We start from the raw sequence: 288358 nt of genomic DNA, 5'->3' as shown, positions 1-288358 counted from the left end.
TTCCCGCAACATTGTTCTTAAGTAAATGTATCTTGTTTTAAGGATGTTTCGATATTTTTATGGGAAACAAGAATACCACTGCAAGAGTATTAGATTCTGGAGTGCATTAATTCTCTTAGGTGTGTCTTTGACATTTTCCGTGGCTACATGGGCAGATGTCCAGAGCCTTCGTGAAACTGTGCCAAGATTCTGAACTCAAAACCTCTCTCACTTTCTTCCACACTCACTCACTGACTCTCTTTCAGGGCTGGTTAGGGTGGGAACCACTCGTCTTTATGCCAGCTGACTGTACAGAGGCCATTTATCTCTCATCATTGCTTATTTAGCTCGAGTGCATCACTTTTTGTGACTGGATGCAGAAGCTCATTCCAATATTCCCCAGAAACTGAAAAAAACAGACAGAGCAACAAAGTTTTCTCTAAAATATTTTCTTCACATGGAAATACAGAGGAAAGCTCCATTTCGATTTCGCAGCTCCGTCATTTCTCATTCTCTCTTTGTCGATTGTTTCCAAGAATTCTCCGTCTGAGTTTGGCCCGCGGACCAATCAGAACGCAAACATGCCTCTGTGATTTGGCAGCTGTTCCTCACTTTCAGACGCATTCACACACACACCCTCACTTAAATCTTTCTTTATTACCTCTCTCTAAATTTCCAGCTTTTTTTCACTGTCCAGGTTTCTTCTCTCTCCTTGCCATCAATTTTGTTTTTGATTTCCTTCCATTTTGTCCTCTTCTCTGTGGACTACAGGCAATGTAAGTGGTTCTGTCAGAGATCCATACTGCTGTCTTTATTTTGGAGGATCAGGAGCTCTTACAGCTGTTCGGCAGTGACCAGAGCAGTTTGGCTGTGGAGGTCATTTTCTGCCTTTGTTGAAGAACAACAGAAAAACCAAACATCTGCCACTGCTAAAACTAAGTCTTATCTCTCAAAAACCTGCAAAAACAAAAACATCTCTCTTCAAAATACATGAATGACAATAAGGGATTCTTGCAGATATACTGCATATGTCCAAAATGTGTTTGTGGGTTTGTTCCCACTGGAAACATCACAAATAAGATATCTTTAATGTCTTGTTTGTGCTAGACTGGTTTAGACTGGCAAACGGTTTCCTGCTTCTGAGGAAAAATACCACAGTACTGGGACATGTCTCACAAACTTTGCTCACATTTTCCAAGAAATCTAAATCTAACAATCAAAAAGCAGAAATTTCACAATATATATGCAATGTTATGCTAACCACAATCATTTTCAATCTCAACACTTACTGCATGTCAAGTCATCTTCATTTATATAGCGCTTTTAACAATGGATTGTTTCAAAGCAGCTTTACAGAGATAAACATATAATTTAAGGTAACAGCATGTCAGGCATTGTCGAGTTGATACTTAAACTGAAAAGCTTATATACTGGCAAAAAAGTGAATCTGAAATTCATAACAAGTAACTTTGTCTGTGTCAGGTTGTGTGCAGGTTGCCGAAGACACGAGAATAGCAGTATAGTTGATTTATTTACAAACTTAACTTTCTGCAACATACAGGAACAAAAGAACAAAACTACAGAAAACACAACCATACAAGGACGACGACCAACAAACACTGAGGGAAAACACAGGGCTTAAATGAACAGGGACTAATAGGATGATTAACTGAACACAGGTGAAGGGAATAACTAATTAGACAGAGCGGGAAAACTAACAGGACTGAACCAAAATCACAAAAGACGGGGGTGAACAAGATCACAAAACTGAACTAAAAATAGGACTTAACCAAAATCACAAATACAGGGGGAAACCAGATACCAAAACAGAACTTAAACACATTGAAACATGACAGTCTGACGTCTAAATAACGGTCTAAACATAGACATGAAAAATTGACTTAAAATGTAATATTACAACTCTCAAGTAAATTAAAGTAAAGCCTGACATATGAAATATAGTCAGAAAAAATCTTTAAATAAAATGGAACAGTTTATTGAACCTTTAGAGGGAGAAAAAATAGCCATAAAAGCTTGATATTAAATATATCACTCAATGTATATATATATATATTATATATTTTTTTCTCATATTTGATACCATAGGCTTTTAGCTAATATAATATAGGAGAATATGGAGCTCATACTTGAAGAGAAAAATTTTATTCAGAGGCCCAAAACTGGAATATGGTTCAGTTGATGACATTTATAAGGCAAAAAGTAAGATGATGAAATTCTGATAGCGTGTAATGTAAGTTAATGGGATCTTTATAACAGAACAGCAGACTGCTTACATAAAATGCATATAAATATAATGCAATGATGCAATACAATACACTGATGATTGAGATAAATAAACGTTCCTCAAAACCTTGGTCATATTTGATACAGAATCCAACTAAAAGGCCTTGCTAAAAAAAATGACAGACTGTCAATCAGACAGAAGGCATGTATTAGATTGTGTACAATAGGGTTTTTAGCAAAGTTTAGATCATGTTGATAATTTAGAGGCTTTAAAGGGAATTTAGAGGATATGGGGATACATTGCAGTGGCACAAACACATAACTACATAGAAGAAGTGTACAAAGCAGTAAATGCTTTGAAAAAGAACAAAAGGCTGATATGTCTGCAATGCAAGCATCAGTGACGTAATGGACCTCAGTGGGTAAACACTTAAATATTTGATTGATCATTTCATCAAAGAATTAAGTGAGAGATTATCTTAATAACTGTTAGTTACGGGCCTAGTGGAATGTGTGTGACCAGCACATACGATGATAGCTGGTTGGTCGATGTGTGACAGAAGCCAGTGTGTTCCCTGGCCGTGGGCCTGGCTGGATGAACTGGGTTGTGCCCTCACAAGTGGGGTCGCCAGTACCACGAGCAGAAAGCAGAATCCCTCTCATGTGAACACCCACTTTTCCTGGTCTTCTGCCAGGAAAGAATAGAGTTGTGTGTTTGGGATTTGGTGGGAAAAGTGTCCCTCGGAATGTGACTTTGTGAGGGGCGTGGGGAGGGACTGGCAAGAAGGCCCTGTATTTCTCGGCTCCTGAGGCTGAGGGGTAATCTGGGGGGTCAGGGGTCAGGCCACACTCTCTCCGACCCACACCCACTCTCTCAAACATACAAAACCCACTGCTGACACAACGCATTTACTGTACCTCCAGACTGAGCCCTCGGGGCAGCACGCACACACAGTGAGGCACTCAGCTCTCCTTTGGTTCCCTATACAACGCATATCACAGTATGGACAACAGATCCTTTCTAGCTCAGTATCACACCTCTGAATGACAAATCTGCCTGCCGAGAAGCCCTGAGACGCACCCATCCGTGACTGGAATAAGAATTGTCACCTGATGAGTAATCTTCATCAAGTCTACAAACAAATCTATCTATCTATCTATCTATCTATCTATCTATCTATCTATCTATCTATCTATCTATCTATCTATCTATCTATCTATCTATCTATCTATCTATCTATCTATCTATCTATCTATCTATCTATCTGTCTGTCATTTTATCTATCTATCTATCTATCTATCTATCATTTTATCTATCTATCTATCTATCTATCTATCTATCTATCTATCTATCTATCTATCTATCTATCTATCTATCTATCTATCATTTTATCTATCTATCTATCTATCTATCTATCTATCTATCTATCTATCTATCTATCTATCTATCTATCTATCTATTTATCTATCTGTCCGTGTCTGTCATTTTATCTATCTATCTATCTATCTATCTATCTATCTATCTATCTATCTATCTATCTATCTATCTATCTATCATTTTATCTATCTGTCCGTGTCTGTCATTTTATCTATCTATCTATCTATCTATCTATCTATCTATCTATCTATCTATCTATCTATCTATCTATCTATCTATCTATCTATCTATCTATCTATCTATCTATCTATCTATCTATCTATCTATCTATCTATCTATCTATCTGTCTGTCTATCTGTCTGTCTGTCTGTCTGTCTGTCATTTTATCTATCTATCTATCTATCTATCTATCTATCTATCTATCTATCTATCATTTTATCTATCTATCTATCTATCTATCTATCTATCTATCTATCTATCTATCTATCTATCTATCTATCTATCTATCTATTTATCTATCTGTCCGTGTCTGTCATTTTATCTATCTATCTATCTATCTATTTATCTATCTATCTATCTATCTATCTATCTATCTATCTATCTATCTATCTATCTATCTATCTATCTATCTATCTATCTATCTATCTATCTATCTATCTATCTATCTATCTATCTATCTATCTGTCTATCTATCTATCTATCTATCTATCTATCTATCTATTTATCTATCTGTCCGTGTCTGTCATTTTATCTATCTATCTATCTATTTATCTATCTATCTATCTATCTATCTATCTATCTATCTATCTATCTATCTATCTATCTATCTATCTATCTATCTATCTATCTATCTATCTATCTATCTATCTGTCTATCTATCTATCTGTCTGTCTGTCTGTGTCTGTCTGTCTGTCTGTCTATCTGCCTGTATATCTATTTTATTTATTTTTAAAAGCACAGCTCAACAAATTGAAAAGATAAAGCTATTACGTATAAGATAAAATATTTTCTGTAAATAATGAATTCAGATTTATTTATTTATTGTCTGTCTATCTGTCTGTCTGTCTCTGTCTATCTATCTATCCCATTTATTTATTTGTAAAAGCATACAGCTCAAAAAACTAAAAAGATAAAGGTACTCAAAATAATTCGCTTATACAAGCACAAAGACTCATATGAACTGGTCTGGTAGGAATGTTTTTTTCTTCTTCTTTATTTCAAAGCTTAATCTCCGGTTCCTATGAATTGTAACTGCAAGTACCAGAACATTCACCCAGAATGTCTCCTTTTGTGTTTCACTGAACAAAGGCCGTCATATACGGGTTTGGAACAACATGAGGGCGAGTAAATGATGGCAGAACATCCATTTATGGCTGAACTTTTCCCTGAAAATGTAAATCAAAACATGATGAACTGCCCTAAGGACAGTGACAAAACAAAATCGCAAGCGATGCATGTCCTGGCAAGGCAAAGCAAAAGCACAATGTCAGAGTTTGTTTCAGTGACATTAAACAAATACTTCATGTCAGTTCCCTTTACCACAGAAGAGACAAATATGCTTGTGTTAAAAAAGCAGCATACTTTTTCCTTTTCTCAGAATATTGTTTAGGAAATATAAGGGCACTTCATCTTTTTTACTACACCCCCCCCCTTCCTGCGCCCTTTTTTTCCCCCCTTTTCTTTCTCTGCAACACACAAGTCCACACAGGAAAATAACAAACATGAAATGGATGGGAAAGGCTCCCAAGTGTGAGTGGAGAGGCAGAGGCACAGCGGTGAGCTCGTTCCCAGGCTCTGGGAGGAGCGGAGAGGGCAAGCCATCGCTTGACTGCCTGAGTCCCAAACAGGGAACCAGAAAAACTGGCCGGGCCTCACCGTTATCCGTCATCCGTCCTCCATCACTTTGCAATCACGAAACGCAAGCACATGACATGTACAAGTCCGTGCACACACTGAGCTGCTTAACACACTCATCACTTTTCAGGATGTTTGGAGAGCATGGCGACAACAACGAAACCTAAAAGTTCACACACATAAGCGCACACACAAAGGCTCAGCCTCGGTTGTGAAACAGTCAAGTCTGCTTGCTCAATAATACTTCAGAGCTCTACGCTCATCCATGGGCTATTACTATAGCAGTTTATGCTTTGACATGCTCTGGCACAGTTGAGTAATCTTGGAGAGAGAGGTAGACTCTCCCAGGGTTGAGGGCTATGGATGAAGCCAAAGCAAACTGCAGGGCAGCACACACACCAACAAGTACAAGCATAGCGTCTAAAATCATATATCACACATCAACCGCGGTACAACCACACGCTCGCATGAAACTGTTAGATATGAGTTTGTAATCACAATCGACCGCACGGCTTCCTCCCCTTCTCAATGACTCACGGTCACAACTTTAAAACAACCTCCCGCACACACACAGTCAACGGTATACCCAACTATAAAACAGTCACAAAAGGCCGTCCTCCCTCTGCAGCGGTCTGTTCCTCTCAAACAAATTAACCACAGCTCTCCTATAGTCCTGCAGACTGACAGATCTCGCTACATGCCAGCACTTTTAAAACCTCCAAAGGTCCCGCAAGCCAAGAACACAGGATTAGCCCAACTGGCTAAGAACAGTCAAGCAAGCCTTTGGGACTGATGCTGTTCTCGGGTCTTTTTTCACACTGTAGGGATCCAACTTGGCAGTGGCACACAAGAGAAGCAATTAAACAGCCGGCTAACAGTGCTGGGGCCCATGATGTAAAGCCTTCTTCAGTGAGTCATTAGGAATGGCCCAGAATCCTGTCTGAAAGAGGAACTGGGCCTGCTAGGAAAGAGGGAGTCTTAAAGTTTTACTTTTAATCACGGTGAGTGTGATATAGGAGGCACTTTCCACAAGTATAGGGTCAGGAGGTCAAACTAAATTGGTAAATATGTGCTTTTTTATTTTACATTTATGCTACAGTTCAAAACGTTTGGGGTTGATAAGATTTCTTTCAGTAAATTAATTATTTTATTCAGCAAGGATGTATTCAATCAAAAGTAAAGACAGTGAAGACTTTCCTTAGAGTTTTTATATTTCAAATAAATGCTTTTCTTCATTCAAGAAAGAATCATCAAAGTAAAAGTGTCTCACGGTTTGCACAAAAATATTGAGCATCACAACTGTTTTCAATATATGACAGTGAAAACTGGACTGCTGAAAATTCAGCTTTGCCATCATAGGAATAAATAGTGTTTTAAAATATGTTCACATAGAAGAAAAAAAAGTTACTTTAAATTGTAAGAATATTTCAAAATATTACTGTTTTACTGTATTTTGATCAAATAAGTGCATCCTTGGTGAGCATAAAATACTTCTTTAAAAACATTTACAGACCCCAAACTTTTAATTTGATGTGGTTTGTGATTTTTGCAAACCTGTTACCAAACCTTGGAACATGTCAACATAAATTTTAAAAACCTAATATAAGTGCTTTCGTTTATAGCAATAAACATTCATATTTAAACTATTATAAGAACACACACACACCACCAAAAGGTAACAGGATTGTAAGTAAGAAGGTTACATATTTAGCCTAAATTAAGCTGTCACTCAGTAGGGGCCAGACAGTTTAGGATCGAATGATGTTTTTTACTGATAAACTTCATAATTCCCATTAATGACCAATCAAAAAAACAACTGTGGCGACAAATAAATTTTTAAGGTTGAATGGTTAAGCTTGATGCTGTGTAGAAATGGCCCCAATAAAGTTACGTTTCACCTGTCACAATTTTAAGAATGATACATTTGATCAAGTTAAAAACTGAAGTTAGGGAGGAGCTTGTTCATCTATCCCTGTTAAATACAACAAAAGCACACATAAGCCGCTGCTTACCTCACTCCAGTGACAATTCTTCCGACATGCCTCCACTACCCCCATCTCCACCTTGATTATTAATCTTTACTATATATTAAAGGGACAGTTCGCTCAAAAATGAATCTTCTGTCATCCTTAACTCAACATTGTATGACATTGTATGAAAGAAGATTTTGAAAAATGTTGGGTTCCATTATGGACAAAAACGAATGACATGAAAATATATATATAAAAAAAAAAAAATTAAAACAAATCTCCAAAATATTATCTTTAGCGTTTCACAGTATGTAGGAAGTACTGTAATATTAGGGTAAAATATAGTAAGTCATATAAAGTTTAAAACGACATGAGAGTGAGTGAGTGATGACAGAGCTGTAATTTTTTTGATGGAGTGTCCCTTTAAGTAGTCAGAGGGGGGAACTTCAAGCATGAATCCCTCTTTTATGTACAAGACGTTAATCTTTTTAACTTTAAAGGTAAGAAGATTACCTTTACCAATTTGTTTAACCTTCACCACTTAAGGATTACATGGACATGTAATTTCATGAATTTGTTTTAGAAGGAAGGTCATGCAGTAAGAGTGTTGTGGGACAGTAAACATTAATGTTTTTGGTAATTAAACTTACTTAATAAATAAAAATAGTTTTACTGAATTTAACTGAATATTAATGCCAAAGCTATTAATTTCATTGGTGGATACAGGCCAAAATCAACATTTAAGGCTATGTCAGATAAAAGTTTGTTCGATCTATTGAATAGTTCAATACTCACAAAAAGCCTCTACCGCTCTGAAAACTAAATGTAATGGGAGACCAAAGTGTACCATATTCATGGAAAGTGCCAGAAGCTGTGAAGAGAGTGTGAGAAGCAGATTTGTTTCCGAAGCATACAATCATTTTGTTTGCTTTGTGTCTGTGCAGACACGGTGGCCTATAAACAAGTATGTTTTTGTAATCAGTTCCACAATCTGGAGGTTTGACAAACACTAATCAGGTTAAGTGAGTTTTCCAATGTCTGGGAGTGTGCTTCACACACCAGTCAACAATACCAACGGGTTCTCAATCAAAACAGCACACGATTGAACGGTGCAAACCTTCAACATGGCGCGTGTCAGTCTGGGTGTTTGACAGACTATGTGCCACGATGATACCATATCTTATTTTGCAATGCAGAAGTAAGCTATTTTCTGTGACGACTTCTGATTCATTAGCCGCAACAGATAAAGAACTAGATGACTAACAAAGTACAGTAAACGATAAAACTATTTGCGCAAAAAAACAGTGTGTTACTTAACACAATACATTAAAATATTATGGTGAAAAATACCAGTTTGCAATGTCAAGCAGCAGAACGAGTGGTTTTATACTGTGAAAAATAATTGGAGCCGGAAGACACTTTCAATTTACAAATAGCCACACCCACTCTTACGTGAAAAATAAGGTGGATCGATACAGCACAGAATTGCTCCATATTAGGAGGTGTTACCTCATCGCATCACTTGTGAAATATCTACACCTGTTTCACTGTCATCCAATGTATCATCCGTCATCCAAAATGCACAATGTTTGCACTGCACAAGTGTCACACCCCACTAAATTTATGACCGCATCCGAAAGCTTAAAAATATTGCCTTTGGAGGATGCATTCCAAGGTCCCCTGACATGAGGTTATTTTATTATTTTATAATCTTTCCTGGGTTGCCCTTATAATGTTAGTATGTTTTTTAGATCCAAAATAGTCATAATTTAGAAATAAAAGGCATTTTCCTAGCCTGATTTTAGCCTCTGATTTGAACGCTCTGTTTGAAGGGGCGTGTCTGCTGTGGGATTCAGTGTAACCGCGGCCACTGCTGTGATTGGCTGACATGCTTGCATATGAAATAGCTACGTATTACATGTGAAACTCTCTCGAAATACTTTTACAACTGCTATTATACGTTTTTACTATTACAGCTATCGAGATTAACGAATCGTGAGAAGTTTCTAAAGTATTTAGATCTATTCCCATCACATAAAATGTTGCCGTGATGAGCATTGAGCAATCAGATGACAGTGTGTTGATCGTGAGAATGAAGATCTTATCATTGCAACGCAGTTTCTGCACTCTCTCTAATGCTTTCACCAATGCAAACACGATGATGTACATACAGTAAGAGCTTCGTTGTGCAGTGTAACGTGCGTCATTGATTTCATAACGAGTTGTCCAGATAAACTCGCGCTGTGTGGAAAGATTGTTCTTTGATCGCTTTCTGTATAATTTGTTCACAATTTAAATAAGATTATTTTCATCCTACTAAAAGAAATGATGTGAAGACCGTTTAATAAGAAGATAAAGATAAAGACAGTCCACTTCGTGTATACAGACAGGAGCCATCTTTGGAAAACAGTCTCGACTAGTCAAACCACGAACGACGTGCTAAGTGAGCTGAACTGTATGAATGGCGTTCGTGGTTTGATTAGTCGAGACTGTTTTCCAAAGATAGCTCCTGTCTGAATACACGAAGTGGACTGTCTTCATAAAATATCTTCTGTACACTTAACGGTCTGTATACTTACAAAGTTCTCAATGCTTCGTTTTGCATGTAGGGAGCCTCATTATGTTACTGTGTTCGTGTGGGGCTATTTTGAGCCTTGTTAGTGGTATAAACTAGCGATTTCTTTTTACTTATATGCCCCCATTACTAGCGTTTTACGCTAAACAGTTTTTAGAGATAAAACTCTTTACATTCGATTATCATGAAAACAAATCTCAGAGAACGGTTGACTAGGTACCAATGTTTTATTAGACCAAAGGTTCATTTTGCGCCGGAGTTCTCCTTTAATCGATTTTTGAAGGCAGCATAGATGTATCCTTAGGTGCCTTTGATATCCCACAATCCTGTGCAGCCAAAAAATAAAGATGGCATCTGAATGTTGCGGAACTTGCGGTTAGTGGTGATTTTGTGTGTAAATGTACATTTTCTGCCAACATTTTCCAACTTTGATAGTTCTAGCGAGAAATTTTGCTCTATTTTGCTGTAGATCACTAATCCATTGTTACCTCAGAGGTCCGAAATCAGTTTCCTGAGATACCTTCATTCTCAAACGCTGACTGCAAAGTCATTTCCTTATGAAGCAGGGAGGCAACAAGTCAGCTGCCTAGGTTTTCGGAAGCAATCCCATGTCATGGAGCACCCTGCTAATGAGCTGACAAGTTCAATCAGGTGTGCAAGACACATGAAAAACTGAAAATATAGTCCAGGAGAAGGGTAGAGAAACACTGGACTTGGAAGAGCAGGGAGAACATGCAGTGAAGTGGCTCTAACTGTGGGTTTAGTCACACTGGAGGAGGGGATCTGGTGGCAGGACCTTGTATGGTGAAACAGTCTAGATTTCCAATTCATTCCTCAAACCTTACACAAAGCTATTTTAAGAGATATGAAGTCTCCCACGCACACACTACAATTTAGGGATTAGTTCATTTATTTTTCTTCAGTTTGGTAACGTCTCATACAACCCCTGAGATGGACAAGCAGAGTTGTTCTTGGCTGGTAGGCCGAAGAGGGAGGACGCGAGACAAACTTGCATGACTGAGACATCTAATAGCTTAAAGCTTGGAGAGAAAGGCGCTCCAGACAGAGCCCACTGCCGCACCCTCGCACCCACTCCCTCAAGGTGTGTTTGAATCTGATAATTTGCCTAAACAAGAAGAATGACATGTTGCTGCTTGTTTGTCAAAATGTGATAAACAACGTCAATCACTTAAAGAGAAGAGATTGGAAGCAAAACTGTGTGGGAGAAAACTCAGCAAGAGTTGCTGAAAGAAAGACCAGTGTTTAAACCGAAGGGGGGCTGGGAGGGTCCCATAGCCCCCTTAAGTATTAAAGGTTTTGTTCAGCCAAAAATGAAAATTCTGTTATTAATTACTAACCATCATTTCGTTACAAACCAGTAAGACTTTTATTCATCTTCGGAACACCAAATGAAGATCTTTTTAATGAAATCTGAGAGCGTACCTCTGTTGACAGCCGCACACAACTACCACTTTCAAGCCCCAAGTAAAGACATCCATGTGACTCCAGTGGTTTAACCTCAATTTTTTGAAGCGATGTGAGTGCTTTGTTTGTGAAAAAAAAACATGATTTACCACTGTATTTATACAAAATGTTAATCTCCAACGCATGTTCACGAGAGCACCACGACACATGAGTGTTATGTTGACGCGAGAGCAGGTGTTGTTGCGTAAACGCATGTTGGAGTTTAATATTTTGCAAATGATTTCGTTTTTTTGAGCAAACAAAGCATCGTATCACATCATAAAATTGGGGTTAAACCACTGGCGTCACATGGATTACTTTAATTATGTCTTTACTACCTTTCTGGGGCTTGAAAATGGTAGTTGCGTAGACTGTCAATGGAGGGACAGAAAGCTCTCAGATTTCATCAAAAAGATCTTCGTTTGTGCTCCAAAGATAAACGAAAGTCTTACGGGTTTGTAAGGACATGAGGGTGAGTAATTAATGACTGAATTTTCATTTTTGGGGCGAACTATCCCTTTAAGAGACCCCAAGAACAAAGTTTTTTTTAGGTTATCATAAATGCGTGTCAGTGCACTTTATAGTTCAAAGACAATAGAAGTAATTCTGAAATTACATATAAATATGTATTTAAATCCTACTTAAGTGGGTCAAAAAAATAGGATTCTACTCTGCATTTTTCTCACACAAGTCACACAAAGCTCTGTGGAGTCTGTACAACTTTCTCAACAGATTACATTTTACAAGGATGTCAGTTTCCGTTTAAGATGAGGAATCTTCAGCAGAATGCGGTCTGAGCATTGACTTCTCTCTCTTTTGGTACATTGTTCTGTGTCAGTTACCATAACTATGTATTCTCATTTAATTTGACAAGTTGAAGATACAACAGCCTTTATTTGCTTGCTCAATAGAGATCATTACATAAATCATAAAGAGACAAAGCATCCAGGAAGCACCAGCACACATCTAAGCTGCCATTTCCAGTATTCTGAAACAAATGCGTATATTGAACATGACTCAGCCCATCAAACAAAAACCTCTCACGTCAAAGTATCGGCAACGTTTTTTCTAAAGCTCAGATTACAGTTGAGAAGAGAAAGAGGAAATATCCTTTCCTACACACTTGAACCAAGTAAATCAGACATAACGTTTAAATATACAATTCTTACAAAAATGTCTTAACACAGAATAAATGCAATCTGATAATTTTTAAATTCATTACATTTGTTAATTTTCATCTAATCATATATATTACAAGTAAACTCATGTTGTCTTAAGAACAACCAGGCAACACCATTAATTTAAGTGTCACAAGCCTTGAACAGTTCCAGTTTCACTCGAACATGATAAATGTGCTAACTTGCAGTTCAGTACGTGAGTCAAATTAGTTCAGTAATCGTTGTGATTCATAAGGGGTTTGGACCAAACTGGTAGTGCTGTATATTTTTCATTAAAAAGAACCAGCTCAAGAACCAGTTCTCTGTTCCCAACCCTAATTATAATCCTACAGCTCCATATATAACCCTAATTCTGATCTTTTCTCCCCTTACTCAAACTCTTCAACAAACACCAAAACATGTTAATCTTCAGCAAAGCCAAGTTGTTCACAAGTAATCTAGATTGTATAGGATTAGATCAAATCTTGAAAATGGGTTGTTGATTCTGAAATTAGAATTAGATTAGGGGTGTGCAATATCAGGATTTGTGATCATTGAACGATTAAAATGTCTCCACAGTCTGCTTTTGAATGTATTATTTGCATATGTAATACATTCAAAAATGTATTATTTGCATATGTTTTAAAGCTTTGCGTTTGAACATTTTATTCGCACACTGTTATGACATGCGCTTTTTTATGCGCGCGCACACACTAAAAGACTGTCAAACAGCGTGTGAGTACTAAACTAAGATATCTTTCGTATCTTATTGCGCTTAAACTGTCAAATACGCAAGGTTAACATAAACACAGTCGGTTATGCCTTAAGTGAACAAAAACAGTTGGGAGAAAACCGGATGTGCGTCTGTATATTAGATCCATGCATTCGGTCTTAAAGTGACAGCAGCCTAAAAACTTGCTACAGATTGTCATTAATGTTAATCAAACAACAAAAGGCAAAGAGAAATCACATACTGCTCTTCCGTGAATAACGTAGCTTTGATAAGAATCAGAGTATATATAATTTATACAGTGTCTATAGTGTTTTTTTTTTACATTTGTTTATTTAATTTCTTACTTGAATACTACTGTTAAATACACATACTCTGAAAAAATAAAGCACTGTTCGTTTCATTTGTAATGCGCATCTTTTTATATAACAAAGACAAAATAATTTAATAAAGATTGGATTTCATCCCACCCACCCCTAATTTGGCCTAAACGGTGTCATTTTATATTTTGTTACCTTGTAACTTAAGGCTACATTTTTAAAAAGGAGAAATTAGTTTTGATGTAGTGCTCAGTCACTTGCAAAATAGTAAAAACCAACATGGAAAAAAAAATTGTGTCTTGGTTTTGATCTGGATCAAATTATTAGTTTGTGTTGTTCAAAACTTTTTTAGTAAGATCGGGATACCTTTGGTCCAAAAAAATCAGGATTATCCTGATCCCACCAGAAGGGTGGATTTCAGGAACAAAAATTAGATAAAACTTTAAAACTGATGAAAATATACAACATTTATATAATGTACTATATACACACATCTATATTTTGTTCAATTAATAAAGTAGAAGTAGACATTAGGCTACCTTAGGACATTCAGTCACCATAAAATAAAATAAAAACAGCTGTCAATATCAAACAAAAATTATATATTTAATTTTAAGTGTGTTTTTAATCCCTGTATATAAAACTACATTGGCACAATCATTAGAGATGGAAAGTAGTTTCTTACAATTGCATTCCTTATTGCATGTATATTTGTTTGTTTTTGTTGTGGGTCACATAAGGGGCTACAGAAACTCTGAAGGCTGATTTATACTTCAGTGTCAGACCTACGGCGTATAGGCTACACGTCAGTTTTCACTTATATTTCTGCGTTGTTGTCTGCGTCGACGTGCAATTACACATACTAGTATACTACACATACTACACATGCTAGTAGGCAGTGTCCACGGGCATGTTGTTTGTGTAACCCACAGTTTCAAGGCGAAACCCGAAGAAGAAGCAGCTTGTTGTGGAGAAGATTTTAAACATCTGTAATTCGACGAAGATGTGTCGTACAGATGGACATATCTTCGGACTTCCTCGGCCAGTCGCTCCATAGGCTATGGCCGCTACACACAGCCTATGACGTAGCTACGGCAGAAGTATAAATCAGCCTTAAAGGCATGGTGACGGGAGGAAAAATATATGTTTTCTTTCTCTTCAAATAAAACCCTTAAAGTGACCCCACATTACTCTTCTACCTGTTGTTCTAGACATAGGGCTATCAGTCAACATCATGAAATGTAACCCCATTTGGTGCACTGATAATCCAGATTTGGTAATCTGAAAAAGAGCAGTGACCGAGATTTCAAAAACAGCATTGTTGTCATTCTGCTTCACCTGTCTGTTGGGTTAGGGTTGATAAAATTCAATAACAGATGATGCCCTCACATCTTAAAGTTGGCTAATGTGTGTTCTCAATACAGGTGAGCAGATAACAGTTTAAACGTTATGCTTTCAAACATCTTTCCCCTATTGCTCTGAAAGGGCCTCCATGACTTGTGTGAAAGTGTGATTATAACTGAGGCAAGTTGTTGCGCTTTCCAAGAGCTGGGCTGAGACTGTGAGTGACAATCTGTTATGAGTGTCTCACAGAGATCAGGTTCCAAGAGCCGCCTGGAGAGCTCAGATGAGAGGCAGACATGATGGGACACATTTACCATTTGTAGTCTATTAGCCATCAAATCAGAACAAGCCACAATGTTGAACACAAACCTTTGAACTGTAATCATCAGCTGTATCAGCAAACTTCTTCAACGCTTCTATTCTCACTTCAAAATGATTTGGTTGCGTAATACCGGCTTTTAACAAATCAGTGTTTTTCAAATCTATTAGGAATTGATTAGAGGATTCCTTTTTTTAAACTATATTTCAATTCCTGAATTTTAATTGTGATAGCAAGCAGGATGCAGAATTGTAATTCAAATTTGAATGTAAGGAAGAATTAAAATGTGTTAAAAATTATATAACTACTTTTTAACTAGAAAAGCAAAGTTTAAATGAAGGACGGATGGATAAATGGATGGATGGGATTAATGCAATTCCTTAAAGGGTTAGTTCAGCCAAAAATGAAAAAAATCATCAGCTACTCACCCTTATGTTGTTGCAAACATGTAAGACTTCGAAACACAAATTAAAATATTTTAAAAGATATCTGAAAGATTTCTGTCCCTCCATTGACAGCTACGCAACTACCACTTTGTCACTTCAAAAAGTTCATAAAGAGATCGTATAATTAATCCATATGAATTGAGTGGTTTAGTGCAAATTTTCTTTGGGTGGTTTAGAGTCAAAATCACTTTATGTGATGAATAGTTTTAATTTAGGCTTTTATTCACATATAAACATTGATCAGGGAACGTAAACAGAAGATCAACTGTGCTTGCTTGACGTGCAAGAACAACCCTCATTGGTTCTTGCTGAAGCTCAAACGTGCTGCGTAACACATGAGAATGAATCTCATTGGTTCTCGCACGTCAAGCGAACATACTTGAGCTTCCGCACAACTGATGTGTGCATTGAGGAATGTGAATAAAACTTAAATTAAATCTGTTCATTATATAAAGCATTTTGAGATTTTATTTTCCGAATAATTGGATTTAAACGCTTATTTCCTATAGAATCAATTTTAGGATTTCTTTATGAACTTTTTGAAGCAACAACGTGGTAGTTGCGTGAACTGTGAATGGAGGGATAGAAATCTCTTATATTCAAATATCTTCATTTGTGTTTCGAAGATTAATGAAAGATTGCAACAACATGAGTAAATGATGACAGAATTTGAATTTTTGGGTGAACAAATTCTTCAAATAAAATAACATTTTATCTTATAAATGTATTGCTTTATTTCAAAATGGTATTAGGTAATGAGTGTGGGAAGTTCACATCCCCTTGACAGCCTCCTGTGCTGCTCCATATTGCTGGTGGCGTTCTCACCACTGCTTAATGTTCCACAGGAAGTGATCTCATTAAACAGGCTCACTTAATCCTTCTGTGAGGTCCTGTGGGAGGCTGCCTCTGACCCCTGCATTGACATGGGCCACAATTCTCCTCCACTGGAAAACTCGCTCTTTAGCTGTCACAATTGTTTGTTTTTGCTTTGAGAATCTCAGACACTATTCCCCTTTCTGGCTTCCTGATTAATATTTTACTGTTATTAGAGGTGAAGTTACAATTACATGATTTCTCACACTCTAAGGAGGCTTAAATAGGCCTATGAGAGTACCAGTTCCCAGTGTTTAGAGCCCCATCAGCCTCGTAAACGAGAAAGGGGGGTTAAAAGTAACTTCTGGTTGCAATTTGAAGATGCTTTTTTTAGCCATCCTTAAATGTGGGAAGTCAAAGTCATCAAGCTGGGGGCGTCTGTGGGAAGCAGAGAAGATTTGAAAGGAGGAAACAAAATTCCATCTGAGGGTTTTTCCCGCTTAGAGGGAGAAAGTCAGGAAACATGGTTTGTAGAAAGATATGATTCCTTATAGGCTCTAGATTGATGCAACATGTCAGTGTAAAGAAACAAGCTCACACACTAAACTGCAGGAAACTGAACCAGCAGGCCACACCGCACACAGCAAATCTGTAATGAGGCAATTGAAAAACACATGACTACAGAGATAGTCCTGGAGCACAACCAAAGTCTACAGTTAAAGGAACGAGTAACATGTTCGCCTTTGCTGTACATAAAGTGGATGGGTACAGATTGTAGTTCCCATAGCTCTTGCATGCTGAATGGAAACTGGACAGACGTCATGCTGCAGAACAGCTGCCCAGAACTGATTAAATAATGCGTGCCAACATGCTGCCCATGAGGACTGTTTTGCATTTAGTTATTAAAGTTGGACAAGAATGCTCGATGAACCCATTGCTTTGTGCTCTCCAGCAAAGAAGTGATTTGTCTTGGGAATATCTGTTGCTCAACTAAATGTGCATTTGAGATGTCTAAATGAGAAGTTGAGCCACTAAGCAAGAGATTGCGGTGGGTAAAACATGAAAGCTACAGGTGTATGCAGAATGAGACATGCCCTTCAGGGCACTTTTGAAATGTGATCTACCATCTGAACGAGGCCTGATGCTGTTCATGCTTTGCACACAGTGTGGTAAATTGCTGTGGGTCAATGTTAAATGTGTATTTTAATCTACAATAAGTCCTCTTCAAAAACACAATTCCCACATGTCAGTCACAAAGAGGGAGAAGGAAAACTTAAAAGAACAATGTTAACGTGAAAGACAAATGGCGCACTGTAGCTGATATCAGATAGCCGTACAAAAAATGGCTAAAAGAGTGGGGGGAAACGTGCACCGACAGAAGATCTCGCTAAGAGGCACGGCCGAGAGTTTGAGAGATTTCAGGGAGGCTTTTAGTTGTAAGTGATCCCTGCGTTTCAGGCCAAGTTCATTTTCACGCATGTTCTGGTCAGTAACAGGTGGCGGGAGTGTAGCAGCAGCTTTGCACTTTATGCATGTTCTTTGTTCTTTTCCATCCTGGGAGTGGAATCCCTTAAAAAGATCTTCTGCCACTCGTATGGTCATTCTTAGTGAAGCTATGATTACTACACAAAACATTGTTGCTAAAATTAATATGTAAAGCATGCATGTACAACGATCCTTCTCGCTTTCAGATGGGAGCAGAAGTCCCCCTCCTCAAACACACACACTTACTCTCAGTCCGGGTAAATGGAGCAGGCAATGGCTCCATGCTCGAGTGCTTTCACAGTGTGTCCGCAGGGGGATTGCAGTGCACAAGCCTCAGGACCGGTCATGCTGGCTTTCTGTAAAACTGTGGGAAAGTGCTGCTCTCTTTTCCACTGCTTATTTAAACCAATCTTTTTATAAATGGACGTTCACAGTCCATGCAAGCCCACAACCCTCAAGTCAAATCAGGCCTTATTACATCCCTATCTCAAGAGGCTGGAGTGAAGAGGGAAGAGGTGCCAAAGGCCATGCATTTTTTCCATTCACTACCCATGGAAAAAAATCTAGCGTGCCTTAGAGTTGACTTTTAACCCCAGATGTTTACGAAAGCTATTAATGAGAGAGGCTGTTCGAAAAGAAAATTTGTTATAGCAGTCATATCTTTACGGCTGTGCGTGTTTTTTTCAAATGTTAAAGTAATCCAAGTTGTTGTCAGTCATAACAGAACCTTGAAATGCCTGACACTTTTTTAGAAGACTATGCTGGCAAAAATCCTCCACAGTGTCATAAACCTCTGAGATTAGTACTGTACGTCACAGGCCAGACATGATTTAACCACAAAAGATCTTGGGTTCAGTCGACGATTAAATAACTGCTGTGCTCTGAACTCTCCAATAACACAAAGTCCTATCAGAACTCAAAATGGTGGTTCATTGTTATTTCTAGTGTGAGATCACAGACGAGCTGCATTGTGCATATGCTGCTTGTGTTAGGATAGTTCCAAAACAGCATACGATGGATCCAAAGCTCCAACAGGTGGCTGGATAACACCCTGGATCTGTCTCTGTAAGGTTTTGCTTGGTTTTGGTTGAAAACCCCAGATTGTTGCCAAATCTTGCCTGATGAGCAGATAAAAGACAAAATCTTGAGCTCTCACAAGCGCATTGATATTTTCAAGTATTCTTGATATTAATCGCCAACAATAATATGCTTGAACCAATGCAGAAAATAGGGAGCATAACCGAATACTTCTTTCACCATATTTTCTCCATTTTATTTTGCAGGGATCTGTGAATAAGTTACGACTGTATCTGAAGTGAGTGTATTTGATTACATGGAGTGGTATTTGATTAAAAATACTTTTTTACGGTTAGAAATTTCTGTACAATTAAACATTTATAATTGAACATTCATAGAGATGCTATTCGATCTACGTCATCAATGTTCGCGGCGTTCATATTGTTGACATAGAAACCAAGGCAACTGTCAGTCTGTCAATTGACAAGCGAGGCAGCGTCGGTATTGAGCTGTATGCCAAAATCATCAGTATTAAAACAATAAAAGACCTGAAATATTTCAGTTGGTGTGCAATGAATCTAAAATATATGAAAGTTTAATTTTTATCATTACATTATGGAAAATAATGAACTTTATCACAATATGCTAATTTTTTGAGAAGGACCTGTAGACTAACGTTACAGTGCTTAGATAACTTAACGTTACCTCACAGCAAAGTCTGTCCCCATAATTTGATCACATATGGTTAGCTGTAAGCAGTGGCTGAAACTGCTCTTTCAAATAGAGTCAAGCTGCCATAATTATATGACTCAAGTGACTTGAAGGCCTTCAGCTCCTGCGAAGTGTATGCAGATACTGTATGAACGAGATAGTTATAAATATCCGGATAAGTTACGGCTGGCAATAAGGACGGATCTTTACTAAAGGCTATTGGGTCTATTTGATACGGGTCCACACCAATCAAGCTTATCTTCTCTTGATACCGACGAGAAGAAGCCCTTAGACTAACGTTACTGCTCCCCTCAACTCAAATCTCCGCGCGGCTATAGGGGCAGGACAGTTGTCATGTCAACAATATGGCCGCGGTTAGCTACTTCCGGTGTTTGCGAATAAGGTCTATTGAGAATTTACTTCGTTTCCTCGTAAAATCTTCCTAAAAATAAACCCCAGGGAGTAAGTCTCCCTTTACAAAAAGTTCCTCTCTAAACATTAAAACCTGATGTCAATCTAAATCCTAAATACAAAACACACAACAGTGTCTTAAATCAATCTCTGCTGGAAAAAATGATGATTCTAAAGGTCATGCCTTCATCATCTCATTCTTTCCCACTCTGCAGGAAAGAGCCACTCTTTCATTGCTCTTCCCCGGTCTGTCTCCATGAATTTGATCTGATAGTTTTATCATACTGGTAGGCTTCCCATATTTCTCTCGCCATCTTGAAACTATCACATGGAACGAAATGCAGGCTCTGAAAAAGAAAAGAGGCTTCACAATAGACTCTATTCTTTGTCTCAGTGTTTTTGTGTATTCTTGGAATCTCTCGCTTAGACATACCAGCAGCTGTCACAGGCTCGGTCTCATTGGTTTGGCCAGGAGCTGCATTACGCTATTAATGAATGATTAGTGTCAAATATCTGGCCTGTGCCGCCTTCTCCCAACTGTGGGAAATAGTCAAGCGGAGTGCATCTGATCCCAAGCTCAGTTTAGAGTTTCCTCAAGCTAGCTCCACAAATTAGGAGGAACAGAGAGAACCAGGGGAACTAGGCTTAACTTGAAATAACAACTCAACAAAATGGCATTTGATGGTGATAATCACAGTCCCCTTGACAACTGGAAGCACTCCAACCCCCTTTCTGCCAAGTGGGAGAGAACAAAAACTAAAGAAAATCTCTGCTTTTAAATCCTATTCTCAGAGAGCCATTCCAGCTTGGTGCAAAGAAGTTCATTGCGACCACATGGGGACAGGTGTAGTTACTAGAGATATTCAGTGTCTGCTCTGATATGACTATAGTATGACATGTTTTTAAACTGTTAATAATGGGAAGCATGTACTTTTTCTTTTAGTGAGTGCAAAAAGATATATTGTGCACTTGCACCTGAGCCAGTTGGTCTGATATACCGAGAGCCTGAGCCAAACCATAGCTCATATGAGATGGCAAACAAGTGGAACAGAACTTGTAAAATTCCTTTCAATATCCTTGGCCCTCAGAAATAGGCCCTGAGATAAAATACGAAGAGAACATTTATTACATGTAATTGTAGCTATAAATCAAATTTTGCAAGGAGGAGCTTTCAAGTAAAAATGTCTTCATGGAACACTGCTTTACTCAACAGAGATTTTCTTATCCTAATTTGATATTTTACAATCATTTCAACTGAAGAGGAATGCTTGGTGAACTTTGATTTGTTTTACAGACCTGTTAAAACCAGGTTTATTAAACATTGTGAAACAACTGGGCCAGAGATAGATAGGCATCATGTGCTTTGGTTGGACACAAAACTCATAACGGGTGGATGCTTGTGCGATGTTTCAGCACAAGACAAAGAAAACCTTTAAGTACACACACAAACACACACGTTTACTTGGCTGTCTACATGGGGATATTCCAAAGAGATTATAAATACTATATGCTGTTTTACAGATGAGGAGTCCCCAGATGTTGCCAAAAAGGCGGTTTTGTCAGTTTTAACAAAATTCTGGGTAAAAATGTGCCTTTAAAATATGGTTGAGTAGTTCAAAAACACACACACAAAGCAGACTGAAAGATATATGGATAAAGAAAGCTCTCTTCTCTGTCTCTGTTCTGCAGGTTGTGCGCAGCAGGGCTTGAAAAAGCTGCCATACAACAGCTAAGAGGAATGGATTCAGAAGAGACTGCGAGATGGCTGTGCTGTCTGTGCCGAGACAAAAGGAGGATTTGGCAGAGGGTTGTGCCTGCATCAAAAAGGCCTGTTTATTGGACCTCTCCCCTTTCCTCACACAAGCTCGCAGTAGAGCTGTACTGCTGAGAAGGAAGACGGAGACCACACAGGGTGCACCAAAGAACTCTGCCCACAGTTCTGTTTACAGTTACATGCCACATTGGAGCAGTTTCTTCTTTTTAGTCCACCCCGCTCCAATCTTTTCTGTCCCTTTCTCAGATGAGGCTTTTTGGGGTTTTATATGAGTGCTCAATGTTTACCTCGGAGTAACATGGGCACCGTGAGAAAACCACGTTTCTCATGCTGGGCGCTGTGCAATTTTTGCCGCCTGAAGACTTCATTCACCATAGGGCAAAAATGGCCCAAGATCACTTAGTGTGATTGATTTGTGAATACCTTTACAATGGATATTAGTGAATTTCTGGGTTGGAGTCCTTCATACTTGTTTAATCAATAGGAGCACTCATCTAATTCATATGCTCTTGATTCTAATCATATTTAGATTTGATCAGATCCAATTTAATTTGGGTTTATTTTAATTATAATGTCCATTTTTCCCTACATATGAAATAAATTCTCTCTTAGATAATGGTTCTTGGTACATTATGAAAATATGAATTTTAAAGTAACACTATGTAGTTTTTCAACCTTCATAATATATTTCCAAGACCCTTGTGATGGTACATCGACTTACAATAGGTTAAATGACACGTCTGCCATATAGCCTGACGTGGTCTGTATCGCTTTTACTTGCACTATGTAACTTCGGGTTTCGGGTAGTAACCCGAGCACAAAAAGAACTACAAAATTCGACTGCTTTACGGCATACGTCACTTCCCCCACCACTTCCTCAAATTGTCTGTGGCCTGGGAGTCTCCCGCATATTGATAGCGTCTCCCTGATCCCCGCAAATTAGTTCAAATCTGCCGGAATCTAGAGCACGCATGCGAGACAGAACATACTGCGCGCATAACATACATAGCGTGAGCACGGCAGAGACGGAGAGAGCGAGAGACCTTGCGAGTATGCCTCGCGAAAGCTAGTCAACCCACCACCCCCCCCCGTCAACAATCCAGTTACCAAGATATACCTCCCTGAAATGACTTCTTGCAGGTTGGGATGTCTGCCATTGTTGATTCCAAAGCCGGTGCTAGATAAACAGCGAGCGTGCGCGTGCGACAGTAGCCTGCGGTAGGCTAAATTATTTACGACAGCGGTAATGGAAAATTCTGCTTCCAACCTGTAGGACGACCGCTGAGGAAAAGTTACTTGGTGTTGCTTTAAAAAATTAACAACAGGGTTTTTTATAGATGTAATCAACAACTAAAAATAAATACCACTACCAGCTTGAAACCTTAAATAGCAGTTTTTTGTAAAACTGTTAATACAACAATTGCATATACAATACACAATTATAAACCCAACACTTCAGTTATAGCCATCAGCACTGTAAGCACCATGCATCAGGCTCTTGCAATAAACAAACAGCTAATTGCATTGTGTCACTCATTAACAGTATGATGGAGAATGAAAAACAAATGCCAGCATTACTACAGCAGCTGTGAGTAAATTAATGTGTAAATACAAGGACGAATCTTAAGAGGAACTCAAACAGTTTACATGTGTACATGCACAGAGTGAAGTTTTTAAGAATCAAGTTTGTTCAAATGAAGATCTATGTTACTGTGTATGCAACATAAAACTCTTATTATTTAGTCTTCACATGAAGTATAAGCAGTTCATGACTTCTTTTTGCTCAATATGCTCTTATACCTTTTCCAGACAAAACATTGCTGATATCAGCACACGGCCTTGCTTGGGTTTATGCAGTGCCATTTCTATTGTAAATGAGGATTTCAGATCACTGGTGGTTTAAAACATCCGTCAATCAAGAACAAAGTCTAAGTCAAATATCACACAGCCTGATTTAAATGACACACAATTTGCCTTGGGTTCTATCTTCAAGCTGTATAATGAATCAAGAAAAGAAATAGCTTCACGCTTGTGCTTGCTTGCCTCTGTACAGAAACAAGACTAATATTTTTAGAAGTGATATATGCTCGGTCCGGGCTGTCAGCTACCATATATGAGATGAACTGAGAGAGTTGAATTCCCAAAGGCTGGCACTTTACACTTTACGCGTTACGCTGTGGGCCACTAAGAAGAATTTGAGCAGCTTTGAAGACATTTCTCTTCCTTAAAGGGGTCATATAATGCCATTTTTGTACAAGCTAGTATGATTCTTTAGGGTCTAAATTAAAAGTTTGTAATATACTTTAATTAAAAATTCTCATTAGTATTGTAAGAAAACACTCATTTTACTTGGTCAAAAACAGCTCTGTTTTCAGCACGCCGTTTCAGTGCATATGACTTTAAATGATCATGAGCTTTGCTCACCCCGCCTCTCTGTTCTGTGCATACACCGTTTGTAACACAATAACACAATAACCATAACGCGTTGTTCAGTATAAACGTGGGATTATGAATTATATTGAGAACATCATACATAGAAAACATGCCGTAATGTAAGTGTAAACCTTAGACACATTCTTCGTGAAGCATGCAGCTAGCGATTTGCAAAGATTAATATAAATATTAATATAAAGGTTAATAAAACGTTACACTCACTTCAGTTGTTCTAGAGGTTCAGCAGGAACACGAATAGCTGGTACCGATCCTTTTTTCATGAGCAGCTTCTTAGCAAAACCAGCTTTATACTGACCCTCGTTTATAAAGCAGTCTGGTGAGAAATGATTCGCGCAAACATGAAAGCATTGACGTTGCTCGTGGGGAATATTCCCTTCGAAAACAAACTCAGCCACTGCGTCTTCAGCGGTTTGGATTTAGGAACATTAAAATGACTGCTGTGTTCGTTATTACACCCAAGAACAGAACACCACAATCGCTTAGACACCATTCTGCTCATAGACAGTGCTCCAGCATATCAACAATGACCGCGCCGGTCCGCGCGGACTATGATTGACAGCTCTCACGAGCGAGGGCGGGTCTGTGTTGAAACGCTGCTGTCAATCAACAATCGTGGGAGGGGCTTCCGACCGTGTGACGTCACACGGTCGAACGGCTCGATTTGAGGCAGGGGAAAACGTCTCTGGTTGCTGGTGTAACCTATGTTCTCTGAATAGGGAACGAGACGCTGCGTAGCTTAAGACGCAGTGGGAACGCCCTCTGGGTGTGCCGATTGTCTGAAGCCCTTATAGAATCACGGCAATTAATTGGCTGATGGCGCGGGCGCCGCCCCGACGCTCTTGCGTTGTCATATTATATCAGCGTGCGCGCGCCATCTGCTCCTCAGATTTCTCTGCCGAAAAAGGAAGCTTGTCGGCAGCGCAAGGAGCTTGGCAGCGAATGCAGCGTCTCGTTCCCTATTCAGAGAACATAGGTTACACCAGTAACCAGAGACGTTCTCTTTCATAGGTTCACTCAACGCTGCGTAGCTTAAGACGCAGTGGGAACGAAATACCAAACTCGCCAAGCTAAGCGCTGCCGTAACTAGTACATAGGACCAGATTACTCACACGACTGGTTCAAGCAGATAAAACTTGGGAACCTGGAGTCATGTCAAGATCCAAACTGTAGAATCTGACAAAAGTGTGCGGAGAGGACCAGCCTGCCGCTACACAAATGTCTTCCAGGAGGGCACCTCTAAAAAGTGCTTGAGAGGAAGCCACGCCTCTGGTGGAATGTGCCCTGATGCTAAGAGGTGAAGGCAGACCGCGCACCTCATATGCCAGTGACATAGCCTCTGTAACCCAGTGGGAAATTCTCTGCTTTGATGCGGCAAGCCCGCGGCGGCCAGGACCAAAACATACCAAGAGCTGGTTGGATTTTCTCCAACCGCCAGAGCGATCCACGTATAACTTCAATGCTCGGACAGGGCAGAGCAAATTAAGCTTCTTGTCCTCCTCAGAGACAAAAGGAGGAGGATGGAAAGAGTGAAGGTTAATAACCTGAGACCGGAATGCTGTGGACAATACTTTGGGCACATATCCCGGTTTCGGTCTCAAAGTCACCCTGACAAGACCAGGAGCGAAGTCTATACAAGTCTTGCTAACAGAAAGAGCTTGTAAATCCCCCACCCGCTTCAAAGAAGCCAAGGCTAACAAAAGAGTAACCTTGAGAGTCAGAATCCGCTCTGGAGCTGACTCTAAGGGCTCAAAGGGAGCTTCCGTTAAGCCCTCCAGGACGACCGACAGGTCCCAAGAGGGAATTCCAGTGGAGCGTACTGGTTTCAGGCGCCTAACCCCACGCATAAATGCTGAGACTAACCTCAATTTACCTAGGGGGATCTCATCCGACTCCCTATGAGCGGCAATAGCAGCAACATACACTCTCAGAGTAGTAGCGGCTGCTCCAGAAGCAAACTTCTCCTGTAGGAATTCCAGCACTGAACCGACTGGGCAGCTGACTGGGTCCGTAGCATGTGTCGAACACTACGACTCAAAAACCCTCCAGGGGAGGAATATAACTTTCTCGTGGAAGGGGCTCTTGCACTCGCAATGGTCTCCTGGACGTCAGCGGGAAGACCAAAGCTCAAAGCTAGCGGCCTCTGATGGGCCATACGCATAGCTTCCAAATTTCGGGGCGAGGATGCCATATCCTGCCCTGAAGCTGGGACAGCAGATCCTCCCTGACCGGAATCTCCCAAGGGGGGAGTTCCAGAAGAGGGACCAGCTCCGAGAACCACGGCTGAGAGGGCCAGAATGGGGCTTTAAGTAGGAGACGGGCTCCGCTCTCCCTCACTCTGGAAAGAACTGCCTGGATCAACTTGACAGGCGGGAATGCATAAAGTTTCTGCATCGGCCATGGGTGGGCGAATGCATCTATCCCCAATGGTGCTGGGGGGCTCAGGGAGAACCAAAGTGGGCATTGGGATGACTCCTGTGATGCAAAGAGGTCCACCTCTGCTTTTCCGAACACTTCCCAAATCAGGGCAACTGTTCGGCGGTTCAACATCCATTCCCCCGACCTGAGCTTCTGCCTCGACAGAAAATCTGCTGCGAGGTTCAGGATCCCAGGAACATGGACTGCCCTCAGTGAAAGGAACTTGCCCTGAGACCACAGGAGAAGGTGGCGCGCATGCCTGTCCAGGGTGCGCGACCGTGAACCCCCCTGTCGGTTTACATGAGACACTACCGCCATATTGTCTGTTCTGACAATGACATGGTGTCCTTCGAGAAAAGGGAGAAAGTGAAGAAGGGCCAGGGAAACAGCTCTCAGCTCCAAGCTGTTTATGTGCCAAGAGAGAGTCTCTCCAGTCCAGACCCCACATGCTGGCCTGCCCTCGAAAACCGCACCCCAGCCGGTCAGAGAGGCGTCCGTCGTAACCCTTTGGCGACGGAAAACTGCACCCATGTCGACCCCTTTCCGAAGGAACAGAGGGTCCCGCCAAATTGAAAGGGCGCGGAAGCAACTGCGCGACACCTTCAACAGGCGAAGAGCCGGTCCTGTGGACCGGGCACCTGAGAGTTTCATCCACCACAGAAATGGTCTCATGTGGAGCAACCCTAGGGGAAGCACAGGGGATGCTGCGGCCATGAGACCCAAAAGCCTGCGGCAAGTGCCCACAGAAACACGATGGCCGAGCGTGAAGCGAGCCAAACATGTCAAAAGACTGGAAATCCGGGCAGGAGCCAAACGGGCCTGCATCAGAACGGAATCCAGGCGCACCCCTAAGAAAACTGTGCTTTGAGTTGGGGTAAGAACACTCTTCTCTGTGTTCAACCTCAAGCCGAGAGACTGAATGTGACGAAGGACAATGTCCCTGTGGTGAGTCACTAATTCCCTGGAGTGGGCTAAAAGGAGCCAATCGTCCAGGTAGTTGAGTATACGGATGCCCTGGAGCCGCAACGGGGCCAGAGCAGCATCCATACACTTTGTGAACGTTCTCGGCGCTAGAGCGAGACCAAAGGGAAGGACCCTGTACTGGTACGCCCTCTCTCCAAAGGCAAACCTGAGGAACCTCCTGTGTCGCCGTACGACCTGAATATGAAAATATGCATCCTTCAGGTCTACTGTCACGAACCAGTCCCCTGCTCGAATTTGAGATATGATGGCTTTCAGCGTCAACATCTTGAACTTCCCTTTGTAAAGGGAGAAATTTAGCCGGCACAGGTCTAGTATTGGTCGCAGACCTCCGCCCTTTTTCGGGACCAAGAAGTAACGACTGAAGAAGCCTTGCTCGACTTCCTTCAGAGGAACCTCTTCTATTGCTCCCTTGAGGAGAAGGGACGAAATCTCCTGCTGTAGTACAAAAGCCTCTGAGGCGCTGTTGACTACAGTTGGAAAGACTCCGTTGAAGCAAGGGGGCAGGCGACAGAACTGAAGTGTGTAGCCGAGCCGAACCGTGCGGAGAATCCAAGGCGATACCCCTGGCAGACGCCTCCATTCTTGAAAGAAATGAGATAGAGGAAGAGGAGTGTTGCAATGTGGCGGACATACCTGTGTTAGGGTGACGCGCTGACTCCTGTGGGGTGGCGTGGTCCAACGTGAAGGAGGGCACTTGACGTCCTGACACATAGTGGGAGGTACCACTGCCTGTTTGATCAAGATCATAGGGTCTGCCTGTTCCTGAGGAAAACCGAAAGTGTCCTCGAGGATGCGAGCGGCAGGTATCAAACGCGTCGGGGGCAAGGGGAGAAAGCTGAACGCGTCTCCATCCTCCTGCGCCAGACGGTTTGAACGAGGTCGAGTAGTAACTGCACTTCGAAACACGCTGGGTGGCGAAAGTGACAGGTTTAGAGAAGGAGAGCAAGTGAGAGGTTGGCAGAAACGCTTTCGCGGTCTGTCCCAACCTCGTAAATCGGGGGAAGCTCTCCTTTTTCTGACCTGCGGGTCAGGAACGATTCGAGGAGGCTGGAGCGAAGGGTTTGTTAGACCGCTTCAGCTCCAGGCGCTTATGAGGTCGCTGGCGGGGAAACGGGCGACCGCGGGCTCCCCAAACCGCAGCAGGTGGGGGATGAACCGAGTCATCCTAGCAGCAAAATCTGGCCTATGAGACGAACGTTCTCTGGGTTGAGCCGGGGAGGGGTTAGAGGATTCCCTAGCCCTCCTGGGCATAAACTGCCTGAGGGCAGCTGACTGGGATTTTGCGGCCCGAAACTTGTCAACCACAGTGTTGACCGCCTCCCCAAACAGTCCAGATTGATAAACTGGGGCGTCCAAGAGGAAAACCTTCTCTTTGTCACGGATCTCCGTGAGATTGAGCCATAGGTGGCGCTCTGCAGCAATCGCCCCCGCCATAGAACGACCTATAGCGCGTGCGGTGTGCTTGGTGGCTCTTAAGGCCAGATCCGTGGCCTTACGAAGCTCTTTGACAGCTTCTGGCGTAATTCCTGTTCCCTCGTCCATCTCCTTCAAGACGTCCGCCTGGTAGGCTTGGAGGATGGCCATAGTATGTAGGGCCATGCCTGCCTGACCAGCTGCCATGTAGGACTTTCCGATAAGGGCGGAAGTAGTCATGCGAAAACTCGACTGGCCGAACACCGCGTGTGTGCTCGGGAGAGGGAGGGAGAGAAAGGGCCTGGCCCGTCTGCTCGTACTCTATATCCTCGAGCTCTACATCCGAACCCCAGGTCGCGGATTCCAACGAGGCCTCGGCAGCCTCGGGAGCGCGACGGGGGGGAACGAATGACTCCTTCTCAAAAACCGCGAGCCGAGAGCGGAGGGTTTTGAGAAGCAGGTTGTCACAAAACTTGCATTTAGACAAGCCTAAAACAGCCTCGCGCGCATGCGAAAAACCCATACATTTAACACACTTACTGTGAGGGTCGTCGTTCGCAATAAAGCGAACGCATGGCAGCGGGCAACGACGAAACTCCATGGCACTTCACCGCAAGGAGAACTGAGTTCCACTATTCGTAGTCACTGAAGTGCAGATGAAGAATGCTGATGATAAATCCGAATTATTTTGGGCCAGAAAAACCGAGACCGAAGGGCTTAAGATGGCCGCTTCGTGAAGGCAGAGAAATCTGAGGAGCAGATGGCGCGCGCACGCTGATATAATATGACAACGCAAGAGCGTCGGGGCGGCGCCCGCGCCATCAGCCAATGAATTGGCGTGATTCTATAAGGGCTTCAGACAATCGGCACACCCAGAGGGCGTTCCCACTGCGTCTTAAGCTACGCAGCGTTGAGTGAACCTATGAAAGAGAACATATAAGGAGATTAAAACAAAAACACTGGATGGATTTTTATCATTTTATGATGGTTGTGTACAGACACTGCCAACACACATTTCAGTACAATCAACTTGTAAAAGTGCATGTACCATTATATGACCCCTTTAAATGACAAATTTTACAACATACAGTTTGAAAACATTATAGCTTTTTTTTTTTTTAAAGAAGCCTCTTATGATCACCAAGGCTGCATTTATTGATTAAATACAGTAAAAACTAAAATAATTTTACAATTTAAAATAACTGTTTTCTATTTAAATATATTTAAAATGTGATTTATTCCTGTGATCAAAGCTGTATTGCTCATTACTCGAGTCTTCAGTGTCACATGATCCTTCAGAAATCATTCTAATATGATGATTTGATGCTCAGGTTACATTTATTATTATTTTATTATTTATCAATATTAAAAGTTGTGCCGCTTAACATTTTTGTGGAAATTGTTATATTTTCTTCAGGATTCTTTGAGTAATGGTGCTGAAAATTCAGCTTTGCACATGAATAAATTACATTTTTAAATGCATTAAAAGAGAAAACAATTATATTAAATTGTAATAATATTTCACAATTTTACTGTTTTACTGTATTTTTGACAGGTACTGTAATAGGAGTTTGTTAAAGGAAAATAGTGTGGAAATAGACATGATAGCAAAGTCAAAATGGGAAGATGCTGACAGGATCAGGTAGAGTCAGTTTGCCTTTCTCACAAAGCTCTTATCAGGCAATGTGCATCAAGGATTTAGAAAACACAGGGGTGTCGCAAGAGATTACAAATCCGACTGTTCTGTCATTTTGATTTAATATCTCACCTACTATGGATGCCTCTGAGGCATTTTCTAAATCGCAGCCTTGCTATATGCCTTGTGTTCATCAGTGACAGAGGAAACTATCCCACATCAAATCATCTCTGCTTTCAATTCCCACGCTAAACCCGCAGACCTAATGGGAACATTTAGAACAGGACCCTGTTAAGTTCCCAAAGGCTCGCGGTGTAGTATGTACAGAGAGAGCATCCCAGGCACACGGGGGAGAGGGGGGAAAAACAGAGTTCTCATATAGTGACCTTGCTGAGACTCATGTTGTGTTGAAATTACAACATGGGAGGAAGTTCACACACCAAAACAGTTTTCATCCATGCTTGACCAAGGCCACATCATGAGCTTATCTCTCCCACATTGATCCCAACCGTGGAGAGGAGCTTTCCCACACTAACACCCCCCTCTTGAAACGCAAATAAACACAGAGCCTGACATCTGCTCCTCTTTCAACCTCATCCTGCTACTAATTTTTCGAGACCACGGTACAGTGCTCAAACAGCATCCGAGCAAAGTCAAAGTTAAATACAGAAATCTGGTATTGGCTGTTAGCTCATGACAAGACTGGGAGGAGGATTATCTAAGTTTGGGATTTTGAGTCATGGAGCAGAAGATGTATTGTTGCAGCATGTTGTAGGTGCCAGGCTGTTATTCAAGCGTCGAAACTCATACGTGTCCACACAACCCATGTGTTTGTGTCATCAGAAGCTCTTGACATAAGTGCTGTGCCTCTTAAAAAAAGCTGTTGGCACTGTAAACAATCCTCTGTATGAAGAGGACAACACATCAGAGATGGAAGCAAGAGGCCCGATTAAGGAGGATTAAGTAAAAAACAAAGAGATCAATGTAAAGTTATGACTACTTGAAGCATAGTATAAATAGTGTGCTTCAAGAGTTTTGTAATATTCCATTTCCAAATATGACTGAACTGTCTCACGTCCTCAATTACTACAAGCACTTCAATGAAAAATTAAAAGTAAATGAAACTGTTTTTGTCCATGGAATGAAAGTCTGTGGTGTCCACTGTTGTTTTGGACCCTATATGGACTTTCAGTCTATGCACAGAAATAATATATCTTCTTTTGTGGAGTTCGGAAAAGAATGTTTTTTTTAGAAAATTCAAAATGGCGGGAACATTTTCGTGACGGAAAATTATGTAATAGAATTGAAGGAGGGGGATTTTGTTTCTAGCCCTTACTGTTCAAAAGTTATTAGCATAAACATGAGTGCAAATTTGGACAGTTGGTGGCGCTAGAGCAATTGAGTTAGAGACTCCAAAATCGCTATAGCCAATGTTGAGACTATCTGTGTGCCACATTTTATAACTTTCCCGCAAGCTGTTCTATGGGCTGCCATAGACTCAAAAGCAGAAGAAGAGGAAAGAAGAACACTAACGATTCTTCTTCAAGTCATTTACTACCGTGTACAACACATCAAAACAACCTTACCATCAACTTCTCAAAACACGTAATACTCCAGGGCAAATTCATGTCTTAACCTGTGATTGACCTTTAGTTCTCCAGCTGTCTTCTCTAGCCTCTAAACTAAAAACATCTAATAAATACATTTGCTTAATTAGCTTAGGGGGGGACAGCCTTAAGTCATTTAATAGCTGAATGCCTCTGACCACTAAAGAGTTCAGGAACAAATTCAAATCTTTTAAAACTTTTTTATTATTATTAGATGAAATCCCTACATTTATTTACTCTTGATTTAAAAGAATGCCAAAGTCACAATGCATACTTGTGGCAAAAGCAGTGTGAGGTTGGTGTTCAAAGTGAACAACCACAGATGCCGAGTGTTTCCACAATGATCTTCTCCTGCCCTCCAGCTGTGTTTAAACTGAAAGTACTATTAGGAGAAAACCCAGCCATGATCACCCATAGAGAAGGACCATCCACAGGAAGAAAAGGCTTTGAAGGCAACATGGAATGGTGCTTTAAACCCATTTTACTTCCGTATAAGTCATATTTCCAAATAAAACAGAATATTTAAGGATGATAAAATGAGGAATGGGAACTGATACTATTAATCATCGAAGTTTTATTAAGGACACACATGATCCAAAACACAAACAGTAACAAAACACAAACAGTAACAGACAAATTAAATTAAATAAAAAAAAACACACACTATATCACATGTTTACATATAGGCTAAAACGCCAATGGTTCCATACTGGAGGAGAAAATGACTGAACTTTGGGCCGGGTTCGTCAGTGCTGAGGTGAAATAAAAACCCAGGAATTGATTTTATTGTGAAAACAAGTGATCTCTCTATGTTATGTGGTTGAGGAGGGTTAAAAAACAGAATGGCTTATCTCCACTTTCCTGGAATAGGGCAAAAAATATTATTTAAAAAAAAACAACAACAAACTGTCAGTGAAAAAAAAGTGCTTAATCTGTGTTTGAGGTCAAACTAACAATTAAGCAGGTTTTATTTTCTATTTTAAATGAGGTTTGTAATTCACAGTCACAATCAGGATTCATGTAACTTTCTAGAAATAAAACTTAAAGGACAAAACTTCGGTATTTTACACTTAAAGCCCTTTTTTAAGATCGTTTCTGATGACATAGAACGGTTAAGAATCTTAAGATTGAAATTTGGACACATGCTGCTGGCCCGAGAATTTTCGGTTTCTGTGGTTGCACCGGGCTTTAAGTGTAAAATACCGAACTTGTCCTTTAAGTCAACTTCAAAATAAATATACATTTATTATTAATTATAGATATTAATTAAATAAATAAATAAATAAATAAGCAAGAATAGGTAACAAAGTTGCAAAATTGTCTAAATTAAACTCACTGATATATTTTAGTTAAATAGTTGAGCTTTGCGAATGTGATTAACACAATATAGTGCAGTGAAAATATTAATTTTGAGGACAGATTGCAAAGACAAACTTTTATAAGTGTGTATGTGTGTCAAGAAGGCACCTCACTAAAGTGGACCTATAATGGCCCAAAACTATTGAACCTGCAAACAGTGGGTGGGGGTTCCCAAATATGTAAAAGGATACAGATGACCCCTTATCTTTGATTAGCAGTCCCCCACCCACCTCCACCACATCCCCTTGGGCCCTGAGTCCCACTTGTACAGCTTGAGCCCCAGGGTTGATCTTATTGTTGGGATATGGAATTTACTACTTCTTCCTCTCTTTGTCCAATGGTAATAAGGAAGGAGCTGAATTGGGACCGTCTGTTGAAACAGCACCACAAGAAAACAGCACTGCTGGTCTTGATCCTATTTTTGGTCAATTTCACAATGCATGCAATCTGAAACTATAAAGCCCTGACAAAAGCACCACGCTGAAAAACCACTTTTGTGGTTTCCAGAAAAAAAGAGTGGAAAACAAGGTTTAACTGTCACTACAGTTACGCAAACATGACCTGTAGAGGGCATGTGAGAGGAGGAGTGAGAGAGCAGACAGGGAGAGATAAATCAATCACTAAGCACCTGACCTGGAACACAGTTTGATTCCCAATAATTACGGCCCGTAGAAGACTTAATGGAGTAATTAACTGTTTTCATGCAACAAAAACCAGACCACATCTGGAATTCTCAAGGGTATGTGTGTCTCAACAAGCCCACCAGAGTGTGAGAAACTGCACTCTCATGGGTACCTACAATCATGTAAAGGGATCACTATTACAGCGTTCAGTCTGAGGCTACTGAAATGTTTTAATTTCATGGTGACAATAGAAATGTACACATTTCTTTAATTGCATTTTAAAACAACACAATATTTGGCACTTCAGTTATTTGTTGTTTTGCCTATTGTGATTTCAAGCACTGAATTGGAAAGAATCCAATATTGGGAGTAAATGGAGTAATTCAGAAAAACTCTTAAATTCTGAGAGGACACCTTCACAAAAATAAACTCAGTCTGAAGGGACAGCAAGACTTTTATTCTCAATAGGAGAGTTTTTCTCCTAAGCGGCCATCTGTTTTTACTGCCACTGTATTATGGCCTGCAACAACTTTACAGTCACCCTGTAATCTCCACTATGCTTAACCTGGTGCAGGTGTTGTGTACTTGGCATGAGCTGCCAGAGACTGGAAAGAGTGCTGGAGAATTGGCTTTTCTGTGGGCCTGACCTCTGCGCCTTCTCCCCACCCCTTTTAGCTGGGCTTTGATGGCTGAGGTCTTGCAGAGACCGACAGCTGCTCCCAAATTAGAGACCAGGAGACGACATGACAGAGTCCTGGAATGTCAGGATCGCCCCATTGCTTTCCCACTTCAGAGCTCTGACAAATCAAAACAGTACTGTGGATGGTAGAGATTCCCTTCAGTGGGCAACATTCCTTCTCATGATGCACCCACACTGAACAAAACTAATTTTCTAATCTAAAAATTATAAGTATTAAAGAGATAATTCACCCAAAAATGACAATTACTCACCCATTTACTCACCCTTGTGTGATTCCAAAACCTGTATGACTTTCACTCTCCAATGGAATACAAAAGCTTTTATTGTACGGTCAAAAAACTGATATAATCTTCAAAACAACATATTTTTTGTGTTCCAAAAAAAGGCATACAGATTTTGAACAAAATGGAGGTGCGCAAAGTTTAAATACATGATGTTGCACATCACCTCTGTTTTCTAGAGCAAATGCACAGTGCCGAGGCCAACTGTCGCCTTATTAATACATGGTGTATGAAGACGGACTACAACCAAAATATCCATGTCTGTTAGCCTAATTTCACAAAAACCAGACTGATAATACACTGAACAAAATTATAAATGCAACACTTTTGTTTTTGCCCCCATTTTCATGAGCTGAACACAAAGATCTTTTTCTACACACAAAAGGCCTATTTCTCTCAAATATTGTTCACAAATCTGTCTAAATCTGTGTTAGTGAGCACTTCTCCTTTGCCAAGATAATCCATTCACCTCACAGGTGTGGCATATCAAGATGCTAATTGGACAGCATGATTATTGCACAGGTGTGCCTTAGGCTGGCCACAATAAAAGGCCACTCTAAAATGTGCAGTTTTACTGTATTAAAAAAAAAAAAGAAAAAAAAAGGCCGCTTGTGGCCTGTGGAATGTTGGTCCATTCCTTTTTTAAAGGCTGTGCGAAGTTGCTGGATATTGGAAGGACCTGGAACACGCTGTCGTATACGCCGATCCAGAGCATCCCAAACACATTAATTCATGCTGACTGCAGGAATGTCCACCAGAAATGTTGCCCATGAATTGATTGTTCATTTCTCTACCATAAGCCGTCTCCAAAGACGGGACTGAGTCAGATACAAATACAATTTTTTTGGTTTGACTGAAATCTAAAGTGAACTGCCCTGTCAGAAACGTTCATTTGCTTTGGTTTTGTCGAGTTGGTTGAACGGAGATCTGAGAGCTATGGTGAAAAGCTGCTTTCTCTTGCATTATCAGCTCTCTAATTAGTGTCTTCGGACGCACACAGACCAGGTCATGAAGGTCAGGGCGGCCAGAGGCAGGGTTATTTAATCACCCTGACAAAGAGGAGGACCAGGATATCAGTGATTAGGTATTGTAGATGGTCAGTGGAATGTGATTCCTTAGTTGTGAACTGTGAACCACACCCAGTGCAATAACCCTCACCTGAGGCAGTGGGCTATTGTATTCATGGAGAAAAGAACATAATGAGTAAGGAAATGAAGGGTTGAAAGAGTGAGGACTTAAAACAGTGCGCTTGACAGTGAAAGAGTAAATCAGATTGGAGATCCTGGGACTACAATTACTGGACTTTTAAAGTATTAACTAAATCAGTGAAGCTGCACAAATAGGGAGTTGAAGAGATCAACACTGAGAACGAAAGAGAGGGAGGATGTTAGGTTTATGACTATACACTTAAGCCTCTAGAGAGAAGTCTGTCATGCTGATTTTTCCTTCAATATATTTTAATAAAAGTGGTCTTAGAGCCTCCCCCACCCTGCCCTCGGGCCAACGTGGAATGTCTGCTCCTTCATCCCTCCTGTTGCTGGAGAAAAAAAAAACCTAGCAAACTTCGATCACGCACTTGACCCGCAGATCCCAAATATGGAGAAATGGATTCCAATAAGCCTGTGTTTCCAACTTCCCATTATACATTTTTGGCTACATAAAGACACATAGATCCAAAGGCGAGTCTAAACATTGCCAGTAATACTCAAGACCCCGAGATTCCCTATTATGAGGACAAAGAAGGCTAAGGCAACTATGCTTCTCTGTGTTCACTATATCTCGATGAGTAAATCCCGTATGGCTTGTTTTGGCAAGAGTGGTATATTGGTGGAGCTGAGTGAAAGATCCTCCACAATATTCTTCTGTTAAAGACGGTTATCCTTAAAGCATAAGGTATGCACGCTATTTCATTACTGCCAGCACTCCACTCCTGTTACACGCTATTCCATTCTTCAGCTCTCAAAACTGCTTAGGCAGTTTCCTTCCTCAACAATAGGCCTGGGTCAGTTGAATATGATTTAAAGCTAAAGGGCCAATGGAATCCGTGAATAAACTGCTTGCCAGTTCTTTCTGGAATTAATCCCGTCTTGGGCTCAGTAAAGCCGGCCAAGTGGCCAGTCAGTCAGGAACTTCCACTCTGTTGAAGTGAAACAGCAGCTGCACCACAGTGTGTGATAACATCCTGGAGTGAATATCTAATGTAGTCTATGCTCAGTGGTGATGAAGAGGAGGATGATTGTGGTAACTTTTAAAACTATAAGCTGATAACTACAATGCAGATTTAAACAACAAAGAAGGTGATTCATTTTATGCTCAGGGCTGGTATTAGCAACAAGGTGCACAGTGTGTTTTTGCAATTACTGTCAGGACCCACATAAGAAGAAAAATAGTGCAAAAAGTACACACATCAAAGAAATAAGTGCAAAAAAAAAACTGCATATGAAAATTACACCCCTCTGCCAGGTCTGTTTATATCAGACTTAACTGAAATATCTCTGCTGGGGAGGTCTTCCACTGAATGCCATGTTTGTAATAATTATACACCTTTTTTTGTAAGAGAGCTCTGCCATTGTGATCTTCTAGCTGATATTATTGCTGTATTCATGCCAATTTGTCGCCTTCTCAGTCTCCTTTACGTTTCTAGGAAGAAAAACAGATCATGGTTTGGCTGAAGTTAAAGGGTTGTGCTGAGGCAGGCACGTACAGGTGAGGTTGAGGGTGTAGTTTCACTCACCTCTGTGAGGAGGCGTGGGAACCAGAGATCTGCCAGTAGTGCATGAGTAACAAGAGCCTGAGGGAGTGTGGCGTAATCTCAACTACCACTTTTCTTTTCTCTTTTCCTTCATCACTTACACGCACAAAGATACACACGTAAACACACTGAACCACTCAATCATTTTAAGATTATCAATCTGTGCATGAACTCTTTGCCTTTCCTTCTTGTTTGCCTCACATTCCCACTTTTAACAGATAATCATAATGGAGTTACACTTGACACTCATGGTGAGATTTTGTTTTCAATTACCTTTCCATTGCCTTTTGTGGGCAATCACACAAAGGCTATGATTAAGCTAATGCAGGTGGATTAAAGTGAAAAGAGATGCATGTTGTAAACAGACAAAGCGAAAATGACGGACAGATAGGCGTGTCATCAACCTAAATCACTTTTATCTGCGATAACCTGCCGAAGGAGTATGCAGATTATTTATGAAGCACAGATGCTTATTAAGGTGGAAGTAAAAATTGTGAGATTAAGATTAAAATTAGAAATAGAATTGATATAAAGTCATAACTGCGTGAAATAAGGTGCAATTGCGAGATATGAAAATAGGCGAAAATGGGCTTCTGTTGAATTGTACTTTTTTATTTTGCTTAGAGAAAAAAAGATCTGGTCTGGTTTAGGTCTGAGATCTAGAATTAGCATTCGGTATTTTAACACAAATTACAATTATATATACAGCAATCATACTGCAATGATAACAGCTAACCTTTGCACTTAATAAGCTGGTTGACTACTACCAAATGTGAAAATGCAAACACAAAAACAGATTTTGCTATACTAAAGAGGCATATGTAAGTGACTTAAGTGAGTTAAGTACATAAGCCCTGGCCACCCTAAAGAAGCCAAAAAAGAATGACAATAGATTAGAGATATAATACATATCATAGTCTGGAGCGGGGGCGAGTGAGTGTGTGTGGGTGCCGAGGGACAGTGGGCTGGCAGCTGTCGTTGCTGTTCGGGGGCCCACAGGTCCCGGCCTACCTCTAATGACCAGACCAGCTGTCGGAGTTGCGACTGTGAGGATGTGGGGCTGTGCGAGGCGGGGAGGGCATGAGAACTACCACCCCCCTGTCCTGAGGGGCGTGTCCCTAGCCTGTCTCCCCTCCTCTGAAAGAGGGTGATTGATGGCGCAGGGTTGACACCAGGCTTGGGGAACAATTGACTCGGGAGGGACGGAGTCTAACAGAGGCCTAGGGTTGCCTCAAACTCTTTTTCTTCTCTTTTTTTCAGAGGCAAATGCAGGATCAATTGAAGTTGTAATTCGGTCATTTTTCTCAATATGTCTCTTTCTGACATTTTAGGTTGAACATATGCCACTCTTAACATCCTTCAAAGACCTTTTAACCAGTGCCAAGGGAACGAGACATTCCATCACTTATTTGTTTAGTGATTATTTGTCAGATTAGTCAAATGCGCCCTCCTTTGTGACGACTGACTAAATGACCAGACATTCCACCAGACTCCATGCACAGACGACCACGGCAGAGATCAGCCCAAGCACCGCAGAGCAACCCCAGTGGCCCTGAGCACTTGTAGGTGTGGTTTAGTAATACCACCTCTGGAGGGAAGAACAGAAAGACGAGCAACAGTGTAGCCTCAGGCATGCGATGGGTTATCAGTGTATCGGCATTTGAGCTTCAGCTCCAGGGCCTTTAACACAGCTCCTGACCCCGAGCACTAAACCCCAGGACCCTCTTAGGAGCCCTTTTCAACAAGTCGCCAGTACCTCCTGTCCTCGAGTCAGATTTACAGCCCTAGGGAGGAGGCAGACGTGGAGGGGGCACTGTCCTGCAGCTGTCCACAGCGGACTTAAGCACTTATTTCACACGAAAACACCGCAATGGCATTCAGAATTCCACCAGCTGGCTCTCGTCCAGCCCTCATCTGAAATATAGTTCCTGACACTGAGCAGCCAGCTTTTGCACACTCAACTAGTTCCTGCACACAAACACAGACGTCAGTAAAAGACACTGTGAACAGATTCTGATGGGCTGATGACTTGTTAAAAGGGACCGGGCAGTTTGCACTGGAGATTGGGACAGAGTTGTACTTTCTCATGGCTTAGACTTTCTGGGTTTGGACCCCTGAGACCAGCAATTAAACCCACCAACTGGACACAAATCACTTCTGCCTTGATGCAGCACAATCAAGCGGGAGAAAAAACAGAACATGAAATTGAGTGGGAAACGTGCCAAAAAATAAATGAACCCTTGATCCCTAAATACAAACATTCCTTCGCTCCCACACATCTACAGACACTGTAACAGAGCACAGTTTCACACAACTTAAAAATAATTTAGCGAGCTGGTGTGAAAATCAAACACCTTGTCTCCCAATGCCAACAAGTGATCTATCGTTCAGTTATTTGCACAGGATAACAGCCTCTTTGTGTAATGCATGTTTGTGTGTGTGAATATGAGAGAGAGAGAGAAATGAGACAGAGGAAAGTGGGGGAATGTGGTAGGAGTCACACTGGGGAGACTGCTCACCAAGCTGTGTTTTAGGTCATAATAAAAACTGATTTATTTCCCAAACTTTTGAGCCTGAAATAGAACAGCGAATCGCTCTACTCTTCATGCAATGCATGTGTAATGGATTTTTCACTTGATCTATATGTTTATTTTTGAGGGGAAAACACAAAAAAGGCTGTTCAAAACTACAATATTTTGGCATCAATATGAGAAAATATAATGCTATGGGGTCTGTGGTCTGAGGCTTTCTCAGAATCAGGGATAAAAAAATGTTTTGTATTTTTGACTTTTGAGATTTCATATATCTGCTTGGGAAATGCAGAGGTGTAACTGGGAGATGACCCTAATTTTCCAACCGCACCAGAACTACAGGATTTATTTCTTATCAAGCAAGGAACAAAGAGAGGGCAGAATGTAGGTGTGAGAAAATCTGACTATGGAGGAAAGACCAGGAGACGATTACGGGAAGAAAATGGTGACATCACTGGTGGGACTATAAATGGACAAGTCCAAACCTTTACTACGGCTTCTCATAAGCCAAGAAAATACAAACAGAGATGTCTAAAACGAAATGTCTATGAACAATACTCAAATCAGTTGCTGAACAATGCAATACTCAAAACAATCACCGAACTTTGATCATGGAGTGAGTGCAAGCCAAGATGATAAAGACAGTGATCACAAAAGTAACTCTCTGATTGGCCATGACGTTTCTTAGTAGGGGTCTCCATTGCTGATAGGCCATGACGAGTTTGTGGTGGGGGCTCTAAATCCTCTCCACACTCTCTGCAGGCGCTCAGTGGAGTTTTCCCACATAAATCACACTGCACTAGGGTGGTAAAGTCATTATTGTCTTTTCAGGACTAGCTTGCTAGCACTTAAAGGCCAAGTAGTATGCTAGCACAAATAGTTCTCCTCTCGCTAAAAGGGTAGGTAACATTTAAACAGTCACAGTTCACGCAGTCTTTTATCACTCAGGGCTAAGTATACTTTGTAGTAGTCACTAAAAACCTGATGCCACAAACAGCTTTGCAACGCAAATATTCTAGCACTTGTTTCATACATGTTATACAAACATACACTCACCGGCCACTTTATTAGGTACACCTGTCCAACTGCTCGTTAACACTTAATTTCTAAGCAGCCAATCACATGGCGGCAACTCAGTGCATTTAGGCATGTAGACATGGTCAAGACAATCTCCTGCAGTTCAAACTGAGCATCAGTATGGGGAAGAAAGTTGATTTGAGTGACTTTGAACGTGGCATGATTGTTGGTGCCAGAAGGGCTGGTCTGAGTATTTCAGAAACTGCTAATCTACTGGGATTTTCACGCACAACCATCTCTAGGGTTTACAGAGAATGGTCTGAAAAAGAAAAAACATCCAGTGAGCGGCAGTTCTGTGGGCGGAAATGCCTTGTTGATGCCAGAGGTCAGAGGAGAATGGCCAGACTGGTTCGAGCTGATAGAAGGGCAACAGTGACTGAAATAACCACTCGTTACAACCGAGGTATGCAGCAAAGCATTTGTGAAGCCACAACACGCACAACCTTGAGGCGGATGGGCTACAACAGCAGAAGACTCCACCGGGTACCACTCATCTCCACTACAAATAGGAAAAAGAGGCTACAATTTGCAAGAGCTCACCAAAATTGAACAGTTGAAGACTGGAAAAATGTTGCCTGGTCTGATGAGTCTCGATTTCTGTTGAGACATTCAGATGTTAGAGTCAGAATTTGGCGTAAACAGAATGAGAACATGGAACCATCATGCCTTGTTACCACTGTGCAGGCTGGTGGTGGTGGTGTAATGGTGTGGGGGATGTTTTCCTGGCACACTTTAGGCCCCTTAGTGCCAATTGGGCATCGTTTAAATGCCACGGCCTACCTGAGCATTGTTTCTGACCATGTCCATCCCTTTATGGCCACCATGTACCCATCCTCTGATGGCTACTTCCACCATGTCACAAAGCTCTAATCATTTCAAATTGGTTTCTTGAACATGACAATGAGTTCACTGTACTAAAATGGCCTCCACAGTCACCAGATCTCAACCCAAAAGAGCATCTTTGGGATGTGGTGGAACGGGAGATTCGCATCATGGATGTGCAGCCGACAAATCTGCGGCAACTGTGTGATGCCATCATGTCAATATGGACCAAACTCCCTGAGGAATGCTTCCAGCACCTTGTTGAATCTATGCCACGAAGAATTGAGTCAGTTCTGAAGGCAAAAGGGGGTCCAACCCGTTACTAGCATGGGGTACCTAATAAAGTGGCCGGTGAGTGTATAACTAACACTGAAGTCACATTGCATAGTAAAAATATATAAACATTTGCATTGAGATTTTCATATTACTGATCTCAAATACCCAAATCTACTTGCAAGGCTATACAATATAAAATGTTTTAAAGTTGACGTATAAATTCACTTTTACATGGTGTAAAAGTAATAAATGTGAAAATAAATGTGTGCCTGCAGTGCATGTGCACAACCACCCTTTAATAATAAAAATCCACCCACTACTTTTTTTATCCCCATAAATCATAAGCAGTGTCTCAGAACAAGCCATTCACAGATTCTGGGCAAAGTGACGTCACTTTGTACAGCCCCCCCCCCCCCCCCCCCCACGACTGCTGAAGGACTGATATTATGCAAAGACCCGCACGTAGAAAGCTGTACACTGTCCGCCATTTTCTCCAGGCTGGAGCAGCTGTAGTGACAAGAATGTCTCGTAAGCAACTCAGGTGTTTTGTTGTTGGACGTAAGAGTGAACATAAGAGTTTTCATTTACTCCCAACATCTGAGCCCTGAAGACACAGTGCATTAGTTTTATTTTTGAAGGGAGATTGTCCTGTTTTGTTGTAACAGCCGGAGCATGAGCTCTTGAAGCTCCACCCTCTTCTTGAAAGCTAAAAGTTCACATACACACTCTGAGGACATCAGAGACTTATTTTACATTGTGTCCAAAACAGATTTAAGAAAGCAATTTCCACCACCATGTGTAAAAACCAACGCATTCTCATCCTTTGGCGTCATATAGGTGACGCCATATGACATTTCGTCGAAATCTTACGCACATGGCATCCTTTAGCGTCAATGTAACACGCACTGTTATGGGTAGGTTTAGGTCTGGGGTAGGGTACGGTTATGACGCCTTGGGATCTGCGTCTCATATGGACGCTAAACGATGCCATGTGCGTTGGATTTAGACGAGCGTCACCTGTATGATGCCTTGGGTTCTGCGTCTCATATTGATGCTAAAGGATGCCATGTGCGTAAGATTTCAACAAAATGTCCAAAGCGTCACATGTATGACGCCAAAGGATGAGAACGGGCTGGTAAAAACTCACTTTCAAAACACTGATCTATTTGTTAAAGAAGTCTGACAAAGCAATGCAAGCTTCATCAATGGCATGAGTTTGGGGTGGGACTACCTGTTTGACCAAACAACGGAAGATGAGCAGAGCGTTTAAGAAAACTAAAACTGTGTGGTGCAGAAATTTCATTACTAGATTTTCAATAGCCAATTCTAACCTACCAAATCGTTAAACAGGATTGGTGAGTTTTGAAATTAATGATGAAAGCCATTCTGCTACACAGGTATCCTCCCCTCTTTGATAAATTCAAATGCAGTTTTACAGTTTTCAATCCCTTCCTCCACAGATTGTTACCCCAATTATTTTTTAGACTTATCTGTATCAGTGTGCAGTTATCATCAGCAATCTCCCCTGGGATGTCTGGGGGTGGGGGGGGGGGGGTTAAGTGGGTGAAGAGAGAGGAACAGGGACGTTTGACTTCCCACAGGGTGGTCCACCTTCAAAAAGCAGATTCACCATCCCACTTTCATTTAGAAAAAGGCAAACACACAGGACCATTCAACCCACACAAAGAACAGAAAACAGTATAAGAACAAAAAAAAGCAGACTGGCTTACAAAGCATTACGTCACAATAGTACTCAAATATGTGGTGATGTTTGATGCACATCAATATAGTTAGGCAAGAGTCTGTACAGCTGGGCAAATGATTGCCATTAACATTGAATTACTCGTTTGGAAATACCACATCAATGGGATGTTTAACTAATCAGAAACTAGGCAAACGACCTCTACATTTCTCTGTGCACCCAGGTGCTGAAAGCAAGCATGAGACCATGTTTTACCTTCCCCAGCAGTAAACGGGGCAGTAAATCCCAGTGTCCGTCACCTTGTTGTTTGTCTGATGTTGGAACCCCTCGGAGCTCTGCGAGAATCTCATCACCTTTCTTTCCCTTCATTTTCACTTAAGTTTCTATAAACATACAATACACACCTCAGCAGTTTCACACACTCCTGACATAAATCAACAAATAAAATGTAGTGTCATATAACATTAAATTCTTAAAACATTAAATACAAAATGCTCTTTTTTTTAAAATCCTCTTTAAAACTCATGTTTTAATGTAATCTTAACGTGGCCACATGTTAATTGCCTGAGGTGCGCATATGAAACATTTCATGCCAAGCTTAATGAGACTAAAGATTGTCATCTGATAAGATAGCAAACACAATGCTTCGAAATTTAACGGTATAATCCGCTTCAACAGGTTCCTTAAAAACTGCTCTAGAAAACCATTAACCATCATGTTTTTTCTCTCATATTTGAACTGAAACGAACTCAGATTCTCCTCTCTTTCTCTCTCTCTCTCTCTCTCTCTCTCTCTCTCTCTCTCTCTCTCTCTCTCTCTCTCTCTCTCTCTCTGTCATCAGAGCACTGTAACAACATATGGATCTTTGCCAAGTCATCTGCCAGCCGTAACCACAGTGTGACAGACAGACAAAAAATATTGCATCCCCTTCACTACAGCGTGTGCATGAATTAACCTCGCACACAACAAAACAATAAACAAAACAGCGTCCCAAAACAATGCCTCCTGAGAATGCCTCCTGTTTGTACTCCAAATCCACAAGTATTCAAAATGACATCTCAGAGAAGAAGAAGCGACATCAGACAACTGTTGCTTAACATTCTCCAATTATCTAGCGAAACCAGAAGAGAGCCCCGATAATCTGAAGTGCACACTCAAAGGAATATAAATACACTAGGAGAGTCTTTGATTAAAAATAGTAGAGTGAAAAGTGATGAAAACCAACTTGAATTAACTAATCGGGTATTAAACCACAACAAATAAGAGCGGGTGCTCAAGTTATGGTTTCTAGTGAATTGATGCAATTAAAGAATCCCATTTCTCTGTTTGAAGACAAATTGTATTATATGATATACACAGCATTGCCATAAATGTAAGACAGCCTATTTCTTGGCCATTTCCAATTTACTAAAATTCTGGCTGACAGTAATAGACCGATAATTTTAAATGTTATGATTAATTAAAAATCCAATTAAAAATAATACACTTTGAGATTTGAAAAAGGTCACAAAATGATAGGTGTTTTTTTAAAGATTTACTTTAATTGAGCCTGAGATTATAGCAAAGGTCATTCTAAATGTAAAATTAGGGGAAATACGCATGGCATGCACAGCTATACATCTAATATCAACCAACACTGATCAATAAAAAAAAATCTCTAATATAGGCCAGTAACTGATATAGTGCTGAACTATTAGTATTCAGACATAACATAATAATTACAACAACTGTGAAATAAAATACATGTTATTATTTTACGCTAAATGTCTTTGCTGGAGGATTCAGGAAAACAATCATTGTATGAATCTCTGGATTGATTTTTGCAGTTCTAGATAGGCCAAACAAACGTTCTGCATTATAACCCAAAAGGATGTCATTCTTTCTAAACAAACTTTTGTTGTGAGCTTGTTAGATTCCATACACATTGCTTGCACTAATTTATTCAATGATAGATGGGGGACAAACCACATCCCTAAATGTTAGTGTTTTGCCACCTCCCCCCTCCTGCACCCCCTGCAGAGAGAAACTGTGTCATAATGCAGTACCCCTTTTCTCATTCAAATGACTGCCATTGTCTCTATAAGCAACCAGCTCTGCTATGTGCCACAGAACAACTGAGTCTCTATATGTTGCAGAAAATGAGTACACCAGGGCAGGGTGTACTGAAGAAGCTTCACTGAACATCCATGCTGCTTTGCGAGAAATGAGGGAGGGACACGTCTGCTCTCATTTCCATCTAACACAATTCATATTCTTTAGCCCAAAATCAAGAGTAGGCTAAGTTGCACACAAACAACACATGTTGCCCTATATGGGAGACTACAATGGTAAATCAAATAGGCAGATTTCCAAATCTCCAGAACTAAATAAAACATATTTAAAAATATTTGCATCATTTTTGTTTCATAATCCTAGTTTGATTCGTTTTATTTCTAGACTCATGTTGCTATGCTCAGCTGTGAGTCTGATTAGCTCTCATTAGCATGGTTGCAAGGTTTAAGTTATTTCTTAATGATACCGTTTATTTAATTGTTATTTCTGTTTCTTAAAGTGTTTCAGTATATTCCCTACAATAAACATTATACTTGGCAGTTTAGGCTGATTGTGATTATTGATAATGAATGAAATTGTGTTAGCCTACAGACTCATAACATAAGCCAAGCAAGCAAGCAAACATCTAATTCACCTCAGGTTTAATTGATGTCTGCCCATATACACTCGCTATATTCTGTTAAGTTAAATACATTATTTTTAAATGATATATATGTATATATTCCTAAGCTTAATATAATTCACTGTTTTGCCCCTCCTCCTTAACGTTTACTAGCATCACAACGGTCTTTAATGCACCTTACCTTTGATCATTGAATTAGTTAACCTGTGGTTTTGTGTGATATACCAAGAACAACCGTTTCTTTTAAATATCGTTCTAAGTTTTAAACTTCTACATAATAATTTTTCGGAGGGAATTACATTCGGATTAATTTCGAAGCCTTTGAGTTTGACGAATCCGCGCTATTCATTCCGGCGGAAGGGCGAACAACACACTTGAGTGAGCGAAGGCTTGAGATGGGGGCGGAGTGATACAAAGCCTGGCGGTGGACTCCGATTCGAAGTGAGTGAAGTGAAGAAACTTTTTCAAAAGTTCCTGGAGGTGTTTCGAGACGCACGGCAGCCGAGTCCGAGCTGCAGAGGGAAATACGGAATTGGACTATATCGAAAACGCTCAATTTCTATGAAATTCACTCAAGTTAACTTTATGACGCTGCTTCATCTTAATGTGATTCCTTGGAACTTCAATCACCGTGTCATTTTTTAAAGGATGTATTATTGCTAACATTTCAAAAAAGGAGTAGGATCGAGTTTCCACAGAAATGGGGAATAACAGTCTTTGGATATTTCTGTCAATTTTATATCTGGTGCAAATTAGCGAAGGTAGGATGACTGATTATTTTCTCCCTTTTTCTTTGTAAGGGTAGTGTTTTAGGACATGTGTGGACGCATAACCTGTTACATTAGAATCGACGAAAGAACTTAAAAACATCCCGACCTGTTGTCTTTTGATTTATTAATTTTCATTTATGAGGTTCAGAATCATTTGCTGCTTTGCTCACAGATGTTTGATGCAGGATGTGCCATAATTGATAGCTCTCATAAACGTTTTTGTTTCAGTCCATCACTGGTTCGGTATAAATTTCAATGCAAAAAAATAAGATTTTGCGATAAACCTTTGCACTGTTTAGTACGCGCCGAATTGTTGTGAAGATCATTGCAGAACATTATGCACGAGTAGGCTATTCAATGAGGATGGGATTTAAAGAGTTCAGACCACGCGATGACTTCTCTTTGTTGGTGATGAATGTTGCATTTGCTAAATTGCTTGTTGTCTTGTAACTTTTACAAGTTTAGTTCTTCTACATAAGTAATTTTAGAGGGCATTGCGTTAGTTGGGTCATATGCATTTTGTCCTTGTCTGAATAGCGAACCGTGAGAAAATAACAGTGAATGTCCGCTTCGCTGCACTGGTGATAAGCGACCTATCAACGTGCATAGTAATTGAGATTGTCATCAAGGTATAGGCTGTTAAATCACTGCACTAGATTATATCTGAATTTTATATTTTACGTTACTGATTTGGTCAATGAATGGAAATATGCTTGTAACGTTACATGATGAGTTTTGTGGGAGTTCTCGTCTACTTGAAACTTAAATTCTTTTTTTCTTTTTTTACAATCTTTACAAATAACAATTATTCAATTATCTTTGTTTTTTCATGGAGGTGGTAATGAGCAAAAAAAAATAATAATAGATTTGTTTTATCCAGTTTCTTACCAGAAAATTCTGAAATAGGCTACCTTTGTTTGCTTGAGTTGGAATACCATTTTGTCTTGTTCTTCTTGTGAGTTCATTCAGTTAGTCGATATACTTAAAGTATACACATAAAATAAAATGCAAACCTATATTCTGGAATGAAAAAGACTAAATCAACAGATGCATGCGCTTGTCTTTCGGCAGCCTTTTGAAGATAACTGCTACCAATAGGATAGCCTACATCTTCATAGCTAATAGATCGACAAAAGTACTGCTGCTTTAACGAAGTATTATAACATTATCGGAAATCATACGCCTCCTATCGCTTTTCGTATTTGAGAAGAGTTCACGTGCTAAATTCTATTGTCATTCGATTCGAACAAAGCGGGAGTCTGTGTGAAAGAATCTGAATGTTATCTCGCGGCACTCTCATAGATAAGACTCAATGTATTATTTACCAGAGTAAATAAACCTACAGCTTACGAGGGACCATCTGTAATATGCCTGTTGTATGTGTTTCAATTTAAAAAAAATGGAATATGTCATATTTCAGGGTTGTTGATTATTCTTTGCTTTTATCGTTGAATTTGAAGTAGTCTCTGCCTCATTGTGCCCTCTCTTTCCACAGGATTGCGCTGCGTGGATACACACAGGCCGTGCGAAAATGGAGGAATGTGTGTCGATTCAAGATGCTTGTAAGCTTACAGTTGCCATTTTTATATTGCAAATACAACTCTGTTCGATACACTATTGTTTTGATGTTTAGTTCAAACTCAAAATTGTTTGATAAATGCATAACATTCACAGTGGTGTGTTGACTGTTCTAAACAGGTGGTACTGGATGACATTTGCTATTGCTGTTATTCAGCCTTGGTTATCAGTTTTGCATAGTTTCAATCACTTTTGCACAGTGTGGAAAAGGGAACTGGAGTGTAGCAAAACACAGAGCAATGTTGTACTGTCATGTACATGTATTGAGGTCTGTTTTGAAAAGTGTCCTATGATTTTACTAAGGAAAAGAATCTAAATAATTCACTAGATTCTATAGACAGTTAACTCAAGTTGGACCATATCATTTTGTGCTAACAATAAATGCTCTGTACACCTGTCCACAAGATATCAGTCACATAAAATATATGATTGAACTTCTGATAGTGAATCTATGGGAGCTTTTTTTTTTTTTGCTCCTGCCAAGTAGTTTTCCAAAATACGTAGCGTTCCTTCACACAGGCTGTCTTCATTGTTTATGCTAATACAAAGTGATTGTTATCACATGAAAGCCTGGGGCTGTTGTTTTATGTTTCCCGCCTGATTTGGAAAACTGTGTCTGTGCACTCGAGCTTCTATTCATGGTGATTAGTGTTTTTTTCCCAGGAGGCACTGGTACGTGGGAACCACTCTCATTGGTTTTATGTGACGGCCAAATCAATAGGGTGTTAAATTAAAATCAATACTTTTGTTTTGTATGTGTATCTCTACAAATCATTGGTTGTAAGAAGCGGGGGGGGGGGGGGGGGGGGGGGGGGGGGGTATCATTCTTTATCTGAAAATAAAACTTTGCATTATCTTCTACAGTCATGTTTATAGGCCTAATGGTATTTGTTCACTCCTTTACCTTTCCTTAAAACAAATATAACACAACCAAGTAAAACTGCCCCCACTGCACTATTAACTCTAAGAAAAACTTTTTATAATTTGTGTAGCTTGTAAGTGTCAGGGGTTTTTTTATAAGAATAATTTGGTTTTTTAAATATCTGTAAGGTGCTCTTGTTGTGTGCCCTTAAGGAATAATCAACCTACTTCATTCACTCCACCATTAACCAAAGAATCTCACACCCCCAGGCAAGTAGTTATTGCCTGCTCACTGGCCAGGTATCCTGGATGAAGCCTCATTGTACTTTAAACCTGAAATTTGAATGCAAACTCACACCAAAGGGTGGTTGGATATGGGTGTGGAAACTGGGAGTTATGTCCTAACTGATTGATGATTGTTGAGGTACACTGAAGCCTATAGCCATTCATTTGTTTCTTGAAACTTGGTGTGTATTTATAATTCTCATAAAACTCTGGAGTTAGATAAATATGGCAAGGTGGCACTAAAATGCCTTTTGTGTCAGTGTCACAATATTAATCATTACCCAGCACACACCTCAAGCTAAGTTATGAACACAGCCTGTTAGTAAATGTGTAATGATGTTAAATAGTGCTTTGTTCTGTTGTCATTTTTCCTCTACCCATCAACAATTTTTTGTTTTAAACTAGACATTTTGTTGACAGCATTTATGTTATGACCCATTTTATATTTTGTTTTAAGAGTTTAATGTTACTGTTTGTGTGTGAAGAGCAGTTCACTCACAATCTATTGCGTCTGTGTCAGCAGGTGGTATTTTTCAAGTGAAAAGTATTTCTTTTTTAAAGAGGACAGTAAATGTCATGCCATACAGCACAGTAATACAACCATCTGGAATGGCCAGCCACAAGAGAGTGGCCCGACCAGTCCTTAAGCTATGGGGACAGTAGACCCACTCCAACCCCCTCCCTGGAGATCCTGATGAAATCAGAGATCCAAAACAACAGAAAGGGACCTTTATTCCTCCAGATACCAACCTGTAACCCAGCACCGCTGGAGAGACCAGAGAGAGTAGAAGGAGGAGGACTAGAGAAGAAAGGGCATATGAGAGTAAGAGAACAACAGAGAAAAGAGTGGATAATGGCACCTTTAGCAAACAGAGGCAAAGGTTGAACTGGACGTAGTAAGGAGTACTGGTTGGGACCGCAGAGTTTCACAAGAACACCAAGCTGTGTTGAAATCTGGTCTCTGAGAAAAACCTTGGCAACAAATCTTCCACCTGTTCCTCCCCATGATGTTTTCCTTCCTTACCACGAGAGCTTCTGTGCCTGGAGGAAGTTAATTGTCCAATTTAGTGCAGTATCCTTGTTGTGAGAGCTCTCTAGTGACTGTAATATTATGCGAATATGCCCCTTAGGACTGTAATTGTTACCAGCTCAATTATGTTGACTGTTGTTTAACCAGTGTCTGGTTTAGGCATACTGAGCCCTAGTACTTGTTTGTATCCTGTGTCATTTCATGGTCCCCTGCGCTGAGAGCTTCAGTGGCTGGTGCAGTCCATGACAGATTACAGGAGTAATCCTTCTCTAACTCTCTCCAATGAGTGCTTCTTTACAATGGGCCACAGTCCAATGCTTCTTGGGCTACTTTTATGAGCTGGCACAGGGTTAACATCTGGAATATTAAGGGGAATATTAAGGCTTTTATTGTGGCACAGGTATGTAAAGCATATCATATAATCCCTGTAAAATCTGTTTATGTAGTTGCCAAACTGACTCGATGGTGGTGACACCAAGGTTGAAGTTTGGAGTATACAGGGCATACTGGTCTGTGATTCCGGTTATTAAATTCTGGTCCTGCTATGGTCCATCACTCTTTGAATCCCTTTTCTATAGGAAATGCAAGGCATGGAACGACAGCGCACTTGTTGTGAAGAGTCCAGGAATGTCACTCAAGGTGAAGAGTCAGGAAGCTCTGTTAAAGTGTCATCGTGCCTCTAATCTCATCCCCCCAGTGTGGAGAGCGTGCAAGCAAGTGCAACCACGGTGTGGGATAGTCTCGACTGAAGCAAAGAGATAATTAGGCAGATTGTGAGTGTGTCATTCAGAGAGGGTCCAGCTGGAAGAATAAGGCGGGGGTGGGGATGTGTGTTGGAGAGGGGGTTGTGCTGGGGTGTGGAGGGACAGCTGGTGGATGTTGTGATGGTAATCCAGTGAAGTCAGACCCTTACAAAGGGGGAGCGGAGGGCCAGGTGCTGCCATTGAGCGGCCTGCCGCCCCATGCCGAGACAGACGGGCCTATGGAGGAGAGGAGCCGGCGGCCCACGGGCCTCCTAACACATGCTCACACACACGCAGCGAAGTGATGTGGAGGTTTTCCATTGTCTCTACAGGCTCAGAAAACCCAGGCCACTGTCACTCTATGAGAACAAACAGTGGAGATGAAAGTGTGTGAGCCACAGAGCAGAGAAAAGAGACATCAATGTTTGCATTTTCCCCACTCATTTGCTCAAAAAGGAAGCGGTTACAGTGGGGCTCTGTCCGTTATTGATGGTGTCGCCTTGACCCCAGTAGCAGAGTGAGTCTATAAATTGTGAGTGTTGCATTTTACTGACCCATGGAAGCTCTCTGCCTCTTAAGACATGATGTATGAGGATAATTAGACATGAAGTAGGCTCTGCTATCACAGGCCTTCTGTGAACTAACAACTGTAATTTATTTACCTAAAATTGTGCAAAAGGTTTTACAAAAGGGAGTAATTAACAACTACAAGTTGATATCCAAGGCCTCTGTTGATTTACTTAAAGAACCGTGTATACCGATAGTTATGTTTATATCGTAAAGGCTGGAACACTGTTTGTTTATATTGAGTTTGGCACTTAAGAGATAAAGTTACTTTCCCTTAATATATAGTGGATTAGTGTGGAATGCTTTGTAAGATTCCTGCTCTGCCGCCACTGCATTCATTGCTGTCGTTACCTCTAGTCTATTCAGGATCCAGGATATTCAAGGGATGTTTTGAGCAAAACTGTCAAAATTATGTGTAAGGTAATGTCTGTTTGCGGAATAGATTTACACATCCACTTGAAAGTAAGCAGATTGAGAAGAGAACCCTACTGATGTGATGGGGTTGGAGTGTAATTGAGTTTGACTGTAGGGTGAATGAAGTGACTAAGGTCTATATGGTTTGATGCCGCAAGCAGGGAGTCCTTGTTCCCAGGCCCTGTCACAGGAAGTGCTGACTCCTGACCCCTCTACTTTACTCACATCCTGTCTATCAAGACAGCGGAGGAGAGCTTATGATGTGCTCTTGCCCTCTCTCTTTTTCGAACTCCTTATTTGACCCTTCAGATATGTTTTGTGAGAGCATGGTTCACCTACTGGGGTCCAGAGAGACATAATCTATTTTAACCACCCATGAATCCTGGATTCAAACATTTGCTAATCACTTCAAATTAATTCAATCTGACACGATCATACACTCACACAATGTACTGCAGGAGTAGGCATAACTGATAATCTAAGGAGTAAAAGTTTTAGTTTGTTTGTGTGTTTATTGATGATGTGGAAGATAAGACCAAGGATCTGGGAAGTTTACGGGTGACAGAGTTGGAGATAAGAGGCATTCTTTGGCCTCTACCTGAGTGTTTTCTTCCACTCTTATCAGACACTCTGAAGTTGTTTTCTGATCAAAGCCACATTAAAGCTTTCCAAAGTGTTTCTAAATATGATGTAGAGATGAACTGGGAGTTTTCATCCCAACTAGCTATCTGCATTATTTCGTGATTTATGAGATAGATTAGAGTGGTTGGCATCATTTTACAGGATGTACCTTAATGCACAAAATGGGGGATTGTAAACTTCCCATTTGCTTAATGCATACTACAGGACACACCAGGTTATAGCTAAAAGTAATTTTGGAGTTATGTAGAGTTTTAGTTTTGCGGTTGTGGAATGCAAAATGTCTTCCATTTCTAGTTTTCTCAGATTCTCGAATCACGTCAGTGTAAAAACACATTACTAATAGTCTTTAGATCGGCAGAATCAGTAAGAAAAGTCTGCTTCTCTTTGAGTTCCAAGAGATCTGGATCGGTTTAGGTGCTGGGGTGGGGTTTTGTGGTGAAGTACAGCAAAGAATGCTTTGGAAGACCTCGAGTCTGGGGTGCATGCAATGCGGTTGTGGTTGGCTTGTTAGCAATAACAGAAATTCTGTATTTTTTCCTTTTGTGAGCATTGACATAAATTTATACACCAAATGTTTTTCAAAAGCATTAAATCTGATCTGATGAACATATTTTGCCCTAGAGTAGTGTTTGTGTGAACTTATAGTTTGATAAGATCTGTGTTAAGGCTTTAGCCAGGAGTCATATTATTGTTTTAGTCCACTTCCAGTCAGTTTATTTTTAATAATCTCACAGATTAATAATTACGTGGCCAACGCAATGCAGCAGGACAATTGGTTATCTCTCTCTACATATCTACCAATCTACATGTTTCCACGGGTTGACAGGTGTTTTTTTGTTGGAAAGTTTTTTTATTTGTTAAAATCCATATGATCCACATGAAAATTGGCCTACAACCATATAACTTAAAAAAAAACTTTCATGTGCTGTAGGCACAATTTTGATTCCAATTTTTGAAATTCTCTACTTTCAGTGATAATAGAAAGTTTATATGGAAGGTTCAATTCCTGTGAAAGTTCTGCCCTCACAAACCCCCCACCCTTTCAGCTCTCTCCTCAGCCATGGGTTACTGTTGCCAGGCTACAGCAGAGGCCTGTTGGTTCGTTTGAGCACAGGCCTGAAAGCCTGGCTGTTTGGGCCACTGCTCCCCCGTCTCCAAACAATAGGGTTCTGACTACTTTAGCTCTTTTATTTGGCCCACAAAATGCTCCCCTACCCCCACTTTGGTTCCTCTTTGAGAAGATGGGGAGCTGGGAGGGGGCAGTTGGGGGAGGGGGAACAGGCTCTAGTTGGCAGTGTGGTGTCGGTGTGGGCTCTTTACAAAGGAATGGAGCAGCTATATGCCAAACCCCGCCACAGACATTTTTCAGGGGACTTTTGGAATTTTGATACGCTGAAAGTTGCTTCATCAGTTTTCAAAGCAAACAAAACCGGGTTTAGTTTCAGTGACATTAATAGCAGGTGACCTACACTCAACTGACTTCCTACTAAGGAAAGAGTTGGCCGTGAGAAGTGCATGGTTATTGTCTTTCACCTCAGGGTGGGAAGGATGGCTTCAAGTACCCTGGAGATTGAAATTCTGTTGGGAACTCTCTCATGCTTGGTGCCTCCTGGACCATGACTGACCAGATGAAGCACTTTCAGAGAGACATGGTGTGTTTGTGCTTCTCTTCCACAGGTGCTATGACCTTAGACTGCTAGATGATTGTATGGTATTGTGCTAAAGAGAATAGTGTCAGGTGACACTGCCACAATGACCCCTGAGTTCAGGAAAAACGGCATTGAGTTTCAAAAGTGAGCAGAGATGCCGAGCTTCACACACACATAAATCATTCCGGCAGCATCCAAAAAGCCCCTGTGTACATGCAAGTTACACAAGTCCTTGAGAGTCCAAAATGCTGTTAGGTCCCATCTCCCATGTAATTCTTTTGATATGGTCCATAGGTCGCGTACACCTATACTATATGTATACATGAATGAAGCCCTTTCCATTGTTTTCTCAGTCTGATATGTCTTGTGGTTTCTCAGCATCCTAGGAGAGGAAATTGTTTGTAAGTCACACAATGTGTTTAAGTGTGCATGTGAGGTATTTGTGGTGGTGTTTGACTGCATCAAGAGTCACTGCTTAATTGTTAACCTGTCCAACTGCTTCATTAACCTTCCAACTTCCAACATTATCAGGGAAGATGTGCTGTGAGTGTGCTGCTATGCTTGTGCATGTGATCTAACAGCCTGCATTCTGTGTGTGTGTGTGTTTGTTTGTGCACATCTGTTTGGAGATTCACAGACCGAATAGTGCCATTGTTTTGGGTGTAATCCTTTAAAGAAGCAGAGAGAAGCGGAAAGCCAAAGCAGTGCTGACAGATGTGAACAGTTGTTTGGTGCTATTTGCAGCTGCCGTGAGCCATCAGTGATGTTGTGACATTGGAGGATTACTGTTTCTGCCCTCTTCCTATCTCACCCATGTCTACTCTATTCCTTAGGGGCCTTAGTGTCTACTCTTGGTACATTTTAAATCAATGGTCATGCTGAGGAACATCCCACACCTGGCTTAAAGCAAAAACTACCAATTTCCATCCGTACAACACTCAAAATTGTCCAAAATCTTCTTTGTAGAAAAGTCTCTCTCACAGTGGAGTTCCTGCCAGATTGAATGCCCTTTACAATGAGTTATTTTTTTCACTCCGAAAGCTCTGATAGGACTCTTGGCTGTATGTTTTTGGATGAATGATAGGCACAGCCAAGGCCTAGACAAAAGAATGTGTGTTTTGGCTGCAGAACACTGTGAGGACAAATATCCTAACCTCCCCCTGCTGCTACTTGACCAATATCTACACATTCTCACACACTTTCACGAAGGTTTTCACAATGCAATAAGTATGAAACTCCAGCACGGATACACACACATAGAGGGAATGCGTTCCAAAACTCACACACACATGCATGTTATCATGTTTTGTAAGGCCAGAGGCTCCCTCTCTTTGTGTTTGGAAATAGCTCTTGTCAACACATCCACAATTCCTCATAGTCCAGTAACTCTTTGAAATCCCACAAGCAGTTCCTCAGTCATCCTGCCCATTGTGATTGGTCCAAAAAGTTTCTCTTTTGTTTAACCATTTGCTGACCACTTTTTTTTGTTGAGATTTTGTAACAAAAGATACATGTAAAAATTGCTCAGTCAGATGTACCACAGAATCTATCCAGTTCGGCCTTTATCACAAACTCCTTACTGCTCATGTACACATGCACTCGATGTAAACTGCTTCCTAGAGCCAAAGACAGGCAAACAACAGGTTGTAAAGTAGGCTGTCTCTGCATTCTTCAAAGGCCTATCGTACAGAATGGTCATTTTTATAAGGCCTTGAGTGTCAGACTGCATGCTAGTTGAACCTTGATGCGGTTCTCCTCAAAACTCTTTTTGTGCGTTTTTTTTTTTTTTACCCCAAAGATTCCAGACATAGTTAATTTGCCTCTAAATAAACCCAGCCAAGCCATGACAAATAGCCAAGGGGATGAAGGGTAGGGGGTGATTGGGGGGGTGTCAGGCTTGCTCGGTCGTCTGTGAGGTTGCCACAGCAACAGGGATCTGGGATTCAGAAAGAGTGTGAGTGTTTTCAGAGCAGGAGACAAGGGATTACAGGAAATATGACAGGACATGACTCTCCGTACCGGACTCTTTCCTCCATCCCACCCTCCAAAAAACATTCTTTCCCTACCAGACACCCCCAACCTACCCCCACTGCACTGCCTGACATTATCATCACAATCAGACTGCTGACCTCTGACATTTGACCTCCCAGCATGTGAAGGGTTCATAGGGAAAATCAGTGTGCCGCATTGGGGGCTTCAGGAGATGGAGGAGTAGCCCTGGGTATTCATGAAGAATTGTTTCTTACTTATTGCTGATCTGTTTCCTCCTTGTTTTGCATTTAGAGTTGAGAAAAAACTCCCCACAGACACGCAGTCTTTTCTTGCGGCATTTCATGTAGCCAGCTGTATTGGAAAAATAGTAATAACAGGCATGATTAATTTTGTTTTTGATACGTCAACCTAGGTTAGGTCCAGTTGGCCTCTTTGCTTCAAACTTTCAGACTTTATGATCAAAAACAACCAACCATGGCCGGCAAATACACTCTTGTGTTGTTAAGTCAACAGTACTGCTATTAATAAGCAGACTTCACCAATGAACTGAGCAAGTGAAGAGAGTTAACATTTTCCTCTTCTTCTTCTTCTCCGTCAAGCATTGAATTTTAACCTTAACCTATCCGGTCCTATTCAGTATCAAATGTAAGTCTCGTTAATCATAAGACTTGGGATTCTTGATGCCAGCAACTTAATCTTGGCTCCCTTATGTATGTTTTTTGGGTCCAGTTCCAGAATATTTTATTACTCCCATATGAAACATTTCTGTAGGTGTGTCTTCCAAACAGAACATTGTGGCGTCATCCTCTATTGTCTTGCTGTGTAGAAAAACAGTTCTCACCAGAGTTTGAATTATCTCTAATTTTGATGAAATGGTTGAATGGAAAGTATAGATCAGGAAAGGCTAGCAGGCTCCCTCTGTGGTCCAGCAGAAGTCTAAAACAGCACCCCCTATATGCCAAGCGCTTTTTTAAAGCCCCTCTCCAAGGTCAGAAAGAAACTGCTTCAAATTTGTGTGGGGGAGGAGACACCATCCACAAAAGAAGAAAAACAACAAAGGGACAGATAGCTCAATGTAAAAAGTGGTCATCCTATAACAGAAAGAGGAGGAAAAGCCATTGTTGTCTCTGCCCAGGGGTTGTTTTACAGTGGAAAGAGAGAGAGGGCCTGAGGGGGGACACAGAGAGAACAGACCATCCCAGTGCTTGTCATCAGCTTCAAACGGTCTTTTTGATGTGGGAGTTCATCCTGTGGTGGGGCTCCCTGTGTGGGTGTAGGGTTACCCAACACACACTGGCTTCTCATGCCTAGCTTACCAAAGGCCCCAGAGCCCATGATCGAGACGGCTTTTTTTTTTTAAAAAAGTTGTTTATTTTATCTTACCTGTTCAGTTTCAGGTCCCACTCAATTGGCCATCAAGATAACCTTCCTGTACTGAAAAGCATAGAATTAGAGCAGAAAGAACTGTATTCAACTGCCACAAAGTGGCTTTACCAACATATCATCTATGTTTTGTTGTCTCCTGTCTTTTGAGTGGTCTCTATTGTGAGGTAACACATGGAACACTGTATACAGTTTGCAAGGTCTCATGGGTGAACACATAGTTATTTGATTCACAGCCGTGTTTTACTATTGAATGCAGCGAAGAAATTGGAAAATCAGTAATAATCCTGGAATGCAACCTGGCATGGAGAGAAGCATGCTTTCTGTATTGGAATACCAAAGAATGTGCAAAGTGTGCTCTGCTGTCAAGTCAGACATATATGCAACATCTGGGGGATAGGGGGCTTTTTTTTTTTTGGTCCCCATTCGAAAACAGCTTATACAAATTCCATTTTTTGAAAATTTAAAAATGTTTAAAGTTTTCTATGAGGATTGTGTTCAGGAATAGGGTTAGGGAAAATAACGTACAGTTTGCACAGTATAAAAAGTCGTTATGTCTATGGAAAGTCCCCATAGAACATGGAAACCCAACATGTGTGTGCATGTGTGTGTGTGTGTGTGTGTGTGTGTGTTGGGTAATCACCTGCTCCCTAACCTTGTTTTACAATAAGCTTAGTATATTTACTATTCATGTTTTCTGTGCATGAGTTTGAAAAGATACTGGGCCTGGCCTGTTGATAAAAGTTTCTGAGGTCCCACTGAAATGCTTTTACACTCAGGTGCTCATGTTCTAAATTTGTGCCCCTCGACAGATGCCGGCCTGGTTATATTGGTTTACTCTGTCAGCATCTGGACCCCTGTCATCGCTCGCCTTGTCTAAACGGAGCAGCTTGCAAGAGCCAGGTTGCTAATGGAATCCCACAGTACACCTGTGTGTGCCAGCGAGGTTTCAGAGGTAAGCTTGATGGTGTCTTCGTGTCATCATGGTACAATTTGTGGGAAATATAGGGCTGTTTGTGATTGACGCTTCTTGTGTCTGCAGGTCAGGATTGTTCCCTGATTGATGCATGTGCCACAAATCCCTGTGCCAATGGTGCCCGTTGTACTAATTGGAACAATCACTACAACTGCTCGTGCCCACCTGGGTATCAGGGAAAAAACTGTCGCAATGACATTGATGAGTGCCGCAAACCCGGAAAATGCCTTAATGGTGGAATCTGCATGAACACCCATGGCTCATTCCGTTGCGACTGCCTTGCTGGGTACAGCGGGCGCACATGCGAGGTCCCCACCCAGCCCTGCGCCCCTTCACAGTGTCTCAACGGGGGCACCTGCCATCAGACCGGTGACCACACCTACGAATGTGCTTGCTTGCCAGGTACAAACAGACAGAAAGCATGCATCCATTCATGTAGACACGCACTCTTTATCAAGTTCCCATACTCATGCCCAACCCTTGGAATCGGGGTTTCCCGAAGCGCCTGAACTTTCCAGGCAGTGATACCTCATGCTTGCTATAAATAGCTCAGACTGAGTGAGAGAAAGATACAGAAGAGAAAGAGAGTGAGCAGAACAGTAAAAGCGTGGAAGAGGGAAAGCACGTGGGCTGCTGGTCAGGAATTTACTTTATTGCCTTCCTGCTCCCCTCTGGGGAGCAAGCAGGAAATGTCTCTTACCAGAGAGGAAGTCATTGAAACCGTGAGAGATTATAAAACAAGCAAACACGACAGGGAGTATGGCCCTCTAGAGCAGATCTCCGTCAGGTCCCGGCTTTGCCGCTGTGGGAACCGCCGTGAGAATATGTAAACACTCAACACCCACTGGACCTTTTTACTGCTCACTTTACTCTGTTCATCAATTTATCAATGGTTGTGGAGCAGGAGTAAGTGAAAGTTATTAGGTGTGTTAGGGAAGTGAGGAATAGACCAGACATTATTATTCCCACATTTACCCCCCTGCTTCCTGTGTCATATTTCATTTCTCCGCCCAGGCTTCAGGGGACACAACTGCGAGGAGAACGTGGATGACTGCCCTGGACACAAGTGCATGAATGGTGGGATCTGTGTAGATGGTGTCAACACATATAATTGTCAGTGTCTGCCTGAGTGGACAGGTAAATGTACACTTTTTCCCCATGTTTACTGTTAATCTTTAAGTTAAAATGACTTAAAATAACTTGGCATTTGTCATTCTGTCCTTAGGCCAGTATTGTGCTGAGGATGTCAACGAGTGTCTCATGCAGCCCAATGCTTGTCACAATGGCGGTACATGCTTCAACACCATTGGAGGGCACACATGTGTATGCGTCAATGGCTGGACGGGGGACGACTGCAGTGAGAACATTGATGACTGTGCCACAGCTGTCTGTTTCAACGGCGCCACATGTCATGACCGCGTGGCCTCCTTCTTCTGCGAGTGCCCGGTGGGCAAAACTGGTATGACTGTCTTTATCGTCCCTCCTTATTTTTAGGTCTTGTTTGTTTGTCCTCAGAGTCCAATTAGTGACATTCTGCTGTCCCTTCAGGTCTGCTCTGTCATCTGGATGATGCTTGTGTCAGTAACCCCTGTAATGAGGGGGCCGTGTGTGACACTAACCCTCTGAACGGCCGTGCCATCTGCACCTGCCCTGCTGGCTTTGTTGGCGGAGCCTGCAACCAAGACATGGATGAGTGTTCTATTGGTAAATGTGCAACATTGTGAATGGTTCCCTCTCTCGTTGATTCTTTCTGTCTCTCCCTCATCTTTGTCTCTCTCAGTAAAGAGTAAATGTTAACGGACTCCTCTTTTTCTCTCTTCTGCCAGGTGCCAACCCCTGCGAGCATTTTGGGAAGTGTGTAAACACAGAGGGTTCGTTCCAGTGCCAGTGTGGACGGGGCTACACCGGCCCTCGCTGTGAGATTGATATCAATGAGTGTCTGTCCATGCCCTGCCAAAACGACGCCACCTGCCTGGACCGCATCGGCGAGTTCACATGCATCTGTATGCCTGGTATGTCAGTGCACTTGACCTTAGCTTACACAGAGATGTTAAATCTGCTTCAGATCAATGTGGACTTCCAGACTATATAGACCTACTTTGGAAAACATGCAAAGTTCAGAAGAGGAGGGTTTGTTATGTAATAACGTTGTGGTCATTTGGGGAGGGGTAATTTAATTGAAATAGAAGAACTCTGTCCACATGGGTAAGTCACAGAAACTACAGATCAGTGTTGGCTTTGTGTCTTCAGCACACACGTTCAGTAAAAACTTGTATCCTGCACAACATGCATCTTTAGGTTTTTTTGGGGAACCATACAAATCGGCGCTGGGAGCGGGGTGTATTGGGCAATCTGGGAGAGAGGGGGAGGAGTGTGCAGTGAATTATAATGAGATCTTGAGTGGTGGGAATGGAGTGGAACAATGGGGCCCCTCTGTGCTCCGTTCTTCGCCCTACGCACATAGAGAGAGAGCAAACTTTTTCCCAGCACTCTCATCCCCTCCCCCCACTTCTGCTCGTACCCCTTTCATTTCCACAGACACCTCTTCTTCCCCACCCTCCTGATCATCGCCAACTTGGCCCTGGCTCACGTGGAGGGGCCAATTCTTTCTGATTCCATGCCGCCGTCAATGCTCTGGCCCCGGCCCACACTCTGTTTCACCTGAATGAGGCGACACACAAGAGCGGCACTCTGCTGATTATAGAACATGTGTGTTCTCAATGGAGAGATGACCACAGGGCATCCTGCGGACAGTAGGGTGTGGTGCTTCTAGTCAAAGCAGGGGCCTCAGTTTGCATAGACGAAGCAATTCTCCATTTCCTCAGAGACATGAACTTGCTGTAGGGTGCAGTGTAGCAGAACATCTCAATGTGTCTGTGGGCCCCTGTGTTGTGAGAAACTGCGGTTCGAGACTTGTCTTCAATGCATTGAGGGTTAGAACTGTGTTTCACTCTGATTTCTCTCTATCAGGCTATCAGGGGAAGTACTGCGAGGTGGACGTTGATGAATGCGAGAGCAACCCCTGTGTAAACGACGGCATCTGCCGAGACATGGTTAATGGCTTCACCTGCACCTGTCAGCCAGGTATGAAACATGTCATTTTCCCAGCATCACCAACTCAACAGTATGTATGCAAAATTCACTTGTGTGGTCACTTAATATACAATCTCAATTCATGTAATATCAGGTTAAACCCAGCTTTGCCCCCTAGCCTGATAGAGTTTTTGCGTAATTACTCATTAGAGTGCAGTCTTTAGCGCTATGCAACTGCATGCCCAAACAAAGACACCATTGTGGCCCCTCTACACAAGCACCACCCCCCCCCCCCCCCCCCCCCCCTTCCCAACTTGTTCATAGAGAAGGGACAGCAGTCTCACCCGTCTCTCTCTACATAGAGGTGGTGGGGGGAACAGCAGCCCTGCTAATGAGATTCTTTTCCATGTCCGCAATTTACATCTGGGGCAGACAACCCCGCACCCCCCATTTAGCTATTGAGCCGGTAGCGTTTGTGCAAGGAAAGGGGGAGGGCCACTGGCCTTGAAGAAAACAATTCTAGCATCTCCCCCTTCTAACCTTCTGCCCTAGGCATCAACATAGATCCCATCATAACACTGTTAATCAACACAACACCCTCTAAAGATGCAGAAATGAACATTTCTCATGGGGCCCCAGCCATTTTTTTCATACTTATTAGAACGTTTTCCCAGACAAGGGATATCAGTCAGTGTTTAAATCCCACTGCCCTCTCACAAATGCATATTTTCCATATAACAAATTGTAATCATGGCAAAAATGTGATTTACTGTGATCACTGTGAATGTGAGTTAATATTCCAACAAAGTTCTCGATTTTTTTTCCACATACTAAGATTATAATGCACAGGTCAACTCAAGAATGTGATTGATAAGAAAAACATTTCAACGCAGTCCATTCCAGATTGTGACAGTTGGATGGATTCAGAGAATGCAGAATCTGGACATATTTTAAGGCTCCATTAATTCTGGTTATAAATCGTCTTGAAGAGTGTCAAGCCACAGTGCATATGTTATTGATAATACACACCACTGACATCATAAAATCAAATGGAGTTTGGTCCAAAACTTTAAGTGAACCTCCATTGAAAACTCAATAAGCTTGAATAAGCCAAGGTGCAGAGATCTATAACTAGACCGAGCTCTACTGCCCCCAAAGCTGAACCTAATGACCCGCTCAGTGTGTGGAACTCACCTCTGCTGCCTCAGACTGACCTCTAACCTCTATGTTTGCCTGTCCCAGGGTTTACTGGCACCATGTGTCAGATCGACATTGATGAGTGCGCCAGCACTCCCTGCCAAAATGGAGCCAAGTGCATTGACCGACCCAATGGGTATGAATGCCGCTGTGCTGAAGGTAAGCTGGTAAATGAAGATGTGTGTATGATTGTGTGTGCCTGCTGTGCAAGAGTTTTGTGGATCTCTTCAGGGTTCAAAGTCAAAATCATCATCGCTGACTACATCCATACACCTGCTTGTAGTGATCCCAGGGTCAAATGCTTTACTTCATGTTTCTGTGATTGTACTGCTGGGCATACTGACGAAAAGCCTCAAATCCCCCTCCTCTGCCCTGCAGACCCCAATGTCACAGGGTCACCAAGGCCAGCAGCTGCTGACGTTGAGGGTTATGCTCGGTCATCACCCCGACATCTGTTCATCTGTAACCCACAATGCATACCCACACAGTGACGTATGGCACAACCAAAGGTCCCCGCACATAGTTGTCCCTGTAGGAATGGCTGTTTTCTGGTTTTAGTTTGTCCATCAAATTAGCATGAGCTTGTATGTGAATGTTTTGGTCTAAAGATACAGTACATACTGCATGTGTCTCTTGGCTTTTAGAAAGCACAGACGTGGAGTTTGTGTATTGTCTGAAACAGCCTGCTGTTTGGTATTCGCCGTGCTACAGTTCCCCTCTGCTGAGCTGTCCCGTTAGCTGGGACGCAGGGTATTGTCCTGCTACTCGAGGGGACAAAAGCAGGTCTGTGAGGCCTGTGAAGGGCTCTCTCACTTTCTCTCTCACTACCGCAGCCCAGCCCTGCCCTGCTCCTCACAAGGCTACTGCCTTGACAGCCTGTCGGCATGGAAACCACGGGAACAGAGACTCCAAACTGTAGAACCTTTCACAAGAGAGAGAGAAAGAAGGAAACGGAGGTAGCAGACAGAAAAGAGAGAAAAAACGTATCGAGACTGGGGTAAGAGGAGAGACATTTTCAGACCAAAAAAGCAGGGGGGCAGTCAAGGGGGTTCTGGATAAGAAGGATAAAGAGTACAAGGAAACCAAGGAAGTATTTACACCCCAGACAAAAACACAAATAAAGGGCATTAAATCATTCATGCAGAGTTTGTGAGCTACAGTGGTCATCAACGGACAGTAGGAATATGGAAATACTATGAACTAAGGCAATGCTATTTCGTCTCACTCACCCAGCTTGTGCAGTAATGGTCCGCAGAGGGGAAATTGTTCTTGACAGACACGAACCTGTAGAGCATCGGTGACCATATAAATCTGATACTTCTCCGTTCTCACCACCTCACTCAGCCCTTGAGATGTTGGGCTTACAGAAAAGCACCATTCTCTGCTTATTCACTCCTACACGTCTCCTCTTTGTCCTCAGGATTTGAGGGAAGGCTGTGTGAGAGCAACATCGATAACTGCAAGCCCGACCCGTGCCACCATGGCACTTGCATAGATGGCATTGCCAGTTACACTTGTAATTGTGATCCTGGCTACACTGGCTACCGCTGCGAGAACCAGCTCAACGAGTGCCACAGCAACCCCTGCCAGAATGGCGGCAAATGTGTGGACCGAGTCAACAAGTATATCTGCCAGTGTCAACATGGCACCTCAGGTGAGGGATGATGTATTACTAATTCAACTGTATTAGCTATAATCAGTTTTCTGTTTCATGTTAAAGAAGGTTTTGGCTTCCCACACAGGTACCAACTGTGAAATCAACTTTGACGACTGTGCTAGCAACCCATGTGACTACGGAATCTGCAAAGATGGCATAAACCGCTATGAATGTGTCTGCAAACCTGGCTTTACCGGTGAGACAGGGAGAGATCTTCCCCTGCTTCTTATACATTTTAAACACCCCCTTGAATTTGCAAATTAAGAAAGAAACAGAAGAGAAACCTCGGTTAAACTTTATTCTACGCTGTCCTTGTTGCTGTGTAATTAAACAGTTAAGTACTGAGTAATATTAATGAACAACATGCTCACTACACGGTTAGGGTTAGTTGCTTGTAATTATGTATAATTTACTGATCTTACTAATAGTAAGGACATATAAAATGTGTAACAAGGACACGGTATAAAAAATGTTACTGTAACCTCATTAAAAATGTCCATCCCTTTCAGGATCTCAATGTAAAGACGAGATTGATGAGTGCCAGTCGAACCCTTGTCGCAACGGAGGGACCTGCGTAGATGATGAGAACGGCTTCCACTGCCAGTGCCCTGAAGGTTTCCACGACCCATTCTGCTATTCACAAGTGGATGAGTGTGCCAGCAGCCCATGTTTGCACGGGACCTGCAGGGATGACCCTAATGGGTACAGCTCCATTACAAACTTTAAAACCAGCAGGAAGTAAATAAATGGGGACTTGTTTTGACTGTGACTCTTGTTTGTATTGCTCCTGCAGCTATCGGTGTGACTGTGAGCCTGGATGGGTGGGTAAGAACTGTGACCTAGACCGAAACGATTGTTTACCCAGCCCCTGCCAGAATGCAGGCACCTGTTTCGACCAGCTCAATGGTTTCACCTGCAAGTGTCGGCAGGGTTTTAGAGGTGAGATATGTTACATTAGCTCAGTATGTGTTTTACAATAATAACAACAAAAAGAGATTTTATTACACATTGTTGTACCGGGAAGAACAGACTGCCCTCTCATATTTTATTTTCAAACTCTACTGCTGAAAAGGGTGTAATGTTTCCCTAATAAGGGAATTCCAGTTCTTAAGAATTGCACTGCTTTTGCCAATAGCTACATTCTGACAGCTGTCTTTCACTCCCATCCTCAGGTAACTTATGTCAGGTGAACATCAACGAGTGTGCCTCCAGCCCGTGTCTAAATCAAGGCACCTGTGTGGATGGAGTCGCCAGTTTCACCTGTCTCTGTAAGCCACCTTATAGTGGTCCCACCTGTGCAGAACTGCTTACACCTTGCTCTCCCAACCCTTGTGCCAACCATGCTTCCTGTGTTAACACACCCGACTACCTGGACTACCACTGTAACTGCCAACCTGGGTGGCAGGGTAAGTTTCTAAAACGCATTCTGATTCAAGTCTATAAGAATTGAGTTTCCTGAAGCATGTCTTAACTCTGAGTGTCCTTCACACCACAGGTCAGTTGTGTAACAATGACATAAATGAATGCACCTCTAACCCATGTAAGAACCGCGGGACCTGTACAAATACTTTGGGTGGCTACGTGTGCTCCTGCCGTGCTGGCTACACTGGTCCCAACTGTGAAACTGATATCAATGACTGTTCACCAAGTGAGTCAAATGGAACATAAACCAGGTTTTTATTGCAGATCTTGCAAATAAAGCAGTCAAATCTTTCTTTGGCGTGGTCTAATGGTGTTCTCAAATTTTGTCAGACCCCTGTCTGAATGGAGGATCCTGTACAGATGGAGTGAACTCATACCGTTGCAGCTGTCTGCCAGGCTTCACCGGGGCACGCTGTGCTGCCGAGGTGAATGAGTGTCAGAGCGGTCCCTGCAAGAACGGAGGCACTTGCACCGACTACGTCAACAGCTACACATGTACCTGCAAACCAGGTTTCACAGGCCTTTTCTGTGAGACCAACATAGCAGACTGCACTGAAAGGTGAGACCATGAAGACGCTCATAGCTTATAAAAGAAACGCTGTAGCCAATAGTAGCTTGTAAACAAATCATCTCCCCTTTTGTTTTAGCTCCTGTTTTAATGGAGGAACCTGCACTGATGGGATCAACGGCTTCAAATGCACTTGCCGCTCAGGATTCACTGGAGATTACTGCCAGTACGAGGTGAACGAGTGTAACTCTCAACCGTGCCTTAATGGAGGAGTTTGTCAAGATGCCCTGGAGTCATATCGCTGCTCATGTCCGAAAGGTTACACTGGCCCCCGTTGCCAGGTATTAGTCCAACATTTTGCTATAAATTCAACATGCTCACAACATTTTTATATTACTTAAAATAATAAATATTAGAATAAAACAAATAATAAAGAAATGAAATCAAGGATAGAATGGAACCAATGAAAATAAATTACAGATTAAAATGAATTTTTTCATCTCTCTTTTAGTATCCAGTTGATTGGTGCAGGCCTTCTAACCCATGCAAGAATGGGGGTCGCTGCAGACAGAAAGATGCCTCCTTCACATGTGACTGTTTGGGTGGCTGGTCAGGTCGTTATTGTGACATCCCAGGAGTGTCCTGTGAAATTGCAGCCAGACAGAGAGGTATATAGAAATAGAAGTGAATTTCTTTTATGGATTCAATTTCACTATGATCTTCTCCTTGTTAACGGTCCACACACTCTCTCTCTTGCACAGGTCTCCAGACAGATGAGCTTTGCCACTATGGTGGACACTGTGTCAATACTGGCAACACACACTACTGCAAATGTCCCGCAGACTACACAGGCAGTTACTGTGATTCCCAGTTTGACCACTGTGAGGACAAACCTTGCCTCAATGGCGCCACCTGCAGGAGCTACATGGGAGGATTCACCTGTGATGTAAGTCATCTTACCACTGGTACAAAATAGCATATACTATTATTCATACTGGTACAAGGACCAATTAACTACAGAATATGAAGAACTGAAGATATTTCAGAACAGATGTTGAACTGACCTGTTTTTACTCCAGTGTATGCCTGGTTATGAGGGGAGCAACTGCGAGACAGAGGCCAATGAGTGTCAGTCTCACCCATGTCAAAATGGAGGAACCTGCATTGACCTGGTGGGACATTACATCTGCTCCTGCCCTCCAGGAACACTAGGTAAGTTCAAAATTCTAAAACTATGGTGAAAAATTGTCTTTTAGCCTTAAGTGCGAAAATCAAAACATAAACTACCATCAAAAGTTTGGGGTCAGTAAGATTTTTTTATGTTTTTGAAAGAAGTCTCTGCATGTATTTGATCAAAAATACAGTAAATCAGTAATATTGTTATTACAATGTAAAATAACTTTTCTGTTTTAATATTTTAGAGTGTAATTTATTACCGTGATCTAAGCTGAATTTTCAGCATCATTACTCCAGTCTTCAGTATCACATGATCCTTAAGTATTAATTAAAATGATGATTTTCTGATCTAGTAATTATTATCAATGTTGAAAGCCGTATTTAAAAACAGTATTCTTTTCTTTTTTCTTTTTTTTTAAAGAAAAAATCTTGCTGTCCGCAAACTTTTAAATGGTAGTGTACATAGGTTATATATAGGTTGGAATATTGTCACTCTAATGTTTTCATTATGACATTTTCTTAGGGGTCCTCTGTGAGATAAATGAGGATGACTGCGCAATTCCCTCATGGCCCCGAGGGATAGCCAAGTGTCAAAATAACGGCACATGTGTGGACAGGGTTGGAGGGTACAGATGTAACTGCCCTCCAGGCTTCACTGGAGAACGCTGTGAGGGAGACATCAACGAGTGCCTTTCCAATCCCTGCAACCCCTCCAACAGCTTGGACTGCATACAGTTGCCCAATGACTACCAGTGTGTGTGCAAGCCAGGCTTCACAGGTGAGGGATGTCTGAAAACTGAAAAATGAGTCTGTGAGGTACATATGAAAGATTGTGTCTAAATACTAACTTAAAGAGCATATTGCAGGTAAAAAAAAAATCTAAATTAATATATAACCTTGTATGAAAATACCATATGAAAAGTTAATGCAGGATTTAAAATGTTTTAAAACGACATAAGGGCACTAATTTAGTAGATAAAGTGAGCGTTTCTTGGACTGCTCGTAAAAACGGCTTTTTTTTCAAAATCGCGTCATTTTACGTAACGCTAGGGAGCCTCAGCCTCGGCTCAGTGCAGAGTAGGCTGGCATTCAGTGAGAGCGGCCGTGAGTCAGTGTGTTTTCGGTAGTTTTTGTATTTTAATTTATCATCGTCATGGTAAATTATTGTTTGTGGAGGTTGCAAAAACTCCGGTCTGTCAGGACATCGAGTCCACAGGTTTCCATAACAAGAAAAGGGACGGTGTTGTTGTATATCTTTCGTGCCTGGTGCGGTTTGTGCAGGTGAAGAGACGGGATTTCTCTTCCGCATCGGCTTCGAGAAACGCGGTCGTGTGTAGCGTTCACTTCAGATCGGAGGATTATCATGGGAGTTCGAAATGGGATGCCGAAGCAAAAATATTGATCGTCTAATACCAATGGCATGAAATAGTGTGATATAGGTAGTCATGCCCTAAATAGAGGCAACTTGTAATTGAAAAACAAAATTACTCAGGTTGTTTAAATATTCAAATCTTTAATTTTCTATTTATGTTATAACCCAGGTGAAAAATATGTATTAATATTTAGTACAATAGAAATATACTCAAGTACAGTTTTTATACATTTAATAGTATAAATCTACCCTAAAAATACGAATGTGTGCTGGCCTGATATACGATGGTAATAATCTGTACAATATTGTGAGCACAGTGTATATCGTTAGCGAACGTGTATATCTATAAGCACGTCTCTCACCAAGACACCTGTCCTGTTCTCCACTGGTTCTCACACCACAACTCATTCTGTCTGACATTAGTCCTGGCCTGTCCCTGCTCTCTTGGCACCATAGCAGGCTCATAATTGTATGGCTGTCGTCCGTCAAACGAGTAAGTACTTCCTCAGCGTCCGAAATGTCATTGCGATCCATTGTTTTCCTGTTGTTTGAATCAACCGCTCTCCCGCCCGTTATGTCACGCCCGCCACGCCCATTTTCAGACGCGGAAGTAAAATTTTCTCACAAAAACGACTCCAGAAGCTTCTGCAGCGTATTTATAAGTATATTTTAAAGAAAATCTAGTTCCTACATTATTTTTCTATACATTGACTCGTTGGGTCCTCTAACCTGCAATATGCCCTTTAATTTTGTCTTCAGGACGAGGGTGTCAGAATAGATTCAGTGTGTGCGAGTCTCAGCCCTGTATGAACGGAGGAGTGTGCTCTTTGACCGGCAACTCACCGCTGGGATACACTTGCACCTGTCAGCTTGTGAGTATCCAGGCCTTATATGACATAATGTATCAACTATAGCATTATGATCTTGTGTTTCCATCTTAACTGTACTGTATTAAAATTCAATAGCAACTACTTAACTCCTCATTGTCTCTTTCTCAGGGGTATGCAGGTGCTAACTGTGAGAGGAGCATGAACTGCAAAGAGCTGCCTTGCTACAACGGTGGCAGCTGTACTCTTACCTCACGAGGTGCACGTTGCACCTGTATTCTGGGATTTGGCGGGGCACTGTGTCAGCACCGCAGCAGTGAGGGCTGCTCCTTCAAGCCCTGTCGAAATGGAGGCTTGTGTACAGAGGAAATCGGCTTCCCTTTTTTCCACTGCCAGTGCATCAATGGCTGGTCAGGCAAACGATGCGAACAGGAAGCCAGGCTTCTGGCACCTCTTACTCCTCAGTGCCCTATTGCTGATTGTCACGGCAAGGCCAATGACGGTGTGTGTGACAAAGAATGTAATTCGTTCGCCTGCCGCTGGGATGGAGGTGACTGCTCTCTTGCTGTGAACCCTTGGGCACGCTGCACAGACCCTCGCTGCTGGCGGCTCTTCAACAACAGCCAGTGTGATGAGTTCTGCGACAATGCAGAGTGCCTGTACGATAACTTTGACTGCAAGAACAAAGAGAAAGTCTGCAAGTAAGTCCTGTACTATTTTTGTATCATGAATCATAGGACTGTTTATGATGGTCTTTCTCTAATACGGTCTCTCTTCATTCAGCCCCATCTATGAGACATACTGTACCGACCATTACGCAGATGGGCTCTGTGATCAAGGCTGCAATACTGAAGAGTGTGGCTGGGATGGACTGGATTGTGCAGGGAAGATTCCAGAAGATCTTGCGGAAGATGTGCTGGTTATTGTAGTCCTGCTGCCTCCAGATGAGCTGCTAAGGACACAAACTGCTTTCCTGCAGAAACTAAGTGCAATCCTCCGCACCACATTGCGTTTCCGCCTTGATCAGAATGGAGAATACATGATCCGACCCTATACAGGGCGTGAGACACGCATTAAACGAGAACTTCATCCTCAGCAGGAGGTCATTGGGTAAGTTGGGGTTACTATAGTGAACGGTGCAATTTCATTTACCTTTGTACGGCGAAATTTCGCAGGCAAATTGCAGTCACCGCAATAGGACCCCATGAGATTATGAATTTTGAATGCAAGATTTTTTTTTTAGTTTTGAAGTTTTTTGCTGTGTTGACCAGTAATAAAGCTGCTTATTTTGGAAGTGAGCTTTGAGTAAGTGGTGCTTCATGCATCGGTAAAATATTGAAAATGGACCTTCTTTGCCTGCAAAATTTTGCCAACGTTTTGCTAATGTGAGTGTACCTTTACAAATACTCTTTGGCTCCTCTGAAGGTCCGTTGTATACTTGGAGATAGACAACAGGCTATGCTCCCAGGGCTCGGATGACTGCTTCCGCAATGCTAACAGCGCTGCTGAATATCTGGGTGCTCTGCAGGCTTGTGAGATGTTGCGTTTTCCATACCCCCTCAAAGAAGTACGCAGTAAGTATCTACACTTACACCAACTTAACTGAAGCCTTACATAGGCCTCATTGGTCCAGCTGGCTACCTTTGACAATTTTATGATCATTTACCAATTCTCTTTCAGGTGTAACAATTGAAGAAACTGATAAGATTCCTGAATGGGGTAAGCTACTGCTAGTAGGGGTGGCTTCTCTGTTCTTGTTGGTAATCTTGATGGCGGGCATGTTGATTGCCCGTCGCAAACGTGAGCACAGCACACTCTGGTTCCCTGAGGGCTTCTTCCTCAAGAAGGAAACGAGCAGTAACAAGAACCGCAGAGAACCTGTGGGCCAAGACTCCCTGGGCATGAAGTGAGTCGCTCATGCAGTATCAAAGCAGAATACTTCATCAAAATATGTCAGTATACTTCATCAAAATATCCCTTTCATAGGCACTAATTAGCATTTATGACTCTTTGCAGACACATGCCAAAAACAGTGGAAGAGTCTCTTTTGGCTGATCACAGTGACCAGTGGATAGACACAGACTGCCCTGAGGCTAAAAGACTTAAGGTGATTGACCATTTATCATTCCTCTTTCGATGTGTATGCATCAGTGAAACAGTTACATATGTGAATGAACAGCCTTAATTATATCCGCTTTTTTTATGAGCAGGTGGAAGAGCCCAGCATTCTGTCAGATGGTGAGGATGCAGTTGACAGCAGACAGTGGACACAGCATCACTTGGCAGCGGCAGATATCCGTATGCCACCTTCCATGGCTCTCACACCTCCACAGGGAGAGTTTGACAGCGACTGCATGGACGTCAATGTCCGAGGGCCTGGTATGATATGTTTGACTGTCTACTTTCTTAGTCCTTGTTTGCGTCCAGTGTGTACCCCCTTATCAGCAGCCCTGCATAGATTAACTTCAGATACAAGAATTACAAATTGATTCAAAACATTTACACACTATTATTTCATATAGATGGCTTCACACCCCTGATGCTGGCATCCTTCTGTGGAGGTGGGCTGGAGCCCGAAGTGACTGAAGATGATGACTCGGAAGAATGCTCAGCCAACATCATATCCGATCTCATTTACCAAGGAGCATCGCTCGCAGCTCAGACCGACCGCACTGGAGAGACTGCTCTGCACCTGGCTGCACGCTACGCCAGAGCTGACGCAGCTAAAAGACTCTTGGATGCTGGGGCTGATGCAAATGCACAGGATAACACAGGCCGCTCACCTCTGCATGCAGCTGTAGCAGCTGATGCTCAGGGGGTTTTCCAGGTAAATGAACAAATGTTTAAACATGGACTATTGAAACAAAATCAGTGCTAATGTATCACATATTCTTGCATCTTCAGATTCTGATCAGGAACCGCGCCACAGACCTAGACTCACGCATGTATGATGGGTCCACTGCTCTGATCCTTGCTGCCCGTCTGGCAGTAGAGGGCATGGTGGAAGAGTTGATCACCTGCCATGCTGATGTCAATGCTGTTGATGAAATAGGTAAGCACAAAAGAAAAAGAAACATATTTATGCTTCAGATGTGAAGTCTCATTTTTTCTGATGGTTTCATATTATGATTTTTTTTCTCTCCACAGGAAAGTCAGCTTTGCACTGGGCAGCAGCAGTCAATAATGTTGAAGCTACAGTTGCCTTGTTGAAGAATGGTGCCAATAAAGATATGCAGGACCTCAAGGTATGCGATTATATACTTTTGAGGGTTTTGAAGGCTTTATCTCAGCCATGTTTTTAATTTTTGAATCCATTTATGATCTTCAGGAGGAGACTCCACTATTCTTGGCTGCCAGGGAAGGAAGCTGTGAGGCAGTGAAGATGTTGTTGGCTCACTTTGCCAACAGGGAGATAACAGATCACATGGACAGGCTCCCTCGAGATATTGCCCAGGAGCGCATGCACCACGACATCGTACAGCTGCTGGATGAATATAACACTGTGAGAAGTCCGCAGGGCCATGCAGGGGCAGGTCACCACCTGTCTGGTAGCCATACGCTCTCACCACTCATGTGCCCTCCCAGCAACTTCCTTCAAGGGCTGAAAAGCACCCCTCAGGGTAAGAAGAACCGTCGCCCAGGGGCTAAAGGGATGGTTGGGCAGCATGCTGCCAGTCTGAAAGATTCAGCCAAAAGCCGCAACAAACGGCTGACGCTAGACATGCAGAGTGCTTTGCTGGAGAGCTCTGTCACGCTTTCCCCCGTTGACTCGCTGGATTCGCCGCGCGGAGGCGCCAACAATGCCGGCTACATCACCAATCCAACCTCACCGGCCGCCATGCCCACTCCTGGCCTTTTCCACTCCTCCATGTCTGTTCCTTCCACTCCCATGGTGCACAGCAGTATCCTGGATGGCACCAGCCCTTTTGCAGTCTCCCTGGCACAGCTGAGCGACCTGGGTGACGGAGGGCTCTCGATGCAGGGGCGTGTGGCCATGCAAGGAGGCAGCATCAACCAAGGCCCCCACAACTACGTGCTGAATGCCGGCCAGATGAGCCTCAACATGGGCATGGTAAGTCCAGTAAGCGTCCCGTTTGACTGGCACAGCCGCATGACTCCATCTTCTCAGTGCAGTCAGCCCATGGTCAACCTGGTGCATCCAGCAAGTAGCCAAGCAGGCATGCACCCTCAGACACCAACCCTGCAGCAAACCAGCATGCTCTTGCACCAGCAGCAGGTTTTCCGTAATGCCCAGCAGCCCATCCTGCAGCCAACACCCGTCTCCAACACGCCCTCTATTAGCCCGGTCAAACTGACGCCCATTGCAGAGCAGCAACCGCAGCAACTTCACAGCCACGCCCTTACCAACCCCAACCTCACCCGCATGGGCTCCTCCACTCCCCCGACACCACAGCAGGCACAGCCTCCTCCAGCCTTCTACCAGTCACAGCAGCCGCAGGCTCAGCCTCCGCAGGCCACAGCATCCCCTCAGGCCTCGCAAGCACAGGCTATCTCGACTCAGGCACCCCCAGCACAGGGGAGCGGCAGCACCGCAGGCCCGGAGGATTACCCCACTCCGCCCTCCCAGCACAGCTACACCTCTGCCATGGATGCGACGCCCAAGCATTACTTGCATGTGCCCAGTGAACATCCTTACCTGACCCCTTCTCCAGAGTCTCCAGAGGCCTGGTCTAGCCCTTCCCCTCACTGTGTGTCTGATTGGTCTGACTCCACCCCGAGCCCGGCCGTCACGGCTTCTGCTCAAACCCAGATTTCCCATGTCCAGGAGTCCAATGGGAAGATGCAGGTGTTTGCTTGAACAGCTCAACCTACCTTAAATGTTTGTGACTTTGAGAGAGTAGAGTTGACCAGCGTCACTCTAGGGCTTGTTTTTTTACTTACCTGTCAGCCCATTTCCAAGATTTTAATTGGATTAGGATTGACTGCTTTGCGTCAAGAAGAGACCGTCTGCTGGTGTCTGCAGAAAGAAAGTTAAAGGGAAATGTGTTGTCTTAAAAAGAAGACAATTTAATGAAGTAAGACGTTTTGTCACAGATGGACTTGTTTTTAATTATAAAAAAAAAAAAGTATATGAAGAATACCACGTCTTTCATTTCAAAGACTTGGGGACACTCCTGAAACTAACAAACTTTATAAAAAAAAAAATAGATTGAGAGAAAAGTGAAATGTTGAAGGAAATTCCTTTCTTTTTATTTATTGTCTTATGTTTTCCAAACTGCCTTGTGGGTGTTTCGGCCCTCTTTCTGTCTCTGTTGTTTTTAGTGACCCCCATAACAAATGCCTTACTACTTCCAATGTTTTACATGGGACTCGTGAGGAGGTCTCAGGTTCCATGTTGCTACTGTTACAAGAGGAGCAGCTCATGATTGCTTAGCTCGCCTGTTCCGCCCCTGGTTTTATCAACAGCAATTGGTACATTCCGAATTTATAAACCGGGCTTTTGAGTGACACACACATACAATGAGATTAGAAGTTTTACAAATTTTAGTGATATTTATTTAGTCTAGCAGTCAGAAACAGATTGGCACATGAAAACAGAGCTATATAGAGACCAACACAAGTGAAATATTCTGATTTAAAATGATTTTATACATGTTGTAAAAGTATTTGTATGAATGTAGAGGGGCATCTGTGAAGCACTTCAAGGGGAAAATCTTGAGAGAGAGATGGTAAGAAAACCCTGAAATCCTAGTTCAGCATTTATAGCGACAGTGCATAAAAGCGCCTCCCGAAAACAGGCCAGTGTTTAGAATGTTTTCAGTGTTGTGTTGTATCAGTGGAAATGATTTTACTGAACATAGTTTCTTCAGTGACCTCACCGACTTACAAAGGCCTGAGCTGGCCAATGCTCTACCAGCTCCCTCTCAGAATCCCTGCCAGTCACTGCCTTATAGTCTTGCCTTGTGTACATTTGTTTTCTTTTTATAACCACATTTTTGGAACCACAGTTAATTGTGGAACATTGATGTATTAAGCTGTGTTATTAGGCTGCTGCTCTGCGTCACTTCTTCGGTGACACTCAACTTCCTTTCCGCGAACATTCCTGATCGGACCCCACCAGCCGGCGCTCGTGGAGCCGCTGACCGCTGCGGAACTGATCTCATCGCGTTCCTGGTCCCTCACGAGCACTTCATTTCAGTACTGAACAGCTGCAGCTGACATTTGGCCACTAGAAAGTCTTCCTCTGGGGCCTTACGAAGCCAAGGCAGTGTGGTTGATTTATTTTGATGTAATTTGATCCCTCAGGTCCAGCATTTCCATGTGGTCTAATCATATTCGAGCTCCTTTTGGTTTGGGTTGTGAGCATATGTGTTGTGTGTTGGGTACAGGGCTAACGGGGTTGCTAATGGTCTGCTAGTGCTCTGTCACTCCTCAGGGAGGTGTTATATAGCATGCAGTGTTGTCTGCATCTTTAGCAGTTCCCACCCCATGAGCCTAGACGATGACATCTGTCGTTTCTGGTCAGAAGGCGTGAGACGGGAAACGCTACTATGTAGTGATGCCCCTGGCTTTCTGCAACATGTTCGTATGTTCATCCCCAATAACATTCCCAACTGCAAGATCTGCATTTGGCGACACTCACATGTGTTTTCCAATTTGTCTTGCTATTGCCAACAGAAAAGTGTCCATTTCACTAAACTATGTTATGTATACATAGCATATGGGTTTGACAAATATCTGGCACAAATACGGTGTATGAAACTGTTAAATCTTCATGTACCACATTTCAAGACTTGAGGTGGTTTTGGAGCACATTCTGGACCTCTTTGTTCTTCTACATAAGTACTACTAAGCTTAGCTTATCAAGCATAAGTCTTCCTTTTGTTCATAACCTTTCACTTCTCATGATATTTTTGAAATTCCAGTACCTGTAAATATGTTTCACCTTTTTTTAGGTCTACTTGTTTATGAGAAGTCTTATGTTTCTAAAATGATTATGTACTAAAAAAGAACAAAAAGTAAATGTACTTTTTTATTAGCATTATTAAGGTGAGGACGTGACTATATTGGTATAACTAGAACAGCCATAGATATTTTCTATCGTCATTATTAATTTCCTATACTTGTTTAAAAGTAGTTTAAAATCATTGTATATAAACAGCTTTTCACAGTTTCTTTCTACAAAGTTGTAAAATATGTTACTTCTAATAAAGCAGTAGAAACTACATTCCACTAATGTCTTATTCTTTCTCTCAACGCATTCACATTTCCATGCATACTAAATCCAGATCGCTTAAAAATACAGCCATGAGCTGCGGGTCCAACTTGAAACATGCGGATGTATGTATAGCTACCAATTTCCTCCAGAGCTAAAGAAGTGTATTTAAGAGGTAAAGTTTGGAATAAGAAAGAAGATAATGTAGGCTACAGTCAATCGATCATTAACGCAACAGACTTTTAACAATAACAGTCATTTACTTTGTGATAATCAACTACTTTACTGTACATTGTCCTCTCAATGTGGGAAATGAACTTTTTTTTTTACCACTAGTCATAGTTACTTATGAACTTACTGAACACTTTTTGTCAAATATCAACCCAAAACATCTAGGCCTACTTCACGATGCTTATAATGAAAATAGACACACTGGCTGCATCCGCAATCACACACTTCCCTACTATATAGTAGGCGAAACAGTATGTGTCAAAAGAAGTATGTCCGAATTCACAGTTTTCATAAGAGTAGCAAAAAGTACCCGGATGACCTACTACTTCCAGTGAGATTCTGAAGTGTGCATACGATGAACACTTTACTATCCCATCAGGCCACGGGAGAGGATTTATGAATGGAGGTGAAGCGACTCAACTGATGCTCGTAGTTCACATGATAATGACAACATGGCGAATGTAGTGTGTCCAGGTTATATAGAACATACTTTTTGCGGTCGTGAAGTAACTATTTATTCAAAATAAGTACCTACTCAAGAGAGTATGCGATTTCGGACGCAGACAAAATCTGACATCGACCGTGATATTCAGTTGTGTGTGTTTGCAAGTGTTGTCCATTGCTAGTCAACCACATAATGGACCCAATCTACTCAATAATTGAGATTAATTTAGCCACATAAATAACCTGCATTCAAAGGTGGTGAGTGACTTTTTTTAATAAAAGAACAACTACAACTACAGCACTAATTTATATATATGTGCCATATGAATTGAATCCCCAATTGAGCTTGAGCAGTGCTGCTGTGTTGAATCATTATTACATCACAATATCTGTCCTCTATACCCTGCACAGGAGAAGCCTATTCCAAAACATTTAAATACTTTCAATCTCTTTAACAACATTCATTGATTAACGTTTTTCATGTTTTATTTCATGAGCTACTTAAAACATTTGAAAATATTGGCCCGGTTTCACAGACAGGGTTTAGATTAAGCTTTAGTTCAATTAGCACATTTAAGTAGCTTTTATAAATGTGCTTTAGAAAAAACATTACTGGTGTTAATCTTGAGACAAAACAATGGCACTGACGTGTTTTAAGATATCTCAGTGCAAGTTGCTTAAAACAGCATTTTAAACGTGCATTTTAGTCTGGGACTATCTTAAACCTCTCTGTGAAACCAGGAGAGTGACTCTGTTATACACAGCATTTTCTAACTAAACATTATGTGTTTGATCATTGTTATCACTTTTGTCTTGAGGTTAAAGTTAGAACAACGCTGCAAGATCCAGATTTTACAGTGGACATCAAGTGGCGACCAATCACAGCCTCAAAAATGATTGCTATGCTAACTATGGCTTGTTGCATTTTATGATTTTGCATTGAGCAAAATTCCCGAGACCTATCAGAACTGGCCGTTTTTTTGTTACTAAAATGCTACAGCTGTAAAGTGGATCAGAATCCTCTCTCCTCAGGGATCTTTAGGCAACACCTTGACCCATTCTCCTGTGTAGGAAGCGCATAATACTCAGACTAGCATTGAACACGCGGTCATGCTGGAAGATCATTTTATAGAACGCGTCTATGGGTAGTCGCCCTGTGGGGTCAGCGTGCTTCATGGCAGTCAGTGGCATGTACAGACGGTTGGTCTGATGACGAAATGGAGGATTCTTGGACACAATCAGCTGGAAAGTTTGCTGTAAGCAATGAGACATTTTCATGTCACTCATTTAAGAACAGGGAGCCTCAACTACTAAAAGGACAGCCCATCCACACTCTCACCTCTGCCACCTCTTTAGGTGTCTGCCCGATCGAATGAAAAACTGCGCGCGAGTATGGCAGGTAGATCTGACGGAAGATTTGAGCTGTCTCTTCATCAGCCTCTGACAGGTCCATCTTCTCTGCCTCCTCATACACTTTCTTCTCAAACTCAGTTACAACTGGGCCTGGCTCCACTAAAGTCATCCTGTGGGAGTTGCATATAAGTCACACTTACAATGCATGAATGTTTTTACATCTATAAAAATTAAGTAACCATGTGTATTGTGTAGTGTATTCAACCCTACAATGCATTCCCGGCATGCTGTGATTGTTTTAACCCTTATGTTGTGTTCGGGTCATTTTGACCCAGAGAGGATTTCTTTTGCCCGAAAATGTCAAGCAGTTTCAAAAATAAATACGAAACCTGTCTTAATTGAAAGAAAACAACTTTGAATCCAATATTTGGTGATAATATAGCATGGCGTGAGATTTATAAGCTACTTTTTGTAGTCCGTTCGTTCACCAAAAGTGTGACTTTGTTCCATTTTGTACAATATAAAAGCATTTCAAAACAAGCTTCCTGGTTAAATATTAAAGCACACTAGTGTGATAAACTTAACAATTTTTTTCCTATTAAAGCACACTAGTGTTATAAACGTAAGAATTTTTTTCCATATTTTCTGACAAATATTATCCACAAATAATGTTGGGGGGGGGTTTTTGTCTCTGATTTGGTCTAGTTAACTCAGAACTATTTCTGTGTACTCACTTGACATTGAACTTCATAGCTTGCACAGCAACACTCTCACAAAAACCTTCAACAGCAAATTTGGAGGCAGCATATATATCATTGAAAAGTAGTCCTAAAAAAAAAAAAAAAAGAGCACTCTGAAAATAACAGTGTACAGTAAAGGTAAAACATGTGCATTTAACATGTGTACTGCTTATAATAACTGAGATATGTGGTATTACCTTGGATTCCCAGGACGCTGCTCATCACTACGATGTGTCCACTCTGATGTCGCTTCATATCAGGCAGCAATTCCTTCACCAGTCTCACCAGGCCAAAGAAGTTAGTGTTGAAGAGTTCCTGCATAGCACTTACACTCTGGCACTCCAAAGGACCGATCATGCCCACACCGGCATTATTCACTACAAAACAGAGCGGTTGAGTCTCAATCAAGCAGGATGTGGACGATTGTTCAAAGCATTTTGCAGTGTGTAGTTTAAAGGGATAGTTCAGCCAAAAGTAAAGAAATCTGTCATCATTTACTCACCCTCGTGTCATTTCAAACCTGTGGAACATAAAAGAAGATATTTTTGGATGGAAGTCAATAGAAACCAAAACTCTTTGGTTACCAACATTCTTCAAAGTATCATCTACAGAAGAAAAATAAATCATTAAGGTTTGGAACGACATGAGGATGAGTAAACAATGACAGAATTTCCCTTTAAAACAAAGGTTCAGTAGGTACACCACACGTACGTGTGTGTGTGTGTGTGTGTGTGTGTGTGTGTGTGTTCATGTTTATATTACATTGTGGGGACCAAATGTCCCCACAAGTATAGTAAAACCTGAAATCACCTACATTGTGGGGACCAGCCAGCGGTTCCCATGAGGAAAACAGCGTATAAATCATACTAAATAATGTTTTTTGAAAATGTAAAAATGCAGAAAGTTTTGTGTGATGGGTAGGTTTAGGGATAGGGGCAGAATATACAGTTTGTACAGTATAAAAACCATTACGCCTATGGAGAGTCCCCACAAAGATGTGTGCGCCTGTGTGTGTGTGTGTGTGTGTGTGTGTGTGTGTGACAGAACAAAGTTTTATTGTAATTTGATTAAATTGTTTTTGAAATGTTAAAGTCCGGGATTATGATTAGTCAGCAACAAATCTAGTAAAAATTGTAGGGGTGTAACGATACATTGTTATATCGAGATATCGCGATATTTCAAAATACGTATCATGATGTAAACGATATGATTCGCAAGACTCAGCTTACTGTGCTTACTTTATAAATTATAGTTCACCTTTGGGTAATAAATATGTAATAAATTGTAAATACTGTCATCATGTACTAACCCTCATGTCGTTTCAAAACCTATATGATTTTCGTTCATCTTCCAAACACACATGAAGATTTATTTTTTATGAAACCTGAGAGATTTAAAATGCACATATTGTAGTAAACACGGACGTTTAAATGGAGGCGTAAGTGACATGTGGGTGAGTTAATGAAGAAAGAATGTAAATTTTTTGTATGAACTAAAAAAAAATTGGGAATAGTCATTTTTGAACGCTTTGCGTTTCGAACTGGAAAAAAAAAATAAAAAATGAAAGTATACAGAGTTTCAGTAACAGTACTACATTCAACTACTATATTTAATGTTGAATATACTGTATAATAATGAATTTGTGAGTCCATAATGCCAAATGTCCGATTTTACCAGTAAAAAAAGTACATTATTTATAAGTAGTTGGTGACAGAGAGCAAGTAACTGTGTCTAACATAATTCTGTATTAAAATGTTCTCTGTATTTAGTACAGAGAACAGTACATTCTTTGTTAACTTGTTCCCATATGTCTTAGAAGTAATAACTATAATATAACCCTCTTCTTTATTTTGGCTTAAAGTATCGCGATAGTATCGTATCGTGACATGAGGGTATTGTTACACCCCTAAAAAATAGGCTTTGGCAAGTAAAAAAAAAAAGATCACATAAACTGTGAAAATGATCATAGGACCCTTGCCGATACAAGTGATACAAGTGACTCAAATCAAAGAGGAATAATCCTGATATTATGGTATAATTCATAAAACTTTAGTTTGAAAATAAGCTATGAGGAGATCAACTATTTTTGCTGTAAATCTTGCATCATCTAAACGGAAAAGACCATATACTCAAAAGACACTGAGCTACTGTTTCCAACGCTGCATTGCTCAGGAATATTTGTTGAGAAGGAAACTGTGGATTTCACCTAACACATCCACTCGTCGATCTGACAAGCCGTTGACACACTCTCTGATGGAGTCCTCACAGGTGGCATCCAGCTGTCGGATCTCCAGGGATCTGTTCAGTGTCACTCCGGCTGCTGTCTCCAGAGCCGCTCTCTTATCCAGGTCCCTCATGGTGGCCACAACTAATTCAAGCAGAATCAATAGTAGCACTTTAAGAAACATTATTACATAACAGAACACTTATCTGATCATTAGTTAATGTACAGTACACATGTAACGGAGGCCAGCTAGTAAAGAGCTGTGCGAGTAAACCACTGGCCTCAAGAGACGCACAAGCGACTGACGGAGGGTTTATATGTACTTTTATAAAACTTTAATTCAAATATTTATAATTCTCCTTCCTGATGCACTGGCATCATGATAAATCTATATTTAACATTCATATGCAGTCTTCTTACCTTTGAAGCGCCTATCTTTTGCGAGACGGACAGCCACCGCCAAACCAATTCCAGAGGAGCATCCTGTCACCAAAACTTTCCGTGTCCCCATTCCTTTCTCTCAACGCTGATCTATAGTCTGGAATCATAATAAAAGCAATACACTTCCCTTACGAAAAAATAAGTATAATTGAAGTTAATTTTATGAAGTATTATGTTTAAGTATACTTTATGTAGTATGTATATTAGTATCAATGTACTCGTAGTAAACTTGTAAGTGTACTATTTCAATACGGCTTTGGACTAAATTGGCCCACTTTTTAGTACATAAAAGTATACGTTTAAGTGTAGGTTACTATAAGTGTAACAGTAGTAAACCAAGTTTCTCATTTGTACTTCATCTGTACTACAAGTGAATTTATAAGTATATAGACCTACTAGTAGTTTACTATTTTAATACTTGTAGTAGGCCTACATTTTTTTGTTTATGAAAGTACACTTTGAAGTGTTCTCTCAGTAAAGTAGTTTAGTAGTTTTATACTGCTGCAAGTATAGGCCTACTTGTACGTTTTCACAAACGTCAACGTTTTTAAGTGTCCACAAATCCCTCATTAACAAATAGACAAAAACTTAAACTTGGACACAAAATGAGATCAATTAACCGTAAAGACCAACTGTTTCAGGTGACTAAATCTCACAAATGTTGATATTCATATGAAATGACAAAATTAAAAATCGATTAAAATTTTTATTAAAATAAATAAACTTACCCTACATTTACAAGCAACTCCACAAAATGATGCAACGCTTAGTTTAAGTGAGTAACACTGTAACTGTAAAATATAGCCTAGTGTCAGCTTACTAAATGTAGAGCACGCTGAGGGGTTTCTGCTCTACAGATTAAATCTTAAATTAATCGGATTTGCTCAGCACTTGGAGCGCTCGTTTTAACTGGTCAATTACAATGCACTAGCGCTGTGATGCGATTTCACATCTAAAACCGCACAAGTTATATTTTTTATAAAACTCGTCACGTTTTAATATGAAACATTCAAAATGACCGTGACAGTTATTTGCAGTGCGTGAAAAACAAAACATGAGAAACATGAGCTACACAAGCGGTTCAACTTCAGACTAAACCTGTTTGAAGTGTTCTGGGACGTGTAGCCTACTTACTGAATGCTACTAAACCGAAGGTTGTTTGCAGTAACGTTACAGTAACAGACCTGTGTCCTGCTGACAGTCCGGCTCTTCTCATCCACAAACTCTCCTTTCACCCGGAGCGCGTGAGTTGAGTCTGTGATCAGTCATGTTGCAGAGGTCGCGTTTGTGTTCAGGGAACCCTGGGATTTGAAGTCATTGACTGTACAGCAACATAATAATAATAATAATAACACCAATAATAATCAGTGTTGCTGGAAGTTCATTTTAAAAGTAATACGATACAAATTGCCTGAAAAAAGTAACTAAATGCGTTACTTTTTTATGTTAAAGTAATGTATACTTTTGCATACATTTTTCTTACCTGGGCTGGGTTTGCGTTTTTGTTTTTAATTTTTTTTTAAACACACCAATAGGTATATTTTTGGCTAATGTAGATCATGGCCCACTCACACCAAAAGTGAAATGGATAAGCCTCAGGCTGAAGGAAATGCAAATTTCCTCCTGTACAGTAGAGGGCGCAGCTCAAACAAACCTTTCAGCTGTGCTGCCATTCTGTGTCAGAATGAGTTTTATGGTTTTATTGCCAAGTATGTTTATGCACACAAGCAATTTGTCGTGGTGACAGGAGCTTCCAGTGCAGAAGAAAAGTATAGACATAGTGCAGACTTATACACAGTAGAGGCAATATAACAATAATATAGGAAATAAAAGTTTAAATGATGCAATATAATACAGTAGGCCTAGTAGAAATATAGAGATTTTTTTGTGTGTTTTAAATGATGAAAAAATGGTTTATCTAAAGTCGTTTTTGCTTATTAGTAGTTTAATTGGATTATTGAAGATCTCTGGTGTGCAATGAATTCTGGGGTAGGCAAGGCAGCGAAGGATCCATCTGTTGTATCCTTCATTTCACAGGAAACGAAAGACGCATTTGAAGGAGTTGTCAAATTGGGATAGTCTTCGTTGTGCCGATGTGACGCAATCCGCCTTCGAATGCGGCCTCCGAATAATGTAGCCTCTGAACTGGGACGCAGCTAGGCTAACTGAATTAGTGAATCAGTAAGCAAATCAGAATGATTCTTTTTAGTAAACCAGTGGCTGTATTACAGAAATGTCCTATCTGAATTCTTGACTTAAGATCTAAAAAAAAATTCAGTGTATTAAGTGAATCTGCTACAATTAGGATACTAAACAGGCATGATAGGACTGAGGATGTAGTCTTAGATTCAAAAGATTTGAATTTGAATCACTGTGAATGATTAATCGAAATCTTGTGCTGAATTCAGAGCCGCATACTAATAGCATACTACTCTTACTGTTTTTGCCATAGAAAGATAAGGTAAAAGTAGTATACTAGTATAAGGTTCTGTATTCAGTATTACACTTTTCATGAAAAGTCAAGAGTGCTCTTAGTTTGTGCTCGGTTTACAGCTGGACTGTGGCGGCCTCTAGTGGTCATGTTGTGGTATGTCTGATCAAACCGAAAGTGATCAGACTAACAGACTGAAGGAGACGGTGCAACACTAAAAGAGGTCTAGCGCTGTTATTGATACGAAAACCGAACCCTGAACGAGATGAGTCAAATGCGTGAAGAAGTAGAGGTACAGTATTCATTATTCCGACAATAAAGACAAAGCGTATGATATTTTATTTGAGACAATATGACATAATGCTATTAAAGGAAGTACGGTGCAGTATAGTTCAACTTCCTTAAAATCTCTGTGCATATTGCATATAATATAGGTTAAAACGTTTTCATGTTTTTCCTGCATATAATCACCTTCGTATAGGGAAACTGACACGAGTCTTTCACCCTGTGGTTGTTCTTTCAAATTAAGATAAGTAGCCTAATTGTAAATACGTTTTCTCTCCTTATGCAGTTGGAAAAAAGTACGAGGCGACTGAGAGAGAAGTTTTATGGTCTTGTTGAAATTGACAAGGCTGTATTACTCATGCGACGCTATGGGAACAACCATCGTATGGTTGCAATGTGTGTCGCCCTAATGGCAGATAATGACAGGGGTAAAGTGCAAACCTTTTCTCTTAAGAACCATGTCTAATAAATGTATTACTGTATTTGCCCGTACTCACTCTGCCATTATGCAAGAATGTCTAGTTCTGTGTTTTTAGTTTGTGTCGACAGCACACCTAATTTATTACCTGCATTTTTATGTGTAGAGCTGGACGAGGAAGACAAGTCAGCTTTGAATAATGACCCTGTGGCTAAGGTATGCTGCATATGACATTAGGTACATTATGTACATTTATGGAAAGGGTTTGTAGGTGTATTTTGAAGCAAAAAGTATTTGGACACCACTTAAAATACATGAATGTGATTGTTTTTGTAATGCAACGAAATTCATTCATTTTATATGTGACTTAAAGGCAGGGTAGGTTATTTGTTCCAGAAACATTGGTTGTTATGCTGGTTTAAAGTCTCTTCACGACCTGATAGCAATCACTAGGTTAAGTGGTCTAAATGTATGTATGCATATATATATATATATCGTCTGTGGAAGGCGTAGGACCATAAAATGTTTGTCCAATCATTGCATTCGGTCCAAATGCAACGATACGATGTCCCACCTGCCTGTGAGCGTATGTATTTCCACACTTTCGTGCACCTGCTCACACAGACATCACTCGTCATCAGCGTGTTTCATGCTATGAGTTAGACAGACATTAGTCACGAGCACCGCGAACGAAACAGCAGCCGCCTTTTACAGTTCCTCCTGAACCAAAACAACCAGCTTATGCTGCGTTCCCACTATAACTACAGTAATTTGGAAACCCGTGACGTTATACTCTGAGCGGTTCGTGACTCAAATTTATCTGTTTCAATGGCAACACCATCAACGCCAAAATGAATCTTCAGCAGTCAGATGGTACAGGCGTGGCTTTGGAGACGCTCTAAAGGGAGGGTGGGATCTTATGCTTTCAAAGCTAGCTCGCTATTGCTAGCCTCTCCGAAAATTGCCTACCCTACCTTTAAGTGTTCATATACTTACTGGGGTCACTGTATTTATAATCCTGTTACTCATTAACACATTTTCTGCTCTCATATAGAATGTGATTATGAAACTCAAAGCTGATGAAAAACAACAGGTAACAATCCAAACCATCTCTTAACGCCCTGTAAACAATCTTAAATGTTCTGTTACATGATTTCTGAAAATGAAAGTACCAGTTATAGTTTTTAATCGTATAATGGTGATAGTCAAGATGTGATCATCAAAAATGTATAGAAAGAAAAACCTGCCGAGTCATCTGGATCCTCTGGTGCAAGACCATCAGCACAAGTAAGAAGGTGTTTCCCTATTCGGATGTGGATTTACAGGACAAATGAAACATCATGTTACACTGTAGTCTTACCGCATCACTCCTGTTCCACTTAAGGCTCAGGGAAAGGAGAAGGAAAAACCCGATGATGATGATAAGGATATAACGGTTAGTTTCTGTGCATTGTTTGCTTAAATTATAAATTGTACGAATTAAACCCCAAAAAAAGTGTTGGTGTACAGTGTGAACTAACATGCACAGACATGCTTGCAGGATCTTGGGGATCGTCTACGGGTTCTGCCATTAACAGAAGAGAACAAACGAATGTTTGACCTGGCGCAGGCAAACCAGATCCCTTCTGTCATCCATCAGTTTGCCTGCGAGTCATGTGACAGGGACTGGTGGCGACGTGTGCCTCAGAGGAAAAGGGTATGACGTCTGAAAACGCATCTTAAAAGCTCAAATCACATTTAGTTAAAGCTGCTGTCCGTAACTTTTTTAAGTTAAAAATAATCCAAAATAATTATATAAAAAAAAAACATATTCTGCCAGTGGTCAAAACTATCTGCTTGCCATAGCTAGATTCAAAACGGTTAGCTTGTAATAATGATTTTAATTCCAGTGGTACTGGTGGGTTTCCGCGGGAAATTCGAGCATGTCTTTGCGTCATTACGTCACACCCGTACACATAAAGAAGGAGTTTCGGCTAGCCGGCTATACTGCGCGTGAGGAGATGTTTAGATGTATAGGCTTTTCTCGCAGGCGCAGCACTTTACATAATTAAACTTATGGCATCCAGAAAGATCCAGACAACAATCATCAGTGTCAACTGGAGATTCAGCAGTTATAAAACCCAAAAGACTTCGTACTTCGGATTTAAGGTGGCTAGAGAAAGAGAAAGAAACCGTCTCATGCGAACACAAGGATTTAAACATCGGCGGTGCTTTTGAAAAGTGCGTGAACTCCGTGTTTTGAAGGGGTTCAAAACGGAAGAAGAGACGGCTTTTTTCTGCTGAACAAGTAAGACATTTCAATAGTTCAATCGTGTAACAGTACGTTTTCTTAATTCACACAGTTATGGAGTTTCCTTTGTTGTGCCTTTCTCGTTTTGCTATTATGGAGAATATGAATTCTGAACTACACAGGTAACCATAAAACACATTAAATTTAACATTAGTCACGCAATGCTGATGTGATGTTGTTAACATGAACAATTTGAGAACAAAGTAGGCTATACTTTGCACGGTTGCTGTAAATCGCGTTGATTAAATCTAACGAAGCTTATCATGTCGAATACTTTTTCCCCCTTAGTTGGTCAGAACAGAAATGGATTTTACTTACTTGTTCAGAAGACATTTTCTTATGAAAATTCTTATGTTGGTCAAACTTTCAAAAAGTGAATCTGTGATTCTGTATGACAGTATCCACACAGCGCGGTGACTGACAGCAGCACTCGCCTCAAAGCACTGTGTTCATCCGCGCTGTTTCATGCCGATTTACAACCCACGTAAAGATGATAATTCCGCGAATCACTGCAGTTACAGATTTCGAACAGAGATGGCGACAAAGAGGAAAAGCTACGGACTGCAGCTTTAAATCAGCCTCAGCTGTTCCCAGTCACACCTCAGACATGTCATGGTCTAAACTAAATTGTAATAAAAATTGAAAATGTTTAGCATTTATCGGTGTGCACTTGGCTTGTTATAGGTGTCGCGCTGTCATCGATGCAAGAAGAAGTATGACCCTGTCCCAGCCGACAAAATGTGGGGTATAGCAGAGTTTAACTGTCCAAACTGCGCTCGGGCCTTCAAGTAAGACTTTAACTTTATGTATAGTAAGTGTGTGTGTTTTTTTGTTTTGTTTTTTCAGTTTTAAACATCGATTTTAAACGTGATGATGCTTTTTTTTCTGCATGATGACGAGTATTGTATTAACATTTAATGTTTTTGTTAGGGGTTTTGGTCGGATGGATGGACGTTCCCCTTGTTACGGCTGTCGCTCAGCCATTTTCCCCTCTAAGATTCTTCCACCAAGGAGGAGGGGCATGACACCTGGGCCTAGACAAAGAAATCAGCACAGCTGCCTTGCTGAAGACTGTTATAATCGAATGGGTAATAAGATGCCGCTAGAGGTCTTGCACAGTGTCCCTTTTATGCTATTTTATACGTTCCTAATTTTGTTTTGAAGGCCTCCTATAATACGTTTACATGCAGCCAAGGTCAAAAAAACACTTTATTTTTCTCATAATGTACATGGCACATCATTACCTCTTGTCTCAGAGTGTCTGAAACTGCTCGAATTCAGTCTCTCTAAACCCCCCTTTCCGAGAGCTTCCTCTGCTCTGATTGGTCAGACGGCCCAGTCTGTTGTGATTGGTCGACCGCTTACAGTGCGCGTCGGAAACCAAATGTCAATTAGCATATCTGAATTTCAGCTGCGTATCTTCCTCATGCACTTGATACACAGTGATAGAACAGTAACGATGGAGTCGGTTTAACCTTATCAATTTGAGTCCTCATCCTTTGGAAGTGCAGCAAAGTGCATTTGCTTTGTCAGCACAGAAAACAGCGTCTTCTCGACATGTCGACAACACGAACCAAACTCTTCCAGGCCTCAGCTACAACTGCAGTGTTGAGGGTGGGTCAAAGTAGACGCTGTTCGTGGGCAGCCAATGAGGGCCGTCACAAGTTTGAACTTGTTGAACTTCACAAGTTTGTGTCAAGATGTTTGAGAATAACCCTTGAGCTTCAATGAAAGCAAGAACATTTTTTCTTCTGCACAAAGAACTCACATGATGAACATCGCAAATGTACGCACATGACATGCAGGGGGAAAAGTCTATATATTGTGGCCATTAATTAAGAAATCACTCCCTCGTTTTATCCACTTGTTTTGTTTGTCCTTGTAGCAAATCATGACCACATTGTAATAATTTGTTCCCTAGTTTTAGTTCAATCAAAACGATTAGTACAACCTAGCCACGAGTTACAAAAACATGGGAACGAAATACTAATTGGTGGCCACAATATTTGTGAAATAGAATCATATTTTCATATTATAATATTTCTTAGTTTAAAATGGTTCCGAATCCTAAAAAATATTTATTTACAGGTTTACGTTAAAGTTATCAGACTTTTAGACCTCGTTATGGAAGTGAAATGGGTTGTGAATGCCATTTCATGTTGATTTTGAATATTAAGCACTCGTGTGTGTGTGTGTGTTTAAGCAGAACTGCATGTGTATGACCAGCTGCATGTTTGTCTCATCTAGAGCCCCATGTGCCTGGTACCGAATGCGTTCACCCGCACAGCAGACAGAAGAACAGAAAGCCACGTGTGGTGTTCCCCAGCCCCGCTCACATCAGCAGCGGATCCACCGTCAACACCTGTCTGAGTCAGGGCAGTCTGATAGAAAGCATCGACCAGCTCATTCTAGATGACATTGAGGAAGAGTCTGACGAAGACTCTGACAGCAGCAGCTGAGACAGCAGCGGAAATCAGTGTGAATGACTGACGTCGCTTTGAACCAAACATGCTCTTTCAAATGATTCACTCAAAGGTGTAAGCAGCCTGAATATTGACATATGTCATGCACTGCAGGCTGTATGAACACACACCAAACAATTCAGGTAAAACAATCAAAATAAGGAATGATTGACGATGGACCAGTTAATGCACAGCTTGAGGTAGTAATTTTGCCAAAACGTGAAGCTGTGTGTGTGTGAGAGAGTGAGCATTTGGTTCTCTCAGCCATACAGATGAACCTGTATTGAAGTCAACAAACCCGGAAATACTTAACAGTGGGAATGACCAATAGGAATCAAGCATTCAACAGCCCTGATATAATGTTTATCGCATAGCTGATTTGAAAGGACAAGTCCAGATTTTGTGTTTTAACGTCACTCATTCACTAATTACAACTTCTCCTTCTTCTTTGACCTCCACCATATTTAAATCAGTATATTTCCCTCTCACATGACTAGTGATCAGCCATTGTTAGGTTCGTATCAAAGGATCCATAAGCCACACCTGAGAATAATCTTAAAATTACATGATATGACACCAAAGAACAGAGCATTCCAACTTTTCAATAGTCAATTTCCACATGCCTAAATGGCCATCTTTGTTTTTCCTAAGTCTACATTTCTCTCAAAACCTGTTTTGTCAGAGATTACACTCTTAACAACTATCAAAAGACAGGCATTCAAAGAAAAAAGCAGTCCGCTCGTGATTAATAAAACAGGTTTGCTGTTATGCCAGCCTTATGTAACAAGCTGTTATGTATAAGCATTACATGGCGAACTCAATTTCGGGGAGACAAAAAATATGTTAAACCTACCATTAATGTGTCAAAATAAAAAATGATCTGGAATGAGAATAGTTTTGTCTTTAGTATTACATCATAACTTTAGATAATGTTGTCTTTGCGTGATTACATTGGCAAATAATCTTAACAGATGTGGAATGAACTCTTTTGGTGTATGATGACCTGTACAATTCATGAAACAAGACACCCAGCTACACCCACACTTGTTAAGCCATTACGAAACCCTAAGCAAAAGATTTCCGATAGCATAAAGACTAAACAACAGGAGACACAATAGTTTCCTATAACATTTGAATGCAGCCTGAACCATTTTCCCAAGAGATCTCTATGTGACCATCAAACGAGGTCTAAAGTTTTGTGTACACAGACTATGAAATGTGTTGTCCTTAAAGAGACATTAAAGCAAAAAGATTTGCATTTACAGAACTGTATATATGGGCTAACAAGCATTTATCAAAGGCATAAAGTTGCAGTTTGACACCTGAAAAAAAATATATTCCTCTTCTACTCCAAGAAGTTAAGCAATATTGACATTTAGCCTACTTAAAACATCTGGATGACTTTCAAAATCACTTCTGCACACCATGAACAGAGCTGTGGTCAGTCTGCGGTCAAAGGTTATGTTTGCTCATTTCATCTATTCCCTAAACAAACAAAAAAAAAACGTTGTTTTCTGAGTACATAATCACAAATTATCCATTAAATATACGATGAACGTCATTAGATGTACAGTCAATATACAGTACTGTGTGGATAAACTGAAAACGTGACATTTCTAAATATTGCACACGGCTGCATTTGACAATCATATAATCAATTCAAAAGACCTTTCAACAACAAGGATAGAAAAAAGAAAAGAAAAAAAGATTAAATACAGTCCCTAGTGGATGAGACTCTCTTACTTAACATGCTTATATGACTGCAGGGCCGGGGTGTGTCCTGTAGGAGGGAACAGATTTCATAACATTACATGTATAAATAAGAGCCTGTAGGCACACGCACACACACACGCTTCCTCTCTTCACAGCCTGAAGTTACAGCTATCGACAACATGTAAGTACTGACACTTTTACGCTCTCTCTGACTACTAGAGTACCCTAAATGAAACCTAATTCTTTCTGTTTTTGCATGTTTTAAAGGATTTGCCTGACAGGGGTGACCGTGCTGCTCTTTGCATTGACTGTAGATGCAAGAGTCGGGTGAGATTCATGTTTGCAGTCTACACCAAAAACACTATACTGTACGTGCACTGGTGTCATATTTAATGTATTTTGTTTCCACGTCGCAGTGAATCCACTAGTGACAGTTTCTGCACTGAGACAAAAGAGTGCTTGCTGTATGACTTGGTGTGTGCCGGAAAGGACTATGAGGTGAGATACAAGATCATAAAGAGATTGAGTATATGGCTAGAGATGAAATGACCAGCTCAAACACATCAACCGGTGTGAAGTATGAAGTATTCTTCTCCTACAGGTACGTCACTATGGTGCCGTTAAGTGGGTGACCGCAGAAGCTGAATCCCTTTTCATGGACATTGCGATTCCAAGAGCGTTCAGGAAACTTTTTAAATACATCACCGGAGAAAATGAGGCTGGTGAGTTTGTGCGGGTCAGATTTTGCCTACATCGTGGGGTAGCAAATCTCTTTAAAACCTGACATCACTATTTTTGTAGGGACCAAAAAGATGAAAATCCCCTCATAATTTTACCGTCATGCCGTCCCAGATGTATATGACTTTCTTTCTTCAGATGAACACAAACAAAGGGTTTTATAAAAGTAATCAATGTGAGTCCATATAAATTATGCAAGCATGGGACCCCAAAACGACACAAAGTAAACAGACAGGAATCAATATGATCCAGATTGATGAATCTAAAGTGAAACGACGTGTGTGTAAGAAATATTTATTATGTTAATATTTCAACAAAAAAAAACTATAAACCATTACTTCAGGTTAGCTGTAATTTGTGTTCACTTTGGTTCATCTGAAGAAATAAAGCCATATATGTACACCTGGGAGAGAAGACGAACCCGACATTAGGAAATAGGCTACGTGAAGCTGAGTCTCGCGGACTCATCTGAAGTACAGAAAAGGCCCTGATCTCTAGTTGCATTTCATTATATAGCCAGACCTCATTTCATATGTAAACATGAGTTCACTGTGGAAATCTACTGTGATCACCCTCCCAGACTTACTGGGGGCAGAAGTTGATTTACATGGTAACATTTGCTAACAGTGGGAATTGGCATTGAGTTCACACCTTCTGAGAGCAGGAGGGTTTAACCATCCACCCTCCTTTGTGTGTATGTTATCTCTTAACTCTTAAAAACCTTATTACCTTTTGTTTTACTTGTTTGGAAATGAGACATTTGTACCAGTCGCACTGAGACATTTCGAATGATACTAAACATGTATATTACTCGATGATAATCATTCACCATTTAAACTATCTTGATTCTTGTGTGAGTTTGGGTAATCCCTGCATGGGGGATGAGGTGGAGTTCATTTTCAGCAAGGTCCTTCTTCCACTCGAGGAGTGGTAGTTCCTCAATCAGTTTTTCCAGTTTTTCCAGTCTTACAGTTGAGTAAATGCTGAATGAATTGTCAGGGTGGAGTATAATTCTTTGGGGGAGGGAGTATCGCTTTAATTAAAGGGACAGTTCATCTAAAAATGACAATTTTGTCATTACTTATTGACCCTCAAGTTGTTCAAAACCTGTATGAGTTTATTTCTTCTGCTGAACACAAAAGAAGATATTTTGAAGAATGTTGGTAACCAGACAGTTGACGGCACCCATTGATTTCCATTGTAGGAAAAACAAATACACTGGAAGTCAATGGGTGCCGTCAACTGTCTGGTCACCAACATTATTTTGTGTTCAACAGGAGAAAGAAACGTGGAACAAATGTTGGAACAATATTTTTGGGTGAACTATCCCTTTAAAATGCATTCAGTTTCCTATTTTTTTTGCCACAGATAGCAGGTGAAGGCAGCATAATTCTCCCGTTATCTTTAATTTACACTCTTCGAATCACTAAATTACACAACGCTACTATAGCGTTAGCGTACCTATATAATGCGCGCGAGGATTCTCTCCGACGTCTATAGTGAAACACAGCGGGTCAGGGATTTCAACATACCGATATTTTGTATAAAAACATGACTATAATGCTTAGACATTTTAATTCCCTTTATACTAAGTTATATTTTTCATTACTGTAAGATAGTGCGTTTTGTGTAAATACACAAATTAAACTACTACAAATACAGTGATGTAGCCTACAAATAGCATACCATACAATATATCATTACTTTTTCCCATTATACAAATGGAAATCATTTTATTTTTATTTACCCCGCAGGCCTAAAAAAAATGATGTTGCCTTAAACATTCAAGTTGGTTATACTTAAAAATTTAAGTCATTTCAACTTAAATTACATTAAACTGACTTTAAAAAAATGAGTTTAATCTTGTATGACTTATAAAGTTGAAAATTGCTTAATTTATTTTGATGAGTTGTAAAAACTTATGTTGTCATAACTTATTGATCATATTTTTTTTTACAGTGTATTTGTTTGTTTATATGCATTATGGTAATGCAAATTGGAGTCGGTATGTCCATAATATTGTGCGTTCATTTTGATTTTAGGGGTTTTTGAGGGAGTTCTTGACAAGTTTTGTGAGATTCGCCCTTATAATCAAATAATATGCCTCATTTTCTAGGGGCCAAGATTGACATGACAGCACCAGTCATCATTAAAGTCAATTCGAGTGTGACCATGTTCCAGTCCTCAGTCTATGTCCTCAGCTTCCTCCTGCCCTCCGCCTACCAGGCCAACCCACCCAAACCTACGGATCCATCTGTGAGTCTCTGGGATATTCTAGATATCATCCTCCCCCCTCCTCCTCTCTTTATTAACGATCTTGAATTCAATTTATTTGCAGATATACTTCACAGACACTCCGGATATGAACGTGTACGTCAGAAGCTACGGGGGCTGGATGATATCAGCCGTGGCCAAATCACAGTCTAAGAGTCTAAAGACATCGCTGGACAGTGTACAGGCTACATATGAGACAGAGTATTATTACAATGTCGGCTTTAACAGGTGCGCTTAGCTTCCAAATGATACCTCCATACATTCTGCCAATTACATTCTGTTATGTCTTCATTTCTTTTGTTTATTCTTGTGTCTGTATGTGTGTGTTTTGCAGCCCAATGAAGATTATGAACAGACACAATGAGGTTTGGTATATTGCTAAGGGTGAGCCTGTGTGTCCTAAGAGTGAATAATTTCTCCGAGGCTCCTCTCTAACAAGGTAAATAACCCATCTAAATAAAAAGTCTTACCATTAATAATCATTTGGAGGACTGTCTAATGTCTAACCATATATTTATTTGTAATATCTGTTTCAGAGCAACAGAGAACAGATCTGTATTACTCCTGAGTGCTACAGTCCTAACAAACTAGATTACCTTCTTTCTTTTTTTTATATGTACTTTGTACTATAGGATTTTGTACCATAAACACATTTTAAATGGAGAACGTTAAAAAAATGATGCCATTTGTCTAAGGAAAATGTCAAACGTTTAAAAAATGATGCCATTTGTCTAATGTCATACTCAAAAGAATGGTATTTTTTCTATAAGCATTTTATATGTTTTAAAAAATAAAATAGAAACATCATTATAAACATCTTGTGTATTGTATTATTATTTTTTTTACAATTAAATGTATATTGTATATTAATGTATAGCCAGTGCAGGTTAAAAAATGGCCACAATTGCTAAATTTGACAGACTAGATGCAGTTGGTGTCCAGTGGTAAAAAAAAATATATATATATATATTGTTATGAGGATGAGGAAGGATGAACCCAATAGCAGACAGTAGTCAAGGCAACACGATTTATTAAACAAATAACTGGGAAAACAAAGCCCACGAGGGGGCAAAACAAGACAGGACTATGAGACTAACTAGACTGAGACAGATAACTATAGGGACACAAATAACCTTTACAGGCAAAAGCGCAACAGGACTAAAACTCTTGACAAGATACTCACAGACTCTGACAAAGGTTTGACAAGGATTAACACTCAGGTAACAATCACAATGAACCGACAAAAGACAGCAGATACAAGAGGATTAAATAGGGAACACTAATGACAAGGACAGGTGAAACTGACTAGACAATAATCACAAGACGAGGATAACAAGGGGGCGGGGTAACGAGACGAGACAACACAAGCACATGGTCCAAATAACAGACCATGCGCTTGTACATAAAACATGATTCTGTCATGATCCTGCCTCACAACTAGGAAAATCAAGAATACTAAGGCAGAATCATGACAGAACCCCCACCTTAAGGAGCGGCTACCAGACGCTCCTCAAGGGGACATTAAACACGGGACATGACAGACTGTGACAAAGACACGAACCAACAAAACATGGAAAACACTAACAATGGCAAACAGGAATAAACAATAACGGGGTTCGGGTGAAAAATCAAAAACAACATACAAGGCAAAGGAAACACAGAGTTCATGGGGGGAGGTCCAGGGTGGATGGGAGGACTGGGGGTCTTGGGTCCATGGGAGGAGGGCTGAGGACGAGAACTCCGGGCAGGCTTGGACGGGGACACATGAGTAGAGGTCTTGGGAGAAACAGTCCGGGGTTTAATGGTGACAGGGGAAACAGACCGGGGACAAGTGGAGACAGGAACGAACGGTGAAACAGTCCGGGGACTAGTGGAGACAGGGACAAACGGGGAAACAATCCGGGGGCTAGTGGAAACAGGGACAGATGGGGAAACAGTCCGGGGGCTGGTGGAGACAGGGACGAACGGGGAAACAGACCGGGAATTAGCAGCAACAGATTCAGACGAGGACACAGAGGATGCGGAACCGGGGCTCCTGACGTGAGACATAGCAGGCAAAGGGGCAGGACAGGGTGCAGCAATAACAGCGGCAGGCTCGGGAGCAGCGCTCACAGGGATAGGATTGGGAGCTGAGGACAAGGCAGGACAGACAGGGGGTTCGAGAATAGCGACGAGACGAGACAGGTAATCGGAAAGGGTCTTGGCCGCAATGATGACGGGCATCTCCTGACGAGCTGAAACTGCTCGCAGAACCTCCTTAGCGGCTAGATCGGCCGCAACTCTCTCAGCGGGCTCTGGGACAGCGCTAGCTGAGGCGGGCTCTGGGACGGCGCTTGCTGGAGTGGGCTCATGGACGGCGCTTGCTGGAGCGGGCTCATGGACGGCGCTTGCTGGAGCGGGCTCATGGACGGCGCTTGCTGGAGCGGGCTCATGGACGGCGCTTGCTGGAGCGGGCTCATGGACGGCGCTTGCTGGAGCGGGCTCATGGACGGCGCTTGCTGGAGCGGGCTCATGGACGGCGCTTGCTGGAGCGGGCTCATGGACGGCGCTTGCTGGAGCGGGCTCATGGACGGCGCTTGCTGGAGCGGGCTCATGGACGGCGCTTGCTGGAGCGGGCTCATGGACGGCGCTTGCTGGAGCGGGCTCATGGACGGCGCTTGCTGGAGCGGGCTCATGGGAAGACAGAGACGGAGGACAAGAGGGTCCCTTCCTCCTCCTCTTCCTTCTGGGACGCGGAGCTGATGTCACAGCTGGACTGGAGATCGGCAGGAGAAGCGCAGCAGGGTCCATGACTGGAAGTGGGAGGGCTGTCTCAGGCAGGGAAGACTCCGTCGCTGAAGACTCCGAAGCAGACTCCCAGGAAATCCGTCTCCCTCGTTTTCCACGGAGACTTGCGGGTGTGGATGAAACCTCGGGAGTCGTGAGGGAGCCAGCCTGGTCCCCAAGCGTCGCGACGCCTATAACACGACCCTCCGGGATCACTGACAGCTTAGGTGATGGTGACGACAAGGTGGAACCCCGCGACTCCCTCCGTGACAAACAATCCACCATCTCACCAAACGGGCAGCAGACCAGCTTCTCCCGTTCAGCCAGGGGTGGAGGAGCGTTGAGACCCGCAATGAGGTAGCGGTTAAGGAGGATATCAGGTAGGAAAAGCCTCCTCTCGTTTGCAACCTGGGCGTACTCCCTCAGGGACCGGTCTCCCTGGGGAGGAATTGGCAGCTTGCCATTACTTGCATCAGAAATAGTCCTCCGCCACCATTGTGCAAGGTCATCCGGGTTATGCTCAACAAAAGAGGACATACTGTCTGCTGGGTTCCTTGTTGGTCGGTTCATTCTGTTATGAGGATGAGGAAGGATGAACCCAATAGCAGACAGTAGTCAAGGCAACACGATTTATTAAACAAATAACTGGGAAAACAAAGCCCACGAGGGGGCAAAACAAGACAGGACTATGAGACTAACTAGACTGAGACAGATAACTATAGGGACACAAATAACCTTTACAGGCAAAAGCGCAACAGGACTAAAACTCTTGACAAGATACTCACAGACTCTGACAAAGGTTTGACAAGGATTAACACTCAGGTAACAATCACAATGAACCGACAAAAGACAGCAGATACAAGAGGATTAAATAGGGAACACTAATGACAAGGACAGGTGAAACTGACTAGACAATAATCACAAGACGAGGATAACAAGGGGGCGGGGTAACGAGACGAGACAACACAAGCACATGGTCCAAATAACAGACCATGCGCTTGTACATAAAACATGATTCTGTCATGATCCTGCCTCACGACTAGGAAAATCAAGAATACTAAGGCAGAATCATGACATATATATTGCACAGAAAAAATGCGAACCCTTACTAAACTGTAGGCTGTGGAGCCAGAAACATTTACTGACGCACCGATTGTTTTATTAAGTGACCGTCAAATTTAAATGCTGGTTGCATTGTCCTGGGGTCAGTCCCAATTTGCTTTACGTATCTTTAATTATGTAGAACTATGCTTTATAGTTTTATTACATAATATATTTAAGTAAATTAATGCAGTATGCCAGTTTTTGGACATACATCATTATTTGATACAGGCATTTCTAGTACTATTTTCTCAGACATCAAAAAAGTGCTCAATTGATTTTAAAGATAGGAAAGTTTCATAAGAAAAAAAAACAGGTAAATGATTAGGCTGTCCATATATGAACGATCCATATGCAGAAGCTTTCAATGATAATCAACAGAGTAAAATTGTGTATTATAGTGCCACCTAGTGACACACGCTTTACAATTTCCCAAACAGAAAGAAAAAACAAAATGATAATAACCAAGCAGATTGCTTTGATCCTTAGTAATGATAGTTTTTCCACATTTTAAGTTTTAAATGTACTGTAAGTGTTTTAATGTAAATCATTTAAACTTAAATTACATTAAACTGACTTTAAAAAAATGAGTTGAATCTTGTATAACTTATAAAAAAGATGAAAATTGCCTTTTCATTTATTTTGATGAGGTATAGCAATGTAAAAACACGTTGTCATAACTTATGTCATAATTTTTTACAGTGTTGTATGCTGCAGATATTATGATAGATAATCGTGAAATATGTGGAACCAACCAGCGATTTGCATTAAAAAGATGCAAACATTTTTGGTTTCATTAACAGTCGAGACAATACCTCGTTTAATTTGTCTTCGTTACCCTTCAATTGTTTTACATAGCCTTTGACACTTTAGACCCAACTACCAGCTCTCTTCATCATATTAGGCTCCCTGATTCCAAAGGTGATGGACTATCTTTAAATAAGAAGAGATACATTAACAATTTAAGCATTAGAGTAATCCAATCTAAATGTATCCCCACTGAACAGAAATATGGAAGAGGACTGTAATGACTTTAACAAATTATAAAAAATCGTATTTCATGAATCGATGTCCATAGTATTTTAGCATCAGATCTGTTTGTGTTTATTTTCTTATGGTGAGCGTGTCTCAAGCAATGCTCATGCACCTTCCAGCATGAATGAGGTCTGGCTTGTTGGGAAGGTGTGACAGACTCGGGTTTATTACCCTCAACATGGAGCAAAGTCCGATTGAGGGCCTTTACACAGCACCATCTCTGAGACAGCCCGTGTCTGTGCCTGTTTTCCTCCCTGTCCCGGAGGCCCGTACAGTTATGAACGACTGCTTACGGTGACCCATGCCGCCCCTCTCCTATGGTGGACCATGAACATCTCAAACTATCCCCTGGATCACCCCACGGCCCACCACTCTGCCGATTACACACAGGACCTTGCGTCACAAGAGGGACCGTCAACATGTAAGTAGAGCTTTGGATCGGAGACACTTTAATGGCTTTAGCGATTGCTTAAATGGGTGTAGTAAACATTTAAAAGTCACAGACTAACTCATTTTAAATCTATCCGATTGTTTAGGTATAGAAAATCATGAAATATAATTTGATCAGTTTAGTCATGTTTAGTACGCATATTGAAGTATAACATTCAGTGTAGAATTGTAATGCTTTCATTCAACGGATCATTTCTTTATCAAATCTAAATAAAAGTACTTTTCAGAAGTCAGTTTGTTTCTTTTGACTGCTGAAAATATTAAAGTGTAAAGAAGGATTATGTAAGCCCTATATCTCAACGTTTAATCAATCGCGTGATAACAGACTAGGCCTGTTTGAGATATAATAGACTGCCTAACAGATTTATCAGACAGACCGGTCATAAAACGGTTCAACCTTACACCCCACTCGTAGACAATCACCTTACAGTAGGCCACTTGATTTCCAGTTGCTGTTTCCAGAAGGTGACAAGACTTGCATTTGTTTTAAGTGGAAGTGCCACTTCCATTGGCATTCACAATTAATGTGATCTCCTATAGTTCAGGAGTTAAAGCCAGACCCAGACAACAGGACAACTCAAGAAGAGGGCTGTCCTGTGTGTGGTGACAGGGTGTCAGGATATCACTATGGTCTACTCACTTGCGAGAGCTGTAAGGTAAGACTGAGACAAGTATTCAGCTTTCAGTTCATAACCTCCACACCCTTATCATTCTTAAGTGGTAAAGATTAATATCCTCACCAGGGCTTTTTTAAGCGCTCTGTACAGAACAACAAGCGGTATACGTGTGCAGAGGCACAGAGTTGCCCCATGGACCCGGCACAGAGGAAACGGTGTCCTTCCTGCCGCTTTCAGAAATGTCTAGCTGTTGGCATGAAGAAAGAAGGTACGGCTGCAAACCCGCACGATGATAGTGCATGATCATTAAGTTTTGTATACAATGTATTCGTTCAAGTCCTTAGATGCACAAGGAAAAATGCAGTTATTGTTTCTGAGATATGGAAAGATATTCAAGATAGCTCTGATCCTGATTCCACTTATCTGTAAAACCATAAACCACTGCAATTGCAATTTTTGATGAGCCAGTAAAGGTGAAAATGTAATGTGCACACAAGGGAAAAAAAAAGTTTAATTATGCCAGTATCTTTATGTAATGTCAATATTTCTTTACGTTTTTTTTTTTTGAAAAAGTGTCAGTTTCATCATTTAGAGCAAGTTTTCCCCTATACCCTCTTCCCGGAGGCACAACAACAGTCCACAGTTTGGATGTCTCTCTTATCTGACACATCCATTTCTGGTTTGGGAGTCTACTAATGAGCTGAGGAGTTGAATCAGGTGTGTTTGATTAGGACGAGTTGGAAAATGTATACAGATAGGGGGCGTTTACACGACACTATTTTCAACTGAAAACGTTTGTTTTGGCCGTTCATTTACACGTCAATGATGTCTGAGGGGAGGGGATAGAGAAAGGGAGGGGCCCGAGGGAGGTAAATCCATAGCCAGAGACTTGTGCTTCCATTGGTTAAAAAATAAATAGCCAATCACCATCGAGTATTTCACTTTTAGCGATTAGGAGTGTTGACAAAATAAACATGGCAGAGGAGGCCAGCCTCCCTTGTTATCCAAACCAATCATCGATGAGACGTAAATTATGTGATATTAGTTTGAACTGCTACCGCAGTTAAAAAATTCGACCGCTAAAATGTTTTAAACCCACCAGCCGCCACTGCATCGTTGTCGTGTAAACGTACCCCTAGTGTGCCTTCAGAAACAGGGATGGGAAACATTTACTGTGTCTCATTTCAAAGGGTGTGCCCTTCAGAGGTCGCATTTGTCCCTAGACACATCATTTGAGAAAAGTAACCAACATCCTAAAGTAAGACCTCACAAGAAATAAAAATTAGACATCCTCGATGACGTACACAGTCGACAAATGCGACCTCTGGAGGGCACAGCCTTCGTAATGAGACACAGCTACTACTCTGAGAATTTAGGAGTAGCTGTGAAAATCATGATGTGCAATTTATTTATTTATGAAATCACTTGTCTCAGCTGTACGTGGGGACAGAATGAGAGGTGGGCGAAACAAGTTTGGACCTCTATACCGACGGGACAGGCAACTGAAACAGCAAAGAGGGAGCCATCACCAGACATACATTTCCCCCTACAAGATCAAAATTGAGGGACCACAAGCATTGGTACCAGCTGTGTCTCATGATTTTCATGTCCTCAACCCCTCCCCTGCTTCTCTCGGCTCTGATCATTACCACCCACCTCAGTCCTTTCACCCCAGTATGAGCCAGTCCGAGTTCCCCATGCTGTTGGACTGCACCATGCCCAGAGACCGGACTCTGTCTGATCCATCCATACCTTTTCACACACTGTGCTATCCAGGCTTCCACGCATACCCTCCTGAGAAAAGAGAGCTCCCGCTCATCTACAGTCCTGCTTCTGTGACGCCCCCTGATCCAATCTCTCCAACAGTTCTCTCAACACTTGCACCTACACCCACTGCGATACTCACACCAACCTCAACTCCAAGTTCTACCCCAACTCCAGCACAGAGCTTGACGCCCACCTCAACCCCAACCCCTAGTTCTTGCTTCCTAAATCAGCTCCTGCAAGCCGAGCCAGATGAGAAGCAGCTCTGCATGCGGGTGTTAGCAAGCCTCCAAAGAGAACAAGCCTGCCGAGGAAAACATGACCGTCTCAACACCTTCAGCATCATGTGCAAAATGGCTGACCAGACTTTGTTTGGACTGGTGGAGTGGGCAAGAAACAGCACACTGTTTAAGGAGCTTAAGGTAGAAGAGTTTGCACGTGGTCACACACTTTTCCTTGAACAAATTTTTTTTTAAAGGCCCTCTTTACCCCTGGTATTAAGATGCGTTTTCGATCGGATCACAAGTAAGTAACCGACACTAAATACAGGTGTAAACTGGGTCTTAGCTTACTGAGCTTATTTCGTCCATTAGATCACCCATAGACCCTCCCCTCGAAGAAATCAGAACAGAAGTGGTTGAAACTGGACAAAAGAGACAGATTAAAACACCAGGTGTAAACGGGAATGTGTCTGCCTCGTCTACTTGTGATCCGATCGACCAAAACGCATCTTAACACCAGATGTAAACAGGGCCAAAGAAACAAGCCCTGCCCCAGACCCCCAAAACTAACCATAACCTTCAAAAAAAAAAAATGTTGGATGATAAGATTGGTATGCATCTTTAACCCCAACTCTAGTCTAACTTGAACTCGACCCTTTTCCACATCCCTAAAGTTTGATTCATTGTTAGGAATGTTGTTCCAGAAGCAACAAATATGTTGATTCAGAAACTTGTCCTACTTGGTAAAAATCTTAGTCACTGCTCCAACCTGGTTTAAGATGGTTAGTGCAGGTCAGATGCTGGTCTAACTAGCGGAGCAGCGTGGCCCAGCTGTCCACCAGCAAAACTTGCAGGTGAAAAATGTCTACTAGCATCCCATGCTTGGGACTGGGATCCAGAATAATGTACATGCTTGTATTTTCAGCATGGATGGAGTTAACCTTTGTAACTCTTTCACAAGGCAATGCCCGCCAGTTGGCTACTGCTGCATAACTAGAGTACCTGATCTCTTGCAGGTGGAGGATCAAATGGGACTACTGCAAAGCTGCTGGAGTGAGCTGCTTATCCTGGATCACTTATGCAGGCAGGTGGCTTATGGAAGAGATGGCAGCATCTGTCTGATTACTGGACAACAGGTAAGGACACCTTTTACAGCTCCAGTGTTTCTCAACCCTGTGTTACTGGAGGCACAACAACAGTTCACATTTTGGGTGTCTCTCTTATCTGACACGTCTATTTCAGGGCTTGGAGTCTCTTCTAACATACGGATTAGTTGAATCAGGTGCTATGAATTAGGAAGATTTGTTAAATGTGTACTGTTAGTATGCCTCCACGAACAGGGTTGGGAAACACGACTACACCATAGCTATCCAGTTTATTGACTGTTTAGGAGTCTTTCAACTTCTTTGACTTGTTTTTAATGTACCAGATAGAGGTATCGACCATCCTCAGTCAGGCTGGAGTAACTCTCAGTAGTTTAGTATCCAGAGCCCAGGACCTTGTCTCCAAGCTTAGGTCACTGCAGCTGGACAGAGAGGAGTTTGTGTGTCTCAAATATCTGGTTCTCTTCAATCCAGGTGGGTTTCTTTTCATTCCCAAATGTTTAAACCATTCCTGTTGGACCAGAGTTGTAAGGGTCATGTGTTTTGCAGATGTTAAATCAGTACTGGATCGAAGGCAGGTAGAACAAACTCAAGAGCGTGTAAACAGGGCGTTGATGGACCACACTATGCAAACCCACCCAGGTCACTCGGACAAGTTTGGACAGCTGCTGCTCCGTCTGCCGGAGGTGCGCAGCATCAGCCTGCAGGTCGAGGAATATCTGTATCAGCGCCACCTGCTGGGAGATCTGCCCTGCAACTCCCTGCTGACTGAAATGCTTCATGCCAAGCACACATGAGACACAATCAAAACAAAGCTTGTTAGCGGACATGCTTTCATAAATTTGACCTGTGGTGTCTAATCATTTTGAGCTTTGAACAAGTCCAGATGCTGGTTTATTTCATTACTGGCTAGTGCTACATATCTAACAACAGGAGCAATAAATAGTTTCAGGTATTATGGGTGTACAAGATGCATACTCTTGTATAACTCGCCTTACTGTTATGGATCACGTCCATAAAAAAAATAAAAAAAGGTCTCTAACTTCTCTAGAGACACAGAGGCTCATCACATATTGTGTTAAATTCTCCTAATTGTTTACAAGATTGAGTTTCAAATTAAAGTGCGTCTGTAATATGGTCTGATATCATGCGTCTTGTTTCTAGAATGCAGCTATAGAAGGCTGAAGCTCATGCAGCCCATCAAGAACATGTCCGGGTCATATTTTACTCAACAACAACAACAACAACAAAAATTGCCTACAGAAAACTAACATTTTTCATGACAATTAAGAATCCTTAATTACTTTAATCAGAATCTACATTGATGAGAACCTAACAAAATAATGAAAATTGTAGTGGTGAAATATGACTGGGACTGTTTGTAACCTTCTCCCACACTTTCAAAGATGGACTTTTGGAATGGGAACAGTGTGAACTGGGCAAGAAATCATGGATATGGACATGCAATTCTAAATTTCATTCTAATTTAAAAAAAAGTAAAAAATGGCAACAAAAGCTGATACAATGTACAGTTGTAATCAAAATTATTCAACCCCCATTGCAAATCGGGTTTATTGACTAAATGTAGACTTTCAGCTTTTTGCAATGAACAAATCAAACAAAAGTCATTGAAATAGCTCAACACAACAAATGTTTCAAGTGGTTTCCCCAAATTCAACTGAAAATGCAACTTTTAATGACTTATGCGGTCTCAAAATTATTCAACCCCCCTTAATAGACTCCCTCACAACAGCACAAATCTGCAAAACAGGTGTTGTCTCAAGCACAGGTGATGCAACTAAGCAAGGGCTTCATTAGTTGTACCAGGTGTGCTTGAGCTAGAACAGATGAAATATCTGAACTGGCGAGGTTTGTTGAGTGTCACGTTTGACAATGTCCCAAGAGACACCGTTGAAAGCATAGTTTGCAAGTTCAAAGTTAAGGGAACAGAGATTACACTACCTGGACCTATCAACAGCTGCAACCAGATTTCTGAGAAGGCACGATCAGAAAAAACCCTTGAGTGACTGCAAAAGACCTGCAGCAAGACTTGATGGCGACAGGCGTAAGGTGTGTACTAAACGCATGCCAGAACTCCAAGATGTACACCACTACTGACATAAATGCAAAAGAAAAGTCATATAAATAAGCCACAGAGCTGATTCTCGATTCAGTTCTGTGGAGTGATTAAACAAAACTGGATCTTTTCGGCCCTATGGATCAACGGCATGTCTGGAGGAAGAAGAATGAAGCATATGCTGAAAAGAACACCGTGTCTACAGTTCAGCATAGTGGGGCTCGGTGATGCTCTGGGGCTGCTTTGCATCCTCTGGCAATGGAAACATGCAGCATGTGGAAGGCAAGATGGATACATTGAAGTATCAGGAAATCCTAGGAGAAAACGTCATGCCGTTAGTGAGGAAGCTGAAGCTTGGGGGTCATTGGACCTTCCAACAGGACAATAATACCAAGCATACCTCAAATTCCACCAAGGCTTGGTTTCAGAAGTAGTACTGGAAGATTCTACAGTGGCCATCACAGTCATCTGACTTCAAATCCCACCAGAGATTTTCTATGGGGTTCAAGGCTGCAGTTGCAGCACACAAACCCAAGAATATTACTGAACTGAAGGTCATTGCTCATGAGGAATGGGCTAAGATTCCTTAGAAACGCTGCCAGAGGCTGCCGTCTTGTTATACATCTCGTTTGCAGCAGGTCATAACTACAAATGGGTGTTCGACCAAGTACTAAAGATGCTTGCCATGAAGGGGTTGAATAATTTTGAGACTGCAGAAGTCATTAAATGTTGCATTTTCAGTTGAATTTGGGTAAACTTGAAACCCACTTGAAACATTTGTGTTGAGCCATTTCAATTACTTTTGTTTGATCTGTTCATTGCAAACAGCTGAAAGTCTAAATTTTGAAACCCACTTGAAACATTTGTGTTGAGCTATTTCAATTCAGCTGTTTGCATTTAACAAATCAGTAAAGTAAAAGTAAAGTAAAGTCTAAATTTTGCCAATAAACCTGATTTGCGATGGGGTTGAATAATTTTGATTACAACTGTATATAATTGATAGAACTAAAGTAAATTCAGTGATGATGAGAAATAATTGAGAGTACTTAAAAATGATTTTATTTTTCTAATCCTGTCACTTGGGACCGATCCATAATCAAAGAATTTGGGAGAAAAACAAAATCTACTAACATGAACATGGAAACAGTGAAAGGAAAAAACAAAACATCAATGTGCTTTCTGAAATGAACAAGTGAATCACCACATTTGCCAGAACATAAATAATCAAATCTGAAACTAAACAGAAAACTCTAGCTCATCCTTACCCAATAAATACACCTTAGGTGACCTAACATTCTACAGAATTGCACAGAATCCAGTTACATTAACCATCATGTTTCACCCAACAGTCAAACACATGCAACCTACACACAAATACACATCTCCCATTCATTTGACACAGAAACATGTAAATCGACCGTTTCAAAAATGATTTTTTTTTTTGCCCTTTACAAAAATATGTACATCTTTACGGCAAATCTATAAAGTACTTCATCTGATCCTCCAAAGACAGGAGAGAGTGGCCTGATTGAATCAGTTAGTGCTTTGACGAAGAGAAACAGACTAAATGCCCCTTTCATACAAAAAGACAACTCAAGACGTTCATGAAACAAATAAGGCCAAGTTAGACAGTTCGGAGACGATCATATTCATAGAAACAACATAACCGTTTAAGGCTGCAGACACCTGGGCTGCTTTTTCTGCCTTTTATCACTTTCTGTTAGTGTTTGTTTGATATCACTATCTGTTGGTGTTCACTACTGGTATATCACTATTTGCTGCTACATGTCAGCCAAACAATATCACTTGATCACTCAGCTCTGGGTACATAAGTGAGAGTTGACGTCAGATTTGCGTTTATTGTTTCTCGCCATCTGTCTCTTTCTGTCCCCGTCCCGCTCACACACTCATTCACACCAACACATCCAGCTCTAGTAGTGAAGCAGCAGGGTAGCTTATTCATTGCTTACAAATCTCCACAATATACAAATCATTGTCAAAAATTAAAGAATCAGCAATAAACAGCATTCAAATATACAGTATATTAAACCAGCCTCGATCTTTTACTTACATTATTTTCCCAGTTACAGCTAAACAGAGTAAAAAGACTTTTGTTGAGTATCATTAATGGAAATCAACAGCACGTTCTGGCATCTTTTTGCTTTTTCGTTCATTCTTAAAGCAAATGGGAAGGAAAAATATTTGAGTCTTTAACATGCTTTCCTGAGTTCCTAAAGCTCGAGTAATCCAGTTAGATAAGGTTCGAAGCAGTAAGAAAACAAACATCCAGGTGTCTACGGCTGACTTTAGGAAGGCGAAAGGACAAGGCAGATTTTATTAGAGAGCAAGACAGACTCGAAACGGACAGCAGCATGGGACTTTTTTTATGACGTGACGTAAAGGTGAGTGGCTGTGCCCCTTTGTAATACAGTTCTACATTCAGTCCCATAAAACTGAGAGGCTGATGACGATAAAACAGACGATAAGAAGGCTTGTGTTGGTTTGTGCCCTGCATTCATCAAAGAGCAAAGATCCCATTTCATCCGGGGAATCCTTTTACACGCCAAAGAATCCAGTTCATTGAGTAAAGAAGGGTAGGAGCTGGAGGACAGTAACGTTTCTGAGGATCTTTTTCTTTCTATTGAGGGGGACATTCATTTTACTTGAATGATGAGACTGGAAGATTCATCTAACGATTTAACATTAAAATGCCAAGAATAATTTTCCTACAATCTTAGAAAATCAATCAGGCCACTTTCTTCGAAATATGACTTTTGAGTTCACTTGAGTTACCCGAAGAAAATGGCAATGGAGATTTCTGAATAAATCTGTTGTAACTTGACCTGTGGTTACGCAGTCACCAGCTATACACCTCTGAGGGCACTTTATTTTAGGATTTTGGGCCTCCTTTTTGTTATCCAACTCTTTCTTCTGGCATGCACTCCATCCAATGTGCCTCTCTGCACTGCCGGAGTCGGGACAGAAAGCCAGGGTTACATGGCCAGCTCAGGTATAGCTGCATTTCCAGCAGGCTTTATTTTGGGGTCCCGAGCTTCTTTGGGGTTCCTGGGCGCTTGCGCTCCCATAGGTGGCCTGGAATGGTGAAGGCATCCACACTCATGGACATGGTCTTGGACGGGAGGGCCGTGAACTGCTTGCGGTCAGAGCTGTACTTGTAGATCGACTCCACCATATTGGGACCGATTATCCGTGGGCCAATACCTGTAAGCCGAACCATCTCCTCCGTCTCAGGGTTCATGGTATAAACCGCTCGGAACTGACAGCTAGCATCCCGAAAGAGGATGAGAAAATGGTTTGCAGAGCTTTTCTCCAATTCCTTTTGCAGACAAGAAAAAAACACAAATGAACAGAATGTGAGACCATTACATCATGCATTCAAATGCACCATGGAAATATGTGCTGGCTGTCCGCAATGAGTCATGAGAGACCAGAGTGCACTAAAGATGGTGACTGATGGGTTACTCACCTCTACAATCTTGTTTTTCTGTGGTTCGTTGACCTTTCCTGCCAAACAACAGCGTGAGATGGCATTATGGATGATGAACTTATTGGACTTGAAGCTTGGCTCCTTGTAGAGTTTAGGTCCTGAAACAGAAATTTCATTGCTAAGATACAAATGCTTGATTTGTGATCCTGACAAACAGATGCTTCAACAAGAGAAAGCAAGTTCAAGATCACATGACCTAATCTAAATATCCGTAAAACTCAAAAAAGCTTCATTTTCTGTGAATGGTGCTTGCCCATGCAAAACTTGCAGACCACAATATTGCCGGATTTGAGGTGTCATTTATCTTCAAACTGTGTCCCACAGGGAGCTCTCTAGAATTAATATGTGAGGTTCTTCAAATACCTAACCCCAAGTATGAGAAAGAGCAATGGCCTTAGAAGCACCTCTAATAATACTGCAAATCATATCATTTTTACAGTTTACCAGTGTATTCTGGGATGGAGCCTGGAGACGATATAGTAGATGCATTTTCCCAGTCCCCATTCTGTGCAGCAAAACGGCCTGGAGATAGCAGTCTGGATGGTGAATGAGAACGACTGTGGAAAGGAATATATGTTCAGATGTGAGGTCACAAAGGAGGAGAAGGTGTTTTCTCACCAGAATACATACAGACCAGATTTACCTTGGAGATTTTCTGACAGTTAGCGTCCCACTGTCATTAGCCATAGAGGACAGATTCATTGTTGAATGGGAGTAAACTTTATTTAATCTAGAACCTAAAAGAGAAAAGAGTACATGAATTCATGACATTGGCTTTACTACAATATCAATGGACAGGAAATAAGCTTCCAGTTGAACAATGACTTGCCCATAAACCCTTTGGCAGGGCTGCGGGAGAGGTCCGAGTCGTCTCTGAACACCGTTTTGGGCCTCTGCTTCTTGACACCTCTGACAGTAGTGGGTTTCTGACGGAGGACTTTATCCAGATCCTCCATTATTTTCAGCTGATGCCGCCGTTCATATTCCTGGCGGGTGAAGTCTCCACGCCGCTGAGGAGTACCATCTGGCGGAGGGGTGCGGGGAGGCGGAGGGGTAGAAGGAGTTTTGGGTCTCTCCTCTCCTCTACCTGGCTCATCCACCGAAGAAGGCCTGCTGTTACATATGAAGACAGCACTGATAAAGGTACAATGTTGCAAAGGGATTAGCACATATTCCCCCGGTTTCACAGACGAGGCTTAAATCTCATATCTTAAAATATGTCTGTGCTATTGTTTTGTCTCATGATGCACACCAGTAATATCTTTTTCTAAGGCATGTTTATAAAAGCTACTTAAATGCCCTAATTGAACTAAGGCCTAATCCTGGCTAAGTCCAAGCCTTGTATGTGAAACTGGGCCATTAAGTGTGCTTGTTTGAGATGAAATGCATACTTATTTTGTTGCCTAAACAAAACTTACCACCACACTGCTAGTGGGTGGTGGCCAGGAAATTTCTATGCAGTTGCTAAGGTGCTCTGAGTGATTTTCCATGCGCTGCTATGCAGTAGGTTATTCTTGGTTGTTTCTAGGACATTTCTAACCAAAGTAAAAAGAAACCACCCCAAGTTATGCTGCTATGTTATGCTATGATATGCTGCTTCCAGTTGCAAAAAAAATACTCTTTATGCTATTATAACTAAGGTTATAACACTGTTATAACAAATTATTTTCTTGAGGTGTTTGTTTCAGCTTGGCATTGTCTCCACATATGGCCCAGACCCCTACATTAACCCCCTGGGGTCTAAGGTGTTTTTGGGGTCCTTGGGATGTTTTGACATGCCCTGACATTTGTGCTTTTTTCATTTGCTTATAAACATATTAAATGGAAAAGGTGTCATTACATTCTATTCAGCACAAACAGGGCATAACATAATATGTGAGCAACATGTATGTACATGTTTGTATTTTTGAGAGAATAATGTTTATGCATGGTTATTGAAAACACACAAACAAATACGTTTCTGAGATAAGGCCACAAAACGCATATTAAATATACGTCCACAAAACTTTTGAATAATGGATGTTTTCGCCTAGATTTTTTGCTTCAACGAAAATCATCCTGCCTACTCTACATACATTGATGTAAATTTTGAGTACACAGTCATACCTGGAAACAAATCCTGTTCAAATAGGCTATATGGACCATTCTAGAGAATTGGTTCAAAGTTAGAGTTGGAAACATGTCTTTCCACAAATTTTGTATGCATGCAAATTGTATAATATCCCAGGTAAACATCTCTATTAATTGTCCAGTTAATTCTCAAAGTGTATTTTCAGAAAGTTTAGGAATATTTATCCTCTCCCCAAATTTGTCACTAATAATACACAATAATAATTGAATGAGAAGGCTTATATTGACCTATTAAGATTTTGTTTACATCTACCTTGTAAATATATTTTTTGCTATTTTATTAAAGTTTTCACATATAAATCAACAACAATTACAATTTTAACCATATTTCAAGTGCAAATATTGTGTTTCTTTGTAAAAAGCATACATTTTATCATACACATTTCAAAGTTAAGCATTCATTAGTTTGAATTGGAAGTTGGAACAAACACTATAATAACATCTAAGTTGATAATTCAATATACCTACTTTATTTTGACAAAACATCCCATACTATATATTTAACATATGAGCAAAAATTGGCGAACAAAAGCTTATTTGATGTGACAGTAGTCTATTTTATTGTAAAAACTTTATAATCTATCCAAAACTAGTCAACGAAATCTTGTCTAAACATATCTTGTCTAAACATATCTTGTCTAAACATATGCTTCGTCTGTAACATATCGTTTTTATGATATATTATTATAGGGCATATAAATGTTAATTTGCAGTTTAATACGTTGCTTGTACAAAGACATTTTATTTCAACATATTTCAGTCCATTTTTACTCATCTCAGTATAGCAATATAGTTTGGGAAAAGCTAAACTAGTAGATGTGTTCATGTTCATGTAAAAATAGCATGTTAAGTTGCCTGTAGTAAACAACAGCGCGCATCTGTGCTGTTCATTCAAACAGACACGTGATTCATATGTGAATCACGTGTCTGTGATTCACATATGAATCACAGACACGTGATTATTATTCCTCTATTATTCCGAGATTATTATTCCGCTATTATTATTCCTCACAGCGTCGCAAGACGACGTAAAGTACATGAATCTGATTAAACTTGATGAGTTTTATCGAGTTGATGTGGGCATTAACAGGTTTGCATGGATTGCCTCAGATCATTTGCGTTTCAATAGAGAGTGCTCTCAGTAGGTGTGTTCACATTAGCAGATAATGAGTAGCCATGAGAACAACTGACATTGCACTCTTTTCGTACAGATTAAAATGGTAAAAATGGTAAATGGACTGCATTTATATAACGCTTTCACAGACCCAATGGCCACCAAAGCGCTTTACATATTTGCCTCACATTCACCCATTCACTCACTCATTAATACACCGACGGCGACGGTGGCGCCACCCAGCTCGTCGGGAGCAGCTGGGGTTAGGTGTCTTGCTCATGGACACCTCGACACTTGGTCAGGTGGAACCGGGGATAGAACCACCAACCTTCCGGTTTGTAGACAACCTACATGATCCACTGAGCCACTGCCGCAATATAAAGATATATTGCTCTTGCCTGTGTGACTAGTATTCACTGAGTTTTGTTTAAGTTTAGAGACGTGCTCCAGAAAAAAAGAAGGACGCCGGCGCGTTTGTCAACCCCAGAGGATTAAATGTAAGGTTTTATCATCCGACAAAGCTAATCTCTTAGAAAGTAAAAGCATACACCTCCTCAATAAGGGTAATGATTTGTTGTTTAATTTATACAACACATCGTGGTCACTTTCCAAAGCATTGTTTTTAAGCCTTACCTTGCCTCCCTCTCTCTTTCTTGCTCCTGTCTTCGTTTCTTTATCTCCTCTGCTCTCTTTTGTTGTTTCTCAAGTAATGCAGCTCTCCTCTTCTCCATCTCATCCTCGGGTCGTGCTTCATCCTGCTACAGAGACCGTTTTAGACAGTTAAATGAATGCTACACCTTTTAGGCTAAACATCTAAACAAAGTTTACATTTGATTCTCCCCTAACCTTAAAGAAGAATCCAACTCCACCCCTCATTTCTGGCTCTGTTTGGTCACTCATTGAGTCTGAGAAGATATCCTGGCTCGGATCTGCCTCACCCTCTAATGCTTTGAGAGAGGACAGTGAGATCTCGATAAGGCTACTGCGCTTGCCGTTGAAAGCCTCTGTAGGAATGTCACTCTCAAAAGAGCACTCGGAAGGAGCTCCTGAGCTGCTGCCCACACCCCGACGCTCCTTTTGGGGCAGAACCTGTGACAATCCACCCTCTAGGTCCATACTGAAGATTGTTTGGTCCTCACTGGAACCGGTGTCTGAGAAGTTGTCCTCTGGTCTGGACAGGGATGAAGCTGAGCGGGACTCACTCTGACTGGATGTACCTATGCTGAAAGTGGACGAGTTCTGATCCCTGCATTGCCAAGGAGACACTCTTTTTAAGTGAGGAATGTTTTCCACACTTTGAGGGGCAGTTATGAATCGTGTGGAAACTGGCGTCTTGAGCTCTGCAGGTCTAGGGCGGTGAGGCATTTTGGGGCTCTTCGGAGGTGCAGACTGTGCTCTACGTTGGGACCCAGGTGATTTTGGCGGAGCGGTGTGACTCGAAATCTTGCGAGATGGGGAAGGAGAGGAGGTGGTAGAGGGCAGATCACGATTGGACTCCCTTGACAAACGAGAAGGTGCAGTTGTTGAGGGTTTGGAGCTTGGTGGGATAACCCAAGCCTGGTTAGGTGCTGCTTTCTTCTTCATCAGGTGGTTCTGCTGCTCCGAGAGGCGCTGCATATCACTTTGGAGAGAATTGAGAGCAGCGCTTAGTTTAGACACAGCATTGTTGTAATCACCCAGTGGGGCTGTGCCTTTCCCTCCAGGAATTCCTACTCCAGATTTGTCTTTCTCTATTGGATTGTCCTGTTGGACAGTGGGCTTGATATTTCCCTCTTCTTCTATTGAGGGCCTCTTTTTCAACTGTTCCTCCTGTTGTTGCTCCTCCTCACTCTCCAAGTGTGCCAGTTTCTCCTCCAGTGCCAAACGGCTGAGGTCATCTTCTATGGAGGAGGATCCAGCCTCCCCTTGACGTCCTTCCTCGCCATCCCCATCCTCCTGCTCCTTCTTTAACTGTAGGAAGGCACTTTTTCCCAGCCGCTGCCGGTGTTTGGCGAAGATGGCTTCTATACGCTTCTTCTGAGCTTCAATGGCCTTCCGTTTCTCCTCCAGCCTCGCCCCCAGCTCTGACATTTCAGTGCTGAGAGCAGGACTCTTACTGGGACTCTCCTCTGATTTCTTGGCCCATGTAGTCATTTGTGAGGCCTGTGGCTCATTGGTTCGTACCTGCTCTGGAACCATTTTCTTCTTCCGTTCAGCAAAATTGGTCATCTTCACGCCACTATCCGGTGTCTCTTCACCACGCGATCGAGTTATGCGAGGGCCCGAAGCGGGTGTGGCAGGGGTTGAATGGGTTTTTGGAAGATCTTCCGAGGCATCCGAATCAACGCTTCCATCTCTTAACACGGAGTCGTCATCTCTGGATCCTTCTGAGGGGTGTCTGGTGCGACTGGGCTCTGGTGGTACTCCTGAGGATCGATGGTAGAGCATTCCTGAGCGGGATGGGGCTGAAGAGCTGAGAGTCACTGGGCTGCCATTGCGTCTAGCGTTTGCTGGATCATCTGGTGAATGCAGAAAGAAACCATCGGGTGCCCCGTCAGGGTGGAGACGAGGTTCCATCTTCTCTTCATTGTGGATGATCTGCAGTGCCTCTTCAATTGTTGGTAGCTCTCCTGTCTCACTCTCATCAATGCCGTTCTCCTCTGCCAGCATAGGACGAGTCCGAGTGGCCCAGGAAGCTCTTTGAGGGCCATTGGGCCCAGAGGGTTTACTCATGAAGTGGCTGAGGTCCTCTGGAGGTGTGTAGGGGACACGTGTCATGGATTGACCAGTAGGGTTGAGATTGTCTGAGCTGACAGATCGGGTTATAACAGGGTTGCCCATCACAATGTCAACATCACTGTCTAGACCAAAAGGGATACTGAAGGACACCGCAGAGGAGAGTGGACGGCTGAAGAGCAGTCATGAAAAAAAGATGAATGCCTTTAGAAAGTTTTAAGAAAAGTAAAATGCATAAAGGATATTAGAGGAACCTTACCTAAGAGGTTTCTTATTCCATGTTCGTCCTGCTGCCTCTACATGAGACATTGAGGTAGACTGAGTAAGAGATCCTGATCATACAGACAACACAAACACACACATGACCATGTGACAAATACAACATGCAAACACAGACCATGTGATCGCCAAACAAGAATAAACACAGTGTGTATACAATACAAAGAATGGAACAGACACACATTGGCAGCTGATGACCTGGGACAAAGAGACAGTGTGTTTTCCTCACCTGTTGCTGCAGTCACAGAGGAAGAGATGGGCAGAAAAGGCTTTTTGAAGATAGAGGGGGAACCACTGGCACATAAAAGGACAAATAACCTGCTGTTAAGTTTCGGCTTTGATTTTATAAAGGTTCATTTTAGGTGATCATTTTTAAAAACATTGAAGATTCAGATCATTATAAAACCTGATCGGGTATAATTTTGGTTATTCTTAAAAACAACTTTGTTATACCTATTGCTGGACCCACTGTTGCCATTATTGTTCCTTCCAGATGTTTCTACAAGAATAGAACAGTACTTTATCTTGCACATCCTTTTTTAACAGACTGTTACGGGATAATCAAAATCTAAAAGCTATAGGAAAATAAGACATTAATTCATCAAGATTCAAGAAATACTAACCAGTCAGCTCTGTGTCCTGCAAGGGCTGAACAAACTCTGGCTTTGAGACTTCAAACCAATATAAGAGCTCTGCCAGAAAGCTCAGTATGTTTGTCTAGAGAGAGAGGGAAAAAACACTCCATATAAAATACATCAGGAATGCAGACTTTTAAATTAGCATAAAGCGTCTCATCTAGTCCATCTCCATTGTCTTTGAACATTAATGGGGGGATGAACCTAATTTTCTTGAGTGAATGACAATTTGCATACCCTCTGTCCTATATAAAGTGGCTTTAGAGCTTCAAAATCACAAGTTCAAAACAGTAGATCAAAGGTGCTATAACATGCATGTTGTGTTTTGGTTACGTTTTCACTGTTCCCTGTTCTGCTTGGCCTGAGTTCTGTTCCTTCGTTAATCTCCTTGTTTATTACAGTTTTTCTCAGTCGCTTTGGTGCTTTTCTCAGATCAGAAATGAAATTCTCAAAACTACGTTCAACCTCCACATCATCTAGTCACTTGTGCTCATCAAATTGCGATTGCTTTGGTACATTCATGCAATTGATTATGTACAATTGTCTGCGGTTTCCTACATTATCAGTTGCTAATGCCATGTTGCTCAAAATGTATTAAAAAGTTCTCTGTGCAATAGTCTTACCCCTAAAAACATCTGAGGTCTATGATCTAGTTGTCATAAACTGTCAACCATATTTTCTACACATTTCTATTAGACTTTTTGTAAATGTGCCATGAATTGATTAATTATGCAGGTGAATCTTGACTTTCACGAATGAAAAGAATGTAGATCAACCAATGAGAAACCAGTTCTCTGAAATAGCTCAAAGTTGCATCTCATGAACCTTCAATTGGCAAGCATATACAGTGCTGCATACAAAAGCAAAGATCTGCCTAAGGGGTCTTTCCTGTGTTTGCCTTTCTAATGTTGTATTTTCGCCTTTGTGCCCCTATTTCGTTTTCTTTTCTATATCACAATAATATTGTAATGTTTTTTTTTTTGTCAGACCACTAGTAAAAGCGTAACTGTGAATCCTATCCAGTCTCGTACAGTAGTGTGTAAATTTGTACTTTTGAAATGGATATATGGCATACAGAAGAAGCGCAGCTTTGTACATTTCAATACAGTAACTGTCATCCAAACTGTTGCCATAGTTTACATCAGGTAATACTAACAGAGTGCAGTGTTTTATTGACAACATGACTAGGCATTTTGACTGTCTTGTTTGTGAACAATGACACAAGGACTTTTCATTCTGATGGCACTGATATGTTCATTGACACAAATACTTACTTTTGAGAGATGAACTAAAGATTTTGAGTAAGTTACAGGCTTTTGCAGGTAATCCAATATTTGGTGCTGTTTGTACGAATTGTTTTGAGAATGCACATGCTTCTTTGCAAATATTAAGGATGATTTGAGAAATGCACCAAAGCGACTGAGAAAAACTAATTAATCCTGCATGGGTTTCTGTTCTAGTTAATGATCACTCCCCATGTATTTAAGCCCTCAGTTCCTTGTTCGGTCTTGTTTGTGTAGTGGTTGTTTTCTCCAGTGTTTCTCTGTGATCTCCTGAGTATTCTAGTTTGAGTGTTAATACAATTATTCTTCTGCGTCGTGGCTACTGTGCAACTGCACGTGACAGATGCTTGAACGGTGCACTATTTCTGTTAGTATTTTAAAGTAAAGTATTTTAATGGTCTCATCCCATTATAAATCACATCCAGCGAATCCACGAGTGATGTTTCTTCAGCACTTATTTTAGTGTACCTAAGAAGAAAAATAACATTTGTGGATTTAACCGCTTAAACCTCACTCATTAGGACTGGTCATTGTTACTGCTTGGTCTAAAGACTAATCTAAAAGGTGTCTGATTTACCATTGCATTACTTTTTTTTTTGGTGCACTAGTCTACTGCATACTTGAAAGCACATACTATAAAACATAGTCAGCAGCACAGTACACTTTGTCCTTACTTTACTAACTGAACTACACTATTCAGGTTCAAACTTAGTGTTTTAATTTAGTTTTCTTTATACCTTTAATTTAGCTGGGCTGTAGAGTAAATCTTCCAACACTAGAGGGCAGCAGTTCTTTAAACAGCTGTCACAGAACTCTCGAATCAGCTGTAGGTTGTACAGGCTGTCAGCCACAGACATGGAGTCCTTCATACATACATCTGAAAAGACAAGGAAGGACCTGAAAAAAATGTCTTACTCATCTATTCAGTGACAGACGCAGATTTGAGATGTGACCGTACCCTCTAATCTCAGTAGACCAGGACAGTAATGGTGAATAACAGCAGCAATGGCACATCCGTTTGAGAGATCCTTCACTTCATTCACCACAGGAAAACAAGGTTTAAGCTTAGACTGCATCCTGTCCTTCCTGTACCGGATCTGAACAAGATAAAAATATAGTTGAACAGCAATAATGGAGAAAGTGCTATGTTGCTTGTTGTTCAAAATTGTTATTGTGAAATTGTTCATTTTGCATTGACAGCAGACAGTGCATTTGTTAAACAGTAAAGAAAAACACTATTACAAAACTGTTATCCATTTTATGCAACTGCAAAAACAGAGATGGAAGCATCATGTCCATACCCAAGATACAAACACTAAATGAAAAATGCATACAATTGACAATCAGACACAAATGTTAAACAGAAAAAAAAGCTGAAAGAATCCATGCAAACAGCGCATGAAGACTAAATGTAGTAAAAGCGAACAGCAAGGACGTTGCTAATGGGAAGTGGGACAGCAAACACTCAAGAGACTTAGTCTTCAACAGGTCAAAGCAAAGAACAGAGGCAGCTGTGTGAACAGCCAACACCTGATACACCAAGACCTTTTCCACTTGATACACACAGCATACACTAGCAGATAAGTGCACTAATATCACAAAGACACATACTATATTCACTTAACCACCAAATATTATGGTATCCTAACCTACAATTTACATGTCATGCCATGTTTATATCTGGTTTATTTTTTGTAATGCAAATGATGATGAAAGATGTTGAGACAACTCTTTTAATTCTGGTAATAATCTGATGACTTTGCGCTGCATCCAATATGAGACAATATTATCATACATATTTTTTGTCCATGTTATAATATGGGGGGGATCCTAAAATTGAGACCTAAGGTCTAAGGAATCAAATTCCATCTACGTAACCTTTGCAGTCAGCAGGGGGCGAAATAGGACAGAATTATATGGATTTAAGACAGGAAAATGGAGGAAAGTAGGGTGGAATGGAAGACGAGAGAGAGACTTACAGGAACAAGTTTCCAGTACCAGCGGGTGGGACACTGTCAGAAAGAAGTGAAGGAACATGAGAAGAGAAAGAGGCAGGAGGAGAAGTGAGAAGCAGCAAGAGGACAGGACAGGTATTTTGACAGCAAAGTAGACCTTGAGGAAAAAGACAGTGCTGCTAAGGAAATGAGTGACTGTTTTGTAGAGGTGTAGGGGTCAAGTTATTGTACACATGTGGCCTTTGAGCTTTTTGTGAGCAAGTCTGAATGTTTGTTTATGAGCGTTTCTTACCGAAGGCTGAACAGGCTGTGGTTCAGTACTAGGCTGAGAGGTGTCATTTTGTGTACCTTCTGTTTGTTCCTTCAATTTTTGGTTCAGCTACACAAAAGACAGACAAAAAACATCTTATGACAATGAAATGAAATCAAAAGTAAACATCAAAGTAGTCCATGTGACTTTATTTTCTGAAGACCACACCCACAGTCTTTTGTAAAGGTATTCCACAAGGTTCTATTTTAGGACCAATAATATTGTGTACTGTATTATGGGTTCGCATGTATGTAAACAGTCAAGTATAAAGGTTACAGGTATAGTTCACTCCAAAATGAAAATTCTGCATGCTGCTCCAAACCGGTTTGACTTTCTTTCCTCTCTAGAACACCGAATATTCAACACAATATTCAAGGTGCTTTTCCACACAATTAAAGTGAATGGAGATGAAGATCTTAATCTCCAAAAAGACAACAACAACAACAAAAAAAAGCACTATAAAGGTAGTTCATATGACTAAGTTTTCTGAATCAATGTGATAGTTTAGTGTGAGATGTATTTCTTAAAGACTTAAGAGTGTTATTCACGGATATAGAAATTTGGAATATTGCATATTATGGTAAATATATTTTGTGGTCCACAACAAGTCATAGAGGTGTGAGTGTGAGTGAGTAAATGAGGATGGTACACCTTTTTGTTTTTACTATTCTTTTAAAATGTGAATGACAGTTTTCAGATTAGTCCATGTGCTTCTGTGAGTTTATGAGAGTTGTTTGAGCTACAAGAAAGTGTGTGGCTGTGGTTCTTTACAAGACTCACCGTGTTCACCCAGTAAAGCAGGGCTCTGTCCCAGGTTGCATCTGTACCCAGCAGCTCTGATCCGCCACTCGCCAAGACTGTGCTCACCGTCTCCATGGCACCCACTGCCATTAAGGCATCTATCAACTCCAAGTGGGCACTCTGAACGAATCAGAGGAAACAAACAGGAGTGTCAGAGCACGGAGGAAACACAGCTGTCATTATGAACACTGGTCTAATGCATTTAATGTAATCGCGCTGTCTGGTAACATTCAGAACAGCCTCCGAAAGCAAGGCCTTTACTAATGGTGCAGGACCGCTCTCTATTGAATAGATAAGATGATTGTTTTTGTTTTCTGCACAAGTGTGGGTGACACAAGAGAGAGAGATACAGTACACCAAGTGAATGACTCGGAGCAAAAGAAAATAACGTGCCATGACTTATATGCATGTGCATTGTGTTTTGCTGCATAACGCAACGTTGAAGCACTGTGCAAGTAAGCAGCAAGAAATGGATCAATATTCAGAACTGACTTCCTGTTGTTTCTTTTCTCTTTTTAAGTGTTGCAGCAGTATTGTTCCCCTCCCTCCTTTTCTCTCGTTGATATATTGCAGTATGACTCATGTATGACAGACTCAAGGATACAGGGCAGTGCTGCAGAACAGCTCAATAGGGACTGCAAATCCAAACTCCAGCATTCCACATTTATGTTGCACGGTGTGTGTGTGTGTGTGTGTGTGTGTGTGTGTGTGTGTGTGTGTGTGTGTGTGTGTGTGTGTGTGTGTGTGTGTGTGTGTGTGTGTGTGTGTGTGTGTGTGTGCGCGCGGCGGTTTCTCAATGTGAGGGTGCAAAGAATACTCACAACAAAGGGAACTTTTCAACAAAACTGGTACTTTGGTACCAAGTTTTACTACAAGTCAATTGTGTAATTATACCAAAAAAAATGACCAGAGTGATGTCTGACTGGTACGCAGCTGCTTGCAAATGCTAAATGAGGAATTTGTGTGAATTTGTGCACATGCTCAATGAGGACCGTCTGTGTGTCTTTTCTCAGTCAAACTGGGCATTTTGGTGTATTCACAGTTAAAATGAAATCAGTTGGGACAAATAATAATAATAATAATAATATCACATCACATCATATCCTATATAATTCCCGGGGGTATTGAAATTTCTATTAATAATCGTGACACTTATACGACTAATATTTTGGTTTCGTCTCACCCCTTCTCACAAACCCATCTTCCTTACACCGACAGAGTCCGATAACAACAACATCCCTGACGCTGTAAAAGAAACGATACCCTACAGCGGACAAAGATGATGAGTGCTGTTCTTCATCCTCCCAGCCCATTACAGTGAGGCGGCTCGCGCCCAAGCCCATTAAAAACAACCCAACCACATTATCAGCTCAGTCAGAGCACCTTAGCTGCGATACGAAGGTTAAGCCATTAACTACTCTCTGGACTCAAACCAGGGGACGTTTACTACCCACGGCCCAAACCACTAAGAGTGCCAGTCTGGTCAATACGAAATGTACAGGTGAATTGCACAAAATTAGTCAGAGTCATATTTTATTATCATAATGCAAAGTATGAATAATTACATTTATGCTGAAAAAATACGTAATGTCCCTAAAGCTTAATTTTGACAGACCGACAGAATGACAGATAGATAGATTATAGATAGTAAGTATACATATTATAATCCTACAATTTATTTGATTTTGGATAAAAATAGGACATCCATATAGCATCACAGAGGGCACACAATGTCACTAGGGCGATTCTGTCAAGACTAGGGGACATTTGAATCAATATGAGAGAACACTCTTTCCATAGTCCAAATTAGCCAGAGGGTGAGTTTTTTCGGTAAAGACGGGACATTTTTCAAGGACAAAACTAACAGATTTCCTCTTGGTTTATTGAGACAAACAAGGCCAAACCTAATCATTCACTATCAGCTGGAGCAACGCCAGACGTTTTCAGAGTGCCATTTGACTTTTTTTCATGCTTTTAAAGATGAAAACAAAAGACTTGGGCAAAAATCCATAGAACGCACGTTGCCTTCGACAGTTGTTTTATCCATTGCTGTTTCGTAAACATACATAAATGCCCTCACCTGAATGTCTTCAATGGCTTTTTTTCCCGTATTGGCCACGCTTAGTCTGTTATAATCATTAACTCTAAAACAGTCAAAGAGGTCAGAGGAACACATTCCCTGATGCGGGCCGCCTCTCTACCATACACGGCTAATGCTAATCTGTCCCAACCAGTGTCTTCCACTTACACGCAATACAGGCAGATTTGATCCTTTGCAACCACCCATAAATGCGTTTATCCTGTCCCAGTACAGAGACAAACGGTGGCGTGTTTCCAAGCGTGAACTGAAGTGCTGACCTCTGCAGTGAGCAGCCCTGTCGGAGGGCATTTATACCTCGGCTTCCAGTGACTGGCTCAGCCAGGGGGCCCATGTTTCAGGATAAGCCACAGTGGGAGGGCTTCAGCTGATCTCTGGGCCGGTTTAAGAACAGATGTTCTGGTGCACACTGAAACGGGACCATTTCACGGGAAGTGTCATTTTCAGTGGCGATAAAAGTGCCAAAGCTAACACATAAATTAGCAACAGTGTGGCCGAGGAAACAACAAAAGCTCATGGGCGGCTGTTACACACTGTTACACACTGTTTGGTGAGATGGAATCAACAGGGAAAGAAACTTGTAATATTTACACTACAGTTTTAAAAGTTTGGGAAAAGAGCATTTTTTAATATTTTTAAAAAAGGATGCAAAAATGATCAAAATGATGACGGTAAGACATTTTGTAATGTTACAAAATATTTCAATTTCAAATAAATGCTGTTTTTTTTTACTTTCTATTCATCAAAATAATATAATTCATCAAAAAAATTTAGCAGTTTCCATAAAAATATTTCCAATTTTTTCTTGAGCACCAAATCAGCATGACACTGAAGACCGGAGTAATACATAAAACATATATAATATATAAAAAATTATATTAATATTGTTAATCGTAATAATATAAATATTAACAATAATAATAATGATATATATACATATTGACAGTAATAATTTAATAATATAATATTTCTGATCATATAAACACAGCCTTGTTGCGACTTCTTTTAAAAACATTAAAAAACCTTACCAACCTCCAACTTTTGAGCAGTAGTGCATACATTTATTGTATATATTTTGGTTAATTTTACAATTCTTATAGCTGGAAATAAGAGTGCACTACAGCCCTATTTTATACAATGTTAAACATTTCACAGAATTACACAAACAAACATTTCATGCAGTTTCTGTTAGAGCAGTAAGAAACTACAGACCGTGCTGCAGAGGTCACAAGCTCTGCGCTGGTATTAGTGATTATACGGAGGAGGGAGTGGAGAGCGGTTCACGACAAAAGAGAGGAATGAAAGCGAGAGGAGACGGGAGGGGGGGCTTGGATTTCCCGTCCCGACACTCCAGGACTCGCTAAGCCGAATCACAAGTTTCCCTAATGAGAGGGGAGCGGGACCAACAGTGGAAGACTGAGCAAGACCAGCCTGCCAAATCACCATAACAACCAGTGTGACCCATAATGCACCTCACCACAGCTTCGAGCGCTGAGGCTGGAAATCCTGAGGTAACACACCAGCTACTCTTAATGACATTCTGCTGTCACCACAAACCGGGGCAGTCCTGTGACAACTGCCAAAATACTCTCCTGGAAGGACAAAGCAAAACAAAGTTCACTGTGGTTATGGTAACGGTGGGGGGGAAATGGACTCTTATTCTAACCCCCCGCCCTCGGTGTCCCACAAACTCCAGGATAAGAGAGCCAGGGGCACAGCAGGGGGGATTTACAGGAAGACATGGCAGCCCTGCATGGTGTAAACTCATTCTCTATGTAAACACGCGCTGTATACTGAAAACATTTCTAACGTGGAAATCAAATGTGTTATTCATAAGACCAAGGAGTAGAACACAAAGCATTGCAGTTCCTTGAGTCTCACAGCTGTACAGGAACTTCAGGAAGTGCATGGCAATAATCTGACTTCCAAATTCCCCTGATCAGTTCAGGTTACACAAACTCCAGCATTTATTACATGATTTCCCCTCGAAAACCTCAAACAAAACAAAACAGCAGCAGCAACCTGAGGCTTTCCTGGACCTATACATATGGAGCATGTGTGTAACAACAGATTTAAAAAGCCTTACAGATTATAATCAATGCATCTGTGCGCAATTTGTGGGGCTCCTTGTTTCCTTGTAAAATAAAATAATGAAATAATGCCGCGTTCCAGGCAACCTGTAACCCGTGTTTTTCCAACCTTATACCTGTGAAAGTGCACTGGAACGGCAGTCAAACCCGTGACTTCCCACCCGTGAACTCGTACTAGATCGATGTACTCCCAGTTACGAGTTCTGACGTCACATAGCCCGCAAAACCATACAAAACAACAATGGCAGCCCCTACGGATGCAGTGTTTCTGCAGGCGGTACACAGTGAGAATACACTTTAGGACAATATAACGTTGCAGTCAAATTAATAATAATATAATAATAATGATAATAATAAACACACGATAATGTATTACAATGTTATGTGTCTGAAACAATAAGTATGTATATACACACACGATTATGTAATACAATGTTATGTGTCTGAAAAAATAAGTATGTATATTGCGCTCAGGTAGTTTGGCGTGACTGGCCTGGAACGCTACAAAGTCGTGAGTCCTGGTTTGAAGTCGTGATTTACGTGCTCAAAAACCTGCCTGGAACGCAGCATAAGATCAAATAAAAATAATAAAAATGTCACCTCTCAATTCAGTTCAACATAACCAAGAGGTGACATGTCTGTTTGTTAATATTCAGCTGGATGATGACGACGCCGAGTCTGGATCACAGATTATCACTAATCTTCACAGATCTTTATCCTCTATGGGGGCTGGGCTCTGCACCGCATCCGAGCGGAAAATGTCAAACCTGCAGAGAGGTGAACAGCTAAGCAGGAGGTCAGAGCAATGTGTCTCCAGATGTTCCTTCATTCGAAAGAGATTATGTCTTCCCTGTTCCACAGAGTGTGACTTTGCATCAAGTCAAGTCACATTTAGCTGTACAGTGCTTCGTAAAATACAGATTGTCAAAGGAGCTTCACATAAATAAACAGGAAAATAAGTGTTGCAATATTCATCAGTTATGAAATGACATCAATTTCAGCATTAAAGCAGCTCTACAGAAGACAATAGTGTCATTATTCAGCTCAGATCATTAAGTGTCAATGTTGCAAAGTTCATCAATTACGCTAAGATGCTAACACCATGGGACTTTAATTTATACAAGAGTACTGAACAACTACCATATACAAATACCATTGTTGTTCACAAGGTGCATGTCCAAAAAAATTATAATTTAATACCATTAATACCACACAATACAAGTGTGGCTTTACCCATGTCCTATAGAATGCAACATTAGCGTATGAGCATCAAGTGTTATTTAACACTACTTTCTATGCAGGAAGTATGCTGATGTGTTGAGTTTTGATACATAGTCATTGCTAAAACAGACTTTAGCTGCTCCAAAGCCGTTTACTGGGCTTGGCTCACTCAATCCTAATACTACATCATGACCCACTTTCATCACGCTGCTACAGCATCCAGCCAGCCGCCCCCACAGCCAGGCCTGGGAAGCGCACCACAAGCAGCCAGACAGCACCAGATGAGCCCAGAGCGTCGGCAGCGCTCAGCGAGCGCATCATGACACCAGCAGGGGACCCGCAGCCAGGAGCCCCAGACAGAAGCAGCGGAGCGCTGAACGTTCACCTGCCTCCAGCAACACACGGTATTAGGCAACCTCAGCAGAGTCGGCACTCAGAGATGGCTCTGTTGGAGAACTGAGGCTGGAACAATTACACAGAATTGAAGATGGGTATAACGGGGGCGAGACAAAGCAAGAATTGGGTCACTGCGGAGAACGGAACAAAACAAAATGAAGTGGTGTGACTTATAGGGCTGTAATCAGAGTCTCTCTTTGCTAAATTTGCAAAAAGATGCAGCCTTTCTAAGCTCTTGCAACGTCTTTAGTATGAACACTGTAATTATAATCAATGAATCTAGCAGCAATTTGTGGGACAAATTTTTAAAACATAAAAAGAACAATGATTGCAATTGTGACATACACAAAAAAGCTGGCCAAAATTCTCATAACTTATTGAAACTATTTGAAAACAAAAGTTGTTTTGGTTAAATCTTGGTAAGAAGAACTCTACAGTGAATGTAAAAAGCTCAAGGAGAATCAAACACTCCATTGATGTCCATTAAAGCCCTTCCAGCTGTGAGACGGACCCTCTCTGAACAGGGAGGAAAGTGCTACATCAGTACAGGGTCTGCTGTCTTTTGTCTGGTTATTGTTTTAAGGCCTGATCCCTCGACCCTGCCACTATTTGTCAGCCCCTCCTTTGTGCCTCTCCGCCCACCCCAGTCCAGTGAGCCTGGGGTTAGCATGCAGTCTTTCAATAACGGTGCTGTCCCTTACAGCTGGATCCACTCAGGGGAATTGCAGGAGAGGGGGAGATGCTTTATGTGCTATAATAATCCCTGGAAATCAAGCATAAACAGGAGTCGCCCCTTCACCTCCAGAAAACATCCCCCAGTGCTGCAATGAAACCATCCCCCAGCGTCCTGATCGAAGAAGGTTTTGGATATGACCTATTGGTTTTGACTTTTGGCAGGCCAAATCAGCATTGATTTCCCATTGATCTGAACTGGTGGACTGTAATGAGTCACCCATGCTCAATAAATCACAGATGCATACGTTGTGTCTCAAAACCTACTGAGGTCCCCACCTAGACAACATTTTTTGCCATCATAGGCAGCTCCTGACACAAAGCTCATCTTAGATTCTTAGTAGGGCCTTCTAAAATTCTAGGATTACGCGTGAGGATGCAGTATAACACCATGGGTCATCAATTAAAATCATATTGAATTTGGTCCTCCAATTTCAGTACATTAAAGGCGACCTATTATGCAAAATTCACTTTTACATGGTGTTTGAACAAATGTGTGTCACATTGTACAGGTCCCGCCCACAACTGCTGATGGACTCCGCCCTATTAGTATAGACCCGCCCTGAGTGAGCTGTACACAGTCTGCCATGTTTATCTCCTCGCCAGAGCATTTAACAGCAGCATTCAAGAAAAAAATGTATTCTTATTAAAGCTACTAAAGTTATTCACTCAAGAGCAGGGAGTGATTTTCTGTTTTTCCATATTAACATCATATACACTCACCTAAAGGATTATTAGGAACACCATACTAATACTGTGTTTGACCCCCTTTCGCCTTCAGAACTGCCTTAATTCTACATGCCATTGATTCAACAAGGTGCTGAAAGCATTCTTTAGAAATGTTGGCCCATATTGATAGGATAGCATCTTGCAGTTGATGGAGATTTGTGGGATGCACATCCAGGGCACGAAGCTCCCGTTCCACCACATCCCAAAGATGCTCTATTGGGTTGAGATCTGGTGACTGTGGGGGCCATTTTAGTACAGTGAACTCATTGTCATGTTCAAGAAACCAATTTGAAATGATTCGAGTTTTGTGACATGGTGCAGTATCCTGCTGGAAGTGCTCAATGCTCAGGTAGGCTGTGGCATTTAAACGATGCCCAATTGGCACTAAGGGGCCTAAAGTGTGCCAAGAAAACATCCCCCACACCATTACACCACCACCACCAGCCTGCACAGTGGTAACAAGGCATGATGGATCCATGTTCTCATTCTGTTTACGCCAAATTCTGACTCTACCATCTGAATGTCTCAACAGAAATCGAGACTCATCAGACCAGGCAACATTTTTCCAGTCTTCAACTGTCCAATTTTGGTGAGCTCTTGCAAATTGTAGCCTCTTTTTCCTATTTGTAGTGGAGATGAGTGGTACCCGGTGGCGTCTTCTGCTGTTGTAGCCCATCCGCCTCAAGGTTGTGCGTGTTGTGGCTTCACAAATGCTTTGCTGCATACCTCGGTTGTAATGAGTGGTTATTTCAGTCAAAGTTCCTCTTCTATCAGCTTGAATCAGTCGGCCCATTCTCCTCTGACCTCTAGCATCAACAAGGCATTTTCGCCCACAGGACTGCCGCATACTGGATGTTTTTCCCTTTTCACACCATTCTTTGTAAACCCTAGAGATGGTTGTGCGTGAAAATCCCAGTAACTGAGCAGATTGTGAAACACTCAGACCGGCCCGTCTGGCACCAACAACCACGCCACGCTCAAAATTGCTTAAAGCAGCACTCAGTAAAAATTCCGCTTTTGTCAAAAAGCGACCCCTAGAGTCGCTGTGGAGTACTTGTACTGTCGTGAATAGCACTCACGCAGAGATGGCTCGCACTCACGGCCGGATCCCCTCCCCCTGTACACCGGTACCTGTTCAGTAGGATGGACGCTGTAACGAGTGGAAATAAGGTGTGGCCCCTTTAAGAGCTGCGCGCGCCCAACACCACATGTATACGGCGCCGGGTTATTTCTGTTTGATGCTCATTTTATCAGATCTGTTTTTTGCCGTAAAGCAATTCGTTACCTCGCGAGACCTGATATCACACGATACTTCCTAACACTCAGGCCGGCGGCTCGCCGGCCCAAAGTTGCAAGGGTGGTTTTGCGGCTCACAGGCACCAGGGGGGTGCGAGGCGACCACCATTCAACACGAAATCAGTAATATAAACATTACAATGACTCCAAAGCTGTTCGGTTAAGGTAAAAAAGTTACTTAGATCACCTTTAAATCACCTTTCCCATTCTGACATTCAGTTTGGAGTTCAGGAGATTGTCTTGACCAGGACCACACCCCTAAATGCATTGAAGCAACTGCCATGTGATTGGTTGATTAGATAATTGCATTAATGAGAAATTGAACAGGTGTTCCTAATAATCCTTTAGGTGAGTGTATAGCAGTAGGCACTGTACATTACTCTGCTTTCACTTTAATACACTGATCTAATACACACATGCGATTTCTAAATGTCTAATTACTAAATTACCTTCCCAGTGCTAATGCCACTCTCTCTCCTTTTGCGGTCTTTAATCTTGAAATTAGCAGATGATAAATGAAATGCAGCACATATCTGTTGCTTTTGTTGACGTGTATAGCTACAAATTGAAGATCAGATTTATATTAATTTTGCAGAGATACATTCATGTGGTCAAGTGTAAATGGAACAGTTTTAACAAATCGGATAGCTTTCCAACTAGTACAAACACATGCAGTGACCAGGTTGTATAGGCCCTTACGTAATGAAATGGATTTTAACTATTTATTTAAGTATACTGCGAATAGTGTTTAGAGCATCAGCATTTAAAAGAAAATGAATATTCATTAATATTACTTATCTAACTGCGCTGACACTATCGGAAGAGAACAAAATTGGAATTAAATGGAGCTGGATAAGGACACTAACTTTGCAACATCGACACTTATTAAACTAAATCATAATTGATGTAACATTGACAGTTATTGAACTGAACTGAATCAACATTGAACTAAATTGAGCTGGATAATGATACTTATCTTCTGTTCAGCTGCTGCTTTTCATAATTGATGAATTTTATAACATTAACACTGTTATTTTCCTGTTAATTAATGTGAAGCTGCTTTGAAACAATCAGTATTGTGTAAAACACTGCATAAATGTGACTGGACTATCAACTCTTTACCTTAGCTACCATCAGAATCAATCGTGATTGATAGGTGAGTCTCCCTTGCGGTTCATAAGCGGAAGGATATTAACGTGGAGCACATGAGAGCACTTGAGGCTGAAATTCGATTCGACAGCAGACGGCAAGTCAGTTCTGGGTTTTGAGATACAAAAGCTACTGTATCAACTCCAAATGGCTGTTTAATGAAACTCAGCTCTGCACATAACTCAGACAGGAATGTGCTGACTCCGCTCATACGTCTTACCATTTTGATGGGCTTCTGTTGGAGCTCGGCCTCTGTCACTGGGGCATTCTGGTCTTTGGGTGCCAAGCCCTTCCTGCCCAGGACCTGTAGGAGCGCTGGAATGTCTTTGGGGGGCCCCTCGGCCCCCGGGCTTCCCCCCAGGAGCAGGCCGTAAGCGCGGCAGAAGAGTTCAGGTGACAGCAGCAGGCGCGTGACGGGAGGCTTCAGGTGTTCTTGCTCATACTGATCACAGTAGAACGGCTCTCGCAGCTCCACTGGAACGTTCTCTGCAGGCAAGAGAGAGAAACAGGACGTGTTCAGAGTGCATTCAACACAGTATATACTTAAATTTATTAAAACAGTAGCCTATGTGGTACAATATACAACATTAAACATGTTAAACTCTATCATAGAAGTGCTGATTGGTCAGTATAGCGCTCACATGTGCTAAAATACTCAATTTGTAAGGGTTAATGCCCGACAAGGTGTCCATTGTCAGGTATTAATGGACGACGGCGAGGCGTGAACTGTCCGACGCGCAGCGGAAGTCCATTAATACCTAGACAATGGACACCTCGAAGGGCATTAACCCGCTTATACCATGGTCACTTGCCAAATAACACATTTTTAAAAGATTAGTTTATATTTGAATTAGTTTAACAAGTTTTTACAAACAATAACTTGGTTTCCCTGGTTACGCCTGACGGTTTATTCAGCAACCGGAGATATTTATAGTCCGCTCAGCTCGTAGAACCCTTCAGTTTAGCTAACTTACGAGCCAGAAAGTTAACGTTTTGTTTTTTGTTTTTTTATGTAAGTTAGGCTTGTCTACCCATGGGCGTTACAGTTTCGTTTTTTTAACCTATAATTAAAACACACAGGTAGGCATAGTTATTTTTGTAACAGCTAACTAGATGTTTGTTTTGATACAATAAATTGTAAACGGATACTTTGACTGCCTGTTGCTATGGTTACTCACAGCTGATGTAGCCAGCGCATTTATTTATTAATTTCGAACGGTAAACAGTCAGCTTCACCAGAACTCCTTTACTAGGTGGACACCCTGCAGCCAATCAGAATCGAGTATTCACCCAGACCATGGTATAAAGTTAGTTATTTCACAAAGGAATGTTTGCCGAGCTACTTGTTTCCATCACTGCGCACCACCTCAAGTTTACATGTCAAAGACCATATCTTAAAGTGGAAGAATGACATTTAAATTTGCTTAATAAAATAACAAAATACATTTTTATAATTATAATAAAGCACTTAGAGGTTGTACTAGTAAGTGTTCTACATCTGCGAATGGCATCTAGTTTTCATTATGGAATCAACTGTAACTTTTCTAGGGACAAACAACAAAATATTATCAAAACATGATTATAGTTGATAATTGTTTTGCTTCATTATCTGTCATTTATTGTATCAGCTTCACAGACTATTTCACGCCAGATTCCACGTTAAAAATGACAAACAATACAATACACAAAAATATATACATACGAGAGATTCTTTAATTGTACTTAAACAAACAAACAAAAAAGTATGATAAAAGTTTTACTGGTTTTTATCTTTAAAAAAAAACAAGTTCAAATTTTGTCCTGATCCCATTTATTGTGAATGAAATGTGAAATTGTGGGATAGAGTACACAGGACGGTGTGCCCTGGTCACATGCTCCACACTTTGGCAAATAAAGTAGGTCAACCGGGAGTGTATGTAGCAATCAGCCCTATTAATGTGATTAGATACAGTAGATCTGAGTGACAACAGAGTCATGAAAAAATAAAACAACAGAACCGAGAATTTACATGTGCAATCTTTATGCTTAATAAGCCCAAAAAAAATAGATTGTGTCATGATGGCAAGCCTGATCAACAGATGTAAATTTTCAGCTGCTACCATGGTATACCTTTGCATGCAACTTTAGCAGCGTTTAAGGCATTTACATGACCCGGGGGCTTTTAAATAGCATAATCAGTCTAAACATGACTTTTGTGTTTTTATAATGAAGTGAGTTTATGATGAACTAAATAGCTATCAGTATTTTATTGTATGGGGTCAGCAAGATATAAGTGAGATCTTATGCACATCAAGGCTAAATCAAAAATACAGTAATATTGTGAAATATTACTGTTTAAAATAACTATTTTCAGTTTTAATATAATTTAAAATGCATTCTATTCCTGTGATGGCAAATCAAATGGCATCATTACACCAGTCTTCGGTGTCACATGATCCTTCAGAAATCATATTAATACGCTGATTTCATACTCGGGTATCATCAATGTTGGACACCGCAATGCATGTTTGTAATGGATTCTTTGAAAAAATTGAAAGTTCAAAGAATAGTATTCATTTGAAATAGGGCACAAATCGTACTGACTCTAAGCGTTTGAATGGCAGTGTACATAAACACTCATTACCAACATAAGAACAACCTGGGAAGACATAAGAGAAAGATAAATCTAACAGAAGAAAACACGTCAAGTCTAGTGATGAGGAAATGCCCTACAGCCCAAATCATCTGATCGAGTGAGCAGAGCAAGAGTTCAACAAGCCGCACACACACGCGAACACGCATGTCGCCAGGCCCAGGACACTACACACTCAGGAGTTGAAGCAGTAGATGTGATGGTGAAGACACTCCTGGTCCCAATTCTGCTAATTGGTCGTTTGCTTCCACTCGCTGCCTCTCCAATAATCGGCTCTCTGGGCAACAGTGACATCACTTTCCCCAGGGTGCACCACAGCTGAGCACACACACACCGGCACACAGAGCCCAGTCTCAGAAAGCCACACACACCGGGATGGCTTCAAAAGCTAAGCAGTTCAGGGCTGAGGTCTGTGGAGCCAATAAGAGGCAGGTGTGCGATGTCCGCAGAGCGTTTGATGTGCCGTACAATAGGAGAGATCCACCCTGTCTGGCTCTTTTTCTCACACAAACACACGGCCCTATGATTTCAGTGATGTGGCAGAAATATATTACTATTGTGCAGTAGAAGTAATACTAATAATAATGATCATAAACTATTTAATTTTAAAAGATCACACAATTTTTCTTCAATCTTTTAATTTCAACAGCACTTTGTTGGCAAACAAATGAAAGGAATTGGAATTAAATTTTCATTTGATTACATTTTAAAAGATTAATTAGATTATTAGTGTCCCGTGCCTTGAATTGATTACCACCGTTTTTGATAATAAACTCGTATTACAATAATTACACCATAAAAAGTACAAAAAAAGACAGCACAAAACATTTCATAGGGCCCTATTATTGTAAAAATGTATAAATTATTCAATTGTTAAAGTCTAATGAATTCAACTGATAAAAACTGCTTTTGATTAATATGTTATTAAAACGGATTTCAGAATAATTTAAACAGATAAAATTTTTTACTCTTTTAATAAAATTGTTGTAAGTGGTATTTTTCATGAATTTTTTTATGTTTGATGTTTTTGATTAATAAAATAAAATTAAATAATTAAAATAGAAAACGCAACATTTCTTATTAAAACAAAATCTTAAAAAAAAGGAAATTAAAAATGGATTATGGCCCTAAATATGTCGTTTTTTTATTATACTTTCAATAAAGTTGTACATTAGGTTTCAAGATTTCAATTCATTAGATATGCTTTTTTTTTTTTTTTTTTTACTAAAATTTAATTTAACCATAAAACCAAATAAAGAGAAAGTTTATGGAAAAAAAAATCTAATGATATTTCTAATCTAATATTTCATAGGGCCCTACAGACAGACCAAGTTAGGTGTAATCTGAGGCTGGAAAACAACGATCCACATACGTGCTACACACACACACAATATAAATGACTCTTTTACACAGTCATACTTTGTCAAGCTGAGAGTTTGAGTTTGAATGTCCACACCTGTGAAAGGACAGAAAAGGGAGACCGCTCCTGGGCTGGTGTGAGAGAGTTTCTGTAAACAAGCACCAAACAACACAAAACCTTGAGAAACGCAGAGTTGAAATGGACACCACCTCACACGCCCACTGTGAACTGGTTCTGCCACATTCAGGGCCAATCATGAATCCACAATAAGAATGGCACCTCTCCACCACATCCATGTTTAACAAGCAGCCAGAAGTCGTGGGACCAGTTCTAGGACACATTAGAGGACAAAAACCCTCTAAAATATGCCATACCAGTGTACATAAACAATGTAGTTTGTATTTGATCTTATATTGCAATCAAAGCGTACGATCAGTAAATCCCAGCCATCCTGAAGATGCCGATCACTCTCAAAACACATTTACACTATACGAATCATAATAGTACACCTGTACACAGAGCTTCATGCCACCAGGAACATCCTTGAAGTCAACATGAAACATTTTACTTCCATCATGGGGGTACACTACTATTCAAAACTGTGGGGTCGGTATTTTGCACTTTTTTTTCTTCTTTCTATTCATCAAAGAATTCTGAAAAAAACTGTAGTACAACTGTTTTCATTAATAATAATAATAATCAGAAATGTTTCTTGACCATCAAATCATCATATTAGAATGATTTCTGAAGGATCATGTGACACTGAAGACTCGAGTAATGATGCTGAATATTCAGCTTTGCATCACAGGAATAATTAAAATATATTAAAATAGAAAGTAGCTTTTTATTTCTTTATTTAACCCTTATTTAACCAGGGAAGTCCTTTGAGAACAAGTCTCTTTTACGAAGGAGCCCTGGCCAAGAAGACCGCAATAAAAGTTCCACATAAAACACAAAAATATAATAAATACAATAAACAAACATAATAGATTTAAAAAAAAAAAAAAAATACAATGGCCTTACAACGGTAAGAAAAACAATGTAACAAATTACAATACAATAGACTTATCCTAATCTAAAAGTTAATTTAAATTGCGATAACATTGATTTAAAATTGGAATTTTTTATTAATTAAATGTAGAATTTGGCGAGTAGTGTTTCCCAGTAACTCTAATCTGTCTCGCCACAGTTTCATAATGAACTGAAAATATTTGTACACCTCCCATGATAAAGTTGTTGCGTTTTGTGCCATTGCTTTTGGTAAAGCGTCATTCAAGCTAAAATCCAAATTGCGATATGGCTCTGTGCACTTAGGAAATCGTAAGAGGCAACAATTTAATTAAGGTTATAGTCTGCAGCTGCTGTTTTTTCAAAGTGAAGTGCGGCATGAAAGCAGATTGTGAAGCAGTACTTTCTGAGTTTTAGAGAATGGCTAAATTCACAGTAAAAGTGATGCTCAATCTCTGCACGTGCTGTCAGTTCAACATGCATTTGAGAACGCAAGGTGCACCAGTGATTTCTGCATAATTTCCAACATTTCCGTGGTCAGATGATTACAGCATTTCACTAGATATGAAGCATCATCTTTTGTATCAAATTCTTACATTTCAATCAATAAATTAAATTCGAGTAACAAGACGCAATAGGGCTGTTACCAATCAAATTAAATCAGTATCGACAACATTCATCTTTGCAATGCAGAAGCTGCATCTGAAGTGGCATTTACAGTTATTTAATGCAGTCATCAACAAATTCATTCAAACAGCTGATTCACTCAAGAACAACGCATTTGTCTTAATGTGGGAGTCATTGAATCACTCACTCAAACGATTTGTTCATTCAGTAAGAAAACACTGCCGTGTGTTGCTCAGAGGCACAAAAGAGTCTGGGCAATACTGTGTCTAAAATATAAGGCTTGTTTATTGAACTGTTGTATAAAATCAATATCAGATTTGTAATCATGCTGGTATTTGGAGAGAAAAAAAACGTCACTCTTCGTGTGATATTGATTAACTAGGCCTATATTAATGATATACATATAAAAGACAAATGGAGGTACTTTGCCCCCTTATCTTTAATATTGGGGCATTCTAAACGTGCAAGCTTACTAATCTTAACCTAGACTGCATCACGTAGTGTATGCGTGCACTCTCTAGATGTGTTTTTGTGAAGTGAGACATCCTCAATGTCAGATTGCACATCGTTAAAACAATAATCATGATATTATCATAGACGATATAAGCGCACACCCCTAGTGTACAATGTTAATTAATATACTTATAAAATATTGATGGGGAATGCCCCAGACCCTTGAGGTCCACTATAAACACAACAAAAACCGATGCTCGGTAGTGTATCTTTGAGAGAAACTGGATTCAATGGGGATGAGAAAAAAATAAAGCAGCACTTAATTTTATCCAATAAGTGCAATGTGACATCGGCAACCAAGTAAGCCAAAAATAAATAAATAAAATGAAATGATAATGATAATAAAGGGGGCAGCAATACATTGCCCACCAACTGGGTGACACATTGGCTCAAACCCAGAATGCAAAGCAGGATGCAAAACCCGCAGCGATGTGAGATGAGGGTGGCTGATAGAGGCTTCATTTCCCTGTAGGACTGGCAGTCAATGAATGACTGGTCTGTACTGCACCTTCAGAGAAAAGATGGGAGAGTAATACCTGAAAACAGAGAGGGCGACGCTAAACTAGGACAGAATTTAATGGGACAAGCGCTGGATACACACACACACACACACACACAGAGACAGACAGCAGTGCTGGGGAAGCTAGTTTGGAACTGTAGCTCATCAAATTACAAGCTACTCTCAATTTAAAGTAGTCCTAAAGCAGTTAGCTGAACAGTATTTTTCTGACCTGGTTAAATCAATCAAAACCATCCCAAATTAACTTAAATATGATGTACATTACCGTTCGAAAGTTATAGGGGTCGGTAAGATTTTTGAAAGTTTTTAAAAAAGTCATTACTATGCTCACCAAGGCTGCATTTATTTTAAATATATATTTCTATATTTATCTATATTTAATTATTTAAAATCTATATTAATGTCATTTATTCCTGTGATGGTAAAGCGGAATTTTCACATTTTCAGCATCATTACTCAGTCACATGATGTGTGTCAGATGATCCTTCAGAAATAATTCTAATATGATGATTTGCTGCTCAAGAAACATTTGAGGAAAAATCTCAATTTGAAAATTTGATGAAAAAATTTTAAAAATGTGTTTTGTTTCACCACACCATTCCTCTGTGTCAAAACAAGGCACGACCTTGACACGAGCTTTGACTCATGTTCGGTGTCGAGATGTTTTGGTGATCGTTTCATTTTTGCTGCATCACGCAAGCTAGCTCCGCGCAGTGAAATCTCATTGGTCAAAAATACCACTACAGAAAAAACTTATTTTAAACATCAAGAATGTTCTGTCTGGCTGTAGCCGAGTTCTGCCATGCAGCATTTTCACATGCAATGTGGACAAACTTGGTCAGTAAAAATAATAACATGTAAAAGCTTCGAACTGGAAAAGCAACACTATTTTGAATGAATGGCCAATCAAAACGTAATTCAGTTAGTAACATCGTAGTCCAGTTAGTAACATCGTAGTCCAGTTAGTAACATCGTAGTCCAGTTAGTAACATCGCAGTTCAGTTAGTAGTTAGTAACATCGTAGTCCAGTTAGTAACATCGTAGTCCAGTTAGTAACATCGTAGTCCAGTTAGTAACATCGTAGTTCAGTTAGTAACATCGTAGTTCAGTTAGTAACATCGTAGTTCAGTTAGTAACATCGTAGTCCAGTTAGTAACATCGCAGTTCAGTTAGTAACATCGTAGTCCAGTTAGTAACATCGCAGTTCAGTTAGTAACATCGCAGTTCAGTTAGTAACATCGCAGTTCAGTTAGTAACATCGCAGTTCAGTTAGTAACATCGCAGTTCAGTTAGTAACATCGCAGTCCAGTTAGTAACATCGCAGTTCAGTTAGTAACATCGCAGTCCAGTTAGTAACATCGTAGTCCAGTTAGTAACATCGTAGTCCAGTTAGTAACATCGTAGTCCAGTTAGTAACATCGTAGTCCAGTAGTCCAGTTAGTAACATCGTAGTCCAGTTAGTAACATCGTAGTCCAGTTAGTAACATCGTAGTCCAGTTAGTAACATCGTAGTTCAGTTAGTAACATCGTAGTTCAGTTAGTAACATCGTAGTTCAGTTAGTAACATCGTAGTTCAGTTAGTAACATCGTAGTTCAGTTAGTAACATCGTAGTCCAGTTAGTAACATCGTAGTCCAGTTAGTAACATCGCAGTTCAGTTAGTAACATCGCAGTTCAGTTAGTAACATCGTAGTCCAGTTAGTAACATCGTAGTCCAGTTAGTAACATCGTAGTTCAGTTAGTAACATCGTAGTTCAGTTAGTAACATCGTAGTTCAGTTAGTAACATCGTAGTCCAGTTAGTAACATCGCAGTTCAGTTAGTAACATCGTAGTCCAGTTAGTAACATCGCAGTTCAGTTAGTAACATCGCAGTTCAGTTAGTAACATCGCAGTTCAGTTAGTAACATCGCAGTTCAGTTAGTAACATCGCAGTTCAGTTAGTAACATCGCAGTTCAGTTAGTAACGTCGCAGTTCAGTTAGTAACGTCGCAGTTCAGTTAGTAACATCGCAGTTCAGTTAGTAACATCGCAGTTCAGTTAGTAACATCGCAGTTCAGTTAGTAACATCGCAGTCCAGTTAGTAACATCGTAGTCCAGTTAGTAACATCGTAGTCCAGTTAGTAACATCGTAGTCCAGTTAGTGACATCGTAGTCCAGTTAGTGACATCGTAGTTCAGTTAGTGACATCGTAGTCCAGTTAGTGACATCGTATCGTAGTCCAGTTAGTGACATCGTAGTCCAGTTAGTGACATCGTAGTTCAGTTAGTGACATCGTAGTCCAGTTAGTAACATCGCAGTCCAGTTAGTAACATCGCAAGTTCAGTTAGTAACATCGCAGTTCAGTTAGTAACATCGCAGTTCAGTTAGTAACATCGCAGTTCAGTTAGTAACATCGCAGTCCAGTTAGTAACATCGTAGTCCAGTTAGTGACATCGTAGTCCAGTTAGTGACATCGTAGTCCAGTTAGTGACATCGTAGTTCAGTTAGTGACATCGTAGTCCAGTTAGTGACATCGTAGTTCAGTTAGTGACATCGTAGTCCAGTTAGTAACATCGCAGTCCAGTTAGTAACATCGCAGTTCAGTTAGTAACATCGTAGTCCAGTTAGTAACATCGTAGTCCAGTTAGTAACATCGTAGTCCAGTTAGTAACATCGTAGTCCAGTTAGTAACATCGTAGTCCAGTTAGTAACATCGCAGTCCAGTTAGTAACATCGCAGTTCAGTTAGTAACATCGTAGTCCAGTTAGTAACATCGTAGTTCAGTTAGTAACATCGCAGTTCAGTTAGTAACATCGTAGTCCAGTTAGTAACATCGTAGTCCAGTTAGTAACATCGTAGTCCAGTTAGTAACATCGCAGTTCAGTTAGTAACATCGTAGTCCAGTTAGTAACATCGCAGTTCAGTTAGTAACATCGCAGTTCAGTTAGTAACATCGCAGTTCAGTTAGTAACATCGCAGTTCAGTTAGTAACATCGTAGTTCAGTTAGTAACATCGCAGTTCAGTTAGTAACATCGTAGTTCAGTTAGTAACATCGCAGTTCAGTTAGTAACATCGTAGTTCAGTTAGTAACATCGCAGTTCAGTTAGTAACATCGCAGTTCAGTTTAGTAAAGCACACTAGCTGCATTTACATGGGCCCTTTTGCAATCGGACTAGTAGGACAGTCGGAATAAATTGACCAAAGCCAATTTAAATTTCATTCAGATTATATATAAACCTCTTCTAATCTGTTCGTTAGGATCTGTAAACTCTTGATGGGATTGAAAACTGAAACTGAAAGACCTGCGCATGTGCAATGACATAGAAATGGCGCAAAGGTGTCATAAATTACTGTTGTGTCATTCTGAAATTTTCCATCCACTCATCGTCTGTGAAGTCCCACCAGTTCTTGTTTGGACTCCTCTACAGACGACTTGTTTTGGGCACGGGAAGGGGCTTGATAAATATAGGCAGCACGGTACAAGGCTTCATTTGCTCGTCGTCTCCTAATTAGGACCCGGAATAGATCAATATTAAGTCGTCTTTTTAAAACAAAGAAAAGGAGAATGGATAGCTAGTATGCACAAACAGCGGGAAACTCAGTGGATGTCAAAAGATCAAATCCAGTTTGAAGCTTGTGAAATATAAACGCCTACATCAACCCGATCACTTTATTTAGCGTCAATGTTTGGATGCAAAAGGTGTCCATGTGGCTATGGTTTAGATAAGGAACATCACAAGTGGAAGAAAGGGAATAAACAAGGAAAGCGAGGTCAGATGACAACCACTACCGATGTCCTAGACACTATTATGACAGCAAACATCAGCTCTAAATGTGTAAACATTACCCATATCACCCTGTTCTTCCTCGACGTACACTCTGCTTTTGTTCTCTCTCTCTCACACACACACACACGCACCAATTTTAGTCAATGAAGAGGTGAAAGGTCAAGAGATTCAGGGGGTCTGGCTCAAGGGTGGCAGTGGACAGAAGCGTGGAATCAATAAAACGAAAGGAGACGATCGCTCATTAAAATGGTTTGACTTAAGTCAGCTGAGCAGGACTCCAAAAGCAAACATAGAAGTACTTTACATAGAAGTCTGCAGAGAGAGACATCAGCAAATAGGATGTAGTGTTTCCACACCCACAGTTCATGCGGTGACGTGACTGACGGGTCAGCTGAGCTCTACACGACTGTCACATCTCAGTGCGTCTCCAAACACGGACAGCTAAAGCCAACAAAAGAGCATTAACATCTTTATGATCTCCATCATAAGACCACTGTTTCAAGTTTTCCAATGTAAGCTTCTTTACACTACAGAGAAGGGTCAACCTCAGATTTGAAGTGGGTTGTCATGGGAACACTGAGCATTAAAGTCCATTTTTGTTTTAATTAAAAGCCAGCGGGCACAATCAGAGGACCACACAGACCTTTTATGACAATCATGCTCTGCTCTACTGGCCTCTCGGGTTAGGGATAATCCATTTAACATGACGAGACCGCTTCATCAAAAAAATATTAGTATACGCTTGATAAAAACAATTCAGATAAGAAGTAGATACACTGATACTGAGCCATAACCAGGTACATGACAACTAAGAGCATGAACATATCTACTAACTTTAAGATTTACTATATTAGTGAGGACATTGCATAGACGTCTTTCATTGATTTTATATCAGGTTAAAGATATGTTCTATCACCAAACGCAGCGCCTAAACCTACCAATCACGTGCAAAACACTAGGTTTAAATAAAAACACTGGGCCTATGTGTGCCTTTTTAACTAGTGAGAACCAGTAAATGTCTTCGCTAGTCAGCTGTCATAATATTTCACTATTTAAGTGAGGACATTTGGCCGCCTCAACAGCCAAACCTGTACTCGCACACAAACAATACTTTCCCTAAAATACACAGAAGTCTTATTAAGATGAACATATTACTGTGGAATCTACATTCTTTACATTTCGCAACAGGATGAGCTGGACTGAAATGTGTAGGCTACTTATATGTATGTTGTGCACTACATTACTGTTAACAAGTCTGGAGTAAGAAAGGATTTTTTTAAAGAAAAGAAAGTTAATACTTCTCAGCAAGAACACATTAAGACATTTACTGTATAATAATGCAAAATATTTCTATTTCAAATAAAAAAATTATTATTATTCAAAGAATCCTGAAATTTGAGCAGTTTCCACAAAAATCATCATATTAGAGTGATTTCTGAAGGATCATGTGACACTGAAGACTAGAGTAATGATGCTGAAAATACAGCTTTGATCAGAGGAATAAATTAATTACATGTAAAAATATATTCAAATAGAAAACAGCTATTTTAAATTGTAAAAATGTTACACAATTTGACTGTTTTTACTGTATTTATCATCAAATAAATGCATTTATTTTTAGTAATGTAAAAAATGTTTTAAAAAATTAAAAGTATTAATGCTTTTAGTCTCACAAACATGAATGATGTTGAAGGGTACATTTTTCTGTGGATAACCTTTTACCAGACAAGCTCTCTTTTAAGGGAATGTTTCTGAACAAAAGGCTAACTTAAGATTAACTTCTTACTTTGAAGGCTCATTATAATCTTAGCTTTCATGACTTCAGATTTTAAGGGCGTGTTCATCAAGTAATTACCTAAACTACATGATAAAAAGGCCAAACGCATGCAGGGGATGAAAGTTTGATAATGATTTATTATTATAGTCATTGTGCAGAGTGAGTCCAATCAGATCAACAAATGAACCTCAAAAGAGTCCATTTGCAAGTCCTGTGACTTACAGTAAATGCAAGTGTCGTTCACTTTGCTGCACATTATAGCACCAAATTAATTTTAAAAACAGTATATTCACATGCGCCGTGCATGTTTGTGGGTTCGATAGAATCAAGTTGAGTGTGAAACGAGACCAGCGCTGTGGGGAGACCGCAGCAAACAAGCCCGATTAAAACCGGTTCAGATTTGAAAAGTTGTGTAGTGATTCCAGCCTTCAGAAAAGCAACGGCACTGTCCCGTGATTTGAGGGATCATTTACGTCCTCAGCACAAACACATGCAACAAAACAATACTTACTTTGAAGGCTGTGGTAGTGTTTGACCAGCATATGCCCACAAACAAAGCATTCTTCATATCTCCATTCTCTAACAAACACCAACACAGCAAGCTGAGTCAGCAAACCAAAATGAAAATGCAAGTGTGTGTCCAAAGTTCACTTGTAAAACGACAAGACGGCGACACTGGAATCTCATTATAATAGCTTTCATGAATCATGACTTCAGATTTCAAGGGCGTGTTCATCAAGTAATTACCTAAACAACATGATAAAAAGGCCACATCACCTGTTGAGTCACCGCAGTGACACACTGATGATTCCAGCATGACTAATACAGGCAAAACGCTCACAAGACCATTGGGGAACGAGCCTACCGGGTCATAACAACACTGGCCATCCTTAAACATTGGTGGATGAAGAACACGTTATCAGTGAAACTATCATTCTTCCTTGCTGATGTGCGTAAAACCTTTTTAAGGGGCTAGATGTACCAGTATCAATGCGTCGCTCGCTTACCCTACTACTAACAGCCTTGCTTGAAATCAGTATCAGATTATTTTATCATTTGTGTTCAAGCTGTACTTGAACTGAAATCTCTTACAACTAGGACAGAGCTCCAAGGACTGCAGCCAAATTCATCCAGGCCCACAGTATGAAAGTCATTTGTACCATCAGTTCACATAGTTATCATTAAAAAAATAAATCTATCTACAGTACACACTAGGGTAAGTTTACATGCACTCATTTTCATAAATCCAAAAATTCAATGCACTGAGCAGCACTTCATTTTTTGCACATGAAATAATAAAAGAAGATTGCTAGCATCTCTGCATGTAATCCTTTTATGGATTGATACGCAGCAAATACATTTCAAGTATTGGGTTCTTTACTCTTTTTAGAGGGATTTAAATCTCTTGGAATCATGTTATTTGTGGATTAAAAAATGCGCAAGATCCTCTTCATTTTGAAAGTATGGCCAATGTTTTACCTCCGATATCATGCTTGATGCTTCTAGCAGAAATCGTATGAATACTAAAGGCTGGAATACAACACACGACTTTTGTACACTCATATGAGACGCGAGCACACACACACTCAAACTCGCGCACACACTCAATGAGAGTATGATGGCGCCTTATAACAATATGGTCACTTGCTGCAACACCTGTAAAATTTCCATTTCGTCAAAGGGGGGGACCTCCAATATGCAGAAACATTTGGCCACACAGCATGAACAGACTTTAGTCCCATGAAACTTAAACTGGAATGTCACTGTTTCTGTCACTGCGACTTCACGAACAGGTGAACACGCGCACGCACACACACATCACTTTTGAAGTAAAATTGAGGATGCAGTGCATGTAATGCATCGAGATATCGAATTGAACTGAATCGATGACATGATAATCGTAATCGAACCGAACCGTGAGACCAGTTCACACCCCTAATACTCTGTGCTGTGTCAGCGAATTAATAATAATCAACAAACAAATAAGTTATAAGTTCAATAAGTTAATACAAACAAACAAATTTTTACTTATTCCCCCACCCAATGAGAATCGATAAGAGAATTGATAAGGAATCGAATCGATAAGCAATATCGATAATGGAATCGGAATCGTTAAATTCTTATCAATTCCCATCCCTAGACAAGTGTTTGATGTCTAGTGTTTTAGGGTGCTTTCACACTGGCAGTTTAGCTTGAAACAATAATCTCATGGAAAAACTGGTAAAGTGTAAGTGGACCAAAAGCGCACCGGGGTAACATACCCGAGACTACCTGTAGGAGTTTAGTTGAAATCAAAGTTCAAACTGTGGCTCGATTCACATGCGCATTTGTTCAGGTAAAGTAACCCGCGCATGCATTTGAGCCGATGACGATGTCATTAGTTAAATAAAACACATGCAGAGGATGAAAGTTTGATAATGATTTATTATTATAGTCATTGTGCAGAGTGAGTCCAATCAGATCAACAAATGAACCTCAAAAGAGTCCATTTGCAAGTCCTGTGACTTGCAAGTGTCGGTCACTTTTGCTGTACATTAAACACCAAATTCATTTTAAAAACAGTATATTCACCTGCGTTGTGTTTTCTATCATGCGCCGTTAGGGGTGTAACGGTACATGTATTCGTATTGAACCGTTTCGGTTCGAGGCTTCCGGTTCGGTACGCATACAAACCGAACGATTCCTTGGACCATTTTTCCTGCCGACAAAATCCGCGCTGGCGAGACCACCACAACGTTGCGCAACATCAAATGGCAAGCGTAATTTAAGCGGAACGAAACTGTGCAAATCATTATGTGCTTCATGGATCGTTTATCAGTTCGGACCAGCAACATCTGTGCAGCGCGAGCCGATCTTGATCAAGCGACACTGTTACAACCATAGACTGTAAAAAAAGATGGACGACGCCCCTTCGCTCTTTTCCATTGGAGAGAACTGAAGCCGCCAGAGTCCCGATATGGCGCTGACATATTGGAACTTGAGTCTGCGCAGTAGCGTTTTCGGGACCAGTCATGCGCAGTCGTGAGCAGGAAGTAAAGCCGCGAAATCAAGGCCCCGCCCTCACGCTCGCTGAATCAATCGCAAGCACACGCCCTGCACTTTTCTTAAGTGGCCTTGTCTGCTCCGTTCCTCTCCAATGATGTCTGATGATTGCAGTACCTCGTTAAAATAAGGTAAATACAACTACTAACCACATAGTCAACATTATGAAAAAAAGTCCGTTGGTGCTTCAGTGACTACTTCACACAGAGAACCTGTCAATCACAGCTGTCAATCATGATGTCACAGCACCGTTTTTATAGCATCAAATAACTAACTAAAAACTAACTTATTTTAAAAACAAACACTTGAAATTACATCAACGTGATAGAAACTACAGTAAATGACAGAAACTATCTTTAGAAAAAAGATATGTGAAGTGTAATAATTATTTAGTTGGTCTCACGTCCCGTTGAAAAACATGGGGAGGCGGGGCTTATGAGCTATACTAGGACCGGTCACCGGGGGGGCGATCGAGACGTTTTGGCTTCACTTTTGAGGGCTTGTGCGGCACGCTTGGTTACAACACAGCGCTAAGATCCAGTGAAGAAAACATTTGAATTCGCCACTGAAGTAATAACATCGCTGCGAGATCTAGTGAGAAGCATTCACATTTCTCCGTTATTAACCGTAGATCTCTATTAGATCAAACAGCGCTGACGTGGGAACCAGGAGAAACATTGTGCCGTGAATGAACTAGTAATACTTTACATCCACAGACCAGCAACATTCACCATGGATTTAATATAGTAACACTAACTGTAACCAGTTTGGCTGGAATAGTGAAATGCTTTCAAGTACTTCACACATCTTTTTCCAGCACTTCAAAACTCAAATAATATATAAATAAATATATATATAAATGTTATTTTTAATGTGATGATCAAAACATTATTTTTTCATCCTTCAAAGATGACCCCCATTTATAAACCTGAAAAAGTTTCAAGATGTAGGAAAACTCAGTTATTTAAAAATATTTTTTCTTTTAACAAATAGGAAATTTCTTTGGCATTTATTTCTTTTTGCTGTATCGAAAACGTACCGAACCGTGACTTTAAAACCGAGGTACGTACCGAACCGTGATTTTTGTGTAACGTTACACCCCTATGCGCCGTGCATGTTTGTGGGTTCGATAGAATCAAGTTGAGTGTGAAACGAGACCAGCGCTGTGGGGAGAAAGCATCAAACAAGCCCGATCTGGAAGCCACCTTAAAACCTGTTCAGATTTGATAAGTTGTGTAGTGATTCCAGCCTTGAGAAAAGCAACGGCACTGTCCCTTTAACAAGCTGCGTGATTTGAGGGATCATTTGCGTCCTCAGCACAAACACATGCAACAAAACAATAGCAGTCATGCTTGTCTTGGCTCAATCTCATCATCTGCATTCAGGCTGTACTTGAACTCAAAGCTCTTGCATCTAGGACAGCACTCCCAAGGATAGATCTTTATTGAGCCGAGTTCATCCAGAGTGAAGCTTTGGCCAAAAAACACATAAAAAAAAAAAACTTGCTGATAACACAGGTAGCAATTAGCAGCACAGTGTGCCTTAAAAGCGTGGGTTCACTGCAGAGATACAGCTCAGCGCGGGACATGGGCTCTGAAATGAACACGAGGGCTACATCACAGACTCGCCGTGAGAGTGATGATGTCATCGGGTTCAAGCATGAAAACGAGTGCGGCGCTGGATCAGAGGTCTGAGGTCACGCACACACACACACACAGTCATGTCTCAACGCTGAAATCCAGCCATCACTGCTCTGCTGCAGCCAAGCCTGTTTAATCTGGTCTGGTTTCTCTCTGGCTGGGCTGTGTGTGACTTTGACCAGCGGGTGTGGTCGTACAATCCTGCTATTGATGCAGGGAGTGAAGACAAACACTGGAGCCACACACTGGAGCTCACAACCTAGTAATTATACATCAACCAGGTGAATTAGGGAGATTTCAGCTTCTCACACTCAGGGAAGATCCTATAACTAATGTTAATCATTTTGGAACATTTTTTGAGAAAACCTGGAAGTTTTAAAGAGGACCTATTATGCAAAATTCACTTTTATAAGGTGTTTGAACACAGATGTGTGTGTCCACACAGTGTATGTAAACAACCAGCCTATATTGGTAAAAGATACACCCACTCCTTTTTTTATAATCTCTATAAATCATAAACAGTCTCTCCAAACGAGTGGTTACAATTTGCCCTATTAGCAACATAGATCCCTCCCTGTCCACCATTTCTGTTTCCTCACTGAAGCAGCTGGAGATATACAATGTCTACGCCAAAAAAACATTACAAATATTCTGTTATTGGATGTACCAACAAACATAAGAGTCGCCACAGACTCCCGGCATCTTCAATTTATGAAGGAAATGAGCCGAAGAAAGTCGTTGAAGTGTTAGGCTATATATTTGCGCAAATCATTGTATGCCAGACTGCTTCACAAACGAGGATCAGTTCAATGCTGGATTTGCACAAACATTGTTTCTGAAAGCCTTTTTGATTAACATGATGGTAGATGCTAGTCAATGAGTTGAATCAACTTAAATTTATCGACTAACCAATCAGAAACTTCCAGTTGCATTCTAAAAGTTGAAACTACTTCTTCCTGAGTCTCTCAATCAGTGTCCGATTCCAGTTCGAACATGTAAGGCTTAACCCCGCTACTGACAATTTCAGACATTTTAGCTGCGTGACATTCTCCAGTTTTGTTGTTGCCAGAGTATCCAAAGCATGAGCTGCAGTGTTGCCAGATTGGCAAATATCCAAGTATCGTACCAGAAGCTCAAAATGATCGTATTTGGAAGAGAATTATCGTACACGAGCCAAACGGGGGGGAGGGGGGATCAGTTGACCGAATTGTTAAGCGGGGGGGTCTACAATCGTGACGTAGATCCACAGCTAGATCAGTGAGTATAAAAGCACTATGATTACAATGACCTCCGATTGAAGTGTCACAAAATTCTGAAATTATCGTACATTATAGGATTTTTTTCATTATTGATCGTACAGATGTCAAAATTATCGTACAAATACGATAATTATCGTACGTCTGGCAACACTGATGAGCTGTAAAGGCTCCGCCCTCTTCTGGAAAGGGGGCAAAGAGCAGCAGCTCATTTGCATTTAAAGGGGCACACACAAAAACAGCAAAAACTCACACCCATAGGGGCAAACTTGACAAGCTATAATAAAATTATCTGTGGGGCATTTTGAGCTGAAACTTCAGACACATTCTGGGGACACCAGAGACTTGTATTACAACTTGTAAAAAGGGGCATAATAGATCCCCTTTAATAAATGCAGAGTTTAAGACATTTCTATATTGCATTTAAATAATTGTGATCATATTGTGAATGAAACATTAGGCATACTCAAAGACTAGAGAGCTGCCTCACTGCTTCTTTCCTAAACAATCAGTAAGACAGTATCCTGACCATCATGGAGTCTCATGAGCGACAGACCTGAAACGCTCTACATAGCCAGCAACTGCACGCACCATTCAAGTCAGGAGCCATGACTTACAATTGATTCCAAGAGAAGATTGTTTCCGAAGTATTTTTCCCATTCATGTTTCCCATAAGGATTTGAAAAAACTCTTTGCTAAAGCGTTATAAGCCATCAGCCGAACGAACACCACTATGAGGTGAACCACAACAATACAAACTTTGATTTGAGGCAAAAAACTATTTGAAAATTGTACAAAAAGACAAATTTAAAATGAACACGACTGAGTTTGGAGATTAATATTTTGAACATACAGTGGTAAGTTTTGTAAACAAAGCACTCAATTGCTTCATTAAATTGAGGTTAAAGAAACCACTGGAGTCACTTTAATGATGTCATTACTACATTTCTGGGGCTTGAAAGTGGTAGTTGCGTAGGCTGCCAATGGAGGGACAGAAAGCTCTCAGATTTCATCAAAAAGATCTTTCTCTGTGTTCTGAAGATGAACGAAGGTCTTACGGGTTTGGAACGACATGAGGGCGAGTAATTAACCCGTTTAATCCCAAATTTTTTCTTGCAACTTGAGTACATGCATTTTACTCCTTAGACCTCCCTAACACTCAAACATTATGCCTTTTTTGATTTTATGTTGGTTAAGTTAGAGAAATATTAGGTTTTATACTCGGTCACAATAGTGACCGGTGGGAAACAACATAGTCAGAATTCATTCAAATTCTTCAATTAGACCTATTGACACAATTCATTCCAAGACATCCAATATCTCGTTTTGTCATTTCGTGAAGAAGGCTTGGTGAGCTGAAAAGGTTGTCATGTACAAAGTTACACCCTGGAGGAACTTCTGCTTGTTTGGCTAGACCCGTATGGGCTAGACCATGACTACACTTGGGCCCTGTCCTAGGCCAGTTTCAGCGAGATGTGTGTTCACTCATTCAGTGCACTGAAGATGGGCCGTACGTTGTAGAAAGGGTTGTTTGTGGTCATGTGTGGGGCACACCAATTGGTTCTCATGAACATCTGCCCAATCCTCCAGATAATTCACCTCTGCATCGCCATTCAATAGTCTACTTGGCAAATGGGCTGTTTCACCCTGGTACTCCCTATCTGAGCCATCACTATCACAGTCACTTTCAATTTTGGGTGGGGGTGGGGGGAAGGGGGTCACGTACGTCAAGAAGGTCCAGCACGTTGACCGTTTCTGGGACACTCATCACTACACAAAATTATAAACGCAATACTTTTGTTTTTGCCCCCATTTTTCATGAGCTGAACTCAAAGATCTAAGACCTTTTCTATGTACACAAAAGGCCTATTTCTCTCAAATATTCTTCACAAATCTATCTAAATCTGTGTTAGTGAGCACTTCTCTTTTCCCAAGATCATCCATCCCCCTCACAGGTGTGGCATGTTCAGTATAGGATTGCCAAAACCTGCCAAAACCTGCCAATACCAGCCAATACCTCTGTTTTCAATTGAAGCACTGTGTTATACTACCGGTCACAATTGTGACCGTAAACAAATTTACAAGTCTTACGAGCAAAATATATATGCAGGAGTATAATTCTCAAAATATATCAGTAGTAGACCCTTTAAAGATTATATGTACAAAATATGATAGTTCTATTTGTAAATTAAGATGTTTTATATACTACTTTTTGTAGTAGTCTGAGGAAGACATCTTCTTCTAGATGTGCAAGCAGGAAGTGAACTGATCTGGTCATGTGACCTTTCACACTAGTCACATGACATTAATTGATTTTAATCAAGACAATCTATTTTGTCATTTAAAAGTTGAATTTCTTGCCTAAAGTCAATAAAATAATTTTTAGAGCTTCCAGAAATAAGAAAAAAGCTGCGGTCACAATTGTGACCGGTGGGATTAAACGGGTTAATGACTGAATTTTCCTTTTTGGGGGAACTAACCCTTTAACAGCTTTAAAGAGGCAAAGAACTACAATCCCATTAAGCACTGCGAATGACAATGAAACCAAAATCAATGGAGAAATACAATTGATTTAACTATTGAAGATGAATATTTAATAGAAACAATATATTTTACATTTATTGCAAAATTTGCATACAAATATGTATGCAGTCTGAGAGCGCTGACTATCACGTCATGTGCAGTGCTTCATGGGAGTGGGTGGGCTCTAAAGAAATCTTTTAGCACGATTTGTTTGTTTTGATTCTCTGATTGTTGGAGATTTCTTTGTAGAATCGTTGGTAATGTAGTTTTTTATTTATAGAAAGATCCTGCAGAATCCTATCTTATCTGTTTGGTAACCATGGCAATTTAGGACCTCATTTAGGACAAAAGCTATTACAGAATGACATTTCTTAAGTGCATGATCTTATCTTGACTACGGATAGGAAAAGGGTATTACAGAAGCATTCTAACTCCACAAAAAAAATCCAAAAAACGGTCTTAACTTTTCAAGTTAAGACCCCAATGGTGTCCTAACTTCAAAAGTATTTGAAAGCCAGCTATAAAAATCTCATAACAACAGCCCTGACTAAGAATGGCGACACATTTATTAATGATACAAGATGAAGAACAGCGATGTTTGATGGTGGAAAGACTTTGTGAACACCCAAATGATGTGCTGCACTTTGACGACAAAACTCTGACAAATGATTAAAGACTCCAATGAAATTAAAGGATTAAGCTTTGCCTTTTCAACCAAGCTTATCAAAACTTCATTTAATGAAAAGCACCACACGAGAAAACGGCGCGAGGCCGGTGGCGTGATTACTGATGAGCGCCCCCTGTGGACATAAGTGTTCCTGCACCGGTCTCATATAAATCTCACAGAACCATAAGAGGAGGAGTGACGAGAGAGGACCAGGCCTGGACTATTTATGTTATGTTATTTCATGTTTTGTTTAGTTTGTGTGTGTGCGGCAGTTGGCTGTGAAGGGCTGTTGCCTTTACTTTCGTTTTGTGTTTATTTATTTTGTGATTATTAAATTTGTTAAATGTTTGCCGGTTCTTGCCTTCTTCCCACAACAACATACCTTCATTACAACCACTTATTTTTGTTTCTTCATTCTAATCTCTAGAGTTTTCCCGTTTTACTTCTGTTTGTGTGTCGTAGGTTTGCTTGGTAACAGACCTGAGAGTTGATTACCGAACTCGATGGAGGGGTTTAAGATTTCCTATCTACAGCTAAGATGGGATTTTGTAAGATAGGATAAGAATCCTAAATCAATTTAAGATTTGCTTCTGTAATATGAATTTGTGAAAAAGCCTAAATTAACCTGTCAGATCTTAACATACGACACGTCCCCAGGAATACCACTGTCAAACACAAATATTTCCAAAAGATAAGTTCAACAAAAGCATATAACATTGATTTACAGCCTCGTGGCTCACAGTAGGTCTGTCTTTAAAGGTTTAGAAGTCATCATTAGAAAAATAATGGGATTTTTACTCCAGGAACCCAACTGCTGCCGAGCTTGATGTTGATGTTATCATGTTGCTAAGCTAACGGTGGGAAACTAAGCACAAAAACACTGAAAATGAACATTGAATGAATTATTTCTAGCAATATTTTTCAGTAATAAAATGTTTATTTCCTTTAACTAAGCAACGAAATCTTGGGCAGAAATATCTTATCAGAAACAAAGCAGCATAGCTCTATATAGCTTATGTAAGGTTATTTATGATTTTTGACTTCCCTGATGCCATAAATGTAATGCTCTCTAGATAGAAGAACCTAAACAATATAGAGGTCACACAATTGAAACTCCATCGAAACCAGTTTGTAGTTGAAAATTACAGACTGCAGATTGCATATTACATTACTCATGCCAACACAAAACATCTTTAATTATCTTCTAACTATCCACCCGTTTCAGAGTTAAATGTTATGAGTAATTTGAACCGTTAAATCGTTAAATCTATAGGTCTTTCTCAAAACGGGCTCAAAACAAGGACTAAAGCAAGTACAGGAATGCAGACTTACAATCTGAATTAACGGTGGCTCATTAGGTGGACACAATGAGGCTTTTAAAAACAATCCACAAACACAAACACACTCACAGTAGCCCGTCTGCAGCACCCAAAAAGAAAACCAAATCTTGTGCGTTTCAATTCTCAGGCCAGGATCTGACAGACCTCCTCTGACTATGAGAAACACAGAGGTTACACACTAAAAAAAGGCTTAGAAACAAAAAGAGTGATGCATCATCTAGGCCTTTTTATAAACCCGATAAGCAATATTGATGTCACTGTACAAGCGCAACAGAGGAAAACAGTAATCAGATTATGTAAGGCTGCATTGTTGCGTCGTTACAGTGGGAAATAAATTAAGATGACAAATTACATGGACGAATCTTCCTTTATATGAATGTATAAAGTGAAACTGCATATTTTAGACACTGGGACAGGTCACCATTTCTTTTAAGGCAAGACGCTACAGATAAAACGATTTTTGTTGTCATTCATCCACTGGTTAATTTTAAGATTTTGGGGTCTTCCACGTCTTCATTCAGACTAGTAGAAAGAAAACATCCAAAATACACATTTAAGTGTTTATTTAATTATTAGCCTACACTTCAAACTGTCTCAAACCGAGTTGTTTCTCCAGAAATTAACCAGAAATCTCCACTTAGGCCTACACACTAGACTTTACAGTAATTCTGAAGGTTTTGAAAGAGGAGTTTGGGGATTTTTGGATATCTCTTTATATCACTCCATCTGTAAAATCCTTTCTAACATGCCATCAAAATGAAACAAGAAATTTTAACCTGGCTTTATCTAATGTTCAGACTTCTGTACAGGGAATTCATGCAAATGAGTGCATATTTAACTGCTTTTTTTAAACATAAAATCTCAGAAAACCTGCAATACACAGTGTGTCTTAATGTACTGTGATGAGCCAACTAGCGAAGTATGGTGATGGTGTCTTGCCTTAAAGGTAGGGACGGCAATTTTCGAAGAGGCTAGCAATAGCGAGCTAGCTTTGAAAGCATAAGATCCCACCCTCCCTTGAGAGCGTCACCAAAGCCACGCCTCCTTCAAAACAGATGAACACACACAGCAAAGTCTGCAAAGCGTCACGAGACGAAAGATTGAGTTAAACTACCTCAAAACACATAACATTACAATAATAATGACCATAAACAACCACAAGAGCTCTGACCTGTACCATCTGACTGCTGCAGATTAATTTCGCCTTGATATTGTTGACATTATATGATACTGAGTATAACGTCACGGGTCGCCATCTCTTCCAAATTACAGTAGTTATGGCGTGAACGCAGCATAAGCTGGTTGTTTTGGTTCAGGAGGAACAGTAAAAGGCGGCTGCTGTTTCGGTCGCCGTGCTCGTGACTGATGTCTGTCTAACTCATAGCATGAAACACGCTGATGACGAGTGATGTCTGTGCGAGCAGGTGCGCGGAGGTGTGGAAATACATACACTGACAGGACGAACATTTATGGTCCTACGCCTTCTACAGATTATATACAAATACATTTAACTTAGTGCTTGTTATCAGGATGGGAAGAGACTTTCAACCAGCATAACAAAAAATAGGGAATAAATCACCTATCCTGCCTTTTTGAGAGAGAGAGAGAGAGAGAGAGAGAGAGAGAGAGAGAGAGAGAGAGAGAGAGAGAGAGAGAGAGAGAGAGAGAGAGAGAGAGAGAGAGAGAGAGAGAGAGAGAGAGAGATGTTTAGGATGGCGTAAATGATGTCACTGCAGGAGACTGCTGTCACTGATGGACGTCATCAACCCACATATCCAAGCATCCATCAGTTTATACAGTTTCTTTTTTTGTTATTTCTTAAGTTAAAAAATTAAACATACCGAGCACTTCAGTGTAATTATCAGCCGTCTGCTCAAGACCTCCATCATCTTTGTGGGTGTACTATTAACAAAGTGGTTCGTGATAGTGGGCGAATATGACACATAGGTGCGTTCAGAGCACGCGCTCACATGATCCATGTTCATATTCACATTCATATTGAGGTCAAAACTACTACATTTCTTTACATCATAACATCATAATTCCCAGACAACACCATGTCTGCTGAAAGGATTAAGCACGTGCGATTAAAGTCCTCATGGAAAACGATCACGGGCAAATTTGATCCGGTCTCATATTAAGGCATAATTTGTTTTTATATATGTATTTTACTTAGGGATGAATTCAGGTTGATTGGGACACTTTTTCCCAGTCATCTCAATGGCAAATATAGGACCCAATCAACCTGAATTCACCCCTATATTTGATACAATTTTTATTGTTGTTACTGTTAAACATCCCATCAGATTATTCATGTTCTCGGTGCCCAATGGGTGGAAGAAAGCACACTTTTAGACCTTTTAACAGACTATTATTCAGTTCAATTAATTAAGAGAGCCAGACTGAACGCATATCGTATAGCAAGACATTGCTGGGCCACAACCAACAGCTTTCCACCTCTCATATGGTCTTTGTGTTGTGAAAAACGCTGAGTTTACACACTGTTCACCTTCACACATGCTTTCCTCCGCAGTCACTGAACAATGAGCAAACGCTGCTCTCAAAACAGACAGGTGAGAGAGAACAGGAGATTTGAGAAGGAAACAAAAAATGTGTCAGACTCAATGGGCTGCGTCTCAAAACATAGCCAGCAGCCTAGCTAGATAGACTGTCTTTTGCTGTTTTTGCGCAGTTTGGGGGCTCTCGTGCTGCCTACACATGTTCAGCTGACTCAGAAGAAGAAATTGCACTCTAGAAAGGTAGCACACTAGGGTTTGACACACGGCCACTTCATACCTGCATTGCCGTAGGATTTCGCCAGCAGCCACCCGACACTGGCGCAGATTCTGGCTCTGCTCGAGTCATACTGATCCAACGGCTTTATGTCCGGGACCACAAAAGTCTTCCTCATTGCATTCGAGTCCACCATAGCAGGTCCAAAACAGACGGGCCGGGAAAAACAGAGGAAGGCGATGCGGCGAGAAATGAAATCAAACGCTCATCCTTCTCTTTCACGCGACCACAGCACGGCCGATGATTCTGGTAGCGTTCCGGCGAAAATAAAATAAAGTAATTCACAATTTATTCCTCTTTAGATCTTCTTTTTAATACATCCAGTATAGCTGGCGGGTGTATATGGCTGTTTTAGTCTATCGGAGCGACAAATTCAGCGATATTCCAGGGGATGTTTCACTATTTTCGACCCCGCTTCAGAGTCCACATCGCTCTAGCTGATACGCTCCGGACTGATTTCCAGGTACTCCATACTCCTGTCAATCACCCTCCCGGGCGTCCAATCAGGTGTCAGCGAGACAGCGCTGAGGGGGCGGGGCTAAGCTTGTGAACTCAAGCAGCAGGTAGCAAGGCGCTTTAACTCATGGAAACAGGTGCAGGACAGGTAGAACTTGCCCAGAAGAGTGCGAAGAGGAAATATTAGTCATTATGAACAGCGTCGTACATATAATTGGCACGGCATTACAATCCTAAACCGACTGCAGTGTTAACAGCAAGAGTTTTATTGTTTCTTGGGAGGATTTTCTATTTTAAGAGCTATTTTGTTGCAAAGTTAACTTATGGCCTATAATTTTGCTTCACACTATATTTAATAAAATAACATACTTCGACAAACCTGTATTTAGGCCACGGCATGTCGTAAACTAGTGCAGACTTTACCAAACCCAGTCTTAAATCACCAAAACAATGTAAGCACTTAAATGCACATTCACAGAGAATCGTTCACAGCTGTGAACAAACCTAACAGAGTTCACTGAAGGTCCAGGTCACATGATGTTAGAGAGACCACTGCTGTAACTTTGTAGGAAGATTAACTCACAGAACTATTTTAATCTAATTAGGGAGGAACAGTGAATTCGTTTTTTCTCATTCTTTGGTTTTCCAGTTTTCTTTGTAGTAGAACCAGCACTTAAACTGTACTGCTCATTAACAAATCCAATTTGATATAAACAGCCTCGAACATCTTTAAAAGAATTAATGTACATCCCATTACACACAGAATAAGAAACTTGAACAAAAAGAAAGTTTAAAGAGACAGAGTGATCGATAACCAGATGTGCCAAACTGACATATTAGTGAAACCACAGCATGATTCAGATTCAACAGCTCCACCCATGTGTCCGTGCAACGATGGGCAGAGCCTTCAGAGACTTGGCAGTATTGCAATCTGATAACAAACAATTTGTAGATGTCATGCATGGGGGATTGATCTTTTAATGTACAGTAGACAGATGGGGAAAAACAATGCAATTCTAGCGCTTTAACATTTTAATGTCATCCAATGTCATCATGAAAAAAAAAATGAAAGCATACAAATGCTGCAAAGAGTGACACCATGTGGTCTGAATTGGTATTGCTAAAGTGTAGCAAACCATTTACATAATTCATGTTGCTAATGATTTTCACTGTTTCTTGGTTACTGAACTGCAACAAATTCAGTCCTCCTTTAGTCCTCCGAAGACAGCAGTGGGGACAGACTTCTGCTCCAACTGGACTTCTGAAATGACACGCATGCAAATGATCAGCAACTGTTCAAAGACCGAACACTCAAAATGCTGATGAAGTGTTCGAGTATCTAGGAAGAAAACAAAACAATCATGTTCCATCTGAACTAACCATCCGGTTCCCCATCCTCTGCATCCTCATCATCATCATCAATGTCAATCTCATCAGGATTAGCTTGTTTGGCCAGTTGGGCGAGTTCACTGCGAGAGGTGTCACTTCTGTACAAACCAAACAAATGTCAAGTGATGTAAATATAGCACAATAGAAACTTCATTTCCAAAGAGGGCAGAATCGTTTGAATAAGCCATTGAGCCGGGCTTGTGCTCTGATTGGCTCGTGTGGCCCGCCTCAGACTAGGGCACAGCTGTACACACACCTGACGAAAAGGATCTTGTCTTTAGGTTTGGGTTTGTCCTGTTCGGCCTCTACGGCCAGTTGCTGTGCCTTCTGCTCCAGCAGCCTCATGTCATCCACTCCGCTCTGCCCCGGAGCAAGATCTGACACTGAAACACACAACACAAACGTTTACACACACACTGGATAATGAATGATAATATGCTGTTACATAACCTCGATTTGTGGATCATTCCCAACACCCATTTGCTTACCGCATAAATTTCACGTGGCAAATATAGATTGTCATTCTAGAAAATAACAGATTCTGCACCATTCTCAGGTTATTTTAGTATCATTTATATACTATTATAGAATTTATTCATTAATTAGCTTTAATTGTTATATATATTTTCACATTTCATTTCAAAATTTGAGTAATTGTTATGCGTGTCATTTATTTTTCTAATTTATATATATATATCGTAGCTTTAATTTACTTTTCAGTTTTAATTTAATTCAACCTAAACATATAGTTATAAGCTTGAGTACTTCAACTTAAATGTAGTTTTCTTAAAGTTTTGTCTAATATTTACATTTCAGCCTTAATTCAATTAACAAAACCATTTTTTATGTTTTCAAATTTAGTTAATTGAAACACTCCTCCAGTTATTAGTTTGGTAGAATCAACTGTTTTTATAAAGACACTTTTTTCCTGCAAAGTGAACATGAAACAACAGCCACAACATTAGCCTAAAGAACATATATTAAAACTAATCAATTTTGATTTCCTGTTGGCAAGGCAAAGCAAGTTTATTTATATAGCACATTTCATACACTATGGCAATTCAAAGTGCTTTACAGAAAGGAATGAAAATAATCACAAAATAAAAGCAAGGAAAATTAAAACAGTTATAAAAGAAATTAAAAGGCTTTAAAGGGGTCATAACATGGAGTTTTTATTTGAATATGTTCCTTGAGGTTCGTATACGTTAATAGAGGTTGACCCTCTGTCTGAATTGACGCGTTTTTAAGGGGCGGCTCCTTTAAGGCTTGTCAGTAAACGGCCACTGTTATGATTATGTCACTGCATAGGGAACGGTGTCAACGCCCACTCTCTATTGCACAAGAGTAAGCGTTGTGAAAACATCCATATAAAACAGTCATTTTATGATGACGCATTATTTAGGCTAAAAATGGTCGCGCCTATGTTAAACACTAAGGTGGATGCGGTATCCAGTGTAGACAGCGTCAGTGATTATAATGGGTTTTATTTTACTTTTTACTTTGACAAGTGTTAAGCCCTGTCCCAAATGGCACACTCCAGACTTGTGGACTTCCTCAGAGTCCACACTTCGGTGACGTCATGTAGTGCAGACCTATAGGGCCCTTAGCGCGAGTCCGCGAGGGCGCATTGAGAGGTATTTTTGGGACAGACTCGATCGTCACGCCGGAAACAGGAAGACGGTCTGATTGTTGTTATGGACAGGAGCTACAGGTTCGGGGAAATATGCTGCCTATTGTTGTTGTGTTTACATTTAACTCAGTAAAGCCCTGACATTCGGTTCTATTTATTTAATGAATCATAATGCGATTGTATTATTCAGCTCGCTATTATTAGCCTGTTTGAGACATCAACCACTGGTCGATGTTCATAATGTTTGTATAAACTTGTCATAAAAACCGTAATGATAATTACACTTAAATATTTTCTTCTCAGCCATGTTAACAGTTGTCCGTGAGCGAAATCTCCTCCCATCCGTTGTCTGATTGGCCTTTCGCAAGGATTCCTGGGTAGTTAAAGTGCGTGGAGCCTGCGTCTATGCGGGCTTCGCGGAAGACCGCTTCAAGGGTACAAAGGGGGCGCTGCTGAGCACACTTCAGAGCGTTAAAATGCTAAATGGGACGGCCTACGGACTCGTAGACTCGGAGATCACGTGCAATTTAAGTCCACGAGATCAAAAGTCCGCATGAAGTGCGCCATTTGGGACAGGGCCTTAACCGACTGAACACCAGTGGGCGGGGTTAATTGTGTGATGTGTACAATGATTCGTCGATGCCTTGCTCTAGAGGCAGTCATATGCAAATCTATTTTCCTGTGACGTCACAGATCCCACAATACCCAAACGAACCATTTTTTGAAGCTTGATTCCATAAAAGCTTTTTTTCTACACGAGGAGGACGTTATGCTATGAAACTGTTTTAATGCAAAAGCTCAATTTGATTTCTCATGTCATGACCCCTTTAATGAATGAAACTTGCCTGTTCCAGTAGCATTAGTGGTTGCCTTGAGCATCTGAGAGGACATGAAGTTGACTTGTGTATTGTATGTGGCCTGCACACTGCGTTTGATCCGCAGCATCTCACGGATGGTGTCCTCGTTACCGTGGCGAATCTCAAACTCCTTCCAGCTTTGCCAAAAATGAGCGGTCAACTGTTCAAGAAATGGTACGGGAGGGCGTTCAAAATCCAGCATCACACACAATATGACCAAAGCAATGTGGAACGGTGAGGTAAGATTTACCCTGGGATCACAGATCTGAGAGCAGTAAGAGTAGATGGCTCTCGCTCTGTCAATCTCTCCAAGTTTGCTCTCCATGTCAGCGAAGCGCAGGCACATGTCTCTGGCGTGTTCATCTGGCAGGACCTGCACCAGACCAAGTTAACTCATTACAGCACAAAACATGTTATAAATCCTGATATACTTTTAAAGCGATACCAGCTGAGTGCTTTACCTCAATGGCTTTCTGATAGATGGCTCTTGTGTGAGTGACTCCATAAATCTCTGCTGCCCGTTTGATGTAGATGTTGAACATCTGATGACGTTCCTGTGGCTCTACAGCCGAAGTGGCTCTCTCATATACAGCCATGGCATGTCGCGCCAAACCGTACTCCTCTTCCAGCTTAGCGTACAGCAGGTAGATCGCTGTTAAACAGCACAAATTGAATCAGGACCTGGGTTTTTATATCTAACAGAGTTGGCTATGCATTTCCAAAGGTCAGAGCTGATCAAATGGATTCTAGATTTAATGAACGAATGCAGTTAATCATATCATTTTGTGTTTTCTGTATTATTACTTTTGGCGTATTTAGGAGGACACCTATCCAGCGCCTGCTCAAACAGATCTCGTGCTCTCTCCAGCTTCTTGCCTCCATATCGGTCGATGAATTTAGTGAGGTACGTGTTCCAGATGTCATGGACATTAGGCCACCTAAAGAGGGCAATGCCACGCTCATATGCCTACAATCATATGATTTGATGAATAAACAAACATGTTTGTTAAAGCGAAAATATATAAATTCCCAAAAGAATGAAACGATAATGAGTCATGTCCATGTGACCGACTGATTAAATTCCATTACCTTGAAGCTATCTTCAAAGTAGTTGTGTTCTTCAAGAAACATGGCATAGTTAATGATGATCTGAGGTGTGGCGATGCGGAGGTCAATGATGCGATCATACACCGCCTTTGTGGACTGACAAAAGCAACGGTTCCATTAACACACAACATTGCAAGAGTCTTACTGCTAAATCTAGCTTGTTAAATACAGTAGCATACCTGGAATGTGCCAAGACTCTCCTCCAAATCTGCAAGCATGGACCAAACTTTCAGGGATTTATATACTCGATTCTGCACCGGTTCTGATGCGTCAAAATACTCTGCTTTTCTTGAGGGAATCGCTGTTGCTTTCTGAGAAGAAAAAGATTTGTCAACATGTGAAAAAAGTTTGATGACATGAAAATTCTCACTGATCTCCGACTTAACCACTTATTGCAAAGAAACTGGGCTGGACTTCAAATATTATAATATAAAATAATTAATAATAGCAAAGCTGAAAGCCGTTAAAAATAAAAGAAAGCCGATATGTACAGTAGTGGCCAAAAGTGATGTTCTCAATGACCCTACAAGTTCAATTAAATTATCAAAATATGAGGAAAATGTGTTATATTTTTTAAAGTAACAACAGGTAGTTTTTTGCTCTCGGGCTCCCCCTACAGTTGGTAAACAGTATTGTCCTCTACTACTGTCGTAAACTCTGTCATCCTACATGCACGTGCAATTGTTGACAACCAGGATAGCCCTGAACACTGTAGGAGGAGGTCACATGCAGGTGTTCTGCTTGCGTCGCGTGTGAAATGTCTTCATCCCAGGTACAGTGGCATATATTTCAGCATGTCATATGAATATAATTTCATGGGTTTTATTTTTTTTATAACGACAAATGATCGCGATGCTCACGTTTACAAGCCAGCGTCATTATAGTAGCCTAGTCTATTGGTTACCGTTTTACTGGATCTATATGATACTTCAATGCAATGTTTGAGTGGTTGATAATAACCATATATCGTCAATATTATAATATCAAGCTACCATAAATGAATCTGCAAATTTTACAAATCGATTTGCATTATAGCTTGAGGCAAGACAAATAAACAAATATCACAGACATGTTAGGTATCCTAAAATATGATTTTATTAATAATCTTCCTCCTTTCTTTGTACATGTTGAGTAGACTACACTTTTTAGGTCAAACATTTGCTATTGGCATTTCATCGATTGCAAAGTTCAAATCAGAACGAGAATACTATCGCGATAGCTAACCATCAAAAACTAGAATATCGTTTACTAGCTACCAGATTGATAATTCGCTACTACTCTAGCGAATTAGAGAGGTTAGAGAGAGGCATTCTTTTTTCGATGGAGGGTTCGATGCTCCCTGCACACGCAAGGTCTCTCGCTCGCTTTCTCTCTCTGCCGTCCGCGCGCGTTGGAGCACAGTCTCTGTCTCGCGTGCGCGCTCGCTCTAGATTTCGGGAGATTTGAACTAATTTGCGGTATAACTTGTCGATCACGAGTGGCTCAACAGGTAGATCTATAGATAAACTCATCTTTCAGGGATTTGACCGACCGGGTTGACAATTTAGCGTGAGAAACCGGGGGTGTGGCGTACGTGTGAGCATGTGAAACCAATCAAATGCGGGTGTCTCACGGCCAATGCGTGAGAGTTGGCAGCTCTGCAATGTTGATCCTCGTTCTGCCTTTAACGCGATCACTTTCTCTTTTTGCTTTGCTCCGATAAAACCTTTGCTTTCTTGTTTTTCTGTGCTGCTTCGGCCATGACTATAACATTTGGCTCGCAAGTCCGATTTTAAGGAAGTGGGGGGTGGTGGTGGAAGTGACGTATATGCCGTAAAGCAGTCGAATTTAAAGTACGATTAAAAACGCTACAGACCCCGTCAGGCTATGGCAGACGTGTCATTCAACCTATTGTAAGTCGATGTACCATCACAAGAGACTTGGAAATATATTATGAAGGTTGAAAAGTTACCTGTTGTTACTTTAAATGGTTTAAATATGAGGGAAGCACATAACACTAAACTTGGTTAAGGTATTCATCTGACAAAATTAGCAAACCTACAGATACAGGTTGTATTTTTATTTAATAAATCTTGACAGATTGGACAAGTTGAAAGTGCCTGATTGAGGTTGTACAGCGAATGAGAATGTAAAAATAAGAGCAAATACTTCAAATTCAGAATACAGGTTTGTGACTAATTTCTGCAAATCCCAACATTCAAATTTTTTTGTGTTTTACAGGTTTTCACATTGGAGCTGTGAGTGTAAATTGGCATTAAAGTGTATGAATATTTATTATACAAGTTATGAAACCCTCGAGTTTTGCTACTCTTTTACCTTTATAGCCTGGCCAAAAATTATGTTGGCAGAATCGAACATGTCTCATTGCATTACTACAAATAAAACAAATGACTCCAAGCACAACAACGCAATATGCTTACAAAATCTTTAACAAATTTGTAATAATTTTTGAATAAAGGGTGATGTCAATTTTCCAAGCTGAAAAATGTTCTACTTTAATTTTTCCCCTCAACAACTCTTGCCTTTATTGAGGAACATAGCGTTTTTTGAAACTTCTGGAATCATGAAAATCGATTTTGGTTAATTATTTGAATCTATTGGCACTCCTAGTTTATGTTTAATAACAGGTTTTACAGCTGTATCATCATTACAGCAGAAGTACCAGAGGAAACATGGTTGGGAACCACTGCACTAAAGCACTATGTGTGACACTGTCTCTTACCCTTAGTATACGCAAAGCCTGGTCATAGTTCTCATGTCTCAGCTCCATCTCTCCATACTCGCACCACACTGCAGCAAGATCATCCACCTGTTTGTAGTTGACCTTCGTGGCCTTCTCGAAGATAGTCCGAGCCTTGAAGTTCAAGTCAAATAGTTAGCCATCAGTTTACAGTAATCTGCCAAGTAATTATCGATGGGAAGTTTCGTACGTCATCTAGCTGTTCGTTATCCTCATAGAATCTGGCGAAGGACACCCAGAGATTGTGAGGCTTTCCTGTGGCTTTCACAGGATCTACTGTTTGCACAGCCTCTGTGTATGTGTTGATGATCTACAGGACAAAGCAACATAGGATGTGTAAATCACACACGACAGTTATCGACTGATTTAAAGATGATGTAAATGATGTTTCCGACCTGTCGAGGTTGGCCGTCGTAGAGTTTGACTCTCTTGTGCCACTCGTGAACGTTGTGAGGGTTCTGACGGAGCAGCACACTGTTTAATAAGAGCGGCCGTCGAGTTATCAGCAACTCAAAACGGGCCAATCGCAACTCCAAGTCAATGTCCTCTACAGTGGGGAAATCAGCTTTTCTGTAAGACCAACATCAAGGCTTATTTGCTGTAAAGCTCTGTAAGAAAAATCTCTCACCATCTTCGTCTTGTCCCAGTTCAGATGTGGTCTCCATCTTGGCAGCGATCATACTCTCTTCAAACTGCGCATAGCTGTCGAAAACCTGGGTGAAGTCTCGCACAGTGACTACGGTTAGGATGGCTTCCTCATATACATCTCGAGCCTTGAAAAAAAAACAAGATAGTTAATTGTGTCGACCTGTGAGTGAACAGAGTTAGTATATTCGGGAGTCTAAGAGTATGTTTACAAGACAACGATGTACTAAGACAGGAACATTTTTCCTTTGCGTGTTTCGCCTACAGACAACAAGGTGATCAAAACGATCCCTGTTCACACAGATCATGTCAAACGTGTAAATGAACGGCCAAAATGCATAAAAAGTTGAGTTTTTAATTGGAAACTCTCAGTTGGATTTCACAGTTTTACCTTCTCAAAGTGTCCGCTGCGGATGTAGTAATCCGCCAGAGAACACCAGAGTCTGCCAAGCTGGTCGGTAAAGCGGGTGAGACCTCCTCGGATAATCGCTCCCACGTTTAGTGAGGTCACCTTGTCCGGGTTTTGTGAGATGAGGTCACAGAGCTCGTGCCAAAGCTGTAATTGAATTTTCAGGTTTTTATTTCTCATGTAAAAATATGGAGAATTTGCATGGTGCATAATTCACAAACCTGAACTTTAAAAGGATCGTAACATGGACATAAAGATAGATGCAAATGCTTTGATGCATCACAATGCATTGATCTGAGAATGAAGATTGAATGAATCGATTAGGGACTTTAATAATTAAAATTCCTATAATAATGACCAGTGTATTAAATGTACATTTTTTACCTATTTTAAGCCACCAAATTCAGATCCGCAAGCTACATTTGTGTCTTCAGCATTTTTGTCTCCCAGCATGAATTATGCCAAATAAACTAATCAAATGGGGACCAATTTCAGATTTCATCATACATCATTTAGTAAGGAACCATTATTAAAATTAATCATTGTCAAATACATTAATGTTCAAAAGTTTGGGGTTAGATATATAGTTTTATTTAATGCCATGTCAGAATCTAAGGCTATTTTCATGGCAAAAATTAAATTACAAAAATACAAATATCATATAAATATAATAAAACTAAGCAAACAAACACAAGTCATATAAAAAAATAAATTAACATATGATAAAAAATTAAAAAACCTTTTCAGGCATAATCTAACTAAATAAGTCCTTAAGTGAAATAACTTCATAAAAGAGCATTCTACTTGTATTAAACCCAGGACAGTCCAATAAAATATGGTTTGGGGTTAATAATATGTTTTTTAATTAATAGCTTTATTCAGCAAGGATGCATTAAATTGATCAAAAGCGACAATAAAGACATTAATAATTTTACAAAATATTTCCATTTCAAATAAATGTTGTTCTTTTGAATCATTGATAATAATAACAAATGTTTCTGCATCGAATCAGATCATATTAGAATGATTTCTGAAGGATCATGTGACACTGAAGACTGCAGTAATGATGCTGAAAATTCAGCTTTAATACATTTATGTTCAATTTGTTTTATATTCAAATAGAGAACAGTTATTTGAATTTTTGACCAACCCCAAACATTTGACCAACAGTAGTATATTTACACTGCACGTGTGTTTAGGTGGACAAACTCAAAATGTAAAACATGTAATTTGCTGACCTGATAATTGGACTTTCCCTCTTTAGAAACAAAGTTTTCATCATTGACCACAGCGGCCAGTCGGAGCGCAGCTTCATCCAGACGTCCAACTGAACGCAGGTAATCAATGTATTCCTCTGCATTCTCAGGAGACAACTACACACAGGACAGAGGAAAAGCAAGTCTGTAGAGATCTCTATAAACAAGGCAACACAGCAAGCAGAAAGAAATCGTACAGCACCTCGAAGCACAAAACTTGAAATGTCAACTTATACAAGCGTGTATTTGGTATTCAGCATAATGTCCGTCCCTTACCTTTAGGTAACGACGGAAAACACGAATAGCTGTTTCTGGGAGAGGCAAGTTACGGCCATAGCGAAGATACAAGGGCCAGATGCGAGGATGCTGGGTAACGGGCAGCGCTCGTAACGCCCGATCGAACGTCCGTCTGCTCCGTGTAATTTTGCATTGAGACACCATGAACTGACAGTAGTCGATCCATATCCTCGGCATCTGAGGAGACAGAGAACAAAAGAAAATGAATGTGCAACCATCAAATCACATGAGTCACTTTGACACACGGTGCTGCCGCCAAATAAACATGAAAATGCATGAAATGTCGACTTTACCTTGTGCATAAACACAAGTGCTCTTTCATGACAGTTGTTCACCTCCTCATATGTTGGATCTGTGACACACTTGCCTTTCACCTGTTTCCTCCTCTCTCTCAGGTAGTTGTACCACAACTTGTAACTGACAGAAAAAAACATAAGCAAAGAAACAAACATCATTTATGTGCATCAAGCACACGGGTTCAATGTGAGAGAGAACAAGATGACATGTACGGACCTGCCAGGCAGCTCTTTTAAAGCTCTTTCATAGATCATATTGAGCACTGATTTCTGAGCATTTTGCTTGTGCTCAATATATCGCATCCAACACTTTACTGAATATGGATTCCTGATGATTTCTTCTTCATAAGGCAAATCATCATCTTCCTGCAAAATACACATGAACATGAGTTTTATGAAAACACAGATGCTCAAGCAAGCCCAAAAAGATAAAGTCAAGTTTGAGTAATGGTTACAAGTTATATAAGGGAGCAAGACATATTTCGATCATAATTGTTCTAATCTAAACAATACCAAACATATTATGCTAACTACTGTTCCTGTCATTAAATATGACGTTAAATATGACAACAACACTCCAGTTGATGTTTGACAGGTAACAAATCACAGATGTTTCTAATAACAATCTTCAAACATTATTTTGGCATAAAGTTATTATCTTATACTCTCGTAGTTAGCAAGCTAATCACAGCTAGCTGAGAACAGGCTCGGTTAAATGTCACGAAACTGATTTAAGACACTCAAATACTTACGAATATAACGTCTGCCTTTCCGTTAAAAGTCGGCATTTTCGTCAGCAAGAGAAAATCCGTCTAATAGTGCTAAAAACTCAGTGAAATTCTTGACAAAACAAACACTTTCCCAACGTGCTGAGATCGTTGAATACAAACGCCCCGCCCTTTCCGAGTGAAGTCGCTTCCTATTGGCTGAGGTGGACAGGCAGGTTGTGTCAGGGCTTGTCCTCTAGGGGGAGCCTTAGTGCGTTTTTGAATGGAAGTCAATGGAAGAGAGGCTTCAGCACTCTGAATATATCCTGTGTGCTAATCTTCAACGTCTTTGCCATTATTCTGCAGTGCGCTAAATTTTGAGTTTACATATATATATATATTTATTACAGTTGATAATTAACTGTGGTAAACCACTCATCTATAATAGATAGGCTTTAATATCATCAGTAGTAGTTACCCTAACCGAGTCGATGAGGATTTTCACCCTTGAGAAAAAAGTGTCCTGTGCAATTCAAATCTTTACTTGTAGATTTATAATATTAGAGAAATAAAGGCCACTTAAGTCAATTATGATGTGCTGAGTAATATGCTAAAGCACATGTACAGCACTTGATTATAATTTTAACTGGTGTGTGTTTGTTTGACATAAAATGTGACAATGTATATCAAATATGTGACAAGTTTCAATTGAAATGCCATTTAAAATATATTTTAGTTGATCATAGTTGTCTGTACATTTGGCAATGCTCTTCAACCATACTTCATAAGACCATAGAAGTAATTATGAAATTACATATACGATGTACTTAAGTCCTACCTAAGTAGTCTATGTCAAAAAACACTTCCCTTAAGTTCAGCTGATTGCATTTAACATCAATTTAAACTATAATACATGTTTATTTCATTAAAGTTAACATATAATTAAGTGTACAGACAAGCATTTAAGTGTATTATTTGAAACATAATTTCCGTAATAAGTATACTAAAGTACAAATGCTGGTAGTAACGGTATGTCATTTGAAAAACAGGTATAAAGCATCACACGAATATATATATTTATTTATGTCAAACACAACAGAAGCAGCTCAAGCATATTTTATCATCCATCACAGCAGATTTAACTGAACACTGCACATTTACACCTTCACTTAATACAGACACAAATTCCAGTCAATCAAATTTACTCAACCAACATAACTCTGGCCTTCATCCAGGTGATGTGAAACACATACATTGAACAAGCGTCTTATTTTCTCTTTTCTTTGTTTCCCTCTTTTTTCTCTTTCCTTCCACGACTCTTCCCCTTCCCCTTCCTCGCCTCTTTGTTGGGCTCTGCTCTGTTGGGTCCATTATTCTGCTGCAGCTGAGCGCTGTGGACTCTCTGGATGAGAGAGAAGTAGTCCTCATGTGGGCTGATTGGACTAGCCGTGTCCCCCGGGTGTGGAGACGAGGGTCCCGACGAGTGTGTCTGTCTGGCAGGAGACCGGCGAGGGGATGGAGACCTGGAGCGATGGTTTCTGGGTGGGTTCACATTGAGAGAGATTGGTCCGCCGGGCCTAGGGCTGAGAGGAAGCACTATAGTCTCCCCTGGCTGTCCGATCGTGAGGAAAACTTCAGGGAATGAACACGGCTGATTGTTTTCTCCATGCGTCTGAAGGAGACACAAAAATAGATTTTAGGGGTTCTCAACTCTGGACTTCCAGGCCTAATCAAACACAACTTTAAAATGCTAATCGGGGTGTTTTCAGGTTTACTAGTAAGTTATAGGCAGGCGAGTTTGATCAGGGTTGGAGCCAAACTCTGCAGAAAAGTGGACCTCGAGGGCCAGAGTTGAGAACCCCTGCATTTAGACATTAATGTTCGGTCATGAATAAGTAACCGTCTGGAACATGGAAAACAATATTTAAGTCCTAAGTTTACTTTGAGCTGCAAGATCAGCTCATGTCTAGCACTTCCTTGAAGGTAAGGGACTAAGTTTTCCTTATGTGTACTTGTAGTCGCCCTGTAGTCAATAATTTTATCCCTTAAAACTAATCTTTGATAACCAAAATTACATATTGAAAAGTTTTTTCCTTTAAAAAGAAAAAATCTTCATGCCTTAAATAGCTTGAATGTATCTCTACACCCTTGCCTCATGTAGTATACGCGGTTCTATGATTATGCAAATGAGCCCCGCCTCCACTCACTCACTCCAGCTCAGAGATCCACTCGTTGACGATCACACGTTTTATGGTTTTAAGTTTATAACTACATTAAATACTGACAGAATTTTCATTTTACATATCGTAAGTATTATTAGGTATTAAAGTTGTGATGAAACAGAGACAGATTTGTCTTCCATGTTGCGACATACATCCGAGTGAAACTTATTTAGGGTTATGGAAAAATAATAAGATGTAAGGCGGGACTCGGTTCTATTGTTGATTGGATTTTGAGATGTGGGCGTTAAAAGAGGCATACATCGCCAGAGAGAAGTCTGTCGATTTCACCAAAAGATTGAGTTATGACTTAAGCATTATGAGGTAAAAAAAAAGTTACAAACTAAACTTACATCGATGAATCGTTCACAATGAGATCAATTACTGCATTTAGAATATAGATAGCGTAAATTTTCATTTCATGCTGACTTTGTGTAATTTGCAGACATTCATTTGTTTCACACTTTTAATGAGAACTTTTCACTTAATATTCTTTCATTCTGAAAAACACGTTTCGTGGTCATTTACTGCCCCTACCTGATGTGGAGGGAAGCGCATGGAAATTTGAAATGATATCTGTAAAACACGAATGTGCCATTAATATCAACCATTCAGCTCAAAAATAGATGCAGTAACGTTACATGCAGAAAAAAAAAGTGCCTCACCTGCGCAGACGTGTCATCATACGGTAATCTCTCCCTATCTGACGCTGGGCAAAATGAGGGCGGTCTGGGGGGAGGCCTGCCAGGTGTGTCCGAGTCACAGACGGTCAGAGAGGGAGAGGACGGACTGGGACAAGCTTTTTTTGGTGCAGCAGGTGACGCGGGGGTCAGCATGATTTGGGGGGCTGCTTTATTTCTCTCTCTCTTTGTCTCTATTCCGGAGGGCTGGAGGCCTGGCAATGCGCCAAGTGTCACACGTTGATCATCCAGTCGTCCTCTTTGAAAGTTGGCCAGTAGATTGAAAAGGTCCTCAGGATCTTCCTCTGTATGCAACAAGCCAGTAGAACAGTGTGAAAGGTCTGAATTACAGTAATTCGGTCATTAATAATCATTACCAGTTACCTGTGGGATTAGCGTTCGGGCTATTTGGAGAGGGGGAAGGTTTTTTAAAGGGATCAAATGAGCACCGCTGGTCATCCATTCGCCGATGCTGTGAATTATGCACCAGGGAAAAAAACTGGTCCTGATCGATACAATTTTGTACCTGATTCAGAGAAAAGGAAACACTACATGAATCAATATGAATTTATGATTTTGCAGGGGCATTCTACCTTTAGCAGACATATTTTACTATCCTAAGAAAAACAGTCTATAGTAACTGACAGCATACCACAGACTTATTTTGAACGCACAACATATTATATTATATAATTATAGAACAATACCAGTGACAAAGATGGTATGATGCTCTAAAAACATCGCAACAGAATCAACAAATCAGCACAGAATCATATATGCTGTACACAATTTATATATATATATATATATATATATATATATATATATATATATATATATATATATATATATATATATATATATAAGGGTACCTTTACACCATCAATGTACAAAAAAATAAGTTTTTTGTGTATAGACGTACAGACATTGTCAAAACGATTCCCCATTTACACGGATCCACAAAAACGACTAAAAACGCTGTATTATTCATGCCAGGCCAGTAGTTGGCGATGTCACTTTGTAAAGAAACACTATGTGCCAATAGACTGAACACGTGATACGCATGCACATGACGTCACCGTTAGGGCTGCACGATTAATCGCAATTTACATGTAATCGCACTTAAACCAATTTGGCTCATCGTGATTTTGAAATCGCAATGGCTTATGTGCAGCTTGTCATTGATGTGCGGCTCTTAAACGTTGCTTCGTCTGAAAGCACTGCGAGTTTGAGTCACTTATAACGTGCATTTGAAAAAGCAACACGCGTCAAATATCTTTCCTAATATGAGAAGCATTTATGAACCTCTTTGTCTAACAAAAGACAACATTTAATAACATGATTTTGCTCAAAACTCACTTCATAACGACAGTTGAGCATCCTTCTGGGAGATGATGTGGCTTCTTACACAGAATAAGGCAGTCGTGTGTTTATTAGTCATGTTTAATCAATCAAAGCGTTTCAATCTTCTGTTTATTCAACTACTACAGATAGTATGATGCCCATATTAGGGATTTCCTGGAATGATGTTCCTATCTTCTGCCGCGGGGCATATTTGGCGTGTCTGCGTGAGAGCGGCCTCTGGTGTTCAGATGAAGCAACGCATAAAATAATCGTAGCCTTTGCGAATAAAGCCCCGTACACACCGGGACGAATATCGGCGCGCGTTATTCGTCAGCGTTTTTCAACGCGTTTTTTGTGTTCACACCCAAGCGATTTTCGCTGACGTTGAGCCGAGTGAACATGCAAATTCATTCCCTGACATTAGATGGCGCTTAATGTAAAACAGAAATAGTCCTATTTTGTAGTCGCTGTCGCGTTTGTCATATAGTTCTTTATGTTCCGACACCAACGAGACCAGCAGCTCTACATTCATCTTGCCTTGCATCTTCCTCGTCTTATTTCTTCCTGGCAGTGTAGACCATAGATATCCATAATAAAGGCCATTGGCCAGCAGCGCGGACGAGACATCTAGCCTTTATTATGGATATCTATGGTAGACGCTACTTGGCGCATCTTCTTCGCCGTTACGTTTGTGTGCTCGGCACGACCGTTTTGTGTTTGAGCGCCCCCAAGTTGTGTTTTACTGTAACTTCAGAAGCTCCAGACACGTGAGCAAAAGCGCCAATCTCATTGGTCGGATAATTTTTGACGCGGCGCGTCAAACCAAAAAAACAAACCCGAGGCGTTTTTTAAAAAATGATGCTTTTACGCGTGGCGTTTTTCGCGTCGGTGTGCACACTCACATAGGCGCCCTTTGTTTAGTCACGAGGCGTTAAACGTCGGCGAATAACGCGCGCGAAATTCGTCCCGGTGTGAACAGGCCTTAATTGTGCAGCCCGTTTTCACAAATTCACATTTTTGTAGTTTACACAGAGACATTAACAGTATAGTTTTCAAAAAGTTTGCATTTTCAGGCACCCAAAACGCCATTGTCGTCGTGTAAATGAACGGCCAAAATGCTAAATCCAAAAAAGTTTTTAGTTGGAAAACTGAAAGGTTTGCCTAAGGTTTGCTACACTTTTGCAATGTTCACACAAAAGGGGCCGTTTACACAACACTGTTTTCAACTAAAAACTGAAAACTTTTCATGCATTTTGGTCGTTCATTTACATGACGGCGGTGTTTTGGGGGCCTGAAAATGCAAACTTCTGAAAGCGGGTTTCAAAGAGCAAGTTTTTGAAAACGATAAGTCATCGTCTCTGTATAAACTACAAAAGCGCGAATTTGTGAAAACGGTTACATCATGCTTATTACATGTTCAGTCTATTGGCATATAGTGTTTCTTTACAAAGTGACATCGCCAACTACTGGCCTGGCATGACTAATACAGCGTTTTAGTCGTTTTAATGGATCCGTGTGAACGGGGATCGTTTTGACGAAGTTGTTGTCTGTTCGCGAAACTTTTCAAAAACCAAAAGGAAAAACGTTACTGTTTTTAGTACATCATTGGCGTTTAAACGTACCCTAAATATTGTACGAACTAATCTGAGAGCTACAAGTCATTACAAAAGCAAGTAAACAACAACAAAATATATCCACTTTATAACATTTGAAATATATACAGTAAAAACTATGTAGCATCTTTGTCACTTCACTTTCAGTGGTATTATTAAATATATACACTCACCAAAAGGATTAATAGGAACACCTGTTCAATTTCTCATTAATGCAATTATCTAATCAACCAATCACATGGCAGTTGCTTCAATGCATTTAGGGGTGTGGTCCTGGTCAAGACAATCTCCTGAACTCCAAACTGAATGTCAGAATGGGAAAAAAAGGTGATTTAAGCCATTTTGAGCGTGGCATGGTTGTTGGTGCCAGACGGGCCGGTCTGAGTATTTCACAATCTGCTCAGTTACTGGGATTTTCACACACAACCATTTCTAGGGTTTACAAAGAATGGTGTGAAAAGGGAAAAACATCCAGTATGCAGCAGTCCTGTGGGCGAAAATGCCTTGTTGATGCTAGAGGTCAGAGGAGAATGGGCCGACTGATTCAAGCTGATAGAAGAGCAACTTTGACTGAAATAACCACTCGTTACAACCGAGGTATGCAGCAAAGCATTTGTACAGCCACAACACACACAACCTTGAGGCGGATGGGCTACAACAGCAGAAGACGCCACCGGGTACCACTCATCTCCACTACAAAGTAGGAAAAAGAGGCTACAATTTGCAAGAGCTCACCAAAATTGGACAGTTGAAGACTGGAAAAATGTTGCCTGGTCTGATGAGTCTCGATTTCTGTTGAGACATTCAGATGGTAGAGTCAGAATTTGGCGTAAACAGAATGAGAACATGGAACCATCATGCCTTGTTACCACTGTGCAGGCTGGTGGTGGTGGTGTAATGGTGTGGGGGATGTTTTCTTGGCACACTTTAGGCCCCTTAGTGCCAATTGCGCATCGTTTAAATGCCACAGCCTACCTGAGCATTGTTTCTGACCATGTCCATCCCTTTATGGCCACCATGTACCATCCTCTGATGGCTACTTCTAGCAGGATAATGCACCATGTCACAAAGCTCGAATCATTTCAAATTGGTTTCTTGAACATGACAATGAGTTCACTGTACTAAAATGGCCCCCACAGTCACTAGATCTCAACCCAATAGAGCATCTTTGGGATGTGGTGGAACGGGAGCTAGGGGTGGGCGCTATACCGGTGTGAACGTGAATACCGGTATTATGTTGTGCCATGATATGGATTTTGCGATACCGAGGATACCGTATTCATAAATTCAAATTTTGCAGTTATATTGTTTTGTTCAATTTGGTAGCCAACTCTTTACAACTGTTAACACTGACGATACAGAATCGAATACGCTGTTTAAGGAAATGGCTGATTTGGCGCTTCATGCGTGAAGTTGCTGAGGCGATTAACCGCTGTCCTGTGACGCGTTCAATGAAGGACCGTAACGTAGAACGCATCGCTAGTGCTAAGCGGCTGTTCATAAAGGATGCATCTTTTGCGGTGGAATGGGAAATAACAAGGTAATGAGACGCAAGTTTGACTTTTAACTGGAGCGCAGCATTTTTAGAATGCCGTTTCATTTGCGAGACGCGGGTGCAACACCAAAACAAGTTCGTCAAGCACAAAAAAACGTTAAAGTTTTTTTGTGGCTTCTGTATGTTTGAGATGTCATGTTTTCATGAAGGTTGAAAGCTGCTATTATTATCTTTGTTTTTACAAAACATTTACTGCTAATAATATTATCCACGTGGAGACATTTCCCCGCAATGTAACATTAGGCTATGAATAACAGGACACGACACACACATAAGCGCGCGCATACACACACACTGGTCCACTATCTTTGTGGGGACTCTCCATAGACGTAATGGGTTTTATACTGTACAAACTGTAGGCCTTTATTCTGTCTCCTTACACTAATGAATTAGTTTGTATGAAAATTTTCATTGTTTTTTTCTTGTATACTTTTAAGTTCTATTTATTTGGTGCTTTGTTCAATCTCAAACCATTATTTTATTTTTATTATTAAGATGTCTGCATAAGAGTTAACTGTAATCTGTGCAAACATTAAACTTAAATTAAACGTCTCGCTTTGGTCTACACTGGAAGTGTTCTGCTCGCTCTGCTAAAGCTAAACTATAATTACTAAAACTGAAACCAAATAAAATAAAAACTATATAGAAATGTGTTTGCAAAATAAAACTAAATAAAAACTAACAAAACTATTAATGAAACTAGCTAAAACTAAACTGAAATTTAAAGCAAAATTGAAAACGATATTAAAATAAAAACTAATTTAAAAAAGCAAAACTATAACAACAGATATTCCCGGCGGAGACAGAGCACACCCGAAGACGGCTCTCACTCAGAAATCAATGAAGTCTTCATTCGCTGCCGGTTCTCATTATGACAAGACGAGCAAAAAGTGGAAAGACATAACAAGTGCATTCAGGCCTACCTCATGTTGCACGTTTGCACTTTTTCAGGAAAAAAATGGCACAAAAAAAAAACAAAAAATTCAGGTCTATGTCCAATGAAATGCCTCACCTGTTTCTAGTTATCTACTGTTAAAATACATATTTTGCCTGTGATTTAACTAAGGTGTACTAAAATGTGATTCCAATTTTTTTTCTCATATCGCGATATAATATCGATATCGTCCGGACAGTGAAAAATATCGTGATATGAATTTTTGCTCATATCGCCCACCCCTAACGGGAGCTTCGTGCCCTGGATGTGCATCCCACAAATCTCCATCAACTGCAAGATGCTATCCTATCAATATGGGCCAATATTTCTAAAGAATGCTTTCAGCACCTTGTTGAATCAATGCCACGTAGAATTAAGGCAGTTCTGAAGGCGAAAGGGGGTCAAACACAGTATTAGTATAGTGTTCCTATAATCCATTAGGTGAGTGTATATATATATATATCACCTCAGAGGAAGGACTGAATGATCCTGATCTCCTGGGTGATTCAGATGGAGGGTTAGTCGGGGATACAGGTTGAGAATAAGACTTCTTTGGGGGGGCAGGAGACCCCAGCTGGAGTTTGGGAGCAGAGCAGCACTGATCATCCATCCGAGAGCCCTGCCAAAGACAAAATAATACAAGCGTGCCTTCTTATCACAGAGTGCTTTTAAATTAATGATATTCTGTCCAGGTTTCTATTTCTGTGCATGTACCAGTTATGGAAACAGGAGAGCGCTAGTAAATGTTGATTGAGATCTTAAAATAAGCCCTTTTTTGCTGGCCTATATTTGTGCTCTTGCCCTTATTAGAGCTGCGCATAGTCTCACAAATGTATCTGAAAGGGGTCGTTTCATCACATTTTGGAGAAAGGAGAAAGGAGTCTCTTATGCTCACCAAGGCTGCATTTATTTGATAAAAAAAATACAGAAACAACAGTAATATTATTACAATTTAAAATAACTTTTCTATTTGAAAATATTTGAAATGTGAAATATTCAGCATCATTACTCCAGTCTTCAGTGTCACATGATCCTTCAGAAATTATTCTGATATACTGATTTGATGCTCAAGAAACATTTCTGATTATCATTGTTATGCTGCTTTATATTTTAGTGAAAACCATAATCTTTTTTTTTTCAGGATTCTTTGATGCATAGACACTAGACAGTTCAAAAGAACAACATTTATTTGAAATAGAAATCTTTTGTGACATTATAAATGTCTTTACTGACACTTTTAATCAACTAGTGCATGCTTGCTGAATAAAAGCATTCGTTTCTTTCAGACTTTGGAACCGTACTGTATAACCGCTTGAACTGAAGGAAGCATTACACACCTGTATTCTGGAGACCATGTTGAAGAGCTGATCTGATTCCTGAGCTGTCATCCCAGAAGGTGCTTGTTTTCCTGACAACGGCTTTAGCGTCACCCGCTGGTCATCGAACCGTCGATTTTGGGTGTTAGAAATGAGTTTAAAAAAATTCTCGACATCTTGATCTGTTTAGGTGGTGTATACAAACATGCACGTAGTAAAGAACCTTCTCTGGTTGGTTTGCTTTATAATGCATTTGTTGAATTATTCACTTTATTATTACAGACTAACCTGACTGGCTGGTATCCATATGTCTGGGTGAAGGCGATAAGGGGTTAATGGAGCAGCGCTGTTCATCCATACGTCCACGTTGTGCTTTACTAACTAGACACAACATCTGGTCCTGCTCACCCTGATGGATTAAGAACAAGAATAACAGGCTTTTGTACTTTGTAAGTAGGAAGTTTTGAGAGAAAGTGAGGCCACTGTAAATACAAGCATTCATACTCACTTGAAAACGTTCCATCCTGTCCTTGTCTGATATGGGGTTGAATGAGGCTGATCTGGTTGTGAGCGTGTTGTAAGTGTCTGAATCAGCAGGAGGCTGAGGACTGTAGCTCGCTCTTCTCACAGTGTTCGGGGCTTCAGGGGAAAGGGTGTTTTTGGGAGGGATCTGTTTCCTGAAACTCTACATTGCAGGTTAAGAAATATGAAGAAAAAAAAACGTTCTTTTCAATTCTTTCCTGTATATACAATCAAAAATAAATTGCAGGATTTACTTCGTTTTCACTTAATTTTACAATATGTTACAAATACTGGGTAATATAACTACATGGGTTAAGGTTAGGTTTATGTTCAGGTTTAAGTTCAGGGTTAGTACTTGTTGAAAGTAGTCTACTATAATAAGAACATCGTATGTATATGCAGAACAGGGCTGTAAAATAAAATGCTACTAAATTTCAAATATAAATTCAAAAAATTCAGAAATTGCTAGTAAATTTAAAAAAATAATTACAAAGAAATGGCAAGTAACATAGGGATTTAAAAGTGAAATTTTGAAATAGAAAGACTAAAACAGTATTTTCTTGTAAAACATGCTCCAAATAAACTTTGTTTTACTAATAAGATGTCCTCCGAAGTTCACTGGAAAACTCACATGAGCTCTGCTGACCATGTTGCAGAACTGGTCAAAGTTTGTCTTCAGTACATTTCCGTCTTTCGGATCTCTGATGGTGAATGCCTCCATCCCTGGCAGTGAACTGAGCGTCACTCGTTGGTCATCTAATCGTTGGCTCGGACTCTTGACCAGGAACTGTAAAAAGTCATCGCCATCTGCCGCAGTGTCGTCCAAAGAGACATGAACATGTAAATGGTACTTTTAAGTCAAGAAACCTGTGCAATTTTAAGTATTTTGGGCTATTTTTGCTTCCACAATAGTCTGCACTTCAGCAGCACTTTAAGCTTTAACTTCACACACCAAAACTTTAAGTTTTATTACTATCAATACAGAGCCCCTTTTTTTTGCTTTCCCCTGAGAAATTTTGCGTTCCCTCGCAAAACTTTTGCATTCCCCAGCAAAGATTTGCGTTCATTCGCAAACTTTTGCGCAAAACCTGTTGTGAGTTTGGACAAACACTTTCTGATTAATTTACCGCTGGCAGTGGTTCAGTACTATGGAGAACCTAAAGGGACATGGTGAAGGAAAAAAATATGAGACGGGATGAAAAATTCTTTGTCAATGCTTTTGCGTTCTCTCGTGAATGTTTTGCGTTTCGCTAAGAAACTTTCCGTTCGCTTGCAAACTTTTGCATTCGCTCCCAAAGATATTTGCATTTGTTCGCAAACTTTTTCATTCACTCATAAAGATATTTGCGTTCGTTCATAAACTTTTCCACTCACTTGCAAACGTTTGCATTCTCTCGCAAAGATATTTGCATTCGTTCGTAAACTTTTCGTTCACTCGCAAAGATATTTGCGTTCGTTCGCAAACTTTTCCATTCACTCACAAACTTTTGCATTCGCTCGCAAAGAAATTTGCGTTAGTTCATAAACTTTTCCGCTCTCTTGCAAACTTTTGCACTCTCTCGCAAAGATATTTGCATTAGTTCGTAAACTTTTGCATTCTCTCGCAAAGATATTTGCATTATTTCTTAAACTTTTGCATTCTCTCGCAAAGATATTTGCATTAGTTCGTAAACTTTTGCATTCTCTCGCAAAGAAATTTGCATTAGTTCGTAAACTTTTGCATTCTCTCGCAAAGATATTTGCATTAGTTCGTAAACTTTTGCATTCTCGCAAAGATATTTGCATTAGTTCCTAAACTTTTGCATTCTTGCAAAGATATTTGCATAATTTCTTAAACTTTGCATTCTCTCGCAAAGATATTTGCATTAGTTCATAAACTTTTGCATTCTCTCGCAAAGTTATTTGTGTTCGTTCGTAAACTTTTGCGCTCACTGCCAAACTTTTGCATTCTCTCGCAAAGATATTTGCTTTCATTTGTAAACTTTTTCGCTCACTCGCAAAGATATTTGCTTTCATTTGAAAACTTTTCCGTTCACACAAACTTTTGCATTCTCTCCCAAAAGATATTTGAGTTCGCGCGCAAAATTTTACATTCCCCCCCGAGAAACTTTGCATTCGCTCGCAAAACCTTTGCTTTCTCTCTGAAAGATATTTGCGTTTTCTTGCAAAATTTTGTGTTCTCTCTGAAATATATTTGCTTTTGTTCACAAATATTTTCGTTCACTCTCAAACTTTTGCGTTTCCCGGAGAAACCTGGGGAAACTTTTTTTTTTTGCGAACGAACGCAAAGTTTCTCGGGGGAACGCAAAAGTTTTGCAAGTGAAAGCAAAAGCACTGAAATCTTTTTTCCCCCCAATCCCATAATTTTTCCTCCACCATGTCACTTTAAGGGCTCTGTAAGAGGCTCCATAAAAAAGCGATATCACAATCCCCTCTGTAAAAACCAATGACTCTAATATGTCAACAAAAAGAAATTTGAACCTGGGTTTATCCAATGTTCATATTTCTGATATGGAAATGTATGTGAATTAGTTCATATTTATTGAAAAATGCCTCATTTGCATCTAGTGCTGTCAAATCGATTAATCGTGATTAATTGCATCTAACAAGAACGTTTTTGTTTATATATGTGTGTGTGTGTGTAAATATATATATATATATATATATATATATATATATATATGATACACACACATGATATAAACAAACTTTTATGTTAGAATTGATTAATCGCGAAGAATCGATTTGACAGCATTTTAGAAAACTTGAAATACAAAAGCATTGTCTTAATGTGCTGTGATTAATCAACTATGTAAATAGGGTGATGCCCATTTTTTTATTTTTTTTATTTATTACCATTACCAAAATGGCAAAGACATCTGACCTGGGCTGTTGGCATGAAGTTGTTGAGGTTTTGTTGGACCCAATGTGCAGCGCTGTTCATCTAATCTTCCACGCTGAGCGTTACTAACGAGGGAAAACAACTGATCCTGTTCCCCTGAAACTTGCTGCGAAGACCAAACATTTCAATCAATTTGAACATTCTTGACAGGTTGTAGTAAACATACTCTGTTCATAATGATTCAATTCATAGATCAATGAAGTAATAATCAAATATAGCAGAAAAGTTTAGGGTCAAAAGTTTAGAAATGGAAAAAAATGTATATGAAATACCTCCATTTTGTCCGCCACAGACGTCATATCCTACAATGTTCATCTGTATATTCTTCTTAATGAGATACAAATATCAATGCATACTTCTTTAGAACAAGTATTAAAATTTCAGTCATAGTGCAATCTAGTACTTGTGTACAAACTTGCGAGCAAGCTTCTCTCTCCAGACTAAAGCTCTACCAGGATGGATGGAGTGCTTTTAGAAGGTCTTAAGCTTTGAATATAAACCCGCACCCATTAGGAAACCTAGACGGGGGCAGTCTTTAATCCCAGATAAAAACAGTTAATCCTCTCTATCATGCAGCGATGATCTTTTATCATGGGAGACAATTATTGGAGCAGTGACATCAGTATCAGTATCAGAGACCTCCTGACATCAGTCTGTGTTTAGGTTGGTAACTCTATGGAAACGATTAATGGATTTCTAAAAACTCGCAGACAATAGGCTTAAACAAACATTGGATGATTCTGTTCAGGATCAAATTCAAGGAAATTCAACCAAGAGTGGAGCTACAGGAAGTTTAGCTGCAAATGTACAAAAAAGGAAGTGAAACTCTTAAAAAAAATGAATTATTATTATTATTTAACAAATGGTCAGTGAAATGAAGTACTTAACTGTCGATGAAAAATACAAATTGCAGTTTCAGGAAGTCAAACTATTAGCCGTGTGCATTATTTATTTATTTTTACCATGCTATCGAATTCTGGATTGTAGAAGAATATGACGCAGTAAAAGAAAGTTCAACACTCTTACTTCAGCAATAAAAAAAATAAAGAAACTCAAATGTGATGTAAATCTGAAGTCATTTTCGCTTATTGGTGTGGTTGAATCAGATCATCGAATGTCAGCATCAAAGACATTGGTTAATAAAGTGAGATTAAATACATAGACTATTTGTGTTACGTAACATATTTAACTATTGCGTGTTACTAGTGTAATATTCTGAGTTTGCATTTCACTGTTTTCATTCATTTTGAGCAATACTGAATCTGTTTTTGTGCGAGTGATATGAGTAAATGCTCACATTAGTCTAGATTCTAGATTGAAAAAGTAACTGCGATATTTTGTTGTAAATTTAGTAGGGCTGTCAAACGATTAATCGCATCCAAAATAAAAGTTTGTGTTTACAAAATATATGTGCGTGTACTGTGTATAATTATTTTTAATACATAAATACCCACACATGCATGTGTATTTAAGAAATATTTGCATGTATATACTGTATATTGACTGAATGCAGCCTATATATAATGTATGTTTTATATAAATATAAACATTTTATATATAAATAACATATTTTTCTTAAATATATACATGTGTCCATTTATATACAAAATAATTATAAACAGTACACACACATATATTATGTAAACACAAACTTTTATTTTGGATGCGATTAATCGTTTGACAGCCCTAAAATTTAGTAATGCATCACTTGTTAGTTGAAAAAAGTCATCTATTTGAGTTACTTGTAATGCGTTACCCCCAACACTGCTCAAGCATCTCTTTCTGGAATGAGTTATAAGCAACATTTATTTAGAATAGTTAACAAATAGACAACAGACACAAAGAGCCAGTGAACCACATCCACCGATATGTGATAACGTAACAGTAAAAGAAAAAAAGTGCACAAGTTCAGAGCATGAACAACAAAAAGACACCTATACTCAGATAAAACATTTCATGCCTTCACCAACACAAGGGCAGAAAATACAACAAAACCTGACTGGAAATCAGAAATGGACAACTGTACCATAAGCAGGCTTATCTTGCAAACTCATTTTTTCCCACATTGTGCAGCTTTATAGAAGCAGTGAGACAGTAAGACAGTAAGTAAAGGCAGGTGGTACAGCATTTCTCAGAACCCAGTGTGATCATTTGGTCCAAAGAAGTCATCAAATCACATCAGAACTTGATACGACTGATATTCAAAGGGTGTGAGGCAAGATTTAATCCATATATCTGCACATTTAAGCTATTTCACATATATCATCATCTCATATATATATATATTTTCTTTTAAATTAAGCATCAGTCATCAACAGCATGAATATATATACACATACATATACCACCAGTTCAGCTTGGGTAATTAAAATGACTACTTTAAAAGCAAACAATCAGTAAGCTAGATCTAAAGGTCTTTTCACTGGTCATTTGAGAGAATCCTAACTTCAGAGTATCAGGTTTCACAGGAGTTCAGTGGGATGAGTCTCTGCTAAACGGCTACAGGCTTGTCCAAATCCTTCAGGTCGTTCAGAAAGCTGGTTGGAGTGATAATGTGAGACGATCCTGCAGAAGAAAACCATATATGACATTTTAAACAACACTGAAGACAATTAATGCCATCTTCAACCCTGCTCTTGGAGACCCACTGTCCCAGAGAGTTTAGCTATCATCAAACACACTCGAAGCAGACTCTTCGTGACAATCACACTGGTGTGAAACTCAGGTTGGATCAAAACTTTGCAGGACAGTGGGTCTCCAGGAGGAGGGTTGAAGACGTCTGTCATATGCAGAAGTCGTCTCCTCTTACCAATCAGAACCTCCCACTTGCCCTCGGTGGCCCGGGTCACTTCATAAGCACAGCGCATCTCAGAATGGGTCACGCCGCCGATCACATAGATGATGAGGCGAGGGCCGCTGCGGTACTCTGTGGCAGACTTGTTCTTGTGCCAGTGTCCAAACCGTGCGCTGCTGGAGTAGGGTTCAAGAGTCACGTCAGACCACAGGACGATATTTGACGTCGAGGTGAAAGATGTCTGGGTCGAGTTTGTGGCAAAACCTTTCACAGTGCTTGCATTATGTTGTTTTGTCTCATACTCAGAAAGTAGAACTGAAGTGGCATTCGTTACAAGATACGGCTGTCACGATTCCTCGTTTAAATGATTGATTGATTGCTTAAAAAAAATGATTGTTTGCAGACCCATGTCGTTTAACCAGCAAAGCTTATTTACAGCAGCACTAATTTAATTCCGTAAAATACACACGCAGGCCAACATGGTACGAATGAACAATACACAACTTTTGCCTACAACACATGAACAATCTGCCCATACAGGATTTTTTTTAGCAAATGTGCATAATTATGCATTTTTTTTCAAATCCCACCATATGGCTATACAGACACTTAGGCCTCGTTTACACTGCAGGTCTTGATGCCCAATTCTGATTTGTTGCCTATATCCGATTTTTTTTACCGTCCGTTTACACGTTCTTTAAATTGTGACCCATATCCGAGTCATGTGTTTACACTTGACTGAAACATCGCGCATGTTTAAAGGGGTCTTCTTGCTCAGAATCAGATGGACGAACGCGCAGCGAGATCTCAGGACTGGTGGGAACATACAACATGATCTCATAAAAGTGAGTATCTATAGCACAAATTTTATTTCTCATGCCATTTATACGGCAAAAATAGTTTTTGCTTGCATATGATACGCACTGTAAACGTGCGTATTAAACGCCATAAGCTGCGTTCACACTACACGCGACACGATACCATTCATTTTCAATGGTGAGCGGGCGACTTCCGGCGACCGTTGGCGACTGGATGGGGCGTGTCTGACGACGCGACAAATTTGAGATCTGTTTAACTTTATGCAAATGCAGAGCGACTTTCGGGAGCGACAACCAATAGGAGTGAAGTCAGTGGAGCACGTCACTCTTCAGTGCTGAGTCTGCCCGAGGCAAGTTGAACGAGAAGGTCATTTTAGCAGTCAGAAACTGTCCTATTATTTATGATATATCTCCGTGTACATACAGTGGTATTCACCGTACTGACTCCGTGCCTGAATGGTTTCGGGAACCCAGATAGACCGGTATTTGCCCGTTTTCTGCAGTTAAATAGCCGCGATGGCAAAGAGCACTCACTGTTTCTCATTCATCTTAAATATTATGCATTTTATGTACTGATTCCATTTATATTTAGACTTTTCCTTCCAAAATATTTGTTTGTAGCGGCAAGAAAACGTATTTGTTGTCTAACATAGAGTAACATCCGTGAATGTCACTCACAAACATTACTAGGCAACCAGTAGTGGGAACGCCCTCCAGCGCAGCCACTGGCGACCTGCAGCGACAAGCCGCTTGTAGTGTGAACGCAGCTATAAAGTGCGTATCATGCACGCAAAAACTATTTTTGGCGCAAATGCCACGTGAAAAAAAAATCGTGCAATAAACGCACTTTCATGAGATCGTGGCGGGCTTTAATGAGGAGCAGTGGGTCCGAAATTTTAGGATGAGCAAGCCAACCTTTGGTATGTTGTGTCAACGTGTGTCCACATTCCTCTCCTACGACGACACAATGTTTCGTTGGGCCATCCGTCCATCCGCAGATGCGCGGCGGGGTTTCTCTCGTCATTAAACCGCGGAGACGCAGCCTAATGCCTCGGAAAATCCGATCTGCCCGTTTACATGACAGTCGCATTGGCACATATCCGATTTACATCTGATTTATTTCCACATATGAACGAGGCCTGAAACCGATCTCGAAATATCCGAATGCATGCGTTTTTTTCCTGTTTACACTGTCATAAAACACATCCGATCTGTGTCGCATACGAGTAAAAAATCGGAATTGGGTCACATTTCACTGACCGTGTAAACGAGGCCTTAGAGGTCTCTATAAATTAAAAGAACATTTAGGCAAATATGAGCCTTTACTGTCATATAATATCAGGGACATTTCAGCGGATTCACTCTGCATTTAAATGCGGTTTTCTCTCCTGAAACTCTGCAGTGATCCTCTTAGCAGCATGAAAGATGAAACTTTTATTCAACGTGCGAATAGATTATATACATAAAGCGAGCAAAGAGCGCTCCCTTAATGGCTGAAACTGTCAATCACTTCAGCGTTGTAATTGGACACCTTTGACGTTCACTGCAGAGCGTGAACACAAATAAGCACGGGGCCGCTTGAAAGCGGCTGCCTATCAGTGGGTACCGAGTAAATCTTGGGTATTGGACCCGCAGGCGCCGCAAGTGTGTGAGAAGTGCTGGTACCTGACTGTAGTTGATGTGGTGGTGGTGATGGGGGCGGGATCAGACAGGAACGGCCACAGCTTTCTGTCACACTTGTCATCAATGATGTTCTGCAGAGCAAGCGGAGTTTAAATAAGAATCATTACATTCTATAAAAATCTTACGGACACAGCGTTTCCTGACCTCCATCACATCTTTCAGGATGGGCGTCCACCGGGAGAGCTGATATGTGGATTCTGTGCGTTCTTTCCTGTCGGGCAGAGTCTTACCAGAATTAGTGCCCTAAAAGACATGACAGAGAACCATTTGGTAATGTGTTATCATACTGATCTTCAGCAGCTGCTTCCTATGAAGAAAATCAGCACAGCTCCTATGTTCCTGAATATTGATATCCTAAATATATTATTGAATATATATATATTCAAATATATTGAATTTGCACGATTAATCGTTATAAGATGGCGACCTCGACTCAAAAATCCAAGTGATTGTTATTCCTCAATGATTCACCTGTGTCTATGAACTACAAATTTGCGTTTGCGCTGCAGCTGAGCCAGAGAGAGCAGTTTCAAATAACGATTGTATCAATTCCATCGTTACACCAGTAGGTGGCGACAAGTGACTGTTAAAAATGTATTGGTCATTGAATCATTCAATCAAGAGATTGTTTCAAAAATTCTGATTCGCCCTGTAATGAAACAAGTGTTTACGAGCGAGTAATTGAATCATTCATTCAAACATATTTAAAAACTAAAATAGGTCAAGTTAATTAAACAATTTTAAAATAGACTGCAGAAATTAACATTCTGTCAGAACTTTTGATTAGATTAGATTAGATTAGTTAAAGTTTTTTTTTTTGTTTAATGAGTCTCATTCATGAAAGACGAGCAGAACGATTTTTTGTGTAAATCGTGTGTAAAGTGGTTCTGGCGTAAATTTTCGGATTTATTAAAATGTTCGTATTTTCCAAATGTTAGTTGGTACGCAAGAAATCTACACCTGCTCCCAGCCACGCGTAAATAGTGCGCTTAACACCCGAACGTTTTGCTCATTAATAACTAAGGCTGCAATTTAATTCACCTTAATCGGGTACATATTTGCACAGCTTTTTGAAAAAAATATTATATATAGTAATTACATACGGTTTTTCTTATTATGAGAGCCAGTAATAGCATCTGCGATGGTGGTCCTTCTCCAGTTTGAATACTATTTTTCCGAAGTGAACTAATTCGTTTTTTGCTCTCAAGCTTAATGTCGAACCATTTTCTTCTCACTTCTGGGAATGTTAGATTAACAAATTAAACTCCATTAACTGCATCTGTAATGCTGCCAAGCTTCCTTTTTTTTTTTAGGACCCGATACGCCACACTTGAAAATAAAATGTGGCGTTTTGAACGAACTTCTGATAATAAAACTTCACTTTCTGCATCTGAGAATTTTTTTTTTTTTCATTCGCATTCATGTCATAATATGATGCCCATATATAGTTGTCAGTCGGATTTGATGGGCGGGATTTATGGTAATTGAGAATGAACGTGCACGCGCATCCCATTTACGACTGATTGGAATCCATTAACACACACACACATTTCACTATCACATCTGACGTTTACGAAGTATTTGTGAATCAGGAGAAGAGTTTTCGGGAAGGTCTCTTTATGCGCAAATCACTCGAATATTTACTCGTATATTTACGAATGTTTCATGAATGAGACCCAATGTGTTTATATTTTGTATGCTGCATAGTTTCTTTTTATGCTTTCTTTCCATGTGCTCAATGTTTTATTGTACAGCACTTTGGGTGCAACTTTTAAATGTGCTATCGAAATACATTTTGACTTGGCTTTTGACTTGACTTGAGAACTACTAGTAAATGACATGTTCTTTTGTTTAGTTGTCTGTTCATAATCATGGGAGAATCGTGATCTCTATTTGAAAAAAAAAAAAATCGTGATTCTCATCCTTACTGAATAAAAGTATACGTTTCTTAACAAAAGTATTAGTTACCATTTCAAAGAAGCAATGGTATCCTAAATCTAACTTTGTCAGGCTGGTCCAGTTAATGCACATTTAAAAGTAAACGAACCTAACAAGGTGATTGCCTCTTAACAGCCATTTCTACAGTGTGAAACATTTTATCATAGTTAAATCCATTCGGCAGATTTCCCCATGAATCAGCACAACACATTGCACATGGGCCTGTTTTCAGACATTAGAGCGTCTCATCTTACCCCAGCGATGATGGGGCAGCCCAGGACCTGCATGTTGGTGATGATGTCACTGTCCTTCTGCACGTTTGCGTGCTGGATGAGTTTTGTGAGGTTCTCTTCACCAATGCCTGTGTGTAAGGACGAGTCACTTCTGCTTAATTCATTCAGAGCTTAAGCTGTCAGCTTTCAATAAAGTTATATTGTTCATACCCTTCTTCTTATGGAAAATGTAAAGCAGTATGATGCGGATTTTGTCGTAGGGTTCGATCTCGGTGTTGAGCATAACAGGGACGATACTCTTCATAGCATCTTTGAGCGGTTCCCCCTCAGCATCTGAACCCATGGCCAAGTCCTGAGGAGGGAAACACAAAACCACTTCTGAGAACAGGAAGATTACTGAAATGTAAATTCATTTTTTCTACAGAAATTTTTTATTTGAGTAGATTTTCAAATGTAATTTATTCCTGTATTTTCAGCATCATTACTCCAGTCTTCAGTGTCACATGATCCTTCAGAAATCAGTCTAATATGATCTGATTTGGTGCTAAAGAAACATTTCTTATTATTATTATCAATGTTGAAAACAGTTGTGCTTTTTTTTCAAAAGGAACAACATTTATTTGAATCAGAAACATTTTGTAACATTGTACGCGTCTTTACTGTCACTTTTGATCAATGTAACGCATCCTTGCTGAATAAAATGATCAGTTTCTTCTTCAAAAAAAAAATCCTACTGACCCTAAACTTTTGAATAGTAGTGTATGTTTACAGTTTGTTGCATTACTTCTGAAAATAATGGAAGCAGCATTTAAAGTGATTGAGGAAGACTGAATATTGAATGTTTTGATGGCCTCATTTAAACATCTTTGAATAATAAAAATCATACAAATGATTGAGAGAAAGTAACCATTTCCAATGCTTTTTAGAAATAAATCAGAAAAATAAGATGTTCACGATGTTAATTTAAATATTTTACTGCCGCGGTAAAACATATCTACACTACCAGTTGTGTGGCATTTTTTTGTTTGTCATTTTTTGTGCTTTATTTATTTATTTATATACAAAATGTAGCTAAAATATCCAGACCTTCACCGCCAGATGTCGAGGTAGATAATGTACATAACAATTACATAAAACAATATAAGTTGTGAGAGTCCATCAAAACAGGAGGAAGTTGAGATTATCCATCAGAAGGCACCAAGCGCGGCACATAAAGAACGGCATCAGCCAGACATTAACCAGCTGCTTATAATACCTCCACGCACAGAATGATGCACTTAGGAAAAATCGTCCATCTGCTATACATAAAACGGGGAGATGGCTGTACAATGTCCTTTCGAAGATTAAGCAATAGCTTCCTGTACATTATTTTATTGCAAGAGATCAAAGTTCAGCACACAAGCTGTTGCATAAATTGACAAGAAGAAGCTTAGAAATAGTAGTAAAAGATAGTAACAGACCCTTCTGAAATCAACCCGTAAACATAAACAGTGCATTTCACTAACATTAGATATTAAACTCATGAAATAACACTGCTAAATACAGTGATGGGATCTGGTCTGAGGACGAAAGCAGACACTGACCTGCTCCACCACACAGAGCCTGTCTAATGTGTTCTTGAACTTCTTCATGCAGGCATCAGCGAGGTTCAGGTGAGTGGAGTACTGTCGACATCACAGACAACAACAAGTTAAAGTCGTCGTGTATGTATACACACAAGCGTCAGGGGGAAAAGGAAGCTGTGTTTTGTGAGTCGTACCAGGCTTAGTTCTTTCTGGTACTGTGGCATCTTCTTCAGCATCTGAGACAGATCTTTGATGTTGGCCTGAGGGAAGACGTATCAATGACTCTTTAGCATGAATCAGGTACAAAAGAGAGCATTTGTTAATTCGATTTGTTTGTTCTTTTTCCATCAAGATTTCAAAAAATGTTGCTATTTAGAAAATGTTGTTTCCTCTGGGGTCCTTCGGACCAAATGGACCCGAAGCATTTAAATAAAAAATTATTAAAAATTATAGCTTCATCGGAATGGTCTGAAATTTGGTGACTTTGTTGGTACTTGGTATATGAACATCCAAAAAAATTGGGGACAGGATTTGAATAGTCTAAGTGGTTGTAAAAAAAAAATAGTAACGCTCAGGACCTTCGGGTCCAAATGGACCCCCATAGGAAATTAATGGGAATTGGCAAAAATGTGAAAATACAGAGTTTTTTTGTGCGTACAATCTACAAATCAGCCACGATCCAGAAAAAAAGCACACAACAGTGAAGGGGTGAATCTATAAAACATCAAGAGTGCAAAACAGACACATCCACACACACAAACACACTTTTATACACATACACACTAATAAATTCAGATTACATATATCTGTTTTGAAATTTTAAAATGCTTAGTGTGTCCACCAGATGGCATCCATCTCATTTCAAAAATTGCTTTCATGAGGCCTAGGCTTGACTCTAAAATGAAATACATCTTTAATAAAAAAAAAATATATATATATGTAAAAAATTCTATTATATTCAATAGGAGAAAAAAGAGGTCATAATCATTGCATAAATATTAATTATAAATCATAAAATTATCTCAAAACACCAAAAAAGAAAAGAAAAAATATTATAAAAAACAAGTAAAAAAAAAACATTACGATTTTTTTTTATATATATGTTAATCCCGCCCTCTCGGACCATTTGGTCCCGAAGGTCCTGAGGGTGACTGTTAAATGAAGGACCCCAGAGGGTTAACCACCTGCGTGAAAAAGAAGTGCGATTAATTGTATTGAATGCGCACTTGTCGTTTACCGGTACTTTAAATATTTAAGTCCACCTGTAGTTAATAATTGTATCTCTTAAGACTCATCTTTGATAACCAAAATGACATATTTAAATGTTTTTTCCCCGAAAAAATGATTCCTACATGACTTAAGATAGCATGAAAGTAACTCTACACCCTAGCTTCATTTAGTATGCGCAGTCTCATGAATATGCAAATTCATCCACACCAGCTCAGATCACCTGATCCACTCGCTCAACTTTACTGTAGTAAACGCTGCACAATGGCAAGTGGAAACACTGGTTTAATTCAGCCATATGTGTTTGAACCAGAAACTGATTCAGAAGATGAAGAGCAAATTATACAGGCTCGTACTCAATATGAGAATGATAATGTTTTATGCATCGCTCTCTACAATGTCTGACACATAACGGGAATTGCTATGATTAGCCTTTTGCTTGTTTACCTTGTCTGTGTTCATCCTCTTGCTCTCACAGAAGGTGCGCAGCAGCTCCGTCACTTTCCTGAAACAAAGCAGAAAGTGTGAGCACAAAAGCCCATCGGACAAGCAGGAAAGGTCATGGTTGATCTGCTCTTACTTGGTGACGTCTGCTATGTGCATGTGCCGAAGCTGCACCCACAACTCATCGTCCTCGTCCAGCAACACTTCCTTCTCTCGAGCCTCGCCGATCCCTGCCGTCTGATACCTGCCAGCAACATGCCACAGTTCTCAGGCTAACGCTAATCATTTCACACATCGCTGGTCAGATTAACCGCTCTAAAGTTATAATGGGAATCGGTAGACAATCACACACACTTGTAAATGTCTTGCTCGATGTCCAGCAGATCGTAAGCCATAGCCTGAAAGGTGAGCTCGTGCAGGATTGGAGAGACGGGATCATATCCACGGTCCACTATAAGTAGCTGGGAGCGAGCTTTATCTGTGCCCTGTCGGTCAAACAACGCAAAGGCTGTTAAACTGCAATTACAGTTCCTTACAGTTGTAAATACACAAATCAACAAAATATAGTACATTGTTCTAGTGGTTTTTGGATATTTTAATCCAAAAATCTTACATATTGTCCCATTAATACTTTTAATATATATAGAGCTATCAATTTCTTTCACAAATACTTCTAAATATCAATTTTTTACGTTTTTTGAAAGGAGTCTCTAATGCTCATCCAGGCTGCATTATTTGATAATATTGTGAAATATTATTACAATGTAAGATAACTGTTTTCTATTTAAATACATTCTAAAATGTCATTTATTCCTGTGATGTCAAAACTGAAAACCTCCAGTCTTCAGATGTCACATGATCCTTCAGAACTCATTCTAAAATGACGATTTGCTGCTCAAGAAACATGTATTATTATTATTCTCAATGTTGAAAACAGTTGAGCTGCTCATTATTTCGGTGGGAACCGTGATAGATTTAAGGATTCTTTGATTATTAGAAAGTTCAAAACAACAGCATTTATTGGAAACAGAAATCTTTTATAACATTCATTATAAATGTCTTTACTGTCACTTTTGATTAATTGAATAAATCCTCGATGAATAAAACTATCAATTTCTTTCTTTAAATAAATTTTAAAAAGTCGTACTGACCCCAAACTTTTGAATGGTAGTGTATAATCCGGCTCCGAAATAAACGTATCCGCCATGAAATTTTGATGTATTTCATTAAAAAAATGTTAACAAATTTTTATTAGAAATGTGTTAATCATGTAACAAAATTATTATTTAGTTGTTTATTTCCTTGTGTATTTATCAACAGCGCTTTTACGTCAAAAGAAGGTTGAGCGATAAATTTAAATTGTTAAATTGCAATTTAAAACACACAGGCCTGGTTTCACAAACAGAGCTTAAATTAAGCCAGGATTAGGCCTTAGTTCAATTAGGATATGTAAGTAATAAACATGCCTTAGAAAAAAACATAACTGGTGTTCATCTTAAGACAAAACAATGGCAATCTTGATATTTTTAATATATATCAGTGCAAGTGTCTTTCAGTTAAAACAGCTCAAACATGCATTTTAGTCGTGGACTATCTTCAGCCTTGTCTGTGAAGCTGGGGAAGTTTTCAATTAACGCAATCTCTGGTGTTGTCAGCCAGGGGAGGAGGGCTTCCCCAGCCGAGTCTTGGTTCCTTCCTCGTCTATTTAAACAACATCCTAGGGAGTTCACCTTTGGCTTGTTCACTGGAGGATTTTAACTTAAGGGACCATTTTTATTCACCTTTTCTCTACTTTATTTTCTATTGTCTGTAAAGCTCCTTTGGAACAAACGCTTGCGACTGGAATTGAATTTAATAATGTGAAATTTCATCAAATAAAATGCAGGATCAGAGAGAAAACAGATGAGGGGTTAGAGAAAAAAAAAAAAAAAAAATGCGACAATAACACAGATGTAACAGAACACAAGGAGAGAGCAAAAACAAGACTTGCATTGACACCCACCTGAACCTCGAGAAAATACCAGCTGGCATTTGAGAACAGGAAAAAAAAAAACAGAGAGAAGAGAAAATAGTCCAGAAAGTAGAGTAAGAAATGATACAACAATCAAGAAGTGTCACTTTATATTGAAGTAACGGGTATTTGTGTGACAACATATTAGAAGGCGTTTATAATAATATATATATATATATATATGCCAACATCTCACCTCTCCCATACTGGGATTGTCTGCTTTATGTGCATTCAGACGGTCCATCACCATCTCAGCCAGGGTGAAATTCTCCTTTGGCCCCCTTAGAGAAACATAGTTGGTTTACACTTACACTTCAAACAAATCATGTTACACCAGGAAACAAAGTCTTGACACGTACTGGCGGTAGCGGATGGCTGGGTATTCCTTCAGTGTGTCACAGAGTGTGGCGATCTGCTCGGCCATGGCCTCCATCATCCTGGCCCTGTCGTCTAGATTCGTCTGAGTTGGGCTGTAGAACGTGTGGAAGGAACTAGGGTTGTCCAGAGAAAACACCTGCAACAAAAACCATTCAAAAGTTTGGGCTCGGTAAGAATTGTACTTCTTTTTTAAAACAAGAAATAAATACTTTTATCTAGCAAGGATGCATAAAAGATACACCATGCAACGTTTAAAAACAAAACTGCATGCATGCTGCGGAAAAACACTTTATTTTAAGGTGACGTAGTTACATTGTACTTACTCTAGTAAGTATTAACTACATGTACTTACTATAGTTACGGTTAAGGTTAGGTTTAGTTACTTGTAATTAAGTACATGTGGTAACGTGTAACTACATCACCTTAGATTAAAGTGTTACCGAACATTGTTTTGGTTGTGCTTCGGCTGTGCGGATGAAAAACCATCCCGTCAGGTCTAAAATATAAACACCTATAATAATAAGCCAACCATAGTGAATCAGGGTAAGACAAAAACATGCTTTGGAGGAAGGATTGATGAAGCATCGACTTAATTTTGAGCGAACAAATAGTTACATCGTGTACATTTAAGATGATCAAAAGTGACAGTTAAGACATTTATAACGTTACAAAATGCCTATTTCAAATAAATGCCATTCTTTTGAACTGTCTATTAATCAAAAGAATAATGGAAAAATTGCATCACATTTCCACAAATCTATTAAGCAGGTTTCAACACTGATAACAACAAGAAAATGCAAATCAGGATATTAGAATAATGTTTTGTACGGCATTCTCTGACACGCACCTGAGACTCGTACGGTATGAAAGCCACATTGATTTCCTTCAGGGTTTTGATGACCTTGGCAACCTTCGACCTCCCGATCTCAGCAAAAAGCCCATCAGGACAAGCTGTGCAATTTACAAAATAATTAATACACAAATCCAGATCACACAAGCGTAGGCAACCATAACAGACTGTATTCAAGCTTATAGTGAAATGAATAGCCTTACTGTCTGTAAAGAAGATGTGTGCTGCTTTGTATGTGAGGCTGTCTCTTTGAAAATCACCGATTAGAGATTGAATTGACTGAAAGAACAAATATGAGATCATTTCAACATGCTTAAGACCAGGAGTGTTAACAAAAATGATCAAAGAGAAGTTAAAGGGATAGTTCACCCAAAAATGTAAACTCTGTCAGTATTTACTCTCCCTCATGTTGTTCCAACCCCGTAAGACTTTCGTTCATCTTCAAAACACAAATTAAGATATTTTTGATGAAATCTGAGAGCTGGATCACTCCTCCATAGGCTTCTTAAGGGATCGAAGCTGGCCGGCCCAAAAGTTATGAAAGACATCGTTAAAATAGTCCGAGTGACTACAGTGGCTCAATCTTAAGTTTATCAAGCGACGAGAATACTTTTTGTTGCGCAAAAAACAAACAAAAATAACGACTTTATTCAACTATTCATTTCCTTCTCTGTGGGCTTCGATATTTCACGTAGTGAAACTGCGCAAAGCTTCTGTGTTGTACGTCACGCATCACACACATGACCAGCGTCAGCCAATAGTGAGCCTGCGTGTGACGTGCAACACAGAAGCTTTGCGCAATATCACTACGTGAAATCTCGAGGCCCACAGAGAAGGAAATGAATAGTTGAATAAAGTCGTTATTTTTGTTTGTTTTTTGCGCACAAAAAGTATTCTCGTCGCTTGATAAATTTAAGATTGAGCCACTGTAGTCACTCGGACTATTTTAACGATGTCTTTCATAACTTTTGGGCCGGTCAGTTTCGATCCCTTAAGAAGCCTTTGGAGGAGTGATCCAGCTCTCAGATTTAAACCAAAATATCTTAATTTGTGTCCCGAAGATGAACGAACGTCTTACGGGGTTGGAACAACAGGAGGGAGAGTAATTACTGACAGAATTTTCATTTTTGGGTGAACTAACCCTTTAACAACACTAGGCAACATATTGACACTTCCACTGTACGAGGTGTGCCAGTAAAGATGGCTCACCTTTGGCACAGGGGAGATGAGGTAAATGGCCTCCAGACTAGGGATCGGCTCCCTCCGCTTGTTAATGTCCTCTACAACTGTGAAGAAAAACAGGACAGCTCACATCTTGTGTTCTTAGGTCAAGATTGCACCTAGTGGTTCATTGGATAACCAGTGAAGTGTAACAGACACATTATGCTATAAAAACATGCTAATAAAAATCATCATTCACACTTTAGTATCTGACACTGGTGACTTTAAAATGGAAAGTGTTTCATAGTGAAACAGTGAACTGATTTGTGAAAGAAAATATTGAATATACTCACTTGTAACGCCCTCCGCCATGATGTCAGACATCTTACAGCAAGAGGACAGAATCCGCATACTGATGTGATCCACGATGAGAACCTAAATAAACACAACAAAGAAACAGAGTCAAAGTCATTTGCAAACAGATTAACAACTACATAACTTCAGTCTACTGTACTGATATTATATTATATTACCTTCCATTCTCCATCTTTCTTCACACTCTTGATGACGCCACTGAGGATTTCTACAGACAAATACAATGTAGTCTGGTTAGAGACCATCATGTATAGTGTTTATTTAATACAACACATATATATGGAAGATCAGGATATTTATGGCATTTACAATGTTGATGCGTATTATGATGATAAGCTTTCATTTGCTGAAGCAGGTTAAATGTCTTTCTGGATCACCAGGAATAAGAAATAAATAACTGACGGTCCTTAATTTGTGTTCCAAAGATGAACGAAGATCTTACGGGTTTGAAACGACGTGAGGGTGAGTTATTTAAAACAGAAATTTCATTTTTGGCCGAACTATCCCTTTAAGATTTGGTTCTTAATTTACCTGCCTGGTTAATACAAATTTATTTTGTGTAAGAGAGTAAATATATAAATACATTCAGAAATGTGTTTATTTTTTCATACAAATACAGACTTGTTTCTTATCCAAATATAGTAACTGTTATTTTATCAAATTTGGCAAGAAGGAAACATGACGTAAGAGGCTTATGATAAATGTAAATAATAATAATACATTTTATTTAATGCGCTTTTCTAAAATCCAAAGCGCTAAACATAAAAAATAACTCTGGTGAAATGCAATAGTAATATATTAATACTGTGTAGGATGTTGTGCATTTTCTCAGGAGTTAAAGGAAAAACTGACATTTCCTGTTGTGTTTTTACAATGTCCGGCGTGATGTTGATCACAAGACCTACACTTTTTAAATCGTGCACGTACAAACAAGTCTATTATCCCCTCCATTAACATAAATGACATTTCTGAGGAGTAAACATGTTGGGTAAAGTCGTTAAACTTGGCTGAATTTGTACTAAATGAAAGTTCAAGTGTCTGTAAAAACTTGAGCAGCTTCTTACGGAAGTTTGGTCCATTATGATTGAGCGCTCACTGTACACCTGTTGCTATGATTAAATATCACATGACAGGGCAATATGTGAATATTTAAGCACTTAACTATTATATATAATGTCAGTAGACGTTTTAAAGGCCGTATTGTGAGATTAAATCAAACTTACTCTCGTTTGCGAGCGCTTTTAGTCCACTCGGGGCCATCTTGACACTTCCCTGTTGACAGACTCCAGCAGGGCTGTGAAGGCAGACTCTTCCACACCCTGGTGGACGAGAACACCCGGAAGATACAGTTCAAAATAAAAGTCTTCGAAGATGTCTTCTTGTTACGATGACTTGACCAATATTTATAGAAACAATGGTTTCTTTTAAACAAATTAAAAACTAAAATAAACAACAACATTAACATAAACTAGGCTCCGTCTCGTTTTATACTGGGGCTAGTTGCATAAACACAGTCAGTCAGACTTTACTTTTAAAGTCCTCGTGAAATCAAAATTGAAGTTTTTCTTTTACTTTTAGTATGTATATGTTAGCCTTACTGTTATCTATAAGCAAGTGTGCTCCAAAACAATGACAAAATTCGCATTTAGAAGACTTTTGAAAAGAACTTTTGAAAAGAAGACTTTCGCATTTAGAAAACTTACAGTCTCTCACTTCCATCAATATGGATCAACGATTTTGATGACATCACTCTGCACTTCAGCTTCTCATCAGATTTTCTGTCCAATCAAATGCTCTCTAGAATCTAAAGCATCCTGCCCCCTATATTATGAATAGAGACTGAAACTAAGTAAGTCTAAAGTGCGAGTTGGCGCAGACCAGAAAACATATCAACCCATTTTGATTTCTGCACAGAATGCTATATTTTAAAGCGATATGGAGGAGATTAGGAGGAGAAGTGGTTATAGATTAGAGATTGGTGGTTAGAGATTGAAGGTTACCTACAGAGCTCTTACTATCTGGACTCTGTTACACTCACCCCCCTAAACCTCACTCCCATCTGGGTCACGGCACCAATGCAACCCCTCCGGTCCTACTCGTCCCACTCCAAGCGGGATTCATCTCTGGTATGGGAGGCGTGTGTGCTAACAAGGACGTTAAAGACCGCAGTCTGTAGCGTCAGTCGCTAGTGCGCCTTTTGAGATCGGGGGAGTGAGGTTTACCTGCACAGCTCTCACTAGCTGGCCTCCATTACACTTGTATTGCTTAAAATGGCATACAGACACTAGATGTTCATTTAGCAGCATACCATCTAGCATGGAATGGCTAATTCGGTAGCCTCGACTGTTGTGTAATAGACTAAAACATAGCCTTTAGGTTCGCTGTTACTTTTCGTCCACAACTCTGCTTGACAGGATTTCCCCAAAACACAAAAAAGTTTTGTACAATGTCATTTGCTAGGCCCTTAATAATTATTTTACCGATTCCACTTTTTCTCAAAGCAGAATCCAATTAGACCAAAAGGATACACCTCAGTTGAGCTCTGAAAAAATCAGCATTTAGTGCGATGTGTAAAATTAACAAAACAAAACCCATGAGAGAGATTAGGTTTGCTGTCTCTGCACACTTGCACGAAACACCAGAAGCCGACAGCAGATTATTAGTCAAGCCAATTCAAAAACTTCCAGCATAACATTATCTGTTGCTCCAGCACCAACACACAAATATGGGTTGATAATATACAGGATTTATTTTCCAGTTTTATGGCCTTTATATTCATTTTTGGCTGGGAAAATAATATCTGTCTGATTGTATTAAGTCCTTAGTATTCAATCTTGATAGTTTGTTTACAATTGAAGTAACTGCCAGTTTAAGTGGATTGTGAGTGAAGAGGTTATTGCTTTATTAATCAAGTTTAGTTTTCTAATCCAGATGACTAATTTGAAGTTAATCTCTCCATGATAAATGCTACATATTTTGTTGATCTGCTGATCTGTGGCCCGGGACACACCAGTACTGGTTAAAGATACACTAAAACACTGTGAAGATTTAAATTTAAGAAAACATGACCCAGAAGATGAGCATTTTCTTTACATCAGGCACGTAATGTTGCTCAACAGAGGACTGTAATGGTACAAGTCAGACATCTGTGCCTTTGTGAAAAGAAATTTGGGAGCAAGTTTATAAACAATTCAAACTATTTATCAGTTGATTTATTTTCATCATTTATTGATTATGATTGTGCAGGAACGTGTTATAGTTACTATGTTTGTACCTGATATGGTCAGAGAGGAAAATGTGCTTGATGTACTTTCTCAGAGAGAGAGACATTACTCCTTGACCTTGGGGAAAGTATCGACACCTCGTTTATCAGAAGTAATTGAATGAACAGCAACCGACCTTTAGATATTTGTTGTCTAATTTGTTGTCAATGTAATTATATTCCTCCAGGAGGCAGCGTTGCACAGTGTTTCCAAAACCTACATGAAACAGAAGCCTATAGTGGTAAAAATCTCAATAGATAATACTCTATTTTAATGTTTCAATACTAGTTAAGCAACAAGCAGAGCCGATCCTGACCTCCCTGGGGCCCTAAGCAAAATTCTGTTTAGGGTCCCTACCTGACCCATGTAAACCATTTGCCATTGCCACACAGTCACACCTGACACCCCAGTGCTCCCTAGTACAATCCTCCCTCCTTTAACTAGTACTAATGAAGATGTAATTCCTGATATCAGAAATAGACATTGTTACTAGAAAAAGTACATTCGTAATATCAAGAATTCACATTTTAAATAGTACAAATTTATATGAATGAATAAAAGCTAAAATGGCTTGCCATAGCATGTCACTGTGTTTCAAATGATAAACCAGTACTTGATACTTGATGGTTATTATTTACAGAGGGATGTGGATCCATATTGACCAGTATGTCCAGCCAATCAACATTTTAAATACAATACCCTATAAATCAATAGTCAATGTCAATACATTGCTCTCCATCTTGCTTTATTGCAGAGTTGTAACTAAACTGACTTGGAGACTAGATAATCATTTCCTTGTTTTAAAAGTATGTGCGCCTATAAGTGCCATCACGTCCATATTGTAGCCTACTGATCCCCACAGATGTGTTGCTGGAAAGTGCGCGTTTCATTTCGTGCACGCGCATATGGACGCATGTATGTTACGCCCGACGCGGTTATATTTTCCGAGCTGCAGTTTATAAACCAACACCGTTGCCCTTTGTCGTTCATCAAACGTAATAGATAGTTGTATTTCACTCTCACTTTTTTTGTCAGGCACCAAGTCACAGAACACAGGCCTGGAAGTGGCCCATTAGCAAGCAAGACACAGAAAGACCAAAAGATGCACTGCCCCAGCTGGGTTAGACAGACAGACAGACTAGAGAGAGATGCACATCAACTTAACTTTACTGTTCTTTGCTGACATCAAACTTGGGAGCGGAGAGAACACAAGTCTACGCAACTTGCGTAGTGTGCGTTTAGGGCTCTGGCAACAAGACGTGGGCCTACTACACTATCCCCGTTTCACAGACAAGGCTTTTTAATTGAAAGCAACTTGCATTGGCATATCTTAAAATATGTCAGTGCCATTGTTTTGTCTCAAGGTGAACACCAGTAATGTTTTGTTCTAAGGCACTTTTATAAAAGCTACTTAAATGTCCTAACTGAACAAAGGCCTAACCCTGGCTTAAACTAAGCCCTGTCTGTGAAACCGGACCTATTTGTATTATGATTTTAGTGTGAACAAAACTCGCTTGTGTGTTATATCTAGTGTTACAACTTCATTGGCCTGACTATGCATTAACGCCAAAAACACTAATATGACTAAAAATTATGCTTTAAACAGTTTTACATCTTAAATACATGTTTTAACATAAGAATGGATCTAAATCATTTGATAAATATATTAGTTTCATGTTTGTTTTAAAATCTATTCCCTCCCATTGTAAGAGTCTCAAAAACATACATTTTTGCTTTTTTAAACATACAAGGAAAACACGAGTCTGAATAATTTTTCTGGCAATCAGCATTATCCCAAAAATGCTGTCGACTGAGATGAACAAGCAAACATCTGTTGTGTAGTTTAAATAATACTCTTTTACAACATGAAAATATATTATGACCAAACGTATAATAGAATTAAAAAAATAATAAAAAATTATGACAGCAGATGAGATTTAAATAAAAAATCCTTATTTATTTTCAAATTGGAAAAAACAAAAATCAACAGCAAAAACAAAAAGCAGTGTTCTGATTTATTCACCAAGCAGGTAGTTACACACACACACTGAAGTCCAACCACTCAATTGCAACTGTTTAAAGACATATATTTACAAAAAATATATACATTTTCCCACCCGTTTATTAATAATGTCCAGAAACAATAAAGATTGAACTATATGGTCTGACACTTTGAGAGAAGCATTACAGTGTTTCCAAGTCACACGTGAAGGCTTGATCTCAAGGTTGTGATATGACACAATTGCATGTGAAGTTTTTTTTTAGTCATTCCTCAGACTCCATGGCCATTTGTTTCAGCATCTTCTGCTCTTTCCGGTTTCTCATGCGCTGTTTGAAATCCTCCAGTTCTTGCCTCTGTTCCAGAATGAGAAACGGCACAAGTAAAAGAGAGCATGTGGCATCTCGCTTCTCACATATATATATATATATATATATATATATATATATATATATATATATATATATATATATATATATATATATATATATTCACTGCCCGGCCATGTTTGGATTTAAATAGGCTAATGCTTAAGAGTATATGATTGGAATGGCTGTGAGGAGCATGAAGAATCATTTTCACACATGAATTGGCGCATGAGTCCAGATCTTAAATTCACTGAAAGTGTTTGGCATGTGCTGGAGGAGACTTTACAGAGTGCTGGACTCTTGCATTGACAACACAAGATCTTGACCAAAAATTGATGCACCTCTTGATAGAAATAAATGTTGTGATGCGTCTTCCTACATGGTTGTTTAAGAAATGAAAAGCTACACACTTCACCAATTAGGGTTAGAAGAACTGATGTCAAACATATAACATGCTAGAAACACAATAATCACTGCAATAATGATCCAGTCATAGACTCTCAAACATTTGCCTATTTAAATCCAAACAGTAACTTTTTTTTGGCCAGGCAGTGTGTGTGTGTATAATATATCTACCCAAATATCTGTTGTGTGCATTAAACTAAAGAGGAAATACTTACATGCATTTTCTCATCAGGTGGGAAAATCTCCCTCTGAAAAATGTGATTATATATTGTGATCATACAACTGAATATAGGAAATGCTAAATAGCACACATAAGAGAAACTCCCAAGTGAAACCAGAATATGATTTTAAAACACAGAGAGATCCCCAAAAAATGTTTTAAGTATTAAATGAATAATACAATAATAATGTATTATTAGGACAATTATAAACCTTTCGCTTCACGATGTATTCCTCAAAATACTCGGCCTGGTTTGATATCCAAAACATCGTCACTGGAAACGACAGATACACCATCATCTGTGTAAATAAACAAATAAACACTACATATTCATGCATTCACTTTTTTATCGGTTATTCACATAGGCAGGCAGTGAGGAGCAATATAGTGTTTAGCAAAGTGGGACGTTTAAAGCGTCTGCACGTTATTTTAATATATTATTTATGTCCCCAAAGATGGTTTAGTTTGTGTATCTATCTTTATATAGACAGACCGGGGTGCTTACAGGTCTAAAAGTAATCAAACTCACCCTAAAAACCTCTATTTTAACCCCCATGTCCTACAGCTTGACAGTCACGCATGCAAGCACTTCCTGTTTTCAAGATGTCAAAATAAAAGTCCGCTCTAAACACGCGCAGTCACAGCTGTCCCAAAAATACCTCTCAATGCGCCCTCGCGGACTCGCGCTAAGGGCCCTATAGCTATAGGTCTGCACTACATGACGTCACCGAAGTGTGGACTCTGAGGAAGTCCACAAGTCCGGAGTGTGCCATTTGGGACAGGGCCAGTTTCATTACGTAAGCCAGCGGCAGGCTTATGAAACAGCGTGCAATCGTTGACTGGAAGCTGGTACATCAACATGATGATGTAAGCATGCAGTAACTTTACATCAGTACACGACATCAAACTGTAAGACCAATATTCGCCTCTGTTTAACCACATCTAATGATATTTGAAGAAAATTAAATGGTTAGTTCATCTAAAAATTATGTCATCATTCACTCACCCTCATGTTATTTCAAAGCTGTATGACTTTCTAATGTGGACAAAGCCTAAGGTGATAATATTAGGGAGAATGACACGGTTTTCAGACATCATCTATTTTAATTTTACTTTTAAATTTTAATTACTTTTTTTCATTTTTAATTTAATTTCACAGAAACTGCCAAGAAATGTCCGAGTCATATTTCACCCCAAACCAAAGGGTGAAAAGTACATTAAATCCGCTGAATTGAAATCTTAAAGGGATAGTTCACTCAAAAACGATAATTTTGTCATCGTTTACTCACCCTCATGCTGTTCCAAACCTGTATGAGTTTATTACAGTTAAGTGATTCTATAATTGGAGATAACGTACATTTTGCATTTCTAAAAGTTAAGGGGAAAAAACTGTTCACTAACAGAAATTATTTCCAGTATCTTATTGAAAACATTACATTTTAATAATTCAGTGCTTTCCAAACACAAGTTACTTCCCTTTTTAAAAAAAAACAGATTTCTTCATAGAATTGTTTGTCAACATTGTTACTCTACCTTGGAAATAGAGTTTGACAATAACAGAATTGCCCATTTTAATCTTTTTTGTTAAAAACTCAACTTGCTAGCATAAATGACAAGAGCACATGGCACTAATGAAATCCTGATTAAAATGCTTTTAAACAAACCACTGTGTGATCAGTGATAAATTCTGGTTTCCTCTTGATATTGTGGCAACAATTTTGACAATTAAACAGTTGGTGTAAGAACTGTTTAGTTTAAAATACATTAAATACTTAAGCACTTTCACTGCTTCAGATCTTATTAGTGAGGGAAAGTGATGTAATTTCCTGTATCTTACATAGTTAGTTGTGGGAGATAATTACACCAATTTAAATGCAAAGTATGGTACAGTAACAGAATAGACAAGATTTATAGACACATTTTTATGTTAAAAAAAATATGTTTATGTTAAGTTGTTTTAAACAATTTAATGTTGGAGAATTGGGAAAATGACTATTTAAGGCTTTTATAAATAGAATAAATGAAATATTACCCTAAATACATTTAATATCAAAGTTAAATATAACATTTTGATTACACAATGATAAATGAAAAAAAAAAAACACTAATTAGACCAACAAGAAATCATGATTTTCTCCTATATACAACAGAAAATATGGTATGACCTGTAAGATCATGATCTCAAATTATTATTATTTTTTTAAAATAACCATTTGAAAATAGTAGGGAAAAAAGTAAAGACTTTGGACACCAAATGTACCTGCAATTACCTAGTACCCCTTTAATGTCCCTCATTTCTCTTGATTATAGTGTGAAATATGACCCAACATTTTCTTGAGCTTTAATAAGATGCTGAGAGGTGCAATAAATGTTGCATATGAAGGCACAGGTTTCTTTGCACCATTTTCATCGAGTCGACATCTCAACTCAAGCTGAAGAGTGAAAACTGATAGGTAGCAAAACATTGCATATCCATTCTGTGTAGAAATGAACTGATGAATTAGAAAAAAAGGAGACCGACTCATTTTTGTTTCATTTTAATTTTCTATAAAAGAGATGAGTTTATTTCATGATCATAACAGATTGAACCATTGACCTCGATAGCCCACGCACATACCAAACAGTAATCGAGGAAAATGTTAAACAAACCCAAAAAAAAAAAGAAAAAAAAAGAAAATAACAAAATACCTGAATAAAGCAAACTCTCTGCTGAGCTGCAGGTCAGCACATTCTCCGGAGAACTCGAAACTATGGCACATAACGTCCAACTGTTACCATGGAAAAGAAAATACATTTAAAGGCTTGAAGGAATGAAGTGTTGCTCTTCTTTTAACTTGTACAGACCAAATTAACCAAAGAAAGAAAAAAAAAATAGATATTTATATAAGTGGACTTCATGAGGAAGAAAACAAAAAAAGTTTGCAAAGCAATATCGTTTAAATGAAGTGTTGCGATTTAAACCTCCGGGTAAAGAACACCCTCTCCAGCCACATGACATACACTTCCAAACATCCAGACACACACACACACACACGCACGCACACGATGATGGGGCATATGTCCTCTTAGCAGTTTTGAGAAAATGAAAACTAGTTGTTCGGTGTATACTTAAGAAGTCCAGCTAAAACTAGATTTAAACCTGAATATTGTAAATGGGTAAAATATAAAATGTTTACGTTCCTTTTTTGTCTTTTAAACACAAGCTCTCGCACCTAAATCCCCAATTTTCCCCTCCCCGGTCCAACCGTGCCCCCTCCCCTCGCCCTCCCAGAACGTAATATATGCCAACTAGAATCGCAATACAATACAGGCACTGGAGAAAACACTATAAGAGAAAACTCAGAGGACCTGCCAAGGTCTCGAATTGTGTCCCCCCCCCCCCCCCGCCCGCCCCCCTTGCCGAGTCAAAGAACAGAATTAGAACACATATCCACTATAATCGAACAAGAACAATGATAAATCAGAACGGTTTGATTTTTTTTTTTTCTTTCAAACTTTTTGCAATTATATCTAGCACAGCATACGGAGTTCTCTCTGTGCGGCTGTGATAAAACGATCTGTGAAGAGAAAAGAGGAGTCATGCAGTAACCAGCTGAGAGCTCCGTCGCCTTGGCCTGGTGTCCGCGTGACGCTCTACCAGTTGCACAGAGTCGCCCGTTTTCCTTCTGTATGTATAATACACTTAAAATAGTATTCTTTAAATTATACTCAAACTAAACCATACTCAGAACCCGCCCCGCATGGGTCAACGCTCCAGACTCCCCACCAGGCTAACATGAAAACCATGAGCAGTGAAAGCATATCTTCCATGATTCTGTCCTCAATTAACACTTGTCAGAATAATGCATATATTAGGGTTTATTTTCTACAAGGCTACCTAAAACTTTTAAATGACGAGTGGGGAGAACAAGAAAATATATTTATATATTTAGAAAGACATGTTAAGTGAAGCGTTTCGGGTCTCGGCTATCAGCGTAAAAGGATATGGGTGTTTGGCATAGACATCAGAGGGTAAAGGTGTTGGTAAGAGAGTTAAAAATATTTAAGAAAAAAGAAAAAAGAAAAACAACAACGAAGAGAAAAAAAAAAAGAAAGGAGAAGATAAACAAAAATACAACCAACCAATCAACCAAAAACAGTAATTAAGAAAATACCTTTTTACAGTAGATCCTACATAATGAAAAATCTGCACATGATAACAGTGTGAAACACACCATGTTTAGTCATTTGTCACAGCCCCTGGTGAATATTGTTTGTGTTGTCAGAGGTGTAAGGCGAGCTGTACTTCCTCTCCCGAGGAAGATCATCTAAGTGCCCCCGATCCCATCCTGCCATTTGCCTGCGTGTGTTCGCGAAAAAGGGGAGGGGGGGATATAGCGAAAACGAAACGATGGGAAGGAAAGCAAATCAAACGGGAAACAAAGACGTTTTCTATTCCCCCCGCAGACATCTGGCAGTCGACGGATGCCGTAACTAGAGAATCAGTACATGTTATTGTTGTCGTTCAGATATTCCTCCGGCGATCGCATTGTCCATTGCTCCCATATTCTGAATTAAAGAGTCACACACACAAGTCCTCTCTTTCCCGCCATGGTCACAATGGCAAATCCAGGAGGAATGCCGGAGAGGCGGAGCCGTCCCAGTGTGAGGGTCCCTCTTTCTGCTAAGGCAAAAGGAGAGCTACAGCCTCCCTCCCTCCCTCTCTCAGGGCCTCAGCTTATCCATCAGCCTCTTCAGTGTTTCTTGTGGTCAGATGGGGTCTTTTTTCCCTTACTGCGCTTTTCAGTTCATTCTAGAGGAATCCATGAGCTTCTGTTTTCGCAGTTTATCTCTTCCTCTCGCACTTCAGAACAAGTTCTCCTCAAAGATAGCCATCAAATCGCTTTGGAAATTCATGTCAATAGTAGCTGCCATCTGTAGAGGTGGAGATAAAAAACAACAACTAAATTAAACAACATTGGCACATGTAGCAAATTTATTACATAATAACATTTTGAATCTCAAATTATATCCACATTTGTTTGGAAAAGTGATTCAGGAGTTACTGTATAAGGCATAAATCACACATTTGTCTTGTTTACTAGCATGTTGCTCGAGTTCAACGGGAGTTAGCCTGGCTCCGCCCTCCTACGTACTTCCGCTCAGTTTTCATTTTCCTTCAGGACTACGTCTGGGTTTGTGGTGTATTCTTTGGTTTTCTCCGGTCAATTTTTGTTTACCGGTCCATTCAAGCGAACAGAGGGAGTGGCTGAGAACGATGACGTTCATGTCGTGCGCTAGTTTGAGTCGTCATAACGTTAGCGATTGGTTATGGCAGATCCAGAGTGGCTCTGGGCAGATCCAATAGATCCAAAGTTAACGCTTGTCAATGGAGCGAGGCCAGACTTATACTGAGTGACAGTACCACTCAAATTTTTGGGGTTCGTAATGATGCTGAAAATTCAGCTCTATCATCACAGGAATAAATGACATATTAAAATATATTCAAATAGAAAACAGTTATTTAAAATCACTATAATGTGTAGGGCTGGGTATTAACACAAATTTCACAATTCGATTCGATTTCGATTCACAAGCTTGCAATTCGATTCAATATTGATTATTTTGGATATCAGGTACAATACATGGCAAATTTTCTCAAGGAAAACAAATCTCTTAACTAATGCTGTAAACTATGGGAGTCAGTTGTAGCCTATAGGCTCATTAGCCTACTATAATATTGAAGGTAAAATTAACTTTGTAGCTATACAAACACTTAAATTACACTTATTTATTTTTATAATAATAAAGGTAATGAAATAAACATTTAAATGGTGGCTGTCATAAAAACTTGCCAGATTTATTCAAACATGCATTAAATATCGAAGAACATAAAAAATTATAATGAATATGTAATATGGTGCATATATTTAGCAAAATGCTCGTCTCTAGAGTTAATTTTTTTCTAGCTGACTAACGAGTTTATGGTCACATATGGTTCTTCTGAGGTAAATGTGACGTTACATGACATTGTTTACAAGTTGTTTGACTGACGTCTTTCCACGGTTGAAACATTGAGCGATTCCGTGTGACATGATACGAATTTCGATAAGTTGTACTCTCTCTTTTAACACTCTTTCAGACGTTCATTCATGTGTATTTCGCGCTGTAACTGGTATTATTAAGGCGGAAGAGGAGATCATGCGCTGCTGCTTCTCTTAAACTGAGCCAGAGCGATCTCACGCCACAGCGCCAAAACGGTATTTATGTTTTTGAATATCGTAAGAAAATGGACGTAATTTGAAATTTGAGACTTTATTTAGTATCAATAGTAACAAAGCACAAAGATTATTGCGATTTATTGGATGGGATGCGCGCTACAATGTTCCATTCATTCGTCAAATGAAAACAGGATGATTAATCGATTCTTGAGATTTAAGAATCGATATCGGTTCGTGAAAATGAGAATCGATTAATATCGAGAAATCGATATTTTTTACCCAGCCCTAATAATGTGTCACAATGTTACTGTTTTGGGAATAACAGACTTTTTAAAACATCTTACACCTATCGACTATTTTTGTAATCGAGTATTCTAACAATTATTCCATCGATTAATCGGATAAAAAAATTGTGGTAATAAAAATACATCCAAGTTAACAAAAGCCTTTAAAATGGCTGAAAATACAAATTTATAATAACAAGCAATAATAATTGGTTCAAATAAAGTATCAAAGTAAGCAATCATATGGGTTTTATCAAACAACACAGTTAAAATACACCATGTAAAAAAAATTATATAAACAACTTATGTACATGATGGAGTTTGAGAAACCCGAGACGCAAATAAATGATAACAGTGCAACTATGAAACACAAAACGAGTGCGACTTTTTGCGTCCCCAAATGCAGAGACTGAGTTAGCGTAGAGCAGCGCTTACTGTGAACGGAGCTGAGGGACTTTTAACACGTAATCTGCACGCATGTAAATAATTAAAGCGTCGTGCTTCTCGGTGGGAAAAAAAGTGCATATATCCATTTAACTGAATCGCAGGCTTTGTGATTTCACAATAGCACAATGCTATATTATGATTGTAAATGGTTTTAATATATCGTGTAGCCTTAGAAAACGGTGTGATCATGCAGTTCATTGATTCTCATCTGCGCGACGCACCACTTCCGGTATTTTGCCGGTTACTCGACACAGGTAAATTGCAAATTCAGTCCCGGACTTTAATGGAGGAATCGTGACGGCCCTAGCTGCAGCTGTAACTCACCGCCTCTCTCCTCCTCCTCTCCTGCTCCCGGCGACGTGCGAGCTCCCTCTGCTGGTCAAGTGCACTCTGGGAGGCGGCGGGCGAGTGGGGCGGGGCTTGGGAAGGTTGCGGGGCCGAGGGCGGCTGGGCCGGGTTCTGGGCTTGGGGCTGAGTTGGAGTTTGGTGCTGCTGCTGCGGCGGTGCCTGAACCTGCTGCTGCTCCGGCCGCCTGCGGGGCTCCTCCTGGGGCCTTCGAGACGTCTCAACCGAGTCCTCCTCGTCACGTCCCCTTCAGAGAGCAAGACCAAGAAAAGGTCTCGAAACTGCTAAAAGTGACCTTTGATTAGAATAGACAAGTTCAGCTCTCTTACCGAAGTTTCTCTTGTTCTCTGCGCTGACGGTCTTTCTCGGCTTGCTCAGCCTGTGCTTTCAGGGCCTTCTCTCGCTCTTCCTTCTCCCGGGCCACACGTCGAAACTGCTCGAAGCTGTCGCTGGAGGACCTCAGAGCAGAAGAGGGAGTGGAGGTGGACTTCTGTGCCAGGCTCGCCCAGGAACCCATGTTCTTTAGTTTCACATCCTGGGCACAAAGCGATACGAGGCGTGAAAACAGCATAACATTCAAGAAATGTTACAGTTGCATTCATGGAAAAGTTAAACAAAGTTGTCCCTTCCACCCACCTGTACCTTTTTAGGTGCCACAGGTGTTTTGGGCTCCTGTCTGAATTTCTCTTTGTCCTGCATGGAAGGAGGTGGACCGCTCTGCTCAGAGGAGCGGATGACAGGACGGGAACTTTCATGTGATTTCATATCTGCTCCTAAAACGGGTTCATCAACAGTTAGTTATGGTCCTTTTATTCGATTGAGAGAGCGGAACCAAGATTAATATTTAGTATAACCGGGATGTTTCGCTGTGCGTAGTGGAAGCAAAGATGTGTGACATTTTTTTATGGCACAACTCATTTACATACTCTGTTCTAGACCAGCTTTCTATTTGTGCAATGCTTCTAAACAATTATTAAAATGTAAAAAAACCCGACATATTAATTGTTTATAAAATAAAAGCAATATAACATGCAAGAGTGGCGCAATTTTGAATATCAGCCCAAAGTGAGCTTAAATTAAACACATGATTGCATGCTTTGAAACTCACTCTGTTGGCTGTGACCTTGCATTGTGGGTTTGCTCTCAGGGTGTTTGTGAGGCTCTGGTCTCAAGGCTGGACTGAAGGGCTCACCACGCATCACAGGTGACGGGGGCAGCTTCTCTTCTTTAATGCCAGCCAAAGCTGAAGGACCTCGCTGCGGTTCCTGTAGCAAACCAAAGCTTCAGTTACACCACACCGAACACACATCTAGAAAACCACAAACTATTCAACACGCAGATATCCACGTGGACATTGGAGAGAATCTGTGTCAATGCAAGAACATGGAAATGGTACTGACCTTTTTGGCCTGAGGAGGGGACTGGTGGGCTAAAGCATACTGAGGGATTTGAGGGGAATGCATCACGAGCGGAGAGGGGTTATCTCGCATGTGTGCTGTTAAAATATAGACACAATTAAAACACTTGCAATGGTGTCCAATACAAATAACAAACGACCTGCCTGGACTTTGGAGATGTGTCAGGGAGGCTTTTATATAGTGTTTATACTATGCAGCTTTTTTTAATTCGTAAGTTTTGGCAAATTCAACTTTAAAAAACACCACAAACTGTGATAATCATCAGTTTAATAGACAATAATAAACAAATACAGTATTGTTCCGAATATAAGACGACCCTAATTATAAGACGACCCCTCCTTTTTCAAGATGCACATTTTGGAAAAAGACTTTGATAAAGAAAATACATAAAAAAAAAAAATCATACTGCATATTAAAATTTTTGTATTGAAACTATGGAAAATACTGGTAAAACGTACCAACGATCACTTTTAAAAATAACCTGTAGCCCATCTGAATTATATAACAATTAGGCTATCCATCTCATAGTGAAAAACATGTAGCCTACCAAAATTTCATTAACAGTAGAAGTGAAATCTGGGTCCCGTCTTACGTTTTAAAATCACGTACGGGGTAAGTTTGGTCCCGTCAGCGCGGCACGTAAACATGACAGTCACGCGGCTCTTAGACGGTAAGCTTTTCTTTGACTGTCTGTGTTTTTAAGGCTGTCTTTTTGGGCTCGCAATCTTCTAACATTCCACTCTGACATCGTTTTTCTTGGCACACGTTTTACACGTATTTGCCGCAACCTATTGTTGCGGGTGTATTATCGATATGTAATAGTCTAGACCCTGAATATAAGACGAACCCAGTTTCTCAAATGTATTTCTAAGAAAAAAAAACGGTCTTATATTCTGAACAATATGGTAAATAGTTGCTGGAAGAGTTACACCATTCAAATAAAGATTATTGTTTTATTAAACAGCTATTTTTTGTACGGCTGTTGTTTTACCTGAGTTGTAGGGGTCGGACTTGTGTTGACGTGGAGAGTGATGCTGCTGAGGCTGTTGCTGGATGATCTGCTGTGCTTTCGAGGAGGGCATGGAGACCTTGTGTTGACTAGACTGCGTTTGCGTGGTCTGCACCGGGCCTTGAGAGAAGCTCAGCTGCTGCGAGTGCTGCATGTGTCTGGCCTGGTGCTGCGAGAGCTGCGGGGAGGGCTGGGCTTGAGTCTGAACGGGGAGCTGTGGCGGGGGTCCCAGCTGAGACTGAACCTGCACCGACTGCAGCAGAGACGGCTGGCCCGGCTGCTGCGACCTGCTCTGCAGAGACTGCATTAGTGACGTCGGCGGCTGCTGCTGCTGCAGGCGGTTCGGCTGCAGGTGCTGCAGGTACATGGGCAGGGGCATGGAGGGAACGGGCTCCTCGTCGTCCTCTAGCAGCATCTGTGGGGGCTGGGAGGAGAGCAGGCCCTGGGGAGTGAGTGTGGGAGGGGAGAGCGGCCGCTGGCGCAGTTGCTGTGGAGGGTGCAGGAGGTGAGGAGGGAGGTGGTGCTGGGGCGGAGGGGGTTGCTGGGGCTGGAGCTGCTGGGGCAGGGTCTGCTGGGGTTGCTGCTGCTGCTGCTGCTGGGGCGTGCTTTGCTGAGGAGGTTTAGGAGGTAGTGGGGCTGCCCTATTACTGGGTCGTGAAGGCTGCTGGGGCATTGCGTTGTGCAGGGCTGTAAACCAATGAATATAGAAAAAGAAAGACGTCAATATAGATCACCGGCAATTTTTTAACAATACTTACAAATAAAACCAAATGCTGCATAAAGAGAATAATATAGCTAATCAGAAAATTTGACATGCAGCCTGCAGAGTACCATTTTGAACCAATGAGATGTGGGCAGTTTGACAACGTGACTGCCTGTCATTAGGCGTCCAATAGAACAGATGGACTTCCCCTCGCTAGTCACGGGGTATTAAGTCTGTCAGTTACGCTTTAAATTTGTTTAGGTTTGGTGTTTATAATAAATGATGTGTATAATGAAAGCCACTATATATATATATATATATATATATATATATATATATATATCACTTGTATATTTATTTTATACTTAAATCTAGGGATGGCCCGATACCATTTTTTTTCAAACCGATACGAGTATTTACATTTGTGTACTTGCCGATACCGAGTACCGATACCGATATTTCTACCGCAAGAGTAATAGGCTCCCAGAAAAGAAGACGACTATTTTAGAACACAGGTCAGAAGACTGTTTTTATTTTCTTCTCTGCTTGTTTTAACAAGTCAAAAAAAAATAATAATAGTTGTAAAATAATAAATGTATTAACACACAAACCACTGTTAATTTAACATAAAAGCAAGCAGGCTACTGCGTGCATGGGCATGACTGAATGCGCGCAAAGTGCGCACCCTTAATAAATCCTAAAAGCTGACAGTTCATCGCGATCTCACACATCTCTGTTATTATCAATGAAGCTGACTGCACAATCAATCTTTCATAATATCCACACTTTGTTTGTTATAATTAGAGGATTTGCCAGCATACAGAATTCAGCACTGAACAAAAAAGTCCGTTTTGAGCAGTGAGGGGAGTCTATCTTAAATGCTTCTGATTGGCCATTGCGTTCAAGAAATCAACACATATGTCTGTGATTGGCTACATCGCTCAACGCTGTAACCATGTTATGAATAGAAACTCTGGCCTGTAAATCGTTTCTATTTTGTTGTAGTTGTTCTTGTTGCTTTTCTGCAAGAGATGAATAAAAATCTATTAGTTTTTATGTTTTATTCATAGATATTTCTAGTTTGCGGGAGTCCCGCGAATCGTTTTATTCTCCCGCACCCGCACACACAGAGTGAGTGCATTACCGCCCGCGCGCGCGCTCGGCCATCAGATCTATGATGCGTCTTCAGATGTTTAATTAGATTGCTGGTGTAAAAACGATGTACTTTCTTTCCCTCCTCTCGACACCTTAGCTGAACATAACTCACAGTCTGCCTTGCTGTTGTCATCATCCCTTATCTTGAAATGAGCCCTAACCGCCGACATTATAGGCTACTTTCCTATGCCTCAGTTCACCTCGACAAAGCTCTCGCGGCGGCCAGTTTCGTTTTGCAAAATGTACGTGGTATCGGTGCGTGGTATCGGGGAATTTTTATGAGTACGAGTACGAGTATATGAGGACAGTATCGGCCCGATCCCCGATGCCAGTATCGGTATCGGGCCATCCCTACTTAAATCATTTCAATTTAATATATGTTGTGGAGTAAAGGGTACTAAAATAGATGTTTACACTGTTTAAAATATTTGTAAAAGTTTCGTTTTATTTACTATTTTACATTTCTTTTGCAAGATAAATATTATTTGCTTATATGTATTCAATCAATGCTGCTGCTTATACATGATCAATTTACTTAATCATGAGAAAAATGTCATTTGTGTGTAACCATTGCATATAAAAACAGGTTTTCTAACTTTGTTTTATTTAAGATATGTTGTTTCTGACAGAGGGAGTAGTAAAGGAGTAATGGTTTAAAAAGAGTATTAACTGTTTAAGAAGGGGACGAATTGAAGGTTTCAAGCATGTCACTGCTCAACGGAGGTTATGCCGTACAAATTAATCTACAAATGCTGTGAGAAGAGATTTGGGAATAATGATTCTTTCTGCTGTCAAGGTCAGTTATGCCGGGGAGAGTTTAGGGAGTCAGATAAGATGTTATTCACAAAGGTCAGGTGGGCATGCATATTATGCGATGTCGAAGCTGGAAAATGTACTTAATTGATAAAAAGTAGTAGGAGGCCTTATGATAATCTGCTCTTTTGTTCATCAAACCAATTTTAGAAAGTCTTTGTTTGCTAAAAAATAAATATGTATGATTTGACTGGTTTGCTTGGAGCTCACTTTGTAGCTCTCTAAGGCATGTTTTGGTTTAAGAAAGACTACCCTGAATTTACTATTGAGTGGGCTTGACTTTAATCTCATATTTGAATTTCCACCACACTTCTACACACAGATGCAACTTATCAGTTTTCTTTTCTCTCAACAATGCAATTTTGACCTGGTACATTTGGAAAAATTACTGCTCCATCAAACCAGGTTAGGACAATACCTTGATGTAATAAACAGGAAGTTTCCACTCACCTGGGGATGGGAGGATGGGGTGCTGGTTCAGGAACGGGTGCGTCTCAGGTGACACTTGGCCTCCTGGAGGGTGAGCGTTGAGGTGAGGCGGCGCAGGGGAGGACGAGTCATTTGCGTGGTGGGGAAGGTGCATGATGGGCTGGCCAAAGTGGGCCAGAGGGTCAAAGGGGTTTTCCAGGAGCTGCGAGGGCTCCAGAGCCGTGACGGGAGGAGGCATGTAAGCGGCGGGAGAGGGATGCTGTTGTGGTTTCAGCTGAACGCTGGGCTGCAGCGCAGGGGTCAGGGGTTGATGGGGAACCTGTGGCTGAGGCATGCCCAGAGACACCGCCTGGTGAAACGCCTTCTTTCCTTCACCCCTCCCTCTCTTCTTCAGCTTAGACGCCACCCCTGAGTTTGTGAAGAGGAGATTCTTTATGTAATGCAGCTTCTTGGATCATTTAACATAGCAAATGCATTAGAAAATCAGTTGGTCAGGCGTTATCAAGCTGCAGGGCTCACCTGTCTCTGAGTCTTCACTTTCTGAGGAGCTGGACTCGCTGCTGCTGCCCGACTCCGATGATGAGCCTTTTGTCTTTGCAACACTCATTGCCTCCATGGTCTTCTCTGGAACTAAAGGATGTTAAACAATAAATAACAGACACTTGTAGACACTTGTATTTAATGGTGTCCATGTTGCAGCACCTGTGATGGACATTAATATCAAGTGTAAAAAGGATCCAATGATGTTTACATGCACTAATTTTCATAATTCAGATTGAAACCAGTCTGATTTCAGATTCTGAAAGTTCTGTTTGTATTAACCCTGATTTACATATTCGTTTACATGTGCATTATATGTATCCTAAACTTTTTTGACAAATATTTAGTAACTATTCAGTCTCCTTCACTGCCCAGCTCACAAGACGTGAGATGTAAATAAACATAAGCACATTTGTAAGATAAAAATCATATGTAAACTTGTGGCACATAAAATTATGTCACTGCGCAGGAGCACAAGTTAATTTTTTAATCAGATTCGGATTCAATTTTTCCCTACTGTTCAGATTATTCCACCAGCCCTTCCAATCGAAATTTCATTCAGATCAAGCTCAAACGGCTCGATAAAGGCTTTTCAAAACGATTGAACAATTAATGCTATTACTTCCAGATAGAGTTGTTCCGATTCCGATACTAGTATCGGAAATGCCACCGATACCAATAAAAATTCTGGCATCGGTATCGGCGAGTACTTCTACCCATGTACCGATCCGATACCGTTTTCTTAAACAATAACTAGTTATGCACGCCAGCTTTGCTTAACGCTGCAATTCGAAGATCAATTCTTCTTCGCTGCTCTAAACAGTGGTTGCGTCTCTGTTGCCACAAGTAACCACTGTTTAGAGCAGCGAAGAAGAAAGCGCGCGCTAGCAGTATGTCCGTTGTTTGGCAGTTTTAAGACTGGACCAACCAGCCAGTAAAACAGCGACATGTCTCATATGCTATACTGCAATTGCGAGGGGTGGCACAAGATTAGCAGCTTCAAGACTTAAAGCATTTGAAGACGCGTCACCCCAAACCGGCAGAACACGATGGCAAGGGCAGAGAAGGATGAGCCGCGCCAGAATCAACAATCTCTGGAAGCTTCATTCAAGCGAAGAGAAACGTTTTCAAAAGACAGGCAACGAGCGATAAATATAACCCACAAAATTATCGAGTTTATTGTTCTGGATGACCAGCCGCTGTCAAAACTGAAATGCCGTGTATTTAACAAAATTGTTTCTTGACTAAGTTATAAAGAGGTTATTTTCTTATATTATTCATATATCATTTTTTTTAGATTCCTAGATTTATTTGTTGCACTTTTTTATACAGTTATATTGTAAATCTAAAATACCTTTTTCAGTTTAAAGAATTAGATGTGTGGCTGCATTTTAAGTTATTTTTCACTTAATAAAAAAAAAATATATATTGCTGTGAAAAGTATGTCAGATAATAAAAATACTCTAGTTCACTGTATGTATTTGTTCATGTTTTATTAAGGGATAAGTCTGAAGCACACCATAATTCTATCAATTCATACAGGGCTAGTATGAATTGCAGCTGTATAGATACACACCCAGGTATCGGATCAGTACTCGGTATCGGCCGATACCCTGAGTCCAGGTATCGGAATCGGTATCGGGAAGGGAAAAAGGGTATCGGAACATCTCTACTTCCAGATTGTTTTGGTGCACGTAAACGTAGCTTGTGTTTTGCAATTACGCAAAACTATCTTCTGTGGACGTGAGGAACTCAAATGGATACTAATGTGTCCCAGACTACATTCTGGGACAGGAGTGTCCAATCCTGCTCCTGGAGGGCCACCATCCAGCAGAGTTTACCTCCAGCCCTAATTAAACTCATCAAGGTCTTCAGGATCACTAGAAATTTCCAAGCAGGTCTGTTGGAGCTCAAACTAAAGAGCAGGATTGGAAACCCCTGTTCTAGGGCCACCTACTCATGCAAAATGCAATTATGCCAAACAAGAGTTTTTTTTCTATGTAGGTACAGCCATACATCATCTGATCCAACTGAGTACTTGTGGTTGACATGAGAGGCTGATATTAATGGGTGTAAACAGAACCTCTGTGTTAAAGAAAGCGATGCTCTTGATCACTCACCGACAGGCTTCTTCTTCTTGCGAAGACAAGACGACACGTATCTCTCCAGCTCCCGCAGCGTAGAAGGCTTCAACGTCTCAAAGTCGATCTCAATCTCGTCTGGATTGGAGTTCTTGAGCGAGGGCTCGCGGGACTGGATGATGTGGACCACACGGCCCAGCTTGTCTCCAGGGAGCTTGTTAATGTCCAGACTCAGTTGTCTCTTCTCTTCATAGGACATGGGTTTACACTTCTCTCCAGCAGCCATGCCTGCCATTGCGGCTCCACCAGTCAGTCCCAGATCCTCCTCAGAATCCAGGCCTACCACAGGCTGCAGGATTGGTGGGGCGGCGCCTGGGGGAGCCATGGAGCGACTGCCCTTACCACCTCCCTCCTTCTTGCTATAGAGCATAAGATGACAAGAACATCTCATTTTCCATGACTAGACAGTTAAAGGGTGGACCGCAAAATTCGAAGGATCACCAAATTGATAAAAGCAATCAAACCATGCAATTTTGCATACTTTCTAGCCTAAAATGGGTTTGCAACAATCAAATGTCTCAGCCTACCTCAACTTCTTAGGCTTCTTAGGAAGAGGATCCTTGTTCTTAGGCTTTCCTTGAACCTTTAGGGCGGGAGGCGGCTCCAGGATCTCCTCTAGTGCAGGCATGACTGCTGCTTTCCTTTTGTGCTTGTCTTTCTTCTTCTCCTTCTTTTCCTTCTCTTTCTTCTTTGGTTTGCTGGCCGGAGGCTGGGACAAGGCAGCCAGCTGCTCATGAACCGCTTTCAGCTGAGCAACAAAGAAGAAACAAGAAATTGGGAGATTACAGTCTCTCAGTAGAAAGCATCACATCTATGATACACGTCCACAATATCTATAGTGACCGATCTCTTGGCCAGGTCTTCAGAGACGTGCTGGCAAAAGCCAAGTAGTAAAGAAGATCTAACTCACCTGCTCCTGAAGCTCTGCTAACCTCTGGGCTCTCTCCTCTTCAGAGTCATCCGTGGAGGAGTCGGATTCCGATGAGGAATCACTGGAGCTGTCTGAGGACGAGGCAGGGCCCATGGGCGGCTGTGTCTTTACAGGAGCCGGGTGGAGCACTGGCGCAGGAGCAGGTGCCAGCATTTCCTCTGGCTCATCGGGCATTTTAGCAAAACGCATCTCAAACACATCCTACAGAAAGAGAGAACCTTTTGAGGATCTAGTATAAGACTCTTTTCATCCTCTTTTCAGAGTTCAGAAATGAAAGTCTAACAACATAGTTTCTATACTGAACACCTGAATTTTCCTATAAGTGGAATATTTCTAAATCCCTTCCACACTTCACTGTCAATTAGGAAATTAACAGCGGCTTGTGACAAACATAAAAAAACCTCCAAAAATAAATACATAATGCCCTACACCATTAAACAAAATCTATTACGACTGCTCCGATTAAAGTGAAATGTTAAAATGTGTGAAAAGTGTTTCAGCAAACAATTTTATTTTGATTAAATTGACATTAATAATCATTATTAAAATATCAAGAGCAATAATTGACAATGATTTTTGTCCTAATATTGTAGCCCGTCCATTTAATGAGCTCCTGTTTTTGTTTTATAATTTATAAAATGTAGGCTATTTACATTATGCTACCTTTGAGCAGCATTAAACAGTGTGTAAATAAATAAACATGCCATGTCAGATTCAGCTCCCGTGCCACCTTTGCAGTGTAATGATGACTTTTGGCATGGTCTGTTGACTATATTGACACACATTGACTAGCAGACTAGACGTCTGACTAAAAAAAGAACGCGTCATGCAAGCCCTAATGTACACAGTCTTTTGCAGGTGTCCACGTACCTGCAGTTTGCGTGCCATAGCCACCACTTCATGGTCTGGAGGGTTGTACTTGTAGCAGTTGGAGAACATTAACCGTACATCTGCTGCAAACTCCTGAGCATCTCTGTACTGTCTGGTTTCCAACTTGTCCTGCACAACCAAAGAGAAAACTGAACAAATAAGCATGGAGAGCAAACAAGGCTCATCCTTCGATTTAGATCCAGCGACTGCATACTCACCTTAATAGTGCTGAGGTCCATGGGATGTTTAATGATGTCATGGTAATCGTGCAGCCCTAAAGCATCCACATCCACTGGCTTGTAGAAGGGCCAAGCGTATGCTGCATGTTTCTTAGCGTACATGTCCTTTACGATGCCCAAGCAGTAGCGTAACTGTTCTTGTTGCTTGGGGCTGTGGGTCCCAGTGGCGACTGTCCCATGGTGCTGGGAGTCTGGTGCCTCCTTTTTGGGTAGTTTGCTTGGTCGTGTACTATCCCGGCGTGGCAGAGTCTTCCCTGACTTTGACTCGGCGGGCGAGGACTCGCTCAGCTGGTCATTTGCCGTAGGTGTCGTGGTGTCTGCTTTCCTTTTCTGACTTTTTCTCTGCTGCAGGTGAAAATTTGTATTTAGGCGAGTGATGAGAGAAAGACACAACTTAAAAACAAAGATTGACACTATAGTTGAATGTTATGGGCCAACTTACTTTGGGAGCCATTGGGATGGGGCTTTGTAGAATAGGAGCAGTGCTCTGCTGCATGTGCACGGGCGGCAGGGCAGTTTGGGTGGGAGGAGGCACAGCCGTCAAGATGGGGGCCGGTGGGTTGCAGTCAGTGGGGCCCAAAGAAAAAGGTGGCCCTAATTGAGGAGCGAGGGGAGGGAGTGAAGGGAGTGAAGGTAGTGAAGGGAGCGAAGGGGGCACTCGAGAGGGCAAGGCTTGCATGGCAGATTGGGGAGGTAAAGTAGGTGGACCCAGTGGTGGTCCTCTAGTTTGTGGCCCAGGGGCAAGACCGGAAAGGCCACGTGTTTGAGGGATTGTGGCCGAAGACTCAAGGACAGGCCCAATCTTCAGGTTTATGTCTAATAATATAGAGAAAAAGAGAATACAAAAGAATTAAGGCCCGTTCACACAGATAACAATAACTACATTAGTGTCCACACCAGCTGACAACAACATTGTTTATTCTAAGTGCATAGAAGTGCATTGTCGTCTGATAATCTGAGATCTGTAAAACTAGCATTTCTGTTGTAGTTATCACAATCTGATGCTACACCATTCAGGATAAAAGGGCACTGACAGCCGTTCATAGCAACAAAGCAACATCATTCAAATAAAGGTTGGAGATTTGAGGTGATGTACACCGTCAGAGATAGGAAGTTAATGCAAATGTGCAGAGACATTAAGACCTGTGAAGCCCAGATGATCTTCTGGCTGATACAGCAGTCAAGTAGGACACGTAAAAGGGCAGCAGTGTGAGTGGCCCTCAAGTAAGAGAGAGTATGAGATTTATACCTGGATCCCTCCTGCCCCGGCCACGACCCTTGCCGGATGAGGTCGACATCTCGATCTCCTGCTGGGGCATCTCTGAAATCTTGGTGAGGAACACCTTCTCCAGCGCTTCTGCCATTAAGACTATGTCATCCCCAGGCTGCAGGGGGCGACACATACCATTAACCACATGCCCAATCACACCACTTCAGCCCATTGTCAATGATGGCAGCAGAGATGTGAACCTGTACCTTATTGTAAATGTAGCAGTTAGTAAACATGGTGTTGAAGTCTTGAATACATTCTTGGGCATTGACGTAGAAACTGTTCTCTAGGCGTTTCTTGATTGTTCCCATGTCCATAGGATTTTTGATTATCTTGTAATAGTCCTACGGAGAGGTGGTTACAAAAAGTCAGCATGACGCAACACAATCCATAACATAATGGCCTCATGATGTTATAAAAACAGCAAGCAGCTTTGAGACTTTCAATGGAGGACATTTTTGACAGTGGTCCATTTGAATTTGAACTTTTAAAATACTGCATTAAGTACGTCAAGATTTACAGGGTTAAGACTGTAGCCCGACTAAAACCCCACAATAGCTTGATTATAACTACTTGATGTAAATTGATGCATTTTATTTGTGAGAAGGTTATGTAGCAAAAACATACTCAGTGGAAATGCGGGGCAGTACAGAGAATAAATCGCACATCATCAGACAGAGGACCTGCTCCAGCATGACAACTAGCACCATTTGAGTGGCTAAAGAATTGCAGTAAACATCACTGTCTGACAGGACCTGCTCATCACAGACATGACTGTAAATGGATGTAGATCACTCACAGGCAGATTTAGCTTAATGGCGTCAACAGGAGAGTGGAAAGGCCAAGCGAACTGATGCTTCCAAAGAGACTTCAGCACCACCTTAAGCAGGTACTGCAGCTGGTTGGTCTGACGCTTGGGCCGAGTAGGGTTGGCGATATCTGGGGGATTGGGGTTTAAGAGGGAAGGGGCCTGGGACGAGGGCTGCCCCTGACTGCTGCTGCTCCCCGACATCTGCACTGCGTCCAGGCCGTCTCCCATAATGAAGGGGTGGAGCGGGGGCAGAGGGACGGGAGGGGCTGGGGCAGGACACCACTCGTTCAGTCTCGAGCCAGGCGCGGGCTCCACAGGGAGAGCACCGCTAATTCCATTGCACTCCTCGCTGGACTCTCTGTGAAGGAAGCAAATCATAGTCATTAGCTCTTTAATTTACATCTATGCCATCTGCATCAGATCCATCACTGTAATCATCACCATCATCTCAATTATACTTAACTATCCGCACACATCCTCTCTGCCCCCCCAAACAGCATTATTCAAATGGTTCATGTTTGCTTAAGTAATTGCCCGTGGATTCTCGAATTATCCCCTGATGTGGTCTGAATCATTAACATCTCGCAAAGGACTCGTACTGAGATTTAAAGAAGGACCCGACTGCTTCAAGTAGGTGCTGTCTAGCCAAATGTGGCACAGGTATTAGTGTGTAATATGATAACACTTAAGTAATCTGCAGGAAAAACAGAAACATGCCACCTTTTTGTTGACCAGTGTAGGCTAGTCAATATAATCTGTACAATGAAATGATTAATTTCAGCCTTTCACTAATGCTTTTAGCAGCATGTAACCAATAAGATACACAGAAAAAAAAAACATAGGGTGAGGACTTGCTTCTTTGCATGGGTTATTGACTGGATGGAGGCAGATCTGAATGTGAGCTTGCTGTCGATTGTAAAGGGGCAGAGTTTAACTGAAGGAAATGATTGGAGAACTTTGACACACGTCACCAGAGAGCAGTCTGTCATTTCACAGGAAGATTGAGCTATGAGATCGATTGAGAATGACGAGATCAAAAACAAAAACGCATGGACAAAAAGATCAATAACATGCATTTAGAATGTTAATTTCATGCTGACTTTAACGTTAAAACCTGAATACTTAATTCTGCTGACACCGAAAAACATCTACTGTGCTTATCAGTTTAAAATGTTTCTTTATTTTTTAATTACATTTTTCTATTAGTAACTTGTTACTTAAATTCAAAGCTTACTACTTTGAATATCAACAGCAGTCTTGTTTTGAAAATCTGTAGTGACGACAGCAAAAGTTGGCACTGGTATCAACTACTGAAATTGACAAAGAAAATTACATCTTGCTTTACAATTTTAAACAATACAGCTTGAAATTTGCATTAAATGATGACTTCCTTTACTAACAGTATGACTTAAATCTAAAAATACACCACACAGCGTACTATGAGCTGGGCAATGACTAGTGTTTTGCTCATGTAAGATGATCAGATAATTGTGTTTGAGTAGGGGAAAGAGAGAGATGAAGAGCAATGTGTGAGCTCATCAACACGACTTGCCCAGGTGACCCCATGACCAAATGAAGCCTCAGAGTCATGTGGCAGAGTACAGCTTATGTTGAGCTCAGCACACAAACCGTATTCGTTCCCGCAGACCATCCTGCACCTCAACAATCAATTCTTGCTCCTCAGCCAGTTGTTTCTCGATTGAAGCATGTTAAAGGTCAGCCTGGTAATTGATACCAAAGGAGGACCAAAATGTCTTTGCCTCTCTAGTAATCACACACCCACCACTGCCTCGGTAATCTGGCAATCCCCACAACTACACTTCCTGCTAATGAAACCTCAAGTGACCTCATACTGCTCTCAAGAGCCTTATATTTAATCTCTCTACAGGCTTTCAAGAGGAACCTTTAAACATCACAACTGCAGCACTACTACTGAAAGCATGACTCGGCTGAGTCAACTGAAAAACGCTTCAGGTTTAGACAGCCGTAAATAATCAGAATGGGAACATTCAGAGCGAAACTGGACGTCTCTGTGCTTAAAGAAATGAGAAAACGGGATCATCAGAGGAACGTGTTATGACATCTGATAAAGTGTGTGGACAGACTGCTATTCCCCTGCAGCATGCATCTCACAGTCACACAAGAGTTGTAGTGACTCGTTGGCACAGTTGCTCTGTCTCCTGTCAAGTCTTCATAAAACATGATACACCAGAATGTATTCAGTCGGGATGAGTCCACGGTGACTTCCATTCCTGAATCATTCAAAATGACAGACCTAGCAAAAATAATCAGAATTTGCTACAGCAGGATGAAGCAAAAGGGATCCAGTCTTAAAGAGCCCTCCAGTGTACTTTTCTGCGGTCAAATTAGGGGTATTAAGTTAACCGCTGCAGGTCGGACGGTAGTAGACTTGTGTTCTGTCATTAAATGTACAGAAGCTTTGGCTGTAATATAATGATTTTACAGCACAGCAGCTGCCAAGTGTTCTCTCACTTTGAGACGCTTCATTTCATGTCGTCTTTAGTTTTTGTTAGAACATTAAATCATGCCATTCATTGGGTCTCAATCGTGAAACCTGAGCAAAACAAACCTGTAAGTTGTTCATAAAACCATCCTTATGTAAACTGTTGCGCCGAACTCCATGCAACAGTTTACACAAGAACGGCTTAAAAACGATTTATACAAACTTCATCATGCTTGTGTTTCCTGAAGCATTAACTAATAATTTGAGTATAAGACGGACTTAATTTCTCAGTGGTGTGGCAGAGAAAAACTCCTAGTAGAGAAACAAGTAGATCATGGGTTCACAAACTAATGAAAAAGAATGAATGATGTCTGGGATAAAAACATTAAATGACATTAAATGAAAACAAATCAACAATGAAATGCAGCATCTCACAAAAACCCAAACAAGCAATTTCTCTCACACACACATGCACTAAAACTCCTGTCAAACGGGGACTTAAATGAACATTTTTGAGTGATGGGAAAAAATAAACCACTACCACTGCATTGTTGTTTAGAATGATTCATCGAAATGAATTCATAGAAATTAATCTGTTTTTGTAAATTATGTTTAGAGTATGAAGTGCAATATATGGTGTGAAGAAACTTTTTCAGTTCCCCTCAGATACACATTCATATACCCCGCCCTCCACACAAACCTCTTTAAAACCTCACAAATTTGCACGCGTCACATGACTGGCCTAACTCGATGTCAGAATGGTCCATTTTGGGGACACTGGGTCTATTCTCTAATGTGGAGCTGTCAAAACTCAGACAAGGACAGTCAGCGTTCTGAAGCACGCCACGAGACTAATCGTTTACAAGATGCTAATCGTCCCATTTGCCGTGAAGATCCCCGGGATTGGGCAACAGTCTGTGACTCCAGAACAGGATGTGTGTGTGAGAAAGTATTCTTCAAGTGTGAGTGCTTGAGGGTAAATATATTTCTTTCACATCTGGCAGTGCCTGTAGCTGCTGCGAGGGTCTGCGGGTTCACCAGCATCCACTCCTCTTCATAGTGCGGGTCTCTGGAGGGCTCAGGATGTGGGAGTTCAGCTCTGAGTTCACTTCACTGCTCCGTAATGGGGGACATCATGTCCAAGTCGGTACACAAAGAGCACGAGAATAATCTTCAGCCCAAGGCCACGAGTACACACACAGCTAAAAATACCCCGAACTATGGAGGAAATGCAACCAAAACGGGGTGGGCTGGGGCTGAGCTGAAGTACCCTGCAGGTCCTCGGACACGACATATTCGGGTTGCCATACATTTCGCTTCTTTTCCGAGTCTAAAAGTATCTGTATACACACAAAGCACTTGTTTATGTCTGACTAACCGCATTCTTGATGACTCACATAGTGACGAGAGAAACAGTTGGTAGATCACATGACCACTATATCAAGCCTAGAGCTCAGACTCAGAGAGAGGGAGCTGACGATCTGCCAGCGTGACTACTCAGGAAAGAATGCCAAACTGTCTGTTACCAGTAAATGAACACTCACTCACTGCTGCAGGGAAACATTTCTAGAGCCACCCTAAAAATCCAGTCAGAACTCATATAGATGAATACATGATCACACAAAGCTGAGCTAATTACACTCTCGGTCACAAGTTTGATGTTAGTACGTTTTTTTTTTTTTTTTTTTAAAGAACTGAATATCTTTATTCAGTAAGGATGCATTAAATTGAAAAGTAGACATTTATAACATTACAAAAGATTTCTATTTGAAATAAATGCTGTGCTTTTTAACTATTTAAATCACAAAAGAAGCAGCGCAACTGTTTTCAACACTGATAAATGAAAAAACTGAGCAGCAAATCAAAAAGACATTTTTGTAGAAAATTTCACAATATTACTGTTTTTGTTGTATTTGTGATCAAATAAATTCAGACTTGGTGAGCATAAGAGATCATTTAAAAAAAAAACGTATCCCTAAACTTTTGAACTGTAGTGAATGTTTCAGGTTCAACAACTCCAGTGCGTTCTGTAGCATGCTGTCCATTTCCACAGACAATGATTTTGACCAGTCCCTCAGTCTGTCAGGGTAAATAATGGAAACCAATGAAGCTATGCATTCAAAACGGTATTAAAATCCACTTCTGGTATCCTTGTTCTGGTAAAAGTCATACCAGAGTAACTATACATGGACATGACAACAGATTAAATGGCTAAAACCAGTAAGTGATTATTTTAAAAAATTGAATGTTAACATCAAAACATTTTTAAGCCTTCTAGAAATGCTTTCAAAGCAGTATTTTAACAATTTTCCAAGTCAATACAGCACGATATTGCACTTGGACTGTAAATACATTAATAATAGGGCTGGGCATTGACAAAGTTTACGATTCGATTCACAAGCTTACGATTCAATAGGCTTTATGCCGAGCGTCACGTGACCAAGCCGGAAAACAGATCACATCGCTTCCGATTCAGGTCTTTTGTATGTGCTTCATGATTTTTTTTTGCGGTTTTACTCAAGATAACTTAAAAGGAGCAAGCAAAAATGAGCATAACCAATGTCCCTCGCATGTGCAGATTAGGGATGGGCATTATTAATCGACGATCGATAATTGATCATTAAGAATTTCGTCGATCATGTTAATTTGTTATCGATAAAAAAAAAAAAAAAAAAAAAAAAAAATACTTTCCTCTAAATTAGGGATGGCCCGATACCGATACTGGCATCGGGGATCGGGCCGATACTGTCCTAATATACTCGTACTCGTACTCATAAAAATTCGCCGATACCACGCACCGATACCACGTACATTTTGCAAAACGAAACTGGCCGCCGCGAGTGCTTTGTCGAGGTGAACTGAGGCATAGGAAAGTATAATGTCGGCGGTTTGGGCTCATTTCAAGATAAGGGATGATGACAACAGCAAGGCAAACTGTGAGTTATGTTCAGCTAAGGTGTCGAGAGGAAGGAAAGAAAGTACATCGATTAACACCAGCAATCTAATTAAACATCTGAAGACGCATCATAGATCTGATGGCCGAGCGCGCGCGCGGGCGGTAATGCACTCACTCTGTGTGTGCGGGTTGCGCGAGACAGTAAAACGATTCGCGGGACTCCCGCAAACTAGAAATATCTATGAATAAAACATAAAAACTAAAAGATTTTTATTCATCTCTTGCAGAAAAGCAACAAGAACAACTACAACAAAATAGAAACGATTTACAGGACAGAGTTTCTATTCATAACATGGTTACAGCGTTGAGCGATGCAGCCAATCACAGACATATGTGTTGATTTCTGGAACGCAATGACCAATCAGAAGCATTTAAGATAGACTCCCCTCACCGCTCTAAACGGACTTTTTTGTTCAGTGCTGAATTCTGTATGCTGGCAAATCCTCTAATTATAACAAACAAAGTGTGGATATTATGAAAGATTCATTGTGCAGTCAGCTTAATTGACAATAACAGAGATGTGTGAGATTGTGATGAACTGTCAGCTTTTAGGATTTATTAAGGGAGCGCGCATTCAGTCATGCCAGACCATGCACGCAGTAGCCTGCTTGCTTTTATGTTAAATTAACAGTGGTTTGTGTGTTAATACATTTATTATTTTACTAATTTTTATTTATTTTTAGACTTGTTAAAACAAGCAGAGAAGAAAATAAAAACAGTCTTCTAACCTGTGTTCTAAAATAGTCGTCTTCTTTTCTGGGAGCCTATTACTTTTGCGGTAGAAATATCGGTATCGGTACTCGGTATCGGCAAGTACACAAATCTAAATACTCGTACTCGTATCGGTTTGAAAAAAAATGGTATCGGGCCATCCCTACTCTAAATCCTCGCTTGCCTGGCTTATGCTACTCCGAGCTATGTCTGAACTTTGTATTTTGAGCACTTCTTGCGTTGCTTTTGCCTCTTCACGATGACTCGCTTGGTTTAGTCCTCAGTTGTAAGTCGCTTTGGATAAAAGCGTCTGCTAAATGACTAAATGTAAATGTAATATGGTTGCGTTGCGTAATGTGAGCCTTGAAGCAATGAACCGCTGGATTGCACCACTGCAGATGGGTGGAAAGTGAACGGAATAAGTTGTTTCCCGGGCTGGTCAAGTTAGCGCAGAGGTACCTGTGCATCCCGGCAACGTCAGTCCCCTCAGAGCGGGTGTTTTCGGCGGCTGGACTGAAGAGTTTGTTTACACTCGACCTCGACGCGTCCGCACAAGCACGAGCAAAGGTGCGCGAGGCAAAAAAAACGTCATTGCGGTATTCGGCGTTTTACAGGCGAGCGCGTGGAGTATAAACGCCTCGTCCGTTTGCGGAGACTCACAGAGCCAGGCAAAAGTATAAACGAGGCTTGACGGTCACCATGTTGCGGTCGCGTCTGACCCCAGGCCCAGTCCATGTCATCAACATGCTTATCTTTCTCAACAAAAATCAGTAGACTGGTGCAGAAGTTTTATGTGAGTTAATAGATATTTTTTTTGAGGCTTTGTTAAGTAGCCTAATTTGTTGCTAGGTAGGCTAATCTCTCTCACACTCTTTCTCGACTTCGTACCTTGGATAGTTTTGAGTTACATTGAGTATTATTATGTTTTTGGTTAAGTTATTGTTTAACATGATTTTTTTTTTTATTATTTTGGAACAAACGATCGGGTCTCTGTTTGAGGACGCCAACTCGCAGCTGCAGGTTTTGTTGCTTTTTAGAGCACCGCAGCGCATATTTCAAGTTTAGCCGAATGTCCAGTTTAACTGCCGCAAGTTGATTATCTTGTAATAAAGATCTCATCGAGGAAAAACACGCTGTATTTTCATTGCATTTTTAATTTATAAAAAGTTAAATAAATAATTAATTTTAATATATAAAAAATATTAATGATTAATCGATAGTCGATCGTTAATTCTCCCGACGATCGACTAAGAAAATTTAATCGAATGCCCATCCCTAGTGCAGATTGATATTTAAAAGTTTTTTAATTTTTCTTCTTCACACTAACGTTTAGATATTTAAATAGCATAAAACACCAATAACAAAGTGAACTTAGTAGGTTAGCTGATTACCTTAAAAATCCATACATATCAAGTTAGTTCTTACGGCCGTAAACACTTTCTCTGACAAGCGGATGCAATGAGACCCGTTTTCCGGTTTGGTCACGTGACGCTCGGCATAAAGCCTATTAGATTTACGATTTGATATGGATTAATTGGGGCCTATCAGGTACAGTACTCGCTTTTTTAAATATAAACATTTAAATGGCGGCTGTCATAAAAACATTGGATTTATTCATACATTAAATATTGAAGAACAGGTTAAGTAACAATATGAATATGAATTATGCAATAATGCATAGCCCATATTTAGCAAAATGGTCCTCTCAAGAGCTCATTTTTCTTGCTGACTTTTCTGAGGTACATGAAACATTGTTTACAAGCTTTTTCTGACATTTCCACGGCTGAAACAGTGAGCGATGACATGAGACATGATACGGATTCCGAGTAAATTGTACTGTATCTTTCAACATACCTTCTGATGTTCATTCATGTTTATTTCATGTTGTAACTAGTAAAGTGGAAGATATGATCAGTTCGTGTGTGCTCCGCGCTGCTGCCTCGAAAGGAGCTGCACGAACTGTTACACCACATTAAACCGCGCCAAAATGGTATTTATTGTTTGAATTTTATAATAAACTGTACAGAATTTGAAAGCAGAGACATTTTCCAATCAGAAGTTTCTTATTGCGATATATTAGATGGGGGGGGGGGGGGGGGGGGTGCGCTACAAAGTTTTGTTCATTCATCAACTGAAAAGGCTGAAAGATACCGGTTCTTCAAAATGAGAATTGATTAAAAACGAGAAATTGATATTTTTAACCCAGCCCTAATTAATATATATGCAATTTCTGTTTGACTACAAACAGGCACATAAAAAAAAAGCAGTATTTAGTAGGGCTGGGTATTGACACAAATTTCACAATTTGATTCGATTTCGATTCACAAGCTTGCAATTCGATTCGATTCCGATTCAATATTGATTATTTTGGATATCAGGTACAATACATGGCAAATTTTCTCAAGGAAAACAAATCTCTTAACTAATGCTGTAAACTATGGGAGTCAGTTGTAGCCCACTAGGCTTCATTAGCCTACTATAATATTGAAGGTAAAAACTTAAAAAAATTTGTATCTATACAAACACTTAAATTACACTTTTACTTATTTTTATAATAATAAAGTTATATGAAATATAAACATTTAAATGGTGGCTGTCATAAAAACTTGCCAGATTTATTCAAACATGCATTAAATATTGAAGAACATTAAAAATTATAATTAATATGTAATATGGTGCATATATTTAGCAAAATGCTCCTCTTTAGAGTTAATTTTTACTAACGAGTTTATGGTCACATGGTTTTTCTGAGGTAAATGTGACGTTACATGACATTGTTTACAAGTTGTTTTACTGACGTCTTTCCCCGGTTGAAACACTGATAGAGCGATTCCATGTGACATGATACGGATTTCGATAAGTTGTACTCTATCTTTTAACACTCTTTCAGACGTTCATTCATGTTTATTTTGCGCTGTAACTGGTATTATTAAGGCGGAAGAGAAGATCATGAGCGCTCCGCGCTGCTGCTTCTCTTGAGCTGAGCTGAGCCAGAGCGATCTCACGCCACAGCGTTATGTTTTTGAATTTCGTAAGAAAATGGACGTAATTTGAGACTTTATTTAGTATCAATAGTAACAAAGCACAAAGATTATTGCGATTTATTGGATGGGATGCGCGCTACAATGTTCCATTCATTCATCAAATGAAAACAGGATGACTAATCGATTCTTGAGATTTAAGAATCGATATCGGTTCGTAAAAATGAGAATCGATATTTTTTACCCAGCCCTAGTATTTAGCTTCACTTTGTATATTATCTCCACAACTGTCAATGGTAGTTTACTAACAACTGCTGAGCGTTAATGTGCCTACAGTTGCTAATATCTCGTTCATCAAAAAGCATAGGCTGTTTGCACCAGTGTGTTTACAGTACAGAGATTATCACCATGTCAAACACTGGGTTTCCGCACATTACTGCAATTAAATGTGGTTGACGCTTCCAAAATTGTGTCATGCATGTTGATAGAGCTCAACTAGTATTTGCCCAGAACTTTCCTTTAAAGCCCAAGAGGCCTCTTGAATTCACCCAGTAATTCACCACGACGTCAAATGGTTTGACACACGGAAGCACTCCCAAACTGAACAAACACATCAGGAAATTCACAAGCCAATGTGAGACAAAACACACGCCAACTGTCTTGTACTGGCAAATCATGCAAATGAGCTGTTGTGACTGCAGTGAAAGTGGAGTGATCACACACACACAGAGGATGTTTGGAAAATACATCAGAAATACAGGAAGAGATCACACTTAAGTGACAGACTGGAGCTGGAAGCACTACATGACCCCACCATGAGTTTAGTCCAGCTGGTGTAGCATGAACACGCACACAGATGGCCAATAACCGCCAAATCTGTGTGGAGCTGTAACCTCATTCAACACGCTTATAAAGTTCAACAGCCAAATAATTCATTCAAACACAATGGGGATTTTTTTTCCATAAACAAGTTGCTTCATTAACAACTCGAGAGTTGTTATCCAGCTGTTCAGAGCAGATTTTAAATTAACTCTTTAAATTAAAAGGGGTTTAGAACAACAGTCAACAGACTATTCGGTTATTATCAGTTGACAACTCTGTCTGTGTAAAGTGTTGATGAAAAAACTAGACAAATTCAAGTCAGGCTCTGAATTTTCCCATTTTAATAAACAAGGGATAACTTCGTCTTGTGTAAAGTCCCCTCAGTAGTGCTAGTTTCAGTCTCTTGTTGCACGCGTTACTCGTCTTCCACACAAGAAACAGGACATCTTGATTACCTCATTTCTCTACTCTAGTGCTGAAACTATTACGAGTTATTTGTTGTGACTTTTGACATCCCTAGCAAGAATATTTTTCTAAAATTCTTCACTGAAACAGACAAAAAGAAAACACAGATGTGGGTCTCAGTCTTCTAGCGTTTTTTGTGTTGTGTTGATGTGATGTATTTCACGAGAAAATTACACAAAAGAAACCATGTTTTTACCAAGCAAAAATGAATTTGCAAATCTGGGCAAAACAATCGGGATCTCTCGAATACAATTGCGCACAACAATAACCAAACATAGATTAGACTTATCTAATATAATACACACAGTCGATAAATGTACTAGCTAAAACTATTTTGTTGTAGCATTGAACGGATACACCAAAGTCAAGCAACAAACATCATGTGAGTGACATGAACAATCAGATTCATTTTCAGGTGGCGGCCAAAGAAGAACCGAACAGAGTCACTGGACTTTCCAAAAAACTAAAAACCCTGTGAATATTTTTTATTGAAATTCAATTGCATTGACATTGATTATAATACAAAGTGAAACTATAAAACTAAACTAAATCTGAAATCATTATTGTTGAATTTCTAATGATATTGAAATAAACATTCATTATTACATTAATGGATTCAAAAACTTAATTTGTCTCACATTTATGTACACACACACACACACTCATTTTAGACTGCTTAAATCTAGTTTATACAGACTAGGTGATGAACACAACAGACATCTGTGACACACCGATGAACTGTGGCATAAACTGAAACTTTGACGCAATGCTAGTACACGTAATTGCTGCATCCTTAATTACATTCATTACAAGGTGCGGACACAACAAGATTCCTGAACACTAAACACGAAAAAACAGTGGCAATGTTACAATCACAGCCAAACAGAACAGTGTGTGCAGAAGTTCACGGTGTACTCGCTCGTAATGCGCTGCACAGTGTAAAACGCATACCTTGAGTTCTGATGCCTCACATCAGGACAACATGCTTTTTATTGTACTCACTGTGGAGCTTGAGGGATTTGTCAACATACGGCATACATGAGGAGCATCAGGAATAGAAAGCAAGCGACTGTCAAACTGTACGGACACAGCTGATGATACTAGTATATGTGCATTTCAGGAATTTAAATAAAAAGTGAATGTTACAAATCACAGGTCCAAATTTATGTCACTGGTTGTCAAGCTGATTGGCGACTTTAGCTTTAATTGAGAAGCATTGTGTAAAAAAAAAAAAAAAGCAAGTTGCTATAGATCAGGGGTTCCCAACCCTGCTCCTGCCGATCGACTGTCCTGCACAGTTCATCTCCAACCCTAATCAAACACACCTGAAACAATTAAGGTTTTCAGGATCACTTGAAAATTAAAGGCAGGTGTGTTTGATTAGGGTTGGAGATGAACTGTGCAGGACAGTCGATCGGCAGGAGCCAGTTGTCAGACAGGATTAAACATCACAATGGTCATTAATGAAACACAGATTTACTGATAACCCAAGAAAACTTGCCCCATCACAATAGACAGTGACCATGAGTCAGATTCTCAGAAGTAAAACCAGGAAGAAATCTTGGACGTTAACTGCATTGAGCAATACAGTATCTGGGAAAATGTTGGTCAAAATCGGAGCAGTAGTAAATAGTCAAGCTCTTCTGACCACGTAAGAGTCATCTGGAGTAGCATTTGTAGATCCAAGTGAACCATTACACAATTAAAGTTAAAAGTACAACTGCACAGTTCCTGTAAACTAGTGTATCAAAACCCCCTGCAGGTAGAGTCCAGACGTCTGAACAAAAGGTAGTGCCACTGACCACACTGACTGGGATGGAAACGGTCGCCTTGTCGGTAGGGTCACTAAGATGTGGCAGGTCACTTAAAATGTTGTGGTCACATGGCAGAAAATCTTTATTTGAAAGCTTTTAAAAGCTTTATTTTTGGTCCCCACCTCATATGCAGTGGATAACCAATGCAATGCATTTAAATCCATTATAGCACTTCAATAGAGTGAAATATGGACTTCATTTCAACGTTGTTGTTTTTTTTGTATTTTGACAGCTGGGCAAATCCATTAAATTGTCAATCTTACCACATAAAAAAAAAAAAGCTATAAGAAAAGCTTGTAACTGAACAGCTTCTTTTTTATATATATATATTTTATTGGATACAGCGTTCAAACAATATTTGCAACATGATACAATATAAGTCTCCATTTTATGAATGAACAATTTCAGAATGAACCATTCTTCAAAACAAGTCATTTTATGGTTCCCTCCCCTCCCTCCCTAGCCAGTTAGATAAACAAATAAACCAAATAAGTAAGTTGTAAAAAAAAAAGAAAAAAAAAAAGGGGGGAAGTTGCCAACACCCAGGACGCTGTGCCAGGTTGCTAGGATTCATGGATCAGCAGGAATCATGAGGGCTCTGGTTCAATTTCCCATATAAAGTAGCTTATGGTGTGGTGGGCAGACAGTGAGGTATGACGAGGTAGGAACCTATGCAGACAGATACCAAATACGCCACTACAGTGACATTTCCCTAACGGGAAGTTGGTTTACATAATTTATTAGTGGTTTCCAATGAGAATACAATTTATCAGTTGAGCCTCTGAGAGTAAACTTTATCTTTTCAAGTTTTAAACAAAACAATGCATCACATAACCGGGCTTTAAACGGCGGTGGTAAGGGTGACTTCCATAGAGTTCGAATTTTCTGACGAGCAATTAGAGAGGTAAAGGCAATAACATTTGTTTGAATTGTTGTCAATTTGAGTCCGTCCGGAGGCCTGCCAAAAATCGCTATATGGGGGGGAAGGACAGATCCTCAGCGACAAAATCTTTGAGATTGCATCAAAATATAACTGCCAAAAGTTTGACAATTTGGGGCATGACCAGAACATATGGGTCAAATCACAAGGGGTCTGAGAACATCTATTACATCCCTCATCCGGGCCACCCGGATAAATCTAGGCAAGCCTGGCCTTGCTAAAGTGAATCCTATGTACCACTTTAAATTGAATAAGACTAAACCTCGCACAGCTGGAGGAAGAATTGACTCTGAACAGCTTCTTGACACAAGGAGGATGAAGATTGTAATGTGACGGCATTAGCATTGTGATTAAACCTGTCTGAATACAATAGGGCTGCACGATTATGGCCAAAATAATAATCACCATTATTTTTATCAATATTGAGATCACGATTATTTGTTGATTTTAACCAAAACAAATTTTATTGTCACATGGGCAAATTATAACTGCTTTCACATCCATATTGTCCTACGTTCCTGCTAATGTACAACTATGTGCATCAAAATAAAACAGGTCTTCTTATTCACCAAAATTCAGTGCATCTCCTTAAAGAATAAATAAAAATAAATAAAACAATACAGAAAATTTAGCAAAACTTCATGGAACTATTTTACATTTTGTAAATATATTTTAGGAAGCAAAATATAAACTTGCATTGTACCTGCATAATGGATGTGAATAAAACGTGCAAAATATACAATCAATAAAAAACAGAATGTAACCAAATGAGAACATTTCAAGGCAGAACTATGCACTACGGAAGTTCGATTAATGGATAAAATTCAGAGTTATTGTTATTTGACGCTTAAGAAACTTAAAAACTGGTTGTGGTACGGTGTCAGTGATTAGTTGTGAAGTATTACTGCATAAATTGAATCTTATTTAATCCTCCATATGAAAGTTTATGTGCTCGAATTATTTCTATTTATTAAACAATAGTTCAAAAGACGTTTGTAGTACGTACCAATTTGCTAATGTTCACACTCGGTCTCTCTCGCCCTTTTAAATCACAAAATGCCTTTTAAATCACTTAACAGCTAAACAAATGTCATTAGAGATGCACAATTTATCAAATTAAAATGTCAAAATGTTTAAATGTCAGGTTCCGCTATGTCAGGGGTTTGCAAATTGTTCCATTCCAGAACCCACCTAGATAAGTATTAATCTATCTCCAAACCCACCAACATATTTGAGATTTGGGGGTGGACGGAAGGGGTGCCCAGAAGTACTGTAAGTTTATTTAAAAGTTTGACAGAAATCAAGTGTTTAGCAAAAAATAATCATTTTGTTTTATAGTACCACTGTAAAATTTCAATACTAATATTTAAGGTGTAATTTCTTTATTTGCAGACGTTAAAAAGTAAATTAAATACGTCCATTAAAACTTGAAACATGCTCGCTCCGGTCCGGATATGAACTGTAATCCACGCTGCGAATGTTGTTAAACTCGTTGCATTGTTTAGCACAAAAAAATGCTCATGCTCGCTCCATGTGTGTACATGTGATATGCTTTTTACAGACATATTTTTCCTTATGTGATGGTAGGTAGCCAAATGCATGTGAGGGAACGCAAACAACGTACTCTTATGGCCGGTTCAGGCAACACGATTTTAGCATGATTCATTTAACGTAGGGTGTCATGGGGATTCGCAAACAACAATGGCCGTCAGGATGCAAGAAGCGAATGTTTTATCTCGTAAAGAGTGTAATAGTGGACGACAAGATAAATGCTGGGCAAGGATAGCGGAGGCGCTTCAGCAACCCGTTCAGTACATTTATTTTTACTACTGGCTAAAAATAAACAATATTTACCTCAAGTTCTCTTTGGAGGATTTCATACGGTCCTCTTCGAGCAATCTAGGAACGTGTCCCACTGTGAGGTTCTTTCTTTCGGGGGGTTTTCTGACGACAAGGCATGCGGTGCAAAACACGCCGCTTCAGTAGCCTTTGTTTGTTTACACTCATGACACTTGTCAGTTGATAGTTCAACCGCTTCTCAATGATATCACACGTTGTTAAAGACAGCAAGCGATTATTGGCCTGGAAGCAACGTGTAGTCTGACTTGGGGATGGGTATCACTTTCGCGGCTTAATGCAGTTTGGGAGTGCCCCTATTATGCTATTTTAAAGGTTCCTAATTTTGTTTTGGAGGTCTCCTACAACAGGTTTACATGATTCAAAACTTTCTCATAATAAGACATTGCACATCACCACATTTTTTAAATATTCTTAAACGACTCGTCCGAAGACCGCGGCCGTTTCTCAATACCAAGTACGCAAACTTCGGACTTGCGTCCTTGGTAGTTCGGACTTGCCAAGTTCGACTCAGGAGAACGAACTCCCGAGGACGAGAGGACGCGAGTCCAGTTATTCTGCAAATGGAACAGTGCGTTCTTGATCGCGTCACTCAGCACGCTCTGGCTACTCCTGTTATCTCTTTATGTATATTTTAGGCAACAATAAAACGAAATATGCTACAACTCTGCCTCTTTTTGTCAACAATAAAACGAAATATGTTATAAAACACCACTCTGCCTCTTTCATTTAAAAATCTTAAACATAGTAGCCTAATTGCCATGTGGTTCAGGCAATGCGTACATTATCTTCACTGCATATATTTATAACAACATGAACATGATCTTTTTGTTTTCATTTTAAAAATATGAAACAACATTGATTTTTATTGACATTTAACAAACAGAGATAGGGTTGTGTCATTTTATTTTATTGTACATATAGTGAAGAGAATGTTAAAATAAATATAAAAATATATAATATTTTAAAGTATGTCTCTTTTTGTTAAATGTCAGTTTTATAATGATCAATATTATCTACAATGATAAATAAGGCAAACAATTCAAACATAAGTAAGCTCTCTAATAGGCTACAAAGTTAAAGTTAAATAGCCTAAATATATAAAGTTATGAAACTTCACTTTGCCCTCAGCCAAAAAGGATTTTTTTTTGCCATGGAACAAACAATAGTTTAAGGAGACCAAAGATTGACTTATACACAAGACGAATTATATGTCATGTTTATCCACTAGACTCGAGACATCAGAGCCAGCGGCAAACGTCAGAAGCACTAGCCGAGGAAAAGCTGTTCCAGTCGGGGTTGATGAGCGTTGAACACCCGCGGTGAACGCCTGGATGTCACAACTCCGAAAACGTCAGATAAATTTTTCAAATAGGCGCTATCTTTATAAATAAACCACAGATTTGAGCTTTAAACAACCACATTCTTGCCTGAAACACTCTTAAAATTACATTTCATGACACAATAACAGTAGTATTTTGATATTACGCGGGTTTTCTCCTCTGCTATTGACGCTTGCTGGTTGGTGCGAGATGCATTCTTGGATACCTGGCTGTCAAGTCCGCACAAGTCACCTCTCGATGCATCCTCGGTAAACGGGGCGGATCAAGAACACATCCGGGGATTTGAACTGGACTTGGCTAGATGTGAACTTTGAATTGGAACAGTACTTGGGCAGTGACTGATGACGTTTCACAAGTCCACAAGAACACAAGTACAGACAAGAACGCATGTTGAGAAACGGCCCCAGTCTCTATAAATCCCTCCTTTCTGTGAGCCTGCTCTGCTCTGATTGGTCAGATGGCCCAGTCTGTTGTGATTGGTCTACTGCTTACAGCACGTCGAAAACGAAACGCACATTGCCATAACTAAACTTCAGCTCCAGAGGCTTCCTCAGTCCTCAACGATTGTACACACTTGTAAAGAGGAACGATGGTGTCGATTTTAGTATATCAAATTGAGCCCAAGTCCGATGATGAAACATTGGAAGACCTAGTTGTTCAACCCGAACCTCCATTGCAAGGACGACTTGAGCAGGACGTTTCTCAGTAATACACTAGAGGTACATTATGAGATGTTGCAACTGTAATTCCTCACCATCAGCATTAACAAGAGTATGTCCACCGATGTGAATATTTTTCATTTATTGCAGTGAACATGCAGGAACTGTATCAATAACAGTGCAAACCTTAGCCCAGCACTAACGTGAATCACTGATGTAACAAAGTTTGTAAAACAATTCTTGCTCCATACTTTATCTTGACTCAAAGTAGTAAGAACGACAGACAAACTGCATTAATTGACAGTTTTAGGTAATAATGTCCCACAGCTGATTAGCAGAACTATTTCAGTAAGACAGTAATAACGGGAGTTAGCCGGAGACCTACACAATATGAAACAAAAAACTACGTATTTTGAACACCCAGTAGAAAATATATACATCACTAATTAATCATACTTACAGGTTGTGACTCAGGAGCAGTGTTGGGGAAGTTACTTTTAAAAAGTAGTGTAACTCGTTACTCGTTACTTCTTAAAAAAAGTATTCCGTTACTTTACTTAGTTACCCCATATGGAAAGTAACTTTTTACATTACTTGTTACTTTTATGTTGCTTGACTTTGGGCAGAACCCAATGTATGTTCCTAAATGTGTAGCCCTACATAAAGTTCTACCATGCATAATGCCATAAATGCATTTATCAAAATTTTGAATATTTATGAAGAAATGCCCGTTAATGGATAGGCATATGCATGGGCGGCACTAGGGAGGGGCTAGAAAGAAAGCCCCCAAGAAAGACCAAAGCTCCCCGTTAGCACCCCCCAAAATAATTTCTGGAAGCAATTATATTCAGGCTGTATTCTATGGAAGTCCTGAACCGCATGGTGAAGAAAAAAAATGAAAACTTATCTTGTTATTTCGACATAATACGGGGACATTCTAATCTGCATTACGCCAAATTAAGCGTTTTTATAATGGTTTTCTATGGGAGGAAAATGTTTAACGTGTAATTAAACAGGTTGCATTCATATTCTGGGCTCATCTGATTTTTTTGTACATAGTATAGCCTCCTTTACTATGATTTTAGTATCATAATGATTAATAAATGCACGCACAATTATCCGTGAACTTGATAAATGTTGCAGATATGTTTTACTATGCACGTAAACAAATGCCTTTCAACTTATGTGTGCAAAATTCAGAATTAAATGAATGTGCAGCAATTTGTACAAATAGAGTCTAGGCCTACTATATGTGTTGTAGCCATTAAAGCGCATTTAGTTTCATATTTGTTAAAATATTGTAATGTTATTTTTTTCCATCTATGTTGATTATGAAAAGTGAACAGCATGAGTAAGATGGATGCGCAATTTATCGGGAGACATTCGGTCAGACATGATTTTGACCACTTCATTAAGTTTTGTTTTGAAGAAAGCCTTTCTTTAAAGTGAATTTCGTTTTGTATAAATTGTATCCTAATTTTAATACATTTTTTAATCAGCCAATTGCCTGGATTTAATAAATAAGAAGCAAATATAGCAGACAATATAATCATGACATGGAGGCGCCGGCGCGGTCACTTGTTGCGCGTGAACTGGAGCGCATCTCATCATAAATTAAACGAAACTCAGCGTATGCCTCACAGACATGAGAAATATATCTATATATAGAAAGCTTGAAATGTCTTTAAACTAAACAATTCAAAACGAAAATAAATAGGCTACTCTCTGATTATGTAATCCATTATGTGCATTTCTCTCTGTAGACGTTGACTACGGAGATGGCGATCGCTGTCAAATCTGTCAAATGACGGAGATCGCTGTCAAATCTGTCCCTGGGAAAAGTAACGTTTCGCCGAATTGAAAAAGGAACTGCGTTTTGTTACCAAACGTTCAGTAGTAGCGCGTTACAATACTTTTTACCTGAAATAGTAGTTACGTTACGTTACTGTAACGCGTTACACAACACTGCTCGGGAGTAAGTTGGTCCAAATAAAGTGGTTACTGTCCCATCTTTAATGGAGAAGCATTTTGCTAAATCCCGAGTTGACCTCGCTGAGTTTTTGGTATACGGTTCGATTTCCTTTAAAGTCTGTGAACTTTTAAATCCAATGTATAAATATTGCTATCCACATGATGAAGGGGTCTTAGCTGAACATCTGAAAAAGCATAATGGTGCAAATATCTGAAAAAGCATAATGGTGCACTTTAATAACTATTATCAAGCACATCCAGCAGTTTAGCAACGGTAGACTATTTTACGACAGTCAGTAATCTAGCTGGTTTGGACGAACCATGGTGAATTATTCATACTTAAACTTTTTCACACAAAAAAAGTCACCTATTACACAACACGCGTGTACGCACATGATTTTGTTCTTAACCTCGTTTTGATGTTAATGACTTTAGAGTATTCTAACTAGCGACAGCATGCAGGATAGCTATCTCCATAAAACAAGCCTAAACCATCTTAAGGGTTTCCACACAACCTTTATCCAGCAGTGTATAAGTGTAACCTCACAGCTTGAGCTTTAATGCACATTTTCTTACTCTTTATGATGAAATACATTTAAGATAAAATTTCCGTGCAGAAAATTTCAACTTGACACGTTTAGAAGGCCACCGAGAGTGATTTCTGCATTTTTGTGGTTTCAGTTGTTCTTACATTTTGTCTGATAGTGTCATTTGACTTTATTGAACTTTATTCCATTAGCCTTGACATCCAATTGCTATTCTAAATGAGGCTAAGCGTCAAGAGTCTAACTATCATCACATTAATTTAACTTGTTTATGCAAACTTCGTGTTCAATGGCTTTTGAAACGGCCATTCAGAATAGTAAATGGTATAGCTATCTACTACCAATCTCCAGAAAGAAGTGCCTGGTCTGTTAAATCCACCATTATCAAAAGCCTGAATTTGTTCACATGAAACTTTTGTGAAAATGTTTCCAGCGCAGGCCTGGTTAAAATCCACAACAAATAATAAAATCAATAAATGTGCAAATATAACCTTACAACGTCTTTACCTTTGGACAACTTAGCAGCAATTTGTAAACTGTCAATTTGAAATTGCACACTGTGAAATTCTTCATTGCTCATAGGCTCTGCTCAACATCATTAACTAAGTGTAATTGAATACAGCTTATGTTTCTGCCACACAACAGGTGCCACTGTGCCTTACGGATTTAAGAACACCACAGAAACCAGGTTGGTTGCAGTACTAATAAGAATGTGAACTTTATGAACCTTTCCAACTAGTGCTGCACGATTAATCATATCGCAATCATAATTGCGATGTCAAGCCTATGCGATTATATGACGCAAAATACTGCGATTTTTTATGAAATGAACAAATTAGGGCTGTTAACGCAGCATCTGTTATTTTTCGTTATCCTTTGGCTAGTTACATGATCCCGCTCTTATTCATGCGAATGCTTTAAACCATTCAGCGAGACAAGTCAAAAGAGAGCGTGCTGCCTGTGAATGTCCTGACTGAAAGACGCGCGCCAGTATCATGCGCATGCACAGACCGCGGCCAGAATACAGTTCTCTTTCCGCTTGAAGTGAACGAACAATAACACACACAATTATGCCAAAATATCATTTGTCGAGTGTCTTCACAACATAAGAGCAGTCTTGTGATGGTCGTAAAGAGTTGTGAGAGAATAAGGCGCGTGTGAGATCCGCGTCTCTGTCAGCAACTCTTAAAGGGCCAGCATCCAATAATGCTTTCTGTCAGTAAAGTTAATCAAAGAACAAAGGGAACAGAGAAAAACACTCACTGCTCTTGACCAAAGAACTTGTGTAGCTTTAAATAGGACTTTAGTGCATATAATTTATAATTTATGCAGCGCAGACTGTTTGATAACTTTATTCAATTTATGTATATGTCCTACCTGTAGACAGGAAGAGCACAGGTAAATATGACATTTATTATGGGTTTATGTGAGGATTGTTTGAAGTTCACTTAAATTAAAATTAAATAAATTTTTATCCAGACATCAATGGCTTATTGATCATTATAGGTGCTATCAATCATTTAGTTGTTGTTGCTAGTTTGAGTTGAGAAATACACATTTCAGAATTATCAATAATCTGTGTGTGCATTTTGCTTTAGAACCTAGCAAGTTGACTCATGAAACCATTTGTTTATTATATCGCAAATCGCAATATTGACCTCAATAATCGCAATATGACATTTTCCCCAAATCGCGCAGCCCTATTTCCTACCAAACTCCCATGACCACCAAGGAGTGACACAAGTTGTGTTTGACTTGAAACGCTGCTGCGAGGACCGATGACAAGACGGCTTTATGCTTTCGAATCGCACTCGCGGTACTTTGATGCCATACACCGATCGGTCTGCGCAGCGCCGCTTCAAGTTAAACACACCTAATAACTGCAGCAGTGTCTGTCCTGGGCCATTAAACTTCCTGCCCCAAACACCCCGAGGAATAAAAGTTGACCTCTGAACTGGACACAGATCATTGCATACCACTGTGGAATGTGTGTGTGAGGGAGGAAGTAGCTCTGGTTACTGTGAACCCGAGCGCGCTCACCAGGAAATCTGGTTCTACAGGCAGGCCAAGCCCAAGCGTGACGCATCAAAGGGAGGGTGTAAAAACTGACGGCAAACAAAATGACTGCATCCCTAACGAAAGTAAACAATTAATCATTAATGCTTACTGGGAGTTTCTCAGGACAGAAAGCTCCAGGCTCCCAGTGGAGGTCTGGGTACAGGACTGGGGCAGCAGGTTTGTTTGCTTGAAAGCATTTGCATAAATAATAAATGAAACTGTACCGAGTCTGTTGCTCAGGCCAATAGTCCCACCTCCCTCATCCATCTCCCCTCTCTTCTTTCACACTTTTGTCTCGCCAGCACTCCTGGGAGCTGTTCTTCCCTACATCTCAGGCTTCATAGCCGCCTCAACTGCCAGCAGAAATAAGTAAAACAGTCTAACTTGTTGTGTTCGTGTGTTACAAACTGCTCTCGACGTGGAGGGAACTAATCTGTACAAACATCAGCAGGGACTCCATGGGCACCTCTGACAAACAAAACAGAGGTGTTTTTTTTCCTTGCTTGAACATTTGCTGTGCCATGTTGTGTTTGTTCTAGCGCTTTGATCAGTGACCTAAAACGACTCAGAACAGGGTCTAACAAATGTCTATTGGAGAACGGAGCCAGGAGCGAACTGGCAGCGCAGCACACGGTAGGCATGTGCGCAATGTGACTGGAGAACTTTTTTCCAATGCAACTGTTCCACATGCCTCTCACGACTCAAACTTCAGGGTGGGAATGTCCAGCTCGCATGTGACACTTTCACAAGTCTCAAGGCCGTTTGTTATGCTAAGAGGTTTAGTAGAAGAATATTCAGTAGGTACAGTTTCATGGGAGTGTTTAGTCGCTTTCATTTACTAAAACGCAACATTAGTACAGCAAAACCAGGCTAGATCATCCATTTAAAAAATATATAGCAAATTGAGTTGCTTTACTAAGTACACCTGAAGGATTTTGTCTGGTTAAGCAAGCGAAGGACGTTAGGAACTTAATCAGTCCATTCTAAGACCAGCACAGAAATAGATAAAAAAAAAAAAAAACAAGGACAAACTTCCTAAGAGAAAAGTGGCCCTATATTAAATGCAGACCTTGTGAAGCATTTGAATGTTGCCAACTAAAAACAGATATACTTTCAGCATTAGGAAACATCTACATCTAACTTTTTTTCTCCCAGATGTATTTCAGGGTCTAAAAAAGACCTGAAATATCTGCAGTGAGCCAAATAATGTCATAATCGTTTAAATATGCTTATTTGCAGTGAGTCTAAGATGAACTCTCACTAAAGTTGCTAAATCATAGCCGGCTGAATCCTCTCCTTCTGCCACAACAAATACACCACCCCCTTCTTCCTCTGAAAAACCCACCCCCTCCCCCTGCTTACTCACACACCCCCTCCGTCCCTCCGGGAGGCTGCCTGTTCGGGGCTTTTAGCTTTCTTACCAACAATGCCACCCTTTAAAACACAATTTTGAGGCCATTCTGGGGAAAAAAAATCCCACTCAAGGTCAAGGACAATATTAAAAAATATTACTGACCCGACAAAGTGACGACTATAAAATAATACAAAAAAACTAGTAATACAAACCAAAAGACTACAACAAAATCTTAAAGTCTATGATTATTAACTTCGCCAGGAGTAAACTACAAGCTAGCAAGCAACAAAAAGAGATACTAGACAAGCAAACAGCACTGGTGATTAGTTGTGTGTAATGTTCAGAGAAGCAAATTCACAAAAAGCTGATCAGTTTTACCTTTTAACAGGGACAGAGCAATGTGCAATTTTTTCCAAAAGGGCATCCAGCGTCTGAAAATCCAGCAAATCATTGGACTTGGAATGCATTTTGTAATCCATTTATATGGAAATCAAAAGCAAAACAGAAAGGGAACTAAAGGCAAGAAAAGTTCGTCACTCGATCCCAAAACACAGTAACCTCTCGCTCTCAAATCTCCAGTTCTGACGTATGTGTCCCAAAATCCACTGCGCCAAATACATGTTAATCCATAGTTAGTCCACCATAGTCCTGAGAGAAAGGTTTCGCGGTTCCTGAGAAGCCTCTGATCGCAGTCTCGCGGGCGGGCGGGCGAGTGTGTGAGAGAGAGGCGCAGAGGCCTGAGGCCGGCTGGATCTGTTAGCTCTGTGCGCCGGTCGGCTCTCGACACCCTCCCCCCGTCAGCAGCACAACGGCCCAGTTGCCACAGGCACTTCGCCCCATTGTGTGTCCACCCGAGGCCTCTCACACAAACCACCTCCAGCGGGGCGCCAGAAAGCGGGGGAGAGCGGGAACGAGCGAAGTAAAACCCAGAATGCGCACTTTCTTTCTCTCACTCGTTCGCCGAGAACAGCGTGCTCTTACTCAACAGTGAAAATGGCTCTGGCGCTTCCTCATTGAGAAGAGGCTCTACCCACACACCCCTCCCTCGGCTCTCTCCGGCGCTTGCTCATTCTCTAACCCCTCCCTTCTTTCACCATCAATAGCTTGAGCACTCTCCACCCACCCTCTCTCTCTCTCTCTCTCTCTCTCTCTCTCTCTCTCTCTCTCTCTCTCTCTCTCTCTCTCTCTGCCTCTTTCTCTCTCTGCCTCTTTCTCTCTCCTCAACACACACACACACCTTTAGCTCCCCACCCCCTTCCTCCCTCCATTTCACCCTCCCCCACTCATTCTTTTCAGACTGATCTCCTGCGTGCCTCCCCCACTACACCGAGGGCCGTCTTATCTGCTGCCTCTCCACACGCCGCACACATTCACACGTCTAGACTGCACCGGCACAAAAAAACAAGCCACACTGGGGCTGCCCAACCGGCGCACAGAAACTGCCCTCCTTGCCAAACTACACGGATGCGTGAGACGCTGAAGCTCAGATGGGAGGGTTTACAAGGAGTAGATGGAAACGGTGAGAGAGTGGACCCACGGGAGGATGAATTAGAGGACAACACAGGGATACACCTCTATAAAACACATGAAAACACTCCTTGGACACCACTTGCTTAATGCGAGAGGGTGTTGATTTTGGTAGTGTCAAACTGAGGGGATGATTTTTTCATGTGTTCTCCGAGGTAACGTTGTCACTTTCCCGTACTGGTGGATGATTCACAAACTTAGATACAGACGCCTCAAGTTTGGTGTGAAAATTATGAGTGTTTATTTTGCATCAGGGTTCTTGTTGTTGAGTCTAGAGCCGAGCGGTTTCAGCCATGACGGCTTTTTAAAGGTTTAGTTTCACCCAAAATGAAAACGGTGTCATCGCTGTTCCTCGAGCGTTTCTAAACATGTTTGTCCTCATGTCTGAATGACGATGTCCTCCATGGAACATAGTAAAGCATCATAATTCATTCATATGACTCATGCGCTTTATTAGAAGTCGCCTGAAGCAATGCAGTAGATTTGTGAGAGTAAAAGACAGAAGTCAGTAATCACTAAAAATCTTTCCTTTTTTTCACAACTCTCATTTGTAATTCCTTGAAACTCGTTTGCATATTCAAACAGGAGACCCATGAGAACTAAACGCTGTTGATCTCACTGAAGTCGAACCTTGATGTTTGAACATGTGCAAGTGCAAATGACGTTTGAGAAGATTTTCAGAAAGTTGCAATTTAATTCAGGTCTATTTATCACACAAAGCTGAACAATACTTCCACAGCATTTATTAATCTGATGTCATGTACATTTCAACATTTACTAATACGCTTTTAAAAGTCATTTTTCACTTTTTGGTGTGTTCGCTCCACAGGAACTAGGAACGATTTTAGTTCTAGGAAGTCCTTTTGGAGGAACTAATTTAGCTCCTACTTCAGATAAGGGTCTAACCCAGGATTATAGGAACTACCAGTGACATAATGTACATTGATTTGCCACATTTAACATCCTTAAACTGTGTAAACATATACTCCACGGACATGTAAAACAGCGATAACGGCATTTACCTGTTGTCTGCAGCAATAGAGGCTTTCGCACCGGGTAGTTCTAGGAACTAACCACCAGGATGGTTCCCCGAGAACTAATGGTTCCTCTAGGAACGTTTTCTGGTTGCATTCGCACCGCCAGCAGGAACTCTGAAGTGACTTAATCCACGCTTGTTGTTGTGACTTATTTTGACTGCGCGGCGGATCTTTATTTTGACGTCGCTGAGAAAGGCCAGAGCCTGAGCAAACAAACAATGCTCGCATTCTCCGTGTTCATTAGTATACGATCTGTCTAACAGTCCTGTCTAATATGTTATTAGATAGAACTATTATGCATAGAAAGTAGACAGTAATGAAAAGGTATTAGCATATGCCGTGTGGTTGATGTACAGTGCCGCTAGCGGAGCAGAAATACATAATCATGTTTCGCTTGGTCCTCTCAGAGTTGCGTTGGATTTTCTCCTCAGCGTAAAGGTTAAGAGGCCCATCTATCAGTTTTCCATGTTCGTAGAGTTAGTTTGTGGTGTAAATATATAGGCTATAATCTGTGTGTTTACACGGCTTTTTAAAAATGGCGGGTGCTGGTGTTTTGCGTGAGTTCGGCCAATCAGCATACACTAACGTCACGGATAGTTCCTATAGCGCTGGTTTAGACCCGACTCTGAAGTAGGAGCTCAATTAGTCCCTCTAAAAGAGTTCCTAGAACTAAAATAGGTCCTAGTTCCTGTGGTGGGAACACGCCAAAATCTGGGTACTTCCGCCAATAGAAGCCTATGGACCTATGAAAAGGTTCCTCCGGTGCGAAAGCCCCTATTGGGGGAATTAGTTATCGGCGGAACTATTCTAGTGGCTAGTTCCTATAACCAAGTACCTAGAACTACCCGGTGCGAAAGCCCCTAAAAAGCTTGAAAATATTCAGCAACTTTACCAGCACACCAACTCATTCTAGAGCAAGAATAGCATTTTTTTTATAATAGACGGAAGATCTTCTTAAGCTTTATCAGCAGGTAAACAGTTAATCACCGTCACGAGGCAAAGTTACCTCTAAGATATAGATTTATCAGAGCCCTTTGGCATTTTTAATTGCAGGAAGCTGAAGGCAGTATATTCCTCAAGTGTACACAAGCCGACTAAGCTTTTCTTTCCACTCTTGTCTTAAATACTGTGAATCTCAGAAAGCAGACAGTCCTAAAATGTCTTCCCTTGTTTCGCCATGAAGATTTATCTTCACTGCTTAAAACACGTCTGGCGAGTATGATTTATTAATTCTTCTGCGGAAAGCCTTGACAACATAACTTACATGAGTGACTAAAAGGAATGCAAATCTTCATGACAGCGAATTTATTTATTTATGGTTATCAATTCAAATTTGATTTAGTAAAAATGTGTTAGATCGTGTCAAAATGTTAGATCGGATGGATGTCAGAAATATTAAATATATTCGACCAAGGGGCGCCGAATCCCTGCCAGAAGAAGATATAAGTCTTCTATCAGCCTCAAGATCAAGAGTTTGACTCTTTGAATCAAGAGTTTGACTGAGAGAGCCGAGGAAGAGCAGAAGCAGTGAGAAACAATGGAAAATTACTGCTTCAAAACATCGTCCGGTGACGTTAAAAACCTTGAAATGGAGACATTATTTTATCTCCAACTCGTGAAGACAAACATTCTTTCAAACCACACAATCATAAGATAAGATCATAAACAATAAGCATTGCAAGAGCAAGGAAATAAGTAGTACAAGTAATATAAAATAAAACAATTACATGAATAACAATAATAATGATTAAATGAATAAATGTAAAATCAAATAATAATAATATGGATAAATGATAAAGCAAATGTCAACTACATAAGTGACTAATGATTATAAAATTAAATCATAAAAACAGAGTAAATAAAAACAAATGTATGATTGCATTCTTAAACCGGTTGCTATTGAAAATCTTTATGTCTTTCAAATGGGAAGTTGTTCTCAAGCTGTTTTTTTAAACGTCTTTACATGGCTCAAACATGATTACATGATAATAAATGATCAATTTCAGTAATTTGCACTGTATATAAATGTGCTATAACTAGTAGTAAAGAGGAAGAGATGATCAGTTCATGTGTGTGTCGTGCCACATTAAAGAGCGCCAGTACTATATTTATTGTTTGAAATTCATGATAAGTGACCGAATTTCAAATCAGCTTGTTTCATATCAAAAAGTAACAAAGCTTAATGCAATTTATTGGATGGGAGGCATGTTACAAATAATGTTTTTTTTCATTTGATGCATGAATAAGACAATCTATTCCTTTAAAAAAATATATATATTTGATGGGTTAATGTAAGGTGATATTGATTTATTCTTTGTTACTTTAGGACACTTGATGACAGACAGACAGGAATGAAAGTGTGGATTCATATTGTAACTGAAGATAATGACGACCCGAGGTTTTCATAAACGCTTCAGGCCTGTAATCTGCAGTTTCTTACCAGTTCGGCCTTCCCTTTGCCTTGGACTTTTGAGTACTTTGAGCTTTTTTTGGTATTGTTTTAACTGATTGTTGTCGTATTAATTTTATAGTTAAGGAGTATGGTTGTGGTGTTTGACATTGTCCATATTTCCATTTCCATATGTAAAAAGGAGTTTTTGCTGCTGGTTTCTATTAAAAGTCAGAACAAAACTTCAAGCATGCAGTTATAGCTTTATTTCATAACCTTGTTTTAATGTTAACTAGAGCAAAACACCTTTTTCAATAAACCCACGTCTCAATAAACCCTTATACTTTGAGGTCTATCAAGAAAACATTACAAGTTTACATTTATTAATTCAAATAAACAAGTTGACTTGGAATTTTAAGTCAATTTTTTTTTTAAATTAGTGTACGATGCTTTGGAGTTACTTCCACTGTATGGAAAATCAGGAGTTTGGAATGACAGGAGCGCGAGTAAATGACAATTAATTTTTGCGTGAACTAATCCTTTCGGCACAGAACTACACAATGTTTGTGTGAGAGTGGGACAACCTCTCATTCCCCTATTAGACCTACAGACTACATCAACGGTCTCCTCCCCTGATGGCATCATCCCACCATCTGTCCACACACACACACATCATCATCGTGACTCAGGCTAATTTCCTTCCACCCCCCTCCCTCTCTGCCACCTTTACCTCACTTTCTATCACTTTCCATCCAGTTCAGGACCACCCAGTTACACAGTGGTCACAGTCAGCACACGGTGGAGGGGAAAAAAATGAACAAGAGACACTCCAGTGACTGTCGAAGCTGAATACTCTCAAGTCAACAGCTATTCATTTACAACCAAGGTTTATAGAGCAAAATTCGTCAATATTTATAAGCCTTTTTTGATCAAAACATACATTTTAAAATGCATGTATTCGGCCAAAATTATTTTTTAGACTTATTGGAGTCCATCAGAGGACAATTTCAATATTTCAATCATCTTGGGTACAAGTTTTGATGCTTTAAGTAAATGCTTTAAGTAAATATAAATGCATTTTTAAATTACTTTAATTACATGTCGCAAGAATACAACATTTATCTTCATACTTTTTTTAATAACATTTGAAATAATAAAACAAATGGGACTTCTATGAACATGTATGCATGCAAATTGTTCCCGAATCTATTAAAGGATTCCAGAGGCCTCCCCAAAAATGCATATGTTGTGACCTAGGACCCCATGAACAGGCTGTACTTCTATCCCTCAAAGCCTTGCATTAATTCATGTCAAATTGTTTACTCTAAGGTCCATGTAGATTTGATTCCGTCTCGTTAAAGGACACTTGTAAACAATCATTCTAACCCAAAAGGGAGATGGATTTACATTAGAGGCTAACGAGCAATTATCATGTATTGAACGCCAGTGAGAATAAAAGAGAGGTGTTGTGTTGGCCATGTGAAAGTGACAGATCTCTAAAGAGATGAGGTCACAACAGCAGATACAAAGTCGATGAACGGGTGAACGATGTGGCGGGGACAATCCCGTGTAAGCTTCTTTCTAAACCAAAACTCGCCTTCTGCTAAGACGAAAAACACTCAGGCTGCGTCCCAATTCGCCTACTTATATATTACGCCCTAAAAGTATGTACTCTTTTTGTGAAGAAAAAGTACATCCTATCACCGTAAACTGCCCTGTCAATCATCTTGTCACAGTTAAAATCCTCCATTTAATCTAATATAATTACTGTTTCGGAGAGAAATGTTGTCGCACGTTCACCTGCCAGTCGTGACTCTCCTCATGTGTTTGCAATTTGAATATAATGATGCATTTAAAAGTTAATGGCTAAATGTATCTTTATAAAAGTTCACAATGCTGCAATATAATGTGGACAACATTGAATAAATACATTTTCGGCAGGTTAGATACTTAATTAATCACTCAAACCCCTTTATCTAAACCTCTCTACACAACCGCCAGACTCGCGCGTCCTCCATGTCTGTAGTTTAATACTTTTCACTTGTGTTTGTAGTTCTAACCGAATCCTCGTCCAACGCGCGATTGGTTGTGGGCAATATCAGCCTTTAGAGTGTGCATCGATCTGCACTTCGGACTCTGACCGGATATAGTAGACCATCCGGGTCTCTTTGGGACACTCATTTCAACATACTACGATTTGTGACGTACTAATTCTATTTTCCAATACTATTTAGGACGGATAGTATGGGAATTGGGATGCAGCATCAGTCACTTTTGTCTTTTACGTTGTTTGATACTTCATTCGCAGTTGCAGTACAGAGGGGCGAAAGTGACAATTTTAATTATTCATTGAACCATTCATTCAAAAAGATTCGTTAAAAAATTGCTGATTTATCCAGCAATGAAACGAGTAAAGTCTCTATGAATGAGTCATTGAATCATTCATCAAACCCGATTTAAAAAAAGAATCGTAATTGAATATTTTTTAAATAGACCACAGCAATTAACATTGTCAAAACCTCTAGTAAATGACATTGATTTGTAGTTGTCCACTCAGAATCGCGGGAGAAGAGATCTCTATTTAAATTACCAAACCAACCCTTAAAAATTAACCGTCACAGGAACCTGTACATCAATAAGATTTGGCTGATTTCTGAACATTAACTAGTGAAGACAAAACGTCTTCACAAACTGATTATGAAGGTATCTCTCAATTAGGGAGGACATTTGGCCTTCAAGTATAGCAGAACCTGCACGCGCACGCACGCACACACACACACACACACACACACACACACACACACACACACACACACACAAACCGTGCTTCCTGACCCACCAGAGGGGACAGGAACCCTAACCTTTGACCTTAATTGCTCACATTCCAGGTAAAACTATCCAGCCCGACCATCTGCACTCACTTTTATTGCCCCATCCCATGAATCAACCACTCCTTTAAGTGTGTGGGGGTGTGTTTGGGAAATCTGTACGTTTTCCATGTCTTTAGGCTGTGTATATTGCTGGGGGGAGGAAGAGACATCCTCCAATTTCACATTCTGTCAGGAAACCCTCTGCAGCCAGAGCCTGGCCAACCAGCGGCAATCCCTCCACCCAGAGCACGTGCCTTCCCCAACACCGCCTGAGACAATACAGCAGCTGCCCGAGTGACAAAGCACAACTCTGAGAGGCTGGGACGACCCTCACCAGCATTTGGTGGCTGTTTCTGTGTGTGTGCGCTCCTGCATTCAAACATTGGGGAGGGCAGGGGAGTGAGGAGAACAAGGGGGATGGGAGGAATGGATGAGAAGGCGGCGGCGGCGGCAGAGAGCGCCTTCAGATTTCTGAGCCCATTAATCATCTGAACGTTTGAGAAGCCAAAGCCAACAGGGACCTGGCTGGAGAGAACAGGGACAAGTAATCTGCTCTGCCTGCATGTGTGTGTGTGTGCATCAGGGAGACTATACGGTAAAGCAGTTGAGAGTGAGCTCATGAAGAAAAGAGGGAAGTACAGGATACCCAAAAAACAAGACAATGAAAGGCTTTCATGTGGCCCATTGAGTGAAACACTCAAAAAGAGCTCTCCTCTCTTCCCCATCTGCTCCTAACGTAAGCCTCCTGTGGCACACAAGAGACATCTGTCGTGTGCGGCGGTGTGCCCTGTGCTGACACAGTAGCCATACACTGGCACACGAGAGCGCCAACAGACACCTTGACCCTTCTCTGTCTCCTGTCAAACAGCCGCTGCGCTGCACACACCCGTCGCAACTCGCACACGCTCACAGCAGCACACGTCCTCTGGAGGACACAGATCTTCTTCAAAAGGGCACAAGCAGAAACAAGTCAACTATTTTTTTTTACACAGATACAAACAAACACTCATGCACACAGCCCTAAAGACTAGCTAAAAATTTTTGCTGCCTGGTGCAGGTTTGTAAATTTATGAATAAGAAAAAATCATAACACTCCCGCCTTACTGTAAATGGCCAATTTCCTTTTTTGTTTACACTAAAGCACTCAACCTGAGCAGCCTGAAAAAGACTGTTTTTAGTGTGATTTAATCTTAAACTGTATTGTAAGATTTTAATTTGTGATTTGAAATACACTACCAGTAAAAAGTTTGGGGTTACTTGGGGTATTACAATTTAAAATAAGGGTTTCGTATTGTATTTTATTTTAAAATGTAATTTATTCCTGTGATGCAAAGCTGAATTTTCAGCATCATTACTCCAATCTTCAGTGTCACATGATCATAATAAATGTAATGTTGTTATTGCCATTTGATCAATTTAACACATCCTTGCTGAAAAGTAATAGTTCATATATATACATGTGTATGTATGTATATATATATACACATATATGAAGAGTTTGGTTCCAAAACGCAATAAACCCATTTAGATTAATTTGAGTAAAAATGTGTTATTTTAGCATTTGTAGGTCATAAAAAAAAAAAAAAAAAATCCTGGTTTTGATTTTCAAAGATTTATTATAAAAACGCGATTATTTTCCCCCCAAAATGCAATAAATCCATTTTTTTTTTAAATCAAAATGCAATTAATCCATTGAATCAATATAAAAGTTTTTTTTTTTCATATTGAAACTGTTGAAAATACACAACAACGCAAGTTTATTAGTATAATATTTTTATTAAGAACTGTAAAGAAGATTGAAAACATTTTTCCTCCTCCCGAGTGCCTCATCTTCTTAATCTCCTCACGTAAATGATTCGATTTCGATGCCTTACGTTTCTTACCCACCGCAGAAACAACCACAGGTTCATCAATGCCGTCAAAATGATTCATTTTTTGTTTGTTTGTTGATCGAAAAGTACAAAATAGACAAGAAAAACTAGGAAGCCGGGTGTATTTAAGGCTCTGCCGTTACTGTTTACATTGCGTGGAATGGTGCGTTGTGATTGGTTGAGAGCGGATATATCGCATTCTGCAGAGAAGGGAGACTGGCGTTTGTCGCGGTTTGGAAAGAAAGGGAGAAAACATGACAGAATAACACGGCGGATATCGCATTTTACTTAAAATTAAACATTGACTTTTCAATACCAACCAGATACAATACTGATTTTTGCAGTAACTTTTTTTTTTAAATGGCGTTTATCGCGTTTTGGAACCAAACTCTTCATATATATACACACACACATATGTGTATGTATTTATATGTATATATATATATATATGTATCTTACTGACCTCTAACTTTTGAAAGGTAGTGTATGTTTTATGACACACACATCCAGAGCACAAGTTCCCATTACATCAACGTTCACACAACAGACACAATAGTTTAAGTTTTCGGTGCACTTTCACTGGGCATTAACCTAGAGATCATCAGCCTAAGATAATAACAGAATGAGCATGATTACTATATTGTACTGGGAACTACACTGTTTTTATTTGCCATACAATTTAAAAGTGCACTTTAGTTAACTGAGGATACACAAACCAAACAGACTAAACCCTCCCAAACAAGAGGGGGATCAAAGGATTTTTAGCAAAGATGGAAACAGTTCAGCGGTAAAGGTCCTGAAGCTGTGCATTAAACAAACATACCACTGATCCATATTATACACTGATTATACAGAGATTTATTCTCTTCTGTCCTAAATTAAGAGTCTGACGAGCACAAATTGTGATGTTTTAAAGATTGATCTTCAAGTGTTGGGCCTCCTAACACACTGTAGCTTTTAAATTCATCATTCCTTTTTTTTCCCCACTTACGTTAAGTTTTTTTTTTTTTTTTTACAAACATCTTGCACCCTCTCTCTGATCCTTAAGATTTAAACTGTCAGCGATGAGCATTTTCCCCAACCCGCAAATTCACTGTCATTTAAAAGTACAGTTTTAAACTTCTAAAATAGCCTATTTTTAAAGTAATTGTAAGAAGACCCATCAAAAAAGATCCATGCTGAAATGCGCAACACAAATGATTAAGATCAGTCTGAAAAGATCAGGGACACGGTTAAAAATAGACTTCTGCTACTCGTTTCTAAAGTTGGGATTCCTCAGAAAGATGCGCAGCGGGGCAGGAGCGAGACACAGCCAGAAACACGAAAGCTTTGGGAAAAGTTTCTTGATATTATATAAGAAAATGTATTGTTCTAAAAATACAGTAGAACTTCCCGTACTAGTTTGGTACGTCAACAGCTACAACACATACAAGACTTGCATAAATACCAAAAATAAATTATAATTATTTTTAGATATATATATATATATAGGGCTGGGTAAAAAATATAGATCTCTCGATTTTAATCGATTCTCATTTTTATGAATGATATCGATTCTTAAATCCTAAGAATCGATTAGTTGATGATTGAAGGGCTGTGCAATTAATTGAATTTCGATTTCGGCTCCCACTGATCACCAAAATAGTACAATCGAGTAAAAACGATTATTTTGCCATTTCTGTTTTGCAAGGACACTATTATTTGGTCTTGTTTTCTGAATGACGCGACAAAATCCGCCCCTCCCGATGCCATAAACTCTCTCAGCTTGAATGTTTAAACTGATAAGACTTGTGAAAAGAAGTCATGTCCCGACTCCTAAACGCGAGAATGTAGTTTCGACGCTTGCCTTGTCCAACCCATTTTGAGAGACGGAGAGAGAGAAGACGCAGCACCGCTGAACACTCGCGCGGTTTGGGAAATTGCGTCTTGGAGAAAAGTTTTAAAGTGATTGATTTGATTTTATAATCTGTGTGGATTAATTAATTTAGGCTACTCGTATAATCTACATGCTAAAGTGAATCAATATTTGCAGGGGAATTTCCCACATTATAAGTGCGGGAATTATTAATACTTATTGATTATCTGTTATATTATTTATTTTAATAGTTAAAGTACAATAAATGTTCAAATTTCGATTTTTTTAAGAATTGTCAAAATAAATCCGTTTTAATAAATGCAACACGTCTCCCAAAGTCATGTGAAATAATCTTGTTACATAATCGTGATTTCAATACTGACCAAAATAATCGTGATTATGATTTTTTCCATAATCGAGCAGCGCTATGAATGAGTGGAACGTTGTAGCGCGCATCCCATCCAATAAATTGCAATAATCTTTGTGCTTTGTTACTATTGATATGAAACAGTCTCGGATTTCAAATTACATCCATTTTCTTATGAAATTCAAAAACATAAATAGTATTTTGGCGCTGTGGCGTGAGATCGCTCTGGCTCAGCTCAAGAGAAGCAGCAGCGTATGATCTCCTCTTCCGCCTTAATAATACCAGTTACAGCGCGAAATACACATGAATGAGCATCTGAAAGTGTGTGTACAACTTATCGAAATCCGTATCATGTCACATGGAATCGCTCTATCAGTGTTTCAACCGTGGAAAGACGTCAGTAACGTCACGTTTACCTCAGAAAAACCATATCCAGTGACCATAAGCTCGTTAGTCAGCTAGATAAATTAACTCTAGAGACGAGCATTTTGCTACATATATGCATCATATTACATATTCATTATAATTTTTAATGTTCTTCGATATTTAATGCATGTTTGAATAAATATGGCAAGTTTTTATGACAGCCACCATTTAAATGTTTATATTTCATATAACTTTATTATTATAAAAATAAATAAAAGTGTAATTTAAGTGTTTGTATACAAATCAGATCATTTTTACCTTTAATATTATAGTAGGCTAATGAAGCCTATAGGCTACAACTGACTCCCATAGTTTACAGCATGAATTAAGAGATTTGTTTTTATTATTATATTTTGTGCATGCATTTATTCTGCTGTCATCACACCAAGACATAACATCTCATTTGTTTGTGACTGCTACTGAATCAACATTCAAGTCATTTCTGCTGAAAGGTGAAGATCCAACTCCATGTATGTTCTGCAATATCCCATATAGCTGACTAACGAGTTTATGGTCACTGGATATGGTTTTTCTGAGGTAAACGTGACGTTACATGACGCTGTTTTACTGACGTCTTTCTAAACACTGATTGAGCGATTCCATGTGACATGATACGGATTTCGAAAAGTTGTACTCTATCTTTTAACACACTTTCAGACGCTCATTCATGTGTATTTTGCGCTGTAACTGGTATTATTAAGGCGGAAGAGCTGAGCTGAGCCAGAGCGATCTCACCCCACAGCGCCAAAACAGTATTTATGTTTTTGAATTTCGTAAGAAAATTGCAATTTGAAATCTGAGACTTTGTTTCATATCAAAAGTAACAAAGCACACAGATTATTGCGATTTATTGGATGGGATGCGCGCTACAACGTTCCATTCATTCATCAACTGAAAACAGGATGACTAATCGATTCTTGGGATTTAAGAATCGATATCGGTTCGTAAAAATGAGAATCGGTTAAAATCGAGAAATCTATATTTTTTAGCCAGCCCTAACTGTTTTAATACATTACATTTTTGTTGTGGCGTGGTGTTAAAGGAGTAGTTCACTTTTAAAAAAACTTTTGCTGATAATTTACTCACCCCCATGTCATCCAAGTTGTCCATGTCTTTCTTTCTTCAGTCGTAAAGAAATTAAGGTTTTTGATGAAAACATTCCAGGATTTTTCTCCATATAATGCACTTTACTGGGCACCAAACGGTCCAAGGTCCAAAAGACAGTTTCAGTGCAAACTGTTCAAAGGGCTTTAAACGACACCAGACGATGAATAAGGGTCTTATCAAGCGAAACGATCGCTCATTTAAAAAATAAATAACAACGTTTAAGTTTTATAAGCTCACATGCCCGCCTTGCTCTGTTATGTGTGACTCTCCTGTTCGAACTCGTTCATCAAAATGAACAAATCTTTTTTCGAGTCATTTGATTCATTTAACGACCGAAATGAACGAATTGACTCGGAAAAAGATTTGTTCATTTTGATGAACGAGTTCGAACAGGAGAGTTACACAGAACAGAGAAAGGCGAGCATGTGAGCTTATAAAACTTAAACGTTGTTATTTTTTTTTTAAATGAGCGATTGTTTCGCTTGATAAGACCCTTATTCATCGTCTGGAATCGTTTAAAGCCCTTTGAACAGTTTGCAGGTTGCACTGAAACTGTCTTTTGGACCTTGAACCGTTTGGCTACCATTGAAGTCCATTATATGGAGAAAAATCCTGGAATGTTTTCATCAAAAACCTTAATTTCTTTTCGACTGAAGAAAGAAAGACATGGACATCTTGGATGACATGGGGGTGAGTAAATTATCAGCAAAAGTTTTTTTTAAAGTGAACTAATCCTTTAACCCTGTGAGACACCAAATCACCATGTTTTGTAGTACTGCCTCTCAAAGTAAATATTTTTGCTGTGAAAATGTAATAAAAGCATTCAGACTACAGAGACGTGATCATGATCTAACGTACACAAACCCCACATTTTATAAAGCTGTTAGCCTATTTGGCCGACATTATTTGGAGATTAAGCTTTTATCACCCGGCAGGAATTATGACGGGACTGAATGGAAGAAGCTGTCAGGTTCTTGACTCACATTTTTCGTCTCTCGTTCGAAGAGTCTCTTATCTGAGCGCACACATCTTCTCCGAGAGCACTCAGCAGAAGAGCTGCCTTCACGCGGTCCAGAGAGAAGTCACCAGCTCAGACGCGGGCTACGCTGATCACACGGTACGAGGGCCACTACTGTAGACAGACAGAGAGAGACAGACAGAGATGAGTGACTTGTTTGAAGTCTTCACACATTTAACAGCAACACACTCACACAGTAAGCACTCTTTCTTCATCCACTCATACGCACGATCAAACCGGCTGCAGCTTTTAGAAATGAAATTTAAATCACTCATTAGGAAAGACACCTTTTGCTCTGATAGTACAGGTCCTTCTCAAAAAATTAGCATATTGTGATAAAGTTAATTATTTTTCCATAATGTAATGATACAAATTAAACTTTCATATATTTTAGATTCATTGCACACCAACTGAAATATTTCAGGTCTTTTATTGTTTTAATACTGATGATTTTGGCATACAGCTCATGAAAACCCCAAATTCCTGTCTCAAAAAATTAGCATATTTCATCCGACCAATAAAAGAAGTGTTTTTAATACAAAAAAAAAAAGTCAAACTTCAAATAATTATGTTCAGTTATGCACTCAATAGTCAATACTTGGTCGGGAATCCTTTTGCAGAAATGACTGCTTCAATGCGGCGTGGCATGGAGGCAATCAGCCTGTGGCACTGCTGAGGTGTTATGGAGGCCCAGGATGCTTCGATAGCGGCCTTAAGCTCATCCAGAGTGTTGGGTCTTGCGTCTCTCAACTTTCTCTTCACAATATCCCACAGATTCTCTATGGGGTTCAGGTCAGGAGAGCTGGCAGGCTAATTGAGCACAGTAATACCATGGTCAGTAAACCATTTACCAGTGGTTTTGGCACTGTGAGCAGGTGCCAGGTCGTGCTGAAAAATGAAATCTTCATCTCCATAAAGCTTTTCAGCAGATGGAAGCATGAAGTGCTCCAAAATCTCCTGATAGCTAGCTGCATTGACCCTGCCCTTGATAAAACACAGTGCACCAACACCAGCAGCTGACATGGCACCCCAGACCATCACTGACTGTGAGTACTTGACACTGGACTTCAGGCATTTTGGCATTTCCTTCTCCCCAGTCTTCCTCCAGACTCTGGCACCTTGATTTCCGAATGACATGCAAAACTGAGCAACAGTCCAGTGCTGCTTCTCTGTACCCCAAGTCAGGCGCTTCTGCCGCTGTTTCTGGTTCAAAAGTGGCTTGACCTGGGGAATGCGGCACCTGTAGCCCATTTCCTGCACACGCCTGTGCACGGTGGCTCTGGATGTTTCTACTCCAGACTCAGTCCACTGCTTCCGCAGATCCCCCAAGGTCTGGAATCGGTCCTTCTCCACAATCTTCCTCAGGGTCCGGTCACCTCTTCTCGTTGTGCAGCGTTTTTTGCCACACTTTTTCCTTCCCACTGAGGTGCCTTGATACAGCACTCTGGGAACAGCCTATTTGTTCAGAAATTTCTTTCTGTGTCTTACCCTCTTGCTTGAGGGTGTCAATGATGGCCTTCTGGACAGCAGTCAGGTCGGCAGTCTTACCCATGATTGCGGTTTTGAGTAATGAAACAGGCTGGGAGTTTTTAAAAGCCTCAGGAATCTTTTGCAGGTGTTTAGAGTTAATTAGTTGATTCAGATGATTAGGTTAATAGCTCTTTTAGAGACCCTTTTCATGATATGCTAATTTTTTGAGACAGGAATTTTGGGTTTTCATGAGCTGTATGCCAAAATCATCAGTATTAAAACAATAAAAGACCTGAAATATTTCAGTTGGTGTGCAATGATTTTAAAATATATGAAAGTTTAATTTTTATCATTACATTATGGAAAATAATGAACTTTATCACAATATGCTAATTTTTTGAGAAGGACCTGTACATTCAAAGATGTGGCGTCCCAAGCACTAACTCGCCGTTAATTAAATGAAGTTTTATGTAAACAAAGTTCGGGAGGAGCATGTTCAGGTAATCATCCAATCAGTGCAAGAAGAAGCCAGTATAAATAAAGCCTTCCCTTACCTCCTGTCTCATGACTAATTTCTCAGCATCCCACCACCACCCCTTCACCCCACATTTGGCTGGGTCCGCTCATAGTTACCCATGATCTCTAAGGTTATGGGGGGAGTACTCTGGGGTCGGGCCGAATTCTGAGCTCGGAGCCCTCCCCCCGGACAGCAAGCCAAATACGCATTATAATATTACATCTGATTTCATTAACATGTAAACTCGTGAAATGCACTGGGTGGCCAGGTGGAGCGTGTTAACAAGTTGCTTGTATTTGATCACGTAATGTTGTCGCCTGCCTCGCGAAGTTTGGAATTACATGAAAATGATTAGGGATGCACGATATAGGATTTTGGCCGATATTCGATATGCCGATATTTTCAAACTAATTTTGCCCGGTGCCGATACCGATATATTTGTATTTTTAAGTGCAAAAAAACTTATTAAAGCTTCTATTAAAGTTCTCAGTCAAGAGCAGTGAGTTATTTCCTCTGTGTTTTGTTGTTTTATTAACATTAAAGGGATAGTTCTCCCAAAAATTTAAATTGTCATCATTTACTCTCTCAAGTTTCTTTCTTCTGTTGAAAATAAAAGTTGTTTGGAAGAATGTGGCTAACCAAACAGTTGCTGTACTCCAGTGACTTCCATAGTATATTTAAGCACAAGAAAGAAATGAATACAGGTTTGGAACAACATTAGAGTGACTAAATAATGACAGAATTTTATTTCTGGGTGCGAGCTCTTTAAGGACCAGCGGCAGCATATTATACTGTCTCTTTAAGAGCTGCACGCGACGCATCTAATATACACGCATTTGACAAGCAGATTTTCTCTGTTTGCTTTCACTTTAGACATAACCAACTTTGTTTATGTAAACCTTGTGTGTATTTGACAGTATCAGCGCAATAAGACTCGAAAGATTAGTCCAGTATGCAGACTCTGTGACAGGCTTTTAGTTCCTGTGAGCGTCGGGTGTATCGCGCTCAGAAAAGCAGATGTTAGAACAGCGCATCAGCACGTGAATGACATGTTTACCTAGCCAGACTTTGACGCACATGCAAATAATGAACTTTTGTGAATTGCGGTGTCCCGTGAGTGTAACTCTACCTCTGCGTTTACATGTGATGTGATGTGAATGTACGTCGCGTTGTACAGTATGTTGAGATGAAGGCGCCAGAATTGAACTGATAGAATTCACGATACTATGATTTTTCTTCAAAAGCAGATCGTGGAGACATTTTAATCGTCCACGATCAAAAACCGTGAGACGCACACCCCTAGTTGGAAGTTTAAGTTGCTGGCGCTCATGCTTCGTTCGCGGTCGTCACGTGCGCATAGGAAACACGCCACCCTATCGGCAAGACTCATCGGCAGAAATATTCATATCGGCCGATGCCGATGATGGTCATTTTAAGCTTTTATCGGCCGATACCGATGTTGTCCCGATATCATCGTGCATCCCTAAAAATGATCTTGACTAAATGATCTTACAAAATGGACTTACTTTTGATCAAATTAATGATTGAATCTGAGTTATAATATCATCACCACAATGAGAAATCACATGAAATCCAAACAATCGAATGAATAAAGACAGCTGTTGTCCATTCACGACTGCAGGAAAGCGCAGCTGGACCCCGCGTGATCCGAGATGACAACTTATCTAACAGCAAAATGATTTTGAGACATATACTTTCTTTAGGTTTCGTTGAGGGAGACCGGTTTAAGAACAGACAACGCAAAGTGCTGTTAGAAACTGAGATTGAGAACACCGATATCTTTGTGTCTCTGAAGCGTCTGTCAGCGCAGCGCGTTTTCTCACTCGGGAATTAATTGCTGGCGGCGCCCCTGCATGTGGATATTATTGTTTCTCAACATAAATGTGAAACAATATAAACACGATAATCATATACTGACTCGAGTGTGTGTGTACGTTCTGTACGATAACTGGAGCAGTCTGCTTTATTAGCCGTTTTTTTCCCGTTCGCACTGCTTGAGCTTAAATGCTTTTGTCCTTTATATTTTTTGTTTACACATAGGCCAACTGTTTAATGTTTTCAACTAAAACAAAACTAACATATATTGTAAGCTTGTGTATATTGCCTAATCGTAAGATTGCTCAGATATGGTGACAAAAACTTTTAAATTAAATATTTAAGTTAAATAACGTCTTTTTCGTTAAACCCCATTTAAATAAACGAATATTCGATTTTTATGAGCCTGAATATTCAAATGCAATATTTTTTTAATATGCCCATCCCTAATATATATATATGTTTGATGTGTCATATAGAATGCGTTAGGTTAAGTTAACGCGGTAGCAAAGCACTTCAGTTTACCGGTGATCACCTTCAGCGCATGCAGCTCAAACAGCAATGCACAACGTTAATAACCATGATTGGGACTGTCATATTACATAGTACCATTGTAAAGAGAATAGTACTGTAAATTTCTTTTTAGAAACGTTGTGAATTTTTTGGGTTTAGTTGCAGTGTTTCAGCGCGCTGGTACGGGAAGAGTCCTGCATCCACAACAGGAGTTACACATTCTGACTAGCACATAACCTAGTTCAAGATCACTTGTGCATTCGCATCATTTTGCACAGATATAAGTTGTAATATTATATTTATGCTGTATAAATATCTGATTAATCTCATATAGGTTTTGTTGAGTTTATTAACCCGCTATCAAAGTGCTTCAGTTTCCCGGTGTTTATTCAGCTCTTCAGCTTCAGCGCACGCAGCTCAAACAGCAATGCTGTCATTTGAAACAGAAATATTAATTTTAGATGTTTCTTTTGCAAAACAATTGCATTATTAATAACTAGCAGCACCTTTATTTCTCTCATATTATTTTCATCAACAATATGGTTTAATCAAAAGTATTTCATTATTGTCGGTGCAGAGGCTATTTATTTCATCTATGGCACATGCATTTCGATTCTTTAAACACAAGGAATGTTGTCCAATGTCCAGTGACTTGTTTGCGCCATGGGACATGAAATTTAATGGTGAGACTTGTTTTTGTAATCAGGCTCTCAAAAAGTACATAAAATGTGGATTTATCAGCCAACATATCGGTTATCGGCTTCCAAATATAAAGAATTATCTGTATCGGCCAAAATCTTCATATCAGTGTGCATCTCTGAAGACTGATATCGTTTTTTCTTATACAGCATTTTCCAATTACCATTGTTTTATTTATAACTTAAAGAAATATTTTTATCAGTGGAGCTTTTCCTAAATAATTCAGCCCTAAAAGGATTTTGCTGTTTAAAACATCTTCAGAGTAAAAAAAAAGTAATGTTTCAGCTGTGTTCTTGTGCACTCCTCAAGAAAATCACCCCTCACACTAGAATAATTCACTCTTTCCCAATACAGATTGTCATCTGGTGAAAATTCCTGAACATTTATATCAGAATACATATCGTTGAAAAACAAAATATCGCAACAGGTTTCCAATATGCTTAGCACTAACAAAAACTACATAAAAAAAAACAATAACTGATAAAAATGACAAAGACACTACCAAACCGGAGAACAAAATATTAAAACATAATAATAATAGAAATAAAACAAAAACTGTAATAGTGTCTCAGTGATACTAAAATAGCACTGTTACAACCACAACCTCCCACACACAGATTTGTAACCATCATCAAATACGGGATAACTTGGCATTTCTGATGTACAATGCAATACAGAAAGAAAGAAAGAAACACAGATACAAGGAAATTTCTGTTTCTCTTCTCCCATCCATTCACTCCTGCTCCCCTCATTCAGAGCAGAGGTCACATCCTAAATGAGGCCAATGATGGAGTTGCTATGGCAACAAAAACTGCAAGGAGGGAAAACAACCAGACCTGCACACACACACACACAGAGGAGTTCCAGCCAACAAGATCACTCAAATACACTCTACAAGATCACCGTAAAGTTACAACCAAGCAGAAAACACTGACCTAGAGTCATGTGTACGTTAAGACACGTCTAATGCTGTTTGTGTTTATCCCCTAGCCTGACCTCTGCCCTGCTATCTCTGTGCACTTTATGCTGGCTGAGGGCGATCTACAGTCACACAGCCTATGAGTATGAAAGGTACAGAGGTTACCGTCCCTGTGTGTTAGTTATACTAAAGTCTGTCAATTAAACTACTGGTCGACCAATATATCGCCAAGGCCAATATATCGGCCGATATTTGGCATTTTTTAAATATCTGCATTGGCCGATCATTTTTTCTGATTGGCCGATGTGTTGGAAGCGGGACTTTTATTTTGACGGGCAGCGCCTGAGAAGAGAATGACAGCACCTTAATTAGTTTACGACCCCGGTCAGTCATATCTAATACTTTGTTAGACAGAACTGGTAAACTACTAAAATACTTTCTCATTTACCGTCAACATTCAGCAAATGCGCATCTACATCATTTAAACAAATCTCTGAATATCTAATAAACATTTAATTTCACAAACCTTGCAGATTTAATCGAATCCAGCTGTGATACCTTGTGAAGTGTGCATTTGTAGCCGGCATAAACGTGTTACTGCGAGTGCCGGTCGGTCCGTGCGAAGTGAGTGAATGCGAACAAAAGATCAGCTTCACAGGAGACGCGATCGAAAAACTTTCAATCCTTCATTTTAAAATATGCTGTGCTATCCATTTTCATGTAAAATTAGCGTTACCTTGTCTATATTTGAAAAAATATGATTATCAGTGCGCACGAAAATACCAGATTACTGAGTGGTCCCCGTTACAGTGTTTACTTGCTTTTTATTCACATATTCATATATATTTAAATAATTACTTTATTTGTGAAAAATATTTATTTTAAAGATTTCTTTTCTAATTTATTAAATATTGATTAAAATAAATATAAATATGAATATATATATATATATATATATATATATATATTAGTGCTGTCAAACGATTAAAATATTTAATCACGATTAATCGCATTAATGTCAATAGTTAACTCGCGAATAATCGCATTTAATCGCACATTTTTATCTATTCTAAATGTCTCTTGATTTCTTTTTGTCCCATAATTTGTTCTCATTTTAATGCTCTTATCAACATGGAAAAGTGGATCGGCTTGCTTTGTGCAAATGTTTTTCATTGAAAACAATATTGGCATATACTGTTCAATTTCAGACTAAAACATTATCACTTGGAGCAAATAATCTCTCTCACAATGTAACACTGTCCATCAATAAAAGGGTGAAAGAAATACTGACAAAGTCCTGATATTGACGAGGGGGCGGAGAATTCACATCAGCTGTGTGTGTGTGTGCTGGCCATCATCAAGTGGTATTCAGACTAGACGTGCTGCGATGATGATCAGTAGGGATGGCCCGATACCGATACTGGCATCGGGGATCGGGCCGATACTGTCCTAATATACTCGTACTCGTAAAAATTTGCCGATACCACGCACCGATACCACGTACATTTTGCAAAACGAAACTGGCCGTCGCGAGTGCTTTGTCGAGGTGAACTGAGGCATAGGAAAGTATAATGTCGGCGGTTTGGGCTCATTTCAAGATAAGGGATGATGACAACAGCAAGGCAGACTGTGAGTTATGTTCAGCTAAGGTGTCGAGAGGAGGGAAAGAAAGTACATCGTTTAACACCAGCAATCTAATTAAACATCTGAAGACGCATCATAGATCTGATGGCCGAGCGCGCACGCGGGTGGTAATGCACTCACTCTGTGTGTGCGGGTGCGGGAGAATAAAACGATTCGCGGGACTCCCGCAAACTAGAAATATCTATGAATAAAACATAAAAACTAAAATATTTTTATTCATCTCTTGCAGAAAAGCAACACGAACAACTACAACAAAATAGAAACGATTTACAGGCCAGAGTTTCTATTCATAACATGGTTACAGCGTTGAGCGATGTAGCCAATCACAGACATATGTGTTGATTTCTGGAACGCAATGGCCAAGCACAAGCATTCAAGATAGACTCCCCTCACCGCTCAAAACGGACTTTTTTGTTCAGTGCTGAATTCTGTATGCTGGCAAATCCTCTAATTATAACAAACAAAGTGTGGATATTATGAAAGATTGATTGTGCAGTCAGCTTCATTGATAATAACAGAGATGTGTGAGATCGCGATGAACTGTCAGCTTTTAGGATTTATTAAGGGAGCGCACTTTGCGCGCATTCAGTCATGCCAGACCATGCACGCAGTAGCCTGCTTGCTTTTATGTTAAATTAACAGTGGTTTGTGTGTTAATACATTTATTATTTTACTAATTTTTATTTATTTTTAGACTTGTTAAAACAAGCAGAGAAGAAAATAAAAACAGTCTTCTAACCTGTGTTCTAAAATAGTCGTCTTCTTTTCTGGGAGCCTATTACTTTTGCGGTAGAAATATCGGTATCGGTACTCGGTATCGGCAAGTACACAAATGTAAATACTCGTACTCGTATCGGTTTGAAAAAAATGGTATCGGGCCATCCCTAATGATCAGTTCACAACGACAAAACACACAGATCACTTTGGTCTTGTCAATGGAACCATTTGGCAACTTTTTAAAAGTAAACTTTCCATTCAGAATCTTATTGGCATCCATTTCGGCGTCTCGCGCTCGTCCTCCACTCAGAACTGGACGTTTTGAACGTTCCTATAACATTCAGAAATAACGTTTTTATAACTTAATGGGAACATTATGAAAACGTTCTTATAACCTAAAATTGTTAGCTGGGGAAGAGGAGAGATTCGCGATTGCACTGAACACGTTTTAAGTGCAGGCATATTCTCTGAGCGAGCCCATAGAAAATTCTTACAAGAGCAGCGTGTATCTGAGAGCGCGCGACTCGAGCAGAGAGATTCGTGCTCGGCACATTATATTCCGCGCGCGAGCAGAGAGATTCACGCTCGCGCATCCGGCTCGCAAGCCCAAACAAGTGTGTGCATCGTGCCTGTTGTTTTGTAGATCCGCTTGCGTTTTCAAAACGCCCGCATGCCGTCCTGTTGCAAAAGCATGTGAAAAAAAAACTACAAAGTTTGCTAGGCCAAAAAGACCGTTAATCGTGCGATAAAAAAATTAACGCCGTTAAAATGGGTTTGCGTTAACGCCGTTAATAACGCGTTTAACTGACAGCCCTAATATATATATATACATACACACACACACAAATATCGGCCATCCCGCTCTCTAAGATATCGGCAATAAAAAAAAAACAATATCGGTCGACCACTAGATTAAACCCATTACATCACTAAACTCTCCAAAGAAATGAGACGTTCTCTATACGGATGTGTTGCATGTTCACAGCGGATGCCATGCAGAAGGAAAGAAAGTCAGTCTATAGGGGCTTTAGCACCGGAGGAACCTTTTCATAGTTCCTAAAACTAATGGCGTGTTCGCACCACAGAATGATTTTATTCCTAGCAACGCCTTTTAGAGGGACTAATTGAGCTCCTACTTCAGAGTCAGGTTTAAACCAGCGCTATAGGAACTACCAGTGACGTTAGAATACGCTGATTGGCCGAACGGACCCAAAACACCAGCACCCGCCACTTTTAAAAAGCCTTGTAAACACACAGATTATAGCCTATATATTTACTCCACAAACTAACATGGAAAACAGTGATAGATGGGCCTCTCAACCTTTATGCTGAGGAGAAAATCCAACGCAACTCTTAAAGAGGACCAAGCGAAACAATGCATTTCTGCTCAGCTAGCGGCACTGTACATCAACCACACAGCAAACGCTATTACTTTCTCATATACTGTCTACTTTCTTGGTATAACAGTTCTATCTAATAAAGTATTAGACAGGACTGTTAAACTAAATGAAGACAGAGAATGGGAGCACAGCGCCGTCAAAATAAAAGTCATAAGCGTGGCTTACGTCACTTCAGCATTCCTACTTGCGGTGCGAACGCAACCAGGAAAATGGCCCTAGGGGAACATTTAGTTCTCGGGGAACCACCCTGGCGGCTCGTTCCTAGAAATATCCAGTGCGAAAGAGGCTCATGATAGGGGTGTTTTGTCAGGGGGCTGGTTGACACATCATTCATAGGAGGTCTCACATTTGGCTGATCACAAAAAGCAACCCATAACACTGCAAAGCTGCTTTCACTTGTCATTCTCCCCTTGATGTTTTGAATATTTAAATGGAGAGTTTGTGTGTTTTTTAACTCAATGCCAGATTCTGTGGACCTTGCTCATTTTTGATGACGCAATATATCGCCCATTGTTTACATAAAAATTAACGTCACCAACATTTTGTCGATCGCGCTGCCTCTGTCATATTATCAGCTCTCCATGTTGGAGGCGAAAGCGGGGCTCCTTCATACACAGAGAGGACATTGACAGGTGAAAAGGCGGTGTCATTCGAGGTACTAGTGTTTTTCTGACAACTACAGACGGTAAATGCACTCAGTTTTTAAAAGCAGCAATCCACTGTTCCAGTGCAAATATAAGCGGACAGCGCGAACTTTCACAGCTTCATAGAGAACACGTTTTTCCATTGTTTTTCTATGTAAACATGCGCAAGACGGATATTTTATTTTTGACACTGATTCCAGTATCTAAATATTCTTAATAAAAAAAAAAATAAATGTCATTTGAACGTGTGTAGGCCTACTCGCATTATTGTGCTGTTTTATTGTGTATATGGTTATATATTAAGAGGCATAAAGTGGTCTTAAAATGACAATATTGTTTATCGCAATTATTTCAGGAACAATATATCACCCAACAAAAAGAAGTTATTGTGACAGGCCTAGCTCCAACCCTAATAAACACACCTGATCCAGCTAATCAAGGTCTTCAAGATTACTACACACTTCCAGGCAGGCGAGTAAGTTGGAGCCAAACTCTGCAGGACAATGGCCCTTCAAGGAGCTGAGTTTGAGATAAGTAGATATTTAAGTACTTAAATGACTTAAATAGTCCCTCCTTTTCATGATTAGTGATCAGGGGCGGAGTGGGACCAAAAAATCTACCGGGAAATTTCGTAGACCACCGGCCCTCGTCGCCGGCAGGGCCGGATTAAGAGCCCCCTGGGCACAATGTCTTGTAGGTCCCCTCTTAGGCAGGCCAAATGTATATTTTGTCCAGGGACATTTTAATACGGCATTTACAGTTTTACTGATTTAAAAGTAACTTTGTTGTACTATGCTGGAGTAAAGTTCATAAATGGTCGTTCTTTCCCATAGGAATTTTTAAAACTATGTTGGGTGGACCTCTGTGCCTCTAGGGGGGTTCGGGGGCATGCTCCCCCGCAAGAATTTTTTTTACATTTTAAGGTTAAATGCATCAATCTCGTGCTCTTTGAGAGATCAAAATTAAGAGCTTCAACCCATGAACTGCTCGTTGAACAAAGAAAAAGCATTGATTTGTACCAGGACAATAAAGAGGGCATCTTTTTAGTTATGAGAGTCTCAGTCTGCATTACATTATCAATGATGTTTTAGGATGCCAAACAATTATTATTATAATGTAATAATGATTTATATAATTATTCCTATGACGTAAAATCCATTTAGCCTATAAATGTACTATATAAATGAAAATGAATATTTCAAAAGTATATTTTAGCCTACATTACACTATAATATAGGACAATTACAATATTTTTGTCCTAATTTCTTCATTTGCAAGAAATAAACCCTTGAGCTTTTAGGAGAAAACACCAGATAACCATGCTGATCGCGTGAGCAAAGTAATCACCCAGCACAGACAGGATGCCTATTCTTAAAGTCTTGTGCTGTTTTATAAAGACACAAAGCCATATCATGGTTTCAATTTTAGTTCGTTGGCAAAATATAACGCTAGAGACCTTAATGTTAGGTTATACATTTTACATCTTTACATATGTGTTGGGAAAAGGGAGAAGAGAGAGTTCGGCAAAAGGCGGATTCGAACTCGGGTCGAGCGCATCAAAAGCTGCTTTCAAGCACTTCACGCCCTACGCCACTGTAGCTGTTTCGTAACGAGTGTCTTTTTGCTTTAAAGACAGGCACTTAGTGCAAATATACGCTCTGTTATAGAAAATGTTTAAAAAAAAAAGTTTTCTTCCCCTCGCTTGGGCCCCAAGTGCGCATGGCGAATTTGCAATGAATATATTTTATCAGACCGGCCCTCGCGGCCTCGAAACAATACCGGCCCACCGGGAAAACTCCCGACTCTCCCGATTGCCACTCCGCTACTGTTAGTGATTACAGTGGAAAAAAAGTCACATTTTTGCAATTCTGCATAATTTGCCACAGCAAAATAATAGCAAAAAAACGCTAAACTAAACTTTATTGACAACGTTAGTGTGATAAAGAAACATACATGATTAAGAAATGGCATGGGATGCAGGGCTCGACAGTAAGAACTACCCAGTAAGAAATGGCCCTGGCCGTATGAACGACGCTCGGGACGGCTGACGGAACGGTTACTTGCCCGATCGGGCCAGTGCTGTATCATGACGAAAGTTTATCATTTGCACGTCTTTTTACGCCTTGCCTTGTTTAAATATTCAAGTGCAAAAAGATGCGAAAGAACTCAATTCTGTATTCCCGCGCTGTGAGTTTTGTGCATGTTAAAAATGCCTGTCTTGACGAGTAATCCTTATAAACACAATTGGTTATGTCTTAAGTGAACGTAAATGGTTGAAAAATCAAATGCGTTTGGATCGGAGCATTCAGTTTTAAAGTGACAGCAGCCTTATATTCCTCCTGCTGTCCGTATAATTAATGATAATCAAACAACAAAGGACAAGACAAAAAAAAAAAAAAAAACATTCTGCTCTATTTATAGTAGGGATGTGATGGTGAGGAAATTTGACAACCGGTTAATCAACGTGTGACAACACCGGTAACACCAGTATTACAGTAGGGTTATCCTTTCCACCTTTCTTTTACATCGCTCATGAATGCCGTGCAGCTGTGCGCATTTTACTTTCGAATTGGCGGCGATTGCTTGAATGGTGGGTTCATTATTATTCTCAGTGCCGCGGTGGGCAAGTGATGTAATCCGACTATCGCAGCAAGCCTTTCATAGTGAAGACTAGGGATGTCAATTTACACAAACTCCCATGATCAGTAGGGGTGTGACGGTTATTATATAACCGTGAGACCGACGGTTATAGTTGAACACCGTCATTAGAACTTAATAAACCGCCAAAACCGTGCTATTAAAATATTTTTTTAAAAAAATTATCATCATAGAGAATGTTTAAATACTAATATCAGCTTAAGAGGGAAACGGAGGCTGCTACTGCTGGAGATGATTCGGGAGAGGTCTGTGCCCCTTTACCGATCAGAGCGCGCGCTGACACGGAGTAAAGACTTGTTTATACTTGACGCGTCCGCACGATCGCGAAGGTGCGCGCGGCAAAAATGACGCGTTCGGTGCGCAAGACCGGCAAGACCCCATTTCGCTTGGCTGTGTGCACGGCTTTTTTTTGTAACAGCGCGCGCGGCGCCGCGTCCGAACGACTTCAAGCCGAATCTGCCCGAGCATGTACGTCTCACCGCACCGGCACCCAGTTGGCCCGTCTAAATTGCAAAGTTCATTCCAAAGTTTTTTCGTTAAGGTTTTGTTTACTGTGTGTGATTTATTTATTTTTAAAAAGCACGTTCATTGCAACGTTTGTTTGTTTTGTTAGTTAAGGATTTGTTTACTGTGTGATACATTTAATGGAAAGCACATTCACTTATAGTTGTCTTGCTGTTCATGTTAAATAAACGTAGAGCCAGTAGCTAATCAGTGTCTGCTTGTTTATTCAAACTAAGTTGTCCTATAACAGACGAACAGATATTCAACACCCCTTTCTTCCCCATTGTGACTCATATCCGAGTGAAACGCCTCCCTGAACAAACTTTAAAAAAAAGCATGACTTGATATTGTCCATCAGGAATTGATTGGATCATTGTGGTTTGCTATTGCTGTGATCTTGTGTGAGTGGCAGGTTGTCCCGCCCTAGTGCCAGTAAACAAGTCATCAGAGAAGCAAGTTATTTCGATTATAGATTACCAAGGTACATACAGTACATACCTGCCAACTTTTGAGTTTTGCTCGGCGTGAGATTTGTTGACGGGGGGGGGGGGGGGGGGCGGGGGGGGGGTGGGGGTTTAGAGATGGTTGAGATTTGTTGACGGGGGTGGGGGGGCGGGGGGGGGACTCGCTCGCTCGCTCGCTCGCTCTACGCGGTTTGGAGCACAATCTCTGTCTCGCATGCACGCTCGCTCTAGATAACGGGAGATTTTTAACGAATTTGCGGTATAACTAGTCGATCACGAGTGGCTCAACAGGTAGATATATAGATAAACTCATCTTCCAGGCATTTGACCGCCCGGGTTGACACTTCAGCGTGAGAAATCGGGAGTGTGGCGTGTGAGCGTGTGAAACCAATCAAATGCGGGTGTCTCACGGCCAATGCGTGAGAGTTGGCAGCTATGCATACATTTAATAAAAAAATAATGATGTGCACTGATAAATTGTTATTTTTCTTTGCAATATCCCATAAAAAGTATTTTTTATTTATTTCATTGTGCCTTTAATAAGCGACCAAAATTGCCAAGTAACTAAAATCACACCCGACCACAAAAGCAAATCACGCAGGGAAACCTGTCAGTCATTTATCAGCTGTCAATCACAGAGCTATGATGTCAGATAACAAACACACCACAAATATTTGCTCTTCACAAAAGTTTACGTGTATAACAAAAAGTGTTTACTGGCTGCATGTAATATTACGAATATCTAAACCGCGCAATAAACATGTATCTGATATTTCTGCAACAAAATCTGAAGATTCACTGACTCTGAGGGCAAACCGAAAGCGCTGCGAGGCTAATAACGCTACTGACAAGAGCTCTATCTACACTGACACCGTTTTAAACAAAACACACTTTAATATAAAGAATAGTAATGCTACCAACCACGGAAAGATCGAATTTAAATATGTATATTGACTCGCTCACATTTTCATGTAAACGTAAAGGTTGTGTTTCTCCGTTACACGGAGAAGCAAATACAAAATGGCGACTGCGGGCAGCTCGGATGAGTCCTTAACACGCAAAGTCGCTAAACACCGAGGCCATGCTGTTGTATTAACGTTAAACGAGTTCATGTCGAATTAAAACATTTACTAGGAGGGTTAAATGAGGTTGAGGCACTGTAATAGGCCTTAAGAGCATGAAAACAAGCCACATATTTCCTCCGACCCGCTATCAATGCTAGCGGTGTGTGACACGGACTCGTCCGGCGTCGTGCACGTATCTCAATGTGTGTGTGCGCGCACACGATCAAAACACACACTCTCTCACCCCAGACCAAAAGCGTGAAACAACCACGGTCCACATTAATACACATCTGTCAATGTCAGACGCTTGAAACGAGCGCAGATCAAATGAACCCGAGTTAATTAATCTGACCGTGCGTTGGTGTACGCACATTCTCGTACAATTCTACGTTAAATCCACAAGCATTCCCGCACAGGGAAACGTGAGATTTTAGCGAAGCTGCGCAGAGCAGGGATGCGATGCTGTGCTAGCTTCAACCAGCAAACGGCCTAATGCTAATAAACAACCTCAGGGCCCTGCATTACTCGCTTTCTTTGACGCACACGCGATGTAGGTGTCGTAATTCAGCACTAAAACACTCATGCAACGAGCCCAAGAGCAAAATGATATCCAGACTGACCCGTTGTCATGAATGAGTTTGTCTTTCCTAGCAGCTAGCGTTAGCATTCGGCGACACACAGGCCGCTTTCACCGCGCGAGCACCAGACAATCATTTCAGCGCTGATTAGCGCGCTTGACCGTTACACGAAACGACGCAGCACATGCCGGGACCGTTAATAAGAAATAATCGCTTTGCATAAGTGTAAAGGCTGCTTGTTTATTTACCTTCTTTATTTTGTTGTGAGGGCGCGCGGGCTCTTTCTCTCCCACAATCCAGAACAAACAGCTCGAGACGTCGGTGACGTCATGCGCGCGGAGGACGCACAGGACGTGGGAGGACAGCGAGCGCTCCTGTCTGTCACACGTGTGAAAGATCACCTAAAACCCCTCTCAACTCCGATCTCTTCCGTTTGCCCTTTGAACGGTGTCCTTTAAACACTCTCTGAAGTAACAATAACACTAAAATATGTGCTGAAACATTTAAATAAAAAACACATCCGCTCTAAAATACCGATAGTAGTTATATTATTCATTTCATGAAATAAAGTCTCAAAATCCAGGGTGTGAAGGAGGTCTGACCTATTAAAAAATATTAAGCTTTACCTGTAAATATGAAGATTCATTTTACAGCTCTGACTGATTTTAAATTGTAATTTTGGCCTCCCCTGAAATGGGTCAAAAAATAGAAAACCCATTTAAAGTGACAGTTCACCCAAAAATTACATTTCTGTCATCATTTACTCACCCTCATGTTGTTCCAAACCTGTATGAATTTCTTTCTTCTGTTGAACCCAAACAGTGATGGACCCCATTGACTTCCATAGTATTTGACCCCATTGACTTCCATAGACTTCCAAGTCAATGGCTACCATCATTGTTTGGTTACCCATATTCTTAAAAAATATCTTATTTTCTGTTCAACAGAAGAAAGAAATGCATACAGGTTTCGAAAAACTGGAGGGTGAGAAAATAATGAGAGAATTTTCATTTTTTGGGTGAACTGTCACTTTAAGGACGTGCATTTATTGAATTTACGGAGCAGGGACATAGCGTAATGTGTAGGCTACCATGGATTCGGGCACTGAGACTTCATTCACAAGTGAACACACCACGAGACAGAGAAAGAGAACAAATAAGAATACTTTTTTAATACTCAGTGAAGAAAAGTTCGTTTAGGGTTGTTTGCACTGTCAGAGTTTAATCCGTGGTAGTTATTATATTAAGTATATTATAATATTAAGAATATTTATAGATTAACATTTATGGAAAATAACACCTACGATCGTTTTTATAAGGAGAAGTTGAGTTTATGTTTTAATAATAGCCTACAGTTAGGCTATTGGTACAAAAATACATGCCTTCATTATGTTGGTAGGCTACATTTATAATGTAATGTCAAGGATGCAAGGAATTTGCTTGCAAATGTCACTTTTACTTCGTTGATGCAAATTACTAGTCTTGCGGTGAAGTTGATTCACACACACACACACACACACACACACACACACACACACACACACACACACACACACACACACACATTTTATTTTTGAACACCAAGAACAGAACAAAAACAGAATATACGTCTACAATGGCATTGGTAAATACAGGTAAATGAGTATTAAGCAAGGCACATATCAGTTAAATAATAATTAAAAAAATTTTTTTAAAAAAAAGGGGTCTCTTTATTCCTCTTATAAGAGATCAAGGTCTCTTATTATTCCAGCCAATTTCTGGGCCTTTTTAAAGAAATTACAAATCAAGTCTCTTTTATATACAGAAAAATAAGGTTTCGTCTTCATACATTTGCATTTCTGAATGAAAAATTTGCCCAGAATCAACATTACATGAATAAAAAATGCATTTATTTTCTCGTCCAACAGCATTCCAAACATAATATGTTTCCTAGCAAAAGTGGGCAGTGAATGAATCTTTGATTCAACCAATAAGACATATTTTCCCCAAAAAGTATTTGAAGAAACACAAGAAGAAAACAAAGATGTTCAGTTGTCTCTATGTCAACTTGACAACAAATACAGGCATTTTCTTCTAAATTAAACCGTTGTCTTCACACACACACACACACAAATTGTGTTTGTAATCTTTGAACGAAATCTGAAAATGTTGGCAACTTACCCTCTAGAAGGCCTTTCCTCCGCTGATGACGTCAGTTTGATGGCGCGTGTGTGTGTGTGTGTGTGTGTGTGTGTGTGTGTGTGTGTGTGTGTGTGTGTGTGTGTGTGTGTGTGTGTGTGTGTGTGTGTGTGTGTGTGTGTGTGTAGAACATTCCTCCAACTGTCAGTCAGACTGCAGCGAGCACTGACAGCGAGCTGAATGAAACGGGATGGAACTTTTAGAACTTTTCAGTTCTAAAAGTTTTCTCATTATATTCCATTTCACTGGGAAAATACATCATAATACTGAAGTGAAGTCGGTCACAACTTCCGGTTCACGCACAAGTCAAGCTCCCAGACAATTTATTTTGTGGTACAAAAATAGCTCAGCGACAGTTGTTTCCACACAGTCACATGGGGTGTATTTTAAAAGCTGAACTAAAGACGAGGGACAGTTGCTAACTTGCTACACCAAGCCTGTGCTTTCTTTGACATATGTCTCAGCCAGTGGCGTAGGTTTGATTTTGAAATTGGTGGGGACGGGGACATCGATATATAAATATATTTTAAGTTTTGATCGAAATTATTGCTAGGGATATATCAGTGTCACTGGATATTGGTAGGGACACGTCCCTAGCGTCCCTACAACTAATCATCATGAACCATTCTTTGATGCGCTTGCTTTTATTACCAACTCGGCTAAGTTTATGGATTCTCTCTTTGGTATATTATATCGTTGTGTATGGCACAGCTGGAATCACTGCTTGTTTGGTTTTGATCCGAATTGCCTGGACTGGATTTAGGGATCCGTATAGAACTTTCCAATGGACCATCCGAAAGAAACCCCCAGACTGCCTCCAAGACCCTGCACTTGGCCACCATGCATATCTGAAGGGCCGGGTGAGATGATTTATAATGAACAATAATTTATCTGATGTCTTTAAAAACATGAAACAACGTAATCTGTACGAGGTCGTAATGAAAGGTTGAATTAACGGCTAAATAATGATTGCCCATATCTTGTGTTCTTGCGCCACCTGTGTTTAAAAATAGAACATGGCGTTCACAATATATTTCACATTCCTTTGTTTTTAACGGGACACACTAGCCCTGTGATATTACAGTCAATGTCAAATGGAAAATATTGCCATCTTTCACCAAATTTGATATTGATATTGATCTAGGATTGCTAGTTATTGAAAATAATGGCTTTGTCTTTCAAATAACGTGACTATTTTGTGACTTCTTTTGGTGTTTCTTTACGTTTCAGAGCTCAGGCTTGAGGTTCCATTATGTAACTAAAGGAGACCCCAGAAAGCCTCTAATGTTGTTTCTTCATGGATTCCCTGAGAACTGGTGACTTCCTCTGCTTCATTTTCTCTGTCTGCTTATTTAAAATTGTACATATGCTGCCGTAAACGGTTTTGTAAAGTGTTGTCTACATATTGTTTTCTTATAGGTTCAAATATACATTTCTTTATTTCTTTTATTATATCATATTTGATGCAGGGAGGAGATCCAGTCAGATGATTAAGTCAAATTTTATAAACCACTATTTTAAAATGTTATTATATTTCACAATATGACCGTTTTTTCTGTATTTTTGATCAAATAAATGCATAATGAGCATAAGAGACTTCTTTCAAAAACATTAGAAATAGTTCCCTTTGAGCGCTACTGTTGCAAGTCCGAGTGTGTGTGTTCTAAGGTATCAGTGTGACCTGCAGGTACTCCTGGCGTTACCAAATGAATGAATTCAGCCGTAATTACCACACGGTGGCGCTAGATCTGCGTGGCTGTGGAGATTCGGACGCACCCGACCGGCTGGAGGAATACTCACTGGAGACACTCTTATATGACATCAGAGACACCATCGATGAATTGGGTATAGGCCAATCACAGCGTGAGAAATAAACTGCCTTAGACACTAAACGCACTGGAATGGGATTTGTTTACTCGCAGGTCACACGAGATGTATATTGGTGGGCCATGACTGGGGTGGGATGCTGGCATGGCATTTTGCACTGGAGCGGCCCGACATGGTGCAGCTTCTCATCGTCATGAACGCCCCTCACCCTGCCTCATGGCTGGGTATGCCAGACAGGTCGTCGTTTCACTTCTGTTTCTAACTAAGCACTGCTCTGAGTCTGAACTGAAACTGAATTGTGGTTACAGGCCATTTATACTTCTTTCTGTAAAACCCAGATGCAGTTTTGAGAAGACCTTCTCAGCTGCTGCGCTCAGGACATGTATGTTTCTTTCAGTTACCGCTGCTGCCCGAATTTGTTTTGTCTCTTGAAGATTTTAAGGTAGTGTGAACACTTTTAACCTCTTACTCTTTATGCCCAAACTCTTTGACACTGTGGTGAACCGTTTCTGCTTAGCTTATGTCTTGACACCTTTTTTTTTTTTTTTTTACTGTAACAGGAAACACTAAATACACGTTCTTGGTCACTATCCCCAGTCTCATAGTTACAGCTGGTTTCCGTCATGTGCAGTGTCGGGGGGTAACTCATTATAAGTAATGCGAGTTATAATCATCAGATTTTTTTCAAGTAACCAGTACAATAACGCATTGCTTTTGAATTTTCAACTAAATATGTTACATTTTCACATAAGTAACGCAAGTTACTTTGTTTTCCCATTTATTGACTGACAGCTCTGTGTTGTCAGATTCAGAAAACAGAATTCAGTATTCCTCAAAATGAATTGAAACTCAGAATATTACTATTATGTGGAAGATGTTAAATAATACAAATATACTTCATGTATTTAATCTCACTTTATCAACCAATGTCTTTGCTGCTGACCTTCGATGATCCAATTCAACCATAATAATAAGCAAAAATGACTTCGAATTTACATGACATTTGCTTTTATAAATAAAAACGAACAAGCAAACCCAGCCCATGTGAGAAAATCTAATGCGAAAGTACTGTAACACGTTACTTTCCATAAAAAGTAACTATTAGTTACTTTTTAAGGGAGTAACGCAATATAATGGATTACTTTTAAAAGTAACTTTCTCCAACACTGTGCATAGTTGGTTCGAGGTCTGTTTTGTGGCACGAACGTGGGCATCAAGAACAAAGCCAGCAGACTGACTGAGTCCCAGCTGGAGGGTTACCTGTACCGGCTGTCCCAGCCTGGAGGTCTCACAGCCCCTCTCAACTACTTCCGCTCTCTCCTCAGGTTTAAAACACAGCACACTTCCATTTCTATATCATGGGCTTAAACTGCAGTGCATTGCTTAAAGTGGTTACTGTGTACCTCTCTTTCTACAGTAACACTCTGTACAAGCATCAGGATGTTGGTGTGCCCTGCATGTTAATTTGGGGTGAGGCAGACAATATACTGGTGGAGGGCATGTCCGGTGGAACGAGGCCTTACGTAAGGGGTCCCGTCGTCATTCACACGATTCCCGAATGCAGCCACTGGGTTCAGCAGGATCAACCTGAGATAGTCAACAAACTCATATGGGACTTTGTTCTGGATAAAGACATCATAAAACACAATCATTGATTGCCTTTGGTTCACTTGGCGCAATGACGAATATTTTTTTTTGTCTTTGGCAAGGTTTCAGATTTTCACTAGCCTTTAGACTGATTTGTCTTTTATTAATTAAAAAAACAAAGGTGAGGGAGAAAATGTATGTTGTACAATTTGTTATCTCAGTAAATATTTGAAACTATGCAAAGTTTCAAGTTTAAGTTCAGCTTTGACATATTTGTTCCTTGTATATAATATTGCATTTTATGAGATCTTCAATTCAAGACACTTTGACAAATAAGGACTTCAAGGATGGTATATATCATAATATATCATAACTGTGCGATAGCGTCTTTCCCGCGAGCTGTTTAACTGAAAATCCAACATAGTTATCAAAAAAGCTTGTCACTACAATCTGTTTATATTTATTGTGACTGAATACAGTATAACCACATCAAAATGCCTGATACCTTGTTCCGGTTTTTTTTGTATTCCTGTGAGTATTGGATGGCATGTTAACTGCTCAATGTGTTGAATTATCTCAGCATTAGTGACAACAATAAACATATTCTCATAGAGAAAAACCCAGATTCTTGATTATGATTATGATACGTCACAGTTAAAAACAGAAACCTTTGTTACACAATGCAATTGACATTCTCTCAAGGCCATTTTAGTCTGTCATCGCTAACATTTATTTCAATTAATAGCTGAAATTTTAAGTCTGTTTCACACATAAAATATTGCTTTGGAAGACGTTGAATATAGTGCATGTGTCATACAGACTACTTTTGTAATACTTTTATGGTACTTATATGATGGTTTTATGACGATTTGGAGCCAGACAGTCTGAGCAGGACATTCTGCTAAATGTATCTTTTTGTGTGTTTTCGTTTTCTGTCGTGTTTCGTCCAGAAAATAATTCTAAATAAAAATTCATTTTGTTGTGAACTCTTTAACAAGTCCTAGTCACAGTCATCATTGTAAAATCTATTTCTCTGTGACTTTCGTTATGTGCTAACCTCATGTGGCAAGCTATATAACAGTATAAAAGTAGTCATCCAAATACTTATAAGTTAAGTAACATTTAATTTTTACTGGTAGCAAGTAGTGGATTTGTGCTATTGAATTCTGAGGATCTGTGGTTCAGATATCAACTGTTCACTTTTGACTACATATTTCAATTGATGATCCTTTTTGTACTAGTAACTTTTTATTTGGAGACACCATCTTTCCATGTTGTTGCTAGTAAAAAAAATTTTTTTACCTGTCTTAATTGCCACTTTACTTGTCATATGTCAGAATGTCTACTTTATAATTTAATTAAAATATAACTAACATTTTAGTGTCTAGTAAATATGTAATACTGTCTAGTGACTAGTCAATTTGTAGGGTACAGCGGAACTAAAGGCGCACCGGGGTAATTTGATTTTCCTCTAAACCACTAGATGCTTTTCATGATGCACATGGAAATTTGGCTGATCCTTGACGCGATCGCAGACAGCAGTGCAAAGTTGATTCTGTGCTAATTTGATCATAAATGTGTGTTTTTTTTTATGTTGTAGGTTTAAGTAGCAAATGAAAATCACTAAAATTATTGAATATATTTTGAGATAAATGTCTTAATGATTTTCAGTTTTGTTCAAGCTTAAATCAACAGTTTTTCTTAGCCCTGTTGTGCCCCAATAACAAACTTTAAGATTGACACTGTAACATTTGGAATAGTTATTATGAGTGACTGAATAAGTAGCCTACTATCTAATGCAACTGACATAAAATAGTGATAAATTGGATTAAGGAATAATTATAAAAACGGCTTGCCATACACTCTGTGTGCAAAATTCTGGGAAATGAATCCAATATCTAGTTTCTAAACCTTTCGTCAAAGGTTTTGAACAATAGTCTCGTGTTCATTGGATCTTGGGGCAGTGATTCCGTCAAATCAGGTTTGAGGGAGGTGTGATCTGCGGATCTCTCAGTCCTCTCTTGTTCCTCTCGAAGATCAAGATTTCTCACCGAACTCCTCCGCCAGATGAGCGTTTCCGGCGGCGAGTGCCAAAACATCGACACAGCTGCTGTTATTATGTGTCTTTTCTTTGTTTGCTCTAAAACTCTGGCAACGGTAAGTGTGTTTCCCTAGTGTTGTTTTAGAAGAAAGTAGCTGTTGTTTTTGTGCCGAGTGACAACCGAGCCAAACTGTACAGTGTAACACTGCAGGGGCCAATAAATTCCGCGTGTTTCTGCAGTAGATTTGTTGCGTCTAGGTTTCACTAAACATTTCTTTAACCGCAACCAGTTTTATTTCCCGTTCTCTTGATGCCATCTCTAAAACTGATATGTTAAGAGCAGTTGGGATTGTAATGGGGCAAAACGTCATTCCCCCGTTTAGTACTTTGGGGTTAATTTTTAAAGTGTCAATTTGTTAAAATAAATGCTTGCGTGTTGCGTGTCCAATGAAAACTGGTTATCGTCATTTCCCCTATTCCCTTGTTAAAGATTAACTTTTCCACTTGTCTTGGACTTGTACGGACAAATAACGATGCTGTCCTCATGCTTCCTGTGTTTTAGGGTTGGAAAACAATAAAAGACACGCCTTGTAAGCAGCAACATTGGCACACTTTTGATATGTAAAAGCACAATTTCAAATGGTGGCTAATCGCATCTTTAGGACTACAGCATCAGGGAGAACTGGCCAAACTAGGCAACAACTGAACAGCTCAAGGGATCTACATGAATGAATGTCTCTAATAATGCTATTCAATTCGACCTGCGAGGCTTATGACAATCCAGTGTACTACTTCTACAACAAGACTGGCAAGAACATCAGTGCTGACTGGCGCGCGCATGACTATGTGGTGGTCGGTCTCGGGCTCCCGATTTGCATCTTTATTATTCTGGCAAATATGTTGGTCATAGCGGCCGTAATCATCAACCGACAGTTCCACTTTCCCATTTATTACTTACTTGGGAACATGGCTGCCGCTGACCTCTTCGCCGGCATCTCGTATCTCTACCTTGTGTTCCACACGGGGCCGTGGACCATCAAATTGTCCATCAAAGAGTGGTTCGTCCGTGGGGCTTTGATCAACATGAGCCTGACCGCCTCTGTGGTCAACCTGCTGGCCGTGGCAGTGGAGCGCCACCAGACCATCTTCACCATGCAGCTGCACAGCACCATGACCAAGTGGCGTGTGGTGATGCTGATAGTTTTTATCTGGTTGGTGGCCGTAGTCATGGGTCTGGTGCCCACCATGGGCTGGAACTGTGTTTGTGACCTGACGACCTGCTCCACGGTAGCGCCGCTGTATTCCCGCAGCTTCTTAGTGTTCTGGGCGGTCCTCAACCTCCTGGCCTTCTTCATCATGGTGGCCGTCTACACGCACATCTTCATCTACGTCCGCCGCCGGAATCGACTGATGTCGCCTCACACGGATCAGCCCACGCACAACCAGACCGTTATCAGCCTCATGAAGACCATGTCCATGATTCTGGGTAAGGCCTTGACTCTTGTGTAGACTTCGGGCGTTTGGGAGATTACTCCGTCTGAGTGAAACTCTTCTGAAACCTTTTTTTGTGTCTCTAACTGTAGAAGTACTGTAAACTTGTTTTTAGGACAAACAAGTCTGTCAACCCCCAAAACAAGTTGACCAAACCGGTTTGGCACAGATTTGCTTGTCAAGCACTCGCTTGTTTTTGTACCTCGAACAGGAATCGGTTATTTAAGTTACCCTAAGGCTGTAGGTTGTGGATTTAACTGAAGTGGTGTGAGCACATGGTGTTATTTTGAGGAAGTGTCCATAAAAAATCAAATGCAATTTATACATTATATAATATAGTAGTGAATGATTTATACACTTATTCTGAAGAATAATTAAATGTGTATAAAATATTCTAACGAGTACCTTGAAATGGGAGTCAACATTTATATTAAAAAACGTAACAAAAAATGATGCAGGAAAAATGGTCTATAATAAATATCTTAAAATATGAAATAATTGAACTTTGACAAGGAAAGATTAGTTCAGGTTGTAAAACAGCATGTGGTGATATTTATTAATTAATGATATTTGTATATACAAATAAATGTAAACATTGTGTTTAATATGTTTCTTAAGAAGTGTATGATATGAGCACACATTCAAAGTGTAAAGGGAAATATGTTACTATTGTTACAATAAGAGTTCATTTTGTTAACATTATTTAATGCATTAGTTATTATAAACTTTTACAGCATTTATTGATCTTGGTTAATGTTCATATCTACATATACTAATAATTTTGTAACATTGTGCTGCATAAATCATATGTGTGTGTGTGTGTATATATACACACATACATTCATATATATATATATATTTGTGTGTGTGTGTGTGTGTGTGTGTTTTTGAAATAAGTCTCTTATGCTGCTCACCAAGGCTGTAGTTATTTTATTTAAAATGCAGCAAAACAACAATTTTATCAATTTTAAACAGCTGTTCTATAATTTAATATATTTTTTAATGGAATTTATTTATTCCTGTGATTGCAAAGCTGATTTTTTAAAAAACAAACAAAAAACAACTTTTGTAACTTTTTTTATAGCTTTTTTACTATCGCTTTTGATCATCTTTAATGCATTTTTGCTGAATAAAAGTATTCATCTTATCATACTGACCCTAAACTTTATAAAAATGAAATGCTGGCAAAAAAAATATTGGTCATTGTTAGTTTGTGACACTTATTGCAGAATGTTACTGTTCATTTTTACATTACGTTTGAGTCATTAAATTGAAACTGTATTGAAAGTGACGTTAACATCAGGCACGGGTTTGTCTCTGTGTGTGTGTGTGTGTGTGTGTGTGTGTGTGTGTGTGTGTGACAATTCCACCTTGTATGTCGTGAAATGTCATTGCCCACTAAAAATATACACGTGTTAATTGTTCACAGAATGTAACCGCATTTACTCTATAAAGCATCTTGCAAGGTGATGCAAGACTTGGTTTGCACTTTGCAGGCTGCAGTGGTTTTCACATTCACACTTTTATTTTTTTCTCTACAGGAGCCTTTGTGATCTGTTGGACGCCGGGTCTAGTGATTCTCTTACTGGATGGTCTCAGTTGTGGTAAATGTGAGGTTCTTAAATATGAGAAGTACTGCCTGGTTCTGGCTGAGTGTAACTCTCTAATGAACCCCATCATCTACTCATTCCGGGACAAGGACATGAGGAACACTTACAAACGCATTCTCTGCTTCCCTTGGAGAAGAATGCGCCAGCATGAGGGGCCTTCTGGCATCCGCTTCGAGTCTGTGAAAACAGGGGCTCCCCCTGAGAAAAACAACTATAACTCCACCAGTTTAGAGCCCATTTCGGAACAAAGCCTATTGAAATGATAGAAAAAGAATTTCTCTTTGTAAATAAAGGACTTTGTATTTGCTTAGTGAAATGATCACAGTGTGTACAAAGAGTAAATGCTTCATTTTTGATAAGCTTGTTTTGGTGCGTGTTTTTGTCTCTCTTTAACAATAGATGTATTAGTGGTCTTTTGAGGCAGTTAGTTGCTCTGCTGCCCACAGGAAGTTTTTCTTTTCCCAAAGCACAAGCATTAATATTCATAAAAAGGCCCTTTTTGGACCATTTTGTTTTGTTGGGAATGGGATCTGACGGATCAGGAAAAAATACCAGGTCTAAAACCGACAGCGTGGTGCAGTTGTTTCTAACAAATCAGACTTTTTTAGATTCTCATTTTGAAGTGCCCTTATTATGCTCATTAACAAGTTCGTAATTTTATTTTTGAAGTCTGCTAGAATACATTTACATGAAGAAAAAAAAAGTTCAAGTTCAAAAAACATTTTTCTCATACTCTACA

At 40.2% G+C, this 288358-nt stretch overlaps 13 protein-coding genes across 20 annotated transcripts; 6 read left to right on the top strand and 7 right to left on the bottom strand.

The window, feature by feature from the left end:
• The first annotated feature begins 47760 nt into the window (after window positions 1-47760).
• On the top strand, window positions 47761-78568 carry notch3 (notch receptor 3). The gene is made up of 33 exons (XM_056252120.1): window positions 47761-48058; window positions 49563-49629; window positions 60024-60166; window positions 60254-60589; window positions 61202-61324; window positions 61413-61646; window positions 61736-61891; window positions 62014-62199; window positions 63158-63271; window positions 64463-64576; window positions 65838-66071; window positions 66160-66270; window positions 66584-66776; window positions 66868-67013; window positions 67247-67480; window positions 67570-67722; window positions 67827-68055; window positions 68144-68345; window positions 68516-68672; window positions 68766-68950; window positions 69084-69216; window positions 69704-69958; window positions 71312-71424; window positions 71551-72080; window positions 72163-72489; window positions 72805-72953; window positions 73060-73285; window positions 73396-73486; window positions 73590-73758; window positions 73902-74206; window positions 74284-74431; window positions 74527-74624; window positions 74708-78568. The coding sequence occupies exons 1-33, from the start codon at window positions 47998-48000 to the stop codon at window positions 76196-76198; spliced, it is 7413 nt and encodes a 2470-aa protein (XP_056108095.1). The 5' UTR covers window positions 47761-47997; the 3' UTR covers window positions 76199-78568.
• A 1427-nt stretch (window positions 78569-79995) lies between these two features.
• On the bottom strand, window positions 79996-85292 carry zmp:0000001048 (retinol dehydrogenase 8). Of its 2 annotated transcripts, none has more exons than XM_056252566.1 (7): window positions 85174-85292; window positions 83969-84079; window positions 83531-83692; window positions 81522-81701; window positions 81319-81412; window positions 80571-80754; window positions 79996-80485 (listed from the first exon to the last, which is right to left on the bottom strand). In XM_056252566.1, exons 2-7 carry the CDS (start codon window positions 84057-84059, stop codon window positions 80270-80272), a joined length of 927 nt encoding a protein of 308 aa, XP_056108541.1. In that variant the 5' UTR covers window positions 84060-84079; window positions 85174-85292; the 3' UTR covers window positions 79996-80269. The 2 variants fall into 2 exon arrangements, with proteins under 2 accessions (XP_056108541.1, XP_056108542.1); XM_056252567.1 differs by lacking the exon at window positions 85174-85292 and adding an exon at window positions 84723-84782.
• A 1299-nt stretch (window positions 85293-86591) lies between these two features.
• On the top strand, window positions 86592-92057 carry shfl (shiftless antiviral inhibitor of ribosomal frameshifting). Its single transcript, XM_056252558.1, has 10 exons — window positions 86592-86712; window positions 86992-87133; window positions 87290-87339; window positions 88178-88216; window positions 88357-88410; window positions 88508-88558; window positions 88664-88819; window positions 90098-90201; window positions 90344-90501; window positions 91661-92057. The coding sequence occupies exons 1-10, from the start codon at window positions 86686-86688 to the stop codon at window positions 91870-91872; spliced, it is 993 nt and encodes a 330-aa protein (XP_056108533.1). The 5' UTR covers window positions 86592-86685; the 3' UTR covers window positions 91873-92057.
• Window positions 92058-93672: 1615 nt separating this feature from the next.
• soul5 (heme-binding protein soul5) lies at window positions 93673-97237 on the top strand. Its single transcript, XM_056252569.1, has 8 exons — window positions 93673-93769; window positions 93856-93915; window positions 94005-94086; window positions 94190-94310; window positions 96443-96582; window positions 96665-96828; window positions 96935-97039; window positions 97137-97237. Coding segments are annotated over exons 1-7 (648 nt in total). The 5' UTR covers window positions 93673-93767; the 3' UTR covers window positions 97014-97039; window positions 97137-97237.
• A 4452-nt stretch (window positions 97238-101689) lies between these two features.
• On the top strand, window positions 101690-106498 carry nr5a5 (nuclear receptor subfamily 5, group A, member 5). Its single transcript, XM_056252343.1, has 7 exons — window positions 101690-101923; window positions 102493-102608; window positions 102696-102837; window positions 104004-104755; window positions 105571-105690; window positions 105984-106131; window positions 106207-106498. The coding sequence occupies exons 1-7, from the start codon at window positions 101830-101832 to the stop codon at window positions 106452-106454; spliced, it is 1620 nt and encodes a 539-aa protein (XP_056108318.1). The 5' UTR covers window positions 101690-101829; the 3' UTR covers window positions 106455-106498.
• A 2272-nt stretch (window positions 106499-108770) lies between these two features.
• On the bottom strand, window positions 108771-158135 carry camsap3 (calmodulin regulated spectrin-associated protein family, member 3). 4 transcript variants are annotated; one of them, XM_056252167.1, is made up of 18 exons: window positions 157645-158135; window positions 132396-132661; window positions 122444-122584; window positions 121646-121732; window positions 121378-121410; window positions 120357-120495; window positions 120136-120275; window positions 118104-118197; window positions 117934-117979; window positions 117710-117774; window positions 117461-117533; window positions 115333-117373; window positions 115120-115244; window positions 112072-112352; window positions 111886-111979; window positions 111687-111799; window positions 111222-111340; window positions 108771-111071 (listed from the first exon to the last, which is right to left on the bottom strand). In XM_056252167.1, the coding sequence occupies exons 1-18, from the start codon at window positions 157775-157777 to the stop codon at window positions 110769-110771; spliced, it is 4293 nt and encodes a 1430-aa protein (XP_056108142.1). In that variant the 5' UTR covers window positions 157778-158135; the 3' UTR covers window positions 108771-110768. The 4 variants fall into 4 exon arrangements, with proteins under 4 accessions (XP_056108142.1, XP_056108136.1, XP_056108154.1 ...); XM_056252161.1 differs by having other exon boundaries at window positions 112072-112355; window positions 157645-158133; XM_056252179.1 differs by having other exon boundaries at window positions 112072-112355; window positions 117461-117497; window positions 157645-158133.
• Window positions 158136-159121: 986 nt separating this feature from the next.
• Window positions 159122-169626, bottom strand: xab2 (XPA binding protein 2). The gene is made up of 19 exons (XM_056252221.1): window positions 169476-169626; window positions 168941-169089; window positions 168721-168844; window positions 168407-168604; window positions 168113-168247; window positions 166857-167021; window positions 166449-166593; window positions 166216-166367; window positions 166011-166130; window positions 165803-165934; window positions 163260-163391; window positions 163063-163176; window positions 162778-162940; window positions 162435-162625; window positions 162224-162346; window positions 161962-162133; window positions 159743-159869; window positions 159478-159584; window positions 159122-159358 (listed from the first exon to the last, which is right to left on the bottom strand). Exons 1-19 carry the CDS (start codon window positions 169509-169511, stop codon window positions 159297-159299), a joined length of 2547 nt encoding a protein of 848 aa, XP_056108196.1. The 5' UTR covers window positions 169512-169626; the 3' UTR covers window positions 159122-159296.
• Window positions 169627-170619: 993 nt separating this feature from the next.
• On the bottom strand, window positions 170620-183126 carry LOC130086112 (uncharacterized). Of its 2 annotated transcripts, none has more exons than XM_056252281.1 (11): window positions 182788-183126; window positions 182476-182621; window positions 180245-180420; window positions 179600-179776; window positions 179380-179500; window positions 179113-179273; window positions 178242-178394; window positions 172714-172855; window positions 172315-172634; window positions 172187-172225; window positions 170620-171102 (listed from the first exon to the last, which is right to left on the bottom strand). In XM_056252281.1, the coding sequence occupies exons 2-11, from the start codon at window positions 182555-182557 to the stop codon at window positions 170698-170700; spliced, it is 1776 nt and encodes a 591-aa protein (XP_056108256.1). In that variant the 5' UTR covers window positions 182558-182621; window positions 182788-183126; the 3' UTR covers window positions 170620-170697. The 2 variants fall into 2 exon arrangements, with proteins under 2 accessions (XP_056108256.1, XP_056108248.1); XM_056252273.1 differs by having other exon boundaries at window positions 182498-182621.
• Window positions 183127-185006: 1880 nt separating this feature from the next.
• Window positions 185007-199334, bottom strand: stxbp2 (syntaxin binding protein 2). The gene is made up of 19 exons (XM_056252318.1): window positions 199216-199334; window positions 198151-198200; window positions 197971-198052; window positions 197666-197742; window positions 196660-196735; window positions 196454-196557; window positions 195588-195742; window positions 195425-195509; window positions 193572-193702; window positions 193354-193461; window positions 193221-193278; window positions 191741-191806; window positions 191565-191645; window positions 190192-190333; window positions 190003-190109; window positions 187955-188053; window positions 187793-187881; window positions 185325-185485; window positions 185007-185080 (listed from the first exon to the last, which is right to left on the bottom strand). The coding sequence occupies exons 1-19, from the start codon at window positions 199250-199252 to the stop codon at window positions 185007-185009; spliced, it is 1782 nt and encodes a 593-aa protein (XP_056108293.1). The 5' UTR covers window positions 199253-199334.
• A 3865-nt stretch (window positions 199335-203199) lies between these two features.
• Window positions 203200-204893, bottom strand: LOC130086469 (protein PET100 homolog, mitochondrial). Its single transcript, XM_056252574.1, has 4 exons — window positions 204777-204893; window positions 204460-204546; window positions 204243-204275; window positions 203200-203610 (listed from the first exon to the last, which is right to left on the bottom strand). The coding sequence occupies exons 1-4, from the start codon at window positions 204801-204803 to the stop codon at window positions 203521-203523; spliced, it is 237 nt and encodes a 78-aa protein (XP_056108549.1). The 5' UTR covers window positions 204804-204893; the 3' UTR covers window positions 203200-203520.
• Window positions 204894-207503: 2610 nt separating this feature from the next.
• brd4 (bromodomain containing 4) lies at window positions 207504-277257 on the bottom strand. 3 transcript variants are annotated; one of them, XM_056252149.1, is made up of 20 exons: window positions 277135-277257; window positions 261225-261373; window positions 223841-224210; window positions 223248-223385; window positions 223021-223156; window positions 222214-222587; window positions 221751-222116; window positions 221533-221661; window positions 220642-220863; window positions 220259-220479; window positions 219711-220090; window positions 217570-217680; window positions 217072-217458; window positions 213933-214637; window positions 212924-213018; window positions 212632-212788; window positions 212160-212296; window positions 211853-212058; window positions 211503-211770; window positions 207504-209161 (listed from the first exon to the last, which is right to left on the bottom strand). In XM_056252149.1, the coding sequence occupies exons 3-20, from the start codon at window positions 224078-224080 to the stop codon at window positions 209093-209095; spliced, it is 4341 nt and encodes a 1446-aa protein (XP_056108124.1). In that variant the 5' UTR covers window positions 224081-224210; window positions 261225-261373; window positions 277135-277257; the 3' UTR covers window positions 207504-209092. The 3 variants fall into 3 exon arrangements, with proteins under 3 accessions (XP_056108124.1, XP_056108108.1, XP_056108116.1); XM_056252133.1 differs by lacking the exons at window positions 261225-261373; window positions 277135-277257 and adding an exon at window positions 247171-247802; XM_056252141.1 differs by lacking the exons at window positions 261225-261373; window positions 277135-277257 and adding an exon at window positions 247171-247802 and having other exon boundaries at window positions 212166-212296.
• A 2421-nt stretch (window positions 277258-279678) lies between these two features.
• LOC130086280 (epoxide hydrolase 3) lies at window positions 279679-282615 on the top strand. The gene is made up of 7 exons (XM_056252543.1): window positions 279679-279923; window positions 280294-280379; window positions 280751-280908; window positions 280986-281114; window positions 281229-281272; window positions 282067-282215; window positions 282308-282615. The coding sequence occupies exons 1-7, from the start codon at window positions 279681-279683 to the stop codon at window positions 282543-282545; spliced, it is 1047 nt and encodes a 348-aa protein (XP_056108518.1). The 5' UTR covers window positions 279679-279680; the 3' UTR covers window positions 282546-282615.
• A 1750-nt stretch (window positions 282616-284365) lies between these two features.
• Window positions 284366-287978, top strand: lpar2a (lysophosphatidic acid receptor 2a). The gene is made up of 3 exons (XM_056252496.1): window positions 284366-284634; window positions 285081-286004; window positions 287551-287978. The coding sequence occupies exons 2-3, from the start codon at window positions 285251-285253 to the stop codon at window positions 287880-287882; spliced, it is 1086 nt and encodes a 361-aa protein (XP_056108471.1). The 5' UTR covers window positions 284366-284634; window positions 285081-285250; the 3' UTR covers window positions 287883-287978.
• The last annotated feature ends 380 nt before the right edge of the window (window positions 287979-288358 follow it).

The sequence above is a fragment of the Rhinichthys klamathensis genome, unplaced genomic scaffold, assembly GCF_029890125.1.
Source record: "Rhinichthys klamathensis goyatoka isolate OS25496 unplaced genomic scaffold, OSU_Roscu_1.1 h1tg000004l_1, whole genome shotgun sequence".
Classification (NCBI taxonomy): Eukaryota; Metazoa; Chordata; class Actinopteri; order Cypriniformes; family Leuciscidae; genus Rhinichthys; species Rhinichthys klamathensis.
The sequence above is the reverse complement of the archived record's forward strand: the minus strand, read 5'-3'. Positions and strand labels throughout refer to the sequence as shown.

Excerpts from the sequence above, each read along its gene's own strand:
- LOC130086112 (XM_056252273.1), bottom strand. The coding sequence starts at position 182,814 with ATGACGTCTGTGGCGGACAAAATGGAG. Across the intron at positions 179,777-180,244 it reads ACATGGTCAGCAGAGCTCAT|AGTTTCAGGAAACAGATCCC; the intron begins GTGAGTTTTCCA and ends CCTGCAATGTAG. Across the intron at positions 172,856-178,241 it reads CATTCAGTCCTTCCTCTGAG|GTACAAAATTGTATCGATCA; the intron begins GTGATATATATA and ends TCTCTGAATCAG.
- soul5 (XM_056252569.1), top strand. Across the intron at positions 94,087-94,189 it reads GTGCCGGAAAGGACTATGAG|GTACGTCACTATGGTGCCGT; the intron begins GTGAGATACAAG and ends CTTCTCCTACAG. Across the intron at positions 96,583-96,664 it reads CCAAACCTACGGATCCATCT|ATATACTTCACAGACACTCC; the intron begins GTGAGTCTCTGG and ends ATTTATTTGCAG.
- LOC130086280 (XM_056252543.1), top strand. The coding sequence starts at position 279,681 with ATGAACCATTCTTTGATGCGCTTGCTTTTATTACCAACTCGGCTAAGT. Across the intron at positions 280,909-280,985 it reads AGACACCATCGATGAATTGG|GTCACACGAGATGTATATTG; the intron begins GTATAGGCCAAT and ends GTTTACTCGCAG. Across the intron at positions 281,273-282,066 it reads AGCTGCTGCGCTCAGGACAT|TTGGTTCGAGGTCTGTTTTG; the intron begins GTATGTTTCTTT and ends CACTGTGCATAG.
- lpar2a (XM_056252496.1), top strand. The coding sequence starts at position 285,251 with ATGTCTCTAATAATGCTATTCAATTCGACCTGCGAGGCTTATGACAAT. Across the intron at positions 286,005-287,550 it reads GACCATGTCCATGATTCTGG|GAGCCTTTGTGATCTGTTGG; the intron begins GTAAGGCCTTGA and ends TTTTCTCTACAG.
- zmp:0000001048 (XM_056252566.1), bottom strand. The coding sequence starts at position 84,059 with ATGGGGACACGGAAAGTTTTGGTGACAGGATGCTCCTCTGGAATTGGT. Across the intron at positions 81,702-83,530 it reads TCGACGAGTGGATGTGTTAG|TGAATAATGCCGGTGTGGGC; the intron begins GTGAAATCCACA and ends TCTGTTTTGTAG. Across the intron at positions 81,413-81,521 it reads CAGCGTCCTGGGAATCCAAG|GACTACTTTTCAATGATATA; the intron begins GTAATACCACAT and ends TTTTTTTTTTAG.
- stxbp2 (XM_056252318.1), bottom strand. The coding sequence starts at position 199,252 with ATGGCCCCGAGTGGACTAAAAGCGCTCGCAAACGAGA. Across the intron at positions 197,743-197,970 it reads CATGGCGGAGGGCGTTACAA|TTGTAGAGGACATTAACAAG; the intron begins GTGAGTATATTC and ends TTTTCTTCACAG. Across the intron at positions 193,279-193,353 it reads CACATAGCAGACGTCACCAA|GAAAGTGACGGAGCTGCTGC; the intron begins GTAAGAGCAGAT and ends GCTTTGTTTCAG.
- notch3 (XM_056252120.1), top strand. The coding sequence starts at position 47,998 with ATGGGGAATAACAGTCTTTGGATATTTCTGTCAATTTTATATCTGGTG. Across the intron at positions 69,959-71,311 it reads GTGCAAGCCAGGCTTCACAG|GACGAGGGTGTCAGAATAGA; the intron begins GTGAGGGATGTC and ends TTTTGTCTTCAG. Across the intron at positions 73,487-73,589 it reads CTGAGGCTAAAAGACTTAAG|GTGGAAGAGCCCAGCATTCT; the intron begins GTGATTGACCAT and ends TTTTATGAGCAG.
- brd4 (XM_056252133.1), bottom strand. The coding sequence starts at position 247,271 with ATGGATTACAAAATGCATTCCAAGTCCAATGATTTGCTGGATTTTCAG. Across the intron at positions 220,864-221,532 it reads CTATGGCACGCAAACTGCAG|GATGTGTTTGAGATGCGTTT; the intron begins GTACGTGGACAC and ends CTCTTTCTGTAG. Across the intron at positions 212,789-212,923 it reads CCCCTCCTCAGGCCAAAAAG|GAACCGCAGCGAGGTCCTTC; the intron begins GTCAGTACCATT and ends GGTTTGCTACAG.
- nr5a5 (XM_056252343.1), top strand. The coding sequence starts at position 101,830 with ATGAACATCTCAAACTATCCCCTGGATCACCCCACGGCCCACCACTCT. Across the intron at positions 104,756-105,570 it reads CACTGTTTAAGGAGCTTAAG|GTGGAGGATCAAATGGGACT; the intron begins GTAGAAGAGTTT and ends GATCTCTTGCAG. Across the intron at positions 105,691-105,983 it reads GTCTGATTACTGGACAACAG|ATAGAGGTATCGACCATCCT; the intron begins GTAAGGACACCT and ends TTAATGTACCAG.
- shfl (XM_056252558.1), top strand. The coding sequence starts at position 86,686 with ATGAGTCAAATGCGTGAAGAAGTAGAG. Across the intron at positions 86,713-86,991 it reads AAATGCGTGAAGAAGTAGAG|TTGGAAAAAAGTACGAGGCG; the intron begins GTACAGTATTCA and ends CTCCTTATGCAG. Across the intron at positions 90,502-91,660 it reads AGACTGTTATAATCGAATGG|AGCCCCATGTGCCTGGTACC; the intron begins GTAATAAGATGC and ends TGTCTCATCTAG.
- xab2 (XM_056252221.1), bottom strand. The coding sequence starts at position 169,511 with ATGCCGACTTTTAACGGAAAGGCAGACGTTATATTC. Across the intron at positions 167,022-168,112 it reads AGGGAAAGTCCAATTATCAG|CTTTGGCACGAGCTCTGTGA; the intron begins GTCAGCAAATTA and ends ATTCAATTACAG. Across the intron at positions 162,347-162,434 it reads TCTATCAGAAAGCCATTGAG|GTCCTGCCAGATGAACACGC; the intron begins GTAAAGCACTCA and ends GGTCTGGTGCAG.
- camsap3 (XM_056252161.1), bottom strand. The coding sequence starts at position 157,777 with ATGGTGGACTCGAATGCAATGAGGAAGACTTTTGTGGTCCCGGACATA. Across the intron at positions 132,662-157,644 it reads GAAATCCTACGGCAATGCAG|AGAACGTTCCAGTGGAGCTG; the intron begins GTATGAAGTGGC and ends TCTTGCCTGCAG. Across the intron at positions 115,245-115,332 it reads GAGTTGGATTCTTCTTTAAG|CAGGATGAAGCACGACCCGA; the intron begins GTTAGGGGAGAA and ends CGGTCTCTGTAG.
- LOC130086469 (XM_056252574.1), bottom strand. The coding sequence starts at position 204,803 with ATGGGGGTTAAAATAGAGGTTTTTAGG. Across the intron at positions 204,547-204,776 it reads TTAAAATAGAGGTTTTTAGG|ATGATGGTGTATCTGTCGTT; the intron begins GTGAGTTTGATT and ends TTATTTACACAG. Across the intron at positions 204,276-204,459 it reads AATACATCGTGAAGCGAAAG|AGGGAGATTTTCCCACCTGA; the intron begins GTTTATAATTGT and ends CACATTTTTCAG.